The sequence below is a fragment of the Atheta coriaria genome, unplaced genomic scaffold, assembly GCF_025399875.1.
Source record: "Atheta coriaria isolate IRGN ID8LTWV9N9 unplaced genomic scaffold, Caltech_Dcor_3.1 hic_scaffold_6_pilon, whole genome shotgun sequence".
In the NCBI taxonomy this organism is placed as follows: domain Eukaryota; kingdom Metazoa; phylum Arthropoda; class Insecta; order Coleoptera; family Staphylinidae; genus Dalotia; species Dalotia coriaria.
Window position 1 is genome coordinate 1 of NW_027045448.1, and position 263463 is coordinate 263463.

General features: G+C 36.7%; 46 protein-coding genes and 6 long non-coding RNA genes across 69 annotated transcripts; 26 read left to right on the plus strand and 26 right to left on the minus strand.

The window, feature by feature from the left end:
* Window positions 1–3274: 3274 nt before the first annotated feature.
* On the minus strand, window positions 3275–6909 carry LOC135794327 (uncharacterized). The gene is made up of 3 exons (XR_010548869.1): window positions 6639–6909; window positions 6447–6491; window positions 3275–3306 (listed from the first exon to the last, which is right to left on the minus strand). It is a non-coding gene; the product is annotated as an uncharacterized lncRNA (long non-coding RNA).
* A 54-nt stretch (window positions 6910–6963) lies between these two features.
* On the plus strand, window positions 6964–16051 carry lva (lava lamp). The gene is given in 7 exon segments (XM_065305720.1): window positions 6964–7103; window positions 7265–8676; window positions 8722–8820; window positions 8999–14289; window positions 14292–15547; window positions 15623–15789; window positions 15849–16051. Coding segments are annotated over 6 exon segments (8289 nt in total). The 5' UTR covers window positions 6964–7103; window positions 7265–7280; the 3' UTR covers window positions 15929–16051.
* A 487-nt stretch (window positions 16052–16538) lies between these two features.
* Window positions 16539–27951, plus strand: Ac13E (Adenylyl cyclase 13E). The gene is made up of 5 exons (XM_065304919.1): window positions 16539–16956; window positions 17040–17378; window positions 22548–23794; window positions 23850–24883; window positions 24944–27951. The coding sequence occupies exons 2-5, from the start codon at window positions 17083–17085 to the stop codon at window positions 26681–26683; spliced, it is 4317 nt and encodes a 1438-aa protein (XP_065160991.1). The 5' UTR covers window positions 16539–16956; window positions 17040–17082; the 3' UTR covers window positions 26684–27951.
* LOC135793814 (dynein axonemal intermediate chain 3-like) lies at window positions 19211–22488 on the plus strand. Its single transcript, XM_065304920.1, has one exon. The coding sequence runs from the start codon at window positions 19507–19509 to the stop codon at window positions 22366–22368; it is 2862 nt and encodes a 953-aa protein (XP_065160992.1). The 5' UTR covers window positions 19211–19506; the 3' UTR covers window positions 22369–22488.
* A 404-nt stretch (window positions 27952–28355) lies between the features above and the next one.
* On the plus strand, window positions 28356–32322 carry LOC135793815 (fatty acid hydroxylase domain-containing protein 2). Of its 2 annotated transcripts, none has more exons than XM_065304922.1 (5): window positions 28356–28493; window positions 30341–30539; window positions 30670–31101; window positions 31160–31432; window positions 31484–32322. In XM_065304922.1, exons 2-5 carry the CDS (start codon window positions 30352–30354, stop codon window positions 31653–31655), a joined length of 1065 nt encoding a protein of 354 aa, XP_065160994.1. In that variant the 5' UTR covers window positions 28356–28493; window positions 30341–30351; the 3' UTR covers window positions 31656–32322. The 2 variants fall into 2 exon arrangements, with proteins under 2 accessions (XP_065160994.1, XP_065160993.1); XM_065304921.1 differs by lacking the exon at window positions 28356–28493 and adding an exon at window positions 29565–29849.
* Window positions 32323–32548: 226 nt separating this feature from the next.
* LOC135793816 (arylalkylamine N-acetyltransferase 1-like) lies at window positions 32549–38537 on the minus strand. 3 transcript variants are annotated; one of them, XM_065304925.1, is made up of 3 exons: window positions 38351–38537; window positions 33179–33663; window positions 32549–33059 (listed from the first exon to the last, which is right to left on the minus strand). In XM_065304925.1, exons 1-3 carry the CDS (start codon window positions 38375–38377, stop codon window positions 32846–32848), a joined length of 726 nt encoding a protein of 241 aa, XP_065160997.1. In that variant the 5' UTR covers window positions 38378–38537; the 3' UTR covers window positions 32549–32845. The 3 variants fall into 3 exon arrangements, with proteins under 3 accessions (XP_065160997.1, XP_065160996.1, XP_065160995.1); XM_065304924.1 differs by lacking the exon at window positions 38351–38537 and adding an exon at window positions 37448–37741; XM_065304923.1 differs by lacking the exon at window positions 38351–38537 and adding an exon at window positions 33890–34318.
* Window positions 38538–40440: 1903 nt separating this feature from the next.
* Unc-76 (fasciculation and elongation protein Unc-76) lies at window positions 40441–46854 on the plus strand. The gene is made up of 7 exons (XM_065304305.1): window positions 40441–41028; window positions 44675–44783; window positions 44858–45134; window positions 45188–45438; window positions 45544–45619; window positions 45678–45743; window positions 45799–46854. The coding sequence occupies exons 1-7, from the start codon at window positions 40565–40567 to the stop codon at window positions 45813–45815; spliced, it is 1260 nt and encodes a 419-aa protein (XP_065160377.1). The 5' UTR covers window positions 40441–40564; the 3' UTR covers window positions 45816–46854.
* A 279-nt stretch (window positions 46855–47133) lies between these two features.
* Window positions 47134–51031, plus strand: Nab2 (Nuclear polyadenosine RNA-binding 2). The gene is made up of 4 exons (XM_065304303.1): window positions 47134–47316; window positions 47390–48029; window positions 48116–49585; window positions 49723–51031. Exons 1-4 carry the CDS (start codon window positions 47278–47280, stop codon window positions 49914–49916), a joined length of 2343 nt encoding a protein of 780 aa, XP_065160375.1. The 5' UTR covers window positions 47134–47277; the 3' UTR covers window positions 49917–51031.
* Window positions 51032–62471: 11440 nt separating this feature from the next.
* Window positions 62472–63327, plus strand: Pfdn1 (prefoldin 1). The gene is made up of 3 exons (XM_065304254.1): window positions 62472–62632; window positions 62693–62805; window positions 63052–63327. Exons 1-3 carry the CDS (start codon window positions 62603–62605, stop codon window positions 63266–63268), a joined length of 360 nt encoding a protein of 119 aa, XP_065160326.1. The 5' UTR covers window positions 62472–62602; the 3' UTR covers window positions 63269–63327.
* On the minus strand, window positions 63322–74231 carry whd (carnitine O-palmitoyltransferase whd). Of its 2 annotated transcripts, none has more exons than XM_065304252.1 (11): window positions 73809–74231; window positions 67072–67240; window positions 66876–67012; window positions 66542–66818; window positions 65938–66458; window positions 65669–65873; window positions 65494–65601; window positions 65410–65435; window positions 65211–65276; window positions 63954–64698; window positions 63322–63792 (listed from the first exon to the last, which is right to left on the minus strand). In XM_065304252.1, the coding sequence occupies exons 2-11, from the start codon at window positions 67210–67212 to the stop codon at window positions 63691–63693; spliced, it is 2328 nt and encodes a 775-aa protein (XP_065160324.1). In that variant the 5' UTR covers window positions 67213–67240; window positions 73809–74231; the 3' UTR covers window positions 63322–63690. The 2 variants fall into 2 exon arrangements, with proteins under 2 accessions (XP_065160324.1, XP_065160325.1); XM_065304253.1 differs by lacking the exon at window positions 65211–65276 and adding an exon at window positions 64939–65001 and having other exon boundaries at window positions 73809–74229.
* Window positions 74232–75132: 901 nt separating this feature from the next.
* Window positions 75133–78128, plus strand: mri (BTB/POZ domain-containing protein mrityu). 2 transcript variants are annotated; one of them, XM_065305028.1, is made up of 6 exons: window positions 75133–75566; window positions 75991–76092; window positions 76165–76263; window positions 76328–76599; window positions 76672–76980; window positions 77033–78128. In XM_065305028.1, exons 1-6 carry the CDS (start codon window positions 75148–75150, stop codon window positions 77380–77382), a joined length of 1551 nt encoding a protein of 516 aa, XP_065161100.1. In that variant the 5' UTR covers window positions 75133–75147; the 3' UTR covers window positions 77383–78128. The 2 variants fall into 2 exon arrangements, with proteins under 2 accessions (XP_065161100.1, XP_065161101.1); XM_065305029.1 differs by lacking the exon at window positions 75991–76092.
* Window positions 78129–78141: 13 nt separating this feature from the next.
* Nxt1 (NTF2-related export protein 1) lies at window positions 78142–78771 on the minus strand. Its single transcript, XM_065305030.1, has 3 exons — window positions 78599–78771; window positions 78403–78547; window positions 78142–78342 (listed from the first exon to the last, which is right to left on the minus strand). Exons 1-3 carry the CDS (start codon window positions 78692–78694, stop codon window positions 78173–78175), a joined length of 411 nt encoding a protein of 136 aa, XP_065161102.1. The 5' UTR covers window positions 78695–78771; the 3' UTR covers window positions 78142–78172.
* Window positions 78772–80283: 1512 nt separating this feature from the next.
* Window positions 80284–91244, plus strand: rno (PHD finger protein rhinoceros). Its single transcript, XM_065304425.1, has 5 exons — window positions 80284–80412; window positions 80942–80989; window positions 81048–81153; window positions 81257–81567; window positions 81676–91244. Exons 3-5 carry the CDS (start codon window positions 81088–81090, stop codon window positions 89300–89302), a joined length of 8004 nt encoding a protein of 2667 aa, XP_065160497.1. The 5' UTR covers window positions 80284–80412; window positions 80942–80989; window positions 81048–81087; the 3' UTR covers window positions 89303–91244.
* Window positions 91245–91648: 404 nt separating this feature from the next.
* On the plus strand, window positions 91649–99022 carry nwk (nervous wreck). Of its 3 annotated transcripts, none has more exons than XM_065304996.1 (11): window positions 91649–92129; window positions 92337–92480; window positions 92613–92698; window positions 92750–92894; window positions 93187–93323; window positions 93384–93951; window positions 94058–94264; window positions 94323–94488; window positions 94860–95041; window positions 95103–95919; window positions 95974–99022. In XM_065304996.1, exons 1-11 carry the CDS (start codon window positions 92109–92111, stop codon window positions 96477–96479), a joined length of 2979 nt encoding a protein of 992 aa, XP_065161068.1. In that variant the 5' UTR covers window positions 91649–92108; the 3' UTR covers window positions 96480–99022. The 3 variants fall into 3 exon arrangements, with proteins under 3 accessions (XP_065161068.1, XP_065161070.1, XP_065161069.1); XM_065304998.1 differs by having other exon boundaries at window positions 91650–92129; window positions 94323–94479; XM_065304997.1 differs by having other exon boundaries at window positions 91662–91715.
* On the minus strand, window positions 97543–100268 carry LOC135793890 (uncharacterized). Its single transcript, XR_010548739.1, has 4 exons — window positions 100155–100268; window positions 99649–99933; window positions 99200–99568; window positions 97543–98018 (listed from the first exon to the last, which is right to left on the minus strand). It is a non-coding gene; the product is annotated as an uncharacterized lncRNA (long non-coding RNA).
* LOC135793888 (uncharacterized) lies at window positions 99373–100960 on the plus strand. Its single transcript, XM_065305007.1, has 2 exons — window positions 99373–100293; window positions 100356–100960. Exons 1-2 carry the CDS (start codon window positions 99373–99375, stop codon window positions 100614–100616), a joined length of 1182 nt encoding a protein of 393 aa, XP_065161079.1. The 3' UTR covers window positions 100617–100960.
* LOC135793892 (uncharacterized) lies at window positions 100619–103289 on the minus strand. Its single transcript, XR_010548740.1, has 2 exons — window positions 103191–103289; window positions 100619–102842 (listed from the first exon to the last, which is right to left on the minus strand). It is a non-coding gene; the product is annotated as an uncharacterized lncRNA (long non-coding RNA).
* LOC135793887 (protein tramtrack, beta isoform-like) lies at window positions 100998–104302 on the plus strand. Of its 4 annotated transcripts, XM_065305004.1 has the most exons (4): window positions 100998–101432; window positions 101524–101888; window positions 101945–102335; window positions 103287–104302. In XM_065305004.1, the coding sequence occupies exons 1-4, from the start codon at window positions 101036–101038 to the stop codon at window positions 103538–103540; spliced, it is 1407 nt and encodes a 468-aa protein (XP_065161076.1). In that variant the 5' UTR covers window positions 100998–101035; the 3' UTR covers window positions 103541–104302. The 4 variants fall into 4 exon arrangements, with proteins under 4 accessions (XP_065161076.1, XP_065161075.1, XP_065161077.1 ...); XM_065305003.1 differs by lacking the exons at window positions 100998–101432; window positions 103287–104302 and adding an exon at window positions 102598–103017 and having other exon boundaries at window positions 101529–101888; XM_065305005.1 differs by lacking the exons at window positions 100998–101432; window positions 103287–104302 and adding an exon at window positions 102607–103017 and having other exon boundaries at window positions 101529–101888.
* Window positions 104303–104360: 58 nt separating this feature from the next.
* On the minus strand, window positions 104361–107926 carry HBS1 (translation elongation factor EF-1alpha (GTPase) HBS1). Its single transcript, XM_065305000.1, has 8 exons — window positions 107733–107926; window positions 107490–107650; window positions 107255–107429; window positions 105893–106275; window positions 105673–105831; window positions 105113–105586; window positions 104732–105037; window positions 104361–104673 (listed from the first exon to the last, which is right to left on the minus strand). Exons 1-8 carry the CDS (start codon window positions 107773–107775, stop codon window positions 104416–104418), a joined length of 1959 nt encoding a protein of 652 aa, XP_065161072.1. The 5' UTR covers window positions 107776–107926; the 3' UTR covers window positions 104361–104415.
* A 257-nt stretch (window positions 107927–108183) lies between these two features.
* Window positions 108184–111962, plus strand: LOC135793884 (sodium/hydrogen exchanger 8). The gene is made up of 2 exons (XM_065304999.1): window positions 108184–110501; window positions 110976–111962. The coding sequence occupies exons 1-2, from the start codon at window positions 108537–108539 to the stop codon at window positions 111111–111113; spliced, it is 2103 nt and encodes a 700-aa protein (XP_065161071.1). The 5' UTR covers window positions 108184–108536; the 3' UTR covers window positions 111114–111962.
* Window positions 111963–112485: 523 nt separating this feature from the next.
* On the plus strand, window positions 112486–114928 carry Uba2 (Ubiquitin-like activating enzyme 2). Its single transcript, XM_065305002.1, has 6 exons — window positions 112486–112782; window positions 112847–113001; window positions 113060–113347; window positions 113402–113634; window positions 113700–114367; window positions 114425–114928. Exons 1-6 carry the CDS (start codon window positions 112633–112635, stop codon window positions 114812–114814), a joined length of 1884 nt encoding a protein of 627 aa, XP_065161074.1. The 5' UTR covers window positions 112486–112632; the 3' UTR covers window positions 114815–114928.
* Window positions 114929–115123: 195 nt separating this feature from the next.
* On the plus strand, window positions 115124–121423 carry crc (bZIP transcription factor crc). 2 transcript variants are annotated; one of them, XM_065305008.1, is made up of 3 exons: window positions 115124–115285; window positions 115666–116025; window positions 120187–121423. In XM_065305008.1, exons 2-3 carry the CDS (start codon window positions 115797–115799, stop codon window positions 120966–120968), a joined length of 1011 nt encoding a protein of 336 aa, XP_065161080.1. In that variant the 5' UTR covers window positions 115124–115285; window positions 115666–115796; the 3' UTR covers window positions 120969–121423. The 2 variants fall into 2 exon arrangements, with proteins under 2 accessions (XP_065161080.1, XP_065161081.1); XM_065305009.1 differs by lacking the exons at window positions 115124–115285; window positions 115666–116025 and adding an exon at window positions 116367–116960.
* Window positions 121424–121993: 570 nt separating this feature from the next.
* Window positions 121994–122981, plus strand: Prosbeta6 (proteasome beta6 subunit). Its single transcript, XM_065305184.1, has 2 exons — window positions 121994–122187; window positions 122264–122981. The coding sequence occupies exons 1-2, from the start codon at window positions 122090–122092 to the stop codon at window positions 122874–122876; spliced, it is 711 nt and encodes a 236-aa protein (XP_065161256.1). The 5' UTR covers window positions 121994–122089; the 3' UTR covers window positions 122877–122981.
* Window positions 122982–123033: 52 nt separating this feature from the next.
* LOC135794054 (endothelial differentiation-related factor 1-like) lies at window positions 123034–124165 on the minus strand. The gene is made up of 2 exons (XM_065305185.1): window positions 123785–124165; window positions 123034–123729 (listed from the first exon to the last, which is right to left on the minus strand). Exons 1-2 carry the CDS (start codon window positions 123906–123908, stop codon window positions 123407–123409), a joined length of 447 nt encoding a protein of 148 aa, XP_065161257.1. The 5' UTR covers window positions 123909–124165; the 3' UTR covers window positions 123034–123406.
* A 372-nt stretch (window positions 124166–124537) lies between these two features.
* LOC135794218 (endothelial differentiation-related factor 1 homolog) lies at window positions 124538–125439 on the minus strand. The gene is made up of 2 exons (XM_065305419.1): window positions 125073–125439; window positions 124538–125005 (listed from the first exon to the last, which is right to left on the minus strand). Exons 1-2 carry the CDS (start codon window positions 125197–125199, stop codon window positions 124725–124727), a joined length of 408 nt encoding a protein of 135 aa, XP_065161491.1. The 5' UTR covers window positions 125200–125439; the 3' UTR covers window positions 124538–124724.
* Window positions 125440–126238: 799 nt separating this feature from the next.
* Window positions 126239–128822, plus strand: LOC135793234 (uncharacterized). The gene is made up of 3 exons (XM_065304117.1): window positions 126239–127021; window positions 128062–128472; window positions 128528–128822. Exons 1-3 carry the CDS (start codon window positions 126988–126990, stop codon window positions 128650–128652), a joined length of 570 nt encoding a protein of 189 aa, XP_065160189.1. The 5' UTR covers window positions 126239–126987; the 3' UTR covers window positions 128653–128822.
* On the minus strand, window positions 128733–131919 carry LOC135794433 (zinc finger protein 892-like). The gene is made up of 5 exons (XM_065305723.1): window positions 131760–131919; window positions 130681–131431; window positions 130038–130622; window positions 129151–129984; window positions 128733–129090 (listed from the first exon to the last, which is right to left on the minus strand). The coding sequence occupies exons 2-5, from the start codon at window positions 131425–131427 to the stop codon at window positions 128836–128838; spliced, it is 2421 nt and encodes an 806-aa protein (XP_065161795.1). The 5' UTR covers window positions 131428–131431; window positions 131760–131919; the 3' UTR covers window positions 128733–128835.
* A 287-nt stretch (window positions 131920–132206) lies between these two features.
* Cdk9 (Cyclin-dependent kinase 9) lies at window positions 132207–134125 on the plus strand. 2 transcript variants are annotated; one of them, XM_065304114.1, is made up of 4 exons: window positions 132207–132550; window positions 132777–132861; window positions 132926–133890; window positions 133999–134125. In XM_065304114.1, exons 1-3 carry the CDS (start codon window positions 132396–132398, stop codon window positions 133877–133879), a joined length of 1194 nt encoding a protein of 397 aa, XP_065160186.1. In that variant the 5' UTR covers window positions 132207–132395; the 3' UTR covers window positions 133880–133890; window positions 133999–134125. The 2 variants fall into 2 exon arrangements, with proteins under 2 accessions (XP_065160186.1, XP_065160185.1); XM_065304113.1 differs by lacking the exon at window positions 133999–134125 and having other exon boundaries at window positions 132209–132550; window positions 132926–133986.
* LOC135793230 (uncharacterized) lies at window positions 133897–136220 on the minus strand. 4 transcript variants are annotated; one of them, XM_065304109.1, is made up of 9 exons: window positions 136032–136220; window positions 135745–135967; window positions 135607–135684; window positions 135112–135414; window positions 134909–135055; window positions 134687–134851; window positions 134434–134586; window positions 134224–134357; window positions 133897–134055 (listed from the first exon to the last, which is right to left on the minus strand). In XM_065304109.1, the coding sequence occupies exons 1-9, from the start codon at window positions 136047–136049 to the stop codon at window positions 133987–133989; spliced, it is 1290 nt and encodes a 429-aa protein (XP_065160181.1). In that variant the 5' UTR covers window positions 136050–136220; the 3' UTR covers window positions 133897–133986. The 4 variants fall into 4 exon arrangements, with proteins under 4 accessions (XP_065160181.1, XP_065160180.1, XP_065160183.1 ...); XM_065304108.1 differs by having other exon boundaries at window positions 134416–134586; window positions 136032–136219; XM_065304111.1 differs by having other exon boundaries at window positions 134208–134357; window positions 134416–134586; window positions 136032–136219.
* A 2445-nt stretch (window positions 136221–138665) lies between these two features.
* LOC135793233 (uncharacterized) lies at window positions 138666–139846 on the minus strand. The gene has a single exon (XM_065304116.1). It carries the CDS (start codon window positions 139772–139774, stop codon window positions 138683–138685), a length of 1092 nt encoding a protein of 363 aa, XP_065160188.1. The 5' UTR covers window positions 139775–139846; the 3' UTR covers window positions 138666–138682.
* An 873-nt stretch (window positions 139847–140719) lies between these two features.
* On the minus strand, window positions 140720–146359 carry LOC135793990 (trithorax group protein osa-like). 2 transcript variants are annotated; one of them, XM_065305114.1, is made up of 6 exons: window positions 145012–145152; window positions 144830–144946; window positions 144183–144774; window positions 143236–144132; window positions 141890–143179; window positions 140720–141836 (listed from the first exon to the last, which is right to left on the minus strand). In XM_065305114.1, the coding sequence occupies exons 2-6, from the start codon at window positions 144887–144889 to the stop codon at window positions 141829–141831; spliced, it is 2847 nt and encodes a 948-aa protein (XP_065161186.1). In that variant the 5' UTR covers window positions 144890–144946; window positions 145012–145152; the 3' UTR covers window positions 140720–141828. The 2 variants fall into 2 exon arrangements, with proteins under 2 accessions (XP_065161186.1, XP_065161185.1); XM_065305113.1 differs by having other exon boundaries at window positions 144830–146359.
* Window positions 146360–158900: 12541 nt separating this feature from the next.
* LOC135794445 (cuticle protein 19-like) lies at window positions 158901–159319 on the minus strand. Its single transcript, XM_065305735.1, has 2 exons — window positions 159182–159319; window positions 158901–159122 (listed from the first exon to the last, which is right to left on the minus strand). Exons 1-2 carry the CDS (start codon window positions 159317–159319, stop codon window positions 158901–158903), a joined length of 360 nt encoding a protein of 119 aa, XP_065161807.1.
* A 1799-nt stretch (window positions 159320–161118) lies between these two features.
* Window positions 161119–161553, minus strand: LOC135794451 (cuticle protein 19-like). Its single transcript, XM_065305748.1, has 2 exons — window positions 161416–161553; window positions 161119–161340 (listed from the first exon to the last, which is right to left on the minus strand). The coding sequence occupies exons 1-2, from the start codon at window positions 161551–161553 to the stop codon at window positions 161119–161121; spliced, it is 360 nt and encodes a 119-aa protein (XP_065161820.1).
* A 3159-nt stretch (window positions 161554–164712) lies between these two features.
* LOC135794452 (adult-specific cuticular protein ACP-20-like) lies at window positions 164713–165106 on the minus strand. Its single transcript, XM_065305749.1, has 2 exons — window positions 164996–165106; window positions 164713–164934 (listed from the first exon to the last, which is right to left on the minus strand). The coding sequence occupies exons 1-2, from the start codon at window positions 165104–165106 to the stop codon at window positions 164713–164715; spliced, it is 333 nt and encodes a 110-aa protein (XP_065161821.1).
* A 1271-nt stretch (window positions 165107–166377) lies between these two features.
* On the minus strand, window positions 166378–166796 carry LOC135794454 (cuticle protein 19-like). The gene is made up of 2 exons (XM_065305752.1): window positions 166659–166796; window positions 166378–166599 (listed from the first exon to the last, which is right to left on the minus strand). The coding sequence occupies exons 1-2, from the start codon at window positions 166794–166796 to the stop codon at window positions 166378–166380; spliced, it is 360 nt and encodes a 119-aa protein (XP_065161824.1).
* A 1192-nt stretch (window positions 166797–167988) lies between these two features.
* Window positions 167989–168404, minus strand: LOC135794456 (cuticle protein 19-like). Its single transcript, XM_065305757.1, has 2 exons — window positions 168276–168404; window positions 167989–168210 (listed from the first exon to the last, which is right to left on the minus strand). The coding sequence occupies exons 1-2, from the start codon at window positions 168402–168404 to the stop codon at window positions 167989–167991; spliced, it is 351 nt and encodes a 116-aa protein (XP_065161829.1).
* A 3486-nt stretch (window positions 168405–171890) lies between these two features.
* On the minus strand, window positions 171891–179882 carry LOC135794457 (uncharacterized). The gene is made up of 11 exons (XM_065305758.1): window positions 179849–179882; window positions 179682–179725; window positions 179484–179527; window positions 179318–179350; window positions 179153–179204; window positions 178989–179032; window positions 178824–178881; window positions 178659–178710; window positions 178494–178537; window positions 178328–178360; window positions 171891–172112 (listed from the first exon to the last, which is right to left on the minus strand). The coding sequence occupies exons 4-11, from the start codon at window positions 179347–179349 to the stop codon at window positions 171891–171893; spliced, it is 537 nt and encodes a 178-aa protein (XP_065161830.1). The 5' UTR covers window position 179350; window positions 179484–179527; window positions 179682–179725; window positions 179849–179882.
* Window positions 179883–179885: 3 nt separating this feature from the next.
* LOC135794468 (uncharacterized) lies at window positions 179886–181260 on the minus strand. Its single transcript, XM_065305773.1, has 8 exons — window positions 181228–181260; window positions 181018–181130; window positions 180662–180713; window positions 180497–180548; window positions 180344–180375; window positions 180178–180210; window positions 180013–180056; window positions 179886–179892 (listed from the first exon to the last, which is right to left on the minus strand). Exons 1-8 carry the CDS (start codon window positions 181258–181260, stop codon window positions 179886–179888), a joined length of 366 nt encoding a protein of 121 aa, XP_065161845.1.
* A 2004-nt stretch (window positions 181261–183264) lies between these two features.
* Window positions 183265–183684, minus strand: LOC135794469 (adult-specific cuticular protein ACP-20-like). The gene is made up of 2 exons (XM_065305774.1): window positions 183547–183684; window positions 183265–183486 (listed from the first exon to the last, which is right to left on the minus strand). Exons 1-2 carry the CDS (start codon window positions 183682–183684, stop codon window positions 183265–183267), a joined length of 360 nt encoding a protein of 119 aa, XP_065161846.1.
* Window positions 183685–184825: 1141 nt separating this feature from the next.
* Window positions 184826–185244, minus strand: LOC135794470 (adult-specific cuticular protein ACP-20-like). Its single transcript, XM_065305775.1, has 2 exons — window positions 185107–185244; window positions 184826–185047 (listed from the first exon to the last, which is right to left on the minus strand). The coding sequence occupies exons 1-2, from the start codon at window positions 185242–185244 to the stop codon at window positions 184826–184828; spliced, it is 360 nt and encodes a 119-aa protein (XP_065161847.1).
* Window positions 185245–189355: 4111 nt separating this feature from the next.
* Window positions 189356–192218, plus strand: LOC135794374 (uncharacterized). Its single transcript, XR_010548876.1, has 4 exons — window positions 189356–189756; window positions 191668–191773; window positions 191831–191992; window positions 192056–192218. It is a non-coding gene; the product is annotated as an uncharacterized lncRNA (long non-coding RNA).
* A 906-nt stretch (window positions 192219–193124) lies between these two features.
* On the plus strand, window positions 193125–194655 carry LOC135794453 (uncharacterized). The gene is made up of 5 exons (XM_065305751.1): window positions 193125–193386; window positions 193458–194053; window positions 194108–194213; window positions 194280–194441; window positions 194498–194655. Exons 1-5 carry the CDS (start codon window positions 193168–193170, stop codon window positions 194570–194572), a joined length of 1158 nt encoding a protein of 385 aa, XP_065161823.1. The 5' UTR covers window positions 193125–193167; the 3' UTR covers window positions 194573–194655.
* Window positions 194656–195162: 507 nt separating this feature from the next.
* Window positions 195163–197042, plus strand: LOC135793232 (uncharacterized). The gene is made up of 5 exons (XM_065304115.1): window positions 195163–195441; window positions 195494–196089; window positions 196487–196592; window positions 196654–196815; window positions 196876–197042. Exons 1-5 carry the CDS (start codon window positions 195223–195225, stop codon window positions 196945–196947), a joined length of 1155 nt encoding a protein of 384 aa, XP_065160187.1. The 5' UTR covers window positions 195163–195222; the 3' UTR covers window positions 196948–197042.
* An 818-nt stretch (window positions 197043–197860) lies between these two features.
* Window positions 197861–199677, plus strand: LOC135794471 (odorant receptor 22c-like). Its single transcript, XM_065305776.1, has 5 exons — window positions 197861–198106; window positions 198172–198770; window positions 199218–199323; window positions 199378–199536; window positions 199600–199677. Exons 1-5 carry the CDS (start codon window positions 197882–197884, stop codon window positions 199675–199677), a joined length of 1167 nt encoding a protein of 388 aa, XP_065161848.1. The 5' UTR covers window positions 197861–197881.
* Window positions 199678–206878: 7201 nt separating this feature from the next.
* On the plus strand, window positions 206879–208358 carry LOC135793848 (uncharacterized). The gene is made up of 2 exons (XR_010548731.1): window positions 206879–207416; window positions 207485–208358. It is a non-coding gene; the product is annotated as an uncharacterized lncRNA (long non-coding RNA).
* Window positions 208359–209613: 1255 nt separating this feature from the next.
* Window positions 209614–218713, plus strand: LOC135794475 (uncharacterized). The gene is made up of 5 exons (XM_065305781.1): window positions 209614–209623; window positions 216431–216607; window positions 217726–217865; window positions 217932–218237; window positions 218286–218713. Exons 1-5 carry the CDS (start codon window positions 209614–209616, stop codon window positions 218481–218483), a joined length of 831 nt encoding a protein of 276 aa, XP_065161853.1. The 3' UTR covers window positions 218484–218713.
* Window positions 218714–219218: 505 nt separating this feature from the next.
* LOC135794476 (odorant receptor 47a-like) lies at window positions 219219–220505 on the plus strand. Its single transcript, XM_065305782.1, has 5 exons — window positions 219219–219358; window positions 219419–220010; window positions 220067–220148; window positions 220203–220361; window positions 220431–220505. The coding sequence occupies exons 1-5, from the start codon at window positions 219262–219264 to the stop codon at window positions 220503–220505; spliced, it is 1005 nt and encodes a 334-aa protein (XP_065161854.1). The 5' UTR covers window positions 219219–219261.
* Window positions 220461–222772, plus strand: LOC135793308 (uncharacterized). Its single transcript, XM_065304212.1, has 5 exons — window positions 220461–221345; window positions 221406–222004; window positions 222058–222163; window positions 222224–222382; window positions 222438–222772. Exons 1-5 carry the CDS (start codon window positions 221127–221129, stop codon window positions 222504–222506), a joined length of 1152 nt encoding a protein of 383 aa, XP_065160284.1. The 5' UTR covers window positions 220461–221126; the 3' UTR covers window positions 222507–222772.
* LOC135793307 (cell surface glycoprotein 1-like) lies at window positions 222720–226335 on the minus strand. Its single transcript, XM_065304211.1, has 2 exons — window positions 225038–226335; window positions 222720–224978 (listed from the first exon to the last, which is right to left on the minus strand). Exons 1-2 carry the CDS (start codon window positions 225864–225866, stop codon window positions 222787–222789), a joined length of 3021 nt encoding a protein of 1006 aa, XP_065160283.1. The 5' UTR covers window positions 225867–226335; the 3' UTR covers window positions 222720–222786.
* A 24-nt stretch (window positions 226336–226359) lies between these two features.
* Window positions 226360–237528, minus strand: LOC135793305 (uncharacterized). Its single transcript, XM_065304208.1, has one exon. It carries the CDS (start codon window positions 237526–237528, stop codon window positions 226360–226362), a length of 11169 nt encoding a protein of 3722 aa, XP_065160280.1.
* A 297-nt stretch (window positions 237529–237825) lies between these two features.
* LOC135793306 (uncharacterized) lies at window positions 237826–243970 on the minus strand. 2 transcript variants are annotated; one of them, XM_065304210.1, is made up of 4 exons: window positions 241214–243970; window positions 240979–241150; window positions 240386–240901; window positions 237826–240334 (listed from the first exon to the last, which is right to left on the minus strand). In XM_065304210.1, the coding sequence occupies exons 1-4, from the start codon at window positions 243821–243823 to the stop codon at window positions 237828–237830; spliced, it is 5805 nt and encodes a 1934-aa protein (XP_065160282.1). In that variant the 5' UTR covers window positions 243824–243970; the 3' UTR covers window positions 237826–237827. The 2 variants fall into 2 exon arrangements, with proteins under 2 accessions (XP_065160282.1, XP_065160281.1); XM_065304209.1 differs by having other exon boundaries at window positions 240386–240919.
* Window positions 243971–262339: 18369 nt separating this feature from the next.
* On the minus strand, window positions 262340–262767 carry LOC135793921 (uncharacterized). Its single transcript, XR_010548745.1, has 2 exons — window positions 262477–262767; window positions 262340–262412 (listed from the first exon to the last, which is right to left on the minus strand). It is a non-coding gene; the product is annotated as an uncharacterized lncRNA (long non-coding RNA).
* Between the last annotated feature and the right edge of the window lie 696 nt (window positions 262768–263463).

Sequence of the window (263463 nt, forward strand, 5' to 3'; positions counted from 1 at the left end):
TTCTTTGTTTTGAACTTGGGATTTTCTTTCTGGTACACCCTGTATATTCATTTTCCTTCGTGTCCGTGAAAGATTTGCTTTAACTGTTGTTTTTAAAATTTTCCTTTTTACACTTTGAATTTTCTTTCTGTGACACCCTGTATATTAGTTTCCCTGTTCCTCGGGTGAAAACGAATGATATTTGTAGTGTTAAAATGTTTTGTGTTTTCATAGTAAATTTTCCATTTGTAACACCCTGTATATTTGTTTCCATTTTCAACCACGTAGAAAATAGGCTTTGCTAATTTCATTATCCCGGTCGAACTTTACAAAGTAGTACTTGCTTGCATGTGCGCGGCTAAACAAATCGTAAGACCTGCTTCACTATGGCGATCTAATTTGAAAACGACAATAGAACATTGATAGATAATCGCTTCAAAATATACTATTAAAATTATATTTTATTCAAACTCATATACTAAAAGATAGTACATATACAAATTTAATTCTGTTACATAAAATTTAAGTACATGTGTTCAATGCGACTCACGAAAGTGACTTAAGTTACAAGTTACACTTACTTGAATGTTTAATCTTCACAAACTGAAAATGGATTAGATTCCCTACGGACTTCATTCCACACGTAAAAACAAATCTGTGCTTATATTCTCAATGTTTGAATTATTTAATAAAATGTACAAAAAATATATAAACTGGAAAGGTAAGAACACCTCTTCTGTGTCAACGAGATATCCGGACGGACGACGGCATATAAAAACGCGCACAAATGTACACCCTGGCTTCCACGCGCGATAATTCACAAATAACCGCACGCCGCACCAGTCCATTAATTCTAAATGTTATCTTGCTGATCGATTCTAATCTCAACTAACACTTAAAATCACAAGAAACGCGCAAATCCAGTTACAAGATCGACTGGTGAACCAAACACACGTGCGTAAAAATCTAAACCAAATATCGTACCGGTCGACTAAATGCTGAAAGTAGATATGCATTTTGCGCTACGAACGAGCGACAAGAAAATGATAAAGAATTTCAATACTCAATAAATTTAATGCAGGCACGATTGCAATCGATCTCGTACACCGAGACGTTCAAACTCCTTGACGTCTAAAACAAACAGATGCAAAATCAGATACTCTGTGATTTGTGACTTTAATTCATATTTAATTCGCTAAATTAATCCAAAACAGTTTCAAGATGCCCCAGGACGAAACAAGTTAAACTCAAAACAAAAACTGAACATCCAAAAAAATCACATGGAATTTTAATAAATAAATATATTTTTTATACATATACAATTTGAATATCAGAAAGAATGATTGTTTTACGATATCAATGCTCGCCCGCTAGACACCCAAAAACAACCAAAAAATTAGGGCGTTCAAAGCACAAAAATCGAACTTCGTTATTTTTCGTTAAAATAAAAACTAAACAAAAAATAAAGTAAAGATTTCAAACTAAATTCCATGAAAGCGCCATCTGGTCGCGGCGGAACAAAACAAAATATTAGGCTGACATGAGCGCCTGATAGTGGCACCATCTAGTTTTGGGGTAGAATTACCGAACTTGAAACGAATTAAGACGAAATTGTAATGTTTCTGCTTTATATTTAAAATAATCCAATTTAATTTACTTTCATTGCATGAAACATGAAAATTATTTACAAGAATGAGAAACAATTTCAATTCCTACAATATCATAATAGACCGTTGTCTAAACATTTCAACGCCTCGCTAGACACCTCCCAAAAATCATCAAAAAATTTGCATTTCCCTGAAGCACACATATGAGATTTCCCCGCAGATATCCCGTGTGTTAATCACACAAATTATTTATGAAAATGATAAAAACAAATTCATTACCTACATTCCTGATGAAGAATCGTTGTCCTAGGGCAATTTGTTCGCCTGCTAGACACCTAAAACAAACAAAAATTAGTATATCGAAGCTAACAAAATGACATTTTGCAGGTTTCCGTGTGATAATAACAGAAATTATTTATGAAAAGTGATAAAACAAATTCATTACTCACATTCTGATGAAAGAATCGTTGTCCTAGGGCAATTTGTTCGCCTGCTAGACACCCCAAAACAAACAAAATTAGCATATCGAAGCACAAAAATGGCATTCCATATACCGCCAAACATTTCATGAAATGATAAACAAATTCATTACCATTCTAATGAGTTAGAATCGTTGTTCCTAGACAATTTGTTCGGCTGCCAGACACCCAAAACAAACAAAAATTAGCATATAGAAGCAATGTAAAATTCCATTTTGCAGGTTTCCCGTGTGATAATCACAGAAATTGTCAGTGAAATGATAAACAAATCCATTACTCACATTCTGATGAAAGAATCGTTGTCCTAGGGCAATTTGTTCATTGCTAGACACCTAAAAACAAACAAAATTAGCATATCGAAGCACAAAAATGACATTTTGCAGGTTTCCCGTGTGATAATCAATACTGAAATTATTTATGAAATGATAAACAAATTACTCACATTCTGATGAAAGAATCGTTGTCCTAGACAATTGTTCGCCCGCTAGACACCTAAAACAAAACAAAATTAGTATATAACAGCCACAAAATGACATTTTTGCAGGTTTCCCGTGCGGATAACTGTTAATAAAATTATTTATGAAAAATGATAAACAAATCCATTACTCACATTCTGATGAAAGAATCGTTGTCCTAGGGCAATTTGTTCGGCTGCTAGACACCCAAAAACAAACAAAATTAGCATCAAAGCCACAAAAATGACATTTCAACGCTTCCGTGTGATAAATCACACAAATTATTTTATGACGTTTGTAAGCCGCCAAGATCGCGCGCAAACACAAAAAAAAAATACAAAACATTTCACGAGAAAGGGTGATTTTTTCATGCGAATTATCACTTTACCGCTGGCCTCGTAAAAGTACCCTGAATCGGAGTCACTTACTGCTGAACAAATACAACCCGATGGAGAATTTACTCTAAACACCTGCCTGGAGTTTTTGTGTACTTTGGCTTGCGTTCAATGATTAAAATGATGCGCACCATTTTACCAACACCACACGTGGGGATAAGTACAAACAAACACTTAGTTACACATACCACATACCAGTATTTCACTCGTTGCAACACTCAGGGACTTCATAGTTGAAGATGATAAATCTGTGAAATAAATGACATTGTTAAGGGGAAATGCGGGCGGGGTGTCAATATTTATTTTACCGCAATCGGGAGTCGACTGACGAAGCGAATCAACCTGCATTCTACCTAGCTCGTGATTCGGCATCGGAACTCGAAGGCAATTGCTCAAACAGAGAAAGAGAAACGATAAACATTGAGTGCGCACAAAATAAGGCAGACACAAAACATGCAATAAAACTTCTGGCGAAGTGTAAAATATGATAAATATAAATGCAACTCGAAACTTGTTTATACACAAACAAATACTGGATAGTTAACAGGAATTCGCCGAGAACCCTGCATAAAAAGTTTCTGCAAAACAATCGGCGAAAATATGTATTGTCAATACGTTATTAAACTATATGGCTGGTTGCCAATGGTCCTTATTAGGTCGCACGAACTAAAGGTAAATCACATTTAAATACAGTAATAATAGATATGGTTAGATAAGCATTGTTCACAACACACAAAGGTAAGATTTCGTTTTTAATCCGACAAACAACGACTTCCCGAACAATGCATGTACGAATGGGTGAATTAAATATAGAAAGGAAAACGTTTGCATCTTTGCTACTCGTTTTCTTGGTTTATACTGCAAAACATTGTTCATATTTCCGGGGAAAATACCACACACAATGACAATCAGAGATAGACCGCAATTAAACGAAATAATATCGCAACACACGTAGCAAAACGATGCAGGGTCATACCGCACCCGTATCTCGCGAGCGTGCAGTGTAAACAAGTTATAGGTTTGCGGCCATCTTGCAATACGCACAACAAACGCAAAGAAAATAACGATTTTGTATATTCACCAGCCAATTCTTCACTAATGGAACACTAAACATGTATGTAATAACTATATGCGGTCGATGCACAATCGAAATAAATGCGATTTATCGATTTGCAAAGTGAAAATAAAATGATAACATCCGCGAGAAACACGTACGACACAATCAACGACCGGCACAAAATTGAGCTGAGCACGACACGCAGCGCAACCAGCGACAGCGCAATAGATGCGCAAAGCTGGCGGCGCGTCGATGACACACCTTGTGTGCGAATTTAAGCTAAACTAGAATATGCTTCATACGGCATGAGGGAATTTCAAAGACAACATACGGGAATCTCATGCGTTGCATTTCACGCGGCGGAAGAGATAAGAAAGTAAATCGTTCAAAACAAATACAATTGCCGAATGTCTACTCTTCTTCTCTAAAGAAAACTTCAAATTTCCAATTTTAATTTTGCTGTCATTTGGTAACAACAGAAAAATAACAAAACGCAGAGCTAAACTAAAATCTAGGTACACGGCAAACTCTTTCCATAAATAATAAAGTATGAAAATTATTTGAAATAAATATTAAACAAGACATCATTTTCAACCATGTTGAAATAAATTTTAGATCCGTCGGAACGCAATCATTGAATTAAAATTCTTGTTATTCGAATAATAATGATAAGAATGACAATAATTACCAGGTTGCACATTAGTCCATGCTCCTCTGTTGATGACACAAACGTTTTGCACAGTCAATTAATTATTGGCATGCACAAAATATCATCGGCCGTCGCCCGTCGCCCGACGGCAACGGACTCAGAAACACGTGAATAAATTAAACACGCAAAATTTAGAATTTAGAAGATTACACACGCGATAAATAGTTGAAAACATATCAAACACGTTTATTAACACTAATTACCACCGGCGATCAGGAACTATAACGCAATTTGGCCAACTTATATCAAAGAATAACACGAGCCGAAAGTGTGGAATGTGTGCTCGCTGTTATCGCACCGATGCAACAAAACAAAATGCACTCGTTGGAATATTTTCAGTTAATACTACATCCTTGCGCCATCTGATGACTCTTTATAATACCTCACAAAACAACAAAGTGTTTCAAACAGTATGGCGCGCATGTGTGTCAGTGCGAAGTTGTCAATGAGGCAGTGAGTGGTCACGCGCATAGATAGTAGCGTCCGTGTGACACACGAACGCGACAATGTGCATGCACCACCTAGTCTAAAGGAATAGCAGTTTTGTTCACAAATGCAATAAGTTAAATGCAAACGTCACAAAACACATGACACAAAATAAGACGGAGTGAAAATAAATTGCAGACTAGTGATGGTTAACTCGAGTACCTAACTCGAGTTCAACCCGAGTTACGTGAATTTTAACTCGGGTTAAATCGAGTTTTGTTTTTTTTCCGTGTTGGCACATCACTACTGCTACGGCTTGGCCGCCCGTATTCAAAGTACCACGTTTTGGGTCTATATGCCGTGTTAATCTACGGACTGATCTGAGAGATGAAATTTTTATTCTTAAGAAAAAATTGCCATACTTTTTTTCGACGATTTTCAAAAATTAATATCTCTTAAAACAAAGGAGATAGCTACCAACGAATTGCTGATTATGAAAGATTGGAAAATTCTCAATCAGATAAAAGTATAAAATAATTATATTTCCTACAGTAAAAGGTCGAAAATCGCGACTGAAAGTGCTAAAAAGTGACATTTCTCAATTTTTGCCCATTTTATTCAAACGCGAATATCTCGTAAACTAAAAGAGATATTTAAAATCTGATCACAGCGTCTTAATCTACGGACTAATCTCTATAAGATGGAATAGTTAAAACGGAAATCTGTGAGATGAAATTTTAATTCTTAAGAAAAAAATTGCCAAGGGGTGGTGCTTGATACTTTTTTTCGACGATTTTCAAAAATTAATATCTCTTAAACTAAAAGAGATAGCAACCCACGAATTGCTGATTATGAAAGATTGGAAAATTCTCAATCAGATAAAAGTATAAAATAATTATATTTCCGACAGTAAAAGGTCAAAAATCGCTACTAAAAGTGCTAAAAAGTGACATTTCTCCATTTTTGGCCATTTTATTCAAACGCGAATATCTCGTAAACTAAAAGAGATATTTAAGATCTGATCACACATCGATATTTCTCAATTTTTGCAATGCAGACTAAAATAGACATACCAAACATGCAGCGCCATCTGTCAGACCACGAAATAATGACGAAAAGAAAATTGCATATCTGCCTACAACTACGAGCACCATCTAGTGGTGGCTGTCAAAATCACTTTGTTTTATAGAAAACTGTAATTGCAATCAGCAGTTCTCTCAAACCTGTCATTTTTCTGTGGCGTTACCGGATTGACAAGCGCACAAAAATTTGATTTGACTACAATTTTAATTATATGTAAACCGAAATAAGAAATTCATAAGAGAGAAAAGTTAATTACCTTTCTTTTGATGTGTGTTGTAATCATTCCAGAGCAGCATAAGCCCTAAAATGAACAAAAAAATTCAATTTTCTTGCATGGTTTTAGTTCTTGTACTAATTTTTAAACAAGGTTCTCTGATATTCAGATAATCCACGGAGGACTGGGTGGTATTTGATACTGGGTAGTCATGAAGCAATAAATTTGACTTACCGAGGTTAAATGATGATACTACTTCTTCAAAACCGCCGAAGATAAGGTCCAAAGTGTGTGTGCACAATGTTCGTTTTTCAAAACAATGGCAATAACAACTATTTTGAGACAGTAAATATATAAAACAGATAAATCACGGCGCAAACCTTTAATTTAATGGAAACCTAAGTACAAACAGCGTTTTTATATTGTAAGAACGCAAAGTTATGAATAAAACGACGAGCGACGCGTGCTACACGACGGACGAATTTATACTGGCGTGCGAAAATGGCGTCGACGCAAAGCACAGTGTTGGTAAACAACAGTTGGCAGCACTGTAACAAACGTCAAAACCAAAACAAATATGGTGTGTACGTGGAGGCCGTTGAGTTCACCGACTGAGTTACCCTTAGCTTTCGTTTCGGTGTTGAAAATATTGTTTTTTAACCAACATTTTTATCTCAATATTTTTGGTGCCAAAATTAGGTATTACTACTTTGTGATCAAGGCAGCCATGAGCTGTTGTCGCTATTTTAATCTAACTATATCACATCGACTTAACCTCACCTTTTTCGTATGACATTACAATATGCTATGTTTCTCTTTGCAAGTTACGTTTACGGTCATTGCTAGTTTTACTCTTCTAGGTAATTCACAGCCAGCATGTGGAAGGGTACAGACGATCCGGGTGGAGGATCTGACAATACACCACCGAGTAGTCAAGAACTACAAGAAATGAAGGACCAATTTGAGCAGCAGCAAATGCTCATTACACAGTTCAAGGAGATCATGAAAAAGACTGATCAGACCTCAACAACTGTGACACAGGAGAAGGTAGCAGAATATGCTAACACTCTAACCAAAATGAAATCTAGAGCTAAGAGGCTTAATTTGGCAAAAGAGAAAGATTGTGAAGGTGAGGTGACCAAGTTGAACACCCCTGCAAATGAAAAAGTATTATTGCTAAGACAACAGTTGGAGCAAAACAAAGTTAAGTTAGCTGAAAGGGGCAAAAACCAGAAAGGCATTGAAGAAATGGTGGCCCAGGTCAAAGCACAATTGGATGATTCACAGCAACAAATCAATTTATCCCAGACACCACTCAATATTTCCTTGTTTGATGAAAGAGTGGACTACACACCACAATTAAGCTCTCAGGAACTGTACAACATTTTACTCAACAAAGATAAACTCATTAATGAAATGAATGCTAAAATATCTAAGCTACAGGGGAATGTGCTAGACCTACAAGAAAATGTGAAAGAAAAAGAGTCTGTGATTGATGCCAGAACCAAAGCAATTACACTGATGTCTGAAAATTTGAGTAAAAAAGGCAAATCTACTTTGGACGCGCTGGAAGACACGAAGGTGCAGATGCGACGCATGCAGGAAAACTTTATTGAAATTGAAGAACATTTGAAGGCAGAAAATTCAACACTTAAAGCAGATTTAAACAATAAATCCATCGAAATTCAACGGCTGCAGGTTGAAAATAGAGAGTTGCAAGAAAATGAATCACGGTTACAAGTAAAAATTAATGAATTAGAGAAGGTGAAAACTTCACCGACGGTTTCTCCGTCGAGGCGCTCACCATCTAAAAATAGAAAAAGTAAAAGAGGGAAATTTCCATCAAAACCAGATACATCCAAGGCAGATGATGAATCTAATGCGCTGATAACTGCTTTAGAAAAACAATTGAATAATAAAGAGGCGGAAATTGAAATATTGAAGAAACAGCATCAAGATCAAGTTCTGAAATTAACAGAAGAATTGAACACGCAGCGTGAATCTGCTGTAAAAGTAGCTAAAGTAGAAACGATTGTCCATGAAACAGACGATGCCGAGTTAAATAGGCTGAAGCAACAACTAGATGAAGCAAATAAAAACATGATTAAGGTGAAAGCCCAACATAAGAGCAAATTGAAGGAAATGAATAAAAAAATTGAAGAGTTTAAGAAGATTGGCGACGTGAACGCCGAGCTGGTCAAGATGGAAAATGAAAATTCGAAATTACAGCTGAAAATCGTTGACTTAGAGGAGGAAAAGGACAACTGCAATTAGGTATGTGCAATTCAAATGGTAATTCTTAAAATAATTGCATTATTTCCAGAATCCACCAATATAGGTGTAATGGAAGCCACTATCAAAGACTTAACAACTAAGCTAGCAGACCAAGAGACCACTATAAACAACAGTGTAGCAGGTAATTACAAAAAAGTTCATATTTTTGCTTGTGCGATTTGGAAAAGTTTAATTTAATTTTTGCGTAAAAGTTAAAATTTTCTGAATTCATTGCATTTCAAAGATGAGCGGTAATAAAACAGGTAGTTTTGTATCATTTTTCATATGTGTGTTTATTAAATTTTAATTGTTTTTAATAGAAAATAAAAAATATCAAGAAGAACTCCAAGCAATGCGTGATAAACTGGAGCAGATGACAAACGACGAAGTCAAGCAGGAGTTGTCCACTGTTCAGTTTGAAGAACAATATGAATCACTCGAAAAGGAAAAGAAGTTATTACAAACTACTATTGAAACATTGGAACATAAAATAGTTGAGATGAACACGCAATTAGAGGCACTGAAGACTGAAAAATCAGAAATTCAGTTAAAGTATGACGGCTTACTGCAAGAAAACGCAGAGTTGATCGATCGATTAGAAAAATTAAGTACTGAGAAAGTATCATCCGCAGAGAGTATTGAAATTGTCGAGAATTTAACGCAGCAGGAGAAATTGGAGCTGGAGGCGTACCAAAAGAGCTTACTGCCGAAAACAAGCATGGATAATTTAGATGATAATGTGGACGGTGATCTTAACGACAGCGTTAATCAACTTACTGAGGAAACATCTGAATTGCTGCAGAAGATTGAACTATTCACTGTTGAAAGACGAGAAGTTATGGAAAAATTAGAATTATTGACTGAGGAAAATAATCAGTTGAGTCTGAAATTAAGAGAAGTTGAAAACAATAGGGATGTCTTGGTAGAAACATATGAACAGCTTCAAACTGAGAAAGAAATTTTAGATAATAAACTTGAAGAATATGAGGAACTGATTTCAGAATTTAAAAAACAAAATTCAAGTGACGTTGTAGATCATTCTGCAGTTGAAGAATATAAAAAGTTTGTTCAGGTACAAAAAGATGAAATCAACGATTTACAATTAAAATTGTTGTCATATGAAAAAACCGATTCTGTGCGAGATGACAATGTTAATAAAGAATTGGAAGATAATTATATGAGATTGATTGCAGAAAACGAACAATTAACTGCACAATTTGCCGAGATTAAAGAAACTAGCCAAAATTACATTGAGATTATCGAGGACAATAAACAGGAATTGATTAAATATGCAGAAGTGCTGGATGTTAATACAAAATTGAACGCGGAGCATGAAAAGTTAAAGATGCAATTGGAAGAACATCAACAAAATAAAACCGAACAAATTAAAGTTCTTGGTGAAAGCTTAGATGAGTATGAAAAGGAATTGAATGAAAAATGCAAACTTATCAAGACGTTGGAAAATCAAATTTACTCTTTGCAGGAAGAAAAAGTACTTATCGAAACTAATCTGGCGGAGAAATCAAACGAAGTCGAAAGTGTTCGTTTAGAAAAGAAACAAAAAGAAATTGAGAATGAAAAATTGTTGAATCAAGCAATAACCACGGAATCTGAAGTGAAGATTCAAGAGTTACAGACTAAGAATAAAGAACAACTTGAGAAGATGAAGAAAATCGCAGCGAATTTAAAGAAAAAGACGATTGATTTCAAGGAACTTGAAGCTAAATACAATGAATTATTATCGATTAAGGAGGGTATGGAATTACAACAGTCTGCAGATTGCGATAAACAAAATAAAATATCTTCGTTGGAAGCAGAATTAGGATCGTTGTCAAGTGAGCTACAGCGTCTTAAACAAGAGTTTGCTGCCAAGAACACAGAATATTTGAATATTATTGAACAAGAACGAAATTTACACCAAGAAAATCAACAGATAATGACGAGAAATGAAGAAATCACTACTCAGTTGCATACTTATTCAGCACAGATTGAAGATTTGCAGAATATAATTCGTGAATATGAGTCGCAAATAAGTTCTTTAAATCGTGAAATGGAATCATTACGCTCTTCGAAAATATCTGATGAGAAAAATGATATGATTCTGCAATTAAATGATGAAATTGAAGCTTTAAAGTACAATTCACAAACTTCAAACAATGCTTTGCAGATGAAGATTCATGAACAGGAGGTTTCTATTGAGACATATGAACAGGAACTACAGATGTATAAAGAAAAAGCATCCAGATTAGAAGAAGGTTTGTCAGAGGTGGAGGCACGTCGACTAAGTTTAGAGCAGAGATCAATCGACCTTGGTACCAAGCTGGAAATTAAAGAATCAAGCTTTATGGAAGCCACAGAAAAGGGAGAACATTTAGAAAATCGTTTAAAAGCTCTAGCAGAAAAGGATCAAAGGATTGAGGAAAAATTGATAGAGGTACAGGAGGAAAACGCTGTATTGCAAAGCGAAAATCAAAAGATGATTGCCGAAGTAGACAGTTACAAAAAGCAAGTTGAGCAATACAATTATCGTATCAAGCATTACGAAGAGAATCAGGAAGCTGCAAATGCTTTGGAGGCTGAAAAGCAAAGCATGGAGTTAAAGTGTAAAAATTTAGACAATGAATTGAAAAAACTTCATATGGACTTTACTACTCTTCAAAATGAATTCGAGAAGGCTGAGAATGAATCTCAGCAACAGCTACAACGTTCTGCGGCCGAAAGAAAACAGATGATGGAAGAATTAGAAATTCAACGTGAAGAAATTTCGGTTTTGTTAGAGACTAAGAATGATATACAACGTACTGTGGAGGATCTCAATAGCAAGTTAGATCAACAACAGACGGAGTTCGAGGATACAATCAACAAATATCATGATTTGCAACAAGAACATAAGAAGGCTCTAGGCCAACTGGAAGAGTACGAGGCGTCAATTCGATTCCAAAAAGATGTACAAAAAGATATCGAAAGTCCTGACGATGTGCAGCAATTACTAAATCGTAAATTGCAGGAACTTGAAGAGTTCAAGCGGAATTATGTTCCATCACCAGCTGATTTTTTCAATGAAAATCCAATTGAATCTAGCCTCAATAAGGAAATTCAAGATTTAAAAGAAAAGTTAAAACAATTTAATAATACAGAAGCTAAGAGTTTAGAACTGGAACAAGAAATGCATGAAAAAGAAACACATTTACAGATAAACGAAGAGTTATTGAAACGGTTACAGGAAGAATTAGAACTAAAGGACCAGCGTATTAAACAAGACGAGGCTGAAATAATTGATTATAAAACACAGTTGGATTTTGCTAGAAATATGTTAGAGCAGGTGGAAGCGAATAACTTCCAAACCTTAAATCGTAACAATGAACTGGAAAAATTAATTCATAGTGTGGAACAGCAAAAAAATGATCTTCAGCAACAATTAAATAACGAACGTCAATCCCAGCAGCAACATCAAGTGCAATGGCCAGAATCGTCAGCATCTGAACCATTTGCATTCATCCAAGAAAAATCTAATCAAGAACCTACAATGGTGAAGCATGACGTGGTTCCTGTGCAAGCCTTGAATGAAACAAGAAACACTCAAGAAGAATTACTACAGAAGATTAAAACGCTTGAGTTTATAGTGTATAACACCGAACAAGAGAAAGAAAACGCTCAGATTCAATGTGCCCAACTCTCAGAAGAACTCGGGCGACTTATTTACGAACGGGAGCAACAAATGATTGCAACTTCGAATGTCAACAATAGCGATCGTTCCAATTCACAATTCAATCTAGAATCACAAATTGTCTCCGGTGGTGAAGTATCCATTCCACCGTCAATTCCGTTCCAACCATCCAAGGACCCCGAGCAATGTTTCTCCTCGCAGAACATTTCTGAGGACTTGTGTGAACAGCAACGTGCATACGAATGCAATCCGTCAGCGTTTGCCGACGATGACGGATGGGGATTCGACGTAGAGGAAACCAAGGTGGAAGAGGCGCAGGTGCAGTCGACGCCGCCAAGTGATCTTCAAGAAAAGATACGCTTGTTGAATCTTGAACGAGATGCACACCTGGAGGAAATTCATCAGGCGAATGTCAAGTCAGGCAAACTGATAAAAAAATTGAAGGAGTTCAAGGTACGCAACGAGCAGTTGATTGCCAAGATTAAAGCAAAGGATAAAGATGATTTTGGACTTGAAGATACTATCCAAGATGAATTAAAAGCGCAAATAATTGGTTTGGAGAAGAAATTGAAGGAAGCGGATGCCGAGTTGGTGAAGGAACGAAACGAGCGAGAGAATATTGCTAAACGGGTAGATGTACTCACAGCGGCTAATGAACGGATGGTGGAATTGAAAGAAAAGCAAGATATTGAAGTGATGGGTTATCAGCAACAAGTTCGCGACTTGCAAATCAAGTTGGAAAAAGTTGCTTGGAGTTCCGACTTTGGGGAGCAGGTGGTGTCTACTTCTTCAAACACTTCGGTTGCGTCGCTGGCGACCGATAACACTACGTCAGAAAACAAGTTGGAAGAACTACAAGTCTCTGTTAGAGAATTGACATTAGATAATGAAGAATTGCAGGCAATGTTGGAAGAACAGACACGTTTGCGTAAGGAGGCTGAAGCCAGAGCAAAGATTGTGCCCAATGAAGTTGACGCGGAGCAACTTCGAATCGCCTTAGACGAACAGGCTAAGTTAATTATTCAGATTGATGCACACAAAGCCGAATGCAGTAAAATAAGTGACGAGCGCGATTCAATTCAAGAAGAATTGAGGAAACTTGGCGTTACGCTTCAGGGAAATTACAAAGAGAAAACATTATTGGAAGCGTCTCTGTTGGAAAATGGTATTTTGATTGAATCGCTGAAGAAAACAATCGATGAACTGCAGATCAACATGAGCGATGTCGAGCAATTAAAAACTGAATTGGATTGTTTACAAACTGAAAAGGCAACGTGGAATAAAATTCAAGAGGATAAGATGAAGGAACAACAAGATATACTTGCTGAGAATGCATTATTACAGACAACACTGAATGATTTACGCAGTCAGTTGCAAGGAATGCAGTCAACTAACCAAGAGAGCGCAGGATTGATACAAGAAATCGCCAATTTAAAGGTGGAATTGGAGGAAGTCGCTAAATTGAAGCAGCAGCTGATAGATCAAGGGTCGGAGTATGAGCAGAAATTGGTGGCTGCAAGCGAACAATTAGCCTTGGAGTGGGCGCAACACGTGGATCAGCGCGGTAATGATGTTGCCGAGAGCTGGAAGCTGCACGTGGATCAACGCGAGAACGAATTTACGCAGTTGGAGCAATCATTGCGCAAAGAGCTGCACGAAATGGAGGAGAAGTGCAATGCGCTCGTCAATGAAAATAACGAGCTACGACGCAACGTCGACGCCGAGATACGTAACGAGGTCGACCGAATATCCACGCTTCAACAGCACGTCGCCAAACTGGCTGAGACACTTCAACAAAAGGACGCCGACTTTGAACGACTACAAGAAGAGAACGGCAATTTGATTAAGCAGTTGCACGACTACGAAGGGCGCATAAACACCGACAGCGAAGAGCTATCTACCCTTCTTCAGCAGCACGGAGACAAGGACAGGGCAAGCGGGAATTAATTGAGAAATTACGCGACGAATTAAAAGCGAAGGATAACGAGATTACGCAATGTAAGTGCAATATTGAAGAATTAACGAAGGCCAAGTCACAGATCGAGGATAATCAATTGCTACAAAGCGAAATTTCCAAAGAAAAGGAACGAAATGAAAAACTTAAGGCAAAGGTAGAAGAATCGTTGTTGCAAGTTACCACTTTGCAAGGCACACTGCAAGAGAAAGAACATCGCCTACAAGAGCTTGAGGCTTACCTACAACAATTACAAAACGATGATGCCAGCTCCAAGATTCAACTGCAGACGAACGTGCAAGAGTTACAGCAGCAGATCGCGCAATATGTGATGCAATTGCAGGAAAACAACCTACACATCGGCAGTCTGAATGAAGAAATCGAAAGCTACAAGGTGCTGAGTAATCACCTACAGAGCAAGGACACAGAAATACAGCGACTTAACAATTTGATTGAGGAAACTAGTCGTGAACATGAATATGCCTTGGAGAATCAATTGTTGGAAAGTCAATCCGTATTGTCTACAAAGTCTCAAGAATATGACGCGTTGAAGCGAATATTGAATCAAACCGAAATTACCAGAGACGAAATGATTGCAACAAAAGATTCAGAAATTGAAGCGTATAGAGAGCAGTTTGAAGGCGTAAGCAAACAACTTGCAGAGTACCAAGTGGAATATGCAACATTACAGAATAAACTTGTAGAAACCAATGGACATGTTGCTACCTACGAGCAACAAATTTCACAATTGAACGGAATAATCGAAAGTCAAGTTCTAAAAATTGAAGAACTTCAACAAGATATTTACGAAAAAAGTCGGAATTACGATGCACTCGTTGCAGAATTGGATAACACCCAAGAGTTGCAGAAGAAAGTGACGTTTGCAGAGTCTGCTTCTTCTCCCGGTAATGATTCTATCAAGGAAGGAGTGCAGAAAGAGGAAGATCCTTTTGATGCGGCTTCCAAGGCAGAGTTAGATTTGGCTTTGTATATGCTTCATCAACGTGACGTACGTTGTGAAGAGCTCACTGTCGAACTGATGCAGCTATTGGAGGAGCGCGACACCCTTCAACTTCGATTATCGAATGCGCTTAGGGAAAACGAGGCAATTCGCGCGAACGAAGCACTTGTGGGAGAAACAAGTGCTACTAGTTTGAACGTTGACTCGTTAAAGGCTATTGCTGGAACACCGGAGGCAGACAGTGCATTCTTGAAGGAAGGACAAGCGGAGGCTGGATTAGCTAATAAGTATGAAATTATTATCAACACTAGAGTGGAGATCCCTAATTAGTTATTAATATTTTATTCCTAATTTTCATATAGGTTAACGGAACTAAAGGTTGTGGGATACAAGAAAGATAAAACACTTGTGGATGAGCAAGAATTACGTCGTCTGCAGCAAATGGCCTTTCTTCAACAGCACAAGGACGACGTGTCCAGGTTGCCGGCTGAAGCTCAGGCCAGGCTACGCGACGCCAATTATACCCTATGTAAGTTCATACAAAAATTTATTAACCATCACGTTGGTGTACTTAATTATCAATTACAGCACGCGACGTACAGAGCCCCTCCAAGGTGCTGCTCAACTGGTTATGGGGCACTAGCACGCCAAAGGTAAACAACGCTTGAGTTTCAATTTGGAAATAACTATATAGTGCCTCCCCCCACAGTCGCATTTATTTCCATAATTTGTAAAAAGTATTTTATAGCTAAATAATGTAAATATATGAGAAAGTGAATTGTTGGAAAGTACATATGTTGAGTGCTTTTTGTAGTTTGATACAAAAAAGCTTTGCGAAGCTACTTACGTCGCAAAACAATTAATCATTAATCCGTGAATGATATTCGGGTTCTCGAGTGGATCAGCGTGTAAAACATCGATTTAGATTACCTGAGCATACATCCATTTCTATTACGAGTGCAAATATTTGCAAACACTTACCATATTACACCGTCGATGTTTTGATAATGTTCGAGTTCATATGCCGCTAAATAAATCGAAGCCGCACACAAAAACAGAAATTAAGTACACTAAGATGTACAAAGTATGATTTATAATAAATTCATTTTAATGAGGTCTAGTTTTAGATGCTTAAGATGATGGGGATGCTTAAAACTCTGCAAACTTTCGTGATGGACACGTTTGTGAAATAGATTAATTTTCATATGGAGTGCGGCGGCGCGCGTATAGGCGGCACCGCCCCCGTCCGATTTTCGCTACAGGACGCAGCGGCGAACGGCGTCTCTCGGCTATGCTTTCGGCAGTTGGTGGTGGCGGCAGGTACGCTCGCAATCCGCGGTTCACGCACCTCGCCGACGCGCTGAGAAGCGAGTGTCGCGCGACGGACAGCCGTAGTCGGGCGGGCGTTTTCGCTTTCTAATCTCTGGGCAGCGCGACCACGGCCCCGCAACACACATGTTCGCGTTGCGCTAGTTTTTTTCGACCCGCGCGCGATTAAGGACGTGGTGGTTTTACGCGTTTCGCGTTGCCGTGTGTGAATTCACCGTGATAAGTTGCAAAATTGCGATAGGGGCCTCGGAAAGAATGACCGGAAAAGTGAGCAAATTTGTTTCGATTCAAAATGTGCGCAGATAAAAATGAACGTAGGGCTGGAATCTACAAGAACGTAAAAACTATCGAAATTCGACTGAACGAGGTTTGTTTACATATCGTCTTAAAAGTTAACTTAACCTAACTTTCCCATGTCGTTGTTTAAACATATTCAATCATATGTTTCAGGCGTAATGTAGACGAACGAAAGTATATTTAGTGAAAAGATACAATGTCCAAGAGACACTCGACGGTCAGCTTCACCAAGTCAGACTCAGCCAACTACAATGAACCAGAGCAGCAATCCTCTGATGTCTTTGATGAAGACACTGCTCAGCTTTCATTTGCGCCACAGCTGCAGATGTACCTGGCACGTCTGTCGCAGGAATCCGGCTGCTGGGGCAAGTGTTTCCCAATTCCCTTCGAGCGCGCTGCTGGCAAGTCGTGGTGGGATCCAACATTTGATTCGGATGATTTGGAGGAGCAGTACAGGACCAGTTCAGCCACTCACAACAGACTTAAGTTCAGGTAATTATATTTATATATTGAAAATAATATTGTCAATTTGTGTTTGACATTTCATTTATTTTGTTTGTTGCAATCATTGTGTGAATTTATGTTCAATTTGTGCAATAGATATTTGTTGGTTTTTTCACAAGCCGTGTTTTTTTTATATTTCCTGAGTTATTCATGCTTATTCATTGGGACACAAGTAGGGAGAAAGTTTATTAAGACAATCAGAGAAACCAATACTTACGCTGTTTCACACCGCTTTATACACTTGGCTTTGTCAAGCAGCTACAATATTGATCAAGCATTCAATTAATTATAGTGTTGCATGTCAAAAAAGTGCGGCGTTGAACACATGTGGTGCCTATATAGCGATATATTTTGATATACTGTGATTTTAACATTAATAAGTATTAATGAGTTGCTTTGTGCACTTTCTACTGGTCTAGTCGTCGCGTAATATCGATCTTAAGCCGCAATTTTGTGAATTAACGCAATCCTAATGAAAATAATTACAGGCAGATTCTTCGCGCAATTTTTTTAATCGAAAAAATGACCGAAACAAGATCAAAATTCTTTAAAAATGACATGCAAAAATTATTGTATGCCTTCGCCATGTTTTTTTTTTGCTATATATTTTTTTAAGGACCTAATTTAATCGTTTTCGATTTGATTCGTTGGGTAGGGCAAAGCGTAATTAAAAGCAAATATTATTATGATTGCAATTTTGTCGCTCCCTTCTCTCGGCGGATTGTTGACTTCGCCGTCCCTGCACGTCCGGTGCGGTGTTTATTGAATTACTGACATAAACATGCGCAAATTGACGCGATCGCAACGCGATGCAATCCAACAATGTGCGCTCGCGCCCGCGTAATGTACGAAGATTGGAAATGTGGTGAAGAGTGTGTCGAAACAGTGTTGTGGATCACTATAATTATTTTTTTCCACCTACATCTTTAAAGCATAAAGTTTTAACTGCAAAACTATTTAGAAACAATCTTATTACGAAAATATGCTAACATCAGTATATCGTTTCTAATTAGATTAGTCAGTATACTTCATTCTCCCCTCATCTATCCGTGTAGTATTTATAGCTGATGAATCAATAATTGATCAATTAGGTCAAGATACTCTAATCCGATCGCACAGTGTCTACACCCAATCTAGCTACACCTTCTTACTTTAATCCCTTATGGCAAGGCTTTTGAGCTCTATGAAGGCGCTAATTCATGCGTGTAACATCTTAGGAGATTCTCTTAAAGTCTGTGGCTTTGATATTCGGAGATAGATTCGATTAAAGCATTTAACTTGGAATCCATTAAAAATCGAAATAAAATTACAAGAATTTCATTATTTTCGCAAAATTAAATGCAGTCGTTCATTATAACATGTATTGTGCAGCGCTGTGAGCTAGAGCTTACTTTGTTTTACCTGGTGAATAAAACATACCGGGTGTTTTGATATGAACTTTCATTGAAGCAAACTTTGCATAATTATATGTGAGCATCACTTTGTATATCGACAGGGTACAGATCGCCATAATTAAACGCTCCATAAATTATAAAAAATACAATTAGTACCGCACAATATCACATAGACTTCATGGGATATTAATGGAATAGCACAAAACATTTGCTTAACTTATTTGAGTGTTGTGTGGTGTTATACCTACAAGTTCGTAAATCCTTCTATGAATCAAAACAATCCTCTTTCGTCGATTGTCGATATGAACGCAATCGTAAACAAGGCCAGCGGTGACCTTACGTGTGTGTGTTGTGCTGTTTGTGCGCATACACGCAAAATCAATATTTTCATACGCATTATGAGCTTACCGCGCTGCGTGTGCATTCCGTGCCGATGCGGCTGACGACACAGGTTCCCCACAACTCCAGGCGCTGCCTCCAGAAGTCTCGGAAACGCAATTAGTTTGTCCTTAACGAACGGCGGAGGTATTATGCAGAAGCGGAAGGAAGCAAGCGGGTTGTATTTAAATTAAAATTTTCAATGCGCGCTTATTACTACGCGTTGTTTACTCACACCAACAACGTACTGTTTATGTGGTTGCTTAGCGACGCCTGAGTTTGCGAGGATAAACTTTGATCAATGTTCTTCGCGCAGTCGGTTAGGTGAAATTATCAAGAGTTGGATGCTTACTAACAAAATGGAAAGCGAAACTAACATACCCGGTGTAATATTGTTACGCGATTTATCGCTGGAGGTACGCAAAAGACTTGGATTGGACGCGGTGACCATACGCCATCCTTACACAAGGGTACAAAGGGGTCTATTGATTCGTGAGGAGCTGATTGAAAGAATCAAACCCCAGGGGCAACAAACAATTCGCGAAATTGATGAGCATACTGACGAAGATCAATTCGCTGATGAGGATGAAGTGGATGAGGCAAACGACGAAACCTTGTTGCTCATGGTACGTACGCCTACGCACGACGATTGCTTCCAATTGTGCATCATGCCTCAAGCTGAACAGGAAACAATTCGATCATTAAAACGGCTCGAAACTCGTGTAACTTCGCAAATAATCCGCCACCCTAGGCATCGATGGCAAGCGGATCCTGCAACTGAGGAATATATAAATGCTGAAAAACCAAGCCTTTTTCGGGGTTTAGCCAAAGTTGAAATGGAGACTATTTATCCTCGGTATAAAACTATAGAGTTGAGGTTGTGCCCTGCCCGGGAAGTGAGCAAAAATGGCTGTTATACGGAACTGGTTACCACCGAAAAATATCGCAAGGCAATCGTTCACCAACGCCGCGTTTCCGTTTACGTACAGGCCAAGCCCTACACGAATGAAGCAGGCACGCAAACGCCACTTAAATATCCGAAGACCACTTGGACGCAGTACGAGTTTGCTTATCCGGAAATTGCTGCACCGGACGAAGAGTTCGCCATTTATTTCAGTGATAAATTGCGCAAGAAAATACGCGTGCTTGAAGAAGCTTTCTTGCACAATTCGCACATTAACTTTTACTCCCTTGATTATTATTCTGGTGTGATTCCGTATCGGCCCGCCATTCCACTGGAATATAATTTAAAAATAGTACTAAAAGATGTGTTACGATGTAAGGATAAAATGGTTAATTCGATTGTGGAAATGGCGAATGGTTACATGGCGGTCTCGTATAGTGACCAATCATGGAGGGCTTCGAAAAGACAGAGAGTGAAACAGTGTGCAGTGGATTTTAATGTGGTCCTTGTCTGGAGTACAGAAGATCCTTTACAACCTAAAATATTAATGGATACGTTGGGTCATAATGTCACGAGCTTAAAATTTAAAAATGGTTTTCTTTTGGGAGGCTGTTCTAATGGGCAAGTGTTGATGTGGACCTGCAATGTTGATAATAATGACAATACTGATAATGAACACTACCAATTTGTATGTGGGTTGCTTAACTGGTCATGGGACATAGTTAATTTAAGAGTAGAAAAACCAATTGCCATGTCTTATATTGAGGATTCTCATCTACATGGAATTGGTGCTATAGAGTGGTTAAATCATCAAGTGTTTGGCCGCTTTCCCCCTCTATGTCTTCAATTTTATACTGTGGGAATTGACGGTGTCTTGAAATTATGGAATTGTCCCTTAGATCTCGTTAAACCTTGTATAGGAAAATCTAAGTGGAAATCATCGAAGTGGGATGTAATTAGAAACCGGATTCTGCCTAAAACTGACCATGTAGCAGACAATTCAGCATTGTTTCAACTAAAGCCATACTTTGAGATCAAACTGACTGAGAAACCAGTCTCAAATGCATATTTTTACACCGATTCCGAAATACAAATAACTTTAGGTACATATTTAGGTGAATTATTGTTTTTCAAATGGAATACATCCATAAATAATTTCGAAGAATATTTGTATGATGCTGTCCAACATCATGGTCCAATTGTCAGAATTGAAAAACATCCAGAGTTCGACGACATTCTGCTGAGTGTTGGCGGCAGAGCGTTCTCGATTTGGTTGCGCGCAAATTTGGTCTTGGCGAGAAGTTGCTCCTCGCCTGGGGTCAAGTACACAGACGGAAGATGGATCCACTCTGCTGGAGGAGTTTGCTTGTCTCGTAACGACGGTTATTTAGAATTTTGGGATTTTTCCACTCAAAGCAATACCTACCTGGAAAAAATCTGCATCAGCAGTGAGGAAATTTTAGAATTTACTTTTGATAAATTAAATTTAATTACTGTAATATTAAGTGATACAAGCGGATCTATTTTCTATATCGAAATACTTAATTATTGCGCCAAAGATACAGCAGAAGATACCGAAAGCACCCGAAAAATCTTTGAGAATTCTGCTGAGTGTTATTCTTCTTGGATTAATTGGACTAACAAGCGCAACGAGAAGAAAAAATCAGCTGAATTGAAACTGCTTGAGGAACAGAAATTGGCTCAACTTAGAAAAGTGCGGCGGTCTCAACGAGCACCGGAACATAAGACGATAATAACAGTAAAACCCCGGCCGACTTTCAATCAATTGGAAACACAATACGCCATCGATACGGTGCTGAATCAAAAGAATTTGAGTCTGGACGAAGCGCTACGGTTGCAAGTTCCGATACAAATGGCTCGCGCCGAGGAAGTGCGACTATTGCGGAAGCAACGTGGGATAACAAGCCGGGCGATGACGATATTCGCCGCAAACCTGTCGACGTATTTGCCGCAATTTGTGAGCGCCAACGAAGATAAACACGCGCTACCCGCATTAGCACCGCCCCTTTCCGCCGGCGAACAAACAGAATTGAAGCACACCGCGGTAAATCTGCAATTTGAAGCCGACGGCGAACAACAAGAAGCTTTGCACGAGCAGCAGCAGCATGTCGTGGCCGAGTACGAATTGATTCTCGCGGAATTGAAAGCTTTCATCACAAAGAATCGATTCCGCATACAGCAGGCAGAGCGGCAGCCGTTTGTTCTGCGCCATGCTTTGGGCGAAAAGCGGCGGCAATTTTGGGCGCCAAAAGAGCGTCGACGCTCGCGGAAGGATTTATGAAGGCTTTACCGAGCTAGCGAAATCTAATAAAGGAAATGAATAGTTTTACATATGCGCGATAGAAGTTCATTGCACGCATTAATGATTTTTTGTTGCTCTCCTTACTTGTGTCTTGCAATAAAATAAAACTGATATAAAATTGTATGTATTGTTGCAATAACTTTAAATGATTGTTTCAGATACGCCCTGTGGTACATCCTCTTAACATCGTTGTCATGGCTGGCGTATTTTCTAATCACGTGCTGGTCGTCTTCTGCATCCAAACAGTACTGGTCAATATCTTGCACTGTTCTCGCCACTTTAATGCTCCTTGTTGTGATTGTCCTGCTGTTGACGCATACCGAGTTCTTTGCCTCATATATGCTCTCGATCTCGTTAATCGTTGCCATTTCCTTATGTGTACTCAGCTTGCTCTTCGTGTCGCTCATATCATCGAATGTCATATTTGGAGAAATGGGCAAACCACCGGATATATCACCATTGGGACAATTTTCAATCTGCACCGAAGTCCTGCTATTGATATATACGGTCATGCCGCTAAGATTATACATTTCGATCTTGTTGGGAATTGTTTACTCGGTCTTATTTGAGTTGCTGACCTACAGTTTCAACGAGCAGGCTTGTGATGGTGTCACCGTTGTTGTACGCTGCATGGCGCACACCTGTATCCATTTAATAGGCCTGCACATCCTCATCATGACGAATGTCCGCCTTCGTAACACGTTCATGAAGGTTGGACAAAGTTTACTTGTGCGACGCGAACTAGAATGCGAAAAGCGATTGAAGGAAAAAATGATCGAATCACTAATGCCGCCGAAAGTTGCAAGTTGGTTACTCAACGAAGACGAAAACTTAACGCGCAGTGGGATGGAACCGAGAAATTCGAATGGCGGGGCTGATTCTCATGACATACAAACATTATTTCGACCATTCAATATGAACCGTGTTGAGAACGTTTCCATACTGTTTGCTGATATTGTGGGTTTCACAAAGATGTCCAGCTCGAAAAGCGCCGAAGAACTCGTAGAAATTCTGAATAATTTATTTCAGCGTTTTGACCTATTGTGCAAATTCCACAATTGCGAGAAAATCTCCACCTTAGGAGATTGTTATTATTGTGTCTCGGGATGTCCGGAACCACGACCGGATCATGCGCAATGTACGGTCGAGATGGGCTTGAGCATGATCGAGGCAATAAAACAAGAAAAAAACGAAGGTGTTAATATCCGCGTGGGTGTGCACACCGGCACCGTACTTTGTGGAATTGTTGGCACGCGGCGTTTCAAGTTTGACGTTTGGAGCAACGATGTCACTTTGGCTAACCGGATGGAATCCACGGGGAAACCAGGTTTTGTGCATATTTCGGAAAATACGTGCAAGTTTCTTCCAGATTCTTATTTTCTAGAAGAAGGTGAACAGATTTTTGGTTAGTATAAAAAAATCGTCTTGAAATTTAAATATTTGAAGCTAATTTATTGCAGGTCTCAAAACATTTTTTGTTACCGGAAGAAAAACGGAACGTTTGTCTTCATACAATGGGAGTTTTAAGGGTATTGATAGACCTCAACCAAATTCGACTTCATTACAACTTGTTGTTTCCCCTCCTACGTCACCTCCATCCATTTCACCGCATACGCGACCACGCGTACTCTCTTGTTGTGACGCGCCCACTGCATCCTCACTCCTCAAACCACAACAATTATACAATCCCTCCCTGCTATCACCCGATACGTGTAAAATCAAGGCCAGTAGTTTGCCGAGCATCCTTGACTCAGACAACGAACAGGATCAGGAACCGACCGAGAAAAAAGATGAAAACATTAAAACGCCAACGTCGACGGCATCATCGGGGCGGTATTCGGTGAAATTGAAAAACTGGAAAATTCCAAAATTCCTACGTAAAGGATCCGAAAGTGGCGGAAAACCGGAATGTGTGATTTCGCAGGATTGCCCGTCACGCAGCTCCACGGGCGATGACAATGCATTCATGCAACCACCTGAAAATACAACTGGCTACACGCAAATACCGATGATCATTGAGACGAAAAACGACAATCCCCCGATTATGGCCGAATTAAGTGTGGCAGCATCGAGCGGTTTGTATTTACACGAGCCAAAGGATTACATTGACGTGAAGAGTTACATCAGTCAGTCTCGCAGCGACGTTGGACAATTTGATTATTCGCCGAGCGAGTTTTCGCATTTCATCAGAACGGGTAGTTATCGAAGTCAATATGGCCGCTCACCGAACGAGTTCTCGTTTCTAAGTCGAGCCGGTAGCAACCGATCTAAACGCGAAAAATCACCAATCAATGATCTCATGCCATCGGAAAGGGCGAGGAGTGCGACTGTAACCGTTGGGCAATTGGAGCGTCACAAAAAGAGCAGTTTGGATGTACCTGGTGGAAGATTATCAGGTATGATGATTGATGATCAAATCAGTACTGGACCATCAGTAAACAGCAGAAAGGATTCAGGGATCAAGAGTAATAGCAGACGAAGTAGTATAATGCAGGTTAGTGCCACTGTTCAATGAAGTGAAGCCAACATTTTAATAATATTAAAATGTTTTTAGATTGAAAACCGCTTGCCATCAACCAGTGACTCCTTTCACCATCGCGTTAGTGGTTACTTCACCTCTAGTCAGTCGAGCATTAACTCTCCTCAATATTCCTCTCGTCTACCAGGTCCTTTTCCAGCAAAGTGCAAGATTCAAAGTTTACGTAAACAATCTGATCGACAATTGATCAAGTGCGTGCAGGACAACTCCAAGTCACGTCGTTCGTATTTTATAAAACCACCGCTCTGTCCGATTAGTTTATTCTTCTGTAACAAAAAAATGGAGCACGATTATCGCGCGAATGTACATGCCATGCACACTCCGACAGACTCTCTGCCCACACTGGCCAACACAACGCTGAACACGTACTTTGATATTTTTGTCTCCGCGTTGATATTTTTTATTGTCTCCACCGGGCTGTTCTTACTGTACACTCCGTCACCGCTCTGGATCTGTACGTTTTGCATATTCGTTTTGATCCAGCTATGCGCGGTTGCCATTTGTTTCCCCCGCGTGGGTTTCCTTTGTGATTTTTATCTCAATTTTATTCAGAAGTGGTATCGCTGGAACGCTTTCGGCGGTATCTTAGTAAGTCTTCCGTTGATTTCCGTGTTGGTCAACTTCAACTGCCCGAAAATCCTCCAGAACGATTTGATGATGGGGGAATATTTATACGGCTTCCTGCTCTTTGTAGGGCTCATTCACTTTTGCAACTTTATTCAACTGAACTGCTGGATGAAGAATCTGTTAGCAACGTTGTGTTGTACTTGTTTTATTGGTGGAATTTTAAATTGTCCACTGGACGACGAGAATTTTAATCAGTTTTTAAACTTTAGCACCAACAATAACGGCAGTGAGTTTAACACCACGGGAGTGATCAACGACCATAGCCGCATTCAGAATTTGAATTTTATCTTCGATTCTGAGATATTGATGGATTTATTATTATTGCTAGTGCTGGTATGGATTTTAAATCGAGAATTTGAAATTTGTTATCGATTGAGTTTCCACGCTAATTACGTGGCTAACCGTGATCGGTACCACGTGCAGAGTCTGAAGAATCAAGCAGATTGGCTGATATACAACATTGTGCCGGAGCACGTGGCCGAGCTGCTCAAGAAAAATGCGAAATATTCGGAGAATTTTAAAAATGTTGCTATTATTTTTGCCAGCATCGTAAATTTTAACGAGATGTACGATGAGAGTTATTTAGGTGGGAAGGAATTTTTACGAGTGCTTAACGAACTTATTGGAGATTTCGACGAATTATTGACACTGCCACGTTTTCAAAGCGTGGAGAAAATTAAGACGATTGGAAGCACATTCATGGCGGCCAGTGGGCTCAATTCCAAAATGCGTTTACAACAAAATGATGAACATGACCACCTCTTTGCTCTTATGGACTTTGCAATCGCCATGCAAAAGGTCGTCGATAATTTCAACCGAAACCTATTAGAATTCAACCTGATTCTACGCATCGGTTATAATTTCGGCGACGTTACTGCTGCTGTGATCGGTAAAACGAAATTATATTACGACATTTGGGGAGATGCGGTAAATGTGGCATCGCGCATGGACTCAACCGGCGTCAATGATCGCATCCAGGTGGGTGAGCACTGTCTGGATATTCTTCGGCAGCGATACGAATTTGAGCACCGTGGATCTGTCTATGTCAAGGGCAAAGACAACATGAACGTGTATTTGTACTCGCACAAGTTGCACGACATCGACGCCGACGATATCGTCGAGATGTGAACATTCCGAATGTTGTTCTTTTTAAATACTCATCATTGTTATTTAACGGTGCATTTTGGAAAAGTACAAAACATCAGTTCGGTTATTTTTATATATCTATATATTTTATTATTCTCATGGGATTTACTAGCGAAAAATTTTCATAGTGCAAGAGTTTTAACACTACTAACATTAATTTCTTAAAACAGAAGTGAAACTGAAATCGATTCTTGCCAGAGCACAAATTTAAAAATCAAAAGACTGCTTTGCTTTTATTTATTAACACGTTGAGCGTTTATGATAATTTGCTGAAGTTTAAAATGAAACCAAATTGTGACCAAATACTAAAAAGCTTGTTAGAGACGAAAGTAAAACGTGGACCATTTTATATATTGTAAAATTGAACTATTTCAATAGTTAGGGATTTTTGTATTGTTGCACGAATGCATACAGTATATTATAACCGTACCAACTAAACTATTCCAATTTGATAATGGAGTTTTGTGATTGCCATAATAGAATTTTAGAGTGCATTAAAGACAATTGTGTATAGGCCGAGTGGGTGGACGTACGTTGAGATTGAAGTTGATTTATATATGTATATATATATATTACTAGTCGAATATTATAGTAGATAATATTCCTGAAATTTCAACAATATTGTATAATTGTGCAGACGTACATATGATGGCGGACTGCGCATAAGTTAATGATTTTTTACTATTTGATACTGAAGTGACCGACACACCAAACAAATATTTATGAAATGAAAACGACGACAAATACCGAAGGAGATTAATAATGATTAAAGATCCAAACCCTAACATTCCAGAGCTCTTAATTGGCAACAAAAGCATCTAATGTAATCTGTTATTTAATGTTTTCTCTCGGGTCCTACAACAACATTTTACATAAAGTGCCTTTCTATGAACAAGAAACAAATTATACCCTTTGTTGCATTGTCAGGGATATATATTAAAACATGAGGTACGGGAGGAATATAATAGAAAATTGCCTTTCTAACATATAACGCGTAAGTAAATCACAAATATAATGAATGTATTTGTCTTGGGATGCCATGCACTTATTTATTGAAGCATTTACGTTTTTGCGTTGATATTACATTGCAGGGTGTCACATGAAAAAAAATTGATGTATGTAGGCGATATTTTATAACTTTATGATTGGAAAGTTGAACATTTGAATTACGTAATTTTCACAAACTAATTTGTACATACAACTATATGCTAAAACAAATAAAAGTAAAATAGATCCTTTTTTAAGTTTAATGATTTTTATTAATGTATCTACAACGCGCACAAGCTGTATACATTTAATATTGCCTGCTTCATGTAAAATTAATCTTTATCCTTGTGCATTGGGGTAATATTTAATGAAATGGGCTTGGGAAGGGCCGTCAGCGATGGCGCATTTCCCACCGCGCATTTCACGACGCGCAATCGCACCGCAGACACGCCAGCAGGAAACGCACGCGGGACGCAGGCAGGGAAATCGTAGCCAATATTCACAAAGACAACATTTATCCAAGTGCGTCTCAGTGACGGTCGACCGCGAACGCGTTTTCGACCTTTTCAATAATCAATTTTGATTCGATTGTACCTCGAAGAGTTGCAACACTTTTAGGCTACGAATGCATGTCGAAGAGACAAGAAATGTCGTGAGCATTGTGGTAAACGAGAGAAAGCTTTCTACGGAAGTGCAATTAAGTCGTTGACGTAGGCTGGCGTACGTGCCATATCAGACGCCTGAAAAGCACACAAACAAATTATCGAGACAACAAGATAGTCGAAGCAAATTCGATAACTTTCAGGTACTTAATTAATACATTTTGTTATGTATGCATGAAATTTCAGTGCTCTGTTAGAATCCGCTTTCCATTCCTTTCTTTCATTACACGTAACTCACAAAAATGTTTTAGTTGGTAGAGGATATTTATTTTAATAAAATTTTGCGCCCGTGCGGCTGTTTGCATTTTCTTGCACCCTAGGCCGTGTTCAAGGTGGGTGTAACGACAAGGAATAAATTATTGATTATAACGCGACATCGTACGCAATAACTTTTGCTTTCTGGCCACAAAATAATTCCAAACATTTCGTTATCATATTATTATATTTAATACCTACGAGTGTTCGGTTGCTAACGATATTGTAATTTAAGATTAATGAAGTGCTTTCGTCATTGCTATTATCTATGCCTTTCAATTGATTTATTTATATTAATAACAATAATTTTATTCATTTCAAAATAAACTTTGCAATGTTTGCCTCGAAATAGCTGTTGTCAAGTGCTGATACTTAACGCAATCGTTGCTAATCACAATCACACGTGATGTATTCGATCGTAGTTTGCACTGAAGTAATAATTACCAAATTTGACCCAGCGGTCAATATTCGCAGTAACTGCTAATGTATATCCGGAGAGAAAATAATTATCTCATAATCATTGTAAATAAACAACCCAATAAATAGCATCATCTTTACCAACATGTATCGCTGAATCATTGTTGTCAATGTCCGCAAATTGTATTTAAACAATTTAGATTTTTTGATAAAACTGTTAATTGCAAGGAACTTTATTCAACACCAAATGCATCGTACATGCTTTGTTTAATGTCGCACTCACGTTGGATATGTTTAGATTTTTCGATGGCAATTTTCTTAATGAGTTTGATTGCACTCGAGCACAATAGACAGCACAGCTCGCGGTACGGTACGAATGAAGCGACATATATTGCGACACTTACTGCGCCTCATTTTTCGTTTCGGATAACATGCGCGCACGGCGGCTCGCTTAACTTGAGCTGGTTTGAGTCGAGCGGAATAAAAACACGGCATGCATGCTCGGACTTTATATGCTATGTGAGCCCCGAGTTGACTCAGTGTGTTTGATTGTTATTGAGTGTGGAAGTCGCGGCTTGAGTTCACTTTGTGGTCGTTGTTGGTCAGTCGGTCGTCGCCGCGTACTCAGTACGCAAACAACGTGGAACACTTTAACAACATTAGAATTAAAATTCCGGGATTGAATTATTCAATGATAATCAAATTCAATCAAGTTTAATGCGAATTTAAGTCGGCAATTTTTGGAACAAAGAAAGTTCATTCAAGTGCAACAATGTACAATCGCACATCAAACAGAAAACGGGGTAATCGTCAGAATGGAAAAGTCAGTAAGTAATAGTAACTACAACAATAAAATGTTAAAGAAGTGCAGAGATTCAGGTGCAATTAAACTTTTTATTTATATTGGGCAACTTTGGTTGCATATGATACGTAGACGCGCATGTTTTTTGTTCAAAAATGAACTAATAATTTATTTATCACTTCCAGTAACTACATCTTTATTATATAAGAAAATATTTACCTATATAATAAGTGTTGTGACTTTTGATCAGCTGACGTAACCTAATGTTCTAACTATTATGTTACCGTAGAAAAAACGTATGCAACGATCATTAAATAATTGATTCACGCCGTTTATGCGTTAGGTAATTTTCAATTCGTACATTTAGGTTTTGATATTGTGTGACGCACGACTTGACACTGAAAGGTCAAAATTTTGCTTTAAACGATTCGTCAAATATAACTCAGTGATAGTTATCACTTGTTTAAATTTATTGCGCTCGTTAAACTTTGATCAATCATAAGTATTTCCTTGCAGAAAAAATAAAAATGTTGGGCGATTACGAAGAGGATTCGTCCTCGTCAGGTGGCGAGCTCACCCCAAGACGTAAAGCACCACAGCAAGATGGCAACGTGCAGCAAAACAGCTCTTCAATTCTTTCCTCGTTGCGTAGCGTGCTAATCGTTATCAGTTCGGCGTTGATCTGCTTCGCGGCTGCACGTAATTCCATCACTTGGTATGTCTATCTATCACTGATAATATTTGATTGATTAGAAAACAAGGAAGTGATTTATTGAGATCATTATCATTTGATAATAATCACAATCATGTACTTGAAAAAATAAGTGATGTTTATTGTTTTGAAGGCATTGTCAGAGATTCTGGGGTGCGTCAGGTGATTTCTGGCAAGGACAATGGGACAAATTTCTGGACAGCGTAACCGACGATCCATTCATCCTGTGGGTCTTCGGATCGACCATTTTAACTTCTGGAGTGTATTGGTTTGTCGGGGGTATTTATACAATTCTCGACTTGACTAACAAACCGGCCGCCATCAGGCGATACAAAATACAACCAGGCACAAATGAACCTGTCGAAACTAGGAAGTTAATCAAGGTAATCTGGTCCGTCCTGGTTAATCAGTTTCTAGTTGGCGTTCCATTAGGATGCTTGATCTATGTTTTCATGGATTACCGCGGTTTTCCGCCGATTCGTGAACTTCCAACATTTCATTGGGTGCTCTTGGAGCTGGCTGTGCACATTATTATGGAAGAAATTGGATTCTATTATTCTCATAGGTAAGAAACAATTTGTATTTTTTTTGTACTTGGTGGTAATTTGTAAATTATTTTGCAGGTTGTTGCACCACAAGGTACTCTACAAACATATACACAAGATGCACCACGAATGGACAGCTCCCATAGCGGTGACTGCAATTTACTGCCATCCGCTGGAGCACATCTTCTCTAACCTCTTGCCGCCGGCTCTTGGCGTGTTTATCATGGGTTCACATGTTGCCACCGCCTATCTATGGTTCTCCTTGGCAATCCTCTCTACTCTCAACGCTCATAGCGGTTACCATTTGCCATTTTTCCCATCGCCGGAAGCTCATGATTTCCACCATTTAAAGTAAGCTTGAATTAATATCTCAATATATGTATAATATGTTAAATATTTTAGATTCAACAATTGTTTCGGCGTTTTGGGAGTACTGGATCGCATTCATGGCACGGATGCGACTTTCCGCACAACGCGCGCTTATCCTCGTCATATTATGATGCTCAGCTTCATTCCCCCACGCGAGGCATTCCCGGAGTCCAACTGCAAGCACAAAATGGGCAAAACCAACTAGACAAACATACCAAAACCCCGCATTTCCAAAAGACATGATTAGATTACTAATTACTACTTAAATTTATTAAATTAGACTCCCGCTCTAGCCCACTCCTCGCCGACAGAACTTAAACCATGAATGTAGCGATTGCCAGAGAACAAACACTTTTTAAAAATACGTATACAGTATACAGAAACAAATCCCATTTGTGACTGGGTTAATTTTTAGACTTTGTAGGCACATGTATTTAATTTTCGTTTTTAACGAGATTAGAAGCAACTATATAGATATAGATGTGCTAATAATTATAACTATTGATAAAACTTTAATTAAAATGTAACTGTATAACTCCGTGGACGTTTATTTGATTCAAATGTTCCGGTTATGAGATGTATAAATAAGTGACAAGGTGTTAACGCAACAGTGTGATCGAATGTGATTTAAGAATGCAATTATTCTTTAAATACTACTAGTTATACTACGAAACTATTAATGTTCTAATATTATATGACTTTACGTGTGTTTATCATAAGAGAGTCGCATTATTATTATTATTACTATTCTATAACCATGAATGTGGCCAGAACGCTGTACTCTGTAAAATTGAACTTTAATACGTTGTAACTAAATTATAGTGTCGCATTTGAATGTTTATTGAATATTAATAAACGATTTGTGAACTATCGTTGCTGGGACGGTCAAGATTTCATGGCTGGAAACAGTTGTCATATTTTCTTTTAGATTTCCCTTTCCATTGTAACCATGGTAACCATGTATATGAAGTACCGCCTATAGGTTGGCACTGATTCCGATTGGGTCTGATCGCCATAAACCCCATAAACGTTATTAATCGTCCAATAATAAACCTTCATTTAAGTCATTCGTATAGAGAAGACATTTGATACCAAATGTAAACATGACACATAATTTGACTTTATTTATGCACAGCTTAAAGTTTTACAGCAACGTAAGTTGTTTAAAATACACGTGGCCAAAACATGTGCTCTTATCTGCTATATCAAATGTTGTGTTGTATTATTATAATATCTTTTAATTCCTAATTCTAATTTCACAGATTTTTATTCATTTGCCACAACAAATACGGATATTGTTGCATACAATGCAATGTAATATCATTTTCTAAGCGCCGATTGCGTTTTGATACAAACCCGATTTCCTATCTTATTTAATGGTTCTTTTGTAGTATATCATAGTTTTTGTGCGGGCGTGATGGCTTGCACATAGACCGCGACTTCTGTGTGTGGCGGCTCGGGTGTGAAGACTGCTTCGCAATCCACTTTGTAGTCTGCGTATTGTTTTGTATAGATGCACTCGAAGCCGAGGCGAGCGATCGCTTTAGCGCTGTAATGACTCGTGCAATCAACACGCATCAGCTGTTGGCCTTGTTGTCTTGCCACATCCCTTAAAAATATTGTAAAGTTAATTCTTATCAACTTTTTCCATTGGGGTAGTTATAAACCCCTCAATACACATTTCTATACAGGTGAAAATAAAATAATTTAATTTTTGTTTTTGCTCACCTCGTCTTATCCAGCAATTGCTTAGCAATCCCCCGCCCCCGCCAAGTTGAATCCACCGACAAAATCTTGCAGTTCATCACCGAATTAACGTCTTTGTACCGATTGAAAATGTCCACTTCACAATCAATAGTCATTAGCAAGTTGATAATTTTCTGAAACTTGGGATTGCCACAATCTTCGGCTTCCTCCTGACCGTCCGAAGGACGATCGACGGCATTCACAGACACACCCACCACCTCGTCGGAGCTCGAGACTGCCATGTACGAACAGCCGTGGTCCAAACATTTCTTCGAAAAATCCTCGAGCTCCGGGCAGGTGTTTTTTCCGCCCAACAGGTTTATGCTCACATTGAGCGGCTCATCTTTGAAGAAGAAGCGTTGCAGGTGATGCAATACTCGAGGATAGTCTGCTTGTGTTACGTATTTTATTTCGTACGGTTCTGTAGTCGTAGACGGTGTTGATGTCGGCATTACTTTTGATTTGTGCTACGAAAAGAAACAAAATTGTAACATGAGTGGTTTTATTTGAAGTTTTGGATCGGATCCAAAAAGCGATTTCTGCAGCCAAAAATATTTAGAGCACTCCACTTGCCAAGTGTAGAATAGGTCAATTTATAGGTATGATAATTAATTTACCTACTTGGTAATACATGCAAAACTGATTGGACATTGTTCAATTCTTGAAAATACTCAACATATTTTAAAACTATACCTCATCATCCGCATTTTTTGTATTATCCGTGAGTTGATATATATCATTGTTGGCATAGAACGATAACTTTTGTAATTTACCAGTGAGGGTCGGTACATCATAAATCACATTACTTAATTCAACCGCCATATTGAATCCGATTAAAATCACTAATGTATTTTATTATTTACACAATTATTTAATATTTATTTTATGCTGCCTTAGTCGAAGTACGATAAATACGCTTGAGAACCGACCCGGACGAAATGAGTCGTCTTCTTTCTTGGGCAGGCAGTTTTATATAAAGCGTTGAGAGCGGTAGTGGCGGCGCCGCGGTCGGTGCGGACACGAATTTTCAATTATTAGCAATCGTCCCGTCGTCAAGAACAACAATGACGACGAGTTTTGCGCTCGTGTGGTCGAGTTGAAAAGGAAACCAGCGACTGCAAGGCGCCGTATTCCTAGTTCTCGACCACCCCGAGGCTACAACGCTGTGGCAACTAAACTCCTTTTGCAACCCCACGTCGTACACACGAAGAGTGTTAGCGCAGTAATTGCATACAGACTGCAGTGGTAACATGCATGAATACCATGGAAGTATTTTCTCCAAACAGATTAAATATTCAATTTTACATACATCGTATGCAAATAATAGCATTTGAAAGCAAACCACAATTTAGTGTATTATTATAGTGGTCTAGTTCATGGACGAATTTGATTGTTAAACGACTAACAAGTCAATTATACAACAAAATATATATGAAACTGCCTGCAACCCAGCCCATTCTGATAAATACAAAACCAAAAGCGGTTAATTAAACTGGCTTCACGATGATCGACTTGATAATAAAAAAATTTCCGGGTTTATACCGTACCTACCTACAAATTTCAACTCATTAATTTCTTTGAAACATTTTTAAACTGTAAAAAACTATATAATTATTTGTAATTATTTCTTAGTATGCCCAGAAGAATTAAAATTTTGTTACAAATATTTATTTTTTTTTTTTATCATTTGTGAATGATAAAAGTATGGCCCTACTAATTAAATAATTATTAAAATCATTCACACATTTTCACATGTACGATTTAAAATCAAGAACCAAAATTAAGTTAAAATTAACAACCTTGAAGTTAGAAACAAATCGCATGTTAAACATCAGTTCAACTTGATTCGAATGAACACAAAAAATGTTCACGTGGTCGCAAGCAAATTAAATTGAAAAAGTCTGCTCAAGAAAACACATTGTCTACGTAATTAAAAGCCAAGTCATGAACGGATATAAATTACGAATATTAATGTTGTCAGCAATATTGTATTGATTGTTCTTGAACGATCCTGTATCGTGCAACAATCAGTAGTGTAGTTAGAGTTGCCGTTTGTTTGTGTGCACAACCCTATTCGTAGGCACATAATATTATCCCTGGCATTGTGTATACATTCCGGTAACTAAGGTTGCCATGGAGACCGCCCCCGGTAGGCGCTCCGGTTACCGGGAGCCGAGCTCTAGGCAGCCGCCGCCACAAACACATCCAAAGCCAAAGCCGACAGAATAATAATTGAACGCATTTCCATCGGTAAAACTTTCTTTCTCCAATTTCACCATCGAAAAAGGTGGGTTCAAGGGCATGCGAACATGCAATAAACTACAATTGATTTTATCTAGAATTAAATTTATCCAAGTTATCAATATACCTACGCCTTATTCTCATCTTTATATACAAGACAATTTAAAGATCGTGAAAAAATCGACACAAATATTATGCTAATCAGCGAATTTTGAATGCCGTGAACGGCGAATTCTAGTGTGGTGTTCTTGACTTTCGTTCCGCTCTGTTGATACAAACAAGAATAAATAACTATAATTAATATGAAGTTCAAGTTTAAGCGTAAAGTTGCAACATTAAAAAAACAAATTAAACAATCGAAGCCAAAACTTGCGGAAGTGTGTTGATGTTATTTCTGTTTTTTGTATAATTCCGTTTTTACGACATATAGTTGTTTTTATTATGTAACCGAATGCAAAATTTAACGAAATTTCCGAATATATCCTTGAAAGTTCATGCAATATTCTACGACTACAATTTTTCAACCAGAACAAATCTTGTTAAATTTTTTCTAATACCGGTCAAAATTTGTTTACCTAAACATTTAACAACATAATAATCAAATTCATTTTTTATTATGGACGTTATTTTGTTGTTAAAGTCTTTTACGAGTTGTTTCTAGCAAAAGCTATAAATGTGTGGTTTTTCACTAGAAAAGATTATGAACCACACTGGTTTAAACTTAACGAGACACAATCAAATAACTATAAATAATTAAATGCAAATTATTCACGGGGTTTTTACTGGACATTGGAAATTGGCAAAAATCCCGCCAAAAGTGTTTATTTTCAATGACAATTTACACGGTCTTTGTTGATTCAAAAACGGCAAATACATAATTTAAATTACTTTCAATTAAGACATTCTAATGCAATTACACGAGTACAATGGGAACAAAAATCCATTCAATATATTACGTAGTTACAGCAATATTGATTTATTTCTTCTTGCTCACGTTTAAACACGAATATGAAACGACTTAGAGTATAAATCTTTCAACCATCGACATTAATGTCTCCACTGACAGTAATAATCGTTTGTTATAACATCTACCTACTGCAATCTAACAAAAGAAATGCTAAGCATGCACAAGTAAAGTTAAGTGAGAAATCACAATCAAATTCGCTTTACTTTCCATCTCGTCAATAAATTTAATCTAATTTAATTGATAAATGAAACAAAAAACGATTATTTGTTTGCAAGTTGCGTTGCAAAGCATGCACAACTAAAGTCTAGTAAGAAATTACACTCAAATTCACTTTATTTTCAATGCTGTCAATTAATTTAATCTAATGGATTTGATAAGCCAGCTGACCCGACAAATATCTATTAAATATATAAATATCTACTTGAAAATACTAGTCTTACTTAGGGCAAACTTTATTAAACACTGCAACATATTTCACTGCACTGGGGCATTATCTGACAGATGAATTAAAAGTTTGTGACAATATTTGTTTGATTGGCTTTGCAAATATAATGCAGGTAAATCCAAAGGCTACAATGCACAAATTTAAATTTCATTTTTACACTTGTGCTTTGTACCTATAGGTATATTTCTTTTTGTTGTATTTGTAGTATTATTTTTACAAGAATGCATTGCTCGTGGCAATAAGTAAATTCATATGTGCAAAAAAACATAAATATTAACACAGAATTAAACCACAATCGATAAATACAAGTACTTCGGTTATAAACACAATAAATAAAAGCGCATAATCAATGAATTGAAAGTGAACGCGAAGGCGATTGCCGGCAGGAAACTACAAGTACTTATGTACGTTTTGGCGTGTGCAATCGATAAACATCGAAGAAAAATAACAATTATAACTACCAGCCCTTTCATTGTTAATAATTGATTATTGATTTATGTAGTTCCTTTTCATTTGAAATATCTTATTATCTTTACCTTGGAAACCATTTACTAACTATTAAATACCAACAATACAAGTCAATTAAAAATAAACTTACATTTTGGGCAAATTTAACGATGGTCCAACTAATAACCAATTTGTGTATGTATCCTAGCACTGTTCTCCGCATACAACAACCAATTAAATTATTTCAGTGCACATCAACGCTTTAATATATCATCACTGTAGTTCGTAATCGAGTGTGTTTTGGTTTTTATCTTATCACCAAGCACCGAAGCCAAACATTAAACTCCAGCGACTATGCGTATGAATTTAGGTGTGCTCTGATAATGTAGATACGTGTATTATCCTGCTGGTGTTTGGTGTGCAGTGGCGTTTCTGATGATAACTGTAATAGTGGATTTCCAGTTGGTCAAATGAGTAACATTATCTACGCACAGTGTATTCAATTTCGACCGGATTGGGTTGTAGTGTAATTTAAGCATTATACCAACTCCTTTTTTTTATTAATATTATTATTAATATTGAGATACCTATCCGCAAACGTTTTGTAGAGAAGTCCGATAACAACAACAACCAAAATATGTTTGATTTAAAAAATGCGCAGGACTGTAAACAAATATAATTCTGCAATAAATAACGATTGGATACCTATACGACGTACACATAACTTTCAGACAGTTCAAGTTTTAACATAACTACTGTGCAATTACACCGTATCTCAAGAATTCATTTTAAACATAAATTTATTGTTGATATTAATTGCAGTACACGTAACTACATTAATTTGATCCCCCTATTGTGTGCAGTTGTGTACGCGCACAATTTTATGAACGTTTCCTGCTACAAAACATTTTGCATGTTGTCGTGTTCGAAGTCATTTGCATCGCGGCAATTTAACGCTAATTAGAGCAATTGCAGGCATGCGAATGAAAACTTCCTAATAAAGAAGAATCAACTAAACAATTGCTAGCACACCACTCACAGGCAGTATAATTACCTCCTCAAAACATCCGAATTCATCCATTTTATGAGCAACTACATTTCTGTTATAACAAACTAATTCATTAATTAATTTTATATCACAGCTTATGTCACGCGCTTTGTGAGGGGGCACACATTTAATTCAGGCTGGAACTACTCACGACGATGGCCGTACGACGAAGGCGGCTGGCGGTGGCGCACAGCACGTTGCACGAGTGTGTATCTCTTACAGCCAACATGCGCGCGACGAGCCGCCACCTCCGGAGGGCGGAAAACACTTGCCATCGAAATTATTCCCTTTTTCATTGCGCAAGCGATGCACACCTGCGTGTCGCTAGGTAAGCTCACCCCACCGATGGGGAAGGTAGCACAGATTGAAAAAGGATAACACAAGCACGCGCGCGCACAAAACGAAAAAATAAATATGCGAAGCGCCAAGCGAAGGAGAAACAATGCGAAGTGAAGACTGAAACCAGCACGTTGTTAAAATATACGAGATGTTTCAGTCAACAAGCATAAAAATTATTATTATTATTCATTTTTCTTAAAGTTTCAGATTAAGAAATGTAATGTCAATTTTTTTATAACTACTAGGTACATATTTACTTCTGGGAGCGATAAATTTTAATATTTTTACACGTTAAACAATCGTGAGCGTCCCTTTCACTTCATTGAATGCCGGCGACGACTATACGAGTATCTAATACACCCGGAGACAAAACTAAACAATAGCAATTACTATGGAAATAATAATTATGGTCTCTCGCTCCCTGAATAGCAGAGATTCCTATTTTAATCTTAAAACAATCGGAATTTACTGCAAAATGTATTGAACATTCGATATTAATAATTTAAATATATGTAATTTATTCAGTTTTTTTGTTGCAATCGATTTATAATAATTCGATCGGGAAAGAATAAAATTAATCGACATGCAATTAAAACATAATCATACATCATACATAGGTTCTAACTATTATATAAGTACCTATATGTTTATTTTCTTCATAGAATACGTAAAAAAAATAATTTGTTTTGTCCCTTGAGATAAATATCCGTTATTTAAATTAAATCTGATTAATGAGCAAAAATATTAGAAAAAAATAATAAATCATGCATTAATATTCATGCATTAAATAACAGAATTAAGTCAGTCCATGCCATGAATGCGTGCATGGATGACAAAAATGTATGGAATTCGGACGATTCCAAATGCCTTTTGTTTGATACAATTTTTATAATTCCGACGTATCAGGCACTCAGAGCTTAGCAGAGGTTCTCTGAATATACGGCTTCTCCTTCCCATCCTTCGACAGCAACTGCTAGGTAAATGTTAAAGTAAGGAAAGGCAGCGTCCTCTGTTTAACAAAAGATGCAACCATTATCGAAATCCGTAGAAGCCAACAAAAATTCCATTGCTGTACGCATTGTTGCATATGGCAATTACATGCGACAAAATGGAGGCACTATAAAATTTTATTTTATTATTAAAATAGAAAATATTTTGCATTAGTTGACACAACTACATACACTGTTGTCAAATATGTTTTTCATCATGTATAAAGTATAAACACATCGAAATTTAACGTAAATGTGTTAATGGAACGCTGTAATGTTTATTATACTTTTCAATAAACATACAAAGTTTATATTTAATAGGGACGAAAGAGTTCAAAGCATAACTCGTAACATATATATCACATGAATTCAAAAGAACTTAAGTTCTTATTGATGTAAAACGTGTTCCGTCATCAAATGTCAGAATTAAGTTATGTACACTAGAAGTACATAAATCTAGGTTAAAACATGTACAATTCTTAATATGCATTGAAACATGTTTCATTTCGCATTTAAATTTTAATGAAAATAAATTTTTGGTTGTTTTCACAATTTTTTGTTGGATATTAAGTTTAAATTGAACTGCATAATCTACTTTATACTCCAATACTGATTTCGTAGTGATAGCATGGATAAGAAAACCTGTCCCAGTTGCAGTCAACTGGCACTGTTGTATGTGCCAAAACTTGGAAGGCATAAACGGCGTACACCAGTACCGCAACCAGTTAGCTCTCTCCTCACAATTCTGGCCGTGCCGGACTACGCGCAGTAGCGCCAAGCAACGCGCAGCAACGCGCAGTCTGTGTCACGCCGGCGCGTGGAGTGCATCGTGTGGGTGAACGTATCAACTCAAATAAAAAACTTTCGTTTCTTGTCCGCTACGCTATTGACGATGCGGGATCTCGCTTCGAAGATGGCAGAGCTGAAATTTGAAGCACCTTTAGCGCAGTTTGAGGAAGCAGACGATTGGAGCGCCTCTGACTACCCTAACAATGGCTCTACAACGACGTCCATCAAGCTCAACGAGGTGGACAACATCAACCACCTGAACAACAAGCGCAACAAGGACATAAACGACGTCCTCCTCAACGACTTCAATGAAGACGCGCTTCTCAACGATAATATGGAGATTTTACCCGGTGCGCATACGCTTTCTCTGGGCAAGAATAAGGTCGCCGAGAATGGTCCCAACAATGTCTCCGATAATTTCACAGAGACCTTCAGTGGTTCTTTGGAGGATTTGGTCAATACATTTGACGATAAAATCACCAAGTGTTTTGGCAATTACGAGGAATCCGTGGAGAAATTGGCACCAGTTCAGGTGCGGACCCAGGAGGAGATTATGAACGAATGCCAGTGAGTAATATTTTTTATGCGCTCTTTATATGGCCTGTCAAAATCTCCATGACTACTCCATGTTGATTGTTTCCATCTTTGATGAGTCATCCTTATCCTTATCATCCTTTCCTTAACTGTACGTTTATAAGCAAGTATTGGTAAAATAGCTTAGGGCGATAGTAAAATACAGCAAGATATTTAATTCCTTCGTTGCAATCTATCATTTGAAGGCATTGTCGTATTTTGATGCACTGCAAGAGGTATTAAGGGCGCATTGCCTTTCGTTCTTTGCACGTCACACGCACGCGCTCTCGTCGGAGGGTGCAAAATCAATACTAGCGCAGTAACGCGCACGTTCTTGTGACGTCATAAGAAAGGTATATAAGGGTAATATCACATTAAAAAATTGTACAAAAAAAGATATAAATGAATTATAATTAATAGGTTTTTGTTTTTGGGTAAATAGTCAATCTGTATGTCCAGTCTCAAAGTATCTTCGTCTTCAGACCTTGTACACAGGCGCATAACGGCTTAAAATAGCGCATACGTATGATCTTTATGTTTAACTCATCTGAAACTCTAAGTTGTATACAGTAAATACCACATGTTGACGGGAGAGAGCAATCGAACGTAACCTTCACACCAATTAAAAATTGGTAGCATAAATATTTTTCAAATGCCCAATATACAAATCTTCAAAGTAAACTAAACAGTTTGATGAAAGTAAAGCGGTAACTGAAGTTCTAAAGGTCAGGTGATAATATACTTCGATATATATTTGTGTACGTTTTGCATTAAATTATTAATTTTGATTAATTACTGATGACTGTTATCAAAGCAAAGCAAAACATAAATTCCTCACACGTAATCATTTTATCAGCAATTAATGATGATAATTTTGTTCAGGCGAGCTGAATCAGCTCAGGTTTTAAGTTGCTGTAACAACAACTTATATTTTTTAATGATTTTTGCAAATAAAAAAGCGAAATACGCAGTGGTTTTATATAATTTTAATTCATTGACCCAGCTATGCATTGTGCATTGTACTTTCTTACTCTTGCATTTATTTTTGTCCACCTACGCAAAAGTTTGCGAGCCTAAAATACTCGTACGATAAGCGATTGCATTCTTTTTCAATTGCGAAAATCTTTTACTAGCATATCATGTACAGATTAAACCTTTTAAATTAAAATTGAGTGCTAATTTTATTTTCAAATTTACATATTTATTTAATACTTAATTTATCTCAATATGTATTTCTAGAAGGTCAAAACATACAATTTCTAAATAATATCCATGCTAAAATATATGCAGCTAGGCACTTCTTTAACTTATCTTAATTCATATAATTGCGCACACTATGAACAACTCATTGTGCCATTCCAGAAAAGGCATGTGTGGGCATGCACGAGAATAGGAAAGAGCATACCCACTAAACGGTATATTCATATGAATCTAATGACGTCAGCATCAAAATATTACTCACTTCCTTATTAAAGTTACACATTCCAAATTTTCGGTTTTCATTGTTATGAGCAAACTACTAAATGCTTTAGGTAAATCTGTTTAAAACTTTATCATTCATTTTAAACTTTTAGGATGAGTTTTCTATTTACCAAACAATTAATATTTCAAGGTATTGAAGTTTGTAGACATACAGTGATATGAGTCGGTGCTGTTGAAATCGATCGGAGTATGCTCGGCATGCTTGCTTCATTTACATAAATTACATAGTGTTAACTTTTATAACTTGAAGTATGTCAAAATATTCCAAAAGTTATGTACAAATTTAGATTTACACTGAAAATGAAAACTGATAAAACTAAAAATATTTATGTAGTATTGTAATCATATGACCAGAATATTATCAGTCGCATGTGCTATTTGCGACTGTTAATTGTTTTCAATCTATTTTTATGTAGTAATTGTTTTCATTTCAGCAGTAACAGAAATATTTATCATGGCTGTATTTACGACCTGTTTTGTGCGAATAAGTACGTCTTTTATTTCATTTAGAGGCTGCTTAATGTTCATGTAGCGTTTTATTTCTTTAATATTTCGTTTTGCGAACTTGTACTTTCGCTCTAATTTGTGGGGCATGTTTTATACGATGAATCTTCGAAATCAAGTCAAGTGTTCGTTGCGTCTACATCAACTAAGTTTTTACATACTAAGAAATGCTTATGCTCTGTGTGTGGGAGATGTGTGTGTGTAGAAAACTGAAAATGAGTCAACTATCAATAAATATCGCAACAGCGAAGCACGTAATCCTTAAAAACTGGAGCATATTTCAATCAGCTATAGTGAGCAGCAACGAATGTTATCTTCTCGCGTTGCATCTCTCGCAGCTGCTGTCACGAACATTCCGGCTGCTGTAACGATAAAAACAGCTCAGCTCAACTTCTACATCCTACACCGATTTTATTATCATTCACAAGTATACGTATATAAACGCTCGTATTTTTGAGAAATTTTAATGCGTACATCTATTTTATCTGAGTTCATTCTTCAGTTGACTTTTTTTTTGCTAGAGACGGTATCGAGGAAATCAAGATTTGTGAAATTCTAGAGCCTAAATTAAGGTGAGATGGGTGAGAAATTTTTCTGAAGACTGCGTGCTTGATGATATTTTTAGATATTTACTCACCAAACTACTTTTGCTTTTGGTATGGTGGGTCGCCGCTATTATAAACCCCATTCCCGTGTCAAGCATTACAGAGTATAGATATAAAAATATGTAGTTTTCTCAAATTATGAAATCATAATACTGACGTAAACAATAGCAAAATTAACCGAAATAAGTATTGATTTATTTCGCTTTATGAAAACAATTTTTAGTTTACCTTTCCAAAAAATGTTGCCCTAGTACTTACCACCCACAGCAAAACAATTTGGAATGGCAAACAGCGACGCCCAGAACTAGTTTCAAGTAGGCGCATCCTGTATTTATTCGCTTTTCGTCAATCGTCAGACACGCGGTGGCATCTCCGCTGAATTCCTCCCGTGTGCCCCGATTGTGTTTGCATGACCTATTTGCTACTAAACCTACTCGTATTTTGCTATTGCTATTTAGATTCGTTTGAAGGACTTTGGAGGATATTTCTTTTATCGATATTTAGATTCACAAAATGCACACGTCTTATTTCTTCAATATTTTGGTATTACGCAAAACCCAACTGTGTTGGCTTCATTGGCGCAAATTGGTCCAATTAATGTAATAAACATGCTCAATTGAAATCCACATAATAACAATTTCTGATCCCGTATTGTTTGTATTAAAATTCAAATTTCAACCAATCTGTTTATAGACACGGTGTACATATTTGGCAGTTGTAATGCAATTATAAAAACAGTACAATTGTTGTTCCTTTTCATTTGTATTCAATTTTTACATTTTTACAGAAATGTTATACACGAACAATGTGTGTTACAAATTGTTTAGTCACAAGGTCACAACAATAATGCTTCAGTATTTGCATTTACTATTTTGGTACTTCTATAAACAATTTAACAATTAGCCTTCTATCATGCCCTCAACGCTCAACGTATGTTTCACAAACATACCTATATATATTATATTTATATATACCTATAAATATCAACTGACAACATATAGCCTCAGCCTAATATTATATTTTGTTTGCTAATTATAAAAATGTTTTAGAATGTGGTGGACAATCACCGGTAATTTTGGAAACATTCTTCCCATCGACTGGTCGAAGTCATACGCACGAAGAATGCATATGCCCGCGTTGAACCTCAACGAGAACAAAGTACGTAAGAAGCATATATCAACACATTTCATTACCTCATTATAGAATAAAGTTAGTAATTAGTTGTGTTGCAGGAACCGTTAACGCCAGATGATGAACTCGAATTGAGTTCAGAGGACGAGGCAGTTGCTAGTGATTTGGACATGCATGCCTTAATTCTTGGCGGTTTGAATCAAGACACCGAACCGTTGAAAACTGCTGATGAAGTTATTCAAGAAATTGACGATATTATGCAGGAAGATTCGATGGATTCGTTCGACAGATCGCCCGACTCACGCGATTCTTATTTAGAAACAAATGATACTCTAGAGAAGGCCAAGGAGGTCCTGAGTACTCCCCTCTATGAAGATAGTGGGTTTCGCCATTTTGTTTTAATGCAAATATCTAATCAGACATTATTTCAGAGTTGAGGGATTTAAGCTTGTCGCAATTGAACGAATTATTCATGGAGCTAGAAGTTTTGATACGTGAGTTTTCCGAAACGTTGATCTCGGAGCTGGCACTGCGCGATGAGCTTGAGTATGAGAAGGAGCTGAAGAACACGTTTATTTCGCTCTTACTCGCGGTTCAAAATAAGCGTCGACAGTATCACGTTGAGAAGAAACGTACTAAGAATAATTCAATGCGACCGTCTGCCAACGGATTGGATCCGAAGGTGAGAGTCATCAATGCGCGCGTTTATAATTAGCAGGCAATGCGCGTTGTTATGTTTGTAAGTGTATATTTTATTCAGTTATGACTGGAATGCCTCTATTTCTAGTATCTGACGACAGTGATTCCATATCACCTTGATAGTGGTCCTCCTAACAATCAGACCCTCCAGATCTTGATTAAGAGTGAGTAACATTCGAAAAGTATGTTCCCGTTCACACTATAAACGCTGGTCTGTTTCAGTTTTGAAAGCGATTAATGAAGATAGCCCTACAGTACCGACGCTCCTTACTGACTATATACTTAAAGGTATGGCATTTTAAAATGATTTTAAATCAACTATCAGTTTTTATGTTTGTTGCAGTTATATGTCCCACATAAACGTCCTGACATTGGTGTTATGACTTAAGTTGATTATATATTTCTTCTACGAGCAGTTTCTTCAGGCGCATCCACTCCTTAAACTTCATCGTTTCAACAATCACAGAAGGGTGATGCTGTTTGCATGCGTGAACCGAAATGATTAGGAACGCGCTTCGAAGCTACACTAGCCCTACCTGCAAACTTCTCACTGCTTCTCCAGTAGTTTAAGAATGAAAGTCATAAGATTTTCGTGTGGTGCTAGTGTTGTGTCGAAGGGCGTTTGCAAAATAGGTACAACTGACAAATACTGCAACAAGTAACTTCAAATTCTACTAAGCATAGAAACTAATAATAAACATTAAGTTTGGGCACCACCGAGCGACACGAGAAAACAAAATGGGAGCTAACTTTCCCATTAGGAATAACATTTGTGATTGAATTTGTGTTGTTTTGTTTTGTTTTGCGACGAATCTTGATTGGAGAAGACGTCAAGGGAAGTAAAATATTTCAGTACATTTACGTTCGATAAAATATGAAATCGCGATGTGTATCTATATTTTTTGTACGAATATGTCGATCACTGTGGATGTGTGTAAGTTCTAGTTTTAAACACTTGTGGTCAACAAACTGGGATTATTTTCTAGTCGTAAATTTTAAGCAAATTGTAGTTAAACTATCAGTCATCACATTTTAGTTGATAATTTCAAGTGATATTAGCTTTTATTCTGTGTATATTTATGCATATAGTAGACGTTTTTCATGCGCTTTCTGCTTGAGAGATGATGGCTCACAAAAACACCGATATTCTTTATCTTTCAATGCATTCAATATTGTATTCTCATGATAAGCGCTTCTATACCGAATATCGATAAGCAAGTCGTTTTAAAATTTACATAAAACATGAAGCGAGCGATTAACAAAGAGTCGCTTTTAAATGTTAATACATAATAAATATGATAAATAGTGAAATCCATATTTTATGCTGTTAATTATACTTGATTCCAGATAATATTATTACTATAAAATAGATTTGGGGTGTAATAAAATATTCGATTGATTCTGTTTATCCACTTACTTTTTGAAAACGTAATCATATAGTGTCCATTAATGAAGTCTTGGAACGTCAACAGCAATTTGTGTGAATCAGTGATGTTGATGCATTCCAGATCGTGGGTACTTACTTGTGTGTATATCCTTGTTGGAAACAATGGCGCCGAGCAAACAGTCAAATAAATATGAAACGTGTACATCGTACTATAATCTTTGAACAGGTAAAAATAATGAGTAACTAAATTTGAAGAGCCCTTCCAAAATTGTGCTTGAACCAAAACAATGTTGGTTGCCTACTTTCCTAATGGCCACTATTGACAGTTCTATGTACAAACAAATGGCACCTATGCACTTTGCAGTGATAAATAACTATCTTCTGTCATTTAACTAAAAAGGTGAAATAATACGTCGTGGATTCAAATTAGTAAAAATGACTGACGTAGGGGTGGAAGTGGGCCAGAAAATGAGGGTAAATTGAAATAACCTTGAAAGTGAAAATTCTGAATGAAGTTGATTGAATTTCATACATAATTAATTTTTAGCTTGCTATAAAGGCTAAGCTTTCTGAATTGAATTGCTATGTGGATGATGAGCTACCTGATTATATTATGGTTATGATTGCCAACAAGAGGACCAAGTCTCAGATGAAAGAAGATTTAAGTTTATTCCTATCCACTGAGACCTCCTTCTTTGTCGAGTGGTTACACATTGTTCTCAAGAAGCTGAAGCAGGTTCATGTTACAAACCCTAATGTGTTCCAGAATCCCATTAAACGCAAGTGCAATGAGCTGATCCCACAGGTAGACCATAAGAAAGTCAAGAATGAGAATAGCAAAATAAAGATGGAGAATCTTCCAGCAAGTTGCAAATCTTTAACAGATGATTTGCCAATTACTGCAAATAGATTAACTGAGGAGGCAAGCAGGAGGAAAATTATATTGTTTGAAGAACCACATCAATCTTCAAGCATTGAAACATTTTCACATGAAGATGACTTTGATATTCCACTCCTATCTGAAATAAATGCTTTCAATGAAGATGAACTGGAACTTCTAGAGAAGAAAATAAAGAGTGTTAAGAGTAGGTTGGGATTACAAGTTGAGAGTGATAAAGAGGAGGAGGAGAAGAGTAATAATGAGACCAATGATGGAAATGATTGTTTCACTATTAAAGCAGAACCAGGTAAAACCAATATTTGTTTTTTAGTTATTTAATACACATTTACTTAAAGTAGTATGAATTTGCAATGCTCAAATGATAATTTTTAGATGTTATGAAGTTTTCTGGACAATTTCGGAACTCTTCGGCCCCCAAGCGTATTATAAGTCCACAAACGACGATTAAACGTACTGAAAGTTTGAAGCAAATAGAACTGAAGCCTTCGATACACGCGCGTATAATATTCGACAATGAGAATAACTCTTTCAGGGATAAGGTCGATTCGATAATGAAGCGCAATGCGAACTGTCAGAATCGTCATGAAGGTAATGGAAAAATAGTAGACACATTCGAAAACAAGAAGAGGTCAATTCTTGACCGTCTCGGCAAACGTACTGATAAGATCCAAGGCAAAGTTAATCGTTTAAGAACTATTCCATCCAAAGTTGTAAAACCAGAGAAATGGCGAAATTCTGACAAGAAATATCCAGCGTCTATTTTAAATACCGTTGGTGTCCTGTCGAAAGTATCAATTCCACAAAGAAAAATGATTGCAAGTCAATGCCCAGAAGAGCGAATCTCCCAGGAAGACGAGGAAGGGCTCAATTCAAAGAATGTAGCTAGTGTTGTTAAGATCAAACCACGTGTTCTACCTGAAAAGACTAAACAAGCAAATCCGAATTTATTGTTCAAAGCTGTTGCTGATGCCCAAAGGAGTGTATGTCAAACACCGGAGGTTGGAAAGTCAAGGCATCAGGTGAAAGAAAAGCAAAACCTGAAATCAGCTCCTGCTTTGTTTACCAAGAAATATAAAGATCAAATGGCTGCCGCGCTAAGGAGTGAACCTAAAACAATCATTTTTAATAAAAACAGGAAAGCAAAGATATTGGATGGCGAAAAGTTAAAGTTGCGGTTTTTGCTTTCCCAGAAACAACATGAGTTACATTTCAACACGGATCCAGACACGGATTTCACTGATGATATCGATATGAACATCGAAAGGTCATTGGGAACACCAGACTTACAAAGAATCAACAAAGAGATTTATTTCAAAAGTCAGATATCAATTGAACAGAAAAACTATGAATCGACGCTAGAAGACGCTTCAAAGAATAATGATAAAAGCGATTTAAGCAATGATAGTCGAAATGGAACAGCAAAATCGAATCACACCTTTATTGTGACTTTAGATGGTATTGATCAATTGCAATTCCCTCACAATGATAAGCTGAATGTTTCTACACCGACGAAACAGGGTGCAATAATTAAAACACGGCGATTACTGTCGCCGATCATTTTTGACGCGCAACAACCGGCTACATCGACTACAACCAAAACAGTCATTAATAAAGCTGACGATATTGCTTTTACACAAGGGAAAAAATCCATGGAGAAGTGTAAATATTTTCCGAATTGTCGCAATGGGGACCGTTGTGAGTTTATGCATCCAGGCATGTGTAAAATGTTTCCAAACTGCAAGTTTGCTGAAATGTGTGTTTATTCTCATCCTACCTGCAAGTTTGAGATGTCCTGTACAAGGAAGAATTGCCCGTACAATCATATTACTTCTAATAAAATTGGTAAGTAAATTTAAGCGTTTCCAATGAAATTGAAATACGAATTGTATAATAATAAGTATATTATATATTATTATATATATTAAAATACATATTTGAGGAGGCAGGCCTATATTCACATTTTTTTAATTAAATTTCAGGTGTTGCGGTAAATAGCCAATCTCATTGCAAATACTTCCCGAATTGTTCAAACGGGCAATGTCCGTACAGCCATCAGAAATATGGGACCCTGTGCAAGTACGGCATTCATTGCAAGAATGCAGTTTGTGCATTCCAGCACCCAAAGGACTATCCAGGCCGAAGTGGCAAATTGACATGGCACCTAGCGAAATAATATATGAATGAAATATTTTGCATTATAGTAATTATTATTTATTATTGTCGCTTGAAAACATGGCCTCAATCTGTAAATGTATTTACATTTGAAGATTAAACAGCGATGGCAAATACCATTGTTTAACTGCTTTATTTTTATGTATATATATATGCTTTTTGCTTTTTATGTGCTTTTTGTTTAAATTAATTGTTAAAGTTGTTTGTAGTTGAAGGAATTCAAACTGGTTGTCATTTTGAATCTGGTAACTAGGTTGAGGGCGCCACTGCACAGCACCACAGCACCATCTTTCGTTTTGACGTTTGACATTTCTCTTTCACTTGTACAGCCTCATTGAGCCACGTTGTGCATCTGTGATCATTTTACTAAAATCTTTAAACATCGGCCGAAATATCACAGAAATTCACTTAAATATAATTTTGTCAGATACGCTAATAGCAAAGTTTCATTTTCCTGTTAATATTTCGTCGATGGCGTGCGTGAAACTTATTCAGAACGTGAAAGTAACCGCTGTGTTTTCACTTGTTGCTCCACGCGTTGCATCACTTTACTATACAATTTACAAATTCCGTTTTTAATACTTTATTATTTGTTTAGAATATGCCTCCAGAAAAGAAACGAAATGAGTTCGTTTTCGTTGTCGACTTGGCGAAGGGGATGCGGCATTGGTGAAGCTTTTCCCGGAACATTCCTGCAGATGTGTGTCTCTTTGCGACATCCTTCGCCAGCCACGTTTGATCTATAATCTGTTTGTCCCAACATCTTCAAAGATTGATCAGCAGAAAGTTCGGTTCCTCAGGATCCTTAACAACAAAACTTAAAATAAAACGACAACAACAAATAATAAAAGCAGAACTCAGAAAACTAAATATCAAAAAAGACGCCAACAAATAATACACAACACATAAATAAAACCATCAACTGAATAAAATAAAAACTAACTAAAAATAATGCAATAATAACATTAACAGACAAAACCAACAACTTGGCAATAATAAAACAAGACGAATACATACACAAAATAGAAACATTCTAAAGCAAATCAATTGCATCCTGTTAAACGAAGACCCAACCAACAAATATAATAAAATAATAAAAGTTATTATAAATAACAACCAAGAAATAAACAAAAACAACAGCCATATATAAAACTGGCAGACCGGGCCACGCGTTGCTGGGGCCTATTGATTTAAGAAGGATTTGAAAGAAAAAATGTCACACGAATTAACATAACATGGACGGAATGCGCGGCAGACCCACTGCCGCTGTTCTCGTTATTCTCGTGCACGAATTTCAGCTGTGCGAATTCTTTGAGCTGCATGAGCAATTGTTTTCAGTATGTTATGATAACTTTATTGTGTCTTCTGCTGGTCGTGTGCGCTCTGCCTTTTATTTTGTAGTGCTGGTGGCATTGTTTCAAATTGGAGTTGGAACAAATAAAACCATTTATTTGTTGATTTCTTATCACTATGTCGTATAAACCCCTATTGGTGTCTCTGCTGGCTTTATGCCGCCTGCCTTTTATTTTGTAGTGCTGGTGGCATTGTTTCAAATTGGAGTTGGAACAAATAAAAGTTCACGCATTTACTTTGTTGATTTCTATCACTATGTCGCGCGTGATAAACTTTATTGTGTCTTCTGCTGGTCAGTGCGCTCTGCCTTTATTTTGTAGTTGGTGGCATTGTTTCAAATTAAGTTGGAACAAAATGTAAAACCACTTATTTGTTGGGATTTCTTTATCACTATGTCAGCGTGATAAACTTTATTGTGTCTTCTGCTGGTCGCAGCCTGCCTTTTTATTTTGTAAAGTGCTGGTGGTATTGTTTCAATTGAGTTGGAACAAATAAAACCATTTGCCGTTGATTTCTTATCAATGCTATGTCGTGATAAAACTTTATTGTGTTCTTCTGCTGGTCGTGTGCGCTCTGCCTTTTATTTTGTGAAAAGTTGGCAGGTATTGTTTCAAATTGAGTTGGAACAAATAAAAACCATTTATTTGTTGATTTCTTATCAATGCTATGTCGTGTGATAAACTTTACGGTAAGTTCTAAGTCGTATCGTGCGCGGCTCTATTTCTTTGCAGAGCCAGCGGAATTGTTTCAAATTGGAGTTGGAAATCAAATAAAACCATTTATTTGTTGGGATTTTATCACTCTGCGTCATGTGATAAACTTATCGTGTCTCTAGCTGGTCGTGAGCGCTCTGCCTTTTTATTTTGTAGTGCTGGTGGCATTTGTTCTCAAATTAGAGTTGGAAACAAATAAAACATTTATTTGTTGATTTCTACCGTACTATGTCAGCGTGATAAACTTTATTGTGTTCTGCTGGTCGTGAGTGTTTCAGCCTTTATTTTGTAGTAAAGTTATGGAATTGCTTCAGATTGGAGTTGGAACAAATAAAACCATTTATGTGTTGATTTCTTATCACTATGTCGTGATAAACTTTATTGTGTCTTCTGCTGGTCGTGCGCTCTGCCTTTTATTTTGTAGTGCTGGTGGCATTGTTTCAAATTGGAGTTGGAACAAATAAAACCATTTATTTGTTGATTTCTTATCACTACCATGTGATAAACTTTATTGTGTCTTCTGCTGGTCGTGAGCGCTCTGCCTTTTATTTTGCAGTGCTGGTGTTTCAATTGGGAGTTGGAAACAAATAAATAAGTCCATTTATTTGTTGATTTCTATCACTATGTCGTGATAAACTTTATTGTGTCTTCTGCTGGTCTTGCGCGCTCTGCCTCTTCTTTGTAGAGCCAGTGGAATCGTTTCAGATTGGCGCTGGAACAAATAAAACCATTTATGTAAGTTGATTTCTTACTACTATGTCGTGATAAACTTTATTGTGTCTTCGCTGGTCGCGCTCGCCTTTATTTTGTAGTGCGCTGGTGCGCGATTTAGTTTCACCCGGAGTTAAACAAATAAAACCATTTATTTGTTGATTTTATCACTATGTCATGTGATAAACTTCTGACAGGCTTGCTGGTCGAGCGCTCTGCCTTTTATTTTGTAGTGCTTGCGTACGTCAAATGAGCTGAACAAAATAAATAAAACCATTTATTTGCGCTGATTTCCTTTTTATCACCATGTCGTGATACAACTTTATTGTGCTCCTTCTGCTGGTCGTGTGCGCTCTGCCTTTTGTAGAGCCGCCGCGGAATCGCTCGGTATTTTGAGAGTTGGAAAACAACAAAACCATTTATTTGTTGATTTCATCACTATATCGCATGCAAACCTTTATTGGTGTCTTCTGCTGGGCCGCGAGCGCTCTGCCTTTCTGTGGCCAGTGGAACGTTTCAGATTTCTGGAGTTTCGTTCGTACCAAAACCGGTTTATGCGTTGATTTTTTATCACTATGTCGTGATAAACTTTATTGCGCCTCTCGCCATCGAGCGCTCTGCTCTCATTCTTGTAGTGCTGGTGGCATTGTTTCAAATTGGAGTTGGAACAAATAAAACCATTTATTTGTTGATTTCTTATCACTATGTCGTGTGATAAACTTTATTGTGTCTTCTGCTGGTCGTGAGCGCTCTGGCTTCGGTTTTAGAAGCGTGTTTGTCAAATAGCTGGAACAAATAAAACTACTTATTTGTTGATTTCTATCACTTGCGTCGCGATACAAACTTTATTGCCTTCTTGCTGGTCGTGAGCGCTCTGGGCTCTTCTTTGCAGAGCCAGTGGAATTGCTTCAAATTGGAGTTGGAACAAATAAACTGGCTTATTTGTTGATTTCTTATCACTATGTCATGTGATGATAAACTTTATTTGCGTCTCTGCTGGTCGTGAGCGCCTGCCTTTATTTTGCAGTGCTGGTGGCATTGTTTCAAATTGAGGAAATCGCAAATAAAACCATTTTATTTGTTGGATTTCATCACTATGTCGCCAAACTTTATTGTGTCTCTGCTGTCGTGTGCGCCCCGCCTTTCTTTGTAGAGCCACAGCGGAATTGCTTCAGATTAAGCGCCAGTCAAATGTTCTCATTTATTTGTTGATTTCTTATCACTATGTCGTGATAAACTTTATTGTGTCTTCTGCTGGTCGTGAGCGCTCTGCCTTTCTTTGTAGAGCCAGTGGAATTGCTTCAGATTGGAGTTGGAACAAATAAAACCACATTTATGTGTTGATTTCTTATCACTATGTCGTGATAAAACCCTGGCTGTACCTTCTGCTGGTCGTGCGCTCTGCCTTTGGCCTTCCAGTGCTGGTGGCATTGTTTTCAATTGAGTTGAAACGCACAAAACCATTTATTTGCTGATTTCATCACTATGTCAGCGATAAACTTATTGTGTCTTCTGCTGGTCGAAAGCGTCAGTCTTTTATTTCCTGCAGTGCTGGTGGCATTGTTTCAAATTGAGCTGGGAACAAATAAAACCATTTATTTGTTGATTTCTTATCACTATGTCGTGATAAACTTTATTGTGTCTTCTGCTGGTCGTGAGTGCTCTGCCTTTTATTTTGTAGTGCTGGTGGAATTGTTTCAGATTGGAGTTGGAACAAATAAAACCATTTATGTGTTGATTTCTTTATCACGCGTTTCATAAACTTTATTGTGTCTTCTGCTGGTCGTGAGCGCTCTGCCTTTTATTTTGTAGTGCTGGTGGCATTGTTTCACCAGAGTTGGAACAAATAAAACCATTTATTTGCTACTTTTAATACTATGTCATGTGATAAATCCTATTGTGTCTCTGCTGGTCGTGAGCAGCTCTGCCTTTTTATTTTGTAGTGCGCTGGTGGAATTGTTTCAAATTGAGCTGGGAAACAAATAAAAACCATTTATTTGTTTACTTATCACTATGTCATGATAAACTCTATTGTGCTCGCCGGTCGGTGCCGCCTCGCCTTTATTTTGTAGTGCTGGTGGCATTGTTTCTAAATTGAGCTGGAACAAATAAAACCATTTATTTGTTGATTTCTTTATCACTTCAGCGTCGTGATAAACTTTACGGTGTCTCTGCTGGTCGTGAGCGCTCTGGCCTTCTTGTAGAGCCAGTGGAATTGCTTCAGATTGGAGTTGGAACAAATAAAACCATTTATGTGTTGATTTCTTATCACTATGTCGTGATAAACTTTATTGTGTCTTCTGCTGGTCGTGTGCGCTCTGCCTTTCTTTGTAGAGCCAAAGCGGAAATTTGCTTCAAATTGGGAGTGGGAACAAAATAAAACCATTTATTTGTTGATTTATCACTATGTCATGTGATGTAAACTTCTTATTGTGTCTTCTGCTGGTCGTGAAGGCTCTGCCTTTATTTTGTGCGCTAAAAGTACGTTTCAATTAATAAACAAATAAAACCACGTATTGCTGATTTCTTATCATGTCGTGATAAACTTTATTGTGTCTTCTGCTGGCCGTGCGCTCTGCCTTTCTTTGTAGAGCCGGAATTATCAGATTGAGCTGTACAAAATAAAAAACTATTTATTTGTTGATTTCTTATCATCACTATATCGTGATAAACTTTATTGGTGTCGCTGGCCTGAGCGCTCACCTTTCGCAGAGCCAGTGGAATTGCCTAGATTGAGCCGGGAATCAAAATAAAACCATTTATGTTACATTTCTTATCACTATGGCCGATAAATCCTGACAGGTTCTGCTGGGCGCGGCAAGCGCTCTGGCCTTTTATTCGGTGAAATTGCTTCAGATTGAGTTGGAACAAATAAAACCATTTATGTTGATTTATCACTATGTCGTGATAAACTCTTATTGTGTCTTCTGCTGGTCGTGAGCGCTCTGCCTTTATTTTGCGCTGCGGCATTGTTTAAATGTATTGGAACAAATAAAACCATTTATTTGTTGATTTCATCACTTCATGTCGCGATGTAAACTTACGTGTCTCTGCCAGTCGTGCGCCTGCTCGTATTTTTGTAAAGCGGCGTACCGTTTCAAAATTGGAGTTGGGAACAAAATAAAACCAGCTTCGATTGTTGGATTTCTTTATCACCATGTCGCATAAACCTTATCGTGCTCTGTTGGTCGTGAGCGCTCTGCCTTTCTTTGCGCGTATTTCGTGGAATAGCTTTCCAATTAAGCCAAACAAATGCAAACCATTTATTTACTTTACCACGTATGTCGCTATAAACTTTATTGTGTTCTGTTAATGCGCTCTGCCTTTTATTTTGTGTGCTATGAAAGTACTATTTCAATTAGAGCTGGAACAAATGTTCATTTATTTGTTGATTTTATCACGCGTCGTGATAAACTTTATTGTGTCTTCTACTGGTTGTGAGCGCTCTGCCTTCATATATTGTAGAGCAGGTGGAATTGTTTCGTGACGAAATGTCACCTTAAAGAATAGATATGAGCGATGGCGTAAACTCATAGATGCAAAGTTGACGCGATTTCGTATCACCAATGTTCACACTGACATTGTGAGTCTTAAATTTTTGATGCCCATCCTGCCCATCTGTATGAAATGTAGTGTCACAAAGATTGTGATTGCATTTTGACCGCTACTAATTCTTTTAATATATTTTCTTTACTTATTCTTGAGTCAGTTTAGAAACAAACTCACAAGATTACGCCCATGCCAATATTCTTATAGGATTTTGCCTTGCTATCCCTACCGGTGCTGCGCGGGCGTTGTGACAAGCCGCAACCGAATGGCTAATGCCACGCTACGTCTAAGGTGTACCTTGCGAGTCCTCGGTGGTTCCTGTGACGGACCACCTTACCGCGTTGAAATGCCACCGATGTTATCGCGGCACGTACCAAACCATGGTCTCATGAATTGGCCGGTGGTAGCCCGACATAATTATTCAGCTTCCCGGTAAGCCAACGTTTGTTTCGCGTACATGTTGTTGTCTAATCAGATTTGGTCTGTACAAGATGTGTTAAATATTCAGGCGTTTAGCAAGATTAAGTGAAATGCCAGTTTCTTTTTAGTCTAGTGTCCCTTTTTTGGTTAAAGACCTTCCCTTTGCTAAACTGCTGCAATTGTTCCTGTGTCGCATGTATCGTTGTTAAGGTGTTGTTAGCGTCGCAACAGCTTCGGCGGCAGGTTGCCAGAGGATACCTTAGCGGTTTCTTAATATGGTCAAAAGTCCTTGGCGGCTTTACCCATACCCTTTACCTTGGGTATCTTCGTCGATCAAGCGCAAGTAATATTAAACCAAATCCAAATTAATTTATAATTTTAAACCTGCTCATTGGCGACTTGAGATTAAGTTTGTTATTTTCAAATTTGCCGCGTTGTAAGTAAATGAGATGCAGCCCTGCCTTTGTAATCACATTTTCTAAAATGTTCCGCGGTTTTAATGATGGAAGGCCATGTTTTCCAGTGGAAACCGATTACCAGCCGTATAATAATCAATGCTTAGCAAAGAGCTGCGTAAATAGTACTCTACGCCCTTTTGACAATTTGGAGTATTTGAAATGTCGTTTCTTTTTGAGAGTGTATTTAGGTCCCAGTCCTTGCGGCGTAAATTATTCAATGTTTATTTATAGATTTCTTTGTAGACTAGGCAGCCACGGTAATTGGCGGTGTGATTCTCTCCGCAGTTGATGCGAATGTTTGGCGTGTGCATTTCCATACCGGGGAGTGTTGGGCCGAGTTAAAGCATTATTTGTAGTTGGTGGATAAGGAGATGGTTTCAGTGGGTGCTGTTTGGTGGCCTTTGCTTGTCTGAAGATTTCTTGATCGAATTTTCGCATTGAAGTCTCTTGAGTTCAGAGGTCCAAAAAAGGACACAAGCTATGATCAGTTCCAATTGATTGCCATGAATTTTCCGCATCCTGACACGGATGGTACAATGTAATTTGCTGATCACTGATTTTGTAACACCAATATTCACTGACAGTTCTCTAATTTTTGAGTAAACATCTGCACTTCTATAAGGAAATGGAAGACAAAGATTTTGACTGCAATTTGATCAGTGCCATTCAATTTGGAGGTGGAATATTTAATGCGTCATCCGACAACTTACATGTAACGACTTGTTCTCTGATTGTCATCAGTGATTTGGAAAATTTTCAATACTCCTTATGATAAGAGTGAAATTCAGCAATGTGTGTATCTCATTTGTACCATGGACATCAAGTTTATTGCTGTAGTGGATTAAAATATTTCCTACAATTACAATAACATGATTGAGAGATGTAGGGAAGTTTGTAAGGCGATGGAAACTATTCAAATTCCGGCGCTTCCACTTGCCGGAACTTCTTCTGCATCGTCATCATCTTGATTTGGTTGCCAGATTTTAAGCTGACTGACGTGTGCTGTCGTCGCGTATAGCTCTTCAGGCTCTTCTTCGTTTAAATTCCTTACGCTATTTGTATCATTCGGGAGAACTTCGTAAACCTTGACCGGTCCTCAGTACCGAGGTTGTAATTTCGTGGAGTTACCCATTGCATTACTGTTTGTCTTTAATTCTTATGAAAAAATTGCCAAGGGGGGGGTGCGTGATACTTTTTTCCACGATTTTTGAAATTAATATCTCTTAAACTAAAAGCCAGAGCAACCAACGAATTGCTGATTATGGAAGACTGGAAAATTCTCTATCAGATAAAAATATAAAATATTTATATTTCCAAATATAAAAGTAATTTTTATTTCTACATACGTTCTGCATACGTACTTATAATAAATAAATCGTGTGTTCTTGTTATTTTAGTATTATACCTGTGCGCAAACAGTCGAGAACGCACAAAACACACATATGTAATCGTTAACGATGAGTTTTTTTATAGGAAAAATCATTAAACGTCAAATCCGCCCAACCAGTCGCAGACGGACTCACATTGCTAATATTACAACAATTAGCCGTACCCTACTCTATTAGCAACACATAACAAGTTTTGTGCGCATCGAAATCATTCATTATATGACCTAATTGTTGCTTATGTGTTTGGCTGTTTCGGCAACAGTTTCGGTGTTGGTGTCGTTGAGGATAATTTTGTTTCTGACACATCTCGGTGTCCCGAGTATTTGTCTTATAATCTTACTCTGGCATCTGTCGACTGTTGCTATAATATTTAAATCAAATCCAACACTTATAATTTCTGCATAAATCTGCTCATTATGACTTCTGAATATCAAACGAGTTAAAAAGTACAAGTACAACAGAAAACGAGTAACAATCTTTAGTCGAGTTAGTCGGAAGACGCGTCGCTTCTACCTCGGATTCGCCGGAATCGTCATTGGCTTCCCGCTTCGGCATCGCCCTCCTCGTCATCATCATCATCTTCATCATCATCGTCGGCAGTCTCTACCCAGGTACATTTTCTTCTACTTTACACTCTCCTTGAGCTTCGTCTCGAAGTAGTCCTGAACGCGATTTAGCGCAGACATGTGAATCTTTATTTATATTATATGATTAAGTAATATTTACACATCACGTTTGAAACAGATTGAAGGATTATAAAGTATACCTGGATAAATTACCAGAGGAAGAACGAGCGCAACTGGAGTTGGACATGGAGACGAAGAAAAAGAAGACTGAGAAGGTGAAGAAGAATTTTCTCCTTCGAAGGCTAAAGCTGACATTATGCGCGAGACGAAAGACGCGAAAATCACAGAAATCGCACGCATTGGTGGTCAAAAGTACAAACAACTTTCCGAAGCGGCTAAACAAAGCTACTTGGACCGCGCTGCCGTAAGCATGCGCAATATCGAAACGTAAAGTCGAACACCCTATGAAAACATCCACAACTCAGAGAAGCGCTTCGAAGTGGTCCAAAAGTACCCAGGACCAAAGAAACCACGCACTACACCTTACACCGTTGAGTTTGTCGCATAAGGGGAGTTCACGATTAACGCTTACTGGTCCCGCGACTACGCTGTTGTTTAGGAGCGAAAGGACTAAAATGAATCTTATATGGTTTATTCTCGAAGGGAATTTGGTTCCAATAATGACTACTACCACTGACTTTAAAATTGTACTACTCGGGAAAAGTTTGTTAAAAGTTATATTTCGTCGAGTAGCATCTTCTTTCTTGACATTTTGTGTGTGGAGAGTTCTCAAGTTCTCCGACCAAAGTATATCTAGTACCTTCTTCTATATACTCTTTAAACTGATATGCACCACAAAACGCCATAATATTTCACATAAACAGCGCAGAACGAGATCTGAACGTCCTAGTCCCTAACGCCAATACTTTTTAATTATATTGATAAATACGTCGACCAATAGCCCTACTACCCGTTCTTACATGTTCATGCTTTTTATGCCATATTTTGTGTGTAAAATATACAGTTTGAAAAAATTGGCGGCGTTCTTGCAAGTATCATTTGTACATTTGTTAGGTTCCCAAATTTTAAAACCTTGCTTACATTTCAACTTTTCCTCAGTAATACATAAATTCTAGTAAATTTCTTTTAGTTTTAAGCCAAAAAGGATTTTTTGCTTGTGCTTACATTTTGATTTGTCTACAGTAACACATAAATTTCTAGTCAAAGTCAATATTTTTCCTAAAAAATTATTCGAGAGTTGCGCCAAAAAGTCCATTTTCTTTTCCTTCAGCACCCGAGAGGAGATCCATAGTTACTTACTTCAATTTACCTCTCCCTTTCAGGTAAAGTACAAAATACGCCAATCAAAAGGGACCTACTCTGAGTGACCGTAAAAGTCGAGTTTTTGATTCAGGAGGTTTTGCGGCGTTTAGGAATTGTTAAAATTTCACGAAATCTTTAGCCGAAAATCAAACTTCCGAAAAAACTTAGAAAATTTTCAACTTTTTTCTGTTTTTGTACATAAGTCCAAAAATCGACACTAGACAAAAATTTCTTTATTTTTCGTTTTTTGCGGCTAAGTCCGAAAAATCGACACTTAGAAAAATTTTCAACATTTTTCATTTTTCGACTAAGTCCAAAATTTTTCAGCAAAGTCCAACAAAATTCAATATATAATGAAACTTAGTCGATAAACTTATATTTAAAGCCGAAATACATGTACCGAGCATATTGGAAGACTTTGTTATTTTTTCAACTTCGAGCAAACTACCTGCTCCTATAGGGTAAAAGTACAAAAATACGCCAATCGTGCGACCTACTCTGAGTGACCGTAAAAGTCGATTTTTTTTGAGTTCAGGAGGTTTTTGCGGCGGCTTAGGATTCGTTAAAATGTCACGAAATTTTTAGCCGAAAATCAAAACCTCCCGAAAAACTTAGAAATTTAGTGGTTTAGTATAAACTAGAATATGCTGCATGTAGCGTTAGGAGATACTCGGGACACTCGGGAGTGTCATGCGTTGCATTTCATGCGGCAAAAGCGATAAGAAAGTAAATTGTGTTCCAAACAAACACAATTCTCGTGCCGAATGCTCACGTTTACCGATAAATATAGAAATAAACAATACAATTCTATTTTATGATTTTTAGTTCACGCTAGTGCCATCTCTGAATGATACAGGTAGGAGTCCCGGAGTTTAAATTATTAATATTAATGAAAAATTGCGCGCTTTTACATTAACTATTAAAGCAGTGTTGTGCAATCTGTATTAATCGCAAAATGTGTGCCGGAAATACGTTTTCCCAAGCTTCCACAGAGAAGCAATAATCAACAAAAAATGGTCAAATTTTCAAAGGTGATAAGTAATAAAAATAAGCAAGTCTCCAACTCGTGGTTGATAAACAAATAACAAAACCTATAGGTTGAAATACAATGGTAGGTAGTACGAGAGGGTGAGTATAAGCTGAGTAAAGTTAAGTAAACACTTACTGTACGCTATACCCTCACAATATCGCCAAAACGATATTTTTACTAAAAACTTCAGTCTCCACCGTTAGGTGGAGCTGACAATACTTCTGCGTCTTGAATTATAAGCCAGTTGTATATACGCCATGGCAAGTCAATGCAATATTTGTCAAGCCAGTAGGTGTGCTGATGAGACCTCTAATGGTCGAAATAGCTATCCACATCAGGCTTGACAAATACTTGCATTGACTTGCAATGGTTTAGTAAAAATATCGTTTTGGCGATATTGTGAGGGTATAGCGTACAGTAAGTGTTTACTTAACTTTACTCAGCAAAACCTATAGGACTGAATGGGCTCCTGATCCGGATAACTTGCCAAACATCATAATCAAGTTTTTTATCCAGAAGAAAATTGTTTCAATGATTTAAATGACCGATTTTCGAAAATGAAAACAATTGCAGGAACTTAACAACTAGATTGTATAATTCCAGACAAAAATTATTGTTTATGTGTAAAAAAATGCTTCAAACTCGAATGAATACAGAATTTGTAAAATATTTAAACGACAGACAAAAATTAATAAATTGTTTTTTATATTGTTTTTGTAAAATCGTTGAATGTATTAATCATTAAATTTAGTCATTACAACCGTTAAATTTAAATTTGAACTTTTTATTGCAGAATATTAGAGATTAGACAATTTGAAATCACTTATTGTAGTAATATGTATATTACTACAGATAATCGGTTTGTTACTTTTTACCATTTTTAGAAGTAATGTAAAATGCGTAAAAATATTACCTTATTGTAACACATAAATTGTAATTCATTAACCCGTTTAAAAATAAAATATAATGAAAAATAATTAGCTATAAACATCAGAACATTATGATTTTGTTGCGGCGAATCGGCGCGCCGCGACTTGGCGTGCGGTGAGACGACTAGAGACCAAACGAAGTGTATCCAAATGGAACATCTACCACATAACCTGAAAACCGCCTTCATACCTTTTATAGCAGTGTGAATCATTTTAATAATCTGTGTCTTTAAAATTAATTTCAACAATGTCTAAAGTCGACTTAGAACTGAAAAAGGTAAAAAGTGCATTATCGTAGATCAAATTGTACAATTTCCATTGTTGTATGTATTTTCAGGCATTTGCTGAGTTGCAAATGAAAGCAGTTGAAACATCGCAAAAACTCAAACTTGCCGATTTGCAAATTGAACAATTAAAGAAGAATAAAAAGCGATCAATACTCACAGACCAGTAAATATTACCTTTTAATTATACATTTAACATTTAAAGAAATAAAATGCAATGCAATTACAATTACAATGCACTGAAACAACCAGCTCTTAATCAGCATGGTTATGCTTATAATTTTCTTTTTGATGCTTTATAATTCAAATATTGCAAATTAATCCATCTGCTCAGTTTGCAGGTTGATAACAACATTAAAACAGTTTGTTGAAAAATTTACTTAATTTACTTAGTAAATTGTTTATTTTTAAGGGAAATCTCAACTTTGGATCCCTCCTGCAAAATGTATGACACAATAGGTCGTATGTTCATGCTATCACCAAAGGATCAAATAATTTCCGATCTCAAGAAGGAGCAGGACGCAGCGGAAGAGAAAATTAAAGGATTGGAAAATAGCAAAGCTTTTCTCGAACGTAGCATGAAAGACGCCGAGAACAACCTTCGCGAAATGGTGCAGCAGAGAAAATAGATTTTATTTATTCATTATTTACGATCACACTCATCAAATAAAAATTGAAGTCATTATAATTGAGTTATTCATATTTATTTTTCCTTGTTTATGGACAAAAATTGCATTGCAGTTTGCATGATATTTTCTCCTTAAATATTTAAATGTATAGCAGCCAGAGAACAAGTTTGTTACTCGCCTTATGATTAAGTCGTAAACATTAATAACAATAATATACTTAATACCCAAAACAAATAACAAACGAGAAACGCGTGGTCAATTGTCAATCATAAAAAAGTTGATGCGCAAGAACCTAAGAGAAAAGTCGAAAGTTCCGCGGGAGACGCGAATAGTTACAAAGAAACCAAATACCACAATGACTTATGTTACACGTTATGCCTTAAATTACTATTTGATTCGTCATTTCTTCGTCGCTGCTGGTTTTATTTACTGCTGCCATTTTGCTGCAGCTTTTTGTACTGTGTGAACAGTTCGCGCATGTCCAGCATCGCCTGCTCGATGTGTTTCGCAAAACGGTGGCAATTCTATAACAAACAACACGTAATCATTAAATATTAAATGATTTTCAAAATGTGCAATAAATAGTAAATAGTATCTTACTGTTGGCCCCGGCTGGTTACAGACAAAGAAACAAGAAAACAATCACCAATAATTTTTAACTAAATAATTTATGATTAGTGCTTACCGTTTGCCCGTTGCTCTTCTTATTGGATATGTGGAAGAATAAATTGTCTTCTCCCGCGATAATGTAGGAGACACCATAGCCATCATCAGCAACCGGCCCAAATCCACCACCGGCTGAAATACAGTTCGGATATTTATTGAAGTCCATCCTGCCCGTCTGCCCGTGTGGTGTTTGCGATGTTGAGAGCCTCCACGGCTCGCTAAGTACCTCCTTAAGGAAGGGCGAGTCCACTTCTAGGTACTTGCTCACCACGTATAGACAGAAAAGATGTCGATCGATGCCTTTACCACACATGGCGTCTTGGTAGGCGCGCTGATGGCGTGTGCATGCCTTCAATAACAACGCGACGCGCTCATCGACACTGCAGTCTTTGTTGCACATTGCTTTTACCCAGGCGTTTGACTCCAGTGTTACCGGTCGCACAGTTTCAGTGCGGCCTTCGCGGTACAATCGCGTCATGGACGCTTCGTATGTCAAGCTGAACTTGCCAGCGTCGCGGTAGTACGCTAGTTGGAGGACCATCTGCAGATAAGCATCTGGTGACACTTTGCATGTCTTCATGAAGCGCTTGCCGTAGGTGTTGAAGACCATGATTTTTAAGTCTATGTCAGCGATTAATTCATTAGCGGCGATCACGGCGAGTTCGATAGATTTCTGGCAGTCTTCTTTCATGTCCCACTTGAGACGTTGCGGAGTTGGTGGTTCAATCAGGACTTCACCTTTAGCGTTGCCTTCGGGGGTGTATCTATAAATTAATGTTTATGAGAAACAAGTTCAACATACAGAATAATAAATGGGGTTTGTTGGTTTTAGTCAGAATGATGAAATTAAAATGAAAACAATCAACATGCAAGAAAACAAATGCAATCGACAGCGGCCATTATTGTGTCAATGCGTATTTTTTAGCGCGTTTGAAGCTTTGAACGTTTAAATATGTACAATTCAAAGACAGTTAAACGAAAAGAAGCTTTGTTGTAATTATTACCCATTTTCCATCTCGTCCAAAATTACGATCTCCCATAAATGGGTGAGAACAGCCGCGTCAGCCCTATTGACCAAAAAAAGAAACACTAGCATTAATTCAAGGCCAAAGACAGTCTGCAAAAACCGGGGAGTGTTACATTTTGTTGGTTTACTACGTGTCGATGTAAGCTCAGATCTATAATAGAAAGATCTAGGAAAGCCAAGAGAGACAAGATATAGTAAAGATTATTAGCAACATCGGGGGGAAAAGGTGAGGTTTGGTTGGCGTAATACCGATTGATTTCGACCTCGTCGCTCACGACCATCTCCCAAATGTGTGACATCACAGCTGCATCAGCCCTGGCAACATTTCAAAAACAATTCGTACAAGAATATACAAAAAAAAATCAATTTTTAGTATTTCGATGACTGAAAACAAAACAGTGCATTATTTCACACTAACCACAGAGAAATTGCAAACAATTAAGCTTACCATGAATGTTCAGCGTTAAATCCGAGCTGAAAACAAAATAAATATCAGTTTTGCTAAATTTTAATGTAAATTAAAATAACTTACTCTTCCGTTAGTGCCGACACACAGCGTGAATGATTTGTCAAACCATCTGTCGTAGCCTTTCCCGTGTAACAAATTTTTACCGAAATTATCTAACTGCGTGGAATCTTCCTACATAAAGTAAGTTAAAACACAGTAAATTTAAGTTTCTATGTTTCAACTAAAGTTTAATACTTACAGGATCATATTTATAAGAGTGATCATCTAATGTCAAACAAAACGCAGCTTTTTCGATGATGTCCAATGACTGTTTATTGACGCCATTGTTGAAGTACACTCTGCGAGTATTAGCCCACTTGGTGCGCTCCCATGCAGTCAGGGCTGCCAACTTTTCTTCGCCAGGCAAAGGTTCGGCTTTATCATTCAAAATATACTCCAATTGTCTAAAAGAAAACAAATAACAAATAACATTATATTTTTATGTATATTTTTTCCTAGATAGCATACTTTTGAATCTCTGCGGCGTTCAACAGGCGACCCTTGTAGATGATCACCTTGTAATAGCAGCCTTTGTGATAGACGCAGATGTGATTGCTGTCGGCCCAATGCTGGATCTTATCGGTCTCGACGCCGGGCACGCGCGTCGTGTTGAATATGCGCTCGTACTGCCAAGAGCACAGCGGGATGAGGCCTTGTATGAGGATCGGTTGCAGCTCCTGCCTCTCAACCAATCTACGGTAATTCAAACATGAGTAAATAGCGGCGGCGGCGCGAGCCGCCTGCGTCGCGGCGGTCTCCATCATGATTGTGTCAATGCCATAGAAGTTAGAGTTAATCATCAGCGGGGAGCGGCCGCGCAAGTACACGTACTCCTCCCACCAATCAGACACGTAATTACTGGACCACCAAGACTTTAATATTAGATAACGTTGCAATTTCACACCGATACCTTTCTCAAATTCGGCTGCCAGACGCTCCATGCGCGCATAGTTTGTGTCATCGAGCAGTGGCCGTGCGCTTTGCAGGTACTACAATCAAAACATGAAGAAGAAAAAAACATCAGTTGTGATTTAATCGCCATCTTGTTAAATTCATAGTTAACCTAACTTACTCTGCTCATTGTGTCGTGAAGCTTTGGTACGGGCAGTTTTGGCAGGGAGCCCTGGAAACTGTAAAGTTTCGGTGTGTTCCATCCGCGGAACATGGTCACCAGCGCGAGCCATATTTGTGTTTTCAGCGAGGGTTTCGAGCCGCGCACGCGCGACTCATACATCCACCCTTTGTACACCAGCAGCGCTTTCAGCGTGTATCGCATTGTGTAGATTATGCATAGCCAAATGCTCAACGCCGTTGCCATACTCGCCACTAGCTGCCATTTTACTGTATCACTAAAACAAACAAAACACCATCAAACAAGTTTTATACATTCGTAAACAAGTTCCTACCCAGGTAGTATTGGCATTATTTTCGCGACCAAGTCATAAGGCACTTTATATCCTGAAAAATGTATCGCCGAGATGACTGTCATCGTCAACCATAACGTCCATAAGTGTGCTGGATAGACACCATTGTGTACACTGTTCTGTAACACAATTAATTTCAATAAAAACGTAAGAATTTTTATTTTTTTATGTTACGAACCATGAATCTAGCGACGCGTTTCTTCCATGATCGCATGCCCGATTGCCACACGAGGTTGAGGACCTCGCGGTCGAAGTTGACGTCCCATCCCTCGTGAGTGATGGCGAACGAGAAGGCAACAGCCGAATGGGCTTCCGCCATGTTGATTTCCTAGAGTTTTACTTTGGTCCTAAAAAGATACAAGTAAAGTTATTACAAGCAATAAATGAGGTTGCAATTCGAGTGGACTAAATTGAGGACGAGCCTTTTTTATTGTTCGAATTGTACGAATATTTATTTATGACCATGCAAATGGGTGACGGCCAGCAATAAATAATTAATTGCTTCTAGAATGTCGAGTCATTTTAATTTAAAAGAATAATCAGTTATACAACTGAGCAAATATTTAAATATTTGTTGATTGTCGCATGTGAATTGCTTGCTTTTACCTGATTGTCCAATGAGTGAAAGTCCAAAAATAATATGAAAAAAAACGCGGCAGACAAATTTAATACTGTTTGTCGTGTCAAACTTCCCAAAGCACCGTCTGCGCGGCATGTGAATTATGATTTGTAAACAATTGTGATGGCGGCCATATTGAAAAGCGAAAGTGCAATTAAAACGACTAAAAGTCGTGTCATTAAAACGAACGGTGTAATTAATGTAATGTGCAAGTCATTTCAAACGATATTTACTTCTGCAATAGAATGGAAAGAATCAGTTTATATCATTAATGGGTTAATATCAGTTTTGTCGTCGCTCGTCAATAATAATTCCAGTCGTAAATAAATAAAAGAGGAAAGGGAAAGAAATTCCCAACATTAGTGACGTAGGATGATGGTAATAGCAATGTAAACAGAAACGCAAATAAATGACACACGTTAACTAATTATTTACATACCAACGTTGGATGGTCGCAAATGGACGGACATTTTGTTGAAAACACATAGAAAATGTCTCTGTATGTACCTGAATTTTGCGATTATAGCTACAATTATTAACCGGTGATCAAAGTGTGTGATTAGCGTCCAAAAATAGCAAAGTTCATGTTTTCGATTGTTTCGAATGTGAACTATAACCTAAAAAGATCATTATCATTGGATGCTATTGAAAATCCGCACGCAATTTAATTTTTCTAACATCTATTTTCGATTTAAGACACGTATGAAGTTGTTTTGCTAAAAAAATCTCAAGTGTGAAATTCCACGAAACAAGTGCGTATTCATTTGTGTGCGTGCGCACCTAACGTATATTTTTAAGTAGTCGTTGACCCACTTTTAACTCGCAGATTATATAATTCCGGCGGAGTAAACATCAACCACGCGTAATATATTCATTATATTATATCCGATTTAACAACAATCAAGAACTAGAAATCTTCTATAATATAAAAATAAATTTCAAAATCTGTTGGTAAGCGCATAACTCAACAACGCTTGGACCAACTTGGCCAATTCTTTGTTTATAATGTGCGTTAAAGTGCAACGATGGTTTTTACGTCGAGAAAAATTCGAATAATTGCCGGAAATAACTCTAAAAACAGCCCTTTTCTATAGGATAAAAGTTGGTATTGAGATTCAATCATAGTTATAGTTAAATAGTTGAATCCGAGATGGCGCGCTGAAGTGCATTATTAGCAATTCTTTATATAATTACAGTAGAATCCGTTTAGTATGACTCCGCTTATATTGACCAACCGGTTATTATGACGTAACTACACTACGAAGTTTGGTTTTCATATAAAATTCTTTTTAAAAAAGTCGGATATAATGACTTCGCTTACAGTGACATGTCGCTTATTATGACCCATTTTTAATAGATTATGTCCGGTTATAATGACCAACATGATTCTTTACACCTCCGGTAATGTTCGTTGATACCCGACGACGTTCGACACGTGGCTAACTTTTTATATTTATTGCTACATTTTTTTATGATTGTCAAATTACATTTATGTATTTACTATCGGAAAGACCAGACCACGACTTAATCCGTATTTTCCATTAATCCGAATTTGGCGTGGGTCATTCGACAATCTCAATGCTTTTTAAAGAACCATAACCGTATTAAGCAATCGTTCAATTCAAATGTTTTGAAACCGAAGAGGCTTCGAAAATCACAAGAAAATTAATTAAATGAAAAAACAAAAGCAGACAAAAATTACAGATTACTTGCAGTAAAAATACACTTGTATGTGTTATAATGTGCTGATTACGTGCAATTTTGATTTTGATTTAATATGTATGTATATGTACATATTTACATAAAAAAGGGTTTTCATTTCACAAAACGCTTTGTATGACGTCCGCTTATTATGACGTGTTTGTCAATTCCCTTCGATGTCATTATAACCGGACTCTACTGTAATTTCTTTAAAATAAAATTGTGAATCTTATTGATAGAATTGCCTCATACTATGTCTAGGACAAGAGAGCAAAAACGAAATACATTTTTATTTAACACTACCGGGACGAAGTAGCGGGCAAAAGCTAGTATAAAATATAAAAGAAGATAATTTGAGTGTTTTTTAAGATCTTTCATGGTGTACCTACTAGAATTTATTATGGAATGACAATTGCAAAGGCAAGTCATTGTCCGCAAACAAATCAACAGGAGTGCGTACGTGAGTCGAAGAGAAAGTGCGTGAGTGTTGAAACAAGTGAATGGACACTTTAAATTTCAAATTTGTTTCAAAAATCAATTCAAGTTGATTTCAATAGGTATTTGCATGGAAAATTATTTGCCTAATGTATTCGTACTGGAGTACAAAGTACACATTTACTGAAATGACCCAATACGACTAGAAACTTTTGTTTCGTCAGTAGGATATTACATATCATGGTGGTTACACTACGTTTTTCGGATGTCTGATAAATAAAGTTAAGGGGCACACCTAGTGTGACGACTTAAAAAATGGCCATTTTTTGGAATTTAATATAAAGGAAACTAGTGAATCCACCTATTTAAAATTTTGAGGGTATATTTATACATGTTTTGTGAATACACAGTAAATTTTTTGAAATAAAATATTAATTAGTTTTGAAATGACACGCGATCTCCGGCGGCGCCAAAAAAAAGGTCCTCCACTGCTGGCGTGATTGCAGCCTTCTCCGTCGATAAAACCAAACAGAAAAATTCTCCTTAAACTAAAACATATTTTCTATACAATGACCCTCGGGCGAACAAAAAATCAAAAATTGACAAAATGGCGGCATTTTGAATAAAAAAGTTAAATTTTTCCCAAAATTTTGGTCGTTTTTGGCCTGTCAAAATTCGATTTTTGATCAGATCATAAAACTGGAGGGTCATTGTATGGAGAACTATATAGAGGAGATGCAAAAAAAATTTGATAGCGATCGGATCATTTGTCTTCGAGTAATCACGCCAGCAAATTCGAAAAATGCTGTTTCGAGAAAAACGCGTTTAAAGATAAAATGCAACTATCTAACTGCCGAGCGGCTACTCTTTCAAATGGCTGTTACTCAAAAACTATTTCAGATATCAAGTTAAAATTTTAGTATGTTATTTTTAAAGGTATAACCTATCGAAATATGGTAAAAAAATTTTTCGATTTTTTGAAAATTTCACACTAGGTGTGCCCCTTAACTGTTATTATGCTATCCAGGACTCAGACGAATCCAACGAATCATAAATCATCAAAATCTGTTGAACCGCTTTTGAGTTATAAATGCTGTAACTAACACGACTTTGTTTTTGGTCAATAGATATAATTTATAACCTTTAATAATATTGAACGGTTCAATATCAACAAGACTTTTATATTGAGTACTAGTTTAGTTAATTTTCAGCCAAACAAACTATTTCTTTGCTTCTTCAACTTATTGCAAGCCAACTCTACCAATAAGATTCTCAATTAACGCCATCTCGAGTTCAATTATACAACTATAACTACGAAAATATCCAGATTAACTCTTAACCCTTATTTTACACCCTTTAAGTTATATTTTTAAGGCAAAAAGTAACTTATTTTATTTTCCTTCCTAAATCAATAATCCCTATACCAAAATTTATCAAAATCGCATCAGTGGTTTTTGCATGAGCGCGTCACAAACCCACAATCGTTTTAATAATGTTCATTTGGATATATAACAAATTTCCTGATGGAAAACCAGTTTGTCCCATAAATAATCAATGACGTCTATGTCTACCATCGTTTGTTTGCCTAAACGCCGCCGCCATTTTGCATACAAAAGGAAAGTTTGCAATAAATTCCGCGTTCATAAAATTTCAAGCCGAGTTAATTACAGTCATTCGGACGAAAAAAATGCGCGCAATTTATGGAAGCGCTGTGTCGTCAAACAAAACAAAATGCAACCTGTCATAATTACTATAACCTTGAGATAATATCAATAAATTTCGAAATAAAATTACATAGCTACACATCACATACGTGCAGCTAATCAAAATTTTCATTATCAGTCGAAAAATATAACTGTAAGGTTGCGTATATGACCATGCACCAGCAACATGCAGAACACCCTGTGGATATGGAGTCACATCACTGATGGGGGGTTTTTCTGTTTATGTCAGCGACTTGCGTCGCTGGGCATGCGTCTCCTAAGAAATGACTCAGACTCGTGCTCCGGCATTCGTTGTAAACTGTTCACAATTAAGATCCGATCGCTCTGTATTATTGAATAAAACTAGTAAAACCGAAACAACATTTCGTAATTCTAACATAACTGTATTCATTCATATAATACTTATGCACTGCGAAATGTTTATTTTGCTATCACATATCTGATTAAGATATTTTTGTAGAATCCTGCGTGACTTACCGAAATAGTCAAACTTAACATAGATTAATATAGAGAGTAGATTTTAACCCCACGTGAGTGCCACACGTGTAAACGATAAAAGCGAATCAACATTGATTTAAGGCCGCCGGCGACACCGCTTAACAAGCGGTTAAGGAAATCGAGCGTTGAAAAAGCGCGATAAAGCGACTGTCAACAATGACCTTTGAATGCCAAGCGCCCCACCGCATAATTGCATAATTGAACTCGTGTTTTGTGATACTACTGCGTCGTACGGTCATTGCTAATGAATTGCAAACAACGTAACATAATCAGTCAATTTTGAACTTCAGAACTTCCTCTATAACAAAATGTAGCAATTTAACTGCAAAAATCAAGATATTTAGAAAGCATTTCTGCAAAATTTATGAAAATTATGCTAAGTTGCATCCTAATTGAACTTTCTTCTTGCCGGGTCTTTGACTTTGCAAATTTTCTTCAATTTCTGAAGAGAAACTACGATGTTTCACTTAATAATCATAAAATAAAACTTGCTTGATTAATAAATACTTATCCATTATTATTCAATTATGACTTGCATATTCGAATCTAGTCTGAGAAGATTGCAAAATGTGTGATTGAGGTCACCAATGTAGAATATGATAATGAATTGCACAATAACCTACAATTCCAATAAGAAATACATAAAACCATTTGCGTATTTCTCATAATCAAACTACCTATTTACAGTCTGATTACAAACTTCCATGATGTATGAACGTCAACAAAAAAACACCACATTTATGTGAAGTGTCCAAGCGCCAAATGCTTACTCTCTGTTTAATCGTGCGTGCGAACCGCCGCTATTTATAACACATTAACGATATTATTGTTAATCTGTGTGATGTGCGAGTGTCCGCGATCGTCGCTTGTTTATGGCGGGTGTCACAGATTAGATAGGTACAAAGTACGATCGCCACACAAGCACAATATGTGTGCGGTGTGTGTCGTATGTCGTTTGTTTGTTTATTTTGTTTGTGTTTCTCTCTGAATTTCAAAGGTTACTTTTCGTCTCGCTCGCCGAGTCGCGCACTCGTGTCGACTCGAGTCGAGTATCACACACAGTTTTAATGACAAACAATTTCAATCAAGGCTGAACTCGGTTACACGTTATTGCCGATGATTAATTTTTAGCGGTCAACAGTTAGAGCTGCAAGCAGCAATTTTCTGAGATTTAGCACGAAGAAACTGAAGAACAAACGGTATTTTCGCAAGTGGGTCATAGAAACTTAACTTTCCGTTGCTGGTTCTTATTAGAATCCAAATAATATGTATAATTGGTTGCCTACCGTTTGTTCAATCAAAGCAACCATAAAAACAAAGTTTGTTTACTTTTACGCGCATATATAATATACTGACTAATTCCACAATCGTGAATTAATTTCAGTCTGTGAATAACGCGACGATAAGTTATCACTTTCAAATCCGGCTGGGTTCAAACTTCAGCAATTTGTAATACATTAATGTGAATAGTGAGTCAACAAATATTGCATGGTAATTGCAATAATAATCGTTTTTCGATGCGGAAATAGGATACACGTGCTCACTGACGACAGTCACGGCGCATCTTCAATCTATTAATAACGCAAAACGTCTCACAGGTTGAGAAGAGTTGAAATAAATGTGAAAATGAAGGAAGTAATGTAACCACTCGCTGTTTCTGTTTTACTTATGCCTCTGATGTGTGTGTCAAGCTGAGTTTACGCGTTGCAACGTGGTGCATTTCTGTGCACATTGAAACTAGCACACGTTGCGCACATCACGTCAATTCAATTAAATGCAAATGCACCGGGAGAGCGAAATTCCACCGACTTCACACCTCCTAATCATCATCAAACACATTTAATTAATGCAAAGTGAAAACCTTAATTGATTAGTAAGTTAAAACAAATGAACGATGATCATTCACATACGTTTTACATAAATTAATTTCATCCGTACCTTATTTTAAAACAATTGTTGATTCTTCAGTCGGTAGACACTTATATAAATATTAGAAATAGTCCCAAAAAAGATCCGATATAGTCCAGAGTTGTCAAAAAATGTCGCCAAACATTCGACGAAAAATGCCTTTAAAAATGTCTATTAAATATCACACGCACACTCGCACTATTTACGTCTAACTACGTCGAATTAATTTTACTATGAAGTTCGCCAGCACGGCGCGCCTCTTGAATCCTCATGTACGATTCGGAAGGCTGGTATGGCGAGTGCTAGCGGTGTAAAGTTCGTGTAGTATGCCTGTCTACTGCTTGAGGCCCTCGCTCCTATGCGGAGTCCGCGGAGCCGATGAGAGAACGAAACGCTTGCTGCGCCAGGCCAACGCGAACTCGCTCACGATTTCACGAACTAAACAAGCGCCACAAGCGGCGACCGCTCCGGCTCGGTTTCTTGCTAGATGAGCCGAACGGCCACCGCCGAGCGCCGACTTTCGTCGACCGAAAACTAGCACGCACACATGCGCAGCGAAATTTTGATCTAGGCACGGAAACCGGATGTTATTATTGGTCGATATATAAAATTGTTGAACTTAATAAATTTAAAGTTTTTTTTTGTTGTTTAGAATGCATAATACCGATATTACCCAAGAAGCCAGTTCCAACATTGTTTTTTATTAATAAAAGCGTAAAATTTTTCTGTACGTATAGGTAGAAATCTATTCTTAGTTTATTTTTTTGTTTCATCCGTAACCACTAGATGACTCTAACTGACTTTCAATGGCATTATTTCTTAAATAACAATTATTTGTATCTAACAAAACCAACGAAACTGCAGAATATGTATCTTTAGTTTAATGACAAAAATATGAAAACGCCCTTGGGCCCTTTTTTAAGTAATTTTATACACTAAAACACAAATTTGACCTAGAAAACGACAAATATGAAAGAAATTACTCAGTTTTTATGGTCATTTTATAGTACTTCCTGAGGGATTTGTAAAATGAAAGAACATAAATGTTCTAAAGGGTCTTTTCGGCTATCAAGTGACGATGAGAAGTTAAAAGTAGTGCCAAATATACCGAATGAGTTGTTTAATCGATATCATCGCTATCCAATAGATCAAAAATATGCAAATACACAATGGAAAAAATGATTTTTCTGTAGCAATTTCATGCCAAATATTTGACGCACTTTATGATTGTTCGCACGTCTCGCAAACTATTTATATCTTGAGAAATAATTGCGCCGTTTACACATTTTGCAAACAAAACACTAACGCATTGTGCAACCGAAACCGTGCCCGCTCGGTATTTACGTATGCAACGCAGAAGCGCTGCAGGATGCAAGATTACCACAAAAACAATAACAAAATAGACACTAAAATTTATAGCTCGCGCCTGTTGTGCTGCTGGCCTCCTGTTAACATCGCCTTTCTCCCGCGAGTGGCGCTCTTGTCGTTCACTCCGTTCCGCAAGGCTTGTCTTGCTACCTCCCTGTCTGACTCAGCCAGTCAACCAGTCGCTGCACGCCTTTGTCTCCGGCTGGGTGTCGCACTCGCGTGTCCGCTTATGTGCTGGATCAGTTCCAGATTGATCTATAATTGCACGGACTACTTCGACCTGGTGCTGCGGTGCCTGCTGCCGACGCTGCAAATGGCCGGCGCCGGCGATCGCCACTCCTACCAACACAACGATACCAGCAGCGACACGGAGGACTACAACGATGAGCGACGACGAAGAGTTTTTAAGAACCGCATGAGGTATGTGACCCCGGTCTGGGCAAACAAAAAAGAAATAATACAACTACGACCGACGAATCGAAACGATTCGCACATCACACAGAACATTTCATCTCACGCGCATATCTCGCCCTAGAATCATGAAATCATATCATGTTGAATAAATAATTAAAACAAATTAAAATCATGTACAATTCGCGTGTTAGTGTCTGTGTGTTACTACAGCGTTTGTTTTTGTTTTTACCTGGTTGTTTCGTTCAATTAATCACGATTAAATCGTAAATCAAACAAAGCGCGTTGCCGTTTGTTCAGCTAGTTTGTGCATTGTTTGCTTTTTGTTGATCTGTTGATGTGCCATTCGCGAACGTCAGTGTCTAGTCCCTTGTCTAGTCGACGTCGAAGATATTCGTTGTGAGACTGCAGCCATCATGCTTGCTTTGCCTAGTTATGGTTCGTGTTCCAAGCCGAAACCGTGCCTTGTACTTCGGTCATCATTGTCGGAATCTCGATGTCATAATCTAACTGCACACAATTCTCCTCGTAATAGGTACTTGCATTTCAACAACCGCTGCTTGTGTTCTCGCATCGCTTATGTGTGCGGTTGTTGGTTTTGTTGCAGATCGCGTCACCTGTTCACCGTCGGACTGCCAAAAAACAACCCAGCAATGAACATTGCCTCCAGTGATGATAGAGTTACACTGGTTGTTGATAACACAAGGTATAAATACTTCCCAATTATGCTAAGAAATCATTTTTTATTCAAGTTTTTCTTTTCTTTTTAGATTTGTTGTTGATCCAGCCATCTTCACAGCACATCCGAACACAATGCTGGGTCGAATGTTCAGCAGTGGTTTAGACATCACACACACGAACGATCGTGGTGAATACGAATTAGCCGAAGGGATTTCCGCCACTGTATTCCGTTCGATTTTGGAGTATTTTAAGGGCGGCGTGATTCGCTGCCCGCCAACAGTCTCTGTGCAGGAGTTGCGCGAGGCCTGTGATTATTTACTTGTGCCTTTTGATGCCGGCACAATTCGTTGTCAAAATTTACGTGAGTATCTTCAACAGAATCCAATAAATTGAAATATAAGTCGTGGAAAAAGTTTAATTTTGCAATTTGTAGGTGGTTTGCTTCATGAATTGTCAAATGAAGGCGCGCGTTGCCAATTCGAAGTGTTTCTGGAAGAGTTAATCCTCCCGCTGATGGTAAATTCAGCAGAGCGCGGTGATCGCGAGTGTCACATTGTGGTACTCTTAGAAGACGATACTGTTGATTGGGACGAAGAATATCCGCCGCAGATGGGCGAAGAGTACTCGCAGACAGTCAACAGTACAGCTATGTATCGTTTCTTCAAGTACATCGAAAACCGCGACGTTGCCAAACAAGTCCTAAAAGACAGAGGACTCAAAAAGATACGTCTCGGAATAGAAGGTGTGTAAATGTTAATTTAACTGTATAATAACTAATTATGAATTACTATTAGGTTACCCAACGTACAAGGAAAAAGTCCGTAAACGACCCGGCGGGCGCGCCGAAGTGATTTACAACTACGTGCAGCGACCGTTCATCCACATGTCATGGGAAAAGGAGGAGGCAAAAAGCCGCCACGTTGATTTCCAGTGTGTGAAGTCGAAGAGTGTAACAAATCTCGCCGAGGCGACCGCCGATCCCGCGATGGAGCAAGATTCGCGTGGAAATCCGATCAATCCACCAACGGAATCCCTGCGCCACTTGTCGTTGGAGATGCCCAATATGGCAGATAACGAGGAAGGTGCCGTAGGTGGCGGCGAGCTGGAGCCGGGCGGCGTTGACGACGCACTGAACAATTCTTAACTAAGCTGCGCATTACGACACACACAACAAGAGTATTCTAAGTATATAATAATCGAATCCGGAATTAAATCCAATTTTTAAATGTCTATTTACACCCGCCAAAAACACACACACACAAACGATGAGAGTTGTACATATAGTTAGGTCAGTTATAAGTTGGCACAAGAGTGAGGTTCAAAACCCAACGTGGTCGCTGTTGTGCTTTTGTTCTCTGTTTTGTTGTTGTACAGAATGAGATTGTGTTCGATTGCGCTTGCACAAAATGCCTTAAAGCGAAACAAGTCGAAGAACATCAGCCACAAGGCGTAATCTTAGTTTTTATCGTTTTTAGTCATTTGTGTACATAAACTTCGTTAACGATTTTTTGGTTGAACATTCCCAAAAATCCTCACACAAGTTTTGTTTTTTTGTATGTTCGTAAATATCGTCGTTTGTGACCTTTGAGACTGAAATTTACCAAGTTAAGAGATGTTTAGTTTGCTCAGAAAAGACAAAAATTCAACTGGATGATGCAAATAGGTTCATTTAAGTATTTATAGCCGATTCATTTGGTTGCTAGCAAGTTGAGACAATGAATGATAAAAGATGTTCTAAATTGAGTCAACTAAAACCAGTATCTATGCCACATTAAGAGTCTGAATATAATCCATGTTATTACTCTTTGATTGGAACATTTATAACAGATAGGCATTAGTGTTTTATACCTATTGATAATCAAATATATAATTAACCATACACTTAAATAATGCAGCAACATAGTTAATTTAGTGTTTATATATTAAATCTAAGATTATTTATCAACAGGTTCTTGTAATCTGAAACAATCAGTGACTACTTTCCATTTGTCTGCAATTGCTGTGATAATGAAGTTCTGCTGGAAGGTTTTGGGTACTTTGGCCTGATATCTCACATGTCCTGTTACTTGTATCATAAATGCAGGTTGATCCCCCACACATGGTGCTGTTTGAAATATTCATTTGTATTCAGTTAAATTAATTTAAAACCATTGAAAAACATTACCTATTATGGGTTGGGAGTCTAGTGTTATCACTTTATGATCTGTGGCTGGCAGCTCAATATAATATTTCTGAATTCCATCATTTCCTTGCACACCATTGCCATTCCATGATAAAACAGCTGAATCCATGTACAATCTCGACAACATCTACAAAAGAATATTTAGCTCAAGAGAAGAGTATTTAAAGTGCCTACATACATGTCGTCGTTTGTCCATTGTTTCATAGTACATTTTTGTGAATTCTTCGCCCATTCTGCACGCATGGTCAATTTTACCACGGTATGATGTATCCATTTTATTAAAATATATGTTGTGAAACCAGTTGAAATCCGTGGTGCAAACTAAAGAGATCAAAACATGAATTGTTGAGGTTAAGTTGCAGCTTAGTAATAAAACAGTTGGTGAACTTGTAAAATATCCCTAGATTTAAATATTTGTTGAATAAAACAAAAACTACTCAGATTGTTTGAAAACGAACAATAAATCGATAACTAATAAACAAATTTTGTTATTAAACTTTCAATGCAATAATAAATTGTAATATTTTAAGATTATTAAGTCACAAAGAACTATTCAAGGATGCTCAAGTACATATGTATGTGTAAAAATAGTTCAATCTGTACATAATGCGCTTTGTTTTCATATCTAAGAATACATTCGGTGTGTTTGTGTATTTGGGACGGCGTGAAATTCACGTGCGCGCTCTCAAAATTTCGCACGCTGCGCAATAAAACAAAACGCAAAATGCGCGCGCGAGGTGGGCGTAACGCGGCGCGCGAACGCGACCCACTGCCGTTCGGCGAACGTGAATGGACGAGTTGGACGCACGTCCACCGACCCGCGCGAATGCCTGCGATTCCTGTGCGAAACGCAGCGCAGCGCCGTCTCCACGTTTGCACACTCGTCGCATTTTTCCGGCGCGCACTCGCTTTACGCGCGTGTGTGTGTGTGTGTGAGGCGGCAAGAGGCAGCGCGTCCACACATACCTACACATAAACATGCACAGACTGCGTTGCTATCGATCATGAACCGCGCGCGAGGAGAACGCGGGCAGCGCGAAATTAACGCCGGAATAAGGAATATCGTGCACACACGCCGTACACGCCTCACGCGTTGCTAAATTACTTTTAATTGTTTAAATTTCGTTCATTTAAGATCTGCACGCTGCCCGGCATGTCTTACTGATCTACTGCATAGATTATGAAATAATTGAGCCGGTTATTATAGAATTGCAACACGGAAAACTTTTGTTTATTTACTAAATGTCCAGTTTTTAGTGACATTTGCCTTGCGGCACATTGCTACTAGATTTTGTATTGGAATTTATGCATTTTTAAATTTTCAGCGTTTTCTTGTGGTGAAAAAGCGCGTGATATTCAATTGGCGCCATGCGATCATTGGCATGATTATTTTTATGCTAATTGCGGCGCCGATGGACGTCCTCGCGTCAAAAATTGTACAATTAATTGGAACAATACTAATGAATGTCAGAATGTGGTTCGCAAGATAAAACATGAAACATTTCGCGCGAGAGTAACTGCATGCGAGTGCGACAAAGATACACAATTTGAACATTTGTCTTTGATGGTTGCTTATACACTGTGAACGCATGCGCAACTTTTGAAAGTTGAAAGAGAAAACGTTTTATCGCTAATTTGCAAGTGATATTATTAATGATACACGTGTAATGTTAAAGTTTAGACAATGTTTAATTAATTTCCAATGTGTGATTACCTACATTTAGAATAAATTTGTATATTTTGTTGTGGGATCCAACGAGGCGCATGCGCCGCACATGGAAAGTTTTAGCGCTACGACGTACGCTTATGCGACGGTCTCGCGATCACGGACTGGTTCGCCGCGAGCATCTCAGCAAGCGCTGCGAGCGCCCCGCTGCGGCGCCATCTAGCATGTCAATGTTGTTAGGCTTACCAAATGGAGTCCTAATGGAGTCGATTTTATCCCGAAAACGCTGAGCTACATCGAGAGGCATGGAAATTCCGCGAGAAATGGTAAAGCGGGAACGGTGAACGAGCGCGGCAGTGCGTCGAGAGACGCGCGCAGTGCGTGCGCGGCGTGTGTGCGTGCGGGTGGTGCGAATGTTTACACCACATACATGGGAGACACCTTTGCTGTTTGGCTGGTGATTTGCGACAATTATCAGCATGCCGGAGGCGCTAAACCCTCGGAGGTGCTACCAAATAACACCGAGGAATCAAAGTATCGAGTCGGCGACGTTGTGTGACATAAATTGCGCTCAGAGTGACGACGGCGCGGCTTAGCACCAGTCAGTTTGATCAGTCATTTTTTATTTTTGTACAAAACAGTGCCAGAATCTAAGAAAAACAAACCGGGGGATGCTGTGCAGGTACCGGCAGTTGCTGAATTATAGTGCTACAGTGTGATATTGGCGCAAATTACCGCCGGCAGCAAAAGATGTTTGTAAACAAACATTTGTGTGCATTTGAGTGACCCACCAACCCATAGCACACACTACCAGTGGGAAGAGAAGCATGACTCTAATGGAATGATTTGTTTCAGACATAGATGAGCCTACCTTTCAAAAACTTTTGTACAGATAAATATGTAGTGAGTACTTATTGATAAATATATTTGAATGTGGCATTGCTAACCAATTGTATTTTAGGTTGTGCAGTGACAAGTTACAAGCTGCACTATTTTGTGCGATGTCCCAGAGAGCAAAACGGCCTAACCGCTCTGACGATGGCACCGTTCCTGTTAAGAGGCGCAAGGTATGTGTGTTTAACTTTGTTTGTTTTTTAGCATGCTCCTGTTCACAATTTACTTTACAATTGTGAATGGTCATGCAGAGTGTCCTAATGTCGTATATTTTAGCGGCCGACGGCGCAAGAGGAAGAAGAGGCGACCGCCTTGGCATGGCGGCCCTACAACGACCTCAAGATCTACAATCGCGCGACGACGGAAGCGCCCGCCGAGTTGTTTCGCAAAGATCTCATTAGTGCGATGAAGCTGCCCGACTCGGAGCCGCTCGCATCTAATGAGTACTGGGTGATTGTGGATCAGTGGAAGCAGGAGTGGGAACGCGGCGTGCAGGTGCCGGTTAATCCCGACTCGCTCCCCGAACCGAGCGTCACTGTCACCCACTGCGCCACCGTGCATGTTAAACCTCTCACAGAATACAAACCGTGAGTAATAGTAGAGTCATCATTACTGTTTCAGTTGCTTAATGGGTGTAATGATAAGCCCGTTTTGTTTCTTTTTTTTTATAATAACATTTGGCGATACTGTTTTAGGCCAAAAACGCGTTACGTTCGAATAACAAAAGATGACCGGTTCAAACCGGAGGAGCACTCCCTGTCGACGGCGCCGGCGCAGGCGGAGGCTGCGTGCTCGTACGATCTGGATGAATGCGACGTAGCGTGGTTGCGGTTGTTGAACGCCGAACGGCTGGCGACGGGACTGAGTCCCATAAGTGAAGATCAATTGGAGCGCGTCATCGAGCGTTACGAGTTGCGATGTTGGGATCGCATTCAGGCGATTCTCCGCAATGAGGAAGGACTCGGTATTGAGTACGATGAGAACGTCATCTGCGATGTGTGTCGCTCGCCGGACAGCGAGGAGGGCAACGAGATGGTGTTTTGTGACGCGTGCAACATCTGCGTGCATCAGGCGTGCTACGGTATTACGCGTATCCCCGAGGGTCAGTGGTTGTGCTGTACGTGCGCGATTAAACAGCGCCCGGACTGTGTCCTCTGCCCTAACAAGGGCGGCGCCATGAAGAGTACGCGATCGGGTCAGAAGTGGGCGCACGTGTCGTGTGCGCTTTGGATTCCGGAGGTGAGTATCGGCTGCGTGGAGCGCATGGAGCCGATCACGAAGATCTCCAGCATCCCGACATCGCGCTGGGCGCTCATCTGTGTGCTGTGCCGGGAGCGCGTCGGCGCGTGTATTCAGTGCTCGGTGAAGACGTGCAAGACGGCCTACCATGTGACGTGCGCGTTTAAGCATGGCCTTGAGATGCGTGCGATCATCGAGGACGAGAACGCCGACGACGGCGTCAAACTGCGTTCGTATTGCGAGAAGCACTCAAAGTCCGGTAAGAAGGATGGCGGTCGGGCGGCTGCCTGCTCGGGGTCCGAGGACGATGACTGCAAACGCAAAAAACGCAAGGATATGACCTCGGAGGAGAAGAATTTGGCGCGAGCCGCGCGACAGTCGGAGATTGAAGCCGAGTTTCATCGGCATGTGGCTGTTAAAGATGTGGTGACCGCATGTATTGATGTGGATAATGATGCGCTGGTTGCCATCTACGGCTATTGGAAGTTGAAGCGAAGAGCTGGTCACAATCGGCCGCTGCTTCCGCCCAAGTATGAGGATGTTGACCTGCTCTCACACAAGCAGGAACAAGCTGATCTCGAGCGCATGAAGATGATTGTACAACTGCGCCAGGACCTGGAGCGCGTGCGCAATCTCTGCTACATGGTCAGCCGACGTGAGAAACTTTCACGTTCGTACTTTAAGCTGCGCGAGTCGACGTTCCAGAAGCAGGTGGCTGTTTTGCGTTGTCCAAACCTTAGTCCGAAGGTAACCGACGCTGTGGTGGCGGCCAACCGTGGTCCTTCCATCTATGATCGCTTCTATTCGAACGCCGACGATGTCACCATGAACGTGGAGAGCATGATAGCGCGTATCACGGGTTGTAAGTCGCCGCAGCCGGATTCTGCGGACGAACGCAAGCCCGAGGTCAACGGTCTTTTCAAGGACGTTAAAAACAATCCGTACAAGAAGCTTTATTTCAACGGTTCCAGTAAACGGCGCAGTGCTAGTTTGTGTAGTAGTTTGTCGAGTAGTGAAGACTCCGCCGATGATAAGCGGTTGCCGAAACCGCGACACAACAAGGAGAACCGTCTGCACAGCAGTACCGATGACGAAAAACCGGTGATCAAGAAGGGTACGCCTGTGAAGAATAGCAAAGCTGAACGCCGCCGAAAACACTTCAGCATATCGCGCGCGCTTGATAGTAGCAGCGAGGAGGACGTTAAGCACGTGAAGAAGGAAGCGAACACGTCGAATTCACGACTGAAACAGATGGAGAGAGAGCTGGTGGGCTTCTCGGCGTCGGATAGCGATGAATTGATGCCTATCAAGACCTCCAGCCCACGATCCAGTCCGAACAAGCGTGCGATGTCCTCGATATACTCTGATAGCGATACCTCTGATTCATCGGCGCGCAACGACGCCAGCGACAGTCAGTCGCAGAGCAAACTGCGCACCAAGGCGGCGATGAAGGACTTCTCGCACAAGCAACTCAATAAGTCGCCCAATAAGAGCAGTCCCGAGAACAAGAAGAAAACAAAAGACGAAAGGGACAAGGATAAGGATAAAGAGAAGGAGAAGGAGGAAATCACGAGTAAGGACAAGGAGCGAAGCAAGAAGGATGCCAAGAAGAAGAACTACGTACCGTCTGATCTCATCGTGCCGCAGCGGCAAGCCGCTAAGAAAGCGACCGAAAACCTCAAGTCGACGACGGTCACGCGGGCCAAGGAAGTGCCAAGCGATGCGGACGTCAAGGCAGAACCGGAGAGAGAAAAGGAAAAGGAGAAAGAAAAAGAGAAGCCTATTCCACCAGTGTTAACAAAGCCGAAGAAACTGGGGCGGCCGCCGAAAGACCAGAAGGAGAAGGAACTCAAGGAGATGAGAGAGAAGGAAAAGGAGGAGAAGCGATTGAAGGAAATCAAGGAGAAGTCGTCGAAGGAGAGCAAAGAAAAGGAAGAGAAGAAGGAAGACATTTTCGACTTGGACAAAGAACTGGATAAGACTGATTTGGACATTCTCGCATACGTACCGCAACGCCAAGCGGCCAAGAAAGCAGCAGAGCACATCAAGGGACTAGGAAATAAACCTCTCACAGCGGCCGATTCTCTTGAAGAGAAGAAATCGCTTTCCAAAGATGATGAAAAACCGCATGAAAAGAGCCCGAAGAAAGACGACCGCAAGAAGGATGAGAAACCGCCGGCGAAACTTTCAGACAAGCGAAAATCTTCAACGAACACTAGCTCGAGTTCATCAAGCAGTTCTAGTAGTTCATCTTCATCGGCGAGTTCATCTTCCGATAGCGAGAGCGATAGTCCCCGCAAGAAGCCGGCTGCTGCGGAGAGTTTACCAAAGGCAGTCGAGCCGCCCACGGCGGCGGCGGCAGCTGGTGGAGGCCGGCGTAGCGGTGTCAAAGACTGGCCCTTTCTTGACAAGGCAGCCAAGTCCGCGGCATCCTCAAGCTCCTCCACCGATTCCAGCGACAGCGACGGCCCGCGAAACAATAAAGGGCGCGCAGCCTCCAAGTCTCCTGCTGCTCGACGGACATCCAATAAGTCTGGTCGGAAAGGCGCCGCCGACAAGAAGTCACCCGCGGCGGCACCTGAGAGAGAGAAATCTGCGCGACCACGCGGCCGACCGCCCGGCAGGGGACGCGCACGCGGTTCTCCGGGTGCAGCGACAACTCCCACGGCCGCCGTCGCCAAACCGAACTCAGGCGATCGGCTCGCAGCTCATGTCCGGCATGGAGATCTCGCTGAGCGTGAACGTGCCGAGCCCAGGGCCAAGGCCCGGAAGGGAAAATCAACTGACGTGGAAGAGCAGTCGGCTGCGATCGATGACCGGCAGCGCTCTCCTGCAAAGAACGATTCGAAACAAACGCCTGCCGATGTCAGCCCAGTCGGTAGGAAGGGCAAACTATTCTCTCCGGTCCGCAATGCCGAGTCGGAAAAGAAGATGAGATCGCCAGCGGCCGCCTCCAAGGAGCGCGAGCGTGAATGCGAAAAGAAAGAGGAAGAACCAGAACCGACCAATCTCGAGAAGGAGATCATGGAGCGTAAGGTCGCTAGCAATAAAACAAGTAAATCCAAGTTTGACCGCATGTTCTTCGACAACAAAGAAAAAGACAAGGCAATCAAGGAGAAAGTGAACAAATCGCCGGTGAAAGAGAACAAGGAACCGATTGGCACGCCACATGTCAAACAGGCGAGCCCCAACAAGAAATCACCATCTAAAGCGATCAAGAGCCTCGACGATATCTTCGCAAACAAGTTGTCCAACTCGTTGAACACCAAATCACCTTCTCATGAAAAAGTATTGCCACCTGTAAAGCACGAGGATGATATCTTCAAGATTGAGGACGATAAGAGTCGGCACAACTACCAAAACACACATTCCAACGATGATTTACTGGATGACATTGATGACATCTTTGACAATGACTTTGGCATTTCATCGAAAGACGAAGATATAATTAAATTGCCTTTAACTTTCAATATTGCTGGATCAATGGTCTTGCGAGAAGATTCCAAGGAAGACTCAGCGCGAGAAACATTGAATTTGGTGGAAAAACTGAGAGGTAACATGGGTTTGACTAAAAAGTCCACCAGCATAGACATCGATGATGCCATTAGTGTCGCATCGAGTAAACCAGAAGACCGCATGGATTCTGATCAAAGCGTGCCGCAGGTGCTGGATGAAAAACCCGATGAAAAGGAACTTCCACCTATGGCGCCGTCAATTGCACTGCAGCCACAAATCAATCTTCAGGTCGCCATTACCAAGTTCGAGGAGAAGACTTACAAGTTTGACAGGAGCGACGCACACACGGAGGATAAATCCGTGCCGGACATGCAGCAGCATACTGACGGTGCAGCGCAGGCGGACGAACGATGGGTACCACCTAGCGATTACACTCCGTCTACTTTTGAAAACAAACCCGCTTCTATGTTACTGCACGACGACCCGGCGGCGATGGCAAAGAGTCAGAGTCCAATGGGAGCTGATCGTCGTCATGTGGCACGTACGCCTTTCTTGGACGCTGCTTCTTCTCTGGATTGCATGCCTAGCCCGACGCCGTATAATGATCTGCATCCGCAAGGTAAATGGGCGGAGGCTAATCTTATGCCCAATCGACGCAGTTCTTCAAGTTCGGTAGCCAGTTCGGCGAGTAATATATCACGTCGTAACAATGACGATGATGAGCTGCTGAAACGACACGACTTGCCCGTTGCTCCTAACTTTGGTCATCCCGCAATGGACGTTATCAACAACCTGCCAAACCTGTTGCCGCAGCCCAATCTGCTTCAATTTCCACCGAATGCGTTGGATCCTGCCTTCCAGCAGTTTTCCAACGTTGCGAATCAGTTTGTGGGTAATCCGGTGAGTCTTTTTCCACCGGCTAACGCGAACGCGCAGTTGCCGTTCCCTTCGCCTGGAGCGGCCATGTTTCCGCCGCCATTTGGAGCTTCGTATCCTACACCTTTGTCTGTGATTCCACCGTTGAGTAAACCGAGCGAAGAGATGAATATCCCACAAACGGCAGCGTTTACCTCCTCGCAGCACAACATGGCTCTGACAGCTGCGATGGTCAACATGACCAATGCGTTTGCTCCTGCGTCTAAAGCCGATGACGAGGACGATACCGCATGCGGGATGGATATTGTCCCAGGAGTGGGCACAATGTCTGATATTGAAGCCCTGCCCGGGAAGAACGAACTCAAGGATGAAGCTCCAATGGTTCAAGCGCAAACGCCCGTACCGGTGCCGGATGCTTCGCCAGCGCTGAGCAATTCCACGCCCAATCACGTGCAACCGTCGCCGAATCCGTCCGTCAAGTCGAACAGTTCCTCAGGGAAGAAGTCCCCAAGCAAACCGACGCGAACCTCGGCACGTTTTCTCTCACAGCACCTGCAAGAGAAGAAATCACCCAGCAAGTCGCCTGGAAAGTCTCCGCGACAGGATCTCAAAGCGTCTTCCACCGGCAAAAAGGAGAAGAAAGTCGGAAAGGGCAGCAGTGGGCGAGGCGCCCAATCACAGAATCGAGGACGAGGGCGTGGACGGGGACGAGGACGTCCGCCAAACGCATCGGTACATCATCACAACGAGTTCGCTTTCGATGTTAACACCATTCACAACAAATTGGTTGGCACCGTGTATGATCTTGATTTCGATGACGATATGAACGAGTGCGGCGACTTGCGAGCAATGCGCGAGCGACGCAAGTCTTCGGATCCACATGATGCAAGGAAAGCAGATTCGCCGAAATTCACGAGTCCGTCACACAAAAATCGGTATCATTTGAGTGAGCTGCGACCACCGACGCCCATTAGTGACACGCAGAGCTCGCTTTCGAAACCAACATCACCCGAACCGCAGATAGAGTGCGAGAAAACGTTCCCAACGGTAGTGCCGCCAGTAATGCCAGGGCCGGTGGACATGCGCACTTACAGCAGTACGCTAGAGAGTTCCACGTATCAGGAGAGCAGTCTTATGAAGTTTAACAGCACAGTTCCGCCATCGATAGATCTCGCTGCTCAGGAACACGAACAAGAGTTGGAAGAGTTTGACAAAGAATTGCAAAATTCTTTAGCGAAACAACCTGAAGAACCAACGATGCCTGAAATTAATAAGATCAAGGTATCTTTGTCGGACTCTCGAAATCAACTCAAAGTCAAGATCAAGGGCCCGATTGCGAATTACACATCGTCTTATAGCAGCACAGTCACACCTCTTCCGCCTGTAAGCGATTCAATCACAAATGCGCACGCACTCTACACCAATTCTATCTCAAACGCGATCAACAATACGCCGGTTAACACCAACTCAGGCGTTACCAACTTGCATCGAATGCGCAAGAAGGAACTTCTTCGTCAGTATTGTTCTCAGGGTATGAACACCTCGGATCCTCTTAATATCACGCCTGGTGTGTCCACGCCAGTGACGCCTTCTTTAAACCGCACCATCATCACAATTCCAAAGGCGGTTGCGTCGATGACGTCCATCCCAACCAAGGACGATTATCGCGACTACCGTACGGGTAACGACGAGATCTTTGAGACGAAGATTCGCAAGGATAAACCGAAATCTGGTCTTAGAGAGTTGCGACAATTGGATGTGCCTTTCGGCAGTATTATGACCAACATGGAGGATGAGAACTCAACGGAGAGGCGACGATCGATTGGTTCGAATAACGGTACCAATCCGAGCGAAAAGCGACGTGGTCGACCACCGAGAAGTGCTTCTTCAGGACTACCACCTGGTCAGCAGACAGCTCCGAAGTTGAAGATTAAGATTGGTGCTAACAATATCGTATCCAGTGCTAATGTGGAACCGTTGCCGGCGTTGAACGATTCGAAGATCGATGATAGAAGGGATAGGATTCGCCCGCCGAAGAAACGTCTCTCTGCTTCGGTGGCAAAGCCTTCAGTTGAGGATCTTAAGCGCGAGAGCATGAAATTCCGTAAACAGGTGATGGCCGACTTCAGCGAAAAGAGTGAAAAGAGCGAACGCAAAGAAAAGAAGAAGAAGGATAAGGATAAAGACAAGAGCAGTCGCAAGAGTAAAAAGAAAAAGAAGCAAGACCTGCAGATCGTGGCCCCCGCAGCGACAGACTCCAACAAGTTGATCATCCGCCTGCGGAAGAACGACGATGCGACGACGGCGCCGCACCCGCCACCAACATCAACACCCGCGGAAGTGAATAAAATCGAGTGCGCGAACGTCGCCGATAACGAGCGTGCCGGTGAACGGACAGAAGGTAAAAGTGTCGACGGGGAAGTGAGTGCGAACAAGGCGGACGCGCCGCACGATGCCGCCATTGTGAAATCCGTCGTAAACGACGAACGGACGAGCGGTGGTAACGCGAGCGCGAGTGACCAGGACCGAGAGAAGATCGTGACGCCCATCAAGCTGAAGCTAGCACGATGCAAGGAGGGATTCGTGATGAAGGCGCCGACTCAGGCGGTAGCGGACGGCGGCCATCCGCCGAAGGCTGCGGCGCCCGCATCACCGGCGGCGGCCACCCTGAATCTCCACGAACCTACACCACCGCCGCCGGTGCACGCGCCGACCCCGCTGCCGCTCAACAAGGACTGCGAGGTTAGATGATAGAGCGCAGCGGCGAGACTAAATTATTTATATCGTAGCATTCTAATGATAATATGAAATTAATTATGAAGAGGTGCGGACGTAGACGGAGGCGTATAAGCAATTTGTACATAGCAGTCAGATTTAAATTAATTTTAACTTAAATGACGAGATCACAAACGAAGCGCGTGGCTTCAGAGCTGAGCGCCCGTTGAAATTCTATTATAAATACGAAAATGGCGCGCGCCTGGCAGCGCCACCTGATGATGGTATTGTAACATAAGCCAGCTTGCCGCCCACAGCGGCGGTGAGCGTGTAAATATTTATGCTGTATGTCGTTTTTAGTAGTTAGGACAAGAGCCCATCTCACGCCAGACTATTGTGTATGTCTTTGATTATTTCGATGTACAAAATGTCAATTACATTCACGCAACAAGCAAAAAGCAAGATGGCGGCGCGCGAGACATGCGAGGCAGGCGGGGCTCGCGCGCAGCATCGGAAGGACACAATGTATTCATATTTTTGTACATACTTGTAAGTTATTATGGTAATAACTGTGAATATTATTGATAATTAATTATACATAGCGCTAATTTATATTATTAATTAAATGATATGCATATATTGACGCCGGAGCGGAGGATGAGGAGGAGGAGGAGGAGGAGGGGAGGAAATGTTTCATTTGATGAAATGAATGATTAACTCGTGTTGACAATTTTTGATATAGCTAGCAATCGTTATTCTACTACCCAAACCTTAAATGATAAATTAGAGAAATTCGATTACTGCGATTCGTACAATGTATAAAACCAACTCAAAAGCAAAGCGAACACAAAAACAGCTGAACGTTTTTTTTGTAAACATGTGAATGCGTAGCGAGATGATAATGAGAAATTTTGAAACTGTACAGGAACAAATGGCTTGCGTGAGTGCAATTTTTATTTATTACGAATTGTTGTTGTCAAGGCCATTAATTTATCATTATGAGTGTAATTGTTTGAGATGGAAATTATTTTTTTGTACATTCTCGTTTTATATTTTATTAATTTTGTGGTCGTTTCATTCAGTACTCGTGTACAAAATCGAGCAAATCTCTTTCAATCTATTATTTTTTTTTTTGTACTAAGCACGTGTTATTGAAATGATGATTTTTACTTAACGATGAAAGAACATTGAAAACAAAAGCTGTCGAAGCGACAAAAGATTTTCCACAGCAATCAGCAAGCAAACACAAAATACGATTATAAAATACAATTATTTACGATTATTATTATATTATAAGATATTTTATTTTTTATACCTGATGTTTTTTTTTTTATTTAAGTGAGAAGCGAAAGAGATTTTATTAAAGAGCATCCTTTTATTTATAGTCACTGACACACAACTACACAAACAACACAACCATTTTTAACTGCATTCGTTTGTTAAGCAAGTGGTCAACAAAATGCACAAGCCATTTGTTTTTCTCTCCATGTTTTGAAACTCTTACAGCAAACAGCGGAATATATGATATTAAATTAAACATTGATGCGAATTATGTAATGATGTGTGATCTTGATTGATCGAGAAGCGTTTAGCGAAAAATAATTGCAATGATCTGGAGTTTCCGACTGGTTTCTGTACGCGTGCAGACAACGCGACAAATTCAACGAATTCCAACGCTTGCAAAGCCACATTTCATAAATTAAGGTAAATTTTATATTTCAGGACATCACCATTCAATCATTATTGTGAATTTACTTACTAAAGATGTTAAATCAACCGTAGAAATTTGCACAAACAAAAAATTCGGTTTTAAAAAAGCACGTTGTTCTCTTGTAAATTATTTCGTGATGAATTTGAGTGCTTTGTCTTCATGTGGGGAACCAAGTCGAAACTATAAATTAATTACTAAGAGAAAACAAAAAATATTATTAATCGTATTGTACCTATCTTGTAAATAAACTAATGATTATTACGTAAATATTTTGTACATCTTTAGATTCATTTTAAAATTCAATGGCCACGTGCGTGTCCAGTGGTTTCATTCCTGCTATTTTTTTTGTTTGTAACATGTGTTGCCTATATTAATTTTTTTAATGCATTTTTTATCAGAGGTTTACATACAAACTTAATATAATATTTTGTATCACGAAAGAAAAAAATATTTGATTCGGTTTCGATAAAACACATTTTAGATGAAGAATTATTTTAAAATTTAATTTTTGAGATGATTTTTGTTAAAATACATGCAGATAAAGCGGTTAACTATAAAAAGTCCTTGTTTGTTTCATTGTTTAACAAGTTGCCTATATCCACAGGATAATTTGCAAAATACTATCTGCCATTTTGACTATTTGGCTAATTTGACTGCAAATTTTGAGTCAATCCACCACGAATTAACCAAAATTAAACATTAAATAACCACACATTGTAAATTGAACAAAAAACCCCAGTGCGTTAATGCCTCCGACGCAAATCTTCGCTTAATGCGCCGTAATCCGTGCACTGTTTCGGTCGATCGCGTCCAATCGGAAAATCGCCTTCTTCCGAATCCGTTTTCTTCGATTTTCCTTGGGCCGCGCGCTGTGGCGGCGGACTCGCGCGCCAAACATCAATACGCCGATCGTCGTGTGCGTTCGCCGTGGCGTCGGCGGTGTTGGCGGCGGCGGCGGCGCGCTCACTCTGTGGGTGTTACAATCAATAGGGGCAGCCCGTCGGCGGCGCGCGTGTCGGTGTCGGGCAGTCGCGCGGTGGCAAACGGTGCGCGAGTGTGCGGCCCTCAAAAGCCAGAGTGTGAATGAGAGCGCTCGCGTTGTGATATTTAACGCAAGAGCGATATATCATCATGCAGCCGCCGCCGAGAAAGGTGCGAAACTCAACAATTCACTTCCAAAACCCACTGAAAATCACTTAAAATCACAATCAAATCGGAATTATTTCAATTTGCGCGTTCAACTGGTGGCAAAATTGTTGAAAATCCATGTTGGCTATCAATGTGGGAATCTGGGAATGTGGGCAAATGTGTCATGAGTGCCAGCGGGATGGTGATGCGAGCGTGTTTTTGTGATTTCAGGGCAACTACGCGAAGTTCCTCAAGAACCTGCACTCCGAGCAGGTGAACAAACTGCTGGCGAAGAATCAGCACGAGTGTGATCTACTCGAGGATATTCGCACGTTTATTATCAAAAGATGCGCCATCGAACGATCCTATTCAGATGTAAGGCACCATTTTATAACGATTTAAACACTCACGCATTACTTTTTTTTCGATTTCTAACTCAACGCGAGAATAATTATAAGCGATTTTTCACTCGTGTTAAATATCGATTTTCGTGTTTGTATTTTTTAGGCGCTGCTTAAAATATCGTCAGCTTATCTCAATAAGAAAATACCCAATATACCCGACATCAAGCTGGATGGCGGTGATGAAAAATGGTAATATGTTTAAAATATATTTAAATCATGCTATAACTTACGTTTCTTCAGGAATATGTGGAATGTTTGGCGCACAGTACTCGAAGAAAACGAAAAATTAGCAAGGGCACGTCTTGCAGCTGTCGAAGTCTTTCAGCAGCAGATCGCAGAAGAAGCGAAAGTTCTGCGATCACATAAAGTAGCTGCATCGAAAAAAGTAAGCAAAAAAAAAACCCAGCAAACTTTATTTCACTCATCATCGATATTACAAAGCGACGCCATTTATATCTACCGCCCTGGGGAATTCTGGCCACACACCACTGATCCAATTACCTACACGCCGTTTTTAATTTTAATGTATTCCATTGATACTTCGTGCGTGAAGTGAATCAAATCAAACCGAGCGCTAATAATAACTCGTTCGTATTTTGATTTGCTGTAAATAAAACAATGTTTGTTTACTGACGCATGCATGGTTGCCTATACTATACAAAATAAAATACTTTCAGTGTGTGGATCAATTGGCGCTCGTTCAAAAGGAACTACAGACCTGTGTGCAGGACGTGGACAAAACGAAAAAGCTCTACTTCGATGAAGAACACTGCGCACATGATGTCAGAGATAAAGCACGCGATATTGAAGAAAAGTACGTATATCAATTACAATATATAGTGGACCATTGTGGTTATGATGAATAAATTTGCAGGTTAAAAAAGAAAAAAGGTTCCTTCTTTCAGTCCATCACATCGCTACAAAAGAACAGCGCTAAGTTTTCATCGAAACGTGAACAACTCGAAGAAAAGTCCGCAGGCGCACGAAATGACTACTTATTGTGCTTAGCAGCTGCGAACGCGCATCAAAATCGCTACTTCCTGGTGGATTTGCAGCTGTGTATGTCCACAATGGAGAGTAATGTCTTTGACAAAGTAGCCGAATTTCTAATGCTTATGGGTCGCACCGAGCTGCTCACTTGTTCGGCAATGCAAAACTCTTTCTCGACGATTCGTGACCAGGCCAAGCAGTTAACCCGCGAGTATAATCTGCAATGCGTTTACCTGTACTACCCCGTGCTCAAACAGCACATTCAGTATGAGTACGAGCCATGCGACAACGACCCCATAGAGGTGATCAGCGCAGATCATGAAAACGCCGCTGCTACGCTCAGCAAGGAGGCACGCAGATGGGCGACAAAGATCGCGCGAGAAAACGCCAATATTCGTGACGGCGTTAGAAAACTGCAGATTTATCATGCGTTGAGGGAATCCGGGCAGAGGGTACGAAGTGCATTCATTTAAATTTAATGAGCTGTAAAATTGTTTGACATGAATCGAGTGTGAATGCTTTCAATTGAATTAAAATCAAACACTTGGTTGGTTTTAGGTGGATCCGAACGATCAAAACGGGCCAGATTTAGATACAAAGATGGAGGATCTCAAGCAGTCCATACGTCGCTCGGAAACGTCCAAAATGAAAGCGGAAGCGCGATTGGAATACCTGCGAGCTGGCGGGGTGAATGTTGACGAATGGCTTCAAGAGGCAGAAACACTAAATGTACAGGATATACAAAGATCAGCTAGTTCTCTATCAGTAAGTATCTTTTAAAAAAATGTTTTTTGTGTTTTTAATGTTTTTTTATGCGTTGAAGGATCATCCAAGTTCAGACTCATATTACGATAGTGATTTTGCTGATGGAGAACCTAGCGCAACGCCACAACCGCCTGTGGACGTTAAAATTGAAACAGATTACGATGAACGGCCTGTTGTTGACAGCGACGAAGAAGACTCCCAACAGGAGGTCGACGGTGAGTGGGGTAGGGCAACGACTTCATACTACGCAACGAGTGTTTAGCATGATGTCTGTTGCGCACATTTTCAATATTTGCTTAAAACATTTACGATACATTAACAATTAAACACGATTTTAACACTTTTAACAAATTTTCACTTTAAATTACTCTTTTATAACAATTAACACGAACTTATGGGTGTTTTTTCTGGATGAAACTCAGCTTATCTACGCAAATATGCTTTGATGGTCAATTTGATATCCATTTTATCAAATTTAAGCTTGGCTCGCTCGCATTTCAAGCTGATAATCGCTGAGCAATGTTTTCACTTCATATAAACAATTACAATTACTTCTTTTGCATACTACCTTTATTTTTACTAATATATTGTTTAGCAATGCTCGAGCAAGAACGACAGAGGATAGAACAAATGACAGCCGGTTGGGATGATCCCACCCAAGTTGATTGGGGTGCGGTGGCTGGTGAAGAAACCGAAGCAGTTGCGGATGCCGCTCCAGCTGAAGAACCCGCCCCGCCAACTGCAGTGTTAAAATGTACCGCTATATATTCCTATACGGTAAAGAATATTAATCAAAATAATATTAATTTAGATTTAATTCATAAAAAAATATTTGCAGGCACAAAATCCAGATGAATTAACAATTGTGGAAAATGAACAACTTGAGGTAGTTGGTGAAGGCGACGGTGACGGATGGTTACGCGCAAGAAATTATCGCGGAGAAGAAGGATACGTCCCACATAACTACCTCGATGTGGAACGAGAGCAATCAGCGACAACGCCTGGCCTTCAAAACCAAATCTCCTTCTCTTCTGTAGACTACACTATTGACCAGGAGGATGATGTGACGGCAAACACAGACACCGCCAATCAATCGCCCGATCAAGTTTCGGTTATTGCCGCCCCCACAGCCGCCATTCAACCGGACGCATTCGAACCAAAAACTGAATATTGCGTCGCACTTTATGACTACGACGGTGATCCACCTGAAGAGTTAACCTTCGATGAAGGCAATGTTATTAGGTTGATCAGTAGATGCGCGCACAGTATCGATGACGGGTGGTGGAAAGGTGAATTGGAGGGGCGTATTGGTAACTTCCCTTCACTGGTGGTTGAGCTATGTGACGAATATGGTGAACCATTATCGAATCCAGAGGATCAAAGCCCACCACCATCGGCACCACCGGTGTTTACTCCACCGGACGTACCGGAGGATTTTATTAATGACATGGACATTACGCCAACTGAGGATGACATGCCGCTGCCGGGGTTTGAGCCGCCTAGCATAGCTCCACCTCCGGCACCACCTGGCGCGGAAGCGGAATCTGACCCGGAACCGCCCACACCTCCAGCTAATTCCGCCAGGTTCAAAATGGAGATGACCAGAGGGCAGAAAGAGCAATACGGCACGCAATTTGAAGGCAGTGACATTCCAAGTAGGATAATATCATAAGTTAATTTAACTTAAAATAAAAAATCATTTTTTGTAGCAATTGATATCACAACAGTAGCGACAGTAGATTCCGACGGTAATGAAAAAGAAGACGAAGAAGACGATGATGGATTGGGCGTGGTGCAGATAGAAATAACAGCTGCCACGCCCATGATGGAAGAACCGGAGCAACCATTCCCCCCACCAGAGGAGTCCAGCAATCATGAACAGGATGATCACGAACCAGAAGAATTACCACCAGTCCCCGAAGAAGAAGAGGAAGAAACACCTCGTATGTGCCGCAAACCACCTCAGGCACCAGTTGCTTCAGACGATGGTGACCTACCCCATGTGGCCGATACTCCACCCTGCCCGATTAGTAGCAGTTCCGAGGGCGATACCACGGGCCCATCAACAGCGGAAAATTCAGTCAGCCACGCTCCACCTCAGCAAGGGTCAGAGGATGCACCCAAACAAGTGGTCGGCGGCAGGGCAAGCATTCCCGACGAACTGGAGCCGCACCAATTGGCGCGGCTGCAAGAACTCAAGGAGTCCAACGCATAGTACGCCTAGTGCAAGTAAGATTATTTAAAATTTAATAAGCGAGCGCGGACGCCGGAATAATGAAGAAATAAATAAACATGATATACATGAAGGTAAGGCTCCTATAGGTTTAATTGTGCGTACGCTTTATATAACAATTTAAGCTGCTTTTGATCATTTGAGCATCTCTTCGACGACAAACTCAATAACAAACAGGCGCAAACAATGAATAAATGACGGGTCAATTATAGTTTCCATTACAGACGTCATGCATCCCTTATATTACGAAAATAGAAAGTATGTTATTACAAATTAATTGAATAATCTATGTTTCTCCTATGGCGTCAAGGAGATGTTCGGCAAAAGCATCAATTTGTAAATTATGAACAGAGTGTTAAATTCGCGTTTGAAGAAAAATGAAAAAAAAGTAAGAAAAATGAAATTCGACGACATAGCGGATAGATTAATTATAAACACAATAAAAATATTAGCGGGTATTCAATTGAAATTAACTACAAATTACATCCGAGAAGGTTTACACTAAAAGTATTGCGTTACAATCGTTTAAAACAATAGGAAACGTTAAACTTGTGTATTTGTATGCAACGAGAACTTTTTTATTTGACAGCTATGTTGATGTCAATGACGAATATTTTTCATAACCTAGTAAATCTGCTAGACATTTGCAAATGCAATGAAAAACTGCAATCTTATGACTTGTGACATAATTTACGCTTGTGTACAGTTCAAGCAGCGCGATAGTAGAAACGTTCGATGGATTTCGTTTGTAAACTAAGAGAAAATGGCGGCCGCGGTACTCAAACAAGCATTAGAAACTAACAATAGCAATAATTTCATTTCGTTTGAATGTTAACCAAGCGAAAATTGCGGAAAAAGTGCGCAAAATGTCAAAAAAATCGTCATGCGAATGTCAAACAAAAACAAATATCATTTATCATCATGTAGATTGTGTACATACTTAACGTTAAACACTAAAGAAGTGAACAAACAAAGCAAAACACTCACAAACACTCACTTACACAGGCGTCATTTTTTGAGAAGAAAAAAAAAACGTTTTAAATGATAAATTGAAATATTGATTGTGTAATTATCATTATTGTTAAGTATTATTACTATTACAAATTGTAACATTAAGTAGGCGAATGTGGTGTAGCGACTGTTTTGTTTTAAGTTTGTAAACCAGTAGAGGCTGATCACAGTGTGTGAAAATGCGTCGACGTCGATTTGTTTTATACGTTGCATCGACGGACGCAGGCGCAGAAGAAACTCGTTGTCTGTAATTATTTATTACCATTAATTAGTTGTTAAGAGAAGGTAAAAGTAAACAAATTAAATAATTAAGTACGAACCTGGGCGCCTATTATAAATGAGAATAACGTATAGATAACACTCATTCGTATGTACTTACTTACTTACGTTATAAACTTATGACAAGGACGAAGAGGAAATTGAGGAAGAATATTATTGTTAATCGTCACATCTATACTTGACTACATCTTGATATTTTCTCATTATCTTCTTCGTTGTCCGACTCGTTTGCTGAAAAGCCAAACAAAACAATTAATTAATTACAATTTTGAGACACTCTGCAATATTTGCAGGTTGAAAAAAAAAACAAATAAAATTGCAAGCTCGAATCGATGATATGAACAACACAAAACTAAAAAAAAACTAAAACAAATGAAGAACGGTAAATAAATGTTACTTGAGTGTAGACAAAGTGTTGACGAATGATTTGTTTTTTGAATGGTAGTGTTTAACAAAGCGAACGAAAGATTAATTACGTTTATTTTGCTTTACGAATCTCCTAACCTCTAAAGAAATGTCGAAGGTGTGGAAATCAATCACTTCACAAGTGCTTTTTATCGTAGATTAACGTTTAAATGTGTTTACTTACTGCTTTCCAACGTTGATTAAACTTTGGTTCGATTTTTAGTGTATAGCCTATAGCGGTAACTGTGGAACCCGACGTGACATAAAACTAACCTCAACTCCGTGCTATGCGCGCGCTAATCCTGCTGGCTTAAATCGCGATCATAACCTCTCACTCAGCACACGACCCAAAACAATATTCGATGGATACACGTGACGTATGTGATTAGATGCCGTTTGTGAGCGCGATAGAAAAGTATATAACACACGTTTGAATGTAATATTTAAATTCCCCGTCTTCTTTCAGCGGTGCCTTCTTATATTGTAAAGAAACAAATCATTTAACAAAAACGAAACGACTACTCTCAGAAAACACGAGATCATCAAACTAACACAATTTAAATGAAGCAAAACAAAAAAAAAATAAGGTCGCAGTCACACAAATGAAAAAACATAGTATAATGCTCTTGTTCAAGTGAATTTTTCCTTCTTACCTAAGCGTAATGTAAACCTAAACGTACCTATACGATTCGTATTCGACACAATTTGATTTTTGTCTGATATTATTGAAGAAAAACCAAAGAAAAACATGAAAAACAAATCTAACAAAAATGTACTTATTACCCAAGCGAATAACTATAAATAAAATTATGTAGAACAGTGAAAAATAATCGATACTTAAATTGTCTCAAAATTTTATTCCCGATTCAGTTCTTATACCGCAAGTCAAGTAAAAGAAAGACGGGAATAATAATACCACAAATGGCCTTAATTTTTGGGCCAATTCTCACGGTCAAATAGACTAAATTATCGATTAATGTATGCAAATAACTCCGATGTGAACTCACCTATGCCACCCCCATGTGAAAGACCAGCGACTCGTGATAAAACCATCGGTGAATAATCCATCACTATGGAAATCCTGCGCGTCCATCCGTAAACCAACTCTATCCGAATCTGTATCCTTTGAACACTCAGTCTTCCTACACCTGCGATAAAAGTGACTACGAAGGCAGGCAGAATGTCGCAGCAAAATAGCCCGCGGGATTCCATCTCGGACTCCTCGGGGAGCTCCCCGAATGCAGTTTATATGCTGCGCAGCGATAAGGAGACGTCCGACCTTATTCTCTTTGGACAATTGGTAGCAAAACATCAACGTTCCGCGACTGTACGAAGAGCTAGTAGTGCCTCGCTGCGCAACAAGCAGGATTCATTCGCTAAAAGTCAGGATGATCTTACTGTTCCGGTGAACCCACCGCCCGAACGCGGATATCGAAGATCTTTGGATAGTACTTACCGACAAAGCTTGGAATCCATCTCGGAGTATAAACCGAAGAATTTCGTGTCTTCGACATCCCTGGGGCCAACACCGTATCGAGATAACTTGGAGTCAACTTGTTCCGATTGTACGGATTATGCAACACGCAGTGCAACGGTTGAGCGTGATGGAATGCATGATAATCGTACGTTTCAATCGCCGAGTTCGGCGAGTTATCTCAGTTGGATTGAAAGTGTGAATGCGGCCACCATCAGCGCCACCTCTGCCACCCCAACAAAGCTACCCAACTCGGCCAATTCCACTCTGGATGAGAAAAACATGGATGTCGACAGCAAAGTGGGCGAGTGGAATAATTTCTGGTTGAATTACAATAATCCGCACACGAGGTACATGACCAGCCCGCATGTCGGCAACTCAACGACGTGCGATGATCGCACCGGGGATGATGTTTCTGATTGTAAGAGTACTTGCAGCACGCAGAGGGAGTTCAACGAGAAGCTGGCGGGCGAGCAGGTGGTTCTTACCTTTGACGAGGTGCAGGAGGCGTTGAATTGTGCTCAGCGCGTGGTGGACATTCTGCAGAAGGCGATCAAGCGCAGCGACAACGACGTGGAACTATTCATCGAACGTGGCCGCCATGATTCTTATTATTCGACGCATACGGTGAGCATATTGGGTTGCCTATCTTAATATATTTTATTAATATAATTATTGTATGGTTGTAGATATCAGTCAACGAAGACAGTTACCGCGATCGTTTCTTCTCGTTTGATGCACAAACGACACCGCGGCCATCTTTAAAACCGCAACCCACCACACAACAACCGCAACCAACGTCGAATAGTTGTATAAACGCGATATTAAACACCGGCGTGGCGGACATCTTGAAGCGTGTGATCAACAAGCGTCGTGAAGTGCTCACATCCGACGAAGGACAGAGCACGCCCCGGAGCAGCTTTTCCGAGTGGTCGTCGGGTGCTAAATAATATTTAATGAGTCACATCATCAATTTTATCATCAAGATACAAGAAAGCATTATTTAGTACATATTTACACTCATTCATATAGTCAGTGCTCAAATTAATGCTAATACGATGTAAAGCATGCTAATTTAATGATTATTCAACAATTAAGACAATCACAGAAGTAAATATTACTGTTTTAAATGATGGCGGCGTATGGCAACCATTTTTCTGCAATTTTTGATTATGAAACTTTGTAAAATATTGTACCCTATGGTTCAAACACACAAACTAATTGTTTATGAATGTTGTATTTGCGAATAATACGAATTGTTTAAATTATTTTCGTTATTTCCGCGCAGACAATCACGGACGACTTGTTGTTTTCATTGTATTAACATTTAATTAACTTTCAACTAGTCTTAAGTCACTTTTGATGTTTTATGCTGTACGTTTATGTTACCTGGCTTAAGTTCGAATTTGGCGCTCTGTGCCGCTGCATTTGCTTATGTGTTAAATGTGTTTACGTTTACGTTTGCACCTTTCTCTTTCAGAAAAATTCTGCTTTCAGTGCAAGAGTGTTGTGGCAGTGGCAAGAGGCCAGCACCAGTACTTTCAGTGCACGTCAACACCACACGGAATTCCAGCACATCGAATTCGCAGAAGAAGAGCTGCTTAATTTAAGTCTGTGGAAGACCCTTCGCGAGTTAAGTCGAAGTGCGCACAATAGTAGTACATCCGGATGTCCGAAAGAGATTAGCAACGAATTTTGGAGCTGCAGATGGAACGTATGTTGCGCTAGCGGCTGGAACCGACGAAAATACAGCGAAGAAGACGAAGGTGAGGCCCAAATTCAATAAAATCGATGTTAAATATTATAGGTTATTTCCTATTTAAGTCTACTTTAGTACAATTTGAGGTTGTAGTTTAGAAATCATGGCTACCACAGAACAATTCTCCCTTCGATGGAACAACTTTCACTCAAACATTGCATCAGGTTTCCATGACTTACTCGAAGCAGCTGACTTGGTGGATGTGACTTTGGCTGTTGAGGGTCAATTCCTGCATGCACACAAACTGGTGCTGTCTATATGCAGTCCATATTTCAAGGAGATGTTCAAGCAGAACCCATGCAAGCATCCAATCATTATATTGAAGGATGTAACACATAAAAATCTCAAAGATATTCTTGAGTTCATGTATTTGGGGGAAGTGAATGTCTTGAGGGAGAATCTGCCAGTTTTCCTAAGGACTGCAGAGCTTCTGCAAGTAAAAGGACTCAGTTGTGATGATACTGTGAGTAATTATTTAAAAATCTGCTTTATGAGACTGAAAGTTATTGTATTTTACAGCAAAGTAATAGTTCAAAGTCATCTGGTAGCAATAGCAATAGCAACATTAAGATGGAGGATGATCAAAGTGATTTGCACGAAGCATACGACGATTACGAAGAGAATATTGTGCAAATGCCGGTAACCAACAGCAGTCCGAACAAACGCTCAAAGCATGTGCAGAACTCGAACGCGAAGAAGGTGCGCAACGCCGTGGAGGAGCTAAGTAATCTAAACCAAAAACAGGCGGCCAAAGATGACACAGACGAACCGCGCTATTCCGAGTCGCCTGTAGCCAGGAGCAACGACTACGAAGGCGACGATTTGTCCATGGAGTTTAAGCAGAATAATGACTCAGGTGTTGGATTCATGAACAACTCAAACAATAGTGAGATTGCTGGACAAGAACAAGGTAAGATTTTCGTTCCATTTGCGAATAAACTTTGAAAAATCTTAAACGCATGATTGATAGTTGGCTTGCATTTTATTTCATGGCTTGACATAACAAACAGGACTGGCAAGGTACTAAACATTAATATACAGCAATATTAACCAAAATCAGCTCTGCTTGATAATAATAATAAAAATGCAACAAATGAACATGCGAATGGCGTTTTGGCACGACTTGTGAGTTGTATTCGATGTATCGAACAAATGGAATTGTTTGAAAATAGGTTATATAGGTGGTGTGTTAGGGCCGAGCCAAAAATTCAAGTGCAAGCAATGCGGGCGGGCATTCACACGGCGCGATCACCTCAAGACGCACGAGAAGAACATCCATGGCGACGCCGCGGGCCCGTTTGCGTGCAAAATGTGCGCGCAGTATTACAAGAACGCCGAAAGTCTGCGCAAGCACGTCGCCAAGTTTCATCTGCACCACCTGGCGAACAAGACTGTTCTCCTCGACCAGCGAGTTTAACTGCAACAAGTGCAATTTGAATGATATTTAATAATACACAATACTCTAAATCAAGCAAAATGACTGAGAAACTTTAGACAAAAACGACTGAATATTGTTAATTATTGTAAGATTAATCTCTCTAGTCGAGTGCCAATCATTTAAGAAGCAAATCTACACGATTTTCTTGGGGAAACTAGTTGGTTACTTCTTTCTTTACTGTGGTGATAGCTTTCTGGGTTTACAGGGTGCTAATTTGTGTACTAAAGTATTGAAGTTGCATATATTCTTATCAGTAAAGATTTCATTCATTTTTTTTTATTATTGAATATGCAAAATCATTGCTTTGGTGCACATTAAAAACATTACTTTGTACGTCTGGTGGTTCGGTTGCTTCTCAAAGGTAAAAACTATGTGATTCGTCGCTTGCTCGTCGGCCATTTTGTTTAACCGCTCAACTTTCAGACATAATTACCTTCACCGTAGACGAAAAAGGCCACGTCTACTGCCCGTATTGCTACAAGAAGTTCGTGAATCGCTACAATCTGAAGGTGCACATTCGCGATAAGCACGATTCGAGCGCATCTAATTTAGACTGCGTCATCTGCAAGAAAACGATGCGCAACAAGAGTTGCCTACGGGTACACATGTACCACCATCGCAAGCAACAGGAGCAGCTCAACACGAATAATAAAAATAGTCAGTTAAATGACAGGTAAAAACAAAAACAAAGAATGAACAAAATCGATTTTCGATGGATTCACATCCGCGAATACACGTCCTGAACAGGTAAAGCCGTCCCAACTTTAGCCAACAAATATCTCTTTATAGTCTCTTATTTTTCTGTCATGACATTTTTGTGTTGTATTTATTTATGTTATACACTGTTTTCTAATGTTATTTGTATTGTACTTAACTTAGCGCAAAGATTTGCTGCAAATGGATAGTTCTAAGTCATTATTTAATCAGACTATCCCTAAAGGTTAGCTAGATGTTAGTTTAATTGGTATTAATGTCAAACATTTCGTTCTCTCTCTGAAGCAATATTTAAAAAAAAAAATGGTATTAGGTTAATATTACAACGAATTTTTAAGAATTTATGAACAAATATTAAGCGATTAACGTCTACGGGGATTCAAGTATCAAATATCAAATATAGTTTTAGGCTGTGGTAACAAAGCAACGAATAAAAGTGATTTTAAATGTGTAATCGTCGTGTGGCAGTATTAACAAGATGTATTTTTGTATTTATATGCGTTATGACGAGATGGATTCTTGGTAATGGTTTATTTTCTTTCTTATTTTATTATTTTTACCATCAAAGCTAAATTATATAATATATTTTCATGTTGTTTAATTTATTCGCAAGTTATCGAATGTATTTATGGTTACTTAATGAATAATTTTCAAGATGTGTACTTGTAACTTATTATTTCTGGGTGTAATTGTTATTTTTATTATTAATTAAAATATTTTCATGATATTAGTTTATGTGTTGCATGATAAACGCAAATTGAGTTCGAAAAACAAACACTGGTGTTGTTCCCCTTATCCGTATATTTATACAAACATTAACATGATGTTAATAAGAAAATTACAAGATGATTTTTGTGATCAGCCCGGCGGCGATGGTCACGCCACCAACGCGCAACATAACCCTGCCCAACTCCTTGCACTCGCTGTACAACTCGATCGCGAGTGGTCGCTGCACTTGAATTTCAATCATGGCGCTTGTATTGTTACCCAAAAACCGTGGATGTTTCTTTAGAACTTCGCCGGTTGCCTTGTTCAGCTGCGATATGAGTTTCGAGATTGTAGCCGGCTCAACTAAGGATTGATGATGCAGCACCACCTGGTGTTTACATTTACAATTATATTTTGACATAGAAAAACTCATCAGATTTACTTACCGGAAAACCTTTTGTTATTGGAATAGTCACGTTAAAGACAACAATGCGACACTGGAACTTGGACGAGACCGGAACCGGATAATGTGGATCACACAGAATATTACCAATGGTAACATGCTGCATCTCTACCCCGGCTAAAGTAATTGACGGTTGATCGCCAGCGAATACAACTTGTTGAGGCATTTCATCGGTAGTGATCATTTTCACAATGGCCACTTCGCGAATAGGACACACCATTACCTTGTCACCGACGTTCAAGGTACCAGTTTCAACTCTTCCAGCGACGCAGAAATTAGACCCGGTGCCCTGAATAACAAAAAACAAAATTTAACACTGGGTAAGTATTTAAAACGCTTAAATTTTAAGCATGGATAATATTACCTTGAAAATATCATTAATCGAAAAGCGGAAAGGCTTCGTAATCGGCCTCTCCGGGGATCTAAACCCATCAATAACTTCCAAAAGACTTGAGCCATTATACCACGACACCAGTTCGTTTTCAGTCGATTTGTCGACCAAATTCTGTCCGGTTAAACCGCTGCATGGCACGAATGTGACGTCGTTTTCTCTGAAACCCGCTTGTTTTAAGAATGCCTTGAGTTTGTCCTTGATTTCGTTGAAACGCTCCTGCGACCATGACACTGTGTCCAACTTATTGATGGCGACAGCTAATTGAGTCACACCCAGCGAGCGTACGAGCAAAGCGTGCTCTCTAGTTTGACCGCCAAACTCGAAACCGGTTTCGAACTCACCGCGGGTTGCATCCACCACTAACAGGGCGACATCAGCTTGTCCAGCGCCAGAGATCATATTCGGGATGAAATCTTTATGTCCAGGTGCGTCTAGTAAAGTAACCTTGGATACAAAAGTAGATTTTAGGTTATAAATATGTTTTTGAAGTTTAGCATTGAGGTTAGGTTGAAATTTTAGGTTAAACTCACTAATTTAGTCTTTGTTTCGAATTGTGAGCGTCCAACATCCATTGTAATTCCGCGATTTCTCTCCTCGCCAGTTTCATCCAAGACCCAAGCATACATGAAACTTTGTTTGCCTAACTTACGACTCTCTTGCTCATATTTGTGCATTGTCTTCTGTTGCACCTAAAAAATAACAAATTTCAATATCAATTGTTTTGTTATTGACAATTTCTGTGTTTATTACTTGTCCTAGCGCACATAGCATGTGTCCCATTAAGGTACTCTTGCCTGCATCGACATGACCAATCACAATCATGTATAAATGCTCCTTATGATCGCCCCTTTCCTTTTTGTACTGCACTTCCGGATCGGCGGTCTTTTCCTTTTTGCTCGGCGTGCGAATTTCCTCCAGCGGTTTCTCCCGCTCTCGTTCGCGATCCTTTTCGCCATCAGCGACTATCTGCGTCGGTGTGCCACGCCCCGAAGCAGGCGACTGCGATCTGGGCGTGTTCAGCTTGTTCGACAGGTCGAAACCTTTAATAACGCTGCGCGATTTGCTCGCCGTCGAGGGCGTCACCGCCGGCGTGATGATCTTTACGTTGGGCGTTGTGGGCGTGCTTTCACTGACTTCGATTACCAATTCATTCGTCATTTAATAAAAGTAAATAAATAAATTACGCAAATTAATTGAACCTAAAATTTAACCATAACCTTAAAATGTATAACCTATGAAAATTTACGGCAGTCATTTATTGAGTGAGATTGGGTAAAAAAATATTATTTTCTACGCAGATGCGAACTTATAATGTCATCCGGACTTGGCACGGTGAAAGCGAACCGCCGCACCCCGACGATTTTCGGTAAACTTGGCGTAAAGGGTATAAACTTGTCGTAATTTCGGCAGATAACTTTCCCTAATCGCGAAACTTTCTTCATATCGTTATGAATTTTCTTACGTTTTAAAAGTAACCTCACATCGAAGGAGCAAACCAATGCCTTTTGATTAATCTCAACTTTACTGTCATTGGTTGATAGATCGCTGCTATCAACAAACATCGGTTCAAACTCCTCCTCTTCATCATGTTTCGACGCAAGCGAGCTCGCGGATGGTTTCTTCTCACTGAGCAATGCATTTGTCAAACTGTTACACCAATCTGTTTCGTTTTGTCGACTAATACTCGGTTCAGATTTGGTTATGTTTAATTTTTCAACGCGATTTCCTAAAGTGTTAATCGAATTTTCTTTATCGATTGAAACTTTTTTCGAAAAATTCAACGCGGAACCAATCGGACGGGTTTGAAACTTTGAGGTGGTTTTTAAGTGACTGCTAGTTAATGCCGCCAGAGTGTTGAACTTATTATCAGCTAGTGGTTTTGTTACACCCAAGTCAATTTTTTTGTTCAGCCCAGAATACAATTGCTTGTTCATGCTGAATTTTGGGATAGAAAAACCACCAACTGAATTGGTCTGAGTTAAATCTTACCTTACATAAATAACAAGATGGAAAACAATTGAACAGGTTCACAATGTAACATGAAACAAAACAAAAAGAAACCAAAGAAATTAAGTTAATTTTTCGATTGCTTCAATCTTGTTGGAAAATTACCTTTCTTTTCCACATTGACAGACACAGGCAGCACCTGCTTGACTAAAATCTCCTGGATGGCTTTCTCATGGTCATAGTTATTCCTTACAGCTGCCTCAACCATCTGTTGTCGGGTGATTGATACTCCCAGTGTGTCTTTCATTGCATCAATACATGATTCTAATTTTACTTTTGCCTAAATGAAACATATTGGCGTTATAAATTAACTAAGCAAAGTGAAAACTCTGATTCTTACTAATTCATCATCCTCCTCCTCAGCAATGTCATTCTGTGATGCCATGAAGGCACCAATTCGCTGAGGATTGTCTCTATTGTACATGAATGTGGCCTGGCTGGGCGACATGCAGTAGTCCTCTTCCACTGAATGCCCGTAGACGTCGTCATAGCCATCATATTCTACAATATAGTATTTATTTTTGATAAATGGTATGTTGTTGAAGAAGTTGTGCCATGGAAAAGAAACAAAAGTTATTATTACCGTCGCTATAATTCATGGAACGTATGTTTCGATGTCGGGACATTTTGGTGTTTCGCTTTTGATTAGTTTGCTGATTTGATGGTCGAAAAGCGCGGCGTCGCGTTACATGTTGTCTCGTACGTATGTATTTATAAGATTATTATCTCTGGTCAAGCTCGGATAACTGGGAAATGGCGATGTAAAACAAGATCCACCTTGACAGACTATTATAGGCAACTTAACATACGGAAAAAAAAATTGTGAAAATACTTACAAAGTTAAATTTGTTTTATACTCAATTATAAATTAATAATATTTAAAAAGTTTATTATATATTTGATGTAGATGTAGATTTATTTAGTAGAAATTTAGTAATAATACTTTTAATCGTGGATTGGTTTATATAAAAAGTAAACTAGGCAACTTTGTGAACACACTTCCAACATTGTGTTACTTTTGAATGGTCGATACATGTTCATAACAAAGATGGATGCATTACCACTCTCATTATTCTACAACGTAATTTTACGCTGCGACCATTGAATCAAGTGCAATTACGTGGTGCAAAGTTAAACATGACCGCCTCCACTCCAAAGAAGTAATAAGTGCGCTGTGCGTTGAACGAACGTCATTCGATCGTCAGTCATCACTCGGCTTGCGTCGCGCGATGAAACCGTATCGAAACCTTCCAGAAACTCGCGAATTTCAACTGTAAAACGAATTGGTAACCACACGACAACCGCCTAGAATGTACAACCAGACTGGGTAAGCCCAATAACAATCGAATTACGGCCTCAACCAACCCACCGACGCTTGTCGATTTGAATGAAAAAACCCACGATGAAGGTGAAACTGTACGCAATCGGCTGCGTGCTGTTCCTGCTCGTCCTGCTGAACCTGGTTTCAACCGAAAAGGACATCACGAAGCAGGTACCGGCATCTTCGGCACCCTTAAACTCGACAACAGTAGCAGAAATTTTGAAACTTGACAACGCCACTGCTACAAACAGCAGTATACCAGCGGATAAGAAAAATAATTCAACTGATGACAGTATTGTTAAAGACAAAGATACTTCTACTACCTTGAAACCAGTTGCTGCAACTGGGAATAATGCAACAGATGCACCTATACCTGCACCTGTACCATCTTCAACATCAACATCAACAACTACAACCACCACAACCAGTACAACCACAACAACAACAACAACTACACCTAAACCAACAACCCCAGCTTCAAATGTAACTGTAGCCAATATTACATCAACTGCAGCTCCATTAGACCCTGTCCTACCAGACAAGGGAGCTGCTGAAGAGGAGCACAATTCATCAATGGCGATATTCTTCGTCCTGTGCGTCCTGGCGCTTGGAATACTTCTGATTCATCTTATGCTGCACACTGGTTTCCAGTATGTGCCTGAATCAATCGTTATTGTCTTCCTGGGCGCTTTGATTGGCCTTGTGATGAACGACTTATCAGACAGGAACATCTCAAACTGGCGACAAGAAGAAGCCTTTTCCCCAACAGCATTCTTCTTGATTCTTCTACCTCCGATTATTTTCGAATCCGGCTACAATCTGCACAAGGGTAACTTTTTCCAGAACATCGGATCCATTTTGGTCTTTGCCATTTTGGGCACGACCATATCCGCATTCATCATTGGATTCGGTATTTATTTTCTCGGAATAGCAGACGTGGTATACAAACTAGGATTTATCGAATCCTTTGCATTTGGATCGTTGATTTCTGCTGTGGATCCAGTTGCAACTGTGGCGATCTTCCACGCATTGAATGTTGACCCAGTGCTGAATATGTTGGTCTTTGGTGAGAGTATTCTCAACGATGCCATTGCGATTGTGTTAACCACGGCTGTATTGGAAAGTAATGATCCGGGAACATCAACTGGCGAAGCAATAATGACAGGTATCAATAGATTTTGCATGATGTTCTTTGCATCAGCTGGAATTGGTGTGCTGTTTGCTTTAATCAGTGCGCTATTATTGAAACACATTGATTTACGGAAGAATCCGTCCCTGGAGTTCGGTATGATGTTGGTCTTCACCTATGGTCCTTATGTCCTGGCTGAGGGTATACATTTATCCGGAATCATGGCGATTTTATTCTGTGGAATTGTAATGTCACACTATACACATTACAATCTTTCAACAGTTACACAGATCACCATGCAGCAGACTTTAAGAACTTTGTCGTTTATTGCCGAGACATGCGTGTTTGCTTATCTTGGACTAGCTCTGTTTAGTTTTGAGCATCGTGTTGAACCGGCCCTCATCATCTGGAGTCTTATTTTATGCCTGATTGGCCGAGCATGTAATATCTTCCCATTGGCGATACTGGTTAACAAATTCCGCGAGCATCAAATAACCAAGAAGATGATGTTTATTATGTGGTTCTCTGGTTTGAGAGGCGCGATTTCCTACGCGTTGTCGTTGCATTTGAACTTTAGTGATGAGACACGCAAGGTGATCATCACAACGACGTTGATTATTGTGCTGACTACGACGTTGCTCTTTGGCGGATCAACAATGCCGCTGTTGAAGTTTATGCAAGCGACCAAGAATCCGTCCAGGAGGTTGAGGAAGCGCAAGCGGGACAGGGAGGTAACGCTGAGTAAGACGCGTGAATGGGGCCAGGCGATTGACTCGGAGCATTTGTCGGAGACGACGGAGGGTGAGATGGATGTTTCGTTTGCTTCGTCGAGGATTAAGGGATTTGCGAAATACGATTTGAAGTATTTCATTCCTTTCTTTACGAGGCGGTTTACGCAACAGGTGAGGAATTTTGTTTTTTTTTATAACCATGCTGTCAACAACTAAAATGGCGGCTGTGTTGAATTCTATAACATTTTAATGAATTTTATTTCATGTCATTTATTTGACCTGAAATTTATGTATTTTTAATCTTTTTGTACGTAAATTAGTCCTGCTTTATTTTAATCCAGGTTTTTTTCTGATAAAACTACACCTACTGTGAAATTGCATTAACTGTTTCCTTTTATGATAACAAAATAAGCGAATGCGATAAGAATGTGTTTTTATACTGGAATATTTATTTCAAGGCCGAGCAAATCGCCACAAAATACCGTAACATTCTGCAACAATATGAACTTAACAATTCTTACATAATTGACCTAGTTTTTATCATTTCATTAAAACTTGTTTTAACGTGTGACTAATTCCACAGTGTACTCAACTTTCACGCCCAATTTTGATCGATTTTTATGTAATTCGTATTTTTGTCGGCAGGAATTGAAAGATTGTAAAAGTCAAATGACCGACTTGACCAACCAATGGTACCAGGCGATCAGGATCTCGCCGGACCAGTCGGACGAGGAGCCGGTGGTGAACACGCCACGATCGAGCATATCCAGCATCGTCCGCTGACAGCCGCCGCCTCCACAACCGCCGCCCGCGTGCATAGAGACGGAAGCGTCGCCGCTGGTCGGACGCCGCGTCTAACGGACGCAGATCTTACGCGTTTTATCTAGTTTTCTACTTGCTTTCGTCACGTGCTCACAGTGGGTGAATGTAAATACAAAATTTGTACGCGTTGGTTTTTACAAAAAGTTTAGATGTGACACACCACGTACTTTTCGATTGTTGTATTGACGCGGAGCATCAGGGGTCGAAATAATTAATTAAGTATTTAGCTAATTTAGCGAAGATTACCAAAACTACCAAAGTATTTAACTATATTTACGAATGCCACACACACAGTTGAAATGACAGGGTTTATGACTATACAACATCCAGCCAGACCATACAAAAACATAATTACAGGAGATATACTTTTTTACGCCTCGACATGATAACACGTATAAAATGAATTATTACTTTTTACTGTCTGCATATACCTATGAACGAGTATTTTTTACATTTACAAGATGTCGCCGCACAGTCAGTTTATTCACGATGTGATAAAACCTATTCTATTGTAATTATAAATCGGTGATATCGAATGGGAAGTTGCAGTCTACTGCAATTGTATTTATATTTGTGTGATAAGCCTAAGTCACTATCATTGTACTACTTTATTGTTTATAGAGGCGTGATTATATCTTAAAACGACGGAGCGATATGAGATGTGAGGTGTTTGCAATGCTTTTGCAATGGATGCAAACTATTGATTGTGATGACACGAGAGTTGTGTTAGTTATTTTATTGTTAGCAGTATTTGGCGCAAATTAGCGTATGGAATTTACTTTACGTTGAATAAAAACGATGAAAGACAAACGCATCCTTTCAATTTGTGATCTTTATGATAATTGGGTTCATTTTTAAGTTTTGTTAATTTTACTGAGTCAGGACGTTTCACCGCGAGTCGTTTCGCCGCGGAACACATTTGCCTCAAGAATAATTCAAATTTCTTGATTTTACACGTAAATAAATATATTTAGATAAATTTGTTTAATATTTAAACAATATTAAATGTGTTTGTAGATGTAATTTTAATGAATAATCAGGTATTATACGATTTTTAGCCACAAATTACTCTAACGTGGAGACTACTCACGGCGAAACGTCTGGTACCCAATTTTATAACTTTGTTTTTATTTTTAATGTAAAATTTTACGTACCAAATTGTTCTTCAAAATGCTGTATACATGGAGCAGCTGAATAGTCATCGCGCAACTTTTCCAAGAACATTGGAAGATCTTTAAACAAGTACAAATGAAGTTCTAAACAAAATAATTGCAGAATTAGCCAACTATGAAAAACTTGAAACTTTAAAATTCTTGCACATATTCTTGCAGAGGGCGCTGTTATTAGTTAGCGGCGTTTTATTTTGTAGGTTAACTTTATCGCTGTTCTCGCAGCCGTTGTTCGATCTTACAAGTGCTGGCCGTTTGTTCGTCTAAAATTATTTAATTGTCTTTTGTTAACTATTTAAATTCTATTTGTAATGGCGACGCAGTCTGCCGTTCCGGTGGTGCTGGACACCGCGGTTCGTGACTTGGTACCAACCGCTAAACTTCTTGTAGTTGGCGCCGGCGGAATCGGATGCGAAATTTTAAAGAATTTAGCACTATCCGGCTTTTCAGACATTGAAATTGTAAGCGACTCGTATTATCACTTATCTCCAATAAAACTATTACTAATAATATGACTTGTTATAGATTGATTTGGATACAATTGATGTGAGCAACTTGAACAGGCAGTTCCTCTTCAGAAAGGAGCATGTTGGAAAGTCCAAAGCAATGGTTGCCAAGGAAACCATTCTTGGGTACAACCCTAATATTCAGATTACAGCATACCATGACAGTATTACAACGTAAGTTATGATACAAATCACTTTATCAACTTTATTAAACTGGCATGTTTTTTGGTAGATCTCAGTATGGTGTCAACTTTTTCAAGCGATTCCATGTTGTTCTCAATGCGTTGGACAACCGTGCAGCGCGCAACCACGTCAATCGCATGTGTCTAGCTGCTGATGTACCACTGATTGAATCCGGTACATCCGGCTATTCCGGTCAGGTTGAATTTATCAAGAAGGGAGTGACACAGTGTTATGAGTGTCAGCCTAAACCACCTCAGAAGACATTCCCAGGCTGCACCATTAGAAATACACCATCTGAGCCTGTGCATTGCATTGTTTGGGCTAAACATTTGTTTAAGTAAGTAAATATTTAAATCACATCAACAGAACAATAAAAATAATTGATTTACAGTCAATTGTTTGGTGAAGAAGATCCCGATCAGGATGTATCACCTGATACAGCCGATCCGGAAGCAGCGGGAGATGCAGGTAAAACAGCCCTGGTTGAGGAAATGGACACAAATGCTCAGGATGGAAATGTTCAACGCACATCAACTAAACAATGGGCGGTCGACATCGATTATGATCCGGAAAAACTGTTTAATAAGTTTTTCGGAGATGATATTAAATACTTATTGAGTATGGGTAAGTTAAAATCTTTAGATTTTAGTGATTATCACAATAGTAAATGATTGATTTTTTTTTCATAGAAAATTTATGGAAATCACGAAAAGCACCACTGCCGCTTTCTTGGTCAAAAGCTCAGGCTATGATCGAAGAACCCTCCGAAAACGCCTCGAATATTCACCGTACTGACATGCAAGTTTGGTCTCTAAGCAAATGCACCGAAATCTTCGATCAGAGTATTGCTTCCCTTAAGAAAAGCCTCCAAGGCAAAAGTTTCCTTGTCTGGGACAAGGATGATAAGCCAGCTTTAGACTTTGTTACCGCCTGCGCCAACATTCGCAGTTACATCTTCTCCATTCAACAGAAGTCGCGCTTTGATGTAAAATCCATCGCTGGCAATATTATTCCTGCAATCGCGACTACCAACGCGATGGTGGCGGGTCTTGTGGTCTTGATGGCGATGCGAGTTCTAGCTAATGACTTCGACCACTGCCAGTCGATTTACGTTCGGCAAAAATCATCCGTCTCGAATACGGTACTCATGGCCGAGAGGGTCATTGAGGCTGCCAATCCAAAATGTTACGTTTGTGCACCACAGCCATTTGTCAATGTTTATGTGAATATCAATTCAATGACACTGAAAGATTTTGAGAATGAGGTCCTAAAGAAGAGTTTGAATATGATTGCACCTGATGCGCTCATAGACGGCAAGGGAATTGTGATTATTTCGTCGGATGAAGGTGAAACAGATGTAAGTTATAAAAACTAAATTTTCCTCCTGTTTTATTAAAAATTTTGTTGTTTTTAGGTCAATAACGATAAGAAATTGTCGGAACTTGGTATCTTTGACGGCAGCATCCTGAAAGTCGACGACTTTTTGCAGGATTATGAACTCACTGTTTGCGTACATGATTACGAAGCAAAAGAAAAAGACGATCCGCCGTTTAAGATTTCTAGTGATGTCGAATTGAAGACAATTGAGGAAGTAAATGATGCGAAAAATGGGGAGAACAATGGAAACGCTAATGGATCTGGTGATGCGAAAGCGCAACAAGATGGCGACGATGATGATGACATCGCCATTGTAGAGAGTGTAGTTGAGGACGACCCACAGGAAGGTCCATCGAAACGTCGTAAGATGAATCCACCCGAGGATGAAGACGACGATTTGGTACTCATTGAAGAAGACGACGATTAATTATTAACAAATCTCCATGTATTTATTTTTCTATTTCATGTAGCTTATCAAAAATGTCAAAAATGAAAACAAGATATGCTCTATCAAAAGAGTAATAATATCGTTAAAAAAACACTACTGCGTCGCACTAATAACTCAAAAACGAGACACGAAAATTATTCCAAGTCATGTTGATAATTTTTTTCTCATTATTATTTTCATAGTTCAAGCTAAAGTTGAATGTTAATTTTGATAAGTGTCTTCGATTTTTGATGGTTGACTGGAGGAGGTTGCCGGGCGCATGCGCAGTTTGCGCGATTGCACAATATGACTGCGCGCGTCACGAGCGCGGCCATCGCTCATTCTCCTCCATGTTGTGACCCAAAGTGTACTGATTTTCTTCGCCGCCCGCTCGCAAGCCGCCGCAATGTCTCTATAATTGCATAAACCCCGCACACGCAAGTGTGCTGCACAACTAATCATCAACATGGAGTAAGCATTCTTTAATTTTTACAACTTGACACGTTTTTCACTTGTTTTTGGCGGAATTAGACGCCAGCATTGCACATGCACTGCTTGAGTCAAACCTAGTTTCGCCTAGTTTCTAACTTTGGCCAGGTTGGACAGGTCATTGCCATCTGCAATGTATTCAAAATAAGCGCACATCTTGATACTTTTACACAAAATAGTAAATAATACCTGTATTTCTAGTAAAAATCAATAATTCCTGGTAATTATCTTGTGTGTTACCAATGTATTGCAACTGTACAAAAGTAGCACATCTTAGCTTTCTCTTTTTTTGCTTGTAAATTGTTGACCTCTGTGTTCTTAATACTTCAAACTGTATAAACTAATTATTAATTATTTTTCAGAGCCATCATGGCACCCCCTAAGTATGGCATTTCGCCACCAAGCCCTTACTTAAGCTACTACTTATCACCAATCATCAAATTAAGTAAAACATCATCATCTTTGCTGACATCCAGTGCTGAACAAACCGAAAATGTCTGTCCAGCACCGTGTGCCGTCGCCGTTCTCTCAGCTTCTCGCTGATGAGTCCGGTAGTCCGGAGCAGTATGATCTAGCCGACGCTTTACAATGGACGAAGGAGGATTTAGAAGCTAATCTAACTGATAAGAACAAGTCATTGCTTCTTGATGAAGTCCTCGACAACTTAGAGGCGCTTGAATCGCTTAGCGATGTGGAGATCGACCTGGAGGAAGAGGCGGGAGGTTAGTATATCATAGTATAGCGATTTATATTTATCAGTAGATAAATATTTGCATATTGGGCATTTTTTTACTGCTGATAACGCGCATAAAAATTACCATGACGCAAACGTATAAAAATATTTCTATAACAATTGTTTCAATAAGTTTTAAAAGAAATTTTAAAACACGAAGTGAAATGGCGCCTATTCGATTTATGTTTTGTTTTATAACAAACAACATGGCGAAGCTGGTTTATCCTTGATCGCCGATTGACGACTATCAGCGCGACGATATTTATTTCTAATTCCATTAAGCGGCTGGTGGGGCAGAGAGATACTTTGGAACGCGCGCTGGAATCCGACGCGTGCATTACACACTCGAGCTCAGTCACGTTCGGTCGCATTTAGACATCGCAATCGCGCTTAGCAACAAACTATCACTATCTCGTCGCGCGCGGGCTACTCATACGAATAAATACCTACAACAATACACTATTCGCGACAGTTTGATTAAACATCGCAAACTAACGTGTTTCGCGCTTGTTTTGTTTCCGTGTTCGGATTGCTCACCTGCGCGAAAGCGTTCATTCTTGAGACGTAGTTCATCCTCTTGTGTGACAGTGTTTACGCGCGCATCTCGATGCAACGTTCCCATGGTTGACAACGTTAATAGCATGCCGTTCATTTATCGCTACACCTGGAATCGGGAAATCGTTTTCAATTCACAGAAACTTGTGAAGAGACGCTGAGTCCACGCTGCGAACACGACCACGACAAGCAGATTGTTATTTTGTGCACCAAAAAACCGCCGAACACAAATCAAATTGCCATTAACTTTAAACTAGGAGTACGACTATATTAAGTTAGCGTTTTAACGATTTTCCCGCTTTCTGGGTCTGTTTGTGATAAATTTGAACGGCGGGATAGGAAGTAACATGATGGAGTACGGAAATTATGGTAGGTGTCGTTTTCTAGCTGATTGAGAAAAAGTTGATTAATTTTGAATGGACGGGTTATAAATTATTCGAAAAAAAACTTTCACTTTATTGCTTTAGAACGGTTCTGAAAGCTTGATTAACAACATTCTAATGTTACAGTTTTCATCTGTTTTTGTCATTTTAAAGTGTAGTGCTAATTAAATTTACACTATCAACAAGTAACAGTGCTTTATCGTTTTCGGAGCTTTATCATAACCTAGCAACGCTCGAAATAATTTTAGCACAAATTTAATGCAATGACGCAAAAACCTGTGTAATTTCAGCAACAACAACAAATGTTTAATAACAGGAACAATTTCATTTTGCGGTGGTTATGCTTTCTTACCGTTTGCATTCATTTCTAATCGAAAAAAGTTACGTTAAAACGTGGAATCTTTTAGTATGCGCTTCATTTGCACATTGTCTTGATTTTGTATGCCATAAATAATTCAAAATTAAGGACAAACGAAAATTTCCGACACTAATGTGTTGTTTTGCCTTCCATGTGCTTACAAGTGTGGCGCCGCCATCTTGTTGGCGAGCGAAACGAACACAAGGAAGGAATTTGTAATAATAATTACAAGGTCGCGTATGTTTTAGCTTTTGAATATTGTGCAAAACTAGTTTTTTTTAAATTTAATACACTGAACGGTGTATCTATGCTCTGTTGGTCAGACGAATTAATATATTCATGCGGCGGACGCGGATAAATTTATGACATCGATTTGTTGAGAAAGATATCGAATCTTAACCCGATTTCGATTTTTTTCTACATGTTGAAATTGAAATCGTTGCAAAACTCCCGACGATTTACGACAATTTTATGCGTTTTTACATCTGGTTTAGCTGTGATTTGAGGTTAAATGTCAAGAGGAAGCTGTATGGGCGGTATGCATTCGGACCGTGATATGCAACCAAGTGTACAAAGTCCAGCTTGCGAAATGAACACGCTTTTTGTCATTTAAAAAGTGTTTCACAGCGCGATAGATTTAGATTTGTGATAATTATTGATAAAATTACGAATATCGTGACGGTTTTGCTTGGTTATTGTTTGATTTATGCACCACTTGACGAACTATATAATTAACCCGAATATAAAAACACAATGAAGCGCAATTAAGCGATACGATAATTTTTGTAGTCTGGTCGGGTAGAAATGAATCGATTACACGAGGCGGTGGCGTTGTGCGAACGTCGTTTGCTTCCTCAGTAAACAACTTGCGTTTGTTTGCTGACCGAACAAACAAACAAACTGTTTATATTCGTCGATTGTCACTTGTTGCGCGAGCAAACAAAGGCGCTACGTCGCGAAGAACTTCCGATGTCATCGCAAAGTCCGATCGATTGATTCAACAGACAGACGTTTATTCATTACGAACACATTCGATTATTTTTTTAGCTATTTCATCGAGCATAAGTGCATTTTATAAATATCCTTTTTCTGAGATGGATATTGGATATGTATGCAACCCAATATGCATTTAATTGTACTTTGGGCTGTATGATAAGTACTGAACTGAAATTAAACGACTTTGATTAATTTCTTGCACGCGTTATACTTGTGAAAGTATATTTGCAATGTCTGCAGATAAGTTGCAGTCGTAAAATAAAAGTCAGCAAGGCCGTCTGGGATTCTAATCATAGAATCGTGTGTGCAGCTTGCAGCGCAGACACCGAGTATCGCGATAAATTGCGTATGAATTGGCGTTTTAATAAATTTCATAAATTTGCATTTCGATAAGGCCGCGTCCCGCTTAACTAATGAGATGCTAAACCAATTACACTTGCTCATAATCGGCATTAATTCAATTTTATATTCACACATTACGTTAGACATGTATCGCATAAAGCAAAATTTGTTTATCGTGGAAATTTTTCCAAAATGGTTATCACGATGGAAATCCTTGACGAATCCGAGATAAGATGAGCATTAAAATGATATTTTGCAATGGATCTCAAAATGGATCCTTATGTAACTTTGAAAAAGTTAATTTTATCGTCTGGGTTGAAGAGGTTAGCGTTTGTTGAATAATGGCCGCCCTTATTTTTTGACAGCTGCAGCAGCGAGCAGTTTGTGATAACGTGCACATTTTAATGACGTGTGATTTATGTGTAACCTAGTTTCGGCTAGAAATGTATGAAATTCTTGGATTTGCAAAAAATCTGTTGAAGTATATGCATGAAATGTGAAGTCACACATGTCTTAACCCGAATGAACTCTGCGTACATTAACATTACCCACACGATAAACAAGTGCCATAAGACGGCCGACTTGTTGAATTGAAATAATTGTTCCAATTAAGCTGCGAACATCCGCGTGCGCCAGGCATACGCATTTCGCTAACAACAATCATTGCAATTACGTTCCAGTCGCTTATTTACATAAGTTTTGTTTGAGATTTGTTTTTATTTGATATTGAGGGCGAATAAACATTTAAACATCACGAAACGCGCCACCATTTTGTAACCTCAATAGATAACTACCACTAAATCGCACGTGCCGGTTTCTAGCCAATCAACGGAATAAAACACGAAATAAAAGTGACTTTTTGTTATTTTTATAATGAGATAGCTTTGTGGAGAGTCGGTATCCGCGAGTGCACGCGACGCACGCGTGATATCGACGCGAAATCCAAGGCGCGTAACGACTAAACGGAGGTAGCGCAGCTGATATAGCCGCTACTTTGCGATAATTAAGTCGGCGAATGGCCGTGAGCTCTGATTCAATCACACAGCTAAAGTTATGTAAATGTTGGGAATCGATAGACACGTTCAACAAACTCGCTAAGGTCCAATTTTAGCTAAACAACTTGAGCTTAGCAATAAAAAATGTGTGATTCAATATATATTTTGATTTCGACAACTTTCTCTTACTCGAAAAGAGGAAACGCTTGATTTTTATTTGATTATGTGTTGATATAGGTCAACTCTTTAAATATTATCTAGATTACTTTTGAAATCACACAACACTTGTCTGTCTGTCTGTCTGTCTGTAATTTACAAAGTATAAATAGATGAGAATGATTAATTTGTTTGATCAACTGGAAAAGTTAAAGGCTGATTCGGTTGTTAACTTAAACTGAAACTATAAGTTTCGATTCCAAGTAGAAAATAATCATGCAAATGGGTTTTCCATTACTCATTGAATCTGTACTCGTGTACTTTCCGAGTAGTTGTACTAATAAAATTGTTTTTATTGTTTACAGTCGATATTTTAAACCAGCCGGTATGGATGGACTCAAAGCTCTATCCTTTGGAGAGCCAGGCGCAGTTCGGGCAGCTAACCACCATCTCTCAGCTGCCGAACGGCGCCTACGAGGTGGTGTCTAATGGGGCATTCACTCCGCCGCAAACACCACCCTATGAACACCAACAATACCAGAATGTTGCCGTTGGCTATGAAATGCCGCCCTCCGCGCCTGTCGCAACTCAACATCAAGATCTTAGCGACTACTCTGAGAACGATCTCGTCATTCCAATGGAGCTGCCCGTCTTCTCCACCTCTCAGACGGACGTTGCTCGTGAGCTGGCTGTGGTCGATGAATTGGTGCGCTGCCGTGCCAATAGCTTCGCTTCATCGTCGCCGTCTCCCTCTTCGCCCTCGTCGACATCCTGGGCGTCTTCTGCATCGAGTAGCCATAGCAGCGCTAACAGTTCATGCGGGGAATCTTCTCTGGAGGATTTTGAATGGTCGCCTGCTAATCCCCAGGTGAAGAAGACCGCACAACGCGGTCGGAAGCGTTCCAAACCATATGCGCCCGCTGATCAGATCGATAAACGGTCTCGCAAGAAGGAACAGAACAAGAACGCCGCCACTCGCTACCGTATGAAGAAGAAGGCCGAGGTCGCTGAGATACAGTCCGAGGAGAACGAGCTGGAGCAGGTGAAGATCGCGCATGAAGCGAAGATTGTCGACCTGCAGCGTGAGATCAAGCTGATGAAGGGCCTCATGTTGGAGTTCTTCAAGAAGCAAGGACTTGTTCAGTAAACAGCTAGAAAGAAATTCAAACGGATCAAACAATTGAAGTTATTTTACTTTGTAAAATGAATCTGTGGTTTAATCCGTTGAATTCATTATTGGCTTAGCTTTTAATTATCCGTCGTTCAATTTGTAACTTGTTAGGCTTAAGAATTAAAGAGTAAATGCGCATTGTTTAAACCATTGTACAACTTCATTGCACAGCGTTGTAACCTTAGATTGTAAACATTACACCAACTTTTCAAGTGTTTTCATTACTAACACCTATCTTAACATTACGTTTTCTATTACACACGTTCAGAAACAATTACTAACATGGTGCATAAAATACATTTTTTTTAGTAAATTTTAAAATTCACACAAAAAAAGTTCAAACAATATTCTAAACGCGCAAGTGATGTAATATGTTAAATTTATTTGATATATTTGCTATACTACAGTTTAATTAGAATATTTGTTGCAAACATTGTTCATTTATAATTACCTGAATTTATATCTTTCAACACACATCCCTGAAACCAGTTTCTAGTCGAATTCTTTGACTTCGTGGCCACTAAAAGATGTAGCTATTTGAAAACAGCAATTTTTAAAAAAATCTACCAGTTTTGGATGGCTATATCTTCACTTAATAGAAGCGATCAAGCAAAAAATGCGTAGATTCTATTAAAGTATACCTCTATAGATGACATTAGCTGCTGGTTGACCCTTAACATCAAACTCTGTACATATAATAGTGTTTTACATACAAATCTTTGATATTTTAAAATTTGCAAATGGCTTCCTTAGCATCAGAACTTTTGAAGAAGGTCATAAGAGCGCTTATTACCGCCAAACAAATGGTGGGCACGAAGAAATGCTGATTAATGAAAATGGCATAAATTTACATATGTAATTACGCTAATACAAAAATTTATAATTGTTTTATTTCTAAATATAAATATATTCTTCACTTAAACTTTACACCTATATATTATTTATTTTACATGCATTGATGCATATATGGTTGCCTATATTATAAAAAAAATAGGGGATTGTCATCGCTTCAACTTGAGCTCAACTCAAATTTGTTTGTCATCGCAAGTTGCAACTTGCCGCATTCGTTACTCGATTTTCTCACAAAAACTCTGAAAATGGCAATGTTAGGCCCACAAAACCGCCCCAAGTATCCCGACTACGAAACAGAAGCACCAGTTCAACGCCAATTCTATCCATACGCCGATAATGGAGGGTATGAACAACATTTATAATTTAACCTAAAAACATTCATTGCAATCAAACTCTAAATCTACTTGTTTGCTAAATAGGAGCGTTGTGGCTATCGCCGGCGATGATTTTGTCGTCATTGGTGCCGACACTCGTCTATCCACTGGCTTTGCAATCTATACTCGTGAGCAGAAGAAGATCTTCAAGCTCTCAGACAAAACTGTGCTTGGTTGTGGTGGCTGCTGGTGTGACACACTCACACTAACCAGGATTATCTCCGCGCGCATGCAGATGTACGAGCAGGAGCACAACAAGACCATGTCCACCACTGCCGCGGCGCAGATGCTGTCCACAATGATGTACTACAAGCGATTCTTCCCTTATTATGTATCCAATATGTTGGTTGGTTTGGACACTGAAGGGAAAGGCTGTGTGTACAGTTATGATCCAGTGGGGCATTGTGAGAGGGCGACGTATCGAGCGGTTGGATCCTCGGGTGCTCTCTTACAGCCGCTGTTAGATAATCAAGTTGGCAAAAAGAACATGCTAAATGCCGATAAGAATCCAATCACCTTGGAGAAAGCTACCGCTATTATTAAAGACGTATTTATTTCGGCAGCCGAAAGAGATATCTACACGGGCGATAGTATTACTATTAATATTATCACCAAGGATGGTATCAAGGAGGAGAGTTTCCCACTGAGAAAGGATTAGTTTAAGATACTTTTGGTAATGTTTTTCAACTTTTTAAACTTAATTTCCTAGACATATGCAACCCAACTTACAATAACTGAAAATGAAATAAATTTCTTCAAACAATTTACTTGATATTCGGATATAAATTGCCGAAGCTTACAAATAAAACAATTCATTTTAAGTTATCACAATTTTTCTCATATTTTCTCCTCTTGATAAACATTTACTTGGTACATTGTAAGTGCGTACACGTTAAATACAAACATTTATTAAAGGATTCTCTCGCCAGCTACATGACTGCTTCACCGGTGCGAGTTTACGATTCGAGACATATGGCAACGAAAAACCAAAACAAGAAACACGCGCGCACTTTCATCATCATCATCATCGCGGGCGAATCGCAAAATCAATTGCATCGAGTGTCGTTTTGATGTAATATGTAAATGCAAGACTCTACAAACTGAGTGGATTACAAGAGATATCATACCTTCTGTGTGGTGAGGGCGAAAGAGCGCCTATGCCGGCCATCCAGGTGGAGGCCGGCCCCTCTACTTGTTGCCCTTGCCGGGCGGCAGCTGCACCGGTTTCCCGCGATCCTTACCGCGCAATTTCAACCCGATGGCGCGCTCGATCTTCCCGAGGATTATATTATTTGGCAATCCGCGGCCCGCTTCGTAATCGGTAATAACCTGCGGCTTCTCATTGATTTTAGTCGCAAGGTCTTTCTGGGAAAGGTTCCTGGCTTGTCTTCCTTGTTGGATTAACTTGCCAATGTCTAAGGAGATGTGTTCATGGCGCAATTCCTCCGTTTCTCGGTCGAGTTTGGCCGTGTTTTTCGTGGCGACGTGTTGCTTGTTGCTGCCAGCACCCCCTGAAATTTAAATTTGCGAATAAAATTTGCCAAGATTTGAATTCGAGCAGCAAACATTTTTGCTGTGTGTCGACGGCCGCCCCGGAGCGCCGTGCGTTGTTGACCGCCTGTTCGCTTTTCATCGTGGACGCCTTGGGGGCGCGCTTCTTTAGTACTGTAACAGTATCCCAGTCGGACATTATGACACGTTCAATCACGATTTTGATTGATAAACAAACTATTTTTTGCCGTGCACGGCGAAGGGATGTGCGATTAAATGTCAAAGGTTACAATTTGACAGCTCAAAACATTTCAGTGACAGGGTGGACAATTAAGGGTAGTATCACGAAAATGGTGTAACAATCGAATTGTTAGAAGCATGTAACTATTTTGAAAGCGATCATATTTGTTGTTTTAAAAATGGGTACTACAAGTTTATCGTTGAAATATCTGATCGTTACTTAATGAAATACAGGCAACCCATTATAACCAAAGTTAAACTGGAACAAAAATTATGACAGATGTGAACCATTTTCCGGCTTAAAAGATTTTTTACTCGTCAATTTATTTTTTAACTTTTTCTTTTTTAATAATTGATTATACAATTACAATATAAATATTATCAAAAAAAAGATGGAGAAATGACGTAGACTTACTCATATTTACGTATCTTGCTTGAATGTGGTATAAACTGTGATAAAAACAACTTCATGCAAACAAACAACTGATATGTTATTTCACATCAATCCATAGGTAATGTTTATGCTGTACAGCATCACTTTTTATCACAGTTTATAATAGCCAGCTAATAATTGCAGTAAAAGAAAAATTTACTTTAAACTTTTATTTCCCAACAATTATTACAAAAGAAGATATCAGCTAGCTGAAAATAATCCATATAAAAGTTGAATGCAAAAATTGTTTCATAGAAAACACTTGTAAATTGCCAATTGCCAATAATGTGTTTAATCAAATATCCTGTTTTTCAATGCAGATCCAAGATGCAAGAGATGAGATTACCTCTTGCCTCTCAATTTGACACCCAACACCTTTTCAATCTTGCCAAGAATAACATTGTTTGGCAGCCCTCTGCCAGCCTCGTAATCAGTGATGATTTGAGGCTTCTCATTAATCTTGGTGGCCAAATCCTTCTGTGTCATCCCCTTGGCCTGTCTGCCTTGTTGAATAGTCTTGCCAACATCAAATGAGATTTCCTCATGGCGCAATTCCTCAGTTTCGCGGTCGAGTTTGGCAGTGTTTTTGGTCGTTACGTGTTGCTTGTTGCTGGCTGCGCCCCCTAATAAAGAACAAATCGTTTAGTGTTGATGAGACTGACTCGTGATTCGTGGAATGTTATTGTGTACATTTTTGCGATGTGTCGACGGCAGCTCCAGTCCGGCGTGCCTGATTGACGGCCTGCTCGCTCTTGAGCGATGAGCCTTTTACTGGACGCTTCTTAAGAACTGTCACCGAATCCCAGCTGGTAGACATGATCGATGCTTATCAATGACCTATCGCACGTTATAAACAGTAGTGTAATTTTTGCGTAGTATTGCGTGGTTTCTGCTGTTTCCTCGTGTGGGAACCGCAAGCGAACTGATATCAGCGGTGTGTGACAGATTGACGATTTAGGAAATGGTTTGTTTTACAATTTGCGCATGCGCAGTACTAATGGCGTAAAATTTTATCAATTTGTGCAATATTGCATACAAAACTTTGAAGAGTTTGATGTGATTGTCATTTTGACAACTAAAATTTATTGTTTTGTGTATTTAATTTTGCTTCTAGTGCTACTTGATTACACGCTAAAAATATGGTTTGTGTATGTTGGGTTGCGTGCTGTTGAATTTTTCAGGCGCGTGGATGAAAAAGCAAAGTCTAGAAATTTCAATTGAAATGATTGAAATAATTGAAATTTATGCAGATTGAGCATGAAATTGACTGCGGTGACATAGCATATTACACACATATTCTATTCTGCAGCTTGTATAAGCATATAACAAGCGGCGAAGAGTTAAAATTGTTTAAATTGAGTAGGAAATTGTCATGAATATTACCTACATTTTATAAATTCTTAAATAAATTCTAAAAAAGTCCTACTTTCTTATTATCAAATATAAGCTTATTATTCAACAAACCAGAAACTAAAGAAAAAACGAAAGTTGCACGTTAATTATCAATCTTAACGCAATTAAAACAATTGTTTAGATAAAAGAAAGTCGGAAGATTTCATCTGAGCAAGCGGAAGGAAAAGAAAATGATGTTAATCAAAGTGTTACGTGTGGTTACATTTTATTAAGTTGATAATTAGTTCCTTTTCTTTCATTTTTCATGATTTATTACTTCATTTGATCTAGTTTTGTTTTTAAACGTCTTGTATGAATTAAAAAGACATTTTTCACTGCTTATTAAAAGCAAAATTACGAAATTTACTTTCTAGGCAAGGTAAAAGTGTCAAAAACACGCAAATTAACTTCGTAATTTTTTAGTTTCTTTTAAATTTACATGACTTATATGACATGTCTTTTTTTCTATTTTATCTGAGTAATGAGGATAAACTTCGGGTTAACGCGACAATGCAAGATAAGCGTGATGCGCTCTCTTGATCTTAATAGATTCCATCGTTTCATTGTTTCATTCCATGCCGCACACAATCGCCCATCTTCTTCTGCACTTCTTTCGTGCGGTGTTCTCTTCCTCGTTGCCTGAAATTGCTTCAAACTCGGCGTGTCGCGCGCTTACGAACCACCTAATTCACTCACCACACTCATCGTCCACGAACTTCATTGGACGTTTCTCATATTCGCTCATTCGACGTGGTTTGCGCCGCTGAAAGCGCACCAAGAGACTTCAAATAACTTTCAACGTTTGCTTCGCGCACATCTAATCCGACCGAAAACAAAAACTGCCTTCAGTGTGTGGCACAATTTAATCACTTTAAAGAAGCCGAATTTATTAATATTAATAAGTGCGTCCTATTTGAAGTTTTGATAAAAATAGTTTCAATTGCGCGCTCGCTCATCATAGTGATTATCGAATTAAAGCGGTTTTTATCAGCGTCTCCGCTTTTGTGCTTTTGTATGCAATTATTTCAATTATTGCGAGCACGACAACGTCCGAGTGATTAATCAACGAGCGCCGAACGGCGCGCGCTTTAATTGAAGACGTTTCGGGATTCAGGCTCTTGAAGCAAGTGAAAACAGAAGAACAATCGACAAACTACAAAACAACCAGTTTAAATAACTTCAATTATAGTTTTCAAGTTTACCAGTGAGCAAAATGGAAAAACTCATTTTCACGACGTTATTCTTCGGTGAGTATTAATTTTCAACTACAAAAAAGAATCCATTTACTTATTTACATTGCACAAATGTGTAAATATCCATTTGCAATATTAAATCACACCGGCAATGTTTCAATGCGTAATAAATCGCGAGTAAACTTCACATTTACACGCGAACATGACTATCATGGTCCTACCCCATCCGGTGATGATAAACGCACATTGCCCGAGACGTCCAGGGGTTGATTGCGAATGTGGAGGGTGGACGCGCCCATCGCGATTACCGGTGCCTGTCCGAGCTGGTCGCATCCGTGTGTTTCACGTGTGCGCCGTCATAAAACACCCTCGAAGTGCGCAATTTATGTGCACGGAAAAGCCTGGCCTTTCCCATGATACGCGTTTAGTCTTAAAAGCTTCGCAACGCGCTGAAACAACGAGTAAACACCCCGAACAACGGAAAACAAACACATGCCGGACGTTCGCTAAGGGATAATCACCGATAAGCATTACTAATCTGGCTAATGCGTTCATTTTTACTTCACGCACGTTCAATTATCACTTTTTGGTTATTTTAACGCGGTATGCAACACAAAATACACGAGCGTTAAAGTGAGGTTGCCGTTTATTTTAGAACGATGTTTGTTTTTGTTTGAACATCATTTAATGTGTTTGATTATACTAAAGTCACGATAAATTATTTGGTTAGAAAACGAAATAAATTTAAGTTAATATAAACCATAAAGTGTGTGTCACGTTCGAGTGTTTGTGAAAACTCTTACGCTCTATAGTCTATAGTCTTAACAAATTGCTTGCGTTGTTTTGATCTGTAATACATTTTAATTAAGATTATTACGAGAATATACTGGCGTCATGGTAGAATAGTTCGAACCACGCGTGCTTGCCGCACATCGATCGATTTTAATTGCCCTCAATGCCCTTTTCTTAATCAGTTTAAATTGAATTTGTGTAACTTACACAACCCACGCCCTACATAATATTACCGCACTTAAAAATAGTATTTATGCGTAGTAAAAGTGCATATTTTGTTAAAATTTCTTATTTTTTTAAAGGTTTATTCATTTCATCGACGTCTTCAGTAAAAATCCGTACCTTTTACGTACCGGGTAAAGCAGGAAATGAAGCACCTCTCCTATGTACCTACGACCTCGAGTCAGACACCCTCTATGATGTCAAGTGGTACAAAGATGGCGAGCAGTTCTTCCGGTGCGAGCCAAATGGAGTGACAACGGCGTTCGATGTCGATGGCGTCAAAGTGCAACACATCAAATTTGCACCGCTCGGTTCCTGTTCGTTAACGTTGATGCTGCTAACGCAGAAAACCGCCGGTGAATATAAATGTGAAGTAAATACGGAGGGTCCGAAGTTCGACACAGCCAGCGAAACGAAAAAACTGATGATTATTGAACCTTCGCGCAAACGCACACATGGTACGCACAACACTAGCGCCACCGCAACTATCAGTAAGTAGAAATGCAAATGGCCGCTGATGTGGTTTAACAGTTGCATCTGTTTCAGCTAATAACTCAGTAGTGCAATATCACCAAACTCGTGAGAATGAAATCTCGTACGACGCGGCATCGCATTTACGTTTTGATGTTTTACTTTACGCGTTTTGTTTGTTTGCACTTTATACACATTAAAATACACTAAATTTAAACATGTCAAAATTGAAAAAAAAAGCATATTTAAGTTAACTGTAAATATCTCTCGATACTAACCGTAAGTCTAAAAATTATTTAATGAGTACGTTGTTTTATACAAAATTTACAGCAGTAAATGATAATAGAATCGAATATAATTAGACTACTTATGCACTGTTTAAATTACTCATCTATATTTTCGGGCAGAATTTTCAGCCAGGCTTCCTCGTCCCCACCATTGTGTGTCGGTATTCGCACAGCGAGAAGTTGGACAGGACCTTCTTTCGTTTGAATGATTTGCGTCTGCGCACTAGCGATGGCTTCCGGTGTAAGTATAGCTTCAAAGTCATCATTGGTTGTTAATAATGTTTCCTCCTCTTCTTCTTCCTCCTCCTCCTCTTCCATATCTTCATCATCTTCACCCTTTAGTCGAAATCGCTGTAAAATATTTTTTTGTTACGTGAGGTTAATTTTATAGGTTAGGTTAGGGAATGTTACCTGTCCGTCAATGATAATTGTCTCATCGTCGTCATCCTGGCTAAGAATTAGATGTCCCTCGGTGTCCTTTAATTCTTCCTCATCATCGCCAACCATCATATGTTCAGCAATGTACAACTTTTCCGTTTCTGTCGAATTTTCCTGCATCTCTTCCAGGTCGACCTGCGTGCGTGACACTTTCCTCTGCGTGATCTCCAACTGGCCATCTACAAGCGTGTAATAAGACTCTTCATCTTCGGGCAAACGCGGTTGATTAACTACAATTGTGTCATTCAAATGATTCTCCGATTGCATGTGTTGATATAAGAGGGGTTTGCGCATGAATCCTGCACCGCAATCTAAACATTCATAAGGCTTTTTATCCGAGTGAACAAAGCGATGCGCATTGCGATTATCGCGACTGTTGAACGCCTTGCCGCACACTTCGCAGCGGTAGGGCTTCTCGCCGGTGTGAATACGACGATGCTTCTTGAAATGCTCCGGATAGACAAACGTTGCGCCACATACGCTGCATTTAAAGGGGCGTTCGCCCGTATGTGCCGACTTTATATGATAGTCCAATAAGCGGCGTCGCTTAAACGCTTTCCCGCAATCCACGCATTTGTATCGCTTGTCGTCATAGTGCGTTGCGCGCTTATGAGACTGTAGGTTGGAGCGTTGGCTGAAGGTGGCGCCACAGAACTCGCACTGATACGGTCGCTCACCTGTATGCGTACGTTCATGATCGCGAATTTCCGCTTTCCTCGCGAATGATTTCCCACACTGACCGCAAACGAACGGCCGATAACTCGTGTGGATTATCGAGTGAACTTCCAAGTTGTGTGCGGAGCCAAACTTTTATCTTATTAAACAAACAAGAAATATTCATGACATTTACATTAAAACGCCAAAATTGTATACGCACCACACAAGTGACAAGTGTGGTCCTTGATCCCGGCATGTGTCTTCTCATGCTGCGTCAAATTGTGAATATTCAGGAATGTTTTCGGACAGCTTGAACAACTGTGTGGACGTGGTCTTGATTCATGCGTCTTCTCATGCGCACGGAACGTATACTTGGATGCAAAATCCTTCCCACAAACGCCGCATTGATACGGTCTATAACCAGTGTGCGTGTTCATGTGTTCCTCCAGCAAATTCTTCGAGCTGTATTTCTTTCCACAACGATCGCATGCCCAGCTTTTATTCTGTGGCTGGTGCATCCGTCTATGAATCCGAAACAAGCGCAAGTTGCTAAAGATGCGATTGCAGACTTCGCATTGAAAGTCGCCCTCTTCATTCGCGACATGGTCGTCCATATGCGATGATAATTCAGTGCGTTTGCGGAAATAATCGCCGCAAAAGTCGCAGATGTACAGGCGTTGGTCGTGCGCCTCTTTGATATGCGTCATGATGGCTTTTGCTTCCCCGCAGACTGTTACATCACCCTCACACAGCATACACGTGTACAGGTTTTGATTTCTTGTTACCATCTAGAAATAAATGAAACAGGCATGAAATAGTTTTAGGTGCAGATAGTTATAAACTTACGTTATCAGCGGACAACTCATCTTTTAATTCACGTTGTAGTTTAAATTTATCTTCTTTTTCTTGCCCGCTTTTTATATAGTTAATAGTCCGCCTTAGAACTTTTGTCTTGTCGTCTTCCAGAGCTTCAATTTTAATAAATTGACTTTCCTGTAACTGTTCGCTATCATCGATTAGCGTCTCGTCTAACTTGTTATCGCTATCTTCATTTGATTTTTGTATATCTTCCAAAGTGATATCATCAGCAGGGCCATGAATCTTGACTAGTTCCTCTTCAATCTCTTCAATTGTTTTCAATTTCTTCTCTTCATTTATAGGCATGCCTTGAGCAATCATTTGAATTTCTTCTTCTTCCTCATCTGAAGAAGGTATATCTAGTATCTTCTTGGGGCCAATGTACCCATCAGAAGTAATATTTACTGAGTTCACATCTTCTTCACACAATGTGATTGTAGTGTTCATGGGTTTGAATCTATTCATTAATTGCAACCTCTGTGCATTCAGCTTATTTTCCATTTCATGCACTTGTTTAAATGAATTGTAGCAGATTTGGCACAGAGTATCACAGTGCAATACAGTACCATTGCTGTGCTGTTCCAGAATTTGTGAAATAATTGAGTCAATTAAACCTTTCTCAGATGTTTTTACATTTTCATCAGATAGGGATATGTAATGCTCATCAGTGATTACTTCATTGCATATGAGGCATTGTACATCAGACTGTACCTCATCCATCAACTCCATTTTCATCAATCTAAAACATAATAAATAACGGGTATAAATATTAAATTAGCCAATCAATTAATATAATTTATTATTATTTCTATAAATTCTTTAAAATTTGCATGTGAAGTTTCGAAATAAAAATGTTTGGATTTGAGTTGGATGAGCAATGTAAGGTAAGTAATGATAACAGAAATAAATCAACACCCATCGTCACGAATTCGTGCGCCATTCAATGGCTGGTCGACGCGTCTTGTCTACAGTCGCCTCCATTCCGTTCGGTTATGTATGCATAAATCTGTGTGTCTCCTCTGCATTCTTTCAAAAGTGTGTGCCGTCATTTTTGCGCCGGTTCTTACCTTTTTGAATCTTATGGTGCATTTATTAGGGATACCCGATTATGTTGGTAAAAAAACAGGGCTGACATACAACAAATGCTGCCAAGCTAGCAGAATGACTCGACATGGCACTCCATGCCACTAAACGCACCAACACGAAACTGGTGGGCGCTGCCGACTGCGGCAAATTGTCGCAGTACCGTCCGAACGCAATGAGTGCGTACGGTGTAAACCGGGGAGCAAACGGTGCAAACCTACAAATCTGTTCTAGTGTAACTAGTCCATCTATCGGGCAACGTAGTAACTAAATGATTTGGAAGAGTACTGCTTTGTGTAATATCAAACAGAAACAATTTGTATTCTATTCTTGTTTGTTTATTTATTAATTTATTATTTTAACTTTTTATTTAACTATTTCCTTTGTGTTATAGATATAATTTTGGCACACGAACAACATTTAGTTGTTTTATAGTTAACTATTCCACTAATACATGGCCAATATTGATGGTATAAAGTGACATGCATGTCATTGTAAATAGTCAACAATACTGAAGTTTACAAGTTTATCATCTGTTGTGTAAAAAGGACTTCTTCTAATGTTTTCTCAACAAAATACGTCATTTTAAACATTGAGAGAATACAAAACAGGTCTGCACGATGCAAACGCCTGCGGACGCAGCGCGTTCGCGCGAAAACAATAAGATGATGAATACCAGGGAGAAAGAAGACTATATTGAGAACTGTATGTTCCCATTCTGTGATGAAAGTGGCAAATATGAAAAGGTTGCTAAAATAGGACAAGGAACTTTTGGGTATGATTTCATTATGAGTACAGATGCCTTAATTTTTCACACACATACCTTTTGCTAAGATATCTTGATTGGCTGTGATGACAAAAATTTTTTGGGTTATATTTCTTCATTCTGTAAGATATAAGATTGTGCAATATTGTTGAAGTTACAAGTTTTTGATTCAAGCTTTTCTTTTCTATGTTTACAAAACAATTGAATGTGACTGAATTTTTTTATTTTGCTCTAGGGAAGTATTCAAAGCCAGAGATAAAAGTAATCCAAACAAATATGTAGCAATGAAAAAGGTTCTAATGGAAAATGAGAAAGAAGGTGTAAGTAAATGCACAATGAATATGCCCAAGTTACAAAACATCAAACTGTCATCTCCTGTTCCAGTTTCCAATCACAGCTTTAAGAGAAATTCGAATATTACAACTTCTGAAGCATGAGAATGTAGTAAATTTAATCGAAATCTGTCGAACGAAAGCAACTCAGTTTAACAAATATCGCTCGACGTTCTACCTGGTTTTCGACTTCTGTGAACACGATTTAGCTGGACTACTTTCGAACGTAAACGTGAAATTCAGCCTGGGTGAAATCAAAAAAGTCATGCAGCAGTTACTCAATGGACTATACTACATTCACAGCAACAAAATTTTGCATCGTGATATGAAAGCCGCCAATGTGCTCATCACGAAAAACGGAATCCTCAAATTGGCTGATTTTGGATTGGCGCGTGCATTCAGCGCTAACAAAAACGGTGAACCTAATCGTTTCACGAACCGCGTGGTAACGCTATGGTATCGCCCACCAGAACTGCTGCTTGGTGAGCGCAACTACGGCCCACCGGTTGACTTATGGGGTGCGGGTTGTATCATGGCCGAGATGTGGACACGATCGCCCATTATGCAGGGCAACAGTGAGCAGCAGCAGTTGATCTTCATCTCACAGTTATGCGGGTCGATCACGCCAACTGTATGGCCCGGCGTTGAAAACCTCGACTTGTACAAGACGATGGAGTTGCCACAGCTGCAAAAGCGCAAGGTGAAAGAACGCTTAAGGCCGTACATGAAAGATCCGTACGCGTGCGATTTGCTCGACCGTTTACTGGTGCTGGACCCAAGTAAACGCGCTGATTCCGACTCGGCGCTCAATCACGACTTCTTCTGGACTGATCCGATGCCATGCAGTCTTAGTAACATGCTGGCCAATCACCACCAGAGTATGTTCGAGTTCCTAGCGCCGCCGCGGCGCGCCACACACATGCGCACGCATCATTCACTGCCCGGTGCGCGGCCACCAGCTTCATCCGTGCAGGATAGCAGTAGTTATCAGGATCGAGTGTTTTAAATTTGACCAAGGTAGCATTTCTCCCATTAAAAAATTTACTTTTTTATGAACATATTAAGATAAATATATGTAAGTTATAAAAACATTAAATATGGTATTAATTTCAATCACATTTGTAGTTCGTCAAGGGCGTCAATGAAATCTTCAATGATGAGCTCCATTAAAGTCGGGAATGTCTAGGAGAAAAAATTAAATTAGAAAACATATTTTGTTTAAAGCGTCTCCCAACATAAAACATATATGAACAAACATTAGGCATTTATGTTAAGTTATGTTAAGCAAGTGCTATTTACCAGAAAGTACAGTAAAAGAAAGCAGTAAAACTAACACTTAAAGATGTTAACCTGAATGCGTGTTAACAAGGGATCGATGTGGACAAATTGCTGCAAATGCCTCATCATCCACTCAAACACATGATGATGCCTGCTTGGTGCTTGGTCAGGCATTTCGGTGTACTGATCCTTAAATATTTCAATTCCTGAAAATGATTGATGGAAAACATTGCTATCGACTACAAACATAAATGAGACACTGACTGGGCCAACACAGTATACCTCGCCGTGGATGGATAATACGAAATCTGCGCTCGACTAGGCAAGGTGGTGCATTGATCACATCAGCTACATTTTCCCTCATGTATGGTTCCCCTTGCAACATAAATCGATCTTCGGTCTCTTGCAGATCAATCTGTTTTCTTGCTGAGTTTGCTATGAAATTTATAACTAATTGTTAGTCATTGTTACAGTAAATGATGAACTAGCTGCCACCTTAGTTGGCGATACGTTTTGGTATCAAAATAACAATCACCTTTTGATTTCTTGAGCTGCTGCTTCTTCTTTTGTCGATTTAGCCTTTTCCTCTTGCTCTTTGGTACGATGACACGAGCTGGTGTTGTGTCTTCATCGGGTTCCTTCTCACTCTCGGATGCATCACTATTTGAAGTCGGTACGAGACGAGAAAAACTGTTACCACCTGCTCATAAATATACACTGTCAAAAAAAATAATATACTTTTTATTCACATACTTACCGGCAAGTATTTCTGGATTATCAACAATATGCTTTCTTTTCTTAGTTTTCTTTGGTTTTTTAAACACACTCTCCGTTAGTTTTGACGCTGCGTTGTCAGTAATTCTGAGATTTTTAATGGAATGCATTATGTTATTTGCGTCTGTACCTAAATTTAAAAAAATATCGTCGAACGCGTTCGATATTCACGTAACTTACACTTACTACTTTCTTTGGTTACACATATCTTTGGTTTCTTCGGGTTAATTACTTGTTGCGTTTTTAGGAACTTATTGATATTTGCAATATGTTCAGGTGACCACTGCTGATGCAGTGGCGAAGTGCAATTCTCTTTCTGCAATAAACCATTCCCATTATGTTGTAGATGATGATGAGGAATTTTTGAAACAGGGTTTTGTTGTGGTTGAGTCTTATTACAGAATGGGAAATTAATAAGTGTCAATGGAAATTCCTGTGTTATAGCTGAGTTAATTTGTTTGGTATTTGTTTGTTTTGGTTGTTTTACCTCTGAAAATTGCAATTTTAAATATTAATCAGTATGACCTTGTTTGTTTCTATGATAAATAGTTCACAAAGGATATTAATCTAATCATATTAAATATAGGCTTATTAAGCAGATATTGAAAGTAAATATAGAAATGCTAATATATGCTTTGATATCTAAACATGCATTGAATTTAAAAATACTAAAGAAATCACCTTGCTTTTTACTCTTCTTAGTTTTTTCTTTTAATGGTTTAACTGCTGCCATCTTGAAATGTTGACCATTTGTAGAAGCTTTAAATTCAAGTAAAAACTAGTTATCTGAAGTTATTTAAAGCCACAAGCAAAAATTACCTAGTTCTTTACACATTTCTTCTTGTTTAGCATTATACTGTCTCAACTTGCAGGTAGCAACATCTTCAGATAACTTATATGGAGGTGGTTTATTTCTTTCCAAAATTTCAACAGTTATTTTACTCTCATTGATATCACTGTCTTCATCTGCACTCATCCAGGAATTCACTCCATGATTCCTACATAGTAGTTTAAATTCATCTGGTGGTAGGGCAGCTAACAGCTAAAAGATCAATGACCAAAGTTTTGAATAACATAACAATAGATAGGTGTAGTAGTACACTTACCTGGTTAAATGGATCCATGTTTGCCCAAATTCAAATGATCTTTACTGTACAGACTCCGAATTAATAAAATCGGTGATTCACCGCCTTCACATCACAACACCGCAGCGCACACTGCAGTGTCAGAAACGCTAACGATGCAAACATACAAACGATGCAAAACGAAGCTCGGCCACGCGGTGTTCGTGAATGTACTCTGACCTTGGGAAACTATTGTAACTTGATTTGGTGCGCTTATCCATTTTATATAGAAATTTATCTACTAATGCAAATGTTCATAAAACAAAGGAACAAAATTGAAATATTTCAATATTTCTGAGAATCAATTTAAATTTAATTGCATATTTTTAATTAGCATAATATTCAGATAATGTGATATACGTAAATAAATTAGTTTAAATAAAAATTAAGGATGAAAAAGAATTGCAGATGAAATATAATTTTTAACTCTTTATATGCGATAACCGTAGACTTCTTAGTTCTAATTCTCCAATTAATTAATTTCGCTTATTTACATCGTTTTCATATATTTTGGTATTTACTGATAATAAGACAATGCATGTGATTTAATTTTATTTTTAAGTTCAGATAAAATAGTCATATAACGTGTGAATATGTTTTATCCATTTGTGGCTCATTTGTGTTCGTTCGATATAATATAGTTGGTATATAGACGCCTCATTGATTTTTTTGTTTTGAGCTCTAATAAGGGTATATTTGAATATGTCATTGCTTTACATTAATTAAAATACCACATTTTTGAAATACAGGTGACTCAGTCACGCAATAAAAAATATGAACGCGAGTGAAATCGCGGGGAAAACCAAGTATTTATTTATACATTTGTAAGTACTACTCATAGACTATATGTTTAAATAGTTGTTACGTGGATAAATGTATAGCTGAATCTCATTTGCCCATTTTTCTTTATAAATAAAATTTAAAATTTTACCTCTTAGATTTCCAATGTAATACCTATTAGTTTATTTGATAGATAATTGTCCGTAGATTAAGACTCTGCGATTCGTTCCTTTCTATCTCTTTTAGTTTACGAGATATTCGCAATTGAATTAATTCGTCAAAAATTGAAAAATATTATTTTTAGCACTTTCATTCATGGTTTTTGACTTTTTATCCCATTATTTTAAATTATTTTAAATTTATATCTAATAGAGAATTATCCAATCTTCCATTTTTAATCATTATAATGCGTCCTAGACTCATGACAATGTGTTAAATTTGTGTAAACGTTGATCATAGAAGGAAATATCCCTTTGCCTGGAAAACGCACTATACATCTTGTACCAATAGAGCAAATCGCAACATCTTGTGCCCATATGATACTTAAGAGTTCCTTAATAACTTACGCATCTGCCCGACCCGTGCAACCTTCTTCTATTGTCCAAAAAATGGCTTACAAATCGACATTATTTTCACACTACAAAAAGTTGGCTTTGATAACAGCCTGTATCTCGTGAACTAATACACATTTTGGGCATTTCTAAAAGCCATGTTATAGTTTAAGAGACGCTCTACATGTTAATTGACAATATGTACTGCATACAAAAGTGGCAACACGTGGAAACATTAATTATTGATTATAATTGTTTAAATTGTGGAACTAGTATCTGTCGCATTCATAGATGGCGCTAGGATGCACTAAAAATCATAAAATCGAGTTATACGGCTTATTTGGATATTTATCGACAAGCGTGGGCACGAGAGTAGTTTTGTATACTGTTATCTGCGATTCGGTGTAATGCGGATTTCGGTGTTGTCCCGCACGTTGTCGCCTAGCGCCGCATCAACTAGCAGCATGCAGCGAAGTCTAGTGTATCTTTGATCATAGGCAATGTGCCTATTGCAAATTCGCGCACAAGGTCGCGTGCCTTCGACGCGCCGTCTTTGCACACCTCTTGCCTTCTTATCGTATACTCTCCCGTCGTTGTTTACGCAGTTTCGGCATGCACTATCGGTGGATTGCAGCCAGTTTCGTGCCGGTCGCTGGTAAATCCAGTTGTGTTTTGAGACACTTACGAGTACATCGTTTATTCGGACTTCAATATTCTAAATTTGTGTTATACTCGAAGATCAATCGACTATTTATTTGTACTTTGCGATTATAGTAATTTGTTTAATGTTCGGAAATGCCGGTTTTTGGATCGCATTTGTTATGCATATTACAAGTCACGTGATAGTGGATTTGATAACATTCTTCACCCGGCGTTGTGTTTGGTGTCGGTTACTAAATTAATCGGATATATATCGCCCCCATGTTGATTCTCATCATTAAGAAAGATCCATCAGGCTCGTGTAAGTATATACTAAACACGACAAATTGTTTATTTTGTGTTGATTGTTAATTATCACATAATTAAATTGTATGAAATATTTTTGTTTTAATTTATGTTTTCGTTTTAGTTACAGCTCTCGTTGTGCCTGGTAGTCCAATAAGCTGTACACTGGCAAGTTTATAATTCAATTATATTTTTCGGTCAAATTTACATTTGCTGTTTATAAACAAGTTTTCTATTTATCACGTACTATCTGCTGGGCCGATGCGTGGGGGGGTCAACTGGGGTAAATTCCCCGGGGCCCGGCTGATCGCTCTTAAATTGCAAAAAAAAAATTTCCAAAGATGATGCAAATTTATTTTATTTTGCTTTTATATTGTCATCACATGTACAATTATTCAATTTTTGGTTACTTAATGCAACTTTTGCAACAGAATTAAGATGTGGTAAACCACAACTGGTGAATGCTTTCTTTCTATAATTGCTTTTTATATTTTCAAGTTCTACGTTTAAATCTTTTATTTGCTTCTGCAACGAACAATATTTCTCATTCAAGGATACAAGTTCGTCGGCAAGATTAACGTGAACACCGTCAATGTTTTCAGTACGTTCGCGCACTTGGCTAGCAATTTCAATATTAGCACCTGCATAATTTAATTTCTCAATTAGCTCTTCACCTCGCTTTTCTTCATCAGCTATCTCTTTCATTATATTCTCAACTTGACTGTTCAACTCATCAGCTTGACTTTTCTCGTCTTTGATTTGTTGCAATAATAAACATTTTGAAGTTTCAAGTCGTTGTAGTAAATCATTTATAAGTTCTCCATTTAGCACCAATTTACTTTTCTTGCTTTTTAGCATATCACTAATTAATTGTTTGGTTTTTAATAACGCGCTTTCTTGTGATCTCAGATTACTAATATTTGATTGCAGTTTATTTATTTCTTTGACATGTGCTTTAATAATATCCATATAAAGAAGATCATTAGCTTGGATAGCAATAAATTCGAGAGCAGGTAAATTAGGCAACTGCAATCGACATTGCATACAATTTTCTGAATTCGATGTATCTGGCAAATCGATTAATTTAGTTACATCCAGATTAGGTTTTGTCTCACTAAATTGTATCATTAGATATGTGATGCAAGGAAGCAATGAACTTTCTACACTGTTAACTGTATATTCGGTGGAACATTTTTCTTCTTCGAGGCATTTGATGTGTTGACATAATTGGTTTATTGTTGTTTGCCAGAATAAATCTTGTTTTTGTAACTGTTCAGTATAATATAATTCAGGCATCGGCACGGCTGTTCTGTGAGTTTCATATATTTTATGATCAGTACAAGGGCATGTTTCATTTTCACTAAGAATTGGGCAATTTGTGTCAGTAGTACTTGCGTTTGAAGATGGCAGACTATTGCTTGGGCAATAACAAAATACTTCACTAGACATTTTGATGATTTTCAAATTCAAATTTACAAGTGACAAATTGACTTGTTGAGCGACTGTGGCTCCAACCGTATTTTTTAAAAACTATAACGAGGGAGATACATGAAGATCAGGGGCGTAGCTACCGCCGTATTTGCCGTATCAATTATACGGGGCCCCCGGGCCACGGGGGCCCCCAAAGTGTGTAAGGAAAAACCTTTACCTCCATATAAGGGCCTCCAAAAAATTTTTTATACGGGGCCCCGACAAGGCACGCTACGCCACTGATGAAGATGTTTATTACCTCAACTACACAAAGTTGAACTTTGAAATTTGGAGAAATGATGCATCTGGTCATAAACTAGTGTTGAATTTATTTTTGATGAGGTTGATGGTTTTTGAATAAAATGTACGTCTGTTTTCATTAAAACTGGAATATCTATGAAAATATAAAATTGACTAGTTTTTGTCCGCGACTTCGTCCCGGTAGTGTTTAATAAAAATTGAATTCATTTTTACTCTCTTGTTATAGACATAGTATGTGTCAATTCTATCAATAAGATTCGCAATTTTATTTTAAAGAAATTAATTATATAAAGAATTGCTAATAATGCACTTCAGCGCGGATTCAATTATTTAACTATAACTATGATTGAATCTCAATGCAAACCTTTATCCTATAGAAAAGGGCGTCTTTAGGGTTTTCCCGGCATTTATTCAAAAATTTCTTGCTATAAAAACCATCCTTGGACTTTACCGAATATTTAAAAAACAAGAATTGGCCAAATTGGTCTAGGCGGTCTTGAGTTATGCGCTTACTAACAGATTTTGCGATTTATTTTTATATTATAGAGAAAATATAATACTATATTAAGTATCAAGTAACTAAACATGAGTTATATTCACGTTATTAATTGAGAGTTTGAGAGCGTGGTTTATTAAGAACCCCAAAATAAAACAAAATAAATATCTGCTGTAAAAATTTTAATCCTTTAATAAAATAATGTGGTAAATATTAATGTTTAAGAAGTTAATGCAATCGCCTCCGGATAACATCTGCCCTCCTTGGTGCTAGCAAACAGATTTATCTGTATATCCACCAAAGTGGCATCAATTGAAACCACGGCGTGTTCCTTATCTCCAGAAGTCACATAAACCAGGTTTCCATTCAAATAAATCTCATACGCAGTCACCTCAGGGCTGGCAGCTCGAATCCACTTCACCAGACAAGTAGTCGGCGTTAGTTTTGCAATTTGATAATTTTCAGTGGTTCCGAAGACTCATTGCAGAAACAATCATTCGCAGCGCTACCCGCAGTATCACATCCGCAGCTATTCAATGCAGCATGTTCCTGCTCCAACAGTTGTATACTGTAATCTGGTGCATCAGTATCACATAGAGCAATTTCCTGTACCATTGTCTCGAATATACCAGCATTAGATTGCTTGGCTAATTCGTTAGTCATCATTGCAAGTATGCCATCTTTTTCTGTACACTTTTCCTGCGTTGTTTGAATGGCAAGTTCAAGCAATGACTTTGTTGGCGCAAGTTTCTTAGAGAAATGTTGTGGTTGTATTTCCAAATTATCTACGCATGGACATTTGGGAATAGTTGAGGTCTGCGGCAATGGTTTGTCAAAGTCTTCAGACTTTTTATGAAAAGTGCATTTTTGATCGCTTGTTTTCCGCTTGCAAAAACACTTCTTTCTCGGTTGTGTGCTGTTGTCTTCAACAACATAGCACAGCACTTCATTTGCCGGCAATTGAAAAGATAACATAGATGTTGGATACCAGCAAAGTTTCATGAAATTATTGGTTTTCCCATAGGTTGTGCTGTATAAATCTCTCAATGGTGTAAAAATGCTTTTTACAATATCGAATTTAATATATGGTTGCAGAGCAGTTATATCATTCATGTTGTTTGTGAAAATTTTCAATGTGGTTGTACTAGTCGCAACAGTTTCGTTTTCGTAATTTAAGCATTTAAGAATTCTAGAGTAATCACTTTGATTACTCGATATCGACGAGCTATCCTCAGACTCATCTTTAGATGCGGCCATTTTTATTCCATTTCCCATTTTAGTTATCTGAAAAAAATTGAGGTTAGAAATTTTGTTGTATATAGAAATGTTTCAATTACGATCGCGTCTCTTGCATTCAACAGTGGAACATGTGCAATTGGATTTCAGTCTAGGATCAATCTGTGTTCCTGAATCTTTGGGATGTGCATTTGACCCCACGACAGAATTAGTTCCACTCATGCCGGAAGCCATAATTTCTTTCCTCAGCTCTTTAATACGATCGCATTGTGGATTGCAAGGCCCCACACACTTGCATTTGGAAGGTGGTGCTCCCTTGAGTATGCCTTTGAGTTCTTCATTCGTCAATAACTCGGGATTTGGTGGAATAACATTTGGTCTTTGACCGGGCACTTGTCCTGGAAGTGGTTGACCCATTGTTGATCCGACTTGAGGAGTAGGCACTGCTGAATATTGCATTTGCCCGCCGGCTACAATGGGTTGCTGGGCCATACCGGCAAGATATGGAGATTGTGGTGCTTGTTGTTGTTGATATGGTGATGGTTGTGCTTGCTGCTGGCCCATGAGAGCTCGTTTCTTCATTTCACAAGCAGACTTAACGCATTTAACCCCAGTGCATGTACAATACAAGTTAGGGTCAGGCATAGCGGACATTTGTTGCATTGGTTGCATTGGTGGCATTTGTTGCATTGGTGGCATTTGTTGCATCGGGTGCATTGGTGGCATTGGTTGCATTTGTTGCATTTGTTGCATTGGTGGCGTTTGTTGCATTGGGGGCATTTGTTGCATCGGTTGCATTGGTGGCGTTTGTTGCATTGGTTGCATCGGGGGCATTGGTTGCATTGGTGGCATTTGTTGTTGATACGATGGTTGCATAGACATTGCTTGTAAATTATACGATTGTTGTTGTACTTGCATTTGGCCCGGACTTTGTGGATAAGATTGTTGGGGTGGTACCATATTTTGTTGGGCTGAGGGTCGTAGCGCGTTACAAGATCTATTTGCCTCCTCAAGACACCCGCGTTTACCATAACTCATTGCATTCTGGGAAATTGGTGCACTTGGCACGTATGATTCGGTGGCGCACGTTTTTGTGGGATCAACAATACAACCAGCATTGCTACCACCGGGACCAACAGGTGATTCGTAATTGACTTTTCCCGAAGCATTCAGGCTAGCGCCCGCAGGTGAATATGATTCACATACACCTCCAGTGTTAACACACTGTGCTGGAATACTTTGTAAAGCTTGTCTTGAACCAATCATAGTTCCTGGCATAGTTCCCGGGACAGTGCCTGGCATGCTTCCAGGGGCTGTATTTGGCCTACTTCCGGGAACATTTTGTAAATTTGGATCTAGACAATCGGGTGGAGCGCAAACACAGTTGGGATCTGTAATTAAATTTGAGTATGTAAAAACGTGCCATTGCGTAACTGTGAGTTTATACTTTGCAAACTAGACATGGCTACTCCTTGTCCTTGCCCAGGTCCGGGAAATGGCTGTTGATACAAAGATCCTGGTGCAGTTCCTTGAGCAGTGTTATATTGAGATCCTGGCATGGATGCAAGTTTGCAATCGGTAGGTGGACAAATACAAGAGGTCCCCGTCACTGATTGTTGTGTAGGAGCCATTGAACCACCTGGCATTTGAGGGGGCATTTGCTGCATATACAGGGTATTATTCATCGGCGGTTGTTGAGCATTATACATTTGCTGTTGTTGATTGGGGTCACAGTATGCTCCAGCATTATCATCACAATTTTTTGGATCAATTGCTTGCAAGGTCGGGTCTTTGCATGCAGGATGACAAAACTTTGCTGGACAGTAACATGGATCTGGTACTCCTGCAATTGGCATTGGTTGACCAACTAACACTGATGGTTGTTGACTTGAACGTGGCTGACTACCAATGGCTGAAGGTTGTTGCTGACTTCCCATACCAGATTGCCGTTGTTGGCTTCCGACAGCTGAAGGTTGTTGTTGTTGTGGGCTTCCCATACTCGGTTGCTGTTGTTGGCTTCCTATGGTTGGAGGTAGTTGTTGACTTCCGACAGCTGAAGGTTGCTGCTGTTGTGGTTGGCTGCCTATACTTGGTTGTTGTTGTTGGCTTCCTACGGCTGATGGTTGTTTTTGACTTCCCATTGATCCTGGTTGCTGTTGGCTTGCAATAGCTGAAGGTTGTTGGCTGCCAACCCCCGGTTGTATTTGACTAGGATCTTGTTGAGTTTCCACCACCGGTGCACCTGCAACTTGTTGTGCATATTTCCTAGCAGCTTCTTTTCTTTCTTCACATTTCGGTTTGCACGTTGTAGTCGTCGGACATATACACGATGACGTAATCGCTTCTAAAACAATTTTTGTTTAATGCCTTTAATAAACAAAAGTATATTAATACCTTGTCCTGCTACACCTGCACCGGGTGCTCCCGATTGCATTGTGTGAGCACTTTGTGGTACAGTTCCTGGGGCTGTGCCAGGGGCAGTACCAGGCATAGATCCAGGTACAGTTCCGGGAGCAGTACCGGGGGCTGTGCCAGGCATAGATCCGGGTACGGTACCGGGTACGGTTCCGGGGCCTGATCCAGGTATAGTTCCTAGCACAGTTCCTTGTCCAGATCCTGGAACAGTTCCATAAGTTGATCCAGGAACTGTGCCGGGTGCACCTGAAGGAACACCTCCGGCACCCTTCCGCCTACAATCCGGAGCTGCACAACCACACGGATTTACTAATGCTGCATTATTTGGTGGCATTTGTTGACTTTGCGGACCCATTGAACCCCCCATGGAAGCTGGGTTTGTTGTTGGCCCTACAGAATATATTGCCGTACTTGGCTGGGCACTGTTCATTTGATTTAATCGCTGTTCTTGTAATTTACTGCAATTTTCATTGCATTGACCAGGTGGACAGTTGCATTGCGTGGGACTACCACCTCGCAGACCTTGAAATCTACCCGTGCTCGTAAAACAGTTGACCAACACAGCTTTCTTCTAAAGTTTGGATATAAACAATATATAGAAACAACATTCAATAAAGTATACTTACATTTGCACCAATGGTAGTCACCCATGAAAGATTAATAGCCTGGGAGCAATGATACTGCATTGGAGGTGATGTATCCAAATCTTGTGAGCGAGACACGGCCGACAATCGCGCATCTTTCTGCGTAGGTCGTGACTCTGTATTAGCAGATTGTGTTAAGTAATTAATAGTTGGCATAATCCTACATTTGTTAGTGTTGTATCCTGTGCTCGCCACTAAATCATCCTGAGTATCCGTCCCTGTGTTACCCTGGCTTTGTTTTCTAGTTTCAGTTGTTGAAGTTTCAGGCAATGAGGCTGTGGATCCTGGGATACAGAAAATGCCACCAGCAATCTGCTTACACAAACATAGTCGTGGTTGTTGTGTTGCAGGGATTGGCTCGGTCTTTGCCTGCATTTTGCTACTACTATTTTGTGCGCAGGCGCATTCAGGAAATACAAGAGATGGTACTTGTTGTTGTTGTTGTTGTACCTGCTGTGGTTGTGGTTGTGGTTGTGGTTGTTGTTGTTGTTGTTGTTGTTGTTGTGAACATTTGCAAGTTGGAAAATTGCTCTCACTGCCCAAATCTGGAGAAGAATATGATTCTGTTACAACACTAGGTTCCGGAACTTCTTCAATTATTTTATCCGGTGAAGTTTCCAAGTCTTGTTTTGATTTTCCTGTCGCTGCTGGAACCATCATCGGCCGATTAATGATTGGCAGTGAAGTGGTTGATATCAGTTCACAACTGCATGATATATGTTGTGGAGCTGCTGTTTGTTTAGTCTCCCGTCCACATTTGCACGGAGTTTTCATATTTGCAGTGGAATCATCAGTTTGTTGCTTGAAAGATTGTTTTTCTGCATCCGGACCACAACAGGTACAAGCTTCAACCATTTTTGGCGCAGACTTTTTTGCAGCTGTTGCGGCAACTTGTTGTTTCTGAGCAATCATTTGCGATGTTTTTTCATTATGGTCTGGTACACTTGGACCACATCTACATAAGTTACCAGTTCCTACATCACATTTGACTGTTTTGGTTGAAGGTTGCGCTGATGAAGAAGTTATCTTAGGTTTGACAAGTTGTAAACCAGCACACGCACAACATCCTTGTTCTGGTTGTTTATAATTCGTTGGTTGTTTCTGTGAGCAACCACAGGTGTTTGCCCCATTGTTATAGTTACTATCATTACCAAACTTTTGCGCATTCATCTTTGTTTCGTTGTCACTCAGCGGGCGTCCAACAGGACACTTACAGAATTTATCCACAGTTTGATTAACAACACTTGGCTTTAGAGATTGTTTCGGATTGTTTCCTGCCATATTGCTGGGACCTTTTGCAGCTTCGTTTAATGCCTGCTCCAAATTCAATTTTTCTAATATTTCTTGTGCAATTGTGCCAGTTTGTTCGTCGGTGGTCTTTACCGCGCACATTTTAATGGTTTTTGTTTTAAAGGATTAAAATTTTTACACGCACATACACTTAAAATTTATGATGTTCGACAGGAATGAAAAGGAAAATTGTGACAGTTTGGGTTTGGACACAAGTGATTTTCGTTTGTTTTTACAAACGGCTATATTGATTTGTATGATGTGGTGGTTTCACAGTCATGGCAATCAGACTTTGGTGATACAATCAATGCAGCAACATTGTGATGAGTGTTTGCTCCCGGTGGTTAGCGAAAGAGATATATTGGATTCCGGGTGGCACAGTTGATCTAATTTCTTATCATTAAGTGACATTTCTGAATAATGAGTACTTTTGTTCAATTTAATCATTTCGGCGTCATCGGGAAATGTTGTTTGATTATTCTTGTGATTTTGTTCATTATGTTCATATTGCACTTCAACCGGGACACTTTTTTCTACCGCTATTATACATTTATCAACTTTACCCAAACTAAGCATGTTTTGTTTTAATTTAAAAGATTCTATGTGTTTCTTAAATTCATATTCGATTATTTTGTTCAAAATATGATGCCACGAATCTTTGGTTTGAATTGATATATCTTTAAACCCTACAATATTTCGACTTACAAGTTTTAAAGCATGATTATTCTGATTCATTTCTAATAATTGAAATTTACCTCTCGAATCAATATTAAATAAACTCTTATGCTTACTGACAAAATATTCTTGATCCTCAGCAAATGTCTCCATCGTTAATTTTCGAGTTTTATTTAATGGTACATGTGACTTTATAAATTTATATTTTATAATAGTCTTGTTGTTGGACGTTTGTTGGTTGCACTTATTCATACTGAGAATTTTTGAAGAAAATTTCGAATCAAAAGCAAAAAATCTACAGAATTGTGTTTGATAGGTTATATTTTATTATTTAGAGTCATTTATGAATTTTACATGTTGATGCTGTCATCCTTTTTTGCTCCGGTAGATTGGTCCCAGATATGGTGCCATTTGATAAGCGACCTATTAACGCTTCCAGCTTGGAGTATTTATTGATGCACGCATTGGTAACGTGGAATTTATTACTAGTCACCTGAGTAGCAAACGACAGAGATGCGTGTTTCACTGAATCCAATAACTTTTCCGACATGTTGCCTTGATAAAACTTCTTCTTTTCATATGATTTTGATTTTAAATGTATCGCACTTTTCCTATCGTAAGGATCCATCCAGCATCTTTTATAACAATTTTATTCTATGAGCTGCAAATTTTGAATGATTTACAATCAATGTTGAAATGATAAGTGACAGGATTAAATTGTTTGACTGTTTATTTTATAAAATAAATGATTTGGCACACATCAAAGTTTTTTTGTGTTAAGTTGATTAGCATTTAGTGTAATATGCAAGCGATGACGGATACGCTCGACCTTTCGGTGCCATAGCGTAAATTTCAATTGCAATAGTACCAGAAAAATCCAAAGCATCCAAAATTGCATAGAGACGTTCCTTGTTTGTGATCCTGGCCTTCAGTTGTCCGTTTACATGTATATCATATCCGCAGATTCTGCAATCAATCGGTGGAGTCCATTTCACTAGTAAACTAGTAGCACCCACTCTCTTCACGCTGCATATTTTGAATCCCGCTAAATCTATACCGCAAACTGAACCTTTTTTCTTATGTGGATCCAGTGCACTGCTGATAAGAGCGCTATCAAAATCAGGGGCACCAGGGTTTTGTTCTCGTAGTCGACATATCAAGTTATTAAAAACTTTGCTCTTTGATCGTTCCAATATATCGCCGACCAATGCATCAATGTAGTGATCTTTTTGTCTACATTTCTGTAATAATGCACAAATAGCTTCTTGTTGATTATTAACATCCAGTGTGAATGCAGATGCTGCTTTTATGAACGGTGTTGTTACTAATTCGGCATCTTCACAAGATGTCTGAAGATGACACAACATGTCTTGCATACGGTCCATATAACTACTCTTGTTTTCGCCAATAGATTTGGAGCATTTGCATTGTCTACCACCATCATCATCATCATTTTGATATTTACGTGATGGTTCATTATTTCGAGCTAATGCCATGTTTTCTAAACATCTGCAAGCCCTTGATTCTTGTTGCTTGTCTTTCGCACATGTTTTTGAAACTTCTTCATTTTTGAACATGGAATAAATGTAGCTCTGTAATTGTAGACACTTTCCACATTCTTGCTGGATTTGATCACCGGAACATTTTTCAACAACATCTGCATCAATTTTGGATACTTCTCCTCGCGATTGCCGATTTTCGAATTCATTACTTGAGATTAACCCTTGTGGGGTTGATGTGCAAGCTGTAACTGCTCTACCATCCGCACTACTTCGACGCGTTTCTTCTTTTGGGACCAGTACTGTACCTTTCGGTGAGCTGCATTGAGGATTATTAATATTAATCGATATTGATGTACGTTTTGTTGATTCTGGTTCTATCGGTTTGGCTTCGGGAGAAGTTAGTGTGTTCGATTTGCTTGTATTACATGGAATACTGTTTTTGTTAGTTTTATCAGATTTAGGAAGTTCTCCAATGGCGGAATTGCAGGTAATGCTTAACTTTCTGGTTTCTTCACAGATACAATTATCACCGGCGGTATTTTTTGGTTGGGAATCTACAATTGGTTTTATTTCACAATTAGTCGCACTTTTTGACTTGCCTCTTGCGAGACAAACGCAGATTTTACTACTTTCTAAACCATTTTTGTTGTTTTCTGTCAATTCTGGTGACATTAATTGCCGTTCTTCTTCTTTCTTGGTCTTTTCTGCTTCACATTCAGGAGGACACGGGCTAGTGCAGTTGCATACTTCACAAGTCTTAGCTGGTTCACTTTCACTGTTTAATTGCTTATTACACTCTTCACATGCTCCATAGTCTGTCATGGCTTTGATTATTCGTAAAATTAACTCCGCACATTTTGACTGGCAACTTTCTAAACACTCGCAGATTTCCGCTATTAGTTCTTCAGGAATTTCTTTTTTTACTTCCATCTTAGTTGCTTGACATTCTTCATTGCACATATTTATGCAAACGCATGGATTACAGATTAATGCTTGAGAATCAGGTTTAGAATCTTGTTGTTTTTTAGCTGTAAAATTATCACATTCACATAGTGCGCAGACAACTTCTTGGTTTATTTTAGGTGGTTCTTCATTCGGAACAGTTTGAGTTTCTTTAATTTGATCATTTTCTGCTATGCACATTGTTTCGCAATGACAAGTAGTTGTTAAAACATCAGTTTGATTTTGTTTGGTCATTGCTGCTTTCTTTTCTGTGCACTCCTTTGAGCATATATCATGACATTTACATATATCACACACATTACTCATTTGCGCTTTTCTTATTTTATCTCGTTGGCATACTGGGTTACATTCTCCAGTGCAATTACATTTGAGACAAGTATCCATCTGTGATACCATCACATCTGATGCAGTAAGAACTTGTGTGGGGTCTTGTTTATGTAGAATGCATTCTATGCCGCATAAACCAGTGCATTGACAATCAGAGCAAACGTTAGAGGCTCCAGATTGAGGTTGTGTGTTTACTGCTGGAGTATCAGGTACTACAGGAACTGGTTCTAAATTAGCAACTGGTGATTCATCCACATCAGTTTGAATTTCTATATTACAAGCACTACGACATTGATTTTGAGCGGATTGAGTTGAACCATTCTGCGATGTATTCTTTTCGGGTTTCTTGCGGATAGCGGTTCTCATAGCCTCCATTGCTTCTTTCAATTTTCGCTCTTCACATTCACGCATGCATTTTCCCGTACATTTGCATGATGTGTTGGTGTCAACCACAAGAGATCCCAAACCTGGTAATGAATTACGTTTGATAGCAACTGGGATTCCACTGCTATTCGGACATCGCCAAGAATCTGATCTATGTTTTCCCATTTTTTGTTTTGTCATTTCACAGCGCGGAGGACAAAACCCCGGTGTGCATGTGCAAAATGAACATACGCTTGCAAGATCATCATCTGGCTCTAAGTCACATTGGACATCTGTAGCTTGTTTCGAGTCTTGAGCACCCTCGGCACCCATTGCATCACAAGTATCGTAGTTGCATTGAAAACCAGTAGTGGTCAATTCATTAGGCTTGTACTTTTTGCGAGGGACTGCATGTCGGCCACGAGGTTTTAGATTTTCATCCACGTCACTGTTGGATTCATTTTCTGACAATGCTTTGGAAGTGTTTTTGCAAACACAAGTACTACCAGAAGGCATTTTGTTTTGATTTTTAATAATGATTTTAGATGGTAATACTTTTTTATGCCATTATTTTACGAAGGATTTAATGATGTATGACGTTTAGAAATAGGATTTTATTTGACAGATTATAGCCATATTTAATTGTTTTTTATTTGTTGTTTCCTGCGTTATGCATTAAAGTGTCTTGAAGAGCCGTTTAAGTGGTATTTTTGCCTTGTTTTAAGCTGCAGTTGTTTAGATTTGTGGCAATTAAGTTTGCTTTTACAAACCTAATTTCAATTGTTGTATTGCAGAGTTTATTAGACTGTTGTTGGACTAATTTGTAAATAAGGATTTTCTACTCCTGGTATTGAACAAGTCTGGAGAAGAGTCATGTTTTCAACAACTTTTTGCTTTTGGACAATCTAATTCAAAATAATTAATATTATTGGGATCTCATGTTCATAATATACCAGTCTTTATGTCACTTTTTGTTGTTATCATTAATGAATGTAGGAAGGCGTCTTACAGAACACTTTTCGAAATTGTCAACTCTTAACAATTGTTGTAAACACCAAATTGCTTCAAAGTTTGACTTAGAAAGTTGGCTGCCATATTAATTTAACCTCTTGTTACAAAAAATCACAGATCATGACAGTTTATGGCTATCTCCAGGGCTATATTCATTTGCATAATGTTGTTGATATGTTATAAAGGTAAATTTGTATGATAAAATAATCTTCACTTTACACAAATAAATGATTGGCATATATCAATGGCATATATCAGTTGTGTGGAATTGATTAGTATTTAGCGTAATATGCAAGCAATGATGGGAACGCACGACCATTCGGTGTCATAGCATAAATTTCAATTGAAATGGTACCAGAAAAATCCAAAGCATCCAAAATCGCATAGAGGCGTTCCTTGTTTGTAATCCTAGTCTTGAGTTGAGTGTTAACAAGTATATCATATCCGCAGATTTTACCATCAATCGGAGGATTCCATTTAACAAGTAAACTAGTGGCACCCATTCGCTTCACGCTGCATATTTTAAATCCTGCTAAATCTATACCGCAAACCGGGCCGCTTTTTCTAGGTTGATCTAGTGCGCTCAATATAAGAGTCCCATCAAAATCAGGAGCAGCAGGGTTTTGTTCATTCAATCGACCTAATAAGTTATTAAAAACTTTGCTCTTGGATCGTTCTAGCAAATCGTCAATCAACGCGTCAATGTAGTGATCCTTTTGTTTACATTTCTGTAATAATGCACAAATAGCTTCTTGTTGATTATTAACATCCAGTGTGAATGCAGATGCTGCTTTTATGAACGGTGTTGTTACCAATTCGGCATCTTCACACGATGTCCGAAGTCGACTCAACATGCATTGCATCCGATCTGTATAGCTACTATTTTTCCGCCCCATTGTTTTAGAGCATTTTGATGGCCTACCACCATTTTCATCTCCTTGACTTTTACGTAATGGCTGATTATTCTTCTCTGCTTTTGCAAAACTTTCTAAACACCTGCATACAACACTATCATCAGATAGTTTCTTCCTCGCGTGCGGTTCTTTTTTATCCTTTTTATCGTCTTGTTTTTTATTTTGTCCGCATGAATTATTTTCTTCATTTTTGAATATAGAGGTAATGTAGCTGCGTAATTTAACACACATTCCACATTCCTGCTTTGAATCACAAGGACATTCTCCAGAAACACCAGTAAGTAATGAACCCGCACTTTTGTCCCTTTTAGCATCAGCTTTACTTCCTTTCCCACAAGTTTCCTGACGTTCCAATTCTTTCCTTGAAATTAATCCTTGTTGTGTAGATGTGCAGGCTGCAACTGCATTACCATCCGCACTACTTCGACGCGTTTCAACTCCGCATGATTTCATAGCTTCAACAGGTGTTTGAACTGTTGCGCATGTTACAGCGCCTTCTGGTGTGCTACATTGAACATGAACACTGGGTGCTATGGGTGCTACGTCAGGCGCAGTTGAACCTCTCTCTGCTGGTTTGGGCATGACAAATGCACGTGCCATTCTCTCTCGACATTCTGGCGAGCACGGTGTGTTGGATTTACATGTAACACATGGAATCCAATCCACATTAGTATCATCACACTTGAGAGGCTGTCCAGCGGCGGAAACACAGGTTATCTTGCCTTTTTTTAATTCGCATGCTCTGGTGCAAATGTCTACACACTTACAATCTTCACAGACTGTGTTGTTGGGTGGGAATTCTGCGATGGATTTTATTTTACGAATGGCCGCACATTTTGACTGACAAGTTTCTGTGCAGTCGCAGACTTCACAAATTGGTTCATCAGGAAGATCGCAACTAGACTTGGCTTTTGTTTTCGATGGAGTTGGTTCATTGTCTACTACATTCTCTATCAAGGTATCATCATCTTTATATTCTTCCATAATACCTCCTTTAACCTGAGTGGAATTATTTGTAACTTCTGGTTCTTCTAAATTTTCAGGTTGTGGAGTTGATGGAGGATCTACAGGTGTTGAAGCTTCTAGAGATGGCGGTGGATCAGATATTTCTTCATCTTGAAATTTAAGGTCTTTACTACTTCTTTCCTTCTTGGTTTTCTTTGATTCGCATTCTGGAGTACATGGACCAGGGCAATTGCATACTTCACAGATCATAGGTGGTTCTTTAACCTTTTTTGTTTGAGTTTTAGTTGCTTGACATACTTCATTGCAATCATTTGGGCAAAGACATTTCGGCTTACATATTAATGTGTTAGAATAGGGCGATATTGAATCTTGCTGCTTTTTGGCGTTTAAGGCGGCCTTACAATTTTCATTACAAGCACCCACACATTCGCATATTGCACAAACCACTTCCTGATTTGCTTTTGATGGTGCCTTGTCCGGAATGGTTTGTGTTTCTTTAAATTCATCATTCTCTCTGGTGTACATTGTTTCGCAATTGCAAGTAGGCGCTTGTGCATTGGTTTGATTTTGCTTGGAAATTGCTTTCTTTTCGGTGCACTCTTTTGAACACACATCACTACATTTACAAATGTCACACACACTACTTATTTGCGCTCTTCTTTCTTTATCCTTCTGGCAAATTGGGTTGCATTCCCCAGTGCAATCACATTTAAAGCAAGTATTCTGCAAATCTTCAGCAGGGTTTTGTTGTGTAATGTCTTGTTTTTGCATTGTGCATTCTATGCTACACAAACCAGTGCATTGACAAGCAATACAAACATTAGAGGCTATCGATTGAGGTTGTATTTTCATCGTGGGGTTATCAATGGGAACTGGTGCCAAAGGAGCAATTGGTGGTTCGTCCATATCCGTTTGAACTTTTGTATTACATGCACTCCGACATTGATTCTGCGCACATTTCATTGAGACATTCGGTGAACGTTTCTTTTCAATTTTTTTCTTTCGCATAGCGTCCATTGCTTCCGTCAATTTACGCTTTTCACATTCACGCGTGCACTTTCCTGTACATTTGCATGCTGTATTTGGATCAGCAACTACTGATCCTAAACCTGGCGAAGAATTACGTTTGACTGCAACCGGAATTCCACTGTTTTTTGGGCATTTCCATGAATCGGATCTATTTTTTCCCATTTTTCGTTTTGCCATTTCGCATCGTTCATTACAAAATCCCGATGTGCATCTGCAAAACGAACAGATGCTCTCAACATCATCCTCGTCCGGTTCTAAATCGCATTGGATATCGATTGCTTGGGCATTGACAGCCATAGCACTGCAAATGTCGTAGTTGCATTGTAATCCAGCCGTGTTCAATTCATTAGGCTTGTATTTTTTACGATGGACTGCATGCCGACCTCGGGGTTTTAGATTTTCATCCACATCTATGTTGGGCTCACTTTCTCGCAAATTTTTGGATGAATTGCCGCAATTACAAGAATTACCAGAAGACATTTTACTTTTTTTCTTATAGAGTGATTTTAGATGATAACACTTCTATTTTTATGGCATTAGTTTACAAAGAATTTTATGAGTTTTGACGTTCACAAATGAGATGATTATATTTGACAAGTTATTGCTGTATAGAATGGTTTTTGTTTCAGTTGACACTATTCACACACGATTCACGTACTCGTAGACATTTTTTTCAATAATTAATCTTGAAGACAGTACTGGGTCCATGTTGCTTTACTTTACCATCACTGTTGATTTCTTTGATTGTGACGATGAACAGACTATTAAGTGGCAAATAATCCAGTATTGCAATATTACGCATTCGATTGTAAATTCGCGATTTTAATTTTTTGTTGATAAATATAGCATAACCAATTGTCGATTGTAAATCGGAGGGATCCCATCGTACAATTAAACTGTTCAATCCAAATTTACGTATTTCAGTAATAGCCAGCGTTTGGTTTATTTCTCGTTTGATAAATTTTTTATTTTTGGTTTTTAAGTCAATTTTTTCTTTAGAAAACATTTTTTTCATTAAAAACTATAATTTTGATATAACAGAATTATCATATGAAGTAAACTGTCAATGTCAATAATTAACTTTAATTTGTTTAGGTCCTTTTTCATTACATAAATAAAACATTCACATTTATGCCATTTTGAATGTTGCTCTTGCTTTCTGAGATGGTCCAGTTTCCGTCATCGCGCAGATGCAAATAAATAAAGTTGATTTGGGCTGAACGAAATCAATGACTGCGGAGTTTCGCACTCCGCTGTGGATTTTCATTTTCAAATCATTGTTTATGAAAATTTCAAAACCTTGTACAGGTTGTTTCGATGTATAACTCCATTTAACCAAAAGAGTGTTTTCACCTATGCAACGCACGCTTGTGATAGCAAAACTTACATTCACCGAGCTGGGATTCGTAACAGAATATGGTAAATTTTTCAAATCATCAATAAAGTTGTGTTTGAAGTTGTTTTGCAGTCGATTCATAACTGTTTGCATAACTTGCGGAGGTACATTCGCACATTTTTCTTTGACAGCGCAGACTATATCATTCCCAAAGTTTATCACAGGCAGTATAACTGGAGTACTGAATTCAAAATCAGTATTTGTTGAGATATGTTTCGCATTAGTTGATTTATCCGGTTTTGTACATTCTTCAAACAAACTCTTCGAATCCAACATGTCCGCCGTGCTGATATCTTTATCCGTCTGAGGAATCTCATTTTGAACAGCTACACTATTCCGTGTTATATGACTAACACTTTGTACATTCATATCATTGCAAGAGACTTCGTTCTGAACACCGGCTTCAGAATACAAAATTTCAGTGATTGTACTTTTAGTAGAATTAAGTGTTTCCGCGTCTCTTGTTGTTCGAAATATTTCTTCTTGACTGGCAGTCGGAGTTCTAACACTTTTTGCGTCATTTAGAGAGATGTCCACAAAGGTTACACTCTGATCATATGTCAAACTTGTTTCTGGATAAGGAGTACTCAAATATGTTTTTGCTTCAGCTTCACCAGTTTGATGATTTGGTTTACTAGCGCTGGATATAGCGTTAGAAGAATTTAAGGAAAGTAAATTTTGGCTTACAGCACCCTCATACTCTCCACAACTGCTTGGAGAATTCATATTAATAGCTGAATCTTCATCAAATTCTTTACACACATATTTGATGTCACCCACACTAGGACTTTGACTCAAAACGACGAGTTTCTTGTTTTTACTTTGTGTAGGAGAGTTGGGTTGCTTGCTTTTTGTAGCAAAGGTTGAACAAAATTCAGATATTTTATAATGGTTAATCGGAGTTCTCCTCGTGATGAAAACATTTTCTGAATTCCCGTATTTTAATTTTCTTTTCTTCAGTCGACGATTGGAGAATTTTTTAATTTTATATGTGGATATACTTGATCCACAAGAACTTTTACAATTATTTGGTAGATATTCGAAGTCAGTATTTGTTGAAACTGTTGAAACAACTTTTTCAATATCTTGTGGAGTGTAAACATTTTCTACACTTTTACTTTTTGTTTTATTATTATTGACAAAGCAAATATCACCGGCATAATGTTGTGGTTCAGAGTTATGAAAATCTTCAAATGATATTTCAGTGCAAGTTGAAAAATTGGAAGTCAAAGCATCGTCAGAGTTTTTCGGCATGATGTTATGCAACCAATCATGCTTACTACACAATTTCGACGTGGTAGGTGAACAATACGATACGTCTGTTTGACTTTTGTATAATCTTAAGTTTTGTTTACCTTCTGTGGCGTTTTCTATTTTATTTACACTTTTAATAGTTTTCATCTTGTCGTTGTAAGATTGCATCTTACTTGAACTATTTTTTGCTCGTGTTTGCAATTCATCAAAGTATTTCATTTGTTGTAAAATTGTCATAAGCTCAGCACTTACTTTCGCAATAGATGATTTAATATTATTGTGTTCTGCGCTTTCTTTAATTATAACAACCTTGGAGTCAAGATTTTCGTTATTATCGAGGTCATTTCGTGGCAAACATACACTAACTTCATCTTTATCGAATATTTCGGACGGTTGCTCGGTTTTGTCAGCTTCTGAATCGTTTTTTCTGTTAGATTTTATACTAATTGCAGTTTTGTAGTCAGAAGTAGATGATGTGGTCATGATAAAACAATCTGAGTTTTTTGTTTTGATTGTTTCAAATACAGATTGCAGCGTTTTTGCGATTTCTTTTAAATCGATGACTAATCTGTTTGAATTTTCAATTGTTTCATTGAGTGTTTCAACCTGTTTTATACTCACGTCTGAAACATTTTTATCTTTACTTTCCTCGGTTGGACAACTTTCAGACTCCGAATATAAATCAGTTTTTGGTTTAAACAAAGAAGGTTCTAGAGCAGTCTTATGAAAATTAAACAAATCTTCCAAAATATCAACAAATTCAGTGTTGTTTTCGCGTACTTTCGGAAATTCCTGTAATTTATTCTGTAATGACGTGGTATCCCTGGAAGGTAAAGATTGTGTCCTGAATATTTCGTTGAGATTCTGACGATATTTGTGTATCTTGAGTGTGCTAATCAAATTTTCACAATCTTGTGATAAAACATTGAATATTTCATCGTATTTTTCAACGTTTTTAATATACTCTGCGTTTTTAAAAACATTCATTTGAGTGCCAATATTGCGCATTTCAAACGCATGTTGTGAATTCGATTTAATTTCGAGCGTATCAACAAAATCGCTTATAATTAAAATGCATTGCAGGTCTTTTTCGGGTTCAATCCTATCTGAAAAATAGTGTCCGTTTAAATGTGTTGAAGAAATCGTTGCATTCATTGAGTTTTTAATGGATTTCGGGCTTTCCACTGCGTCTTCAAAACACGTTTGCAATTTTTGTTGTTGACTATGATTTGATTTAATTTTCGCAGGTAACGAATTCAAATTTGTTACTCTACGAGTACTTCGTGTTTGTATCTTTGCGTAGGATTCATTTACATTTGTTAAATTATCAATCATCTGCATTTTATCTTGCAGCAATTTCAAAGTGTTAGATTTGCTTGGAGTTGAATGAACTGACATATTTTTCGTGGTTGATTTTTGAGTTTTGGACGCTGATGTCTTGACAGTAATATTTGGTAACGGTCCAGATAAATGTGCTGATAGAATATTTGGCGTTACCCGCAGTGGATATTTTTGTAGCACTTTGGTTTTGCTGTTCTCGCGTGATGGTGGCTCCCATTTCTTGCTGGTGGTTACATCTCGAATTCGGTTGCGCGACGCGTTCCATTTATCACAGTCTAAACTGTGAGATGATTGCATGATGAAAATGTTTTATATATAAGTGAATGTTTTGGAATTTGGGTCACATTAACGGTTCCAGTATGAATAACGCAACTCGTGCAATTTAATTTAGTACAACAAAAACACAACACAATTAATGAGAGAATTGGCTTTCATTTCAGTGTCATCATTTTGACAACTGAATGTTTCAGATATAAATATAGATATAATACTGTTTTCAATAAAGTTTTTTTTTTGTTTTATTTGACAACTAGCGATCCGTTTCAACTTTGCACGACGTTTGCCAGATATGACTGAAATATGATATGTTTTCTGGACAGAAACAATAAGCAACCGTTTCGCCGAATTAGCATTTTCAAATTCTTTTTTATTTCGAACAAATATAGAGTGCTCGCGCTTATCGCACTGCGGCGTTTTTGTTCTCCCGCTTGCACCTCCATGCCGCTTAATATTTTTATTCGAAATCATACGACTTGCCGTGAACATGATTTCTTACCCATGCAATCCAATTGTCTAATCGGCAAGAAATCTTTAGTTTTTACGCATTTCTCTACAATAACAAGCACGTATTATGCATAATACTATTTTTGAAAACTACATAAAAATCCATTGTGTAGTTTAAGAAATTTAAGGTTTCAGACCGTTGAGCAACTTACTATGTAATGTAATAATGTAACGATATATTAATGATTTCATTTTATATTATATCTCAGTTTTGAACACAATGCTAGGGTAATAATCACTTAATAATGATGCGGATGGTCAGCATGTCCGGAATACTTAACATCAGCATTGAAGCCGTTGTGTTTATCAGCGGTGTAATGAACAATCCTGGTCCTGCCATCGGGTTGCTCCAATTTGTACCATCCCTTGACGACATCCCCATCGCGTTCCTCTTCGACAGATTTCATATCATGGGTGTGGTGGTCCTCAACGCCATATTTGTATTCATATTTTGGGTGATGCTAAAAATTTTAAGAGATTTAATATGTAATAACACCATATATGTATTTGTCAGTTTTACATGTGGCTCATAATGATCATGATGATCATCGTGGTGATATGAATGCTCTACGTGATTATTGAACGATGCGTAAGATGAAGCGTGATGTTCAGCTACAGCGCACGCGGCCAGGGCAACAAAAACAAGAAGTTTGAACATTGTTGCTTTGTTGTATTTAACAAGATTTTTGGGATGTTGATTGACTTATTGGCAAAATTCAACTGATAAATTAACAAGTTTGATACTTCGTATTTATAGTAATTTTTGGCACAACGTATAATTAATTGCATATTGTAATGCGTAAACTGATGTTACATATTTCGAAAATGCATGATTTATGCATAAAATTCAAGGAGTTGAATAATACTACAAAAATAAAAAGTACTGTATTTCGTTGCCTTTAAAGAAACTAACATTGAACGCCCATATCCAGTGAAGTAAATTATGCAACCGTAATAATGCAACAAATTTAAACTATATTTTAAGTTGTAAACCTTCCAAAATTTGGTGTATAATTGAAGGGAGTTTGACAACATATTTTATCCCTTGACGGCCATCGACACAGCAGCTTCGCAATTAAATTTAGCAATTATTCATATTATTCAGTAAACAATTGACTAAAATATTATTCTGAAGTTGTAAAAAAAAATAAAGACATTATCCATAGCGGAATATTCTGATTATGTTGGATATATATAATATAAATTGGCAAATACCTATATAATCATATATGCAATGAAAATAGTAATATATTATTGTGGTAATATTAGTAATATGCATGTTAATGCAAATATATATATGTCATAACGTTAGTAGTATCAATATGAAAGCAACTGAACCAAATTCAATACTAGCACAAATTATTTTGTTCATTAATTAATTAGTTTATTACTTTCTTTGGCGAATACGTAATCCATTTTTATATTTGAAAATATTTACATATTTATTTATAATTTTTCGTGAATATTGGATTTACTATTTATATTTGGAGTTGACATGTTTCGCCCAGAGGGCATCTTCATAAACTCATCATCTTCAGCATCTTCATAAACAGTTTATGAAGATGCCCTCTGGGCGAAACATGTCAACTCCAAATATAAATTGTAAATCCAATATTCACGAAAAATTATAAATAAATAAATATTTTCAAATTAATTAGTTCGAACTGTGAAATAAGAATGCGGAAATTTGAACAAAATTAATTTGTTAATTTATAATATTTTTGATAATGGCCCATTTATTCAAGTCCGCAAAGGTCAACGACGAATTAAACACTTCTAGGATTTGATTTTATACTCGTAAATTCAAATTTGGGTTTGTTTGTTTATTTGTAACGCTATTACATAAAAATTACAAAATCAATTTTGATATTTTTGATCAGAGGAATGCTTGTTTTGTGGCTAAAACATGACATGCGGGTTGGAAAAGTAGGGTTGGAAAATGCTATAGAGACTCAATCATAGTTCTATTTATATCATTTGATTAAAGATAGCTAAATTAAAGCTAAAATATTCTCAATTCTCATTTCTTTTCTATAAAATTAAGAATCATATTGACGCAGTAGTCATATAATAGGTCCAAGAAACAAGAAAGCAAACTAATCATTTTATTTAAATAATCAAGGAAACAAAAAGCAAAAGCAACTTATTTTGATATGTTAACTTGATAGCAGTTAGCAATCACTGATTTCCCCAATTTGATTTCCAATCATATCTAATTTTTACATTTCATCAGGTTTATCTTTATCAAATAATAATCCAAAATGAATCAACCATGATATCAATATATCCCATTAATTACCCATATTTACATCTAATTATGTTTTATTTATTGTATTTTAGGATCGTTAAATTGAGAATATTTATATGATAATTTTACTGTTGGAAATAATTTATTAGAAAAAATAAAGCGTGTATGTTATCCTACATTAATTAATGTTTTGTAATTTTTTTGCGAAATTAATAATGATGAGGATGTTCGGCATGACCAGAATATTTGACATCAGCATTGAAGCCATTGTGTTTGTCAGCGGTGTAATGAACAATACGGGTCCTGCCATCGGGTTGTTCCAATTTGTACCATCCCTTGACAACATCTCCGTCGCGTTCCTCTTCGGCTGATTTCATGTCATGAGTGTGGTGATCCTCAACACCATATTTGTATACGTATTTTGGATGGTGCTAAAGAAAGATAACAATAATTTTAATTATATGGAATATAATTATATGCAATAATATGGAAATTGAAAGCTTTACATGTGGTTCGTGATGATCATGATGATCGTCGTGGTGATATGAATGTTCAACATGATTATTGAACGATGCGTAAGAAGAAGCATGATGCTCAGCTACTACGCAGGCCACCAAGGCAACGAATACAAAAAGTTTGAACATTTTTGTGTTTAAATGGAATTAATACGTATCAAATGGATGATCGAATTAAACTGATACTTTGGTGTAGTGTGCCACTCAAATTTATACGATTTTTGGGTGCGTGAAAATTGTTTAGTAATATTCCCATTCTATTTGCTTCTGTAGAAAAGAGTTAATATATAATTTAATATGCATGCGTAATTAATACTATATTTGTTGAAATATATTAGCGAAATTGTTAAATGTAGGTAAATTTGATTCCGTCTCTATTATGCAACAATTGAAGGTGTTGCATGAATTGTATATGTTTTTAATAGAATATTAAGTATCAAGTGAGTCCGGGTGTATTTTGTTCCAAGATTAATTAAGAGTGAGCATAGCGAGCTCCAAGTGTTTAACAACGTTTTGCCACGTTATGCTTACGCTATTTCTTCTATTTCCACTCTATTTCCACGTTGAAATTTGTGTGTTTGAACTTTTCTATTTTAAATCGAAATTCTGATAGAGAATTGGCCGTAGATTAAGTGTCTGCGATTCGTTCCTTTCTGTCTCGTTTAGTTTACGAGATATTCGCAAATGTAAAAATCATGTGTGCAGTTCACACGCGGTAGAATCCGCCGGTATCACCTTCAGAACTCTGCACTGCGAGAGAATCAGACGAAAGTAGTATCAGGAGTGGGATAATTTTAGGGTTTATCTATATATATAAAATTTGCGTGTCACAGTGTTTGTTTCCATACTCCTCCGAAACGGCTTTACCGATTTTTACCAAATTTTATATGCATATTCAGTAGGTCTGAGAATCGGCTAACATCTATTTTTCATACCCCTAAGTGATAAGGGTTGTTCACCCTTAACTTTTTTTTTAATTTTTGGACAAATTCTTTTGTTTTTACATACATACAACCCTAAATTTTTAGTTTTTTATCACCAACCCCTATTTCTTTATAGCCATTTTAGTAATTTAATCATTTTTCATCCCGCTTAAAGAAAATTTTTATATGCGTATTCAGTAGGTCTGAGAATCGGTAACTTCATATCTCTAAGTGATAAGGGTTGTTCACCCTTATTTTTTTTTAAATTTTGGTCGAATTTTTTTGTTTTTATTTTTTTAATGTGGCATTAAAATATACATACAACCCTAAATTTTTGGTTTCTTATCACCAACCCCTATTTTTTATAATAAGTAAGTTACTTTTTGTCTACACTAAAATTTTTCTAGAAACTAGAAATAATTTATATGGCAAAACAACGTTTGCCCGGTTAACTAGTTTATTATAATATTGGAATCAAGTGTAATAGTATATTAAGTAACAAGTGGCTAAACGAGGGCATTACACACGAGAATTGGGAGCGAGCGTAGCGAGCGGTCAATCAATCGAGTCTTTAACAACGTTTAGCCACGAGGTGCTTACGCTATTTTTTCTACTTCCACTCTAGTTCCACGTTGCGGTATTTGTATTTCAACTTCGAATCATCGAAATTTGCTCACACTTAGACTCCCGCACACTACAAACTTTTTATCGGCCGATAGTTTGGTCGGGCTTATAATCAGTATGAAGATGTATGCAAGTCCGCATTCTACACGTTGCATTCAAAAGTACTAGATTACCCGAAAAAGTTTTTCGCATTTTATCGGATGGCCATAACTAGCGCGAAAACTCGGAGCGAACTGAACCATTGGTCGAGTCGGCCGACTAAACAATCGGTCGGTGTGCGCGCTTGCGAGGAGCTCCATACTGATATCGCAGTCGGCCGATAGTTTGTCGATAGTTTAGTTTGAACACAGTTGAGTAGCGTATCAAACTTATTTATCGGCCGATACAAAATCGTTGTAGTATGCGGACTTGCATACATCTTCATACTGATTATAAGCCCGACCAAACTATCGGCCGATAAAAAGTTTGTGGTCTGCGGGGGCTCTTAAACTGTATAATGTGGTTATAAGTGCCATGCAGTGTCGAGCAGCAGCAGCGCCTACTTTGAGGTGTATGAGTCACGTCGCATGGCATTTCATGTACATAATGAATATGATCTACGGCCTGGGCGTCCGTATATAAAGTAACACGCTTTGGGTCTAGATGCCGTGGATAAACTGGCGTTTTATAGGTGGAAGTAGAAAAAAAGTTATTTAATATTTTTCGGCCGATATTCACGTCACTTATCGGCATTATTTTTTGGCATACTTGAAGATCGTTATTATTGTATATTCCGAAAATATTCAGAATCAAGTGGCTTGTGTCAAGCTACGAAGCATTGCACAAAGAGGAGACGAAGATAATAGGAAACACTGTATATTGGTGTTCTCTTATTCTCTTGAAGGCTAAACCATATAAACGAATACGTATTTTCCTTTTTAGTGTCGTTTCATTAATTTTGAAATCACAACGATTCTAAAGAAGTTTTCACGTCAACAAATAATTATAATATTATAAGTTTTGCTAAATGCATATGATGCTGCAATTGGCGTCATTAATATTGCCATTATATGCATGCCAAAGCAACCCCATTTTTGGAAATTTTAAAAATATACCAATTGATTTTTACTATCTATGATGGTTAATTTTTTATAGGCTCTGAAGTGAAACGCGCGGATATATAAATTATACAAAAAACCGAAATAATGGGTTAAAACGATAGAATCGGTCTTGCTCCTTGCGCGAGCAATTTGATAGTTTAAGGACATTTAAACATATAATTTTGTTTCCTAACATGCTATCAAATTTGATCCTCAATGTGATTTAAACTGTGGCCTACCTTGCAGAAATGTACTTAATTCTTCTATTCTACGTCGGGGTACTTTTAATTTATAAATCGATTAGAAATGGTTTCAATAATCTGAAGAATTTGAAGTTTAAGTTTTGAATTTGAAATGTACAGATCAACTGTACATTTATGTGTACAGGTCAGGGCACACGTTTATGTTAAGGCATGTTATCTTTTGTAGTTTATATATGTTAAATTAATATAAACTCAAAGAAATTTAAGAAAAAATTAAATCCTGTTTACGAAAGATATTATGATGTTTGTGGTTTTGTGTTCATAAAAAAATTATATTAGTCTTATTTAAAGAAGTTTTATTAGAAAATATATTGTTTATGGTACATTTAATTATTCCTCACTATATCAATTACTTGAAATTGATATTATTTTTTAATATAATAATTCATAAACAAACATTTAATAATGTTGAGGATGGTCAGCATGGCCGGAATATTTCACATCAGCGTTGAAGCCGTTGTGTTTGTCAGCGATGTAATGAACAATACGGGTCCTGCCATCGGGTTGCTCCAATTTGTACCATCCTTTGACAACATCCCCGTCGCGTTCTTCTTCGGCAGATTTCATGTCATGGGTATGGTGGTCCTCGACGCCATATTTGTATTCGTATTTTGGGTGGTGCTAAGAAAGAAACACAATAATTTTTATTACATAACAATAATATTGATCTTGAATGTTTTACATGTGGTTCATGATGATCGTGATGATCATCGTGGTGATATGAATGTTCAACATGATTATTGAACGATGCGTAAGAGGAAGCATGATGCTCAGCTACTACGCAGGCAACCATGGCAATGAACACAAAAAGTTTGAACATTTTGCGGGATTTTTAAGTCAAGTTTAGTTATATGTTTACCAAACAAATGTTCGTATGAAACTGATATTTTTTACTGGAAAGCAACTCCAATTTATACTGATGTTCGTATTTTTTTGTTAATAAGATTGATCGATGTTTTTGGTGGTTCCATTTAGCTTCGCAAATCTATATGTAATACACACGTTCTCTTTACGCAAAATGTTATAAAACTTATTATTTACGTGTTATTTTGATACTGTTTGTTAACGCGGAATTCCTGCATTCATTAAACATCAATAATTATTTGATATATGCCTAAACATATATATTTCACTATTACACTAATTTAATATTCTCTGTTCAGTAATTTAACGCCGCAAGTAACTCGGATTTGTGGATATTAATTGGAAATTATTTTCGCAGAGGTGTTTATCAGTTCTAATACAAATTTCATTTGATTTCAATAATTGGCATTGAACATCCTTGCTAAATATCATTCTTTATTTAATGTGTTAAGTTATATGAATACAATTTTATCATAATATCTATTTTTGTTTAATCGAACATATATTTATCTATTTAAACCTATATTTACATCATTACAGCATTGCTTTATCCGAAAATTATCCGAGACATCTATGAAGATCTGTAATTTTAAAACACCAGTTTAAAAGAAGGAAATATAGTTTTATGCTGCATAATTACTAACCATATAGTTAAGATAAACGATTAATTTATGTCGAATAGGCTTTAAGTACTTTATAAATACAAGACGTATTATTAAATTCGCCACTTTTAAATAAAAGTTGCTTCCTGAAAAAAGACGTAAATCGAAGTCCAGGATATTGGAAATACATAATATGCACAACACGCCACTTGTTATTTTAATCCCCTAGGAGATATAGGTAAAATATAATTGTGCTCCATAATTCTGCACATTTTAGTTTTCATAGTCTTTTGGAAATGTAGAATATTTTTTTAATGATTACTTATGCTCACATTGTGCATTTTCAAAACTACTTGGGGTGTTGTCTATTATGTAACCTTTATATTTACAAGTGCTATTTCCGTAAATGTTTATTGTTTTGTCACTGAAAAGTTTTCTAAATATATACAATGTATTAACTTTTCTATCTTAAAACAGTTTTTAAGTTCATCATTTATAGTTTTATACTTGAACATTGACCCATAATTTGTTGCATTTAAGAAAATTTTATTAGAAAATATATAGTTTTTACATTGAATAAAAAATTTTGAACATATAATTAATAATGATAAGGATGGTCAGCATGGCCGGAGTATTTGACATCAGCGTTGAAACCGTTGTGTTTGTCAGCGGTGTAATGAACAATACGAGTTCTACCATCAGGTTGCTCCAATTTGTACCATCCCTTGACAACATCTCCGTCGCGTTCCTCTTCGGCAGATTTGATATCATGAGTGTGGTGGTCCTCGACGCCATATTTGTATTCGTATTTTGGGTGATGCTAAAAATGGAACACAATAATTTTTATACATAACAATAATATTTATGTTGAATGTTTACATGTGGTTCATGATGATTATGGTGATCATTGTGGAGATAAGAATGATCAACATGATTATTGAACGATGCGTAAGAAGAAGCATGATGCTCAGCAACTACGCTGGCAACAAAGACAACGAATACAAAGAGTTTGAACATTTTTGTGTTGGAATACGTTTAATGCGTATCAAATGGATGATCGAATTAAAGTGATGCTTTGGTGTAGTGGGCAACTCAAATTTATACGATTTTTGGGTGCGTGAAAATTGTTTGGTAATATTCCCACTCTCTTTGCTTCAGTAGGAGATAGTTAATATAAAATTTAATAAACATGCGTAATTAATACTATATTTGTTGAAATATATTAGCGGTATTGTTAAATGTAGGTAAATTTGATTATGTATCAATGGAAGGTGTTGCATACATTTTTTAATAGTATATTAAGTATCAAGTTACTAAACGGGGGCTTTACTCGTAAGGTTACGTTTAGCCACGTGATGCTTACACTATTTTTACTACTTCTACTCTATTTCCACGTTGTGGTTTTTGTATTTGAACTATTGTATTTGAAATCTTCGAAATTCTCTTGCACACTACTGGGAAATGTAAGGTTGTAAATGACGTGCCGTGCTGACACGAGCAGCAGTAATTCGCAATTGTAAAAAATCGTCAAAATTTTATTTCAATTTTTAGCACCGTCTTGCCCACTTTTTCTTATGAATTAAAATTTCATCTCCAAGATATCCAATTTAACTCGTATCTTATAGAAAATTGTCCGTAGATTAAGACTCTGCGATTCGTTCCATTCAATTACTTTTAGTTTACGAGATATACGCAATTTTAAAAAACTCATGTGTGCAGTTCCCACGCGGTAGAAGTGAAAGTATCAGGAGTGGGATAATTTTAGGGTTTATTTATTATAATATTGGAATCAAGGGTAAAAGGTATTTAATATTTTTCTGCCGATATTCACGCACAAACAGGTGACGAAGATAATTGGACACACTGTATATTTGTGTTCTCTTATTCTCTCGTAGGCTAAACCATATAAACGAATACGTTTGTCTCTTTTTAGTGTCGTTTCATTAATTTTGAAATCACAACGATTCTAAAGGAGTTTCATTTAAAAAAAATGAATTAAAGAACTTTTATTAGAAAATATATAGTTATTTTATACAATATATTTATTAAAATAATTTGTGATTTTTCTTGGATTTTACAATTTTGTTTGAGAGTTTTACATGTTTCGCCCTGTGGGCATTATCAGAAACTTTAGAAAATTAGAAAATTAGAAAATAATAAAAATATATAGTTTATGGTACATTTGACATAATAATACAGTTTCAATCTCTTAATAATGATGAGAATGGTCAGCATGACCGGAATATTTGACATCAGCGTTGAAGCCGTTGTGTTTATCAGCAGTGTAATGAACAATTCGGGTTCTGCCATCCGGCTGCTCCAGTTTGTACCATCCTTTTACAACATCCCCGTCGCGTTCCTCTTCGGCAGATTTGATATCATGAGTGTGGTGGTCCTCGACGCCATATTTGTATTCATATTTCGGGTGGTGCTAAAAATATTAAGGAATGTAACATTCTCGTATAATAACACCATCTATGCATTTCTCAGTATTACGTGTGGCTCATGATGATCGCCAAGCTGATCTGAATGTTCAACGTGATTATTAAATGATGCGTAAGATGAAGCGTGATGTTCAGCTACAGCGCACGCGACCAGAGCGACAAGGACAACAAATTTGAACATTATTAGTTTGTTGTATTTCCCAAGCTTTTTTTGGTTGTTGATTGATTGAAGAACACAGTTGAACTGACGAATTATTAAGAATGATATTAGGTATTTAAAGTACTTAGTGATGGTGGTGCTTATAGTACTTGGTTTTTAATTATTTTGAAGGACATTATTGTGTATTAGACTAAGAGCCCGTGACGGCCAGACTTTTGTAATTTTTGGAAAGATGAAATTTTGTCCATGTGTTTCTCCAACACAGGTAAGAACGATCCCCAATTATGAAACCTGGATCGTGGTTCCTTTGGCAGTTAACAGCCAACAAAGATGTACACATGATGACCTATGTTTCGTTATTTTAGCAAATTCCATTTTTGCATATTTTGTTCGTAACATTATTATAACATGCGCTGCTCATTGCCAGTCACCTGGTATGGTTCCGACCCTAGCCAAACACCCCTAAACTATAATATTTTTGAACTTTTTTACTTTCGTTATATTAGGAATGCTGAATTTGATACACATTATGCAGAGAGCTATGAAACTGTGTTTTCTTTCACGCCAGACAGTTTGGTCGGTTCCATTATCCTGCCAGACGCATTGAAAGTGTATAAAAGTTGCAAAAGTTAAATTGTTTAAACATGAAATTTTCAGAGAACGTTCAATAATTATTATTATAATTAATTGATTTGAACTAACAAATATACATGCAGAAATCTGAAATAAATATTTAAGTAATTGTATAATTTGAATACTTTTTTCTGCTAATTGCTAAACCATATAAACGAATACGTTTGTTTCTTTTTAGTGTCGTTTCATTAATTTTGAAATCACAACGATTCTAAAGAAGTTTTCACGTCAACAAATAATTATAATATTATAAGTTTTGCTAAATGCATATGATGCTGCTATTGGCTTCATTAATATTGCCATTATATGCATGCCAAAGCAACCCCATTTTTGGAAATTTTAAAAATATACAAATTGATTTTTACTATCTATGATGATTAAATTTTTATAGGCTCTGAAGTGAAACGCGCGGATATATAAATTATACAAAAAACCGAAATAATGGGTTAAAACGATAGAATCATTCTTGTTCTATGAGCGAGCAATTCGGTAGCGTCAGGACATATAAACATACAATTTTGTTTCGTAACATGCTATCAAATTTGATTTAAACTGTATCCTACCTTGCTGAAACGTACTTAATTCTTATATTCTACGTCGGGGTACTTTTATTTAGTTAATTTATAAATCGATTAGAAATGGTTTCAATAATCTGAAGAATTTGAAGTTTTTTAATCCTTTATATTTACAGGTCAGGGTACACGTTTATGTTAAGGCATATTATCTCATATTTTCCTATATGCCTATAGTATAAACTCCAAGAAATTTAAGAAAACAATTAAATCCTGCTTACAAAATATATTGTGATGTTTGTCGTTTTGGAAAATTATATCGTGTTCATAAAAAAATTATGTTAGTCTTATTTAAAGAAGTTTTATTAGAAAATATATTGTTTATGGTACATTTGATTATTCCTCACTATATCAATTACTTGAAATTGATATTATTTTTTAATATAATAATTCATTAACAAACATTTAATAATGATGAGCATGCCCTGAATATTTGACATCAGCGTTGAAGCCGTTGAGTTTATCGGCAGTATAATGAACAACACGGGTTCTGCCATCGGGTTGCTCCAGTTTGTACCATCCCTTAACCACATCTCCGTTGCGTTCCTCTTCGGCAGATTTTATGTCATGAGTGTGGTGGTCCTCAACGCCGTATTTATATTCGTATTTTGGGTGGTGCTAAAAATATTAAAAAATTTAACATGTAATAACATCGTATATGTATTTGCCAGTTTTACATGTGGTTCATGATGCTCATGATGATCGTCGTGGTGATAGGAATGTTCAACATGATTGTTGAATGATGCGTAAGATGAAGCGTGATGTTCAGCTACAGCGCACGCGACTAAAGCAACAAGAACAAAAAGTTTGGACATTGTTAGTTTGTTTTGTTTCACAAAATTGTTTTGGTTGTTGATTGATTGAAGAACCCAGTTCAACTGATGAATTACCAAGTATGATATTTGGTATTTATAGTCCTTGGTGCTGCAATGTTTAATTATTTTGAAAGGCGTACTATTAAGTAAGGCTAGAATTGATGTTATAATTTCAAAGGTACCTTAATTATTCATAATATTTGATGAGTTTCATAATATTAGTAAAATGAAAAGTGCTGTATTTGGCGTTTATTTAGGTTTAAAGAAACTGATAATGTACTCTAATATCCAGTGAAATAAATTATCCAACTAATTTAGGCAACTGTAACAATGCAAGAAATATAAAATGTATTTGTTTACGAACAAATATACACATTTCTATATTTTGTTAAGTAGGTATTATATAATTGTGGTAATATTAATAATATATACAGCATGTCACAGATCTACAAACAAGTTGGGGGGTGGAGAGTAGCGTTTGTTGCGGTTGTTTTCGAGGCCGCACGATTGTTGGCAGCAAAAACACACACGTCCAACCCCGTGTTTCACGAAACATCTGTGTATATTGTGTGACACGATACATGTGTATATTAATGTAGAAGTAGTAGCAAATGTTATAATGTTACTTAACTATTCACAAGCAAAGCAACTGAGCAATATTCTTGAATGTCCCAAATAATTTGATTCAATGATTAATTGATTCGATCTAACAAATATAAAGGCAGAAATCTGAAATAAATATTTAAGTAATTGTTTAATTTGAATACTTTTTTCTGTTAATTGTCGATTTATTCAAGTGCATGTGGCTTATTCAACAACAAATTAAACAATACAGAATCAAAACTTATAATACAATTGCAAAAGTGATTTTGTTTGCATGTTTGTGACGTTTTAACGCAAAAAAATCTGAACAATTTCTGATATATTTTGTAATAGAGCAATGTTTGAGCAGGGCGAGTCAATTAAACTAGTTAAAATATTACTTGCAGGTAGTGGAATCAGAGATAGCAATTGATATTGAGATTGAATCATAGTTTTATTTATATAATTCGATTAAAGATAGAGCTGAAGTAGTATAAATTCTCATTTCTTTCATATAAAATTGAGAATCATATTGTTTGTTCAAAATACGAGTATATGAGGAAAGTAAAAAAGGATTGCAGCTTATGTAGATTTGTTAACGCGGTAGCAGTTGGCTATCACTGATTTTCTCAATTTGATTAATAATCATGTTACCTTGATTTCAACAGATTTATAAAGAAAACCTGAAATAAATCAACTATGTTATTAGTATATCAAATTAACTGGATAATTAACTTAAAAGTTCATATGTATTAAAATAACCTTATTCACATGTAATTATATTTCACTTCTTGTATTTTAGAATGGTTAAAATGAGAACATTAACATGCTAACATTACTGTTTGAAATAATTTATTAGAAAAAAAAAGTGTGTATATCTTCCTACATTAATTAATATTTTGTAATTAATAATGATGAGGATGGTCAGCATGACCAGAATATTTGACATCAGCATTGAAACCATTGTGTTTGTCAGCGGTGTAATGAACCATACGGGTTCTGCCATCTGGCTGCTCCAATTTGTACCATCCCTTAACCACATCTCCGTTGCGTTCCTCTTCGGCAGATTTCATGTCATGGGTGTGGTGGTCCTCGACACCATATTTGTATTCGTATTTTGGGTGGTGCTAAAGAAAGAAAATAATAATTCTTGTTATAAAACAATAATATGTACTTTGAATGATTTACATGTGGTTCATGATGAACATGGTGATCATCGTGGTGATATGAATGCTCTACGTGATTGTTGAATGAGGCGTAGGAAGAAGCATGATGCTCAGCTACAACGCAGGCCACTAGGGCTACAAGAAGAAAAACTTTGAACATGTTGATATTTTTTAAGGTGTTTTATTGGTGTATGACAAATCAATAGTGGAAGTAATCTGATGCTTTGGTACAAAAGACCGGTCTAATTTATACTATTTTTGGGCAGTTTTGACATAAATTGAAGGCAGTTTTACATTTACAAATTCGTGTGTAATATGCACATTCTGTTTGCGTTAGCAAATAGGTAATATTAAGTTAAGTTAAGTAGGAATGCGTAATTATTAATATTTTTATTCAACTATATTATAGATGTTGTTGAATAAAAAGGGATCCATTTTATATGATGATTCAATTGAGGTTGCGTTATAAATTAATTAAATTTAATAAATAAGTGCTTGAAATATTTTACATTACGTATTACTCTGGAGTACTTAATATATTACCTCCAACTATATATATTTTAGGAAAATTTGAAAACACGGTGTGGAGAACTCTCTGTATCTAGTGAACTAATTGACTTTCTTAGATTTTCTCCACTTCATAATAGAGTTAGAGACTTTCTCTACACGATGTATACACTTCAACCATTCATTTTTTTGGAAGTGCCTTAAAATGCCCTTCAAAAATGAGCAATTTTTGGAAATTTTGAAAACATGGTGTGGAAAACACCCTGTATCTAGTGAATTAATTGACTTTCTTAGAGTTTCTCTACCCCAGAATAGAGTTAGAGTGTTCCTCTACCCAATGAACGCCCTTTTAACTTTTCAACCTTTTCGGAAATGCCTTAAAATGCTCTTCAAAAATCAGCATTTTTAGGAAAATTTGAAAAGATGGGATGGACACCATGTATCTCCGAAATTAATTGATTTTATTGGGGTTTCTCCACGCCAAAATAGAGTGAGGGGGTTTGTCTACACGATGCATACCTTTTCAACCTTGCAAGTCTTTTGAAAGTGCCCTAAAATGCCCTTCGAAAAGAGCAATTTTAGGTAGATTTGAAAACATGGTGTGGATTACTCCTTGTATCACGTGAACTAATTGACTTTCTTGAAGTTTTTCAACGTCATGTTAAAGTTCGAGACACCCTTTACACTATGCATACCTTTTTAACCCTATAAACCCTTTGGAAGCGTCTTAAAATCGCAATCTAATATCGCTATTTTTGTCCAATTAAAAAACGGGAAATGTTAGCAAAAAAAGTTTCAAATATAAACGATGTCGAATTAAATTATCTATCAGAATCTGATTATGAATTTAATAAAAATTAATAGTTCCATGCTTAGTACGAGTACAATTCTTCTCATGTTCTGCACTACCACACTGAAAGTATCAGTGTTTACAGACATACTAGTTTCTTTATCTCCTGCAGTTTTGTGCGGCCGCCACGAGGTTGGCGTGAGTACCGCGTTAGTCTCATTTTTGTCGTCAGATGATCTGGATACACATTTTTTTTACAATATCTTGAGTTCCTTAATTTTTGGTCGCGTTATTACATACTGTTTGTAAATGCTTCTTCGATTGTGCGCGAGTGATGTGGGGCGTTTGTTAAGCGCGGATTGTATACACACAGAGATAAAGCGTGAGTGATGTTCCGTCGGCCGTCGGATACTCTTTTTGTATCATACGCGTATTTCATCATTTCTACAATGTGCATAATTAAGGTCCTTACAATTTATTGGATAGGCCAAAAGCGCAAAAATTAATTTTGCATCAAGGTATGTTCTTGCATTTCTTAAGCCATTAGAAAATCAAATCCATTATTGCCTTTGCTTGTTTTTACTTCATCTGCGTGGTCTTTAAGCCTTCAAATAAGTTTTGTCTCTGCTTTATTACCGTTGATTTGCATTACGTATTTGAAATCTTGTTTTGTTTCTGTTTAATGTACAAATTCAAAGGATTAGGATAGTCGCGTGCCGTCGGTTGCGTTCTGGATCCTGTGGCGGCTTTCCGGACTGGTTGCTGCTTGTTTTACATGATTTAAAATATAATTTTGCTTTGTGCTGTATTTTTGTAATATCCAATGTTCTATTTTTATGTTTTCTTACTTTTCACTTTTCTTTGATTTCCGGTGTATACATTTTGATTTTTTTAAATTCCTGATAGTTTTCTTTTTATATTATCTTGAAATACAATGGTAGTACGACATCGTACAGCGTACAGTAAGTGTTTACTTAACTTTACTTAGCTTATATTATCTTGTTATTGTCGCCTTGTTAATTATTTCCATCAGTTTTTCTATTTAAATCTTATTTTTCTTTGTGTATCACCCAGTAGATATATTTTCCCTACTATTTATTAGTGTTTGGGCGTTTTACTTTTAAAACTTGGAGTTTTTTGTAACACCCTGTATATTCATTTCCCGTGGTGTTCAAATGGATGTATGTTATCCTATTTAAACTTAGAATTTTTCTTTGAAATATTGTAGTTTTCTTTTTGTATCACCCTGTATTAAGATTTCACGTAGTGGGTTTGTCAAAAGGGGAAAGATATATGCAATTCTACTTAAACTTTGGATTTTCTTTTAAAATATTGTAGTTTTCATTTTGTATCATCCTGTATTATAATTTCCCGTCGTGGATTTTTGTAACATTCTGTATACTAATTTCTCGTAGTGAATTTGTCAGAAGGGGAAAGATATATGTCATCCCACTTAAACTTAGGATTTTTCTTTAATATTTTGTCGTTTTCTCTTTACATCACCCTGTAAAGATTAGATATATATTTCCCCACTTGAATTTTGCAATTTTTTGTTAAATATTATTATATTGTTTTTGAACATCCTGTATAACAGTTTTCTTTAATTGCTTAATTATGCAAAATTTGTTAATATCATATGTTTTTCTTTGTTATTTTTTTACCCTTGGTACTTGTCTACATGTACGGGGCTATATTGCTCTTATAGCTAGATTTAAAATGGTTACGTATATATTGTTTAGTATTATATTTTAAGTTTTCATTGTATAGCCCAGTCATTTGGTAGTTTTGCCTAGCAAATAGTGCGGGATTGTTGAAAATTGGTATTCATATAGATTTCGATGTGCTCTTTACGAATTTCAACTTTGCCACCTCGTATCTTTTCCGCTCGCGCCACCATCTTGGAAAAATGGTGTCAGAGAACAGTTTTTTGACCATATCTCCTTTCCGACTCATTTTACGATAAACGTTACTATATAATAAATTAAACTAGAGAAAATTTCGCAAAGTCTACTTCAACATTAGTTTTTGCCAAAAACTCATTTCCACACCACCGTGGTATCCCCAGTAGACCTAATCCACACGCATTATTCCAAAATTTAATGGATTGTCTTCCGATTCGCTCTTCGCGATAGACCAAGTGTTCTGCGTTAATTGCCTTCAGGACCGATCGAAATATCACAGGTAAAAATTTCTTCCATATTATCTGCGATGGGATTATCGTTTTCAATGCAATCTTGGTTCTCGAGTTCATCGTACGTATGCTCAAAAACGGTAATCGTTTCTTCCTCTTCATCGCTATCTTGTGATGGAACTTGCAAATTATCACAGGTAACACTGCAATTTGTTCAGATAACGGAGCACTTCATTCCAGCCTTTCTGCAGCCGCAGGCTTTCTGACATCCCTTTTTGCATTTGCAAGATATTAGTTTTAACAATGTTTCGGTAGCTGGGGCTCAAGTGTGGTGACAGGAATTAGCCCATTCTTGCTTCTTTTCCATCCCCATTGTTCTGCATTTAGTTCATTCCCATACCACTGCTTAACTTGGTGATAAGTTCTGAACGTATGTTGTCGGGCTGCGGCTTCTGTTGGTGGTAGCGATACAATATTAAATTTATTTTTGTATGCTGATTTTGTGAAGTTGCCATATCTATAGGTGTTTGAAGACATATTTTGCATAGTTTTCACATCACTGTAACTGTATAATTTAAGAAGGAAGAATTCGCCAGCTGTAGCAATGCTCTCTGAACCAGCTTGGACAATTTCGTTTAAATCTGGATTTTTGCGGAGTACATTAATAAATTTTAATTTTCCTTGATGAAAGAGTGCAGATGTTGTATCACAGCCACTAAAAGCGTGAAGGAATAATATGTGATCTGCCGCTATTTGATCGATGATGCTTTTGGTTGAATATATTTGTGGCAAAATTTTTCCTTTTTCTGGTTTTAGCAAATATATGTTTGAACACATTGATAGCGCCGTTAAAAGAATAAGAAGATCTACATCTTCGCCGATAACATGCACGAATTGTGATACTGTGCATTGGCTGCGACCAAATCATAAACACGCTCGAGACATTCAACAATCGCTCTACCCCAGTCATCATTATCCGTTTTTGTTTCGCTATAAATTCTGCTGTTATTTCAGCAGCGCACCAAAAATCTTTAAAATTTTTAAATCTTTAAATGAGAATGTTGGGCACGTGTATCGCAGTTGAGGTTGAGAAGTCGTGACAACAATTCCTTTTTTAAACGCAATGATTAATTTCTCATTATTATATCGTTTCCGGCATATCTCGTGAACAACTACCGATCTCAATCCCTCTAAAAGTTTACCCTTATTATCCTTTCTTTTAATGCTTGACTTACGAAAGGTCTCCAATCCTTTTTCTTTCACTTCAATCACTTACCATCTTGCAATGGACTTTTACAAATAAAACAATTTACGTTATCAACCATGGCTTCCAAACTGCAAACAACACGACTATTCAAAACGATAAATATGTAAAAATTACTCAATGAAGAAATAATAAAACAAAAGTAAACTCGGCCGACGAAACCTTCAAACAAGCGAGGGGGAGCAGGAGCACCCTCAAATCATAGCAAGCAAAAATAGCAGTCATGATGACCTGGAAATGAGTTTTTGACAAAAACGAATGTTGAAGTAGGCTTTGTGGCGCCCGTACGCAAAAACTATTCATTTTACAAGAAATAGGTACTTACATAAATTATAGGAAATTTTCTCTTGTTTAATTTATTATATAGATATGCTTATCGTAAAATGAGTCGGAAAGGAGATATGGTCAGAAAACTGGTCTTTGACACCATTTTTTTTTTATATGAATACCAATTTTCAACAATCCCGCACTATTTACCAAGCAACCACATTTTTAGCACCAAATAACTGTACTATGTATACATGTTTCAATAAAGAAATGTTAAAAGTGACTGTGCCTCCTATGATTTGTGTGTACCCCATCTATCATTTCAGGTACAGGTCAGAACTTGTAAAAATATTTTTAAGTGTCGCCTGTCCTGAGACGACTTAAAACTTAGAAATATATTTACAAGTCCTCATAAGAAATGTCCTTATGAGGAGATCTCCCACTCGGGGGATGATCCCCCACCATAAAAATTGTTGATATGCCGGAGTATTCTGGGGGTGAAGCGTAGAGACATCGTAGCTGTAGGATGGGCCGGGAGCAATGGACGCATCTAAGCAGTGGACTGTCTTATAGAACGACACGCCGCCAAAAAATTCAAAAATTTGATCCACTCCTGTTCTCTTCCTTGTATTTCCTATTCTCTCCTCTCAACTCTACCACCACTACTTCTTCTTTTTCTTCAATGTTCTCGGTTTCTCATTTCTTTTTGCTTTCACTTGTATTGCAATTTATTTTATATTTAATTTGAGATTACACATGCAACCCAAATTACACCTGTTATTTTTCTATTTGAGAAAAATGCCTTCTATAACTGGAGATTGAACCATCGATCTACATTATGGCAACATGTGCTGCACACCTGAGCGCCACGCGGCTTTCTTATCAACTCTTATTGGTTTATTCTATTTATGTTTTCATATCTTGCAGTAAAATAAAACAACAACATACATATTCTACACTGTACTATACTATGCTATACAATGGTGTACTCTTAGAGTGCAACATGACTTAATACTAATCCTGAAAACAACTTAGCGAACACTAGGGACACAGTGTTTACAAGAATGTAAAATTTACTTTAAAATATTCTTTATTGGCTAAACATTTAAATTATTATAAAGCAATAACAAGGTAACTGTAGGATTTTAAAAGTTAAAGTTGAGTTAAGTTTTATTTGATGCTACTTACTCCTTGGTTCGCACAAATTCAATACTCACAATCTGATGAAAGAATTGATGTCCTGGGACATTCTGTTCGCCCGCAAGACATCAAAAACCTCAAAAAAATTAGCACATCGAAACACAAAAATGAGACTTGTGCAGATTTCCCATGGGCTAATCACACAAATTACTTATGAAAATGATAAACAAATTCAATACTTACAATCTGATGAAAGACTTGATGTCCTGGGACATTCTGTTCGACGGCTAGGCACCAAAAACCACAAAAAATTAGCACATCGAAACACAAAAATGAGACTTGTGCAGGTTTCCCATGGGCTAATCACACAAATTACTTATGAAAATGATAAACAAATTCAATACTTACAATTTGATGAAAGAATTGATGTCCTGTGACATTTTGTTCGCCCGCTAGACACCTAAAATTACAAAAACTAAGCATATCGAAGCACAAAAATGAAATTTTTGCAAGTTTCCCTTATGCAAATCAAACAAATTACTTACGAAAGAGATAAACAAATCCAATACTTACAATCTGATGACAGAATTGATGTCCTGGGATATTCTGTTCGCCAGCTAGACGCATAAAACTACAAAAAATTAGCACATCGAAACACAAAAATGACATTTTTGCAGGTTTCCCGTGTGCTAATCACACAAATTACTTATGAAAATGATAAACAAATTCAATACTTACAATCTGATGAAAGAATTGATGTCCTGGGACATTCTGTTCGACGGCTAGGCACCAAAAACCACAAAAATTAGCACATCGAAACACAAAAATGATATTTTTGTAGGTTTTTCGTGTGCCAATCACACAAATTAATTACGAAAATGATAAACAAATTCAATACTTACAATCTGATGAAAAAATTGAAGTCCTGGGACATACTGTTCGCCAGCTAGACACCTAACACAAGAAAAAATTAGCACATCGAAACACAAAAATGATATTTTTGCAGGTTTCCCGTGTGCTAATTACACAAATTACTTATAAGGTTGATAAACAAATTCAATACTCACAATCTGATGAAAGAATTGATGTCCTGGGACATTCTGTTCGCCCGCAAGACATCAAAAACCTCAAAAAAATTAGCACATCGAAACACAAAAATGAGACTTGTGCAGGTTTCCCGTGGGCTAATCACACAAATTACGTATAAGGATGATAAGCAAATTCAATACTCACAATCTGATGAAAGAATTGATGTCCTGGGACTTTCTGTTCGCCAGCTAGACACCAAAAACCACAAAAAATTAACACATCGAAACAAAAAAATGATAGTTAAAAATAGCACATCGAAAGACAAAAATGATATTTTGCAGGTTTTTCGTGTGCTAATCTCACAAATTACATACGAAAATGATAAACAAATTCAATACTTACAATCTGATGAAAAAATTGATGTCCTGGGACATTCTGTTCGCCAGCTAGACGCATAAAACAACAAAAAATTAGCATATCGAAACACGAAAATTACATTTTTGCAGGTTTCCCGTGTGTGCTAATCACACAAATTACTTATGAAAATGATAAATAAATTCAATACTTACAATCTGATGAAAGAATTGACGTCCTTGGACATTCTGTTCACCAGCTAGACACATAACACAAGAAAAAATTAGCACATCGAAAGACAAAAATGATATTTTGCAGGTTTTTCGTGTGCTAATCTCACAAATTACATACGAAAATGATAAGCAAATTCAATACTTACAATCTGATGAAAAAATTGATGGCCTGGGACATTCTGTTCGCCAGCTAGACGCATAAAAACACAAAAAATTAGCACATCGAAACACAAAAATTACATTTTTGCAGGTTTCCCGTGTGCTAATCACACAAATTACGTATAAGGATGATAAACAAATTCAATACTCACAATCTGATGAAAGAATTGATGTCCTGGGACATTCTGTTCGCCCGCAAGACATCAAAAACCTCAAAAAAATTAGCACATCGAAACACAAAAATGAGACTTGTGCAGGTTTCCCGAGGGCTAATCACACAAATTACTTATGAAAATGATAAACAAATTCAATACTTACAATCTGATGTCCTGGGACATTCTGTTCGCCCGCTAGACACCCAAAGGAACAAAAAATTAGCACATGGAAACACAAAAATGATATTTTTGCAGGTTACCCGTGTGCTAATTACACAAATTACTTATTAGGTTGATAAACAAATTCTATACTCACAATCTGATGAAAGAATTGATGTCCTGGGACATTCTGTTCGCCCGCTAGACACCTAAAACAACAAAAAATTAGCACATCGAAAAACAAAAATGACATTTTTGCAGGTTTCCCGTGTGCTAATCTCACAAATTACTTATGAAGATGATAAACAAATTTAATACTTACAACCTGATAGAATAATCGTTGCCCTAGGTTATTATGATAGCCCGCTAGACACCTAAAACAACAAAAAATTAGCTCATCAAAGCACAAAAATTACAGTTTTGCGGGTTTTCCGTGTGCCATTAATACAAATAATAATTTAATCAAAAATTATAAAACTACAACATTTGCGTTTCTTAAGACAGGAAGACTTCGAGAGTGTTAACAGCTAGGAACAATACTGCCGGCGCTATCGCGGCGATCTTACAATACGCATAACGAATACAAAGCAAATTAACGATTTTGTAATAAAACACTAAACGTCACGTCAGTAATTGTCAAATACAGTCGATGAACAATCGGCAAAACAAATTACAAACACAATATAAACTGATGAACTGCCGCGAGAAACACAGCTGACCCAACCAACGACCGGTACAAAACTGCGCTGAGAACCTAACGCACCGCATTCAGCAACGGCGCACCATACACGCTATAATCCTGCGCACACGCCGCAGTAAAACGCGCACTAATTGCAACTAACAAGATCGCATGCAGGATGGCCAACTCAGGGAATGCGATTATAAAACTTGTTTAGTGGAATTTTGCATGTAAAATCTCATTACAAAGTTTCAAGACAATCGCTTTAAATTGAAATTAAATTAAGGATATACCTACCATAGGTATTGACACTATATTATCGCTTGCGACAGTAAACGCCTATAGAAAATATAGGACCTATGCCCCATTTCGAATTATATACAAATAAACAAATAAACACAACCACAAGCTATTTTTTCAATATATCAATCTTTCAATCTTAAAAACTGTCTGTAAATTTACCATTCATTGTTTTATGCTAGTTCATTGACATATAATTTGTTTGCATTTTAGAAAATTTTATTAGAAAATATATAGTTATTTCTTCATTTGAGAAAAGACAATAAATATATTATATTAATAATGATAAGGATGGTCAGCATGTCCGGAGTATTTCACATCAGCGTTGAAGCCGTTGTGTTTGTCAGCGGTGTAATGTACAATACGGGTCCTGCCGTCGGGCTGCTCCAATTTGTACCATCCCTTGACGACATCCCCGTCGCGTTCCTCTTCGGCAGATTTCATATCATGAGTGTGGTGGTCCTCGACGCCATATTTGTATTCGTATTTTGGGTGATGCTAAAAAGGAACAGAGGAATTTAAATTACATAAGAATATTATTTATCTTGAATGTTTACATGTGGTTCATGATGATCATGATGATCATCGTGGTGATATGAATGTTCAACGTGATTATTGAACGATGCGTAAGAGGAAGCATGATGCTCAGCTACTACGCAGGCAACCATGGCAATGAACACGAAAAGTTTAAACATTTTGCGGGATTTTTAAGTTAAGTTTAATTATATGTTTACCAAACAAATGTTAGTATGAAACTGATATTTTTTACAGGGCAACAACTCCAATTTATACTGATTTTCGTATTGTTTTGTTAATAAGAATGATCGATATTTTTGGTGGTTCTATTTTGTTTCGCAAATATGTATGTAATACACCCGTTCTCTTTACGTAAAATGTTGTAAAACATATTATTTACGCGCTATACTGATACAGTTAGTTAACACGGAATTTCCGCATTTTTTAACATTAATAGTTTACAGATATATGCCTAATTGATTAATGCTTGTTCAGTAGTTTAACGCCATCACATGTGCCCCATGTGACCATAATTTGTGGATATTAATTGTTTATTATTTTCGCAGAGGTGCTTATCAATTTTAATACAAATTTCAATTGAATTCTATAACTGTCGTTGAATTTTCAAACCAAGTTTTATACTTTATTTAACTTTATTTACTTTATTTAAGTTATTTTTTTCTACCAAATTTCAAAGGATTATCCGCTACACTAGTCAAGAATTTTATAACTTTATCCATTTTTGTATAATCGAACATATATCTATCTGCTTAATCTTATATTTATATCAAAACGGCATTGCTTTGTCCAAAAATTAATAAAAACACCATTGAAGACCTGAAATTTTTAGAACACCAGCAGAAAGGAGAAAATAGTTTTATGCTGCATAATTACTAACCAAATGGTTAAGATAAACGATCAGGAGAAGATCATAGAATACCCAAGTAGAGGAATTTGCATATATACTTTCAATTAAGTTCAAAGATTTAATTTATTTGGAATATACTTTTGGTATTTTATACATACGAGTAAAATATGGCATATTATTAGGTTCGCCACTTTTAATTAAAAATTACTTTCTTATATAAATTTAGACTTAAATTGAAGTCCAAGATTATGAAAAAACATGACACGCACGATACGACAATTGTTATTCTTATACGTATGTAAATAAAGGTAAAATATAATTGTGCTCCATAATTCTGCTCATATTTTAGTTTTCATAGTCTTTAGAGACTTTAAATATTTTTTTAATGATTACTTATGCTCACATTGTGTATTGTCTTTATCAAACTACTTGGGTTGTTGTCTGTAAGTTTATCATTTATAGTTTTATGCTAGAACATTGACCCATAAATTGTTGCATTTAAGAAAATTTTATTAGAAAATATGTAGTTGTTTTCACATTGAATAAAATTTTTTACATAAAATTAATAATGATAAGGATGGTCCGCATGGCCGGAGTATTTCACATCAGCGTTGAAGCCGTTGTGTTTGTCAGCGGTGTAATGAACAATACGTGTTCTGCCATCGGGTTGTTCCAATTTGTACCATCCCTTGACGACTTCCCCGTCGCGTTCCTCTTCGGCAGATTTCATATCATGGGTATGGTGATCCTCGACGCCATATTTGTATTCGTATTTTGGGTGATGCTAAAAAAGGAATACAATAATTTTTATAATGTAACATTAATATTTTTCTTGAATGTTTACATGTGGTTCATGATGATCATGATGATCGCCGTGGTGATAAGAATGTTCAACATGATTATTGAACGACGCGTAAGATGAAGCATGATCCTCAGCTACTACGCAGGCAACCATGGCAATGAACACGAAAAGTTTGAACATTTTTGGGCTTTTTAAATTAAGTTTACTTATATGTTTACCAAACAAATGTTCGTATGAAACTGATATTTTTACAGGGCAGCAACTCCAATTTATACTGATTTTCGTATTGTCTTGTTAATAAGAATGATCGATATTTTTAGTGGTTTTATTTTGTTTCGCAAATATGTATGTAATACACCCGTTCTCTTTTCGTAAAATGTTTTAAATCTATTATTTACGTGTTATTCTGATACAGTTAGTAAACGCGGAATTCCTGCATTCATTAAACATCAATAATTATTTGATATATTCCTAAATATATATATTGCACTATTGCACTAATTTAATGTCTGTTCAGTAGTTTAACACCACCACAGTGCCGCATGAGACCATGATTTGATCTATACTTGTCGTTAAATTTCATCCTTTATTTAACAACACTCTATAAGTTATATAAATAAAATTTAATCATTATATCAATTTTTGTATAATCGAACATATATCTATCTGTTTAAACCTATATTTATATCAATACGGCATTGCTTTATCCGAAAATTAACAAAGACATCTTTGAAGATCAAAAATTTTTAAAATACCAGTTAAAAGAAGGAAATATATGCGGCATAATTACTAACCATATAGTTAAGATAAACGATTTAATTTATTTGGAATAGACTTTAAGTACTTACATATGAGTATAAAATATCTTTAATTACAAGACGTATTATTAACTACGCCACTTTTAAATAAAAGTAGCTTCTTTAAAAAGTTTAGACTTAAATCGAAGTCCAGGATAATGGAAATACATAATATGCACAACACGCCAATTGTTATTCATATACGTTAGGAGATATAAGTAAAATATAATTATGTTCCGTAATTCTGCACCTATTTTAATTTTCTTAGTCTTTAGAGAATGTAAAATATTTTTTAATTGCCTATTATGTAACCTTTATATTAAAAAGTGCTATTTCCGTTCATATTGATTGTTTTGTCTCTAAAAAGTTTTCTGAATATATACAATGGATTAACTTTCGAATCTTAATCTGTTGTTAAGTTAGTTTTATACTAAGACATTAACACATAATTAGTTGCATTTAAGAAATTTTATTAGAAAATATATAGTTGTTTTCACATTGAATAAAAAATATTGTACATATAATTAATAATGATAAGGATGGTCAGCATGGCCGGAGTATTTGACATCAGCATTGAAGCCATTGTGTTTGTCAGCGGTGTAATGAACAATACGGGTTCTACCATCGGGTTGCTCCAGTTTGTACCATCCCTTAACCACATCCCCGTCGCGCTCCTCTTCCGCAGATTTCATATCATGAGTGTGGTGGTCCTCGACGCCGTATTTGTATTCGTATTTTGGGTGATGCTAAAAAAGGAACACAATAATTTTTATACATAACAATAATATTTATCTTGAATGTTTACATGTGGTTCATGATGATCATGGTGATCACCGTGGTGATAAGAATGTTCAACATGATTATTGAACGATGCGTAAGAAGAAGCATGATGCTCAGCTACAACGCATGCAACCAAAGCAACTAAAACAAAAAGTTTGAACATTTTTGAGTGATTTTTATATTAACTTGGAAGATACTTATATGTGTATCAAATGGATGATAGTATTAAACTGATATTTTTTGCTGACCAACTAGTCCAATTTATACTGTTTTTATTCGGATTTTTTTGTTAATTCGAATGTAAAATGCAATTTGGATTGCGAGTTAGTTTCGCAAAAATATTTGTAAAACGCACCTTCCCTTTTACACTAAACAGTGCGGTATTTATTATGTATGCGTAATTCTATATATTAGCTAATGCATTAGTCAAGCACACAATAATCGTAAATAATTCTTACATGCCTAAATATTTATATGGACTCATTGCATTATATTCATAACACAATCTCATCTATAAAATTATATTTGTTATTGTTTTTATATCATATTTGGTTTATATGCAGCACTTACTACTATTATTACTACTTACTACTAATATAATACTATTGCATGCCTTAAAATAAAAATTAATTACGCATTAAATGACTTGAAAATTATAGAACTGCAGTATCAGCGAAAGCAAATAAAATGATACGCTTTATAATAAGTTAACAAACCTAAGTTAAATTACTATTGCACACATACTTTCATTTAATTTTTAAGGTTTAATTCCCAAAGTTGAATAAAAATTTAATACTCATAAAAGAACAATTGCTATTTTTATATTATAAGATGTAGAGTACAATATTACAGCTGATATAACATTTATTATACGAGTATTTGGTAAAATATTTTATAGCTGTTGGTAACTGTAAACGCTGCACTCATTTTATATGTTATATTCTTTATCTGCTACATTCTTATGCATTATACGCATACCATGAAGAATTAATTGCTCTTACTCGTAAATACGAAAGTTGTGAGTTATAAATTGTAACTTGTATTTAATATTGATTTGTCTATAACTTACGTATTTTTAATTTTTTGTTAGTTAATCAAATGTCCAGAATCGTTTGATAGTGATGTTTGCAGTCGGCGAATCTACGCCTCATTAGTAGGTGTTATTTATTGTTTACTAATATTACTATGCAATGACTTATCACAAAAAAAAACTGAATTATTTTCTGATAGAACATCGATTACCCACAGTTTAATAAGATTCTTATTAACCAAATATCTAACATTATATCAAGATGATATACTCCACGTTGTAGTCTGGTACATTTATAATTTTCATGAATTATCTACTATGACCTCCTGTCTAGTTTACTCGCAATCAGTTTGTCTGAAATTCGAAGAATACAACCAGTTAGAATTCTATAATGTCAGAATTATCTAGTTACCCCAATCACATCCCAGTGCTAAATTGGGTAATTTTAGCATTGCAATTTCTTGGATGTTGTCGAAAGAAACCAAACCTAATCAGCATATTTACATCAGTTTCATTAATATTCATGGTACTTTTATTATTGTGGGATATTTCGATTAATTTTGAAGGAATCGCTTCACTAAAACGAATACGATTCATGCCAGCATGTTTTATGGTATGGCTTGTATTGGACAAATAAATAATCAAGTAATAAACACTAATACATTTCATTTTTAGGCCATGGTCAAAGGAATATTGATGATATTACAATCAAAAGATTACTTAAAAGTTGTAGAGGAAGTGAAAGATTTTTGGAAACCGCTAGAATTTGACTTAGAAACACGAAATTATTTTAATAGAATATTCAAAATTGTCACAATTCTATGTCCATTTTACATCTCATTTTGCCTATCATTTTGTGTGATATTAGCAGGAATCTCATGGATTGACCTGGATAAAAGAGAATTTGTATTGGGAGATTATAGTTTTTGTGATGAATTCGCAAGTTTTTCGTGCTGGTTCTCAATGTGGCTGTGGCAATCGTTTTTATTATTGGGCCAAGCAGTACCAGTGTCTTGTTTATTCGATTGTTTCTTTATTATATGTGTAGCATACGTTTACAATGGATGTGAATTACTGAAAGCAGCTTTTAAAAGACTTGATTCTGATAGTCTTAGAAAACGATATGATGCATTAAGGGAAGTGGTTGAACAGCATCATGTTATTATGACATTTATTATCAATGTCAATAATCTCTATACAGGATTTATGCTGGTGCAGTTTTGGTGCTCACTGTGGTCGCTTATATTATATTTATATATGATAGTCATTGATGGGTATGCATTAGAATTGGTTTCGACTTTAATGTATTACATTTTATTGTTTTAAATTTAGAATTCCACCAAAAGCAGCAGATGCTGTTTTATTTGGAACTTTATATTGTATATTTTCGTTTCAATTACTTATTTATGCGTTGGGCGGAACTGTTATTGAAGAACAGGTACAATTTTAACCAAATTTAACCATAAATATTTGACTGATTTATGGTTTACTTTAGTTGAGAAGTTTATCTACTGCCATGTTTGAAATTAATTGGGATGGTAAGGGACGAACAGAGTTACGAAAAGATTTATCTTTTATGATATTTAGAGCTCAGAATGCGACGATTTTAAGTGTTGGTAAGATGTCACATTTAAATTTGGTTTTATTCCTTAACGTAAGTGAATGATTACCTAGTTTTTGTTATTTGATTAAAAAAAATATTTCAGGTAATTAAGAATTCTTTATCAGTTCTTACTCTTATTCTACAATTAGATAAATAATAATTGTATTATTATAATTGTAATTATTATTATTGTATTAGTATTAGTATTGTATTCGTTTGTCGTCATTTCACGCAAAAACCCTTCAACAAATTTTGATAAATTTTGGTATTGATATATGTTTGGCTATGAAAAAGCAAATAGTATGCTTTGTGCCATAAAAATATAACACCTTTCGTTAAATAAGAGTTAAATTTGAATCAAGATGATGCTAAAATGCATTATTATCATTTTTTATTCTTTTAAAATAAAATTTAAATAAAAACGAATGAAGTTGTAGACAAAAATTAATATTATTATAAAAAAAACTTTATTTATTTATAAAACATGCCAAATTCCTAATATATAATTTCCAAATTCAGTATTTAAGCAATTTTGTGATTTTCGCTTAATTTTCATTAATTTTATCTTAAAACATTTCTAGCAGTATAACTATGACTAAGTTCTAAATGATAAATGATATTATAACAATTTTCCCTTTTACTGACCTTGACCTGCAATAAATAATTACCTCTACAGTAGTCATTCATTTCCATCATTTCGGAAATTAACTTTTGCCGCTCCAACCACTTTTCCTAATATAATAAGGTAATAAGTAAGTTATCAACGTACCCATTTTTAGAACTAGGTTAAAAACCTAATCACCCATTAGTGGTATTCGATCATTTTGATTCACAATTTTGAAATATGCGGTTGAAATTGAAACTGGCCAGCGGTTCAAATCTAACCACGCCATTAAGATGTCTTCTAAGTTTGCTATGGTTTATTGGTGCTTATAGACCAAAAAAGAATATATTAAGCTATTTTGCAATGATATCACTACCAATAATGACGCTACATTTGACCCTTGATTTGTCTTTAAATTGGAATGGAATGGAAACGTTGAAACGAGTCAAATATTTACCTTCTATTTTAATGGCAAGTACAAAAAAATATTTTAATATAAATAATATTTAATATTTAATTTGTCTTTGTTTTTGAATGCATAATTCATGTTTTTCAATGTTAAAATACTTTGTTTTTATTCACTTTCTAACGATGCTCTTAAGGCGAAACATGTAAACTCGAAAAAAAATTAAAATTTATAATCACCTAGAAATAAAAAACTTATTACAAAATTTAATATTTTGTTATTTTTCGGTATTTTTTAAAACTTTTTCTGTCGCATTGGCATATTTCACCGTTGAAACATCGTCAGTTAGTGATAAAACAACTTAATATTAAATTATGTGAATAAGGAAAAGATTTAATATTAAATACTAATATTTTTTTATTATTTTTTATTGCAGAGTACATTTAAGTGTATATTTTTAATAGTTAACACGCAAAAATTAATCGCTCTTATAAAAATGTTAAAATATTTCTGGCGTGTAGAAAATTTCGATGAGAATACACAAAAAGTTGTCAATCGTGTGCATCGATGGTTATCGTATATTGTTTTGGGATATGCGTTTCCGTGCTTGTCGCTATGCCTACTATTTACAGTAGAGCCATTTTTGAACAAAGAAAAAATAACTCTTGTTTTATTCGATTATGCGTTTTGTAACTTGGAGAACTATATTTGCTGGTGGTTCAATTATGTTTGGCAATCATACGCGCTTATGTTTCAAGTTATCCCAGCTGGAATTGGATGCGATTGTATCTTTCTTATTCTTACTGGATACGTTTATAACGCATGTATTATGTTTACAACTGCTTTGGTGAAGTTGAACACCGAAGATGTGGAATATCGCAAGTATTTTTTGAAGCAAGCTGTTAACCAACACGACTTGATTATAACATTTGTAAATTATATTGATGATGTGTTTACTACCATGATGGTAATACAATTTTGGTGTTCTCTATGGTCAATGATTTTGTTTTTAAATATGATAGTGGCCAATGGGTAATTATTGAATTTATAATATACTAGCTTTAACCCGCGACTTCGCTCGCGTTGAATCCATCAAATAAATATTAGAAATCATTATAACTATGTATAAACGGATTGATAGAAAGAATGTATGAATGAAAGAATGTATGCAACTGCTTGGCTAGGATTATCTATGTGAAAAAATTACTACATGCAAAAAAGTTTTAAATTTTAGATGGAATGCTAGATGGCGTTAAAGTAGTCAATTAGCCAGATGCAGAGGTATTATTGGCTAAACAATTTCTTTATTTATTTAAAAAATAATTTTTTTATTAAATAAAAAAGTAGCCTATAACCATTCGGGGACCATCGGGGGCCACTAAGAATATGTGTACGGATTTGATGTTGACGTAGCTGTCGGTAATACAGTGCGATGGTACTATAGTACTTAGGTGTGAGCTGAGTAGTCAAATAACCAGATGCAGAGATGTTAGTGACTAAACAATTTCTTTATTTTATTTAAAAAAATAATTATTTTTATTAAATAAAAAGTAGCCTATAACCTATCGGGGACCACTAAGAATATGTGTACAAATTTTTATGATGATCTGTTAAGTAGTTTTTGCGTGAAAGCACGATAAACTTCAGGACATACGCATTTATAATATTAGTAAGGATAGTAAGGATAATACACATATTGTTTCATTTTGTGTTTTGGACAAAGTGGTTAATTATTATCTATGATCATAAAGTATTGCACGTGACGCCATTCGGGGTGTTTTAGTGTGTCCCACTAATATCATTTGCCCTTGAAAGGGTGGCCAAAGTTCGTCGAAGCGCCCTATCACCGAGGTGACGGTTCTGTACAGGAGAATTTTTTGCATCGACTATAAAATAGGGAGGAACATAATTTGCCACATTCCAAATCTTTTTGACAGAACGAAGTCTGTCGGGTCCGTTAGTAATTAATAGTTAATAAAAAACTAAAAATTCAGGGTTGTATGTATTTTCAATGCCACATTAATGAAATAAAAACAAAAAATTTCGACCAAAATTTAAAAAAAATTTAAGAGTGAACAACCCTTATCACATAGAGATATGAAAAATAGATAGTTGCCGATTCTCAAACCTATTGAATACGCATATAAAAATTTTCTTTGAGCGGGATGAAAAATGAATAAATTACTAAAATGGCTATAAAAAATAGGGGTTGGTGATAAAAAACTAAAAATTTAGGGTTGTACGTATTTTTAATGCCACATTAAAAAAAAAAACAAAAAATTTCGACCAAAATGTAAAAAAAATTAAGGGTGAACAACCCTTATCACTTAGAGATATGAAGAATAGATAGTTGCCGATTCTCAGACCTACTTAATACGCATATAAAAAATTTCTTCGAGCGGGATGAAAAATGATTAAATTACTAAAATGGCTATAAAAAAATAGGGGTTGGTGATAACAAAGTAAAAATTTAGGGATGTATGTATTTTTTAATGCCACATTATAAAAAAATAAAAACAAAAGGATTCGTCCAAAAATTTAAAAAAGTTAAGGGTGAACAACCCTTTTCACTTAGGGGTATGAAAAATAGATAGTAGCCGATTCTCAGACCTACTGAATACGCATATAAAATTTGTAGCCGTTTCGGAGGAGTACGGAAACAAACACTGTGACACGCAAATTTTACATATATAGAAGATAATTCGAACCGAAAAGGCTTTAAAAGGCACATATTTGAAATATTGGAACTCTTTTGAAAATAAATTATATATGCGAACATAACCTATTATGACAAAATTTGATTAAATTTTTAGATTGCTTGTAATTTTTAATCATTATTGAAATTTTATGTTTAATTATTTTCCCAAAATATGAAATTTCTCAACTTTGTGAGAATAATTTATGTCCAATTGATTTGCTCATTTGTAAGTTAATATTTTTTAGACTACCACCAAAAATAGAAGAAGTGATGTATTATGGACTGATTTACATGATATTTGTCTTTGAGTTGTTTCTATATTCATTTTGTGGAGCCATAATTGAAGGAAAAGTAATATTTCACTACTTCTTAGCATTTTCATTACTTTAACACGTAAATGATTTTTAGATTAGAAATTTAGCAAATGATATTTTTTTGCAAGTTAACTGGTATGATCAAGGAAGAACCAACTTGAGAAAGGATTTATCCTTGATGATTTTCCGTGCCCAAAACTCAAAAATTTTGAGTGCAGGAAAAATGTCGGATTTAAATTTACCACTCTGGATTGCCGTAAGTAACATAAATAATTCAGTATGGAATAGGTATAATACCTATTCGTAAATTATTTTCTAGACAATGAAAAATTCGTTATCCGTGTTTACGTTAATTTGGCAACTCTCACAAGAGCAAGGACACGGTACATCATTGTAAATAAATAGTTACTATAATAAGGAATTTTACGTACATAATGAATATGTTACTTTATACATTTTTAAAATATACTTAGAATATTAAATTATGCATTGATATATCTAAGTAAAGTTAAGTAAACACTTACTGTACGCTATACCCTCACAATATCGCTGAAACGATATTTTTACTAAACCATTGATGAGACCTCTAATGGTCGAAATAGCTATCCACATCAGGCTTGACAAATACTTGCATTGACTTGCAATGGTTTAGTAAAAATATCGTTTCAGCGATATTGTGAGGGTATAGCGTACTTAACTTTACTTAGCTTATATTCACCCTCTCGTACTACCATTGTATTTCAAGCATTGATATATCTGTTTTACTTTTATGTTTTATTTTACATTTACATAACATTTAATTCTCTTTTTTGATCATATCATTTTCGATAATTTTTTAGTAGTCGGCAATTAATCGGCATATAGCTAATATTTTGGATACTTAAATAAATTCAAAATAAATTTGGCAAAATAGCAAGAAACAAACAACAAAATGTACAGATGCAGATGCCGATACGAAAAAACATGCCCACATTATTTAAAATTGCAATAAAATACGATAACAATCTAGAATAGAAATTAAAATAAAGAAATTGAAATTTGCAGGAATCGGAAATAAATAAAATAAATAATAGTGTATGCAAATAGTTTTCCTTAATGAAAATTAATTTTGTTGATAAATCCTAATATATAAACTACTAAAACCCAGAAATAGTTTTATTAATAACAATACAAATTACTTAATATTATGATAAAAACTCGTTGTCTCACACTTAATTATAGGAATTAGGCAATGACAGTTTGAGGACTTTTTACCAAGTTTTTACCCAATTATATGAAACATACGACTATAGTAATTGAACTAACTTGATTCAACATATATAATTAACAATAATTGTACGTACGAGAATGTTCTTCCAAATTCTTGTCGTCTAGTGAAGGTAAGCATAATGAAACGACTAAGCACTCATATTACTTTGAATTCAAGTAATAATGCCGTCTACGAATACTTCAAATCAAACTAGTGCCTTAAAATTGATGCTAAGAATGTTTGTTGTAATGGGTGGATATCGAATGAAGAAAAATATTTTAAGTTATTTTTCAATGATATCAGTTACACTATTAGTCATGCACATGTTTCTGGATCTGGTCCTCAACTGGAATGGAATGGAAACTTTAAAACGCGTCAAATTTTTACCCAGCATATTCCTGGTAATAAATAAATATTTATATCCATATAAGATATATTATTCTATTAACCATAAAATGTATATAATTTTCAGTGCAATATTAAATCGATATCCGTTATCGTAAATGCAAGGAAATTGATTCATTTGGTAAACATGCTAAAACTGTTTTGGCGCATTGACATGCTGGATAAGCCATTACAAGATAAAATGTTAAAAATACGCAAATATACCAACATCATTTGTGCATCGTATATTACCGCATGTTTATTTCTTTGTCTTGCGTTTTTCGCTAAACCTTTCATGGAGACAAATGAAATAATACTGGTTTTATGTGATTATTCGTTGTGTGATTTACAATCGGCTTGGTGTTGGTGGCCAATGTACATTTGGCAAGTTTATGTTGTTGCATTACAAGTGTGTCCTTCAACATTAGGATTTGATTGTATCTTTATCATCTTCACTGGATATATTTACACAGCGTGTCAGTTATTTACATACGGATTACAACAATTGAACGTTGAGGATTTTACACAAAGAAATGATTTCCTTAAACTTGCAGTTTTGCAACATGACATAATGATGACTTTTGTGAATCTGGTTGATGATTTGTTCAGTATGGTAATGTTACTGCAATTTTGGTGTTCATTATGGTCAATGATATTGTTTCTCAATATGCTTGTGGCTGATGGGTAAGATTATACGTCTTTTAATTTTAATATTTTTATAATTTGTTTTATTGTTAGTTTTCCACCAAAATTTGATGATGCAATAATTTATGGCACTATGTACATGGTATTTGTTTTCCAAATATCATTATATTCAGTTGGTGGTGCAATAATTGAAGACCAGGTATTTATTCATATCAAATGTAATGAGATTTATTAAACTTTAAATTTATTGTTTTTTTTTTAATAGATTAGAAATGTATCTGGTAATATATTTTTGGTGGTTAATTGGTTTGAAAAAGGACGTACTAGTTTAAGGAAAGATTTGTCATTGATGATTCAACGAGCACAAAATACCCGAGTTTTGAGTGCTGGTAAAATGTCAGAATTGAATCTGGCATTATGGATTGTTGTATGTGAATAATTTTGTTTAAAATTCAGTAAAAACATTAATATTTATGATTCCAGACAATGAAAAATTCGCTTTCTGTGTTCACGTTGATTTGGCAACTTTCGAATGCTCCGCATGCTGAAATTGATTAATATTTTTTTAAATTTTTATATTACCTACATCAGTTTTGCTCGCAATTTCATTTGATTGATTTTAATATAAAGTACTCTAAATACTTACTTTTTTTTACCTAATTAGACACACAATTTTTTATTATATATATAATTCGAATTATGATTGAGGTATCACATCAATGTTGATCCTATATTATACCCTTTAAGTTAAATTTTGCCGACAAAAGTAGCCTATGTTATTCTTCTATGTCAAAAACATCTATATACAAAAATTTATCAAAATTGCTACAGTGGTTTATGCGGGAAAGCGTCACAAACATACATACACCACTCATTCGTTCCTATAAAATAAATTATTATAATTCTTATAATTTTTGAATATTTATATAATTCTAATATTTGCATAACTAAAAATTATAATCAAACTTGCGTATTTCATAAAATCAATTCCAATTACATTACAATTTCAAGAATTCATTGACTGGATCGACTACAGGCCTTATTATAGACTATTAAGAAACTAACTACTAATTTGAATAAAAAAAACTATATAACAACTTGAACTTTCTACTACGTTCGGTTAAATAAAACATACCCAATAAAATATAATTACATACATGATTATTAGTAGAACTCGATGATTCTACATCGCATTTAGTAGGGTAATAATGCGACCAAGTACTGCATCGAATCAAACAAAAACTCTAAAATGGATGCTACGACTCTTTCCTCTAATGGGTGGATATCGTACAAAGAAAAATATACTTAGTTACTTTACAATATTATCTGGATGTTTACTTGTATTCCATATGTTTTTGGATTTGGTTCTTTACTGGGATGGAATGGAGACTTTGAAACGTGTCAAATTTCTTCCAGGAATATTTTTGGTATAGGTATTCACATTGGTTTTAATATACAATAACAAAATTTAATTTTCAGTGTAATATTAAGGGAATTTTCAGTATATTAAACTCAATTAAGTTGATTGAGTTAGTAAAAATGTTGAAATACTTTTGGCGTATAGACATAGCCGATAAACCGTTACAAGATAAACTTATGAAGATACAGAAATATATTACATACATTTCTGCATCGTATATTGTCGCATGTATATTTTTATGTGTTGCATTTTCGCTTAAACCTTTTTTTGAAGAAGAGGCAATAATACTGATTATATCTGATTACGCGTTGTGTGATTTGCGAGCGGCTTGGTGTTGGTGGACGATGTTTATTTGGCAATGTTATGCTATTTCATTTCAAATCGCACCTTCAACTCTGGCAGTCGATTGTATTTTTGTTATCTTCACTGGATATATTTACACAGCGTGTCAGTTGTTTACGTATGGTTTGAAAGAGTTGAATGTTGAAGATTTGACACGAAGACGACATTTTTTGAAACTTGCGGTTATGCAACACGATGTGATGATGACATTTGTTAGTATGGTTGATGGTTTGTTTAGTATGGTTATGTTACTGCAGTTTTGGTGCTGTTTATGGTCAATGATATTGTTTCTTAATATGCTGGTATCTGATGGGTGAATATTAATATTTTGGATTTATATTATACATTTGTCCGCGACTTCATCTTTGTAGTTTGTAGTAAAAATTTAATTACTTTTTTTTTAATTTCTTGAATTGAGTAGGGGTTAATTCCCTCAATAAGAGTCGCAGTTTTATGTTAAAGAAAAAGAATGGTTTACCAGTTTACCGCCATCTCTGATAGAATTATTCAACTCTAACTATGATTAAATCTTTGTATTAACTTTCATTCCATATATAACATCTTTTAAATTATAATTACCGATTTCTGAATGGTTATTCTGTTATTCCAGATGAAGATGAATCCAACAAATTATAAATTATCAAAATTTTTCCCGCCGTTCTTGAGTTATAAATGTTGTAACTAACACGACTTTTATTTTTTGTTTTCAGATTTCCTCCAAAATTTGACGACGCTATTTTCTACGGTATAATGTATTTATTATTTGTTTTTCAAATAACATTGTACTCAGTAGGTGGTGCAATAATTGAAGACCAGGTAAATATTGTTAATAAATTTTTTTCGCAAAAAATGATTCATTTTTATTACTTATTAATAGATTCGAAATGTATCTGACGATATATTTTTGGTTGTGGAATGGTTTAAAAAAGGCCGAACTGATCTGCGTAAAGACTTGTCCTTGATGATTCAACGAGCTCAAAACACACGAGTATTGAGTGCTGGTAAAATGTCGGAATTGAATTTGGCACTATGGATTGTTGTAAATTAACTAGTCAATGAAATATTTACATTTGTTTTTAAATAATGAGTGTGTTTGCAGACAATGAAGAATTCCCTTTCTGTGTTCACGTTGATCTGGCAGTTGTCTACTACTCAAGAGATGGATGATTAATTGGATATAAATCTAAAAAAGTTCCTATATTCTTCTTTATTTGTGTTTTTTAGAGAAGATGTATGAAGGTTTAAATAAAGATGTTTTTATTAGTTTGCCCATTAGTAGTTTTAAGCCCTACCCATGCCCTCCCCTTTTCCTACATTAGTAAGTTCAAGTCCTACATTTTCCTTGCATTATTGGTTAAAACCCTACCCGAATTTCTAAACTATTCTCATTTCTCCTTTTACCGTTTACACAAGTAGGTTTAAGCCTTACTTAAATCACTTCCTCTCTTAATGGTTGTAATAATAAGTTCAAGCCTTACCTAGATTCGAAACAAGTTCCCATCCCAGTACTAAATAACTTATATTTTACTATTTTATATTTAATTTAAAATAAATTACTATTTTCACAATATACACAATGAAATTTGTTAATTTAAATCTTAACTTAAAATTGTTAATTGACAAAAATTCAATAATAAAATCAAGAAAAATCTACATTTTAAAAAAGGTTTTGAGTCAAAAAAAATATCCCGTAGAACGTCTCCCAACCCCACATTCATTTAGGTGAATGTGGAATCGGTAGAAAAATGGTCTGAAATATACACGAATTGACCGGTTTACGAGTATATGAAAAAATATTTTAGAAGTAATCGTAATATATTAAAAGGATAAGCATCAAACAAGAAGAGTTTAGTAATTTGTATTTTTGTCGGTGAATTCTTGGAAGTCTCAAATATGTATCCACCCTAAATAAGCATTTCTATAAATTTTATGTATCATAGATATATAGCGGATATGAAAAGGTTACGAACTTACATATCCATTATCCAATTATATTTGAAACGATACCATTATGAAACTTGGAACAGTATATTATCTTATTGCTTATTCATATAGACATTCACTGAGTACTTCCACATTATGATGTACAGTAGCGCAGTGACACGATGGAAAACGTCGAAAATACAGGATATAAACAATTGCCAATTTTAAAATGGACGATAATATTTTTGAAGGTTATGGGCGCTTATCGCATTAAAAAGAACATATTAAGTTACTTTACCATGGTTTCCCTAGTTTTTCTTGTCTTTCAAATACTATTGGATATGGTGTTAAATTGGAACGGAGTAGAAACTTTAAAAAGAGTCGTTTTCCTTCCATCTATGGGTCTGGTATGAATGAACAATTATTTACAATTACAAGATAATATGTTACATATAATATTACTAATTTTTAGACTACCATTAAAGGAGTATTTTTAATTACACAATCAAACGATTTTATAAATATTTTTGACTTATTAAAATACTTCTGGCCAATTGATATGTTCCAAGAAGAATCATCGAAAAAAATGAACAAAACGATAGTATTAATAACTCGCATTTGGATAAGTTATGTGGGAATGGTTTTTGGATGCTGTCTCTTTATGTCTCTCTTGCCTTTTCTTGATTTTGAAGGCAGAACATTAATGTTCAGTGATTTTGCATTCTGTGACTTGAAGGCTAGTCTTGTCTGCTGGGTAATAAACTATAGTTGGCAATTTTTCTTGTTATATTTTCAAGCATTACCAGCATGTTTGGGATTTGACTTAACGTTTATTATTTTAACTGGCTACATTTTCATTGGGTGCCAAATGATTAAAATGGGATTGAAAAGATTGAATACTGATGATGTAGTGAAAAGGAAGTTCATACTTCGTAAGATTGTTGATCAACACGATTTTTTGCTAAAATTCGTTGCGACAATGAATGATATGTATACCCGGATGATGTTTATGCAATTTTATTGTTCATTATGGTCCTTGATTTTGGTTTTATATATGATTGTAGCTGATGGGTAATACTAGATATAAAATATATGAAGCATTATATGCCAAATCGGAAAGTCAGCTTTTTCAGTTTTTTTAGAAATCAACATTTTTTCACAATTTATTTTAAAATTGAGGAAATATAATTTTGATATTTTTATAATCATTTTCATTAAAAACTGTGTTTACTATTGCCAAGAGAAATATCTTCAATTCGTAATTTTTGGGTAAAATGAGGGAATTAGTAAAAATAGACATAATAAAAACTTTGAAACTTTATATCTTGGAAATCGCTAGTTCAAATTTGTAATTAAAAATTCTTTCACAACCGATGCAATAACATAAAAAATCAGAAATAATCAAGAATACTACAGAAAATATTAGGAGTCAAATATTTCCGGATTTTGGCATAAAATGTCTTATGTTCCTACATATACGAGTCTAAAAAATATATATTATAATTATGTTATTTACAGGATGCCTCCAAAGTTAGACAGTGTCACTTACTTTGGCTCTCTTTACTGGGCTTTATCATGTCAATTGTTTATGTATTCGTATAGCGGTACTATAATTCAAACGCAGGTATAAATGGTTTAATAAACTTCATTGAGTTTTTTTTTTAAATACAATTTTTAGATTCGTAGTTTGTCAACTGATATTTTCAACGTGGATTGGTTCAAGAAAGACAGTACGCATTTACGGGAAGATTTGGCTTTAATGGTATTACGAAGTCAAAATGCAAGGATATTGAATGCTGGAAAAATGTCAGACTTAAATTTGGAACTTTTTGTGGTTGTAAGTATTATAATCTAGTTCTGTTGTGAGTTTCATTTGAAATCTGTTATTTTGAAATTCTAGACGCTTAAAAATTCATTCTCTGCGTTTACGTTAATCTGGCAAGTATCGACAGCTGAACCTGAAGCATTAATAATATAAATATATATTGTTACTTTTTAAATTTTTATAAAAGTTATAAAAGTACAGAAGAATAATAAATCTATCTTGTTTAAAAGTATATTTAATAATTTAATATTTAATTTAATCGTTTTGTATATTTTTTGTGTTCTGTTTGTATTCTTTTATAGAACAGAAATCAATTTTCCTAAACGTTAATTATTATGACATACAATAAGGTAATAATGACTAAAATAAAGAGAGTAGGGTAATTTTATATTACAATTTATGTACAATTTGATAATTTGATAACTAATCATTAATATGATGTACCTATCACTTCAGATTTTAAGTAATATTTTTTTACTTCCACATATAAATCGTGATACTTTAACCACGGACGGCCAAGTCAGTGACTAAAGTACATTAATCACGTATATTTCCGTAGTCTAAATATTTGGACGTTTGCAGCTTAAATATTTAGATACCGTTTACTTTAACACACAATTAGACCTATTAAACTCCTATTATATTTTCATCAATCTTTTTTTATTTTAAAATAAAATATATTATTATTTATCTAGAATGTGCAAGCCACAAACGATTTTAACGGTAATGTCGATCAAAGTATCAATAAGAAAATTAAGGACCTTTAACTGTTAGCATGAAGACTGAAAGCTGTTAGGTTAATGAAAATATTATATTATACAATATTATTTAGCCATAATTAGGCACGGGCTGCATAACATTGTACTAAGTAAAAAACTGTCCTTTAGTGTTATAACGATCATAGTGTAGTAGAATAAAGTTATATTCTATTTTGATGCAAAAACCATACAAGCACTATAAACTACCTACAATTGATAAAATTAATGTTATAAAAATTACAATTATATGTACATGTACATATTGTACATATGTACATATAAATACAGAAGATCATTATACACATGAACATCGTTCTTTCCCATACCAAAGAATATTAATAGTTTACCAAATTAAAGTTAAAATCCGCAACAATTTCATTCCCCCCCCAATCAAAATGGTATTGTATTTAAATATTTTAGCCAACTTGATTATCAACTCTTATTTCAACAATTCCAAATGTATTGTACACTATCACGATAATTCAGATAACTTAGTACATTTCAACGACGTTGTCACTTATCACCTTACAGAAGAACAAGATATGGGAATAGTGTATGATGAGTATTGTAGTCACTTCCTAATACAACATGAAAATACTACTTTTGCTTTAGAAGAAATTGAACATTTCATTAAAATGAATGAGAATTATACCTACAGTGACAGAAAATACATAATAATAGTACACACCGAAGAGGATTTGAATATTTTGTTCGAATCTAATTTATTCATATTCATTAGAGATGTATTGATCATTTTAGCACGTTTTGCCGATGATGATGGTGAAATTTTTGGTCCGTTTACAATTTATGATACAACATTCGATTTATTCACTCATAAATATGTTGGTGAGAGTGATCAAAATGATATAATATTATTAGACACTTGGTTTTCTACAAATCTTAGCTTTAAGTTGGGCAATAGTTTATTTCCTGATAAGATTTCTAATCAATTAGGACGAGAATTACGTGCTCCATGTTATTATCATACTCCGTATGCTGTTTGTGAGGAGGGTAAGTAATTAACATAAAAGTAATGTGTAATCCGAGAAAAATAAATTATTGTTTATGTAGAACCTCCATTTGGCAGTGAGTTTAATGTCATTATTAAATATGCTCAAAGATATAACTTGACTTTAAACGCAGACGAGATTTATGATAGAGATTACGGGTATTCTTATAGTAATGGAACCAGAGATGGTTTTATAGGAACGCTGGTATCTGATGATGATAGTTATAATGATATTATTTATGGTGGTTTTCCTCTGTGGTGGTTGGTCGATGGGGTGGAAAGTGTTAGGTTCACTTATGAAGTATCCGTACCTATTCCAAAGTATATATTAAATTCAATTTCTTAAAGTCTGTGTGGTGTTAGAATTTTTTTGTTTTGACATATTTTGCTTATTGTAAATAGAAGTTCAAAAGTATCTATCCACATTATATCAACAAGAAAGTTATTTCTGGTCAAGCGTATTTTAAAGCAATATTTAAAATTGCTGTTTATTAAAAATGGTAACTCGAACGAAAAAGTGGAGGAACGATTCTTAAAAAAAAGTACATATTCAACAATTTTAGTTTGATCTATTTTTGTTATAAAAGTAGTCGTGGAGTTAAAAATGCAAAGAAATAATTTTTTATTTCTATGGGCACAATTTTTTTGTTGATGAGGTGTGGATCAAGACTTTTAATCACAAATTTTAAGCTTCATGAGAATAAATCGAAGCTTTTAGCGTTTGTGATGTCCATAAAATAATATTTTAGCATTAAATGTATTTCTTTTTAGTATAAAATATGGCTACTTCACGTTGGTGGATGTCTTCACATTTTATGTTTGGCTTGCTATTTTAATTTTATTTCTGCTCATCAGAGGAGCGGTGTTCTGGTACTATTTTCTCATCTCAAAAGTTAATAATCGAAAAATACGAGGTAAAAATAACTCTTCCTCACTCGGGAGCCTAAAAATTTATGCGTTTTTCTTGAGTCAGTCACCAAATGTATCTGACATTAAAAAAAGTTACTTTATCAAGTACATCGTAATGCTTATGTTGATGTCCAATGTATGGATAATAACAGCTTACAATTCTCGCTTGTCAAGTGTTATGGTAGCACCAATATACGAAAATAATATCAATACACTAGAAGAACTAGCTAGTAGTGATCTCGCACTTTTGTTTTTTGATAGGTACTTTGGTGTTTTATCGGAAGATGAATCTGTAAGTACATTTATTAAGTACAATTAGTACAATTAGTATTATTAAGTACATAATTTATTACAAGAAAAGTAAATTTTATGGATTTAAATTACAGTTTGTTTATTCAACTTTGTATAAGAAAAGCTTTGAAATTGCTAATAATACAGACTACGCCTTATCAGAAAATTTGCTGTCTAGTCGAAAATACGCGGTAGGTCGTTATCGCCGCAACAATGGACAATATTATGAAGATGAAGAACATCTTGAGCAAATGTATAAAAAACTCTTCTATGATCATTATTACATAATGCTGCGTCATAGTTCAATACATACTCCACTGCTTAAAAATCTAGTAATGAATGCTAAAGAAGTTGGTTTAATGAAAGTTTGGGAGGATCAGGTGATTAATAAATTACTTTTAGTTTTTATTTAATTTTTTTCATGCAATTACATTCAATATTTATATATTTATTTTTAATTATTTGTTGTGCTACACAATTAATTTTATTGCCAACATGCCACGCCTAATTGGCGAAAGTTGAAGATGTCAATATTAAAAATGGATCGAAATAATAAATTACACATTGTAAAAGTTAAATCTTATATTTTTGATTATTCCAGGCTTTAAGAGTTGAGAATAATACTTATTTTCATCAGAAAATACAAGATTATACAAGCGAGAATGAAAATATTATTTTGAACATCCAGCATTTGAAAGGTATTTTTGTATTTTGGGCATGTGGACTAGCTGTCTCTTCGATAATATTTTTTAAGGAATTTTGTAGCAAATATTAAAGTGTTTCGTTGATTATATCTTATTACAATTTGTTCAGGAACACATAAGTTAGTGTTGAAATTGTATTTTTGTGCTTATGACGTTTTATGCCTTTAAAATGTATTCCCTGAGTGCAACACACCATATTGATTGTTATTTTGCTGCACGATTAAGACATTTTTGTTCAATAATAATAATGCAAGAAAATATATAATAATTATATTAATATACTTTAATAAATGGAGGAGAATCCGGCGACTTGTTCATATCCAAAATATTGAGTATTATTAGAAATGTTTTGGTTATTATTCCTCGTGGCATAGAAATAACGGAAATCCATATGCACTGAATTCAATGCAGCCGATTATAAATACAACTTCTGTTCAATATTTATTATAAATTAACTAATTTCCATAGCATGGTCTCAGGTTATATTATTTTGAAATAATGTGATATTTTACTTGTGATGTTTGCGTTGATTATTTTGCCATAAACTAATTAAACCAACTCTTGCACCTAGCCGACGAGTGCGTGCTCGATTCGTTCTCGATTGTTATAGTTGGTGATAATTGTAAATAATAGTGGCTTACCTTTGTGCCGTACCATGTTTACAAGTATTTGGTTATTTGTTTCACCATTGTGGGAAATAGTGCCAGCATTTTCATTAGAAATTTACTTTACATTATTTTATTATTTTGCACGATTAATTTTTTTAATTTCAAACTGTGTGAAAGTGCTAATTTAGCAAATTTAAAATTAAATTAAAGTATTAATGAAAAATGGTTCGTAAAAGAAAAAATATTATTAACTGAAATATTCAATAAGCCTGGAACACGTATTTGTATAAACCGACATGTGCCTATTATTGCTATTATTCAAATATGCGCCGTACTTGCATTTGCATATTAAATTTGTTTATATTTTTAACCGCTTCACTTTCAACGCTTCACAACATCAACAATTGTGCGATCATCATGCAGCTATACCTAAACATGTTGGTTAATATAATTGTCCAAAGATACTTTAATGATTCCACATGCATATTACATTATTACGACAATCTGACAGATCCAGTACACTTAGAAAGCATTCCAACTATCAAGAGCGAAATTTGGGGAGAGAGAAATTTACTATTCGACGACGATCGAAAATGTAGACATTTCTTATTGCAGTGTGTGGCAGCAAAATATACTTTCGAAATGACTGAATATCTGATTAAGAAAAAGAATGAAGGTATGTACAACAACCGGAAGTACATGATCATTATAGAAGATATAGAAGAACTAGAAGATTTCTTCGAATCAATTTATTTGACATTTATCAGAGATGTACTAGTTATTTACGCACCTAACTATAATATCGAGGACGACAATAAAACAGTGGATATTTTTATGTTCGGTGATGATAATTATCAAGGAAACGCAAATGAAACGATTACCAAATATTATTTATTCACTCATAATTACGTTGGTTGGTATGAATATGATCATCCAATTTGGTTGAATACTTGGCACTTTGGAAATAAAAGTTTTCAACTGGAAAATAATTTGTATCCAGACAAAGTTACGAATCAGTATGGACGAGAATTAAGAGTAATTTGCTCTTCCTTAATTCCATATGCATCGTGTGAATCAGGTACGTAATTATTTTATTTTAATTTGATAACTAAGTTGATGGGTGAAACCAATTATTTTAAGATCCTCCGATTGGTAATGAATATAACATTGTAATTAAGTACGCTCAACGTTTCAATTTAACATTGCGTTTGTACTATTCTCCAACATCTGATTGGTCTAACACTAATGAATTTGACAGTGTAAGATACACGACTGAAAACTACACTGATTTAGTGATTGGTGGTTTTCCTAAAAGGCTTGATTTAGACTTAATTAAAAGTGATACTTATACTTATGAAGCATCCGTACCTCTCCCAAAGTATGTTGTTTTTAATAAGTTTTTAAACACAGTTTCAATTGTTTGTTATTTTAAGCATAAAGTATGGTATATTTATGTTTTTGGAAGTTTTCGATTTATTTGTTTGGCTTGCCCTTTTGCTGGTTTATATATTTATACGAGGATTAGTATATTTGCATCATCGATATCAAAGGAAACGTTTTATCAAAGTGATTGACTTTCGGCTCAGCACCTTAACCATATATGGACTTTTAATCAATCAACCTGTATCTTCTAGCGACGTCGAACGGAGTAAATTTCTCAAATTCCTTGTAATAGTGTTGCTGTTTGCAAGTGTATGGTGTGCCACGGCTTACAGTTCGAGATTATCTAGTATTATGGTAACCCCAATGTATGCAAACATATCAATATCCAAAACAAGTCTACATCGAATATTGTTTTTAGATTAGAAAACAATATAGATACTCTCAGTGAATTGGCTGATAGCAATCTCAAACTTCTGTTTTTTGACAGGTATCAGGATACTCTAAGGGCCGATCAAAGAGTGTGTTGCTTATTATGAAATATATTACTTTCTTAATGCTTTCTTTGTAGAAAGTGTACCAACGTTTATTTGAAAAGGTAACTCTTATTCCTAATAATCGTGATTTTGAGCTTTCTGCGGCAATGCTATCGAGTGGAGAATAGGCTGTTGCTCGATGTCGGCGAGCTACAGGCGAGTATTTTGAAAAAAAGTCGCACTTACAACAAATGTACGGCAAATTTAAACCGGTCACTCCTGTGTTGTTTACTAACTATTACTATTTTCTATTGAGAGAAAACTCAATGCATACCTACGAATTGCAAAAGCTTGTAAACAGTGCCGAAGAAACTGGACTGATGCTGTTCTGGCAGGAAGACGTGAGTATGCATAGTTTATTGCCTCGAAATCTATTTTGTGTTCAATTTTTTGGCAGGGATTAAGAACTGAAATGAAAAGCACATTTCAAAAATTAATGCAGGATTTATCACATGATAATAAAACTGTCATTTTGAACATGCTTCATTTGAAGGGAATTTTTGCATTTTGGGCATGTGGCCTGTTGATTTCTTTCTTCACATTTTTAATGGAATTACTACTTAAAGAGACTTGCATTGTATTTATGTGAATATCAAAACATGTCGAGATTGGTATTGAGATTATTATGAAAAAAACGAGGACCTTTTACTAGTATAGGTACATGAACTTAATCACGTGATGCTTACGCTATTTTATTTACTTCTAGTATATTTCCACTAGAAGGAAATGATCAAGTTTAAATAGATAATATTAGTTATTTATAATAACACCATTAATTATTAATTTTGAAATATATTTTTTTTATTATACGTAAAATGTATTTAACATAGAAACTTGCATTAAATGTTATTTGTAAGTACGATTCATGAAAAGTTCAAATGAGAAGTGTATTGGAGTACACTGATCTTTGGACATACGTCATTGACGAAGAATTAAAAATTCAAAATAAAAAAGGGGTGGACCCATAAGGATCAAAAGGATTGGGCCTTGCTTACACTCAGCGTTACTCGTGGTCAGTTTAATCATATTGAAGATCCACATACATACTTGTAAATTAGAATGGTCATAATTTAAAGATGATACATTGTGAGTGCTATGAATAATAATGAGGTGTTATATCCAGAGTGCTACGAGTAATATCAAGCCCAGCTAGATCTTCCAGCGCGATCCTTTTTTGTTCGATTCGTATGAATCGAGTGATCCATGAGTATCAACAGGCGAGGTTTCCTTATTGCGGTTAGCGTTTGAAAACGGCATTCAGTTCGAGTCTGTTTCATTGAACAGTAGTGAGTACGAGTCAATCAGCAACGAGAGCCAGGGCCAGAGTCACAATTGTAGGAAGAGACAAAGGCAGTGAGATTCAGGGAAGACTATTATTTAGATATTTAGCGTGTAGAATAACGTATTAATTTGCATTTACATTAGAATAAAGCATCCTATCCTCTAACAAAGATATCTTCAAATCGAAAGGATTGGTATGTAAAGAAACGTTTGATAAACTATTGCAGTATCAATTTGGGCATAACCAAAATGCTGAGACAAGCAAATTCGAACAAGAATATTCTTGTCGATAGAAAGAATATTCATCTGCCTGATGATGCCACAGTGTGGCGAAACATGTCTCAGACTAGTAAAAGTTTCAGTGAAACCCGTAAGGTTTATCCTTTCTATCGACGATTACAATGGAGTTTCATCACGTAAGTGCCACCTCAATTCATTATTTAAGAATATTCTTGTTCAATGCATGCAACTTAAATGTTTTCAGTTTTCTACTTCTTAAGTCGTCGACTCGGGAATTCGTCAGTCACATTCGTATAAATACGAATATATACGAAAAAATGACATGCTGGTTTAATGAAAGTACAAAATTAATTATTTTAATTTGTGATGCAGTTATCGGCGTTGTACATACCACATTTGAAAAATACAATTATTTTTCTATATAAAATTACACGACAAAAAGAGAGGTACTTACTTACTCATGTTTTTGTATGTAATATTTTTTACACTTTGAAGAAGTACATTAACACCAGTGTAAAATTCAAAAATTTGGATACCCTGCAAGAACAAGAAAGGGCCGGGATCAAATTGAAAATGCAGCTTAAAACTTCTTAAAATGAAGAAATTCTTATAAATCTATTAACTGCCTTTTAGATCTGCGAGTACTTAGGAAACCTTGAGCATGAATCTTTTTGCATCCAGTAAGTATTTTCACTAAGTAACAAACAAATTGCTTACTCTATTTTTTATCAACTATTTTTATATACTCTCGCTCCGCGTACTGGCTTGGTTTGGTGCCAAGCTCGGCACCAACAGGACAAGGAGTGGAATATGCATACATCTGCATCAACTGGTGGTACTCCTAGTATACAACGTTGCGAGATGCAAAAACCATATGGCAGAACGCACGAAAAAACGCAATCGTACAGTTGAGTTCGAATTTATAATCTGCCAAAAACTCCTGCACCGCAGTGATGGGATGGAGACTGCCAAGAAAATAAATACTAACGAATCCGAAAATTACAGCTACTACTTGTAAACAATGATAATTCATAAATCAAAATTGTAAAATCATATTTTATTACAGAACGTGCATTTGCTGAAATAAAATATTTCTCTTTTTTATGTTCGAAATTAAATTCGGAATTTTTTATTTTGTAATTTTTCTAATATTTTCTCCTAACATGCCATTTGAACAATTATTGTCGTCTATCTTTTAAATCGATGTCTGAATTAAAATTATGTATTAAAATTAACCGTACCATAAAATTGTCTTCTTTGATAATTGGTGATAAACAGTAATTTTTTAAGTTATGAGTTATGACAAAAATGGCATTTGGATGAGCAGTATAATAATAAAAATAAACTACCCCCTTGTGAAGGGGGGCTCTTAATTATTCAATTAAATAACTTCACTTAATAACACTAAAAGTTTTTTTCAGTAGATGTCAATAACTAAAACGTGTATTCACATGGAGACTTAACAATCAATTATCTCAGGAACGTTTAAAAACTTTCAAATATGTCATATGCCTAAAAAAAATTCCACTGCAATTTTCTCAGAAAGTAATAAAGTTAGAAAAGAATTTTCTTCATTTTGTTCCGATCGTGATAAGGATCTACAAAATGGCAGATTTAGTTTTTCCAATTTCCAAATTTGACCAAAAATGACTTGAAAAGAGTCAAGAAACACTTGACTGTTTTTGGGATCAAAAGTATTTTTTTACGCTAGAAGAAAATTGAAAACGTTAATTGATTGATTTCTCCAAGAGGATGAAAGATATGAAGTCAGTTTTCCGATAACATCACTATTTTGGAAAATGGGTGGTAAATTCAGAATCGATCAAATAAAATTTTCCCAATTTTCCCCAAACTTTCCAAACTGATGAAAAACAATGCCAGAAATTCATTAAATCAGATGTGGTTGCCTTACCTTAATTAGTTTATAAATTACTGTCCATTTTTAATTATTACGTAAGTGATAACTGTAAATTTTAACATGATATATAGTGTAAAATTTAATTCTACATACCAATATGAAACCCGTTTTTTTTATCTCTAGTGATTTTCAAGATACGAGTATGTGCAAAAAACTAGTTTATTCGTTTCCTCTATCATTTCCTAAACAAAAATAAAAATTAGATATTTCAACTTTTTATTACCAAATATAGAAGAACATGTGATTCTACATACTTCATCTTAATAAAATTTTGTTCTAAAATATAGGTTTTAGATAATAATAACTGTAATTAAGTCTGATTTTGTGGGTATTCAAATTTCATACTTTTTTTTAAATTAAAATTGTTCTCGAAATAATCGCAATTTAATTTCGCCGCTTGCACGGGAAAAAAATTTAAAAAAAGTGTGGCCCTGTTGTTTGACCAAAAATATTTTATGATAGTACGTTTGACCCTGTTCTTTGACCAAAAAATTTTTTAAATAAAATTTAATAAAAAATTTTAAGACACTTTCCCAGAGTTAATGAAGTTAAAAAGGTATGCATAGTGTGGAGAAACTCTCGAACTTTTACACGGCTTTGAGAAACTTTAAAAAAAATTAGTTAGTTCATAAGAAATGAGGCGATTTTCACATCATGTTTTTAAATTTTCACAAAATTGCCAACTTTTGATGAGCATTTGAAGGTACTTCCGAAGGGCCTAGATTACTGAAATAAAATGTATCATGAAGGGAGTTTGTTGAACTCCAATATGGTTCTAAAAAATTTCTGAAATGTTAATTAATTCAGGAGATTCTGGGTGTTTTCCACACTATTTTTTAATTTTTTTTGAAAAATGCTAATTTTTACAGGACATTTTAGCCCTTCCAAAAGGGCTAGGAAGTTGAAAAGGTATTCATCGCGTAGTAGAACTTTCCAACTCTGACATAGCCGAGAGAAAAGTTAATAAAGTCAATTAGTTTACGAGATACAGGGTGTTTTCCACACTATGTTTGAAAGGTATGCGTCATGTAGAGGGACTCTCGATTTCTGACATGGCGGTAAGACTCTCCAATAAAAATCAATTACTTCAGGAGATACAAGGCGTTTTTCACATCATGTTTATAAATTTTTATTAAATTGACAATTTAAAAGGGCATTTTAGGGTACACAATGAAATAAAGTTGAAACAATGTGTGGTATTTACACTGGTTGTTTTGCAATATATTAATCGAAACGACACTTGAACCTAGCCAATGAGTGCGTGTTCGATTAGATTCCGATTGTTATCGTTTGTGTTGACCGAAAATAATTGTCGTTTACCTTTGCGCCGTACTACGTTTATAAATATTATATTCTTTGTTTTACGTTTGCAGGAAAAAGAGAATAATTCTAAATGATGAAGCATTATCTTATAACGGAATTTTCACTGAGGGCATTTTTGTCTATTTGCACTGGATTTTATTAAAGAATCTACAATTGTTTCGCCGATGAGTGCACCGTCAGGACTATCAAATTTATATCTTTAATCCGAATTCTTCATAACATAACTGAAACGTCAATAATAGTCATCATGCAGCTATACCTAAACATGTTGGTTAATATAATTGTCCAAAGATACTTTAATGATTCCACATGCATATTACATTACTATGACAATCTGACAGATCCAGTATACTTAGAAAGCATTCCAACTATCAAGAGAGAAATTTGGGGAGAGAGTAATTTACTATTCGACAACGATCGAAAATGTAGACATTTCTTATTGCAGTGTGTAATGGCTCAATATACTTTCGAATTAACTGAAAATCAGATTACCAAAGAGAATGAAGGCATGTACAACAACCGAAAGTACCTAATTATCATCGATAACGAAGAAGCACTGAAAGGTTTTTTTGAATCAATTTATTTGACATTTATTAGAGATGTACTAGTTATTTACGCACCTAACTATAACATTGGGAGCGTCTATGAGACAGAGGACACTTATATGTTTGGAAGTGATAAATATCAAGGAAAGGAAAGTGAAACGATTACGAAATATCATTTATTCACTCATAATTATGTTGGTTTGCATGAATATAACCACGCTATGTGGTTGAATACTTGGTATTATGAAAACAAAAGTTTCCAACTGGAAAATAATTTGTATCCAGACAAAGTCACGAATCAGTATGGACGAGTATTGAGAGTAATTTGTTCTTCCTTAGTTCCATATGCATTGTGTGATTCAGGTACGTAATTATTTTATTTTAATTTTATAATTAAGTTAATGGGTAACGCAAACAATTTCAAGATCCTCCGATTGGTAGTGAATATAACATTGTAATTAAATACGCTCAACGTTTTAATTTAACATTAAGTGTGTACGACTCTCCCAATGATGATTGGACTAACATGGAAGAGTTTAACAGTGTAAAATATACGACTGAAAACTACACTGATATAATGATTGGCGGTTTTCCCTTCCGTTATGATTTGGATTTGATTAAAAGTGATACTTATACTTATGAAGCATCTGTACCTCTCCCAAAGTAGGTTGTTTTTAATAAGTTTTTAAACACAGTTTCAATTGTTTGTTATTTTAAGCATAAAGTATGGTATATTTATGTTTTTGCAAGTTTTCGATTTATTTGTTTGGCTTGCCCTTTTGCTGGTTTATATATTTATACGAGGATTAGTATATTTGCATCATCGATACCAAAGGAAACGTTTTATCAAAGTGATTGACTTTCGGCTCAGCACCTTAACCATATATGGACTTTTGATCAATCAACCTGTATCTTCTAGCGATGTCCAACGAAGTAAATTTTTGAAATTCCTCGTTATAGTGTTGCTGTTTGCCAGTTTATGGTGTGCCACTGCTTACAGTTCGAGATTATCTAGTATTATGGTAACCCCAATGTAAGTACCCATATCAATTTCCAATACAAAATTTCTTAGAATCATTTTTAGATTAGAAAACAATATAGACACCCTGAAGGAATTGGCTGATAGCAATCTCAAACTTCTCTTTTTTGACAGATATGAGCATCCCCTAGCAGCCGATCAAAGAGTGTGTTGTTTATTATAACATATTTATCACTTTCTTAATGCTTTCATTTCAGAAAGTTTACAAGAGGTTATATGAAAAAGTCATTCATATACCCGATAAATTTGATTATGAGCTTTCTGCGGCAATGTTATCGAGCGGAGAATATGCTGTTGCTCGATGTCGACGAGGTACGGGCGAGTATTTTGAAAGAGAGCATCACTTACGACAAATGTACGGCAAATTTAAACCGATCACTCCTAAGTTGTTTACCAACTATTACTATTTTCTATTGAGAGAAAACTCAATGCATACTTATGAATTGCAAAAGCTTGTAAACACTGCCGAAGAAACTGGACTCAGGCGGTTCTGGCAGGAAGACGTGAGTTTTCAATGTTTATTGCCTCAAAATCTATTTTATGTTTGCTTTTTTGGTAGGGATTAAGAACAGTAATGAGGAGCACATTTTTTAAACTAATGCAGGATTTATCACATAATAATAAAAAGGTCATTTTAAACATGCTTCATTTGAAAGGAATTTTTGCATTTTGGGCATGTGGCCTGTTAATTTCTTTTTTCACATTTTTAATGGAATTACTACTTAAGGAAACTTACATTGTATTTATATGAATAGTTGAATACTAAAACATACAGGAATTGACGCGGGGCTTATTATGAAAAAGCAGACGATCTTTTACACGTGTTTACTAGGTACAACACATTACGCCGGAACTCTATACAGATTATCTTTTATTTTATTGTGCAAACATTCCAGGAATATTCCAAAATTGTTAAGTATATAAAATACTGCTGAATAGACTGGGATAATAAAAATTTGATTGACAACTGATACTGTTATGAATCGATTTTTTTCTGAAGCAAAGGCAGTGAATTCTCTTGTATGGTGTTTATGTGACTTATCATGCCATATATTAATTGAAAATTTGTTAGCCACAGTAACTCGCTAGGAGAAGCACCGCAATTATAATTTAATTTATAATACCTTCAACAATATTTTAGGCGTTGTATGGAAACAAGAAGTATGTAAACTAGTGTAAAAATTATCAAATGGGAATAAATTTGAAGTGCAAGGACTTTTATTTTTTTATATCTTGTTTACGAAATTGCTTATTAATGCGACTAATATTGCATTTATATAAATTTTTAAAACATATCGGTTGCGGTCACGTTTCAATGAAAATAACAGTTATAAATAACAACATTACTACTTATTAATATTTAAATACATTTGCCTCATTATGTCTATAATGTAACATATAAAATAGCAATTCACATACATCAAATGTTATTTATAATATAAGTTAATTGCGTTTACTTCATTTTATTCCCACTTTCATCATGCTGTTGTTGAACTTGTTGATTAACACAATTGTGCAAAGTTACTTTAAAAATTCCACGTGCATATTACATTATTATGATTATCTGTCAGATCCAGTACATATAGAAAGTATTCCAACTATCAAGAGAAAAATTAGAGGAACAGATAATTTACTTCTTGACCAAACTCGAAGGTGCAAGCATTTTTTATTGCATTGTGAAGATGCAAGTTTGGCATTTGAATCAACTGAATATGTTATTAAAAAGCGCGATGGAGGTATGTACAATGACAGAAAGTACATAATTATCGTAAATAACGCAAAAGCTCTTGAAATCTTCTTTCAATCGTTTTACTTGACTTTTGTCAGAGATGTATTGGTTATCTACGGATTTCACAACAATACAACTGATCCTTTTATATTTCAAACAAACTCCTCGGACACAATCATCAATTATCATCTATACACTCATAAATATGTCGGCTTGGAAGGAATCAACGAACGTGTCCTATTAGATATTTGGTATCCTGAAAACATGAGTTTTAAGTTTGGTAATAATTTATTTCCGGATAAAATCAGCAATCAACAAGGGCGAGAATTGAAAACAATTTGTTATACGACACTTCCTTACGCGATTTGTGGTCATAGTGAGTTTTGTTTCTACTCCATATTTAAATGTTTAAATAATTTTTCCTTTAAGAACCTCCAATTGGTAACGAGTATAACATTATAGTAAAATATGCTGAACGTTTTAATATGACAATATCTTCAAATGGCAGTGCAGATTTGACAATTGCCGAATTTGCATTTATAACATTAATAACCGAAGATGAAGACTATATTGATGTGGTTTTGGTGGTTATTCGGATTTGGATGACTTGGATCTAATTAAGAGCGTAACTTTTACTTATTCAGTGTCTGTACCTCTTCCAACGTGAGTGTCAGTACTTCATTTATAGCCTGAGTTTAAAATAATTTATAATTTTTAGTATAAAATATGGAATCTTGATGTTCTTAGAAGTTTTCGATGTGTATATTTGGCTTGCTCTTCTGTTGTTTTATATTATTATCCGCGGATTAGTATATGCACGTCATAGATACCAAACATATTGTTTAATCAAAGTATCTGGCTCTCATATCACCAGTTTATCTTTGTACGGACTTTTAATCAATCAACCCGCTGATTCAAGCGATATTACAGAAAGTAAAATGCTGAAATATTTCCTTCTGCTTATGTTATTTTCAAATGTATTGTTGGTTACTGCTTACAATTCAAGATTGGCGAGTGTTATGGTATCTCCTATGTATGTATTCACATAAAATAAATTTAAAAAATAAATAAATTTGTTTTAATTTGATATATTTTCAGATTAGAAAACAACATAAATACACTAAGTGAATTAGCTGGGAGTAATCTCAAACTTTTGTTTTTGATGAATATTATCATATTCTTTCTGAAGACGAAAGAGTTAGTTATCTATGAGTTAAAATGTTTAAACTTACAATAACACTATTTTTGCAGTATGTTTATCGTACATTATATGAAAAATGTACTGTGATATCAAATAGAAGCGATTTCATACTGTCCGAAACATTATTATCAAGTGGAGAATATGCTGTCGCACGATATCGTCGTAGTAATGGTGATTATAATGAGGATTCAACTCATTTAAAACAGATGCATAGGAAATTTAAACCGGTCACTCCTGAATTGTTTACAAATTATTATTATATTTTATTAAGAAAAAACTCAATGCACACTTACGAATTGCAGAGACTTGTACAAAGCGCTGAAGAATCAGGGTTGATGAAATTTTGGGAGGAAGATGTACGTCAAGGAAGATATTTGTTTATTGTAATATTAAATTGTTACCATTTTAGGGCTTAAGAATGCGGATGGATACTACATTTCAGAAGGAAATGCAAGAATATTCAGTTGGAAACCAAAATGTCATCCTGAACCTTTTTCATTTGAAAGGGATATTTGTATTCTGGGCTTGTGGCATGGTCATTTCTTCAATTAGATTTTTCTTAGAGTTTTGTGATGGATATAACTCAAAAATATTTCCCCCGTTACAATAGTATATTAAGTATCAAGTGGCTAAACGGGGACTTTACTCACTAGATTTATTGAGAGCAAGTGTAGCGAGCGGTCAATCAATCGAGTGTTTAACAACGTTTAGCCACGTGATGCTTACGTTATTTTTTCTACTTCCACTCTAGTTCCACGTTGAAGTTTATGTATTTCAACTTTTGTATTTAAAATCATCGAAATTTGCTTGCACACTACTACAAAATGTAAGATTAACGTCGCATGGCATTTCTTACGGTCTTGGGCTGCTCTGTAGACCAATGCGCAGGCGCAAGCTCCGTCCCGTAAATAATGTCCGTAGATAATGGATATTACTCACGGCTCGGCCGTCCGTATATAAAGTACCACTTTTTTGTCTAAAAACCGGGGAAAAACTGGCGCTTTATAGGTGGAAGTAAAAAAAGAAATATTACATCATTTATTCTGTGGTTTTCCAATGTTATTAGTTAAAGGTTAATTTATGACTCGAATATTATGTTTGAAGTTGACATATGTAAAACATAAAAAAAAGGAAGATACGAAGATACGTATAACACGGTCGCTTGTTATTTGTATACTTTATATCTTGAAGGTTCAATAATATCTTTTAATTAAGTATTTACGATTTAATAAAGTGTTACATTAATTATTTATTTAAAATTTGTATTATTTCCCAAACACACAAATTGGCGCTGATACTAAATATTTTATTTTGTTCCCTTGATATTTAATGTGTTTAAAATGTATTCCCCGTGCGTGCAACATACTATACTGTTTAATATTTGCACAGAACAGTACAGAAATTTCAATACATTGCATGACCTGCAATCAACTAGCAAACATGCTATTATATCTGAATATTTTGATGGAGCTGATTATTGAAAAGTATTTTAATAATTCCTTATGTCTTCTTCACTATCACGAAAACACTGATAACTTGGTACAATTGAGAAACATACCGATTTATTCAATTAATGGCGAGCAGAATCTCATTCTGGATACAGAACAAATCTGTAAACACTTTCTACTACAACATGATAACGCTAACGAAGCATTGAAATCTGTAGAATATGTAATCGGAACAGATCATAACTGGAATTACAATTACAGAAAATATATTATAATTTTAAACAGCAAAGAAGAATTTGTCAACTTTTACAACTCAAATTTATTGAGCTTTGTCAGAGATGTTTTGGTTATTGTCCCATCCAATTATGACAAAAATGAAACTATTTTTGGATTGAACACTGGGAGTGTTACACAATTTGATTTATACACTCATCGATATATTGGTTTAAACAATAATAATGATCCAATGTTGTTAGACACATGGTTTTCTAAAAATTTAAGCTTTAAATTTGGTAATGATTTATTTCCTGATAAGATTACTAATCAATTCGGAAGAGTTTTACGTGCGCCGTGTTTCGAACACATACCATACACCGTATGCACAGGAGGTGAGATTTTATCATTACTTAATTAATTTGATTAATTAATTACATCGTTTAATAAAACTGGCAATAAAGAAACTACTTTTATTTGTAGGTCCGCCCTTTGGCAGTGTTTATAATATCGTTATCAAATACGCAAAGAGATTTAACTTGACACTGAAAACAACACCGTTCGTTGATGATGCATATGGATGCTTATATAAAAATCGGACCGGCACGCGTTTTATGGCAACACTTATATCTGATGAGGATGATTATAACGACGTTTTTTATGGTGCTGTTTCAAATTGGCTACTATTAGATTTTATTTTATGTGTGAGGTATATATATGAAGCATCAGTGCCTGTCCCAACGTAAGTTTAAATTTATCATCAAAGAAATATTTATATTTATATTTTTATTTTATATTTTTAGTTTGAAATACAGTTTCCTTACATTTGTGGATGTATTTTCATTCCACGTTTGGGCATCGGTTATTCTTTTATTTTTTTCATTCAGAAGTGTTTTATACTTAAAAGATTTAAGTTCTACATCTGGACATGGTTCTACTTTAGGTATTATGGCAATTTATGGTTTTTTAGTTTGCCAACCCGCCAATATTATAACCGGAATTAAAGAAAGCAAATTTATCAAGTACATGCTAATGCTTTTATTGATTTCAAACGTGTTGATAAGTACAGCGTATAATTCTCGATTATCCAGTATAATGGTAGCACCAATATACGAGAATGATATTAAAACTTTAGAGGAATTAGCTGCGAGTGACTTGAAATTGTTGTTTTTTGATTATTATTACCAACCTCTTACGCGTGACACAAGAGTAAATATTTAACGAAATATATATGAATTACTAATTTAAATTTAATTTTATATTTTGTATTTCTAGCCTGTTTATGCTACTTTAAGCGAAAAAATCGTTTTAATCGAAAACAATGATGATTATGAATTATCTGAACAAATGCTTTCAAGTAAAAAATTTGCGGTTGCTCGATTTCGCCGCAGTAATGGGGCTTATTATGAACAGTACCAACATCTTTTACAAATGTACAAGAGGTACAAACCTATTAAACCAGAACTATTCACTGATTATCTTTACATTTCGCTGCGTAAACATTCTATGCATACTCCCGAAATGTTAAAACTCAAAAATACGGCGGAGGAAACCGGATTAATGAAAGTTTGGGAAGAACAGGTAAAACTTAACAAGAAAAATATACTGTTATAAAGAAAATATTTTTAGGTGTTGGCAGTTTATAACAATATCACATTCACAGAGCAAATGCAAGATTATTCAACCAAGATTGAAAATGTGGCATTAAATATGAAACATTTAAAAGGAATTTTTACTTTCTTGGGAGGCGGACTTTTAGTTTCTTTGGTAGTATTTTTGTACGAATTAGTAAGTTGCCGTAAGATAACATATGGTGGAAAACAATGAATTACAATTAGGTGAGAAATACACGTACAGTGAGCATTGCAAACTTTTTGTTTTCTGTTTAATTCATATAAGAATAGATTTGGATATATGCGCAGTAGGGACACATAGGTTTTAAAATAAATAAATAATTGTAAGCGTATTGTAACAATTTTCTTGTTTGGGAGCAAATATTTGAAAACACTGCATCTGCTATATTTGTCAATAAAATAAATAAAATAAAAATAAATATTTATAAATCTACTATTTTTTTTAAATTGTTTCGTATTATATTTGTTAAAAAGTACATTATTTGTTAAATTCGTATTCGGACAATACTACAGGAATGAAACAAGCATTCTCAAAACACAATAAGATTCTTTCACGTCAGTTGTCAATAAAGACATAAATTTATAGATTTATAGACCTATGCAAGTCGTTTAGATGATGTTTGCAGCCGATAAGTAAATCTTAATATTGAATTATTCTATTCGTGTGTAGTACCTGAATCATGTTCTTGGAATTTGATTACCATTCTACTAACTAGATAATGACATGACATGCACATATTTTTAGATTTATCCATTGTCATGTTATTATGTACCTATATAATTTCACTGCATACGAAACCTTCAACAGCTAATATCTACCCAAACAAAAAAATTTCAGTTTCGACCAAAATGCGTCCAACAACCGCAACGAATCTAATCCCGTGTTTAAAATGGACTATCTTTCTCTTAAAACTAGTGGGTGGCTTTCAAAAACAACAAAACTTCTTTGGATACTTTTCAATCTTCTCGTTATGCTTTATCGTATTCCAAATGCAGTTAGACATGATTCTAAACTACTCAGGCGTGGAAACACTGAAACGTATTATGAATATGCCTTCTCTTTTCTTGGTATGAAAAATAAATAAAACTTTATTCAACTTTAAATATTATATTGTTTTTCATAGACAGCAACAAAATGTGTTTTTGTGATTTACAACTCAAAAAATTTAATAAATATGGTGGAATCACTGAAATGTTTCTGGCGTGCGGATAAGTTTGAGAATGAGTCATTCGGAAAAATTCGCAAAATTTTTATTATGGTAACATATATTTGGAAAGGATATATGTTTGTCGTTTGTGTTTTCTGCATTTACCTATGCATTTTACCACTACTTGATATTCAAAGTAAAATGCTTATATTGACCAACTTTACGCTCTGCAATTCGAGAATCCTTACCTGCTGGTTGGCAAATTACGTCTGGCAGGTATTTTTATTATGGTTACAGGGACTACCTACAGTCTTAGGATTTGATTTATTGTTTATTATTTTCACTGCGTATGTGTGTGCTGCCATTAAATTGCTTAAAATTGGATTGACTAAACTTAACACTGATGATTTATATAAACGAAAGCATATTTTACGAAATATTATTAATCAACACGATTTTATGATGAATTTTGTGAATGTGATGAATGATATGTTCACAACGATCATGTTTTTGCAATTTTATTGTTCTTTATGGTCGTTGGTGTTGACACAATATATGATGGTAGCAGACAGGTGAGACATCTAGCTAAAAAATTAATAAAACAATTAAATTATTTATTTATGTTTAGAATTTATTATGGAAGCTACTTATTTGTATTTGCGCTACAGTTGTATCTATATGCATATAGTGGTGCACTATTACAAATTGAGGTATGAAAATAATGAAAATGAAAAAATTAAATAAAACTTATTATTTTCTTATAGCTTCAAAGTTTATCTGATGATATCTTCTATGTTGATTGGTACAAACAGGAAAGCACAAAATTGCGCCAAAGTTTAGCTTTAATGATTCAACGTACTCAAAATGCTAAAGTTTTGACAGCTGGTAAAATTCCTATTCTGAATCTAGAACTTTTTGTAAACGTAAGTAATTTTATTAGTAATTTTATTTGCCAAATACAAATCTTAAGAATGCATGTAAATTATTTTTAGACACTTAAAAATTCGTATTCTGTTTTTACTTTAATCTGGCAAGTTGCTTCGGCATCCAAAGACGTTCACGGTTAAGAAACAAGATACCTAAGAGTGCTTACAATTTGAAAAATGTCAGTGCCTTTGCAATTTAGCTGATTTTTGATAAATATTGTCGTTTTAGCCTAATTAAATTAGCAAAAATATTTTAGTTCATGTTAAATCAATTTCCGTAATGATAAAAATTCAACAGAAGTTGAATACACAATAGCAATTAAAATTTCCGAAAACCCCGTCAATAATTTGACAGCAAAAAAAAACTCGAACAGAAAAACATTTTGTTGCAAACCTGAAAGCCAAAGCCAATTTCTTACATAACGAAATAAGTTATTTAAAAACTTAATGTTCATTCTATTGATCAACCAATCAATTACAAAAAAAATTGATAATTCGATATTTAGGGTAGATAGTATAGATTAAACTCCTAAATTATACAATCATATATGGCTAACTACAAGGACCTCCTTCATAAATATGTCGGAGAATCGATTATATCAATGAGGGTTTTATTCATATGGAAGGATCCGGATCTAACTTTAATAATTACGTTTAATAGAACCATAATTAAGCATTATCATACCTACCTATATTTTATTTATGAAAGTATTTCGTTAAACCATTCTTTTGGTTAATGTGGGCCAATCGAATAGTTTCAAGATGGAACCAACTAAAGCATACGAACATTTGCCAATCTTAAAATGGACGATATTTATTCTAAAAGTTATGGGAGGTTACCAAATACGAAGAAATGTGCTAAGTTACTTTACAATGCTGTCCTTAGCATTTCTTGTGTTTGAAATTCAATTGGATATGATTTTAAATTGGAACGGAGTGGAAACTTTAAAAAGAGTTGTATTCTTACCATCCGTCAGTTTGGTAACAAATTAACAATATTTTTTATTTAACTTAAAGTAAAATGAATTTTTATTGTTTTAGACAACGATAAAAGGCTTCTTTTTAATTTTACAATCAAAAGATTTTATACATATTGTCGATTTATTGAAGCAGTTCTGGTCCATAGACAAATTTGAAGAAGAATCATCAATACAATTAAATAAAGTGATAGTTTTAGTAACACGAATTTGGAAAGCATATGTCATTATGGTACTTTCATTCTGCACTCTGATGACGTGCTTGCCAATGATCATGTACGAGAGTAAAGTTTTAATTCTGAGCAACTTTGCCTTTTGCGATTTGAAAGGAAATCTCACATGTTGGATAGCGAATTATATCTGGCAGGGTTTTTTGATGAATTTCCAAGCGATTCCTGCTAGTCTGGGGTTTGATCTAATGTTTGTCATCTTTACGGGATACATTTACATTGGGTGTGAAATGATTAAAATAGGATTAAAACGATTAAACACGACTAATATTACTAAAAGGAAATTTATATTACGTGAAATCGTGGATCAGCACGATTTTCTTTTGAAATTTGTGTCTACCATGAATGACATGTATACACGGATGATGTTTATGCAGTTTTATTGTTCGTTATTGTCGCTGATTTTGGTTTTATACATGATTGTAGCTGATGGGTAAAATTTCTGATATTTATATAAAATTTTAATAATTAAATTAAATTTTGTAGAGTTCCGCCAAAATTTGAAAATGTATCATACTTTGGAACACTATATAGTATTTTAGCTTGTCAACTTTTTATTTATGCATACAGTGGAACCATCATACAAACTCAGGTAAAAATACGAGTAATTTGGGAAGTAAATAAAATTCTGATAAAAAACTCAATGTTTTAGATAAGAAGTATGACAACTTATATCTTTAATGTGGATTGGTATAAGGAACATAGCACACATTTACGGGAAGACTTGTCATTAATGATCTTACGAGCACAAAACGCAACAATATTGAATGCTGGTAAAATGTCCGATTTAAATTTGGAACTTTTTGTTGTTGTGAGTATTTTTAACAATTGTTGGTATTTTTGAATCTAATATTGTGCAATTTTAGACTTTGAAGAATTCTTTTTCGGCTTTCACGTTAATTTGGCAAGTATCTAATGCCGAACCAGACGTATAATTATTTGGAAACCTCTGAAATATAAATCCGTGAAACGGAAGCTAGACTCTCGTTTGATGTTGTTGGGCCGATTCAACACGCGGCAATGCAATGGATACGCATTGTAAATTATTACCATTTTTCTCTACATCCAGATTGGTGTATCAAAGATTATTTTCATAATAATTTTAATTAAATTTAGATTTAATGTTAATGCAATAAAAATGCCAGTAATTTGTGTATAAATCACGGTTTTAATTCGATGTAAAAATAAAAATGTTGTTATAAAAAAATCACCGAATTAAAGGCTGTAAAATGCAACGGCCGGTGGATAAGTTCCCGAAAGTCCAACCGCAAATAGTTTAATTTCCAGATCAATTGTCAAGTCGATAGTGTCAATAACAACCGTGCGACGACGAGGACTAAAAATTCTGCTCTTCAACGCGCCATTGATAAATATTTCAAAGCCGACAAGATCTCCTCGTATAGGACAAGTCCATTTAACTAAAATACTATTAACGCCGATACGACGAATGTCCGTTACTGCAACCGGAGTTTTATCGTTTTGACAGTCGCAAGCTTTAGACGCGCCTGGTGTTCCGCACATGCAAAGTGGAGGTTTCTTAAACGCTTCCAATCCATCTAGGCACAAAGGTTTCAACAGTGCTTCTTGAAGAGTAACGCGATCATAATCCGGTGAACTTGTTTGTGCTTGAAATTTATTCTTGTAATCGATTGGTGCGACAGTATCATCTAATTTCTTCTTCAGTGCGTGTATCATTAAATCTTTAGTCTGGCATTTTTGTGCAAATGTGTCCAGTGCAAGTTGTAGAGCAGATACTGTACTTTCAAATTGGCTTCCTTTCTTTTGAAGTACAGGACCTGCCACTGGTTCTATCTTTGTACAACCACATTTTATTTCCGGTATAATTTTTTGGAGTTCTTTGATGTCATCGTTTGTTGGTGGAGATTCTTGGTCTTGGGCTGGCTTGGTACCTGTACCGAGGGGACATGGTTTGCAAACGGCTTTACATTTATCTAAACATGTTCGACTATCTTTAAGTTCTTCAGGTTCTGGTTCCGGGGGTGTTTCTGGTTGTTCAGGTTCAGGTTCGGGCTCTACTACGGGTTCGACTTCAGATTCTAGTTCTGGTTCAGGTTCTACTTCGGGTTCTGGTTCAGGTTTATCTTCGGGTTCTGCCTCTTGTTCAGTTTCAACTTCGGGTTCTGATTCTACTTCGATAATAGATTGTTCTTTAGTAGGTGCATCTTCAGGTTCATCTGAATAAATGCTTTCATTTTCACTTCTTTCAATTTCTTCGGTATGCATACTTTCGGCATTTTCATCAATTTCTGATTGTATAAGAACAGCTTCAGGTTCCTCAGCTACTTGTTCTATTTGTTCCGTATCCTCCTCCTTTGGTGAACTAACTTGTTGATTTATGCATGGCGCACATATATCCTTACATACAGTCTTAGGTTTCTCTTCATGGTCAGAAGATTTATGACTAACCAATTCTTCTTGAATATCCGCGTGAATGCTTTCTGGAGCCTCTGAAGGTTGCTTTTCGCTGATTGCATCTTCAGAATGTTTACTGCTGACATGACTAATCATTTCTGAAGGTTGCTTTGTCTCCAGACTGTGTGAACTTGCTTCGTGTAATGATATTTTCTCAACGGAATGATGACTCGGGACTTTAATATCTTCCACAACATGTTGGGGAATCTCCGTTGTTTCAACAGAATGATAACTTGGTTGTTGAACAACTTCAATTTTCTCCGAGTGGCGACTATGGGTGCTTCTACGACTAGGTTCGCGAGATGGAATTTTTTCAACAGAATGATAACTCGGAGTTTTAGGTCTAGGTTCATCCTCTTTGATCGGTTGTTGTACAACCTCAACTTTTTCCGAGTGATGACTGATTTCTGAAGGTTTCGTATGGCGACTATGACTGCTTTTGCGACTGGGCTCGCGTGATGGAATTTTTTCATCAGAATGATAACTCGGAGCTTTAGTACTAGGTTCATCTTCTTTTACCGGTTGTTGAACAACTTCAACTTTTTCCGAGTGATGACTGATTTCCGAACGTTTCGTATGACGACTATGACTGCTCCTGCGACTAGGCTCGCCTGATGGAATCTTTTCCGGCGTGTGATGGCTTGGAGCTTTTTCGCTGATTTTGTCTTCTTTTTCCGGTTGTGGAGTAACAGGTTTCTCGGAATGGTAACTTTTATTTTCAATACTCTTAAAACTTGGTTCGGGAGACGGTATATCAGCTTTTGAGTGATGACTTGAAACTTGACTAGGTACATTTTGGAAATTGACCTCGGCTGATGCTTCTTCTATATGATCCTCTACTTGGTGGGTGGTTTCTGAAGGTTTGCTATGATGACTCTCAACCACACTTTCCACATGTGCACTTTTGACACTTTCTACAGTTAATTCAGTTCGATGGCTCGGTTCTGTGGTTTCTTCTGAAGAGTGGTCATCACCTTGCAGAAAAACGAAAAGTCAGTGATATCATAGACGACGGTGATCACTTACTTGGCACCTTTGTCAGAAGGTCCTCTGGATTCAGATTGATCGACAATATTGCTACTACGCCGACTTGCTTCAGCGGGTTCAGAATGCTTACTGCGATCATCAACAACTTTGCGCTTATCCGCAGGACAATTGGTTTCATTACAAGGTAAATCATCATCTCTTTTCCTGTTTTGTCGTTCTGAGGAACCTGATCTACTTGGTCTTTTACTGCTTGAATCTCTATGATAATCTTTTGATGATCCTTTATCGTCACGTTCATGGCTTTTTCGACGATCATGGGAAGAAGAAGAAGAATCTCTTGATTTATGTTTGGAATCATCATGTTTTGATAATTTATCTCCTTTCGGTTTTTCCATAGTCACAGAGCTTTTTGCACTTTTATAATCTTCTTCCTGTTGGTTTCTTTTAAATTCGCATTTGGGGCAAACACATTTGCCTGTACAACTGCATACCATATTCTTTTTATCTTGTGGCCGTATAAAAGCACATTGCTCGCATTTGCAGATATCATCGCAATCACACACCCATCCTTCCTTGTTAACTGCAGGTTGAGATTTTTTGAACAAGCAATTAATACACTTGCATTTTCCCCCACAATCACATACAAGTTTATCATGCTTCTCATTTTTATCATGTTTATCATATTTCTCTTCTTTATCATGCTTATCATGCTTCTCTTCTTTATCTTGCTTATCACGCTTCTCATTCTTATCATGCTTATCATGCTTTTCATCTTTATCATGCTTATCACGTTTCTCGTCCTTTTCATGCTTATCACGTCTGGAGGATGAAGAAGTGGAATCTTTGCGAGCTCGTGTTGACGGCACATTTGCCATTTCAGAATTTCTCAATAACTTGTCAAAATCACACGCGCAAGCCTTGCTTGACACCTTTTTATCGGGTATTACTTGTTCTGAATTTTCTTTATATTTTTCACATAATTTAAATGTGCGTTTATGTTTTGATTTTGAAAGTTCTGCACTTTTTCTCGCCGGTTCTTTTTAGGTTTTTCGATTACCTCATCAGGCAGACTACTAAGTGCATCCTCATATTGCGAAACAGTACTTTTGCATGGTTTGCATACAGTACATGATACACTAGTTTGTTGTTGAGCAACCTTACACGGTTTACAAATCTCGCATGATTTTACACTGGTTTGTTGATTGACCAGTTTGCAAGGTTTACATACATCACAAATTGGTGTGCTTGTTTGTTGGTCAATATCCTGATGTAAAATTTTGCAAGGTTCACATATGTCACACTCTACACTGGTTTTTTGGTCAATAACTTGCGGTTCTGCTTGGCAAGCTTTGCACACGTCACATATAATTACGCTAGTTTTCTGGTTACATACCTCCGGTTCCGCTTGGCAGGCTTTGCATACATCACAGACGATTCTGCTTGTTTGTTGAGGGTATCTTGCAGTGCAACTTTGCATGGTTCACATACCTCACACACAATTGCACTGGTTTGTTGGTGACACACTTCCGGTGGTACTTTGCATGGATCGCAAATTTCACATGAAGCTACACTTGTTTGTTGATGGCATACTTCTGGAGCCACCTCGCAGGGATCACATATGTCACATGCTACTTCACGATGGCATATCTCTGGTTCTACCTGGCATGGAGTGCACTCGGTACAAACAGTTGCACTAGTATGCTGGTGACACATTTCCGGTTCAACCTCACAAGGGTCACATACATCGCAAACTGCTTCACTTTTGTCTGTGGTGCAAACTATGTGTGCTAGTTTACAAGGTTCGCATACATCACATACAGCAAAAGTTGGTTTTTCCTTGGTAACATCAGGATCGCAGACACATTCTTCTTCTTCCTTTGCTACTTCCTCAGTGGGCTCACAGACACATTCTTCTTCACCCAATTTAGCCGTATCTACTGATACAGCCTTGTGGCAGACTTCCGGTTCTACCTCACATGGGTGGCATATGTCACATTCAAGATTAGGTTCTTCATGACTAATTGGTTCTAAAGTTTCACAGGGTTCACAGATACATTCTTCTTCAACTTCAGGGTCTTTCGCAGTATCATCTGGACATTGTACCTGTGCGTCCAGGCAGGGATCGCATGCTTGGCATGAAGCATCTGTAGGTCCTTGTGGAGGTTCTAACACTTCACAGGGTTCACAGATACATTCTTCTTCAACTTCAGTATCTTTTGCTGTATCATCTGGACATACTACCTCAGCATCCAGACAGGGATCGCATGCTTGACATGAGGCATCTTTTGGTCCTTGTGGAGGTTCTAACACTTCACAGGGTTCACAGATACATTCTTCTTCAACTTCAGTATCTTTTGCTGTATCATCTGGACATACTACCTCAGCATCCAGACAGGGATCACATGCTTGACATGAAGCATCTTTTGGTCCTTGTGGAGGTTCTAATACTTCACAAGGTTCACAGATACATTCTTCGTCAACTTGATTAGAAGCATCTTCAGTGCCTTGTTGTGATACTTGATCTTCTGGTTCTTTCTGGCAAGGATCACATACTTGGCATGAGGCATCTTTTGGTCCACTTGGAGGTGTCAGTACATCGCAAGGCTCGCAAACACATTCTTCTTCTGTTTCAGCTGATTCAGCTGGTTCAGTTACGTCTATGCTAGGTTTATTTTCAGTATCCTCTACCTCTTCTTTGGGTGGACCTTCTACTTCGTCTCCTGATGGACACACATAATTTGCTGCTTCACAAAGTTTACACTTATTGCAAGCAGCATGAGAAGCAAACATTTCAGCCACCATTTGTTTGCAGATTTTATTATGGCAGTCCGAATCGCCAGTAAATTCTCCTTTACCAACAATGGTATCCAACAATTTATCTTCCAGCTTATATCTGCATGTATAATCTATTGGAAGGTAACTTGTTTGGCGAAAGATTATATCCACTATTCCTTCTAAATTGCACTCCTGAAGACATGGTTCTTCAGCTCCATAGGCTAAGGGTTCATCTGGTTTAAAATCCACGGATTTTTTAAAATTATCCAAATTATCCATATTCCGTGCTAAAGCATTTTTATCCATTTCTTGCAACAAGCCATCTCCACCAAGAGCTTCCTCAATCAACAAGAAATCGGTATATGCTCGTAAAAGTTTTGAATGTTCTGGCCATAACTTACACTTGCAACAATTATCACAGGCTGATTTCAATACCGCTGGTACATCGCCAGAGCCTTCCAATGATACCACATCTTTTTTGTCTTCCTGTTCCTCTGCTTTGTCCATTTCTGCCTTCAAGCCATCATATATTCCTGAATCCATAGCATTATCAAAGGCTTCTTGAAGTTTCATCTTCAGGTATTCCGCTATATCATCGTCCAATAGATTTCCATTTAATGGTAAGAAGATAGCGTATATAGAATCAGTAGTTTTTACTTTATCACATGGCAAGTTTTCAATTGCAACCGTTTTCAAATTATCGTTGAATAAATGTGATATTTCTGTTTTTGATGGTGACTTTCCAGCTGGTATAAATACACGTTCTCTCTGTGCTGTTCTAATTGATCTTAAAGGTATGTCTTCGTCTTTGGCATGTTCCAGCAATACTTTCAGTTTATCAATTGTCGCATGTACTTCATCTGTATCTTCACCAGGAACCAGAATTATTTCACCTAAAAATACTGGTATTGTTTCGAAAGGTACATGCATTAGTAGTCCTTCCAAGTCTGCTAGAGTTTGTTCAGTTCCAACGCAAACATCACACTTGCAGGTGGTTATAGGCGGACATTCAACAGGCATTTCGCTTAAAGTTGGCTCTTCCTCTGCTTCCTCAACAGGTTCACCAATGGTATGCTCGCTAGGAGCGAGAGGCTCCTCCATAATAATCTCAGCAGGAGTTGCGAGTTTACTAACTGTTTCTTGTGATATTTCGGATTCTGCTGGAGGACTTTCTACTTGGCTTAAAATCTCTTCCTTTTCAACATCGTCAACAGGTTCTACAACAGTATGATCGCTAACGGTAACAGTTTCTTCCACAATGGATTCACCTGGAGTTGTGATGTTACTGGTTCCACTTGGGGTAGCAACTTGTTCAAGAATAGACTCACTCTTGAGACTTGGGGCTTCGCTTAAAATCACTTCTTCTTCGGGCTCTTCCACAGGTTTCTCGAGAGTATGTTCACTGACAATAACACTCTCCTTCTTTGGAGTTTCCGCAGGCACTGAAATCTGACTTGGTTCACTAGGAGTTACAATTGGTTTACTAGCAGGGCTAGTCTCTTCACTTTGAACTTCTTCTTTCCTAATTGTACCGCTAGGAGATGTAATATTACTAGCTCCACTAATTGTTACAGTTTGTGAACGAGTGTCCTCTGCTTCTCTACTTGGAATTTCGCTTAAATCTTTTCCTTTGTGTTCATCATCAAAAGGTACTAACAGAGTATGACCACTGGCAGTAGCAACTTCCTTCAAGACAGATCCACCAGGAGTAGTAACATATGTTGTTCCACCGGGGGAAGTAACTCGAGATTTATGAGAGCTTGGTATTTCACTCCTAATTCCACTTTGTTCACTAGGGGCAGGCATATCATAAGGACCAGGAGCACCTTCAGATCCTTTGTGACTTGATGCTTCCCTCATCACTTTTTGTCTCTCTGCATCATCGACGGGGACCAATATGCTGTGTCCACTTCTTGTTATTATTTCCTTTTGCAATTTACCAGTTGGATCCGTGTGATAACTTGGGCCTTCTGGTGTTGTAATATGAGTAGACGGTTTTGAACTAGGTGCCATGCTTGCAATTTGACTCATTTCTTTCGCCTGCGTGTGATCACTAGGAGTAACCATATCTTTTGGAATAGTCCCATCGGCACCAGAGATATAACTTTGGCCTCCTGCTGATGCAATTTGAGTAGACGGTTTTGAACTCGGTGCCATGCTTGCAACTGGGCTCATTTCTTTCGCCTGCGTATGATCACTAGGAGTAACTATTTCTTTTGGAAGTGTTCCTTCAGCTGCAGACACATGACTTGGACCACGCGATGGTATAGTGGTAATGTCAGATGGCTGCGCAGTTTCCGCTTGGCTTATAATTGTTTCTTGCATGGGTTCTTCAACTGGAACGACTAATGTATGATCACTTGGGCCTTCTGGTGTTGAAATGTGAGTAGAAGGTTTTGAGCTGGGTACCACGCTTGCCACTTGACTCATTTCTTTTGCTTCTATATGGTCACTAGGAGTAACTATTTCGGGTGGTGTAATGCGAGATGGCACTTCACTGCTCGGCTTACTTTCAGCTTGACTCATAATTTTTTCCGGTTCGACTTCCTCGACTGGGATTGTATGATCACTTGGTGTTGGAATCACATTCTGCACTGATGGTTGTGCACTGCTTGCCTCGCTTGCAACCAAACTCATAGGCTTTTCTTTTTCGACATCTTCTACTGGTGCTAATATTGTATGATCACTGGGTGTAACTATTTCTTTCGGAGGCACTTCACTAACAGCCGATACAGAGCTTGTTTCAACCGGTGATGCAATGGGAGATGGCACTACGCTGCTCACTTTGCTTGCAACTGGACTCATAACCTTTTCTTCATCAACTGGGGCCAATATTGTATGATCACTGGGTGTTTCCACTTCTTTTTGTGTCACTTCAGACACAAAACTTGTGGCTTCAGGTGTTGTAATACGTGATTCTTCAGCAGTTGTAATGGGAGTCTCAATAGCTGAAGGTGTTGTCACATCTAGTACTGGAAGATGGGTTACTAATGCTACCTTAGTTCCATCATTAAGATCGACAATTACAAATGGATAGTCTCTCTCGTCAATAGAATCAATAACAAAATTGACATCCGAAGCAATTTTATCATTTGTAGGTGACGCTTCCAGTTCTTTAAAACATTTTAAACCACTAGGTAATTGCAAGCCCATGTAATTCATTCCCGTATCTTCAGCATGTCGTATCAGAACTTTTATTACCTTAACAGCTTTAACAGTTTCATTTCGATTTATTTCAGGAATAATAATAACATCAACAGGAGGATTCTTTATAACTTCAAATGGTAGGTTGGCCAGGTCATAGCTTGAAAGCAGTTTTTCCAGCATAGTCATTGATTCTTTAGGAGCACAAATTTGACAACCGGAACATATACGTCCCAGTGTTCCATCTTGATTTTCTTCCAATATGTTTTCCGGGGAAGGCATTAAAATTGTAGAACCACAAATTTGGCATCCAGAACATATCCGTCCCAACGATCCAGGGATAAGTAGCTGTTGATCCAGCATTGTGTTTATATCCTGCATATTTCCGTGCACTGTCACAAGAACAACTAAACCACTATCCCTGTCAACCATTGTGTATGGGATATTGCTTCTCTGATTATTTGCCAGCTGATCTATTTTATCTGCCACAGGGAATTTCGATGCAGTAACATTTCTCAGTTCGAACATTGCTTCGCCATCCTCGTTTATTATATCTGCTATAGGCGCCTTTGTTTCCTGCAGTAAATCTTTCACATATTGGTCCGATTCATCCTTTAAAAACACAATAGCAGCATGAGGCTTTATAACTGTCTGCATTGGAACGTGCATTGTGCCAACCCTACCTTCATCTTCAATATGAGCTCCAACTGCTTTCTCAGCAATATCTCCGCGATATTGATAGCATTTATCTTTGGTTGTTTGCAGGCCAATGTTTAAATTATTCTCTGGGCGCTTTGTACATACCTGCAAGCATTTCTCATAAGCGCTCCTATTGACTGGTATTTGTGATGGAAGCGTTGGTCCTATAGGGTATAGCTGTCCTGTTACTGGATCCCAATAAGTATTTCCTGGCATTATGTTGTATTGCGTAGGAGGTACATATGCAAAATCCATTGTGGCTGGTGCCCATGATCGACCGCAACACAGAATACACTTTTCTTCAGCAGTTTGTAAAGGTGTAACCGACATTTGCATCATAAAATTATTTCTATTATGCCTTATTGGAATTGGTAAACCACAACACTGATAGCATGCATCTTCTGGAGTCAACTCATTTAAAATAAGTTGTTTCCTTGCTGGAATTGGTAAACCACAACACTGATAGCAGGGTTCTTCTGGGGTCAAAATTCTTTGCTGATCATTCATACTCGTTGATTCAATAAATGTATGTCCACTAGCCGTAAGAACTTCAGGGCTAGCACCACCAGGTGTGGAAACTCGATGAGGAGGTACTTCGGGACTATTAAAACTAATTTCATCAGCCGTGAATGGTTGATGTGCAAATTTATCATCAGGTGGTAAAATAATGCGTCCGTCAGGTGCAATCAGTTCTTTTTGAATACTACTGTCAATTCCAGGAATATAAACACTTCCGCCAGGACTTGTAATCTTCGAGGAGGGCATTGATGTTAGGCAACATTGAAGACACGCATTTGCTGCAGGGGTGCCATTTCGAGTACCAATTGAACTTGGCGCTGAACTCATAATTACCCTCTGTTGTTCATCAGAACTAATGTTTTCTAGTATTCTATGTCCACTGGGTGTTTCAAACTCCCTTCTCAGGGTACCATCTATGCCAAAAACGTAAGTTGTACCTCCAGGTGATACAAGGCGAGGAGCGTCTGTTGAACCTGCGTCATTCATAACTCCCTTCATATATTTTATTACTTCACGCTCATCAGCAGTAACATCATGAGGTTCTCTAAGATTAGAACATGTGCATTGACTGCAACATTGAATTTTGACATTTTCTTGGGTAATTATCTCGCCGTTTATTGGTTCTGTAATTGTGCGTCCATCAGCAGTAATAACCTCTTTTTGGGCACTACCATACAATCCATCATAATAATTACTTCCATATCCAGGCATAACATTAGAAGTCTTGGTGGATACCGCATGTCCAATACAACATTGCACACAGATATTATCAACATCTGGTTTATACATTTGTCTAGATCCATTAGTTGTATTCATGTTTGAAGATGGTCCAATTGAAATTTCCTTCATTTGACTTGCTAATGTTCCCTGATCCTGACTTAAAGGTTGTTCTGTAGTCTCAATGCCTTTTGCCATTTTTTCTACACTTGTATTGGTTTTTGCGTTTGTTAGTCCATTGTCAGTATCAAATGCTATTTTGCCTTGTTTTGCATCCTTAGCCTGTTGCTTTAAACGCTCAGCAACATATGGGCAAGTTGTTCTGTCTTGAAAACCCGTACAGGAGGTCTCTTTGCACGCAGCATCTTTCAAAAAAGCTTTTGTATCAAGTAGCTGACTAACTTGTAAAACATCACACCCACATCCGCATGGATAAGTACCTAAACCTTCATATACACCACTGCAAGCACTAATAGTTTGTTGAACTTGATTTATCCGTAACGATTGATCAATACATTGAGCACCAGGGCGATCTTGAGTAGGATCTTGATTAAATGAGTCGATATTTTGTGGAGTTTTACTAGTTGTATTACTAAACATCAACGAGTTTTCTGTTGGTTGTTTACTACCGCTTGCTTTCATTTCTTTTGAGTTCCTCTTTGGCATGTTGTCATTTTGGTGTAGTTTACATCTTAGTGCAGCTTTAATTGCTTTGCATTTATCGCATATCCCACGTTGTCTGCACGTGCATCTCATTTTTGAAATATCTTTTACGCGTATCTCACGCCCTTTTCCACCTTTTTGTGTATTTTTGCACAGACAATCTACACATGTGCAACTTCCTAGGTGTTCAAAACTACTTCGTGAATAAGCACTATCTCCGTCGCCTTTGGATTTCTTTTCACTACCGCTTTCAACTGATTTCTTCGTTTCGCACATCCAGGTAGTTTTCCCGCAAACACCGCAATCACAGTATTGAGTAAGCACAACATTAGCCGCTTGAGCTGGCATACTAGAGCAAGAGGAACAAAATTCCTGGTCGTAGAGTTTAGAAATAGAAAATCGTTTATCTTCTGCTTCTTCTAACAGCCTCTTAGGATTTTTTGGTGGAGACATATTTTGTGATTTTGGTGGTAATCGATCATCACTCAGTTGGCTATAATCTTTTCCTTGAACACCTCTTTCATTTGTGCAATTACAATCTTTCGTGTTGCTACACCCACAATTTTGTTTTTGTGATTTTTCACTTTTTTCAGTACTAGACCTTTGCTGCTTATTCGAAATTGCGCATCTTGCTTTACATTCTTTTGATTGTTTAATTGCATCTTGCTCAGCCAGCAATTGACCTTGTTTTCTGGTATCAGTGCCTAATAACTCTTCACGTAATAATTTCTGTGACATTCTAAACTCATTTTTTACTTTCTCAAGGAGAGCAAATATGTCAGCACATCCACAGTCGCTTTTATTACCTTTGCTAGCTTGTGTTGGTGTTAATTTTTGTCTATCTTGAAATTTACTACTACCATCTCTACAATCACAATTAGTCTTCCTATCATCTGCACCAGGATATTGTATGTTAATTGATATTGGCGGGTTGCCACTCTTAAAATTGTCATTATATGAGGAAGGAATTTTTTGCTTTGCATGCTTAGTTGTTTTAAATTTATTGCCATCCTCAGCTGTTGTAATCGTCAACTCTGTTTCCTCCATGGTACCAGTAGTAAGATGATGTGTCACGCCATCCGGACCCATTGATACATTGTAACTCTCAAACGAGACATACGATTCCTTCATGTCCATTTGTACCTTATCTCCCATTTGGTCTATATTGCCGGGTATAAAAGCTTCTATTTTTTCTATGTCACCAGAAGTAAGCAATTCTTTATCCATATTGGTTGCATTTGCACCACCGGTTCGAGGTTTATTTTTGGAACCATCAGAAACAGGCACCTTTACTTCCTGTTGCACATTATCACCAGTGTCATTCTGAGAACTGGTGCATGCTCCTCGGCATTTAAGTTTTTTCCTGTCTTGCTCCCCATTTTTGTCTTGTTCTGTATCAGTTTGAGTTCTAATATTACCCTGATTCCAAACTGGTTCACAACACTTGTTGCATAGCACTGGTGCTTCATCTTCGGTAGCACTATGCACCATAAAGGTTTTAATTGTAGGAGCATTTGGATTTAACAATTTTTTAAGTGTTGTGACATTCTCTTTAACAGCTGGTAATTCAACAAGGGAGGTTTCTTCTGTATACTTATATGCATTACCAGAGTGTTTGGTTTGAGTGCGTGTGGCTGCCGTGTTCCACACAGGATCACAAGCTTGGTTATGTAGTTCATTGCCAAATCCATCTTTAAAAGGATTTTTGTTGCTTGCACTTACATTGTAGGTTTTTATTTCCGGTTTTATACGTGAACAACGAGCAGAGCACGTGTGTTTGCAAACCCCCTCGGTGTTTTCATTAGGATTCATCTGTTGTTTAATATTACCTGTCTTTTTTGGATCAGAAGCAACAATAATGGGAATTTTGTCGCTCACTGAATCACTGTCACTGGTGGAATGGTTAGCAACTGGTTTTTTCTTGGGTGGATCATTGTCAGTAATGATGGAGTCATCAGATTTGCAGAAGTCAACTTGTTTGCTACTACCATTAGACCTTCTGGGGTTTTCTTCTACTGAATTGCGTGCAGGTACAACAACAATAGGGTCATTAGCCACTGATGTCTTAGCGCCGCAGTCCTTTGTACAACTGCTATCTTGAGTTTTGGGGCTTGTTTGAACCTTAGTTTCTTTATCAGGAGCTCCTCTATTACAAATTCCAGTACATTCTGGGAAACATTTTGCATCATCATCACTTTTCTCTATTTTTGTTTTTGAGCAAATTCCTGTACAAGTTGCAGCACAAGTATTTGAAGGTTTGGCTTCAGTTATTTTATTATTAGAGTCAATGCAATCGTCCTTAGTTTTGCTTTTGCTTTGTTTAGCACAAACACCAATACATTCCGGAAAACAATCTTTTTTATCATCCGATGTTGATACACTTTTTATATTAGTTTTAGAGCAAATTCCAGTGCACGATGTAGAACACACTGTAGTAGATTCCTCTTTCGGATCAGGGCACTTATCTTTATTGTCAACTTTATTCCCTTTAGCACACACACCGGTGCATTCCGGGAAACAATCGTCTGCACCTACTGAAGTAGTATATTTTTTTGTGATATTCGTTGTTGAGCAAGGTCCGGTACACGTTGTTGCACAAATATTTTTAGTCTTAGCTTCTTTCGATTCGCTACAATCGTCTTTCAAGTTATCTTTGCTTTTCTTGGCACAAGTGCCAACACAATCTGGGAAGCAATCATTTGCAGCAGTATCTCTCGCTTTTATACTGGTTTTTGAACAAACTCCAGTACAAGTCGCTGCACAAATATCCATAGGTTTTACTGTTTTAGCGCCACAATCGCCCTTGAAACTAACTTTGTTTTCTTTGGCGCAGACACCTACACAATCGGGAAAACAGCCTTCTTTTGTTCCCAAAGCTGTATTACTTGTGGTTATATTAGTTTGTGCGCAAACTCCAGTACAAGTTGCTCCACATGTACTCTTAGGTGTATCTATTGATGCACAATCATTGAGTTTGTCCTGTTCAGCGCAAACACCTTGGCATTCTGATGAACACGTTTGTCCTGTACTGATCTCCGTTTGTATCCTAGTTTTGGAACAAGGTCCCGAACAGGTAGCTGCACAAATGGTCAATTTCAATGATTCCCCACAATCATTTTTAGTGCTAATGCTTCCTTTTGCGCAAACACCTACACATTCCGGGAGACATCCTATCACAGGTTCCAAAGCCATATCCTTTTTTGTAATGTTACTCTTTGAACAAACTCCAGTACAAATTGCAGCACAAATGTTTGTTTGCACCTTGTCAGTTGAATCACTACAAATATCATACGTACCAACTTTGTTTACTTTTGCGCAAACACCAGTACATTCTGGACTACAAGTTTTTGTAGATACCGCAAGATTATCACCTTGTATGATATTAGTTTTTGAACAAATTCCGGTACAAGTAGCGGAGCATCTGATGCTTGGCGCTGTATTACCTGTTGTGGTATCTCCGGCAGCTTTTATTCCAACTTCGGTGCAACTGTCCTTAAAAATAACTTTGCTCTTTTTGGCACCAAAACTTCCACAATCCGCTAATCCTGATTTGACAGGTAATGATGCACATTTAGTTATGTTTGGTTTGGAGCATATTCCAGAACAAGTTGTTGCACAAATTTCTCTACTCATGGTATTGTCAAACATTCGGTTAGTGGACATATTTCCAGGAGCATTCATACCAAATTCTACGCAATTCTTTTTAGAAATATCTTGGTTCTGTTTGGAGCAATCTCCTGTACATGTAGGGGAACAAGGGTTTGTCGTGTTTGAAACTATATCACATTTTGTTGTTTTAGTTTTTGCGCATATTCCTGTACAAGTAGTACATTCACATACTTCGGTGTGAGTTGCATTTATTCCTAAATCGGTGCAATTCTTATCTGTTTTCGTTTTATATGATTGAGCACAAACGCCAGTACATTCTGGGGAGCATGTTTTTGAAGATGCAACTGCATTAGCATTTGAGCATACTGCAGTACAAGTTGTTACACAAACGTTGCTTTGAGTTGATTCCATGTTATTAGATGAATAGCAGTCGTTATTTTTGGTTTTGTTTTGTGTGTTACAAACAGCTGTACATGTTGCAGAACATGATGTGTCATTTTTCAATGCATTGCCTTCTGAACAAACTCCGGTACAAGTGTTTGCACAAATACCCTCCGAAGTATTTATCCCTGATTCAACACAGGTTAATCCACCATAACTCTTGTTCTGTTTTGAGCATTCACCGGTACAGTTTGGTGAACACTTCCGGGACGATTCTACTGGTTTTTCATTTAGAGAACTGCAGGGATCTTTATTTTTGGTTTTATTATTTAAGGCACAGACACCTGTGCAACCTGGGGAGCAAGTGTTTGAAGACTCCATAACGACATCACCTTGGTATCCATTATTAGAGGAACAAACACCTGTGCAAGTTCGGGCACAAGTGCCTGAAGAAATTGATTCCATTTTTTGTTGGGCGTTGATGATTTAGCGCAGGCACCTGTACAATCTGGGGAGCATGTTCGTGAAGATTCCATCACCACATCTCCCTGATATCCATTATTACTAGAACAAACACCAGTACACGTTGGTGCACAAACGGTTGTTGTGCTGGAATCCATGTTTCTATTAATGCCTGTTGATTGTGCGCAAATTCCTGTACAATCTTGGAAACAAGTATTTGAAGAGGTTGAAACCATATTATTTTTGTAAGCATTAGCAATAGAGCAAGATCCAGTACAAGTCTTCGCACAAATGTTAGAAGAGGTTAGATCGATTCTTCGATTAGGTGAGGATTGGGCACAAGGGCCTGTACAATCTGGAGAGCATGTTCTTGATGACTCCATACCATCACCTTGATATGCATTGTTTATAGCACATGCACCAGTACATGTCCTGTCACAAATACCAGAAGCCTTTGTGTCTATTCTTCTACTGGTTGGGGAGCATATTCTTTGCTCCATACCAACATCACCTTGATATGCATTGGTTTTAGAACAAACACCAGTACAGGTCCTCTCGCAAACACCCGAAGTGTCAGTGTCCATTCTTCTATTAGTTGTAGATGATTGAGCACAAACCCCTGTACAGTCTGGAGAGCACGTTCCTTGGGATTCCATAACCATATCATCTTGACGTTGGTAAGAATTGCTCTTAGAACAAACACCCGTACAAGTTTTCGTACAAATGCCAATATAACCAGAATCAATACTTTGATTAGGTGATTGTGGTGCCCTTTGAGTTCCGTATCTGTTTGTGTTTGAACAAACTGCAGTACACGTCCTATCACAAATTCTTCCTTTAGAACCAGGTGATCCTGGTTTGGTGAATATTTCATCAGTTTTGTCTTGTCCCAGAGTAGCGCAAACCCCTGTACAACTTGTTTGACATATTCTTGAAGTGCCTGCTGATACATTTGCTCGTGTATTACTATTTGAGCAAATTCCAGTACAAGTATTTGCACAAATACCTGATGAGGTTAAATCCATCACTTTGTTAAGCGTTGATGATTTACTGCAAACACCTGAACAACTTGGCAGACAAGGTCTGGGTTCAAAAGGTCTATCCGTTCCTAACGTATTGGTAATAGTATTCATATTGGTATTGGTGTTAGAACAAACTCCTATACAGGTCTTTGCACAAACACCTGAAGAGGATAAGGCCATCCCTCTATTAACTGATGACGTTTTGCTGCAAATAGCTGAACAACTTGGCACACATGGCTTAGATTTCACAGTCATATTAGTATCTACCGTATTTGTATTGGAACACACTGCAGTACAGGCTTTCACACATACGTTTCTTGATGGAGTCATCTTCATCTCATTTTGTTGTAGTGGTAGTTGAGCACCTGCCCCAGTATATACTATGTGTTGCTGGGAACACGGACCTCCGCAAGTTGGCAAACATGGTTTACTGTTTGCATCGATTGGCTGTAAATTTTTGGCAGAGCATACAGCTTTACAGCTTTCTTTGCACTCACGAAAAGTAGGACCATTTGGTAAATTTGAAGCAAATTGGGGTTGCTGAATGGGATTTACAAGTGATACATTTTGTTGCATTTGATTCTCAGGTACGTTTGAAATTGGAGCAGATTGATTTTTTACACAATAGCAGGCTTTAGGGACAAATTCAGTATTTTCGTTAATCTTCTTATTGTATTTTGCTAACTTGGAGTCAAGTGGTACAAATGGTGCTTTCTGAGATGTGAATTTAGTATTCCAACAAGAACGAATTTGTCCAGAAACATTCGAAGTCTGAACATTCGGATTATGCTGAGTTAAATCTTTTGGTATAGTAACTTGTTCAAAATCGTTTATTGTCCCTGCTTGAATAACTGATTGCGGTACCACAACAATTTTGGACCCACCAGGAAAATCACCAAGATTTTCAAAAGCGGAAGATGTGGCATAGCGTCCCGTGTTATCCAGCGACGTGAAATCATTGTCAGTTGCTTCAAACGACGATTGACGAACATTTGCATTAGAGTTTAACATCACTTGCTTCGGAGGTTGTGGCGGCCCTTCTGGATCAGTTCGTGGAGTAACTAATCTAGTATGAGATGTACGGTCCATAGAAGTTCTCTTTATACCACGTGAATTCAATACTGAGGTATCATATTTAATATACGGATAATTTGTTGAAGGATTCGGATATCTGCCTGTTTTTGGCGCAGACATAAAAGACTCGTCAACCTGTGTGTTTGACTGAATCGACTGAGTTCTATCTTCTCGAATTTCTGGCAAAACGTCATAACGCAACTGTATATTAACAGATTGTGGTTGAACATTTTTATTGTCTTCGGTAATACTCCAAGCAGATGGCTGCATTGACGAAGCTAAAAACCAAAAATTTTAATTTTTACTTTTAGCAAATTTATTTTAAATACCTGGTGATGCTCCAGTGTATGCACAAGAACATGCCTCTGCATTATACGTATTTGGTGAATACGCAAAAGTGTGAGCATCTGGATTAACACAAGTTTGATACTCCGAAATATTCGAAAAACACGACAAACTTTGAGGAACTGGGAAATTATTGCTGCTCAGTGCTGAACTTGAACATTGTTGAATAACATCAAATCGTACTTCTCGCGATGGACGACTACTAGCCATTGATTGATCTTTGGAATATCTTTGATCTGAAATAACAGGAAATACACTAGGCTCAGGTCTAGGTATTGCCAATGGAAGTGTGGCCAGGTTAGTCAATAATCCTAAAATGTTTTGACTTTTTTCGGTTTTATTCTCGACGAAACCTCCATGTCCATGATAAGGACACATAGCAGTCGTTGCGTCTTTGGCTGGTTTTGTTATCTTTGGAGTATTTACAGGTTTGTTGAAGAAATACTCATCAAAAATACAATCAGGTTCAATAGGCTTCAACAATATGTTGTCTACTTCCACTATAACAGGTTTAGATGCTGAAAATTAGATATTTATACATGGAAAAAGCAGATATTTAAAAATTGCTTTAAAATACCATTATATTCATTGAGGCATTGAGCAATTGGTAATTTTAAACCGTGGTACGGGCAGCAAGTCATTGGCATTGGAAGTGATATTACTTCTGGTTTTGACACATCTGAATGCAGAACTCTATTTCCATCATTAGTATTATTAGAAGCTATTTTATCAACTTGTTTTTTGTTGCGCTTAAAAATAAAATTCTCATTGAAATTAAATATTATTTATTGATGATTTAAATTATCATTTACCGATCCAATTTGTAAAGTATTATGACGTTCATCTACTTCTTGGATAACAGCCAATTTATCACATGTGGCCGATGAAAAGCGAGCAAGAGGGCTTAACTCTACATGATCTAAAATACCATCTGATGTTCCCACACCACAATCATCCACGTAGATAATCTCAGACATAGAATCTGAATCTCCATGTGAATACTCTGATGCATGTGGACTTATAATATTAGGCGAATCATGTTGATGTTCATGTTCATTTTGCTCTTCAGCACCTTCAGTTTTCCCCGCCCCTTCATTTAGAACATACGCAACTGTTACGCATCTATCATTGATGAATCCTAAAGGAGCACTCGGACACATCTCCAAAAGATAAGAATCAATTTTGGAAGATTTCCTTTTTACATCAACAAAATCACCAGCTGCTTCATTTGATGACCGTTTAGTATCAAGTTTATCATCTATATTAGGTGAGGCGCATTCAAGACATTGTTCTCTACATACTTCCTTTGATGCGCTATCATTTTCGGTATGTGAACTACGTCCTCCACTGCTACCATCACCAGTAGAATGATAATCTTCAATAACAAGATCAATCTGATTGCAATTGTTCTTTTTGCACACGTCAGTGATAACTTCAATATTCCCAGCGTCATTGATAACCATGGAAGTCGAAATAGTTCCATCTTTATTTTCTGTAACCACTTCTATAAGTCCAGGATTAGCAAAAGTCGTTGTGACGTTAACTCCATCTGTATGCGTTTGAACAATGTTAGCTGCGCATGCAGTATTCTTAGTCACACATGAAATTTGATTCGAATCCGTAACAGCATTATCACATATAGTATCACACTGTAAGGTGTAATCAATCGATGTTTCATGTTGTTTCCCAGGAGTTGCTGATGTACCTGGATCATCATCCAGACAGGTACCGACCGCTCCACAAATGCACTCATCATCTTGATCACCAGATTCTGGTGGTGTGTTACTTTTATCAGATATTTTGGATTCACATTCACCGGCCCATCCACAAACACATTCAGAATCTTTAGATGGAGAACGATTGCTTGCTGCTTTTTCAATACTTGTTCTTGCGGAACGTGGAGTTTCCACTTTTGTAGTTGTCGCGCATTCACCGTCCAAAACACATATGCATACAGATTCTTTAGATTTCTTTGAAGGTTTGCTCGTGCTTTTAGCAACACTTGCAACTTCAGATTTGCCTGCCTCGATGCAAATTTTGTTTGTACATGTTTTACCTATTAAATCACAAAGATCTTTTATATCACAGGCTGTTTCTAACAATGTATCTGGAACTGATTTGTCCCCTTTGGCATTCTCAATCTCCTGACTCAAATCTCTAGCAATCTTGTATAAATCTGCATCGGAGGGTAATTTACAAGGACATTCTTGTGGTCCACGTACTGGTATATCCTGTGGCGTTTCTTTACTCTCAATTTGGACTGGTGTTGACTTCTGAATTAGAGATGATTTATTTGATGTTGTTTTAGAACATGTTTCAGGACAGGTTTGTTCAGTTTGATCTGTTTTCTCTCCTAATGTTGCAGTTGCATTGGAAACAACTTGAGTCACAGTAGGTTGTTGAGGTTGTTGAGTTGCAACAAGTCTACCACCTCCTTTAGAATCACCACCACTAGAGTCAGAATCCTTGCATGTGCAAAATGACGACCGACTAGAAGCTCTCCTTTTCTTCTTTTTTTCTAGTTCTGTTTTCATCAACGCAAGAGTTGTAGCTTCGCTTAATTTCTGATTGATCAAATCACTTTGTAGTTGTTCATTGCGTTTGATTAAGAATGTAATCTCTTCTCTAAACTTGCAATTAATATCACGCATGTCTTTTAGGTTTGCTTCATTTGCTTCCAGTTGTTTTTTCAGAAGTGCTGATTCTCTTACGGTGCTGCAATGTTTATCTTCACATTCTTTGTCTTTGCGTCTTAAATCATCCTCTAATGCACTATTTTTCCGCCGCTCGCGTTCTAATTCTCTTTGAAACGGCCCTTCTAGATTTTCACGTAAATGTTTCAATTCCAGTCGGTAATCGGCTAATTCATCATATAATCTTTGATTCTCTTTTACGAGACTTTCATTCATGGACCCAACATCTTGACTCCGTACTGTGACACCTTCTCCTCCTTTTGAATTAGAAAGTTTGTCGACTTTGGCTTGTACATCCTTCAGAGCTTTTTCTTTGGCTTTCAAAGTATTCACTTCGTTTATCAGAGATTTTTCTTTTTCGGTTAATTGTTTAATTTTGTCCATGTAACAAATGTCAGCAGATTCAATCGAAAACACTGATATTTTGCTCATGTCGGGTAATTTAAGCGGTTGTGCGGGTTGTGGTTCATCATTAGGGCATGAAGCACACACGCATGATGATTGTACGAGGTTATTAATATCAGTAGATGGTCCTTCTTTAGCCAGTTTAGCCATGTTGTATGTCATCACGGCTGGCATAGACGCATCCATTTGGTTAACACGTTGACGGAGTTGATTCAAGTCACATTCCAAGTTTGCATTTCGGTCTTCATATTTGTTGATAATGCTTTTCCAAAACTCTTCCTGAGTTGCTTCTTTTGCGATGGTCTTATCATGATTGCTACACATTGTGAGGTCGATGTTGTTTTTATCAACAACATATATAATTTTACTTCGAATTTCTCATCATTTTCTACACAAAATTTTATTCATACGCAACACGACAGATAGATTTTGTTAGTATATGTTATTTAAGTAGCAGAACCATGACAACAGTTAATTCTTTGTTTTCAACGAAAACTTGTTGGAAATTTAATGCGAAAATTAAAAAGTTGTAAGTAAACTATTCCAAAGTTTTTTTATAAATTAGAATCTTATAAGTTTGTGTTATTTTGTTATGTTTTCAGAATAAACTTAGAAATTCCATCTAATATTATATACTATATTATTAATAAGATTAATATCATTATTATCTATATTAAAACATATTTATATTTGTATGAAATTTATACATACCAAAACTAATGAATCGATTTGGATAAACTTTTCACCAAGTGATACTGGACACTAATGTAATATTTTGCCCGTGATTGCAAAATTTAAATAATTCTGAAATGGTAATCCGCTCAGAAGCCACTAGTTAAACGTTGTTCGTAATAATTGTATTGTAATTTTCTATTGTGGTTCCTGATTTGTATCCATTTCAGAATTATTTAAAATACAATTATTAAATAATATAGTAGATTACTAATAATGCCTCACAAGTTTGAACAACTCTATATTGTATGAATGAAGATAATATCACCTAGGGGTACGAAACTCTAAAAAATCATGTGTGGAGTTCACACGCCGGAGAAGTGAAACCTTCCGAACACTGCGCTGTGAGAGAATGAGACGAAAGTAGTATCATAGTAGTGGGATAATTATTGAGTTTATTTATTATAATATTGAAATCAAGTGTAAAAGGTATTTAATATTTTTCTGCCGATATTCACGACACTTATCGGCATTAGTTTTTGGCATAGGTGAAGATCGTTATTATAGTATATTCAGAAAATATTCAAAATCAAGTGGTTTGTGGCAAGCTACGAAGCATCGCACAAAGAGGAGACGAAGATAATAGGAAACACTATATATTTGTGTTCTCTTATTCTCTCGCAGGCTAAACCATATAAACGAATACGTTTGTCTCTTTTAGTGTCGTTTCATAAATTTTGAAATCACAACGTTTCTAAGGAACTTTTCCCTTCAAAAACTTAAAGCAATTGCTAAATGATAGGTATAAGGGCAAAATAAAATAATTTTTTTTCATTTCATTTTATTCCATCATTTCTATTTATTTATGCATGTTGTTTACATAAATAGTTGCAAACTGTTGAATAACTGCAAATAAAGCAATAGTTTAAATGATGTGGATCAAACATATACCAAAATAAATAAACTACCGTGTTTGCTAACGTACTCGTATCACCAGTTCAACACATAGTTAGGTGCTGCAGTTGGTTCTTCCTCAGCTTGGACTTGCTGGGCAACGAAGATGAAGCACATTGCGCTAACGGCAAAGACGAAAATCGTAGAGAAGTTCATTGTTAACTTGTTGAGTTGACTTGATGTAGTCGAATAAAAGTGAAAGAAAACACCAGTCCTTTTTTATACCAATTTGTTTCTGGAATAATTATTACTTGAAATTATATTAATCGTTTACTAAATTGTTTAAAATAATTGTAGATTATTGCCTATTTAGGCCTTATCTAACAGCATGAATATGTTTAATAGTTATAGAAATATTTTTTAAAAGCATAGCCAAACATTAGGTATTATTAAAATAATTTTTACGACGTCATTTTCTTTCATTAAACGTATTTATGGTCAAAACTAAATTTTGCGACGGTTTTAATTAGAAAAGTTGAAAATTATCATTATCTACTCAAAGAAAAAGGATTTGAACTACTTTTCTGGTAAAAAATGGATACGAAATTCAAAGTAAAATTACATTTGTTATTAATAAAAACAACATCTCAATTTGAATTAAGTGTATATTCTGTTCTAACTGAAACAATAACTGCATCTGCATATTAATTGTCAGCTCATATTTTACATATTTATTAGTAAACTAGCTTTATCCCGCGGCTTCGCTCGCGTTGAATCCATCAAATAAATATTAGAAATCATTATACATAGTTGAAACGGATTGATAGAAAGAATGTATATTTCACTGCTTGGCAAGGATTATCTATGTGAAAAAATTACTACATGCAAAAAAGTTTTAAATTTTAGATGGAATGCTAGATGGCGTTAAAGTAGTCAATTAGCCAGATGCAGAGGTATTATTGGCTAAACAATTTCTTTATTTTATTTAAAAAATATTTTTTTTATTAAATAAAAAAGTAGCCTGTAACCATTCCGGGACCATCGGGGACCACTAAGAATATGTGTACGGATTTGATGTTGACGTAGCTGTCGGTAATACAGTGTGATGGTACTATAGTACTTAGGTGTGAGCTTCATTGCTGGAATGCTAGATGGCGTTAAAGAAGTCAAATAACCAGATGCAGAGGTGTTAGTGACTAAACAATTTCTTTATTTTAATTTAAAAAATAATTATTTTTATTAAATAAAAAGTAGCCTATAACCTATCGGGGACCACTAAGAATATGTGTACAAATTTTCATGATGATCTGTTAAGTAGTTTTTGCGTGAAAGCACGATAAACTTCAGGACATACGCATTTATAATATTAGTAAGGATATTTGTGATTAAAAGTAGCTTTCTACTTTTTTTCTTGATCAAAAATATTTCCATTTCAAAATTTATCATATTTGAATCACAAACGCATATAAAGCGACGGTTTTTCCACAGTTTTTAGACACTAAAAGTGGTACTTTATATACGCATAACCAAGCCGTGAATAAACTACTTTATCTCCGGGTATTATCTACATAGCGGGGCTTGCATCTGCGCAATTGCCTACCGTGCAGCACGAGACCATATGAAATGTCATGCGCTGCCAGTCAAACAAGTCAAAGCAAGCGTTGTTGCTGCTCCTGTCGCCATGGCACGATATTTAAAACCATTTTCCAGTAGTGTGCGAGCAAATTTCGAAGATTTAAAATACAAGAGCTGCAATACAGAAACTAAACGTGGAAATAGAGTAGAAGTAGACAAAATAGCTTAAGTATCACGTGGCTAAACATTGTTAAAGTAAAGTCCTCGTTTAGCAACTAGATACTTAATACAGTGGCATCCCGGTAATCCGACAATCACTTTGCAAGGCAGTGTCGGATGAGCGAATTTGTCGGATTATTGAGAACTGCCTAAGACCCCTTACAGTCCGGAATTTTTTACAAAAAAATACTTTGTAATCCGACAAATTACAAATCCTAAAGTACAAACATATGGCATATGACCATGTCGGATTACAAGAGGTGACGGATCAAGCTGGGTCCGGATTACCGGGATTCCACTGTATACTATTATATTATTAGTTATGCAAAACTCTTCTAAAATGCTGTCGCTGTCTAACGTGTCCGGTATCCGGTGCAGTTTTTATTGTGTCAGGTTAATATAGTACATTAGGACCGTATATACCATTTTGAAAATCTGTAAACATGGGAGCATTATTATAAAATAACAAACAAGACTATACATCAATCTACCAAGAGCACTTGTTTATTAGAATAAACAGCATGGTTTCCAAGAGGAAGCTTAAACACTTGGTGCATGTTAAGATTCATTAACATGAGAAATTTTGCACTTTCAACATCTCCATTCCAAGGTACAGCATAAAACGTAACATCACGGAATTCTTCACTCTGAAGGCAATTTTATATTAGCTATACTTTTTACTATTATCACTGTAATATAATGTAGGTATTATACAATTCGTTCCATTTCTTCCGCAAAAAATCCACACATGCATGTTCCGAAAATGTGTATCAAAAGAAGATAAAACAGCAATGTATTTGGTTTCTAAAAATTATATATATTATAATATATGAAATAAAATCACCTTAAAATGGTTGCTTACAATTAAATATGAGATAAGGCATAATGCAATACTTATGCCAGTTCCAAAATATTGGCACAATAATGGCCACTTAAACAATTGGCTGATTGCATTCCAAGATCTAAAATTTATTTAAGCTAAATGGCACCAAACGCAAATATATACTATTTACTTTCTTGCACAAAGTTGAAATCTGTATGCTTGAGTCAGCATATCCAATCGTTCCAATTTATTCTGAGTTTTTTGGCATTGATTTAGAATTTCTCTCATTTCGGGCACGCCCTCCTTAGTCAACAACATAAGAAGAAATAAGTAACTGCAGCCGGCCACACAGCAAATATACTGATAGCAAAGAGAGTAGAAAACGCAGAAATTAAATAATTCGCGATATGGACGTTGACTCAAATTAACAAATAAGTTCTAAAAATGTAATAGTATTAGATATTTTGAAAAGAATGACTAGAGATGAGCCGAGTTAGTCGACTCAACACTCGTATTGGCGGATTGCCTGAATATTAGGTCTTGAAGCGACTAATTACCCGCTAATTATTCTGCTAAAATTTAATTCTTATGTAATTTTTTTCTTTAGTAATGTAGTTCAATATTATCATGAATTTTAATTTTTTTTCACACGTTCTGTCTAATCATAAGTTTAACTATTTGAAATTATTATACCAATTACTTTTTTAAAAAGGTATTATTGCCGACTATTCGGTACATCTCTAATGACAATATGATGTTTGCTTACACCCGGATACAAAACTCCACAAACGTTATTTATGGAATTTTCACCACAAGTTTCCATTTCACTAAGAACCAATCCAATACCTAACAAAACCCAACCAACACCAATAAAACACTTTACAACCAAATCAGTAACATTAATTATGTTTTGCAATTTATGTGATAAATGATGAAACAGCCCTACTTCCATCATTTCCCAAATGATAATTCCAGATATATCCGCCGTTGTTAGCATATATACTATCATGTGTCCTAATGCTGCTGTTATAATACATGATAAATTTAAAGTGATGTCTTCAAACCGCACCCCAGTTCCTTAAACAATAACCACTATTTTTTGTTAATGTTATATTAGTGGGTGCTTACGAAATGCGAGACACAAATAGTTTAAATTTCCGAATGTACTAACAAGTACTGCACAGATATATGCCCGATAGAGGACATTGGGGAATAATATATTTTTGCTGAACCAAAAATATTTATCCACTACGCGATAGATGAAAAAATGTGCACGTGAAAAGCTCATAATAATTTCTAACGATAGTTTTAATAAAACTTTTACAACGAACAACTATATTTTTAACAATTTTGGGACACTGGCTGATTGTTCAGGTCAAAACAAGTTCAGTCATTATAGAGTTGGGCAAACGTATACTATAATATTAATATTCTACTATATTATTTAATAATTACATTATAAATGTTTAACGTTGAATAAAGAAACAAATATAAGAAAACTTGTTTAAAAAATCCTGTGAATATAAATAATCAGTGAACAACAGTGGCGGATTATGCTTCAGTGGGGCCCTAGGCGCAAATCAAGTTTGGGGCCCCTAAATCCGAGAATTTTCAAAAACGGTTATTAGCCCAGTAAAATTAATAGTTTTAGCGTACGGGCGCCGCAAAGTCTACTTCAACATTCGTTTGTGCCAAAAACTCATTTCCACACCACCATGAGGTAGAGTTCGTGGCGCGTTTGTTTTTTTTTTTATCGTGGTATCCCCAGTAGGCCTAATCCACACGCACTATTCCAAAATGTAATGGATTATCTTCCGATTCGCTCTTCGCGATGGAGCAGGTGTTGTGCGTTAATTGTTTTCAGGACCGATCGAAATATCACAGGTAAAATTTTCTGTCATACTACCGCGATGGGATTATCGTTTTCAATGCTATCTTGGTTCTTGAGTTCATCGTACGTGTGCTCAAAAACGGTAATCGTATTTAAATACAAATTACAAATTTACTTTTCTTGCCTTCTCTTGGGCAAAAATTTCAATAATTTTGTCGTACTCTAGTTTTTTAAAAATATCATTTTCTATGAACATTAATGCGAAGTCATTTAAGTGCTCTTGTGAAGGACTATTGCGCAGATAGTTTTTGACTCGTTTTAAAACTGAAAATGTCCTTTCTCCACTTGCATTAGAAACGGGCAAGGTCAAAAAAATTTGCAGTATTGTGTGTATATTTGGAAAAGTTGATTTTAGACCATTACTTAATGTTGCATACATTTCATGTGGATCTCTAATATTTTCTTCTTGTATGTATTTTAGAAAATGAGTCAACTCGTCAGTGAAGTAATCTGGCTCAATATCTTTTTCATACTTAGACAATAATCGCTCTACACAATTATTAGTCTCAACAAGGCTTAATTTTAAATCAAAGAAAATTTTAAAATCGTTAAGAACATTGATATAGACATCGCCACTTCGAGTAATTTCTGATGTTAATACATCACATACAATATAAAAAAATGTTGACAATAAAATAATTTCTTGACGAAAATGCTGTATCATTTTTGTTCGTTTCATCATATGGATATTTGCGTTTTCTTTGTCTCATCTCTTTATAAGAATGATGAGCTGTTAGGGATCTAGCCTCCTCTTCAACAGTTTCGAAATTATTTCTGACCTCTGTTATAAATTCGTTTAATGATTTTAATAAACTAACACTATTAAGAATATTTGTCTTTGGTTCTTGTAAGTATTTGCTGGTACCTGATTTTTAATTTCAACATGATTTGCGGTGTTAATCTGCTCTGATGTGCTTTGGGGAGGATTATCCTGATTTAATGATGGTCGTATTAAATATGATGACAAGGAATTTTTTTGAACATCATTTCTTTTTTCCTTTTGTACTTTCAGTTTTCGCTTTTCCGCGCCGGATAAATATGTTCGTTGCATTTTAAATTTTAAATTGCAAAATAATTACACAAATATTGCACAAATATGTTTTGTAAAAATTATAAGAAATAATAAATAATAATAAATAATAAATATAATAAGAAATATTAACGATGTACCTTTACAGAAGCTCTTGTTGATTATTAACTGCAGTTTTGAAAATCACCCACGCCAAATCGTCTATGCACAACACTTCGAGAAAAAACTTTTGTAGAACTAGTGTTGTCGGGGTTGTGATTCAAGACTCACTGACCACTCTCTGTTTTTTTTTAGTCCAACTACCACCCCAAAAATCTAGATAAAAATTGTAGGAGGATAAACGTTGGTTCAACGTGTTCCGCAGATGTGAAAAAATGATAGAAAGACGAAATAATTAATATTCCAAAAAAGAAAGTTACCCGCTATTTTACAACCTCAATGGAATATTCCTCAACTCATCTCCTCCACAGATGTTCGAAATTTAAAAAAATTGGCAATATTCTACTCGCATTATACAGTAGAATCTTGATAACTCGAATGTCAAGGGAAACCAAAAAAAATTCGAGATAGCAAGTTTTCGACTTAACAAGAATTTCGAGATATGAAGAGTTAACTCATCAAATTTCGACATAAAAAGGCACAATTTCATAGAACATTTATTACGATAAATTATATTAGGTAACATAAAATGAGAGTCAAGTACATAATTATAATGAATGAACTTACACTGTATGTTTTAAATAATTGATAAAAAATCTGTTATCTTCGTTTGATTCAAGCCATTTACAGATTTTTTATCGATTATTTTTTCTAGTTCATGTAGTGAACCGAATATACCTATGATACTCGATATCATTACATCTTTCAATGTAAGTTCGTAGTGATCTTTCAATGTAAGTTCGTAGTGTATCAATTGCTGTATTATACTCATTTTGTTGCTTGTTAACAGCCAAACAAATATGTACTGACTGAGCCAAGTAACCAAAAGTGACCAAAAATGAAGAAACATAACATCTGTGTATCTTAGAAATTAGAAAGTTTATTGAATGAATTCATTCCTTGCACGTGTGCAAAACAAAAACAATAGATAAGAGGCCCCGAGCCCCGAACATTCCTTTTTGATTTTATTGCCACGAGTTTTAAGCTCCGGGAATCCCGAGTTTTGAGCTCCGGGAATCTCGAGTAAGAAATCATAAAATTTTATGAACTTCGACTTACTGAGGTAGTATTTGCAGTTCGAGTTACTGAGTATTAAAATGTACGAGTAATGCCTCACAGGGAAATAACTTATTGTTCGAGTTACTGAGTCTAAAAAATTCGAGTTAGTGCGTCGTTCGGGGTTCAGCGGAAGGGAATAGCATATCTTTTCGAGTTACTGAGGATTACGACTTAACAAGGTTCGAGTTATCAAGATTCTACTGTAGCTACAACTTTCTAATGCAATATTCAAGAAAAGGTCACAAAAATTCGTGGCAGAAAACATCCAAATTTTATTTTAAACAGTTTGTCATAAAGAAATAAAATCGGAGATAAAAAGTTTTAAGTCAGCTATATATCCGTGACGGTTGCTTTGCGGACACGTGTGAAATGCCGTTTTGGGCGCCAAGTGAAAACCAATACGCTATTCATAAAGGCTGAGGTCAAAACCAACTGATGAAGTATTTGTGGAATTACTATGTCTATATGGGACATATAAGTGCCAGGGGCCCCTCAGGCAGCCGGGGCCCCCCAGGCAGCCGGGGCCCTAGGCGCGCGCCTAGTGCGCCTATGCCGTAATCCGCCACCGGTGAACAATGTTTGAGAAAAGACATTCGTTTCGATATATTTCAACATAAACAGTTAGAAATACGTCGTCATTCACCTTTGCACAGGAATAGTTGACACACAGGAATGTCGATCATTAAAATCAATACCTACACTGTTTGTGTCATTTTTATTCTTGCATATAGGTACATGGTCTTGGATCTTTGCCTGTGAATAATCTTTAAGCGTAAGTAAAAGAATTTTTTTAAATTGCTAAACCTGTTTATATAGGAAAAATAAAAAAAATCGTTTACTTATTATTATATCGTTTAGATTTATTTATGCATTCTTGTGAAATAAATTGCTGAAAATAAAACAAAAAAATAAACTAACATGTTTGCTAATGTTGTCCAGGCTGGCGAGGTGGATGAGTAGCGTCTTCTTGAGCTTGGACTTACTGGGCACCAAAAATTAGACATATTGCGCTAACGGCAAAGACGAAAATCTTGGAGAAGTTCATTGTTGACTTGTGGTTTAGTTGACTTGATGAAGTCGAATATAATGTGAAAGTAACCAGCAGCCCTTTTTATACCACTTCTAATCTATATCTAGATTAATTATTTCTGTAATTTATATTATTCGTTTACTTAAATATTTAACATAATTATAGATTATTGCAGAAGCCCGCGCTCGCCCTGTGATTGTGACCATTTAATGCTTACAGAAATATTTTTTAATGTGTGGCAAATATTAGGTGTTATTAAAATAATTATTTTTACGTTGTCATTTTTCTTTCATTTATATTATTTATGACTAAAACTAAAATGCAGCGGTACTAATTAGAAAAAATTGAAAATCGTCTGTTCAAAGAAAAATCTACGTTTCAAGAAATACTGGATCATACTTCAAAAAATCAGTTTATAAGACGCTATTTTAATTATAAATCAATATTAGATTATGCGTGTAATATAAATTTGTCCATTGTGAGCTGCCCGAAACTCAATATATCTAGATAGGTATTATTGTATTATGCAATTATGGAATTAATTCAAGTTAAAGTTCCAAAAACACAATAAAAAAATATAAAACAAAAATTGAATAGTTTACTTAAAACTTTCTAATTCTTTCATTAAATTTCAAACGAGTTTTCATTGAAAACACAGAATTAATTGTTGTCATTGTTTGACAACATATGATATGACATGACATGACATACCTATACTAATCAAATTTATCTGTTGCGCATGTATAAAATTTGGAGTAGAGAATGATGATAGAAAATAGATGAGAAACTCAAAGTTAAATTATATTAGTGATCAATAAGAACGACATCTTGATTTGAATTAAGTATATATTCTATTCTGATAGTGACAATAATTAAATCTGCATATTAATTTTCATCTTATATTTTACATATTTTTAAGTTATATATTTGTGATAAAACGTTGCCTTCTAGCTCCTCTGCGTCAAAAACATCTCCATTTCAAAATCTATATCTATATATATAAAATTTGCGTGTCACAGTGTTTGTTTCCATACTCCTCCGAAACGGCTTTACCGATTTTTACCAAATTTTATATGCGTATTCAGTAGGTCTGAGAATCGGCTAACATCTATTTTTCACACCCCTAAGTGATAAGGGTTGTTCACCCTTAACTTTTTTTAAAATTTTTGGACAAATTCTTTTGTTTTTATTTTTTTATGATGTGGCATTAAAAAATACATACATCCCTAAATTTTTATTTTTTTATCACCAACCCCTATTTCTTTATAGCCATTTTAGTAATTTAATCATTTTTCATGCCGTTCGAAGAAAAATTTTATATGCGTATTCAATAGGTCTGAGAATCGAATATTATCTATTCTTCATATCTCTAAGTAATAAGGGTTGTCCACCCTTAAATATTTTTCTAAATTTTGTTCGAAACTTTTTGTTTTTATTTTTTTTATGTGGCATTAAAAAATACATACATCCCTAAATATTTACTTTTTATCACCAACCCCTATATTTTTATAGCCATTTTGGTTATTTAATTTTTTTTCATCCCGCTCGAAGGAATGAGACTGAAGTCAGTCTCCTGTTTCACGCACACAATAAGACATCTCTCACTCCCTACACAGTTTTCGACCATCATTATGGTATATGTATCAAGTGTAATAGTAACGTTTACAATTATCATATTGCTATCTCAGGGTAACTCTCATATTAACTATTAATTATTACTGTTTTATTCATAACTAGCGGACCCAACAGACTTCGTTCTGTTACAAAAATTTGGAATGTGGCAGATTTTGTTCCTCTCTATTTTATAGTCGGTGCAAAAAATTCTCCTGAACAGAACAGTCACCCCGTTGACAGGGCGCTTCCACGAACTTTCGCCACCCTTTCAAGAACAAATTATATTAGTGGGACCCACTAAAACACCCCAATTGTGTCACATGCAATACTTAGAGATCGTAGATAATTAACCACTTTGCACAAAAAACAAAATGAAACAATCAAACAAAAATTAATCAAAGAAAACTGCGGAATTTGTTTTGTTTGATATATATATATGTCGGATTCGAATACGAACAAGGACGCCATCTAGACATAAGAAGATGAATCAGCTAATGGAGGTGCAGTCTTGCATCGATGTGGTCTGGGTGTGCGTCTCGAGTAAGAGCGACAAGCGCAGAAGGGATTCGAAGGTTTCGAGGGAAAGGAGAATCATGTATGAAGACACTCACTCTGAGAGCACCGTTGAGCGCGCACCCAGAACTCATCCCGTTACGCCGATTCAATTCGTATTGTTTAAGCTAAGACATACTTTGTTTTGTAATAAATGGCGCGTAATTTAAATTGGAATGTTGTTAATGTAGTTGAGGAGGAGGTGTATCCGACATCAGAAGTGGGATCTGGATCCAATTTGCGATCTAATTTGCGATCTAGTGAAAAGTGCGATAGAGAAAGTGACAATGATAAAGAAAAGTGGAATCAGTTATTACAAGTGCAAAATAATAATATGCGTAATCTTATTGAAGCGTTGGTAAAACCCCAGGTGACCGAACAATTTAAGTTGTCGGAATTTAATCCGGATGATCGTGATGCTGACGCGCGTGCTTGGTGTTCCATGGCAGAGTTATGTATTGGTGACAAGAATTTGACGGGTGCCAAACTAATTATGACGTTAAGCAGAGCAATGAAGGGTGCAGCATCATCGTGGTTGTCGCAGATATCCTACCCGGATATTTCGTGGGAAGATTTTAAATCACAGTTTGCCGCACGATTTATTCAGTCAGAGACGATGACTGCGTCTCTAATAAATCTACAGAATGGAAGGCCACGAGGTGATGAAAATTTGAGTACTTACGCGGGGCGACTTTTCAATTCGCTGATGACTAACTGGAAAGATGCGTCCATCGAGCAAATCGCTACTGCGACCATATTAACGCATATTGCTCAATTCGATAATCGAGTACAGCGTATGTCATTTACCAACGAAATTCAGACGAGACAGCAATTACAAAAGGAGTTACAAGCACTCTCTTTTAAACGACCAGCCGCAGTAGACAATGCTTCGCAACGCCCGGAGAAGATGCGAAGAACTTCATCATTCCAACCCAAGATGACGAAGTGTTTCAACTGCAATAAATTTGGACATCGACAGGCTGACTGCCCCGAGAAGCGGAGACAAGACCAGAAATTCACCCCTCAGCGGTCCACATCGGGAGCGTCAAACAGCGGGAGATGCTTCAAATGCGGTGAGACCGGACACTTCGCCAACCGCTGCAGGAAGAATGAGGGCTCTGTCAAGACGGTCAACGTCTGTGCAGTTGATTTACCTGGAGGTACTTTTAAGCATAACGGTGAGTCGTAACCCTTTCATTTGGATTCTGGAGAGAATGGAAAGAATTAGTAAAAGAAAGTATTGCACGAAATTTCTGCGGGAAGAAATTTTATAATTCAGTTACGATGATTGGAATTGGTACAAGTAAAGTAAATTCGTTTGAGCAAATATTATGTCAAGTTGAAATTCAAAGTCACTATGCTGAGATCTTGTTTCACGTCTTGCCTGATTTGTATTTGATTCATGACGTATTGCTGGGTCGTGAGATTTTGAATCAAAATTTTACTGCGATAATAACTAAAAGTTCATTTCAACTTAAAAAAGAGCTTTTGAAAAACATCCACTCGTGTGTTCCAGACAACACAACTATTAAATTAGAGAATCTAGACACACATATTTCAGCTTGTCAAAAAGCAAAACTCGAAAGCGTGATAAGTAGTTTCTCTGAATACTTTGTGACCAAAATGCCATTAACGCGCGTAAACACGGGCACACTTGAGATCAGACTTATAGACTCAACAAAAACAGTACAAAGACGCCCTTATCGTCTCTCATTCGAAGAAAGAGAATCAATGCGTGGGAAAGTCAAAGAACTTTTAGACGCAAGTCTAGACGGTTATGGAGGAATTTTAATGCAGATAAAGGAACAGAAGAAACATGTAGTTGCGTATTATAGCAAGCGAACAACACCGACAGAATTTAAGTACCATTCGTATGAATTAGAGACACTTGCGATAGTGAACGCCATTAAACATTTTCGTCAATATCTAAGCGGACGCAAATTTACAATTTTTACGGATTGTAATTCCATAAAAGCTGCACAAAAGAAATGTGATTTAACACCACGAGTACATCGATGGTGGGCGTATTTGCAAGCGTTTGAATTTAACATAGAGTATAGGGAGGGAAAGCGAATGGCACATGTAGATTTTCTATCACGTAACCACCTAGGCGAAAATAAAAAACCCACCGCGCATGGAAAATAGAAAAGAACTGAAAATTGTTAACTTAGCAGAACTACAAGACAATTGGCTACTTGCAGAACAGTTGAAAGATGAAGAGATTTCGAAATTAAAATTAGACTTAGCGAATAACACATTAGACGAAAACATAGCGGCGACATACGAGTTAAGATCGGGCATTCTTCACCGACATATCCAAAGAAACGGAAAGTCTCTATGCCTACCAATAATTCCTCACTCGATGAAATGGTCGGTCATAAATAATATTCATGAGTCAATAATGCATTTAGGATCGGATAAGACGCTCGAAAAGATTTACGAACACTATTGGTTTCAAGGAATGTCACGACTTGTCAAGCGTTTTGTAGATAACTGCATCACTTGTAAACTCAGTAAACCACATTCAGGCAAAATTCAGGCAGAATTACACCCTATTCCAAAGACTACTACCCCATGGAATACGATACATATTGACGCAACAGGCAAGCTAAGTGGAAAGAATGATACCAAAGAATATGTTTTCGTATTAATAGACTCTTTCACAAAATTTGTTTTTCTACATCACTCAAAAATATCAATAGTCACAGCTGTATCGACGCATTAAATAAGGCTGTCTGTTTGTTTGGTGCCCCAACAAGAGTAATAGCCGACCAAGGTAGATGTTTTACCAGTAATGATTTTAAAACTTATTGTAATTCAAAAAATATTAACCTACATCTTATTGCGACGGGAGCATCGCGCGCAAACGGCCAAGTGGAAAGAGTGATGAGCGTTTTAAAAGCAATGTTAACGGCAATCGAAATTACACCAGATAAGTCATGGCAGAATGAGTTAGGAAATATTCAATTAGCAATTAATTGCACAATTAATAAAACTACAAAGACGTCCCCCTTAGAACTCTTAATAGGGAAAGTAGCGAGACCGTTGGCAATGATGGTAGATAACGCGGAACATGACGTAGATCTTAATTTAATTCGACAAGTGGCAATTGATCGAATTCAAAAATCGGCAAAGTACGAGAAGGCAAGATTTGACAAGACAAAAGCAAAAATAAAGCGTTTCTCATTAGGAGAATTTGTGCTCATACAAAATGAGGAGCGTAATCAAACTAAGCTAGAAGCCAAGTATAAAGGGCCTTATGAAATAATAGAGGTATTAGAAAATGATAGATACAAATTAAAGTCGTTAAGTTCGAAGAGAACGTACAAGTACGCTCACGATCGACTAAGAAAGATGCCGGACGCACAAGTCGCGGCAGAGGAATTGTTAGGCAATACTACGTAGGAGTATTGGAAGGGTTGCACGGGGAGTGTAATAGCTGTAGTACTTGTAACGGTATGTAAGTTTTTCTTGAGCATGAGACGGTTTGTAGTTTGATGGATAATTATAATGTGTACCATTTATGACTAAATTGTTTTTCTTGTTTTTCATTGGTGTGATTAGTTGTGAACTGCCAACCATTGTAGTGGTTGAGTAGGTTGCCAACCATTGGTGTGGTTGTGTAACATGGGACCTAATCATTGGTGTGATTAGTTGTGAACTGCCAACCATTGTAGTGGTTGAGTAGGTTGCCAACCATTGGTGTGGTTGTGTAACATGAGACCTAATCATTGGTGTGATTAGTTGTGAACTGCCAACCATTGTAGTGGTTGAGTAGGTTGCCAACCATTGGTGTGGTTGTGTGACATGAGACCTAATCATTGGTGTGATTAGTTGTGAACTGCCAACCATTGTAGTGGTTGAGTAGGTTGCCAACCATTGGTGTGGTTGTGTGACATGAGACCTAATCATTGGTGTGATTAGTTGTGAACTGCCAGCCATTGTAGTGGCTGAGTAGAATTTCCAACCATTGTAGTGGTTGTGAAATTGTTAGAAGTCAATCATTGTAGTGATTGTGCTTGATACTGCAAATCATTGTTGTGATTGTGCAGGATTGAAAACCATTGTACTGGTTTTGTAACATGTTATTGAGAGAGATATGACAGAGATGTGGTCAGAGATGACCGAGTGATTAAAATTTTCGAACAAGATTCTGAGATTTACTTTGTTTTACAGAATAAGCCACACGAGGACGTGTGTGCGCAGGATGGCCGTGTCGGATTCGAATACGAACAAGGACGCCATCTAGACATAAGAAGATGAATCAGCTAATGGAGGTGCAGTCTTGCATCGATGTGGTCTGGGTGTGCGTCTCGAGTAAGAGCGACAAGCGCAGAAGGGATTCGAAGGTTTCGAGGGAAAGGAGAATCATGTATGAAGACACTCACTCTGAGAGCACCGTTGAGCGCGCACCCAGAACTCATCCCGTTACGCCGATTCAATTCGTATTGTTTAAGCTAAGACATACTTTGTTTTGTAATAAATGGCGCGTAATTTAAATTGGAATGTTGTTAATGTAGTTGAGGAGGAGGTGTATCCGACATATATTGAAATGAAAACTTTTCTAAAAAGGCACTAAACGACACTAAAAAGAGACAAACATATTTGCGTATATGGATTATCTTGCGGGAGAATAAGAGAACGCAAATACAAAGTTTTCTATTATCCGCGTCTCCTCTTTGTGCGATGCTTCGTAGCATAGACGTGTGTATGTGTGTACGTGTGGGTTGAAATTGACCGGTTGATGTTTTTGTTTGGAGAAGGTTACTAGGATACTTTTTGAAGTGAAAACTCTTTTAGAGAACACTAAACGACACTAAAAGGAAACAAACATATTTGCTTATATGGTTTAGCCTACGGGAGAAAAAGAGCACACAAATATAATGTTTTCTATTATCTCTTTCTATTTATCACAAAGAGGAGTGTGCGATTCGTAGCTTCCCCCTAAGCATAGACGTGCGCAGACGTGCGTGGGTTTGTACGTGTTGGTTGAAGTTGCCCGGTTGATGTGTTTGTTTGAATAAGACTTAGTAAGTGTAGGATACTTTTTGAAGTGAAAACTTCTTTGGAAGATACTATACGAGTTTTCTCCGTCGTTTCTCGCGACCAAAACGATCAAACCTTATCCGACAAAACCGTAATGCAACTAGGATTCGAAGGATTGCGAATGAAAGGACTGAAGAAGAACAAAAAATTGCACGTGAAAAGCGCCGTGTTAGTATGACTCGATTTCGTGCTTCTCAATCACAAGAGCAAAAGCGGAGTTTGCGGGTCAACATTATAAAAGTTTGCCGGGTCAGCTAGTTAAGCTACACCATAAAATATAACATGTCGAAATTCTTCACTCTAAAAGCAATTTCATATTAGCTATACTATTTTTACTGTAATATAATGTAGGTATTATACAATTCGTTCCATTTCTTCCGCAAAAAAGCCACACATGCATGTTCCAAAAATGTGTATCAAAAGAATAAAAAACAACAATGTATTTGGTTTCTAAAAATTAAATATATATTAAAATATATGAAATTAAACCTCATTAATTTGGTTGCTTTCAATTAGATATGAGATAAGACACAATGCAATACTTATACCGCTTCCAAAATATTGGCACAATAATGGCCACTTAAACAATTGGCTGACTGCATTCCAACATCTAAAATTTATGTAAGCTAAGTGATACCAAACGCAAATATATATTAATTTACTCTCTTTCACAAAGTTGAAATCTGTATGCTTGAATCAGCAAATCGTATCGTATCGATTTATTCCTAGTTTTTTGGCATTGATTTAGAATTTCTCTCATTTCAGACACGCTCTCTTTAGTCAACAACATAAGAACAAATAATTGACTGCAGCTGGCTACGACACTTATATACTGATAGCACTGATAGTAGAAAACACAGAAATTGAATAATTCGCGATATGGACGTTGACTCAAATTAACAAATAAATTCTAAAAATGTAACAATATTTAATTTTTTTAACGAATGACTATTAGAGATGTGCCGAGTTAGTCGACTCAACACTCGTATTTGCCGATTACCTGAATGTTAGGTCTTGAAGTGACTAGTTACCCACCCAAATATTCTGCTAAAAATTAATTTTTATGTTTTTTTGTTTATTTATTAACGTAATGTAGTTTCATATTTTCATGAATTTTAATATTTTTTTCAACACGTCAACACAACTGTCTGAAATTTTTATACCAATTACTTTTTTAAAAAGGTATTATTGCCGATTATTCGGTACATCTCTAATGACAATATTATGTTTGCTTACACCCGGATACAAAACTCCACAAACGTTATTTATGGAATTTTCACCACAAGTTTCCATTTCACTAAGAACCAATCCAATACCTAACAAAACCCAACCAACACCAATAGAACACTTTACAACCAAATCAGTAACGTTTATTATGTTTTGCAATTTATGTGATAAATGATGAAACAGTACTTCTTCACCTATGCCCCAAATGATATTTCCCAGTATTTCCGTCTTTCTCAGCTTATATACTATCATGTGACCCAACGTTGCTGTTATAATACATGATATATTGAAACTGATGTCTTCAAACCGCACCCCAGTACCTTAAACAATAACCACTATTTTTTGTTAATGTTATATTAGTGGGTGCTTACGAAATGCGAAACGCAAATAGTTTAAATTTCCGAATATACTAACAAGCACTGCACAGATATATGTTCGGTAGAGAAAATTGGGGAGTAATACATTTTTGCTGTACAAAAAATAATTGTACACTAAGCGATAGGGGAGAAAATTTGCACGTGAATAACTCATAACAATTGATAATGATAGTTTAAAATAATACAACGAGCAACTGTATTTTTGACAATTTTTGGGCCACTAGCTGATTGTTCAGTTCTAGCCAAGTTCAGTCATTATAGAGGTGGGCAGACATATGCTATATTATATTCAACTACATTATTTAATAATTACATTATAAATGTTTAACAATTAATTAACAAACAAGCAAATATAAGATAACTTCAAATTGTTGTTCAAAAATATTTTGAATATAATTAGTGAACAAAAGAAATTATATGCGTCTCAAAATGCTGCAAAATATATTTTAATTAGAATTAAAATTAGAATTACGTCGTTATTTAATTATGCACAAATATATGTGACTATTAATGTAGAACATTTAAAGGCAACACACTGTCGGTAATACCTTAATTTTTGTATATTAGAGTACATGGTTTTGGGCCATTCGACTCTTGGATTATTTTTGAGTAAAAATAAAGGAATTAAAGGAATTGGTATAACCTATACATATAGGCAAAAGAAAATATTAATTGTCTTATTATTGTGTCATTTAGATTTATTTATGCATGTGGTTTACATAAATAGTGGCAAACCTTTGAATTTCTGCAAATTAAACAACAGTTTAAATGATTTGGATCACACATATACTAAAATAAATTAAACTAACTTGTTTGCTAATTTTGTCCTGGCTGGCGAGATGTACGAGTGGCGCCTTCCTGAGCTTGAACTTGCTGGGCCCCAAAGATGAGACACATTGCGCTAACGGCAAAGACGAAAATCTTGGAGAAGTTCATAGTTGACTTGTTGTTTAGTTGACTTGATGTAGTCGAATATATTGTGAAAGAAAACAGCCGCTCTTTTTATACCACTTCTAATCTTTTTCTAGAATAATTATTTCGGTAATTTATATTATTCGTTTGCTGGAATATTTAAAATAATTATATTTATCGTAAGAGACCACGCTCACGGGGTTATTATGACAGTTGGACGGTTATAGAAATATTTTTTAATGTCGAGTAAATATTAGGTGTTATTAAAATAATTATTTTGGTGATGTTATTTTTCTTTTGTTTGACTAGAAAATTAAAAACATTAAAATATTTGTAGTAAAACGTATGTTAAAAAAATAGAAAAAGATTAACGACTTTTCGAATTCCGAATGGTAAAAAATATAAACTGATCAAAGAAAAATACCATTATCTATAATCATGCATTAATTCAAGTTTCTATTCAGGATAAGAAAACAATTTTAATGTAAGGGAAATAGATAAGATAATATTGTTTTTTGAATCGTTAAAGTATATTTGGCTGGGCATTATATTTCAATGTTGAAATTACATTCTAGCACCATTTCTGAAAAAATTGAAACACACTCACGCCAAACAGAGCTAAACACTCATAACATATAATTATATTGAACACTCGGATGAGTTTAAAAATAAAACGTTTATTGTTACTTGAGTTTTTAATTATAATTTGACAAATGTCTTATACTACTTGACTTATCTAGTCGAGCTGCTAATAATAAGTGACGCTGCTTTGCAACGCGCGCCATAAGTAGTCGCGAAGAATGCTGACTCTACAACTTAGAAGATAAGGCGGGATGCGCATAATATAATTCCTCCCCCCTTAACTAAAGACGTCCACGTCTTTT

What these genes read in the sequence shown, in the direction of transcription:
- Ac13E (XM_065304919.1), top strand. Translation starts at nt 17,083, where the DNA reads ATGTCCAAGAGACACTCGACGGTCAGCTTCACCAAGTCAGACTCAGCC. An exon ending in AGAAGGTGAACAGATTTTTG is followed by an intron (nt 23,795 to 23,849) that starts GTTAGTATAAAA and finishes AATTTATTGCAG; the next exon opens with GTCTCAAAACATTTTTTGTT. An exon ending in GACGAAGTAGTATAATGCAG is followed by an intron (nt 24,884 to 24,943) that starts GTTAGTGCCACT and finishes AAATGTTTTTAG; the next exon opens with ATTGAAAACCGCTTGCCATC.
- LOC135793814 (XM_065304920.1), top strand. Translation starts at nt 19,507, where the DNA reads ATGCTTACTAACAAAATGGAAAGCGAAACTAACATACCCGGTGTAATA.
- LOC135793815 (XM_065304921.1), top strand. Translation starts at nt 29,795, where the DNA reads ATGTACAATCGCACATCAAACAGAAAACGGGGTAATCGTCAGAATGGA. An exon ending in GCACGTAATTCCATCACTTG is followed by an intron (nt 30,540 to 30,669) that starts GTATGTCTATCT and finishes ATTGTTTTGAAG; the next exon opens with GCATTGTCAGAGATTCTGGG. An exon ending in CATGATTTCCACCATTTAAA is followed by an intron (nt 31,433 to 31,483) that starts GTAAGCTTGAAT and finishes TAAATATTTTAG; the next exon opens with ATTCAACAATTGTTTCGGCG.
- LOC135793816 (XM_065304923.1), bottom strand. Translation starts at nt 34,018, where the DNA reads ATGGCGGTTGAATTAAGTAATGTGATTTATGATGTACCGACCCTCACT. An exon ending in CAAAAAATGCGGATGATGAG is followed by an intron (nt 33,664 to 33,889) that starts GTATAGTTTTAA and finishes TTCTTTTCGTAG; the next exon opens with CACAAATCAAAAGTAATGCC. An exon ending in CAATTGCTGGATAAGACGAG is followed by an intron (nt 33,060 to 33,178) that starts GTGAGCAAAAAC and finishes AATATTTTTAAG; the next exon opens with GGATGTGGCAAGACAACAAG.
- Unc-76 (XM_065304305.1), top strand. Translation starts at nt 40,565, where the DNA reads ATGCGGGATCTCGCTTCGAAGATGGCAGAGCTGAAATTTGAAGCACCT. An exon ending in TGAACCTCAACGAGAACAAA is followed by an intron (nt 44,784 to 44,857) that starts GTACGTAAGAAG and finishes GTTGTGTTGCAG; the next exon opens with GAACCGTTAACGCCAGATGA. An exon ending in CCAACGGATTGGATCCGAAG is followed by an intron (nt 45,439 to 45,543) that starts GTGAGAGTCATC and finishes CTCTATTTCTAG; the next exon opens with TATCTGACGACAGTGATTCC.
- Nab2 (XM_065304303.1), top strand. Translation starts at nt 47,278, where the DNA reads ATGACTGACGTAGGGGTGGAAGTGGGCCAGAAAATGAGG. An exon ending in AAGTGGGCCAGAAAATGAGG is followed by an intron (nt 47,317 to 47,389) that starts GTAAATTGAAAT and finishes ATTAATTTTTAG; the next exon opens with CTTGCTATAAAGGCTAAGCT. An exon ending in TATTACTTCTAATAAAATTG is followed by an intron (nt 49,586 to 49,722) that starts GTAAGTAAATTT and finishes ATTAAATTTCAG; the next exon opens with GTGTTGCGGTAAATAGCCAA.
- Pfdn1 (XM_065304254.1), top strand. Translation starts at nt 62,603, where the DNA reads ATGTCTAAAGTCGACTTAGAACTGAAAAAG. An exon ending in TCGACTTAGAACTGAAAAAG is followed by an intron (nt 62,633 to 62,692) that starts GTAAAAAGTGCA and finishes ATGTATTTTCAG; the next exon opens with GCATTTGCTGAGTTGCAAAT. An exon ending in CGATCAATACTCACAGACCA is followed by an intron (nt 62,806 to 63,051) that starts GTAAATATTACC and finishes TTTATTTTTAAG; the next exon opens with GGAAATCTCAACTTTGGATC.
- whd (XM_065304252.1), bottom strand. Translation starts at nt 67,212, where the DNA reads ATGGCGGAAGCCCATTCGGCTGTTGCCTTCTCGTTCGCCATCACTCAC. An exon ending in ATAATGCCAATACTACCTGG is followed by an intron (nt 66,819 to 66,875) that starts GTAGGAACTTGT and finishes TGTTTGTTTTAG; the next exon opens with TGATACAGTAAAATGGCAGC. An exon ending in AGAAGAGCAACGGGCAAACG is followed by an intron (nt 63,793 to 63,953) that starts GTAAGCACTAAT and finishes TGTTTGTTATAG; the next exon opens with AATTGCCACCGTTTTGCGAA.
- mri (XM_065305028.1), top strand. Translation starts at nt 75,148, where the DNA reads ATGCAAGATTACCACAAAAACAATAACAAAATAGACACTAAAATTTAT. An exon ending in AATTCGTTGTCAAAATTTAC is followed by an intron (nt 76,600 to 76,671) that starts GTGAGTATCTTC and finishes TGCAATTTGTAG; the next exon opens with GTGGTTTGCTTCATGAATTG. An exon ending in GATACGTCTCGGAATAGAAG is followed by an intron (nt 76,981 to 77,032) that starts GTGTGTAAATGT and finishes AATTACTATTAG; the next exon opens with GTTACCCAACGTACAAGGAA.
- Nxt1 (XM_065305030.1), bottom strand. Translation starts at nt 78,694, where the DNA reads ATGGATACATCATACCGTGGTAAAATTGACCATGCGTGCAGAATGGGC. An exon ending in CAATGGACAAACGACGACAT is followed by an intron (nt 78,548 to 78,598) that starts GTATGTAGGCAC and finishes ATTCTTTTGTAG; the next exon opens with ATGTTGTCGAGATTGTACAT. An exon ending in AGACTCCCAACCCATAATAG is followed by an intron (nt 78,343 to 78,402) that starts GTAATGTTTTTC and finishes TATTTCAAACAG; the next exon opens with CACCATGTGTGGGGGATCAA.
- rno (XM_065304425.1), top strand. Translation starts at nt 81,088, where the DNA reads ATGTCCCAGAGAGCAAAACGGCCTAACCGCTCTGACGATGGCACCGTT. An exon ending in TTCCTGTTAAGAGGCGCAAG is followed by an intron (nt 81,154 to 81,256) that starts GTATGTGTGTTT and finishes CGTATATTTTAG; the next exon opens with CGGCCGACGGCGCAAGAGGA. An exon ending in CCTCTCACAGAATACAAACC is followed by an intron (nt 81,568 to 81,675) that starts GTGAGTAATAGT and finishes ATACTGTTTTAG; the next exon opens with GCCAAAAACGCGTTACGTTC.
- nwk (XM_065304996.1), top strand. Translation starts at nt 92,109, where the DNA reads ATGCAGCCGCCGCCGAGAAAG. An exon ending in GATGGCGGTGATGAAAAATG is followed by an intron (nt 92,699 to 92,749) that starts GTAATATGTTTA and finishes ACGTTTCTTCAG; the next exon opens with GAATATGTGGAATGTTTGGC. An exon ending in GATCAGCTAGTTCTCTATCA is followed by an intron (nt 94,265 to 94,322) that starts GTAAGTATCTTT and finishes TATGCGTTGAAG; the next exon opens with GATCATCCAAGTTCAGACTC.
- LOC135793888 (XM_065305007.1), top strand. Translation starts at nt 99,373, where the DNA reads ATGTCGCAGCAAAATAGCCCGCGGGATTCCATCTCGGACTCCTCGGGG. An exon ending in CTTATTATTCGACGCATACG is followed by an intron (nt 100,294 to 100,355) that starts GTGAGCATATTG and finishes GTATGGTTGTAG; the next exon opens with ATATCAGTCAACGAAGACAG.
- LOC135793887 (XM_065305004.1), top strand. Translation starts at nt 101,036, where the DNA reads ATGCTGTACGTTTATGTTACCTGGCTTAAGTTCGAATTTGGCGCTCTG. An exon ending in ATACAGCGAAGAAGACGAAG is followed by an intron (nt 101,433 to 101,523) that starts GTGAGGCCCAAA and finishes GTTGTAGTTTAG; the next exon opens with AAATCATGGCTACCACAGAA. An exon ending in GACTCAGTTGTGATGATACT is followed by an intron (nt 101,889 to 101,944) that starts GTGAGTAATTAT and finishes TGTATTTTACAG; the next exon opens with CAAAGTAATAGTTCAAAGTC.
- HBS1 (XM_065305000.1), bottom strand. Translation starts at nt 107,775, where the DNA reads ATGTCCCGACATCGAAACATACGTTCCATGAATTATAGCGACG. An exon ending in TTCCATGAATTATAGCGACG is followed by an intron (nt 107,651 to 107,732) that starts GTAATAATAACT and finishes ACTATATTGTAG; the next exon opens with AATATGATGGCTATGACGAC. An exon ending in CAATAACAAAAGGTTTTCCG is followed by an intron (nt 104,674 to 104,731) that starts GTAAGTAAATCT and finishes TGTAAACACCAG; the next exon opens with GTGGTGCTGCATCATCAATC.
- LOC135793884 (XM_065304999.1), top strand. Translation starts at nt 108,537, where the DNA reads ATGAAAAAACCCACGATGAAGGTGAAACTGTACGCAATCGGCTGCGTG. An exon ending in CGAGGCGGTTTACGCAACAG is followed by an intron (nt 110,502 to 110,975) that starts GTGAGGAATTTT and finishes TTTTGTCGGCAG; the next exon opens with GAATTGAAAGATTGTAAAAG.
- Uba2 (XM_065305002.1), top strand. Translation starts at nt 112,633, where the DNA reads ATGGCGACGCAGTCTGCCGTTCCGGTGGTGCTGGACACCGCGGTTCGT. An exon ending in GCTTTTCAGACATTGAAATT is followed by an intron (nt 112,783 to 112,846) that starts GTAAGCGACTCG and finishes GACTTGTTATAG; the next exon opens with ATTGATTTGGATACAATTGA. An exon ending in TAAATACTTATTGAGTATGG is followed by an intron (nt 113,635 to 113,699) that starts GTAAGTTAAAAT and finishes TTTTTTTCATAG; the next exon opens with AAAATTTATGGAAATCACGA.
- crc (XM_065305008.1), top strand. Translation starts at nt 115,797, where the DNA reads ATGTCTGTCCAGCACCGTGTGCCGTCGCCGTTCTCTCAGCTTCTCGCT. An exon ending in CCTGGAGGAAGAGGCGGGAG is followed by an intron (nt 116,026 to 120,186) that starts GTTAGTATATCA and finishes TATTGTTTACAG; the next exon opens with TCGATATTTTAAACCAGCCG.
- Prosbeta6 (XM_065305184.1), top strand. Translation starts at nt 122,090, where the DNA reads ATGGCAATGTTAGGCCCACAAAACCGCCCCAAGTATCCCGACTACGAA. An exon ending in CCATACGCCGATAATGGAGG is followed by an intron (nt 122,188 to 122,263) that starts GTATGAACAACA and finishes TTTGCTAAATAG; the next exon opens with GAGCGTTGTGGCTATCGCCG.
- LOC135794054 (XM_065305185.1), bottom strand. Translation starts at nt 123,908, where the DNA reads ATGTCCGACTGGGATACTGTTACAGTACTAAAGAAGCGCGCCCCCAAG. An exon ending in CGTCGACACACAGCAAAAAT is followed by an intron (nt 123,730 to 123,784) that starts GTTTGCTGCTCG and finishes TTTAAATTTCAG; the next exon opens with GGGGTGCTGGCAGCAACAAG.
- LOC135794218 (XM_065305419.1), bottom strand. Translation starts at nt 125,199, where the DNA reads ATGTCTACCAGCTGGGATTCGGTGACAGTTCTTAAGAAGCGTCCAGTA. An exon ending in CGTCGACACATCGCAAAAAT is followed by an intron (nt 125,006 to 125,072) that starts GTACACAATAAC and finishes GTTCTTTATTAG; the next exon opens with GGGGCGCAGCCAGCAACAAG.
- LOC135793234 (XM_065304117.1), top strand. Translation starts at nt 126,988, where the DNA reads ATGGAAAAACTCATTTTCACGACGTTATTCTTCG. An exon ending in TTTCACGACGTTATTCTTCG is followed by an intron (nt 127,022 to 128,061) that starts GTGAGTATTAAT and finishes ATTTTTTTAAAG; the next exon opens with GTTTATTCATTTCATCGACG. An exon ending in TAGCGCCACCGCAACTATCA is followed by an intron (nt 128,473 to 128,527) that starts GTAAGTAGAAAT and finishes CATCTGTTTCAG; the next exon opens with CTAATAACTCAGTAGTGCAA.
- LOC135794433 (XM_065305723.1), bottom strand. Translation starts at nt 131,427, where the DNA reads ATGAAAATGGAGTTGATGGATGAGGTACAGTCTGATGTACAATGCCTC. An exon ending in GTGGTGCGTATACAATTTTG is followed by an intron (nt 129,985 to 130,037) that starts GCGTTTTAATGT and finishes ATAAGATAAAAG; the next exon opens with TTTGGCTCCGCACACAACTT. An exon ending in CAATTATCATTGACGGACAG is followed by an intron (nt 129,091 to 129,150) that starts GTAACATTCCCT and finishes AATATTTTACAG; the next exon opens with CGATTTCGACTAAAGGGTGA.
- Cdk9 (XM_065304114.1), top strand. Translation starts at nt 132,396, where the DNA reads ATGCAAACGCCTGCGGACGCAGCGCGTTCGCGCGAAAACAATAAGATG. An exon ending in ATAGGACAAGGAACTTTTGG is followed by an intron (nt 132,551 to 132,776) that starts GTATGATTTCAT and finishes ATTTTGCTCTAG; the next exon opens with GGAAGTATTCAAAGCCAGAG. An exon ending in TGGAAAATGAGAAAGAAGGT is followed by an intron (nt 132,862 to 132,925) that starts GTAAGTAAATGC and finishes CTCCTGTTCCAG; the next exon opens with TTTCCAATCACAGCTTTAAG.
- LOC135793230 (XM_065304108.1), bottom strand. An exon ending in AGGTATACTGTGTTGGCCCA is followed by an intron (nt 134,358 to 134,415) that starts GTCAGTGTCTCA and finishes AATCATTTTCAG; the next exon opens with GAATTGAAATATTTAAGGAT. An exon ending in CCTTGTTAACACGCATTCAG is followed by an intron (nt 134,056 to 134,223) that starts GTTAACATCTTT and finishes TTTTTCTCCTAG; the next exon opens with ACATTCCCGACTTTAATGGA.
- LOC135793233 (XM_065304116.1), bottom strand. Translation starts at nt 139,774, where the DNA reads ATGTCTAGTGAAGTATTTTGTTATTGCCCAAGCAATAGTCTGCCATCT.
- LOC135793990 (XM_065305113.1), bottom strand. Translation starts at nt 146,239, where the DNA reads ATGTGCGCGGTAAAGACCACCGACGAACAAACTGGCACAATTGCACAA. An exon ending in TGCAGGTGTAGCAGGACAAG is followed by an intron (nt 144,133 to 144,182) that starts GTATTAATATAC and finishes AAATTGTTTTAG; the next exon opens with AAGCGATTACGTCATCGTGT. An exon ending in AGCCATGTCTAGTTTGCAAA is followed by an intron (nt 143,180 to 143,235) that starts GTATAAACTCAC and finishes ATTTAATTACAG; the next exon opens with ATCCCAACTGTGTTTGCGCT.
- LOC135794445 (XM_065305735.1), bottom strand. Translation starts at nt 159,319, where the DNA reads ATGTTCAAACTTCTTGTTTTTGTTGCCCTGGCCGCGTGCGCTGTAGCT. An exon ending in ATGATCATTATGAGCCACAT is followed by an intron (nt 159,123 to 159,181) that starts GTAAAACTGACA and finishes TAAAATTTTTAG; the next exon opens with CATCACCCAAAATATGAATA.
- LOC135794451 (XM_065305748.1), bottom strand. Translation starts at nt 161,553, where the DNA reads ATGTTCAAACTTTTTGTATTCGTTGCCTTGGTGGCCTGCGTAGTAGCT. An exon ending in ATGATCATCACGAACCACAT is followed by an intron (nt 161,341 to 161,415) that starts GTAAAGCTTTCA and finishes ATCTTTCTTTAG; the next exon opens with CACCATCCAAAATACGTATA.
- LOC135794452 (XM_065305749.1), bottom strand. Translation starts at nt 165,106, where the DNA reads ATGGTTGCCTGCGTAGTAGCTGAGCATCATGCTTCCTCTTACGCATCG. An exon ending in ACGATCATCATGAACCACAT is followed by an intron (nt 164,935 to 164,995) that starts GTAAAACATTCA and finishes TTTCTTTCTTAG; the next exon opens with CACCACCCAAAATACGAATA.
- LOC135794454 (XM_065305752.1), bottom strand. Translation starts at nt 166,796, where the DNA reads ATGTTCAAACTCTTTGTATTCGTTGTCTTTGTTGCCAGCGTAGTTGCT. An exon ending in ATAATCATCATGAACCACAT is followed by an intron (nt 166,600 to 166,658) that starts GTAAACATTCAA and finishes TTCCATTTTTAG; the next exon opens with CATCACCCAAAATACGAATA.
- LOC135794456 (XM_065305757.1), bottom strand. Translation starts at nt 168,404, where the DNA reads ATGTTCAAATTTGTTGTCCTTGTCGCTCTGGTCGCGTGCGCTGTAGCT. An exon ending in GCGATCATCATGAGCCACAC is followed by an intron (nt 168,211 to 168,275) that starts GTAATACTGAGA and finishes TAATATTTTTAG; the next exon opens with CACCACCCGAAATATGAATA.
- LOC135794457 (XM_065305758.1), bottom strand. Translation starts at nt 179,349, where the DNA reads ATGTCCCAGGACATCAATTCTTTCATCAGATT. An exon ending in ATCAATTCTGTCATCAGATT is followed by an intron (nt 178,711 to 178,823) that starts GTAAGTATTGGA and finishes TTGTAATTTTAG; the next exon opens with GTGTCTAGCGGGCGAACAAA. An exon ending in ATCAATTCTTTCATCAGATT is followed by an intron (nt 172,113 to 178,327) that starts GTGAGTATTGAA and finishes TTCTTTCTTTAG; the next exon opens with CACCACCCAAAATACGAATA.
- LOC135794468 (XM_065305773.1), bottom strand. Translation starts at nt 181,260, where the DNA reads ATGAGATTTTACATGCAAAATTCCACTAAACAA. An exon ending in TGCAAAATTCCACTAAACAA is followed by an intron (nt 181,131 to 181,227) that starts GTTTTATAATCG and finishes GCAGGATTATAG; the next exon opens with CGTGTATGGTGCGCCGTTGC. An exon ending in ATCAATTCTTTCATCAGATT is followed by an intron (nt 180,376 to 180,496) that starts GTGAGTATAGAA and finishes TTGGGTGTCTAG; the next exon opens with CGGGCGAACAGAATGTCCCA.
- LOC135794469 (XM_065305774.1), bottom strand. Translation starts at nt 183,684, where the DNA reads ATGTTCAAACTTTTCGTGTTCATTGCCATGGTTGCCTGCGTAGTAGCT. An exon ending in ATGATCATCATGAACCACAT is followed by an intron (nt 183,487 to 183,546) that starts GTAAACATTCAA and finishes TTCCTTTTTTAG; the next exon opens with CATCACCCAAAATACGAATA.
- LOC135794470 (XM_065305775.1), bottom strand. Translation starts at nt 185,244, where the DNA reads ATGTTCAAACTTTTTGTTTTAGTTGCTTTGGTTGCATGCGTTGTAGCT. An exon ending in ATGATCATCATGAACCACAT is followed by an intron (nt 185,048 to 185,106) that starts GTAAACATTCAA and finishes TTCCTTTTTTAG; the next exon opens with CATCACCCAAAATACGAATA.
- LOC135794453 (XM_065305751.1), top strand. Translation starts at nt 193,168, where the DNA reads ATGCCGTCTACGAATACTTCAAATCAAACTAGTGCCTTAAAATTGATG. An exon ending in TTTTACCCAGCATATTCCTG is followed by an intron (nt 193,387 to 193,457) that starts GTAATAAATAAA and finishes TATAATTTTCAG; the next exon opens with TGCAATATTAAATCGATATC. An exon ending in GTGCAATAATTGAAGACCAG is followed by an intron (nt 194,214 to 194,279) that starts GTATTTATTCAT and finishes TTTTTTTAATAG; the next exon opens with ATTAGAAATGTATCTGGTAA.
- LOC135793232 (XM_065304115.1), top strand. Translation starts at nt 195,223, where the DNA reads ATGCGACCAAGTACTGCATCGAATCAAACAAAAACTCTAAAATGGATG. An exon ending in GTGCAATAATTGAAGACCAG is followed by an intron (nt 196,593 to 196,653) that starts GTAAATATTGTT and finishes ACTTATTAATAG; the next exon opens with ATTCGAAATGTATCTGACGA. An exon ending in ATTTGGCACTATGGATTGTT is followed by an intron (nt 196,816 to 196,875) that starts GTAAATTAACTA and finishes GTGTGTTTGCAG; the next exon opens with ACAATGAAGAATTCCCTTTC.
- LOC135794471 (XM_065305776.1), top strand. Translation starts at nt 197,882, where the DNA reads ATGGAAAACGTCGAAAATACAGGATATAAACAATTGCCAATTTTAAAA. An exon ending in TCCTTCCATCTATGGGTCTG is followed by an intron (nt 198,107 to 198,171) that starts GTATGAATGAAC and finishes ACTAATTTTTAG; the next exon opens with ACTACCATTAAAGGAGTATT. An exon ending in ATTTGGAACTTTTTGTGGTT is followed by an intron (nt 199,537 to 199,599) that starts GTAAGTATTATA and finishes TTGAAATTCTAG; the next exon opens with ACGCTTAAAAATTCATTCTC.
- LOC135794475 (XM_065305781.1), top strand. An exon ending in TCTGGATACAGAACAAATCT is followed by an intron (nt 216,608 to 217,725) that starts GTAAACACTTTC and finishes TGATAAGTACAG; the next exon opens with CGTATAATTCTCGATTATCC. An exon ending in CTCTTACGCGTGACACAAGA is followed by an intron (nt 217,866 to 217,931) that starts GTAAATATTTAA and finishes TTGTATTTCTAG; the next exon opens with CCTGTTTATGCTACTTTAAG.
- LOC135794476 (XM_065305782.1), top strand. Translation starts at nt 219,262, where the DNA reads ATGCTTTATCGTATTCCAAATGCAGTTAGACATGATTCTAAACTACTC. An exon ending in TATATGATGGTAGCAGACAG is followed by an intron (nt 220,011 to 220,066) that starts GTGAGACATCTA and finishes ATTTATGTTTAG; the next exon opens with AATTTATTATGGAAGCTACT. An exon ending in ATCTAGAACTTTTTGTAAAC is followed by an intron (nt 220,362 to 220,430) that starts GTAAGTAATTTT and finishes AATTATTTTTAG; the next exon opens with ACACTTAAAAATTCGTATTC.
- LOC135793308 (XM_065304212.1), top strand. Translation starts at nt 221,127, where the DNA reads ATGGAACCAACTAAAGCATACGAACATTTGCCAATCTTAAAATGGACG. An exon ending in TCTTACCATCCGTCAGTTTG is followed by an intron (nt 221,346 to 221,405) that starts GTAACAAATTAA and finishes TTATTGTTTTAG; the next exon opens with ACAACGATAAAAGGCTTCTT. An exon ending in TACATGATTGTAGCTGATGG is followed by an intron (nt 222,005 to 222,057) that starts GTAAAATTTCTG and finishes TAAATTTTGTAG; the next exon opens with AGTTCCGCCAAAATTTGAAA.
- LOC135793307 (XM_065304211.1), bottom strand. Translation starts at nt 225,866, where the DNA reads ATGGCAAATGTGCCGTCAACACGAGCTCGCAAAGATTCCACTTCTTCA. An exon ending in CAGAGGACCTTCTGACAAAG is followed by an intron (nt 224,979 to 225,037) that starts GTGCCAAGTAAG and finishes TTTTTCTGCAAG; the next exon opens with GTGATGACCACTCTTCAGAA.
- LOC135793305 (XM_065304208.1), bottom strand. Translation starts at nt 237,528, where the DNA reads ATGGAATCAACTCAAAGCAACGTTTGTGTAACAACTTGTACTGCAGTA.
- LOC135793306 (XM_065304209.1), bottom strand. Translation starts at nt 243,823, where the DNA reads ATGTGTAGCAATCATGATAAGACCATCGCAAAAGAAGCAACTCAGGAA. An exon ending in ATACTTTACAAATTGGATCG is followed by an intron (nt 241,151 to 241,213) that starts GTAAATGATAAT and finishes TTTATTTTTAAG; the next exon opens with CGCAACAAAAAACAAGTTGA. An exon ending in ATGCCTCAATGAATATAATG is followed by an intron (nt 240,920 to 240,978) that starts GTATTTTAAAGC and finishes TCTAATTTTCAG; the next exon opens with CATCTAAACCTGTTATAGTG.